This window comes from Lissotriton helveticus, chromosome 10, assembly GCF_964261635.1.
Source record: "Lissotriton helveticus chromosome 10, aLisHel1.1, whole genome shotgun sequence".
Lineage (NCBI taxonomy): Eukaryota > Metazoa > Chordata > Amphibia > Caudata > Salamandridae > Lissotriton > Lissotriton helveticus.
Genome location: NC_136071.1, coordinates 806,550,713 through 806,839,070, shown reverse-complemented (window position 1 = coordinate 806,839,070; position 288,358 = coordinate 806,550,713). Strand labels below are relative to the sequence as shown.

The following is a 288,358-nucleotide window of genomic DNA, read 5'->3' as shown; positions in this document are numbered from 1 at the left end:
ACTCAGCCCCCTCTTGTTCAACATCTATCTCGCCCCTCTCTTTACGTTGATTGCCAACTGGGGTGTCAAGGCAATCTCTTATGCCGATGACACCTAGTTGGCATTTCCATATTCAGAGGTGTCGCAGGAGTCCTTCTCGAACTTCAAGGGCTGTCTCCAGGATGTAGCCTGCTGGATGAATACGAACAAATTAAAACTAAACGCCAATAAAACTGAAGTAATCTTTTTTGGCAAAGGCCCCCCGCCTCCCTCAGAGTTATGGTGGCCTGCGGAGATGGGTCTAGCCCCCTCACCTAGCCTCACGGAAAACAATCTTGGAGTGCGGTGGGATGACAGTCTGTCCTTTACCTCGCATATTCAACAAGTAGTCGGTTGCTGTTTGAGTAAGCTGAGGAATCTCCGTAAGATTCTGAGACTTCTCCCGGAGACTTGTCGGAAAACTGTAATCCATGCCACAGTAACATCTAGGCTGGATTACGCCAACGGACTCTATCTGGGCTTACCTAAATATCTGACTCACAGGCTTCAGTTGGTCCAGAATGCGGCTGCGAGACTGTTATTGCGAATCCCTTTTAAGCATTCAGTCTCTCCGCATCTGCGATCACTGCACTGGCTACCAGTTGCCAGCAGAATCAAATTTAAGGCACTCACGTTGGCCTTTAGATCTCTGTTTGGCACCTGCCCGAAGTATCTGAAAACCCGTCTCCCGAGATATTTCCAGGCCCGTGCGCTCCGTTCCAATAGCCACGTTCAACTTGTTGTCCCACGAGCTAAAAATGCTCGATTGGGAGGTTGTACTTTTTCGGCAAATGCTGCAACGCTATGGAACTCCCTGCCCCCAGCAATCCAGCAAGCCCCCTCTAAACCTTGCTTCAGGAGACTGTTAAAGACTTGGCTCTTTACCCAACCACGATAAATTCCCCTACTTCTACCCTCTGGGTCAGCTGTGTTCTTACTAGCGCCGGGACACCTCCATCATGAGGTAGCTGTCGCGCTTTATAAAATGCTGTATTATTATTATTATTATTAAACTGGGGTCTATAGGAGGAGCTACCACTCCTTATCCCCAACTGCATGTACCAACATGTTTCAGCCAAATTTTGTTGGCCTTCTGGGTCACTGGCCTTCTTCAGGGAAAAAACCTAGTGTCCTCCCCGTCTAAAATCCAGTTTTATGCAGCCACAGTACGCCAATAAACTCAGAGATAGAAGTCTAGTAGGACAAAAGCAGGGGAATGCAGCAACCAGAGAGTGGATACACAAGAATTGTCTAGGCATGCTGTTTTCACCCTTTAAAGTGCTCCCCAAGTCTTATACATTAAACTCAGAGACAGAATCCTAGTAAGTCAAAAACAGGGACATCTAATAACCAAACAGTGGATAAACAACAATCGTCTTGGCATCCTGTTTTTGCCTTTTGAAGTGTGCCTTAAGTGATATATGTAAAACCCAGCAAACTTCTCAAGCAGGATTTCACACTCAACCAGTATCTGACAATGTAATATCAAAAAGGAAGCTCACAACCCTCACCCTGCATAATCTATGAATGGGAGTCATCTCTGCTCATTCAGGTCGACCACATCAGTCACAGCTGACCTATTTTATAGCTCCTGGTAGGAATTTCACACCTATTCAAATGCTAACCACTGGTTGGGGGAGTTGGAGAATTACCGTACAGGAACTTTAGGCAGGCATAAGGTAGCTTTCTAAAATGTACTTTTCCTTAAGATTTTAGGGATGGGCATGTGGTTGAGGCCTCTAGGTGGGAAATTTTTTTGGTGCCTGTTTCAGTCCGCACATGCGAGGGCAGATCCTCAAAGTCTGTAGTTAAAGCCTTTGCATGCATAAAATGAACCTGACCTGATGCACGGTAAAGTCAGGCTGCCGCACGGTGAGAGGCAGAATGACAATGGCTGCTCAGGCTAGCACAGCATGAGGTGTGCCTGCCCCCTAGCTGACTCCAGGTGTGACAGTGGCCTCAAGGAGCTGCTGATGGGAAGCCATTAGCACTTGCTTTGCAGGGGCCTGGTGCAAGGGAGGCGACTAGAGGGCTTTGTGCGGGCCATCAAGGCAGCTCTTTATTCATTTTTGTCTACCTCCCCTGCATGGAAAAGGCATTTCCATCCAAATTAACTCTACTATCGTCCTTTGAGTACCATAGAATAATGTTTGAGTCCCAACATCAGCTCAACATCCTGTGTTTGTGGGCAATTCACTAATATACACAAGCCAAAAAAGTGAGTCTGACCATCTGTAATGTTGGGAAACATCCGTTACTGCGCGGACTTTTCTTCACGTACCGTTACTACGCAAGCATTAGTACGCATGCGATGTAACATCGCGTCACCTTTAGTACGCTTGCTGTTACATTGCATGCGTACTTACAACGCATGCGTAGTGGGCGGACGCTGTTATTGGATGTCGTTGCGTCAGCCATTTGCTCCCTGGGTCTGCTGCTGCTGCGGAGGACGTAGGAAGCCGGAGGAAGCAGGAAGGGGGAGAAGATTGGAACAATGCGTGGAAAGAGGTAAGTGGGACTATGTAGGGTCATGTAGGGGCTGTGTAGGGGAGTGCAGGGTTGTGTACTTTTGTAGGGTTGTACTGTTTTAGGGTGGTGTCAAGCAGGGTAGTGTTTGGGAGTAGGGACGGTTGTGTAGGTGTAGTGTAAAGTAGTGTATTTGGGTGTAGGGTAGTGTAGAAGGTAGTGTTTAGGTAGTGTAAGGTTAGTGTTTGGAGTAGTGTTTAGGGTTCAGGGTAGTGTTGGAGGGTTATTGTAGGGTAGTGTATTTGGGTGTAGGGTAGTGTAGAGGGTAGTGTTTAGGTAGTGTAAGGTTCGTTTTTTAGAGTAGTGTTTTAGGGTTTAGGGTAATGTTGTGGGGTTAGTGTAGTGTAGGGTAGTGTATTTGGGTGTAGGGTAGTGTAGAGGGTAGTGTTTAGGTAGTGTATGGTTAGGGTTTAGAGTAGTGTTGTGGGGTTAGTGTGGGGTAGTGTATTTGGGTGTAGGGTAGTGTAAAGGGTAGTATAAGGATAGGGTTTAGGGTAGTGTTGTGGGGTTAGGGTTGTGTATTTGGGTGTAGGGTAGTGTAGAGGGTAGTGTTTAGGTAATGTAAGGTTAGGGTTGTGTTTTAGGGTTTAGGGTAGTGTTGTTGGGATAGTGTAGTGTAGGGTAATGCTGGGGGTAGAGTTTTAGGGTAGTGTTGTAGTGTTTATGTAGTACAGGGTAGTGTTTTAGGGTTTAGTGTAGTGTCAGGGGGTCGTTTAGGGTAGTGTTACAGTGTAGGGGAAGGACTTGGGGTAGGGGTTGGGTCGTGCTGGGGGTAGTGTTGTAGTGTTTGTGTAGTGTAGGGTAGTGTAAGGGGTAGTGTAAGGGGGTAGTGTAGGATAGAGTTACAGTGTAGGGGATGGACTTGGGGTAGGGGTAGGGTCGTGCTAGGGGTAGTGTTTTAGTGTTTAGGGTAGTGTTGTAGTGTAGTGTAGTGTTTTAGGGTTCAGGGTAGTGTCAGGGGTTGTGGTTAAGTGTAGGGGATGGACAGGGGGTAGGTGTATGATCACCAAGTAGTGGTATGCGTAGAAAGGTTAGGCGAAGTAAAAGTAAATTAATATCTTATTAATGCATTTACGTAGTATTTGAATGCTAATTAAAATTATGCGAAGTAAAGGCATTTGCTATGTAAAAACATCTCACTAAAAGCATGCGAAGAAATGGCATGCCAAGTATCGTCATACAACCGTAATGTTATCTGGTGCTCACGTAAAGCATTCAAATGCCATACCATTTACTGGACATTAAACGTAATTTTAGCAGTAAAACAAAAGAACACAGATACACCTTTCACCAGTCTCTGAGCATTGGAGGGCTTCTCTAAGGTACTGTAAAACAAGTATAGCTGAAAGCCAAGAGTGAGTGCAAAAGGGCAAAAGGAAGTCTAGGTCTGTGCCAGTTCGTGTTCCCAGCAGGCATTAATCAAAACATCCACTGCAAACGTATAGATAGAAAAGCAGTTAAACACGAGTTCCTAGTCTTTTTCATGATTCTGAGCTTCCAAGCTATATTTTTTCCATTAGAATGTTAATGTCCAATTTAACTACTGACCCTTAGAATACGTTAATGACCTCACATGTTTGCCAACACTTTGCTCTATGATCGTACCAAGTAGCTTATTGCAAACGGTTGCGCTCTGTGAATGTGGGTCACTTTTGTTTTGGCTGGCTGTGCCTAATTGTTGCCCCAATTCAACCCTGCATTCAATTGTGTGGTGTTTCATGGAGAGGGTTAACTCATACATGCAGGCCCGCTTCTGGCTGTGTGCTCCTTGCATATGGCGGAGTTGCACAAGTATCAAAGATCTTGCATAGGAGTCTCTTATAACCACTTTGTGAAAAGAGAAATGCTGAATGCAATGAAAATGCTTCATTCGAGGATTTTAAATATTTTTGGGACATTGGCTCCTCATTATTTAACACAGGATATGTTTAATAAATATTTCATAAAACAGAAAACAGACAGAAAAAGAAAGAGCCTTGAAATTGGTGTAAAAAGACCACTGGATCTATAAATACATCTATATACATTACTCACCTGTGAGTGAAAAGTCAGCAAAATGATTATATATTTTGTTATTTTTATCCACAGCTCTATCCCCGCCTCCATTGCACCACTGGGTTTGTTTAAACTTCAGAGGCCAGATATACGAAATTCCATGTTTGCATTTCCTAAATAGCAAATCCTAAGAAATTGCTATGTATGAAAATGGAATGTACAAAACTAGAGATTTCCTAATAGCTATTCCTAGATTGTAAGAATCTCCATTAGGAAATCAATATTTAGGAAATGCTAAACCATTCATTCCTATATATGCGAATAGTTTTGCATTTCCAAATTTCCAATTTCCTATTAGGAAATCGCAAATTTGGAGATGCAAAACCAAGGATGCTTATGGGCCTAAGGTCCCCCTTGATGCACACCAAAACAATTGGTGTACATGTAAAGCGCACACATGCCCCTGGGTCATATGTGTGCTTTATGGCACTTTGTATAGGTGCTTAGGAAATCGCAAACAGGAAATCCCTCTTTAGGGAATCGCAAAATACGATTTCTACTCGGTGGAAATCAAATTGCATTTTGTGATTACCTATCTGCTCTTATACCTATGGAAAGGCAATTTAGCATTTCTAAACAGACCAAAATTGCAGTTCAGGTCGAAATGCTAAAAAATCCTTACATCTGGCCCTAAATGTTGTTTAAGTGCACATGGGTACACACTAACAATAATCAGTTACCTGGCAATGGACGTCTGCGGTGAAGCTGGAACAATTTTCACAGAGGGGGTGCTGGCCACTGAATTCAGATCAAGCAAATATTAAGAAGGCTGAAATATACCTGTGTCCTGAATTACTGAGTGTAGGGGATGAGCGAATCCTTTACCTTTTACAGTGTAAGGGCATCACCTCCACAACTTTCTTTTTAGGTCTTGCCTGAGCCAGCGCATGCGCTGCTTTGGTGAGACTTTTAGTAAGTGGGCTTGAAAAAGCTCAACACACGCTTTGGTGCGGTTAATCGCAGAGGCCCCATCTTGCTTTCCTGGCTCATTAAACGCATTGCTCGCCATTTGCCAGACGTGCCTCCTTTTTTTTTACTTTTAGCTCCAGGCACGCGCACACTCGCACCACTTGCGTGCTTGTTTTTTTTTTTGCAAGTGTGGCACGCTTTTTCGATAGCGGCCTCGCACCTTCCTTCCTTTTTTCTGGGCAGCGTGGCTTACTTTTACTATAGCAGCTGCATGCCTTTATTTTCCTCTGAACTTGCTCCTTTTCATCTGCATTATTATTTTATTTTTTGCAAGCGCTGGGTGCTTTTCATATAGCGGCAGCGCACATTTTTTCCCTGGAGAAGCAGCCTATGGCGACTGCACGCCTGTTTTTTAAGACAACAAGAACCTCTCCTTCCCTGTACAATGGCCATCGAAACCAGAAGAAGGCATCTCCCTGGCAATTAGCAGCTGCGATCAGTCATGATCGGAGTTTGTTGGATGACAGATTTTAATTCTGTGGGTAAGTAGAAATGCTTGTTACTCTTGTTGTCACTGCCCTTGACTGCACCTAAACTCAAGGCTGCAGCATGGGGGGAAGGAGAGGGTGAAGGCAGACCCGAAACGGCATCTGTTCCAACCAAACAGAGCCCGTTACAAGCACCGAGTAACTGACTGGGCCCCTTTCCGACCGACTTGACATGCACAACTCAGATTTCAGGCGCGCAGCTTCCACCTGACTTGATTATCTCCAGAAGACATTACAGTAGTCTTTGCGTTGCGGTCTTTCAGATAAACCGGTCTGTAAATCTGTATGCGACTGACTCAGCCTCAGCCCTGTTTAACTTTCAGACGTCACAACCAAAACTGACATAAATGATTTAGGCACCATAGTGGGCACGTGGCCCTGCACCTTGAGTGACAACTGAAGTCAATCACTTCTTTTTCGAACTAGCAGTGTGTTGCCTTTTTGTGACATATAGTTAATACTCTAAGTGTGTGCTTAACATTCCAGGGTGTAAAGCGATGGCACAGCACAGTCTGTGGGGCACTTCGCAGCTGTGCATCCTTACAAGCTCCCACTCCTTCCAGCCAAAAGCTATGAGCATATGTTAGCTATAGGAGTCTAAGAGGCCCATGGCCACATTCTGCTGGCAGCACCATCATTTTGTGTTACGTCACTGCCCCATATCCGGTAGAATGACCGGACCTCCTCGGCTCGTCTGAGCTGTACAGTACTCCAATTCCTCCCTTCCCTGCAGCCTTTAGTTCCGTGGTACATGCCGGCTTCTCCTAATCTCCACATAGCCCAGAGTACCTCTGGCCAGGTTCTTACCAACTACATTCCAACCCCTCGCTATAGGTTCGCAAGGTCCTCCAGTTTTGTATTATTAGTACTCCTTTCGGTGTAGTACACATGTATTCTTTAAAAAAAAACATAAGACCCTTCTTCATAGCAGTAGGTGCTAAGTGGTCCTGTGTCACTCCCGAGATCTTCACCCAGACCTGGCTGTTTTAGTCAAAAACTTGAAACGACTGACTCCCGTCCAGCGCTATTGACTTGCCACAATTAAATCTGACTAAGCACCATCGACCCTTCAGCACTTAATCTGACAGCTTTACGGGGCGGTTTAGTTTAACCAAGTTGCTGGCTTTGCATGCTGGAAAGAACTAAAGTAGCTCCACTGATTGGTTTAAGTACTCACCGGTGAGCTCTGCTGAAATTCGTGTTACCGTTAAATCACTGCAGGACAGGCTTGGAATTTCATCCTTCTGGGGCAATGCGCCAGCTCAAGACAGTGCCTATCATTGTGACTACTCACTATGTGGATTAATTGCTGACTGACCCGTCACAGAACATTACCACTGTTACCTCAACACAACAATGTGCACAGTGCCCAACAACTTCCATTTCACCTTCCATTTCACCACCAGTTAAAATACCTTTCTGAATACAAATAATGCTAATAAGAACATTTAAATCTCAGCATATAGATCTATTAAAGAACACATCTGTCAATTCAAGAAGGAAAATATTTTTGTTGTGACCCCACTTGTCACTAAAATCAAGCATGCTTTCCCGACTGTTCCTGACTGAATTGTTTAACTGGAAAGCAGGGTTTAACAAGCATTTGCAATTTAGTGATAGAGGCACATTTACTGCCAATCTTGCTTCTTGTAACCAAGGATTATAACACCAAAGTGAGTGTTTAAGCACCGCTTGCAGGTTTTCAAAGCACATAAATAAGCTAAATCTCTGGGAAATGGGAGACGTTTTGCATTGCAAATGCTTGTTTAAATAGTCTCCAGTAATGCACATATTCCTAACCGTAAGGGAGAGAGATGGTTTAAATGGGGAGCAATATAGTATGTGCATTTATTTAATAGATTTAGCCTTGTGTGAATCACTCAATATATTAATGTACACTAGCTTGTTTTAAGCCCTACTTGAAAGACAGAGGGGCTGATTTACAAAGGGAAACATTACACTTTACTATATGTTTATGATTGTTTGCTAGTCACAAAGGTGTTTTACTAGTAGTAACTTTATGCGTGCAGAGTCTCTGCATATAAAAAGATAAGACAGTCCTATATCTTTATGTGCGGAGACTCCACAGTCGTAAAGATACTACTAGTAAAATACCTTTCTGAATACAAACAATCGTAAACTTACACGAAAGTGTAAGTTAGCCTTTGTACATCAGACCCAGGATGTCTGATTCTTAAAAGACAGTATGACTGATTTGTATATCCATCAGTGGTAACTTCCTAATGATAGCACAGTATGTGTTATTATACAGCAGCTAAATAACAACAACAAAAATATTTTCCTTCTTGAATTGACAGATGTGTTCTTTAATAGATCTATATGCTGAGATTTAAATGTTCCTATTAGCATTTAACCTCTCACTCTTTCAAATGCAGAAAGAAAAAGAAACCTCAACTCCTTACCCATTTTCCTGCGAAACGTTTGCAGGTTTCCTCTCACACCTAGTTAGGACAGCACTGGAAGCATGCTGGTATTGTGCAGGGTGGCACTTTTATTAGCCCTTTTAGGTTTCGCCTAGCGAAGGCTGTGCTTGCGCAGCTCTCGCTGGGAGAAACATGATGTTTCAGAGAGTGGGGTTTGAACCCGCCCCTCTTCTCCATTGGCTGGCTTCCTAAACGGAGGCCAGCCATTGGAGGAGAAGGGCGTCACTCCCTTCAAGCCCCGTCTTTTTGGGATTGAGGGGTGTATTTTTTACGTTCTTTCTCTTTTCTTTCTCTCCTCTTCCCATTGGCTGGAATTTTACATTCCAGCCAATGGGAAGAGGAGAGAACGAAAAACACGCCCCTCAATCCCAAAATGACGCTGCCTTCCTCCGAGGCATTTCTGCTTCGCCTCGGAGGAAGATGGTGGCCGGAGCGGTGAGTCTGGGGCTAGGGGCTCTTGGGCGCATTTGCGGTTTTGTTTTGCTCCGTTTTCCCCCGGATTTTGCAGAAATGGGTCGTGGGTCGTGATGCAGGAGCGTGCGGGGCTGGATGAATGGGGCGAGGGACCGTGGCAAACACTCGGAATGGAGGTATTGTTAAGGCAAACTCTTATTAGCGTGTGGAGGCCCCTTTCATTGAAATGTTTCTGAAAGTAACGGAGGCCAAACGTGACGCCGCTCCGGGGCCATTCACCAAGAAAGGAAAAGTTATCGTTCTTTATTTCGATGATGCACTTTTCCTGTCCTGTTTGGCTTTCATTCACAGGTTGAACTTTTCACAGCCTACGCCGAACCTGAAGCACTGAACCACGTACACTTTTACGTTCTGTGCAGCTTTAAACATTGAGCCAAGTAAAATGTTCCTTTTCTGTGCATTTCAAGAGGAGCGGTGAGGTCTCCCTCTCTGCACCTTTCAAGGTCCCTTCGATGCTCCTCGCGTGGGCTTAGCAAACACTGAGGGTCGAATGTGCCCCTCCCCCTCAGGGGCCTCCACTGACCTGGATGCTCCCGGGCTCGGCCTCTGCTGCTCCTCCGAGGGCCCCTCCTGGCGACCCCCGGGGCTCCCAGTGGTCAGTGGGGCCCTCCTCCCCAGGGCCTGGACTCAGGAGTCCTTTCTTCATTTCCACCAGGATCCAGGCCGTGGAAATGAAAGAGGGACAAGGGGACACTGAAGGCTTCTGAGTAATGCAGCACCGATGTATGAGCAGGACTGGGCCCACTGCAGCTCGGCCCCACAGCCGGCACCCACTTTGTGATACCTGCGGTGGGTGTGTGTGCACAGAGTAATGCACTCGGTGTGTCTGTGCTGCGCTGCGAGGGTGCACTCTGTGAACCGTCTGCAGTTTTATGCACACAATGTAATGTCTGCAGTGTGTCTGTACAGGGTGAGATGTGCACTGTGTGTAATTTATACCCGTAGTGTGCACACTGAGAAGTGTGCAAGGATTGCAGGGTGTCTAATCTCTGCTGCCTGTGCCGTGTCCAACGCCTTCAGTGTATACATGGTCTGCAGCCTGGATGTGCACTGTGTGTGTGTCTGCAGCCTGGTGTGCACTGTGTCTGTACAGCTTTTGTGTGCACTGTCTGTGTCCGCAGCCTGGGCGTGCACTGTGTGTGTGTGTGTGGGGCTCTGTGTGTGGGGGGGATCTCTGTGTGTGTGTGGGGCTCTCTCTGTGTTTGTGTGGGGCTCTGTGTGTGTGTGGGGCTCTGTGTGTGTGTGGCTCTCTGTGTGTGTGTGGGGGGCTCTCTGTGTGTGTCTGGGGCTCTGTGTGTGTGTGTGTGTGGCTCTGTGTGTGTGTGGGGGGCTCTGTGTGTGTGTGTGTGTGTGTGTGGGGGGGGGGGCTCTGTGTGTGTGTGTGTGGGGCTCTGTGTGTGTTTGGGGGTGGGCTCTGTATGTGTGGAGGGCTCTGTGTGTGTGGGGCTCTGTGTGTGTGGGGGCGCTGTGTGTGTTTGGGGGCGCTGTGTGTGTGGGGGTGGCTCTGTGTGTGTGAGTCTGTGTGTGTGTGTGTGTGTTTGGGTGTGTGTGGGGGTGCAAATGCAATAGGTCTCGCATTTACGAGAGATTAAGCTATTGATATTGCAAATGACAATGCCATTTATTTATCTGTTTTCAAAACCAACACATAAATAAAAATGTTGTCATTTACAATGCCAATAGCTCTAACTTTGGCAAAGGCGAGACCATTGCATTGTAAATGCTTGTTGTTTGAGGAGTCAGTCAGAGTGCGGGCTGACATTTTTGTTCCCTTATACCCCCACCTTTGTTCCTTGTGTCCCGCCCACTCCAAAATCTGGGAAAGATAAATCCCCGCGTCCCCCACACTTCCTACACCCATGAGTTTTAAATGCTTAGCCTAGCAAAAAAACAGCAGTAAGGAACACCATACACCAGCACAACAACAGCTGTCATGCCCAGGCTTCCTGCTTCATTCGACTTTATGACACCTTCTCTGGAAATGGGAAGAGCTGATAAAGTCTGCCTAACGATACATACATCACCATGCACTGTATCGCGTCGACAATGTGCAGCTTGATCGACAGGAGACAGGTAAATAATGGAAAATCCATCATTATTGACATTACAAGCCGATAATGCCTGGACTTGTATCAATGATGGAGCAGTGGTCATCTAACTGACCCACACTACTGTTCGAACTAGCATGCCAGGATAAACTTATATATTCCATCACAGTGAGTGAAGGCACTCGCGCTCATGCTTGAGACATACGGATACACAAGACTGTAACTGTCAGGAATGGCCAAATTACAGTAGAAGACACGCCCTCCGCATCCTCAAACAAGATAAAACAGGCGACCACAATGTTTGCTGTTCCAGTCAATTGGAGGGTTTTAGTGGCGAGATTCCGCTCCAAGATGGCTGAAGCGAATTCCAGGTCAGCAGGCAGCCTTGCTGATTAGCGCTCTAGTGTTGCATTCCTCGCGCTGCTCTTCCTATGTGAAGCGCGAGTGAGCGTTCCACTGCGCACTTCAACCGACAATTTCTGAGAGACGGTAACTCCGTGCTCTCTCTCCCTCAGGAATTCCCTAGTTGAGCAATTTAAGTATAAATATCCGCTTAGGAGCCCTTTCGGGACTTTCCCTTACTCTCCTTTGGTCCCGCCTCGTTTTCAGTGCGCCCTAGTAGTTCCACTGCTATTCTGTTCCAGGGACTCCTTTCATTCTCACCAGAGCCTGTACCTTCTTCATGCAAGCAGCGTCAGCGGTCAGCAGGTGGCAGCCTTGTGAAAGACCTAACCGGGTTCAGTCTCGCTGTGAATCATCCTCCGGTAAGAACTTTCCAATCACAGTAATTGCAGCTGGAAGGTATTTGTCTGCTCCAGAACTCCAGCAATTATTTCTAGCGTTTCAGTCAGACAAATCCAGGGACGCTGTTCAGAACCATTCCTTTACATCGAGTGGCAGTCACTGGGTTGTGATAGCTCATCCTCACCGCAGTGTTCTTGAATAGCGCTATGAACATTAAATGAGACTCTGGTCAGAACTATGCTTAAGAATTGAGTCAGTGAATTACATTTTGGAGAAAAAACCTTCTTGGCGCTATTCTCAGTCCAGTTTCTAGCGCAAACCTGAACTTCAGACTCTTTCTTGTGGTTCCATTGGATTATCAGCCTGTGACTGATTGCAACTTCATTCAGACTTGTTTCTGTATCCAGAAGTAGATGAAAATATATATATATATTTTTGCTTACCACCTTTAGCCTTCTGAAGGAACCTTCTAGAACCATTTTCAAGTCTTCGTATGTACCAGTTTGCAGATTAAGCCATCATAGATAAAATTAGAGAGAGGCTAAAGTTCACACTCCTACAGGTAAAGGAAGGTATTGAGTAGCGTGAAAGTATATTCCAGAAGTCACGATTGTAGGAATGTAGTAATGGTGTGTTAATTCTTACAGGTGCACCCTTCCTCCCTGAAGAAGAAGATTTGAAGGCACCAGTGTGGACAGTCTCTCTGTTTTGTCTTCCACTTCCCCTTTCCCTTTCGCCTCTGAAACTAGAGAGATCTGGTTCAGCGGTGTAGGGGAGTTGGGAGATTAGCTTCGAACTTTCAGTCTGACGTCCCTACGGAATTCAGGAATTTCAGGTACTGAGTTCTGACAGATTGAAGTGCCAGCAGTTGCCTTCCGTCTGGGCGTCATGGCTGAAGGTCTTGATCTAAAAGCCTTGGGGTCAGTGTTGGAGGGGTTACAGAAACAGTTGAGTGAAACTAGAGAGGAGGTTAGGAAATCCAATCAAGAAACTAGTTATTTGCGTCAACGCCTCAATGAACTCTCCACTAGTCCAAGTCCCAATTTTGGGGGTCTGAGATCTCAAACCTTTAGTCCTTCCCCGTCATCTTCTGAACTTACCACTCAGGTAGTGCATGCCATGTCGCCAACCATTCCGTTGGCCCCACCAGAGAGGTTCATGGGGGATCCGAATAAGGCTCAGGTGTTTGTCACTCAATGTTCCCTACATTTCCTGTGCAAGCCTATAATTTTTAAAGAGGACCAATCCAAAGTGGCGTTCATGCTGTCTTACTTGAGTGGAGATGCTGCGGCGTGGTCTATGCCTTTAGTGTCCACCAATGATCCAGTGTTATATAACTTTGAAAATTTCAAGACAGAATTTTTGCGAATTTTTGATCGAAGAGCAATTGCCCAATCAACTGACAATGAACTGTTGGATTTGAAGCAAGGGAATAGAGAATTAGTGGCCTATCTAGCTCAGTATAATAAATTGATTGTGGAAACAAAATGGCCTGAGGCTAAAAGAGCAGCCATTTTCTATCGAGGGTTGAGGGACGATTTGAAGGATGGTTTAGCCCAAATTCCAAGAAGGCCCACGGAAGTATCGGAATTGATAGATTTAGTGCTCCAAATTGATCAGAGACTATCAGAAAGACGTTCTGAGCGACGGAAGGAAATTCGAACAATTCCACCCAGGTTTGATCGAATGCGTTCTGATGTTGGAAAAACCAAGGATGAGGTTTCAGTGGAAGAGCCAATGCAGATAGGCACTGTTCGAGGACCACTCAGCAAAGAAGAAAGAGAGAAGAGACGTGTGGGAAAGTTGTGCATGTATTGTGGTGGTTCTGGTCATTTTCTGAAGGAGTGTCCCAGACGTCCTAAGACTGCCCCATGGGTAAAAGACAGGCTCCACCAGTAGACGGAGTTGCTCTGGTGGAAGCTGAATCGAAGACAACTCCACATCTACAAAGTTTAGCCAACACCTTACAACCCTCTGCGCCGCATCTCATTCTTTCCTGTCAAATTTCTTTTGGAGAAACAAAAGGTGCTACGGTGGCGATCATGATTGATTCAGGAGCCACGGGGAATTTTTGTGACCTCATGTTTGCTCGGAGTCTGGGCATCCAGTTTATAAAGAAGTCCAAACCTGAACCCGTACGAGCAGTTGATGGTACCCCCCTTTCTTCAGGTCCAATTTCTTTTGATACTGAGGAAATCACCGTCTTGGGGCCAGGAGAACATCGTAGTAGCATTAGTTTCAATCTAATAGATGCCCCGCAATTTCAACTGATTTTAGGGCTGCCCTGGCTTACGGAGCACAACCCCAAGATTGATTGGGCAAGGCGTACAGTAGAGTTAAGCTCAGATTATTGCTTGGAAAATTGTTTTCATGCCATCTCTAAGGAGAAAGATGTGTTGAACTCCTATTGTTTGGCCGACCAACCTCAAATGATATGTACAGTGGAAATCCCTGAAATCCCGCAAGAATATCAAGACTTGAAAGCGGTTTTTGATGAAAAAGAAGCACAAAAACTTCCTCCTCATCGGGAATATGACTGCAGGATTGAGTTGGAGCCTGGAGCTTCTCTGCCATGCAGCCGGATCTATGCCTTATCTGAGTCTGAGAATTTACACTTGAAGGAATATCTGGATCAGAATTTGGCCAATGGATTCATCAGGCCATCTCAGTCTCCAGTCTCCTCTCCTCTATTTTTTATTCCCAAGAAGGACAAGAGTTTGAGAACTTGTATAGACTATAGGGCTCTAAATCTGGTTACAAAAAAAAATCGTTACCCGTTACCACTCATTTCTGAGCTTTTGGATCAGGTGAAGGATGCCAACATTTACACCAAACTAGATTTGAGAGGGGCGTATCATTTGGTTCGGATGGCGGAAGGTGATGAGTGGAAAACGGCGTTTCGAACTAGATTTGGACTATTTGAGTACCAGGTGATGCCATTTGGTTTATGCAATGCTCCTGCAGCCTTCCAACATTTCGTAAACGACATTCTTCGGGAGTTTTTGGATCGGTTTGCTGTTGTCTACATAGACGATATTTTGATTTTTTCCAAGAATACTGAAGAGCATGTTTTTCATGTACGAGCCATCCTGAAATGCTTGATGGAGAATCAACTTTTTGTCAAGTTAGAAAAATGCGTATTTCACTCCTCTAGAGTAGAATTTTTGGGGTTCATCCTGTCTCCCCAAGGAGTGTACATGGACGACTCAAAATTAAAGGCAATTAAGGATTGGCCTACACCCCGATCTGTAAAAGAAGTCCAAAGCTTTTTGGGGTTTGCCAACTTCTACCGTCGTTTCATCCAAAACTTTTCAGAAAAGGTTAGTCCAATCACGCGTTTGCTTAGAAAGAACGAAAAGTTTGTGTGGGGAACAACCACTGAAGAAGCATTTCAATTCTTAAAGAGATCTTTTGTCACAGCTCCAATTCTTCAACATCCAGACCCAAAGGAACCATTTTTTGTTGAAGCTTATGCATCAAATTGGGCTATCGGAGGAATACTTTCGCAACGTCACAAGAGTACTGGACAGCTTCATCCGGTGGCTTATCATTCTCGGAAGTTATCTCCTGCAGAGATTAATTATTCAATTGCTGACAGAGAGTTATTAGCGGTGAAAGAAGCGTTTCAAGAATGGCGACATTATCTGTTGGGAGCAAGACATGTGGTAACGGTCTTTACAGACCATCGAAATTTACAGTTCTTAAAGTCAGCTCGAACTTTGACCCCACGGCAGCTCAGATGGTCTCTTTTCTTCGCAGATTTTGATTTTGTTCTGACTTATAAACCTGGAGTGGTAAACGGAAAAGCTGATGCACTCTCTCGTTTGAATCTGGAAGAAGATTCAGAAATAAAACCAGAGTCAAAATCAGAGGAGTTTATTATTCCGAAAGAAAAGATAGTGGCAGTCTCCGTGGTCAGTCAGTTGGAGGAAAAAATTAAGGAAGAATTTCAGAAAGAGCACTATTTAAATTGGGAATCAGAAGGACCGGATCGATTGGTGAAGGATGGAAAACCGTTGATTCAAGGGAAAATATTTGTTCCAGGAGCAAAGTTACAAGAAGAGACTATTGGCTTGTTTCACAATCAGCAATTGGCTGGGCATAAAGGAATAACTAAGACCTTGGAGCTTTTGAAGCGAAATTTTGATTGGCCAGGCATGGACGCTCAGGTGAGACAGTATGTTGCCACTTGTGAACTATGTTTAAAAGGGAAAAGTCTCAGACAACCATCTCATGGTCTTCTTATGCCTTTACCAGTTCCCCCTTATCCATGGCATACAGTGTCCATGGACTTTATAGTAGAGTTGCCTTCTAGTCAAGGGAGTTCAGTTATCTGGGTGGTGGTTGACCTTTTTACCAAGATGAGTCATTTTGTCCCCCTTAAAGGCCTTCCAGATGCAACTCAATTGGCTACCTTATTTATTCAGCATGTGGTAAAATTACATGGAATTCCGAAGGTGGTCATTTCTGATCGAGGCCCACAATTTGTGTCTCGCTTCTGGAGATCTTTCTTGAGAGGGTTGGGAATTGATTATCGTTTGTCCACCAGTTACCACCCAGAAACGGATGGACAGACCGAGAGAGTAAATCAGGACCTAGAACAATATCTTCGGTTGTACCTATTGGAACAAGCTGGAGAGTGGCCTTCCTTACTTAGTACTGCAGAGTTTGCATACAATAACTCTGTACACTCAGCTACAGGATTCTCCCCATTCTTCCTAAACTATGGTAGGCATCCCAATATGTTGGTGGGTCAAGTAGAAGTGGAGGTTCCGGCAGCAGGGGAGATAGTCCAGAAATTACAACTAGCATATCAGTTAGCTTCTGAAAATCTGGCTAAGACCAAAGCAGCGTACAAGCGACAGGCAGACAAGAGTCGTAAGGAGGGACCAGTTTTTGAACCTGGGGATCAAGTTTGGGTCTCAACTCGTCATATGCGATTGAGAGGAAATCGAAAGTTTCAGCCTAGATTTGTGGGTCCATTTCCAGTGGTTCGAATGATAAATCCAGTGAGTGTCAGGTTAAGTTTGCCTAAGACTTTAAAGATCCACCCAACCTTTCATGTGTCTTTGATCCGACGATCTCCACCTAATCTACGTAAGGTCCTACCTCCAGCCCCAATTCAGGTCCAATCAACTGAAGAATTTGAGGTTAAGAGAATTCTCGACTCCAAGATTAAGAGAGGTCAGGTGTATTATTTGGTTGACTGGAAGGGTTTTGGTCCTGAGGAAAGATCTTGGGAACCCAGTGCAAACGTTCATGCCCCAAGATTGGTGAGAGAATTCCATAAAACTCATCCCCAGAAACCTAAGGAGGGGGTTTTGGTGGGGGGTACTGTCAGGAATGGCCAAATTACAGTAGAAGACACGCCCTCCGCATCCTCAAACAAGATAAAACAGGCGACCACAATGTTTGCTGTTCCAGTCAATTGGAGGGTTTTAGTGGCGAGATTCCGCTCCAAGATGGCTGAAGCGAATTCCAGGTCAGCAGGCAGCCTTGCTGATTAGCGCTCTAGTGTTGCATTCCTCGCGCTGCTCTTCCTATGTGAAGCGCGAGTGAGCGTTCCACTGCGCACTTCAACCGACAATTTCTGAGAGACGGTAACTCCGTGCTCTCTCTCCCTCAGGAATTCCCTAGTTGAGCAATTTAAGTATAAATATCCGCTTAGGAGCCCTTTCGGGACTTTCCCTTACTCTCCTTTGGTCCCGCCTCGTTTTCAGTGCGCCCTAGTAGTTCCACTGCTATTCTGTTCCAGGGACTCCTTTCATTCTCACCAGAGCCTGTACCTTCTTCATGCAAGCAGCGTCAGCGGTCAGCAGGTGGCAGCCTTGTGAAAGACCTAACCGGGTTCAGTCTCGCTGTGAATCATCCTCCGGTAAGAACTTTCCAATCACAGTAATTGCAGCTGGAAGGTATTTGTCTGCTCCAGAACTCCAGCAATTATTTCTAGCGTTTCAGTCAGACAAATCCAGGGACGCTGTTCAGAACCATTCCTTTACATCGAGTGGCAGTCACTGGGTTGTGATAGCTCATCCTCACCGCAGTGTTCTTGAATAGCGCTATGAACATTAAATGAGACTCTGGTCAGAACTATGCTTAAGAATTGAGTCAGTGAATTACATTTTGGAGAAAAAACCTTCTTGGCGCTATTCTCAGTCCAGTTTCTAGCGCAAACCTGAACTTCAGACTCTTTCTTGTGGTTCCATTGGATTATCAGCCTGTGACTGATTGCAACTTCATTCAGACTTGTTTCTGTATCCAGAAGTAGATGAAAATATATATATATATTTTTGCTTACCACCTTTAGCCTTCTGAAGGAACCTTCTAGAACCATTTTCAAGTCTTCGTATGTACCAGTTTGCAGATTAAGCCATCATAGATAAAATTAGAGAGAGGCTAAAGTTCACACTCCTACAGGTAAAGGAAGGTATTGAGTAGCGTGAAAGTATATTCCAGAAGTCACGATTGTAGGAATGTAGTAATGGTGTGTTAATTCTTACAGGTGCACCCTTCCTCCCTGAAGAAGAAGATTTGAAGGCACCAGTGTGGACAGTCTCTCTGTTTTGTCTTCCACTTCCCCTTTCCCTTTCGCCTCTGAAACTAGAGAGATCTGGTTCAGCGGTGTAGGGGAGTTGGGAGATTAGCTTCGAACTTTCAGTCTGACGTCCCTACGGAATTCAGGAATTTCAGGTACTGAGTTCTGACAGTAACAACGCACGTTGTGAGGAGAAAATGAATTTTTTTATTCACCATTGCAATACTAGGAGAGAACATCCAGAATAATGGAAACTAAAGCTGCCAACTGTAACTTTACATACAGCCAAATGTTCAGGAAGACACCAAGTGCTGTGGGGAAGGGAGGAGCAAAGGGAGAAGAAGGGCTGTACAGCATAATAACAGTTATAAGATTAAATAATATTATAACACATCTCCCTTTTTTACAAACAATAGGAAGAAACTAACCTTGAAAAATTCTCCTTGAAGGCATTCTAATCCTCGAGGAAAACTTTACTCTGTCAGCTATGGTTTCGTCATTGAGGTCATCTTGCATTGGGTTGTAGTCATGGCTGACCTCAGCATTCACACGAGTGTGTGATTGGACATCATGGACAATGTTACCATTTTGCATTGCAGTTTGGGATGTGGAAGGCATAAACTCTAGAAGTGGATAAGCACACTCACTTTCACCCGACTCCCACTGATCACTACATTGCTTCTTCCCTTCGCCACACATGGAAATCCTCCTGATACTCCAACACCTGCCATCTTGCGTGTTAACACTGCCTTTTTCACCCTAACAATTTTCACAGCTTTAGAAACCCTTTACTTACCCTTCCACTCTCCTGGGCAATCTTATACACACAGCCACTTCTGACACCACACCTTTTGTATGTAATCATATTTCTGCCTGGCCCTGCAGTGCATTCCTTGCACTCTCTTCCTAATGTGCTTTTCAGCTATACTTTCACTATTACAATGGCTATTGGGACCATTAATTTTTTTAGCACATGGTCATAAATCAGAGGGTGGAAATCTTCTCCTAAGTAGCTTAAATGGAATGATCCCAGTGGGGGAGTGAGGACTTACGTGGTATGCCCACAACCTCTACTGAACATTACCCTCCTGAAGCTTAGGACTTCATCTATAGAAACTCTCTCCCCAAAGGTCACTTCTGGCCATTTTATTTAGTAAAATATTCAACCATTACAATGACAAATTGAATATGGAAGGCCAGTTTCTGCCAAAAGAAAGGCTGCATGGAACTACTGTTTAATCAAATATTATTAATTTGATGGACTTTGCTTCCTAATTCGATTGGTCTGTGATATGTATAATGTGATTTGGGACATTTTACCATGTGAAAACTTGAGTCCATTTGCAGTTTATTACCGCAAACACGGTTTACTTAAGGAACTACTAAAATGGTGGTCTGTTTTCTTTATGTCGATCGGTCCTGAGTCAAATTGTGCAAATAAGGACGATTACTTGGTAACATTTGATTAAAATGCTCACTATTGTTGTGTTAATATGCAGTAACCGCCATCATTGATAGAAGAATCTGGAGGAATAGAATGAATAATAGTACCCAGTTTTTCCCGATCATGAAGGTGGCAGTCCGTTATCTATTTTTGTTTTAAAACTGCATTCAAAAACTACAAGTTGAAACTACTAAAATGGCGAGACATGGTAATAATTATCTTATAAGGAGTCCGCGCTGTTTCTTGTTTAACTTGATTACCCCGACCATGTCGAGTATAAATAGAGCCTCCCTAGAATAGCACTCTATCTGACACGGATATCCAGAGAGACCGGACAGGCAGACCGCTACGCTTTCAAGAAGAGGTAAGGCAAATTGAATCGAACCGCCTCTAGGAACAAGAAGGGCGATGGCGGCATGCTTTGAAAAACGTCTACCATTTAGATATTACCGTTAGTACTTTGGACATGATGGGCCATATAGTGAAGTCTAAATAAATGACTTCAACACTTCTTCAGTAATTAACAGCATGTTGAGGAAAGGACCGTACTTTAAACCTTTAGCCATGCCTTACTGAGATGTCCATTTATCACTTGTCAAGAGGACAGTAACAAGGACCATAGATCCTCCATTTAACAACATGGAGGGGTAGATGTGAACGCTAAGCCGACTCTTTAACCCGAGTAAATTAAGAGATAAGGGTTAGAATGTACCATTATCTGGGCTACATTTTTTAATCAATGACTCTTCTAAAACATCTGGAAATCTAAAATGTTATAATCAAAAAAGTGGAGTCTGTTACTGATATTACATATTTTATACCTAGATGCTGAACATCCCCCTCAAAATAATAAAGAGGAAGGATCATTGTGTGACCCCATGAGGAGCTAAAGAAAAGAATCTCTTCGGGCAAGTTAAACTCAGAACAAACTTAACCTAAAAAGTCGACAGAAAGTGTTTTAAAAAGGAGTGGGGTGCCCCTAGGCAATTAATAAGTAAGTGCACATTGGGGCCAATGTTCATGCACAATAGACACTAAAATCTGTAACCTGAATGTAAAATCTAAAATACATGTTATTTTACATATTGGTCCTCTGATGAAATACAGAGTGGAAGTGGAGGCTGAACATTTACTGTAACCCCTGGGACATACCTGGTACCCAAAAGATTAATTAAATATTGAAGTAAGATCTGTTTATGACCGCTCATTCCATTAGTCTCTATAGTATAAAAAAGTTTCCCAATAGAGTATCATTTTATTAATTGTATGCATTTGATTTTAGAAAGAAGATTTGATGTTTTTAAACCAAACCGTCCTGAGGAAGGTGTTCTATAAAAACGAAGCACCGAAACGCATCGACAGACGGATTTCTTATATATGTATAACTATGGTTTTATTAAAATGATGTATTGTAAATAATGTATTGATTTATTGTGAAATTTTGATTAGAATGTGATTAGGAAGGCATATGTATGAATATGTTTTTAATGAATTGTTAATGCATCTACCACGAAAATAACTTTTTAAATAAAAGTACTTAGATACATACAATCTTATGTTGTGATTGTTACACTGTATTTGGGGCTATATGAGAGGGATGAATTTGGTCTAAACAAATGTTGTCTTTAAAAGCTCATGTGAACACATAAATTGGAATACACAGAAAGGAATTTCTTTGTTTGTTTGTGATATTTCCCGGTCCTTTCTGGGTTTATTTGGGAAAACTCTCTCTTTTTAGAGTTTGGAATGAAACAAAGCCAGCCTAGAACGAGTCAAGGATAAGAAGTGGCATGCTCTGTAGCGTGAACGATCAAGGAATTAAGTAAGGATGTCTGCACAGTGTAGGGTGCTATGCCCAGTGGGTCAGCAAGAGGCGCTTAGCTTTCCAATGGAACATTCCCTGAGGTGGGATCCGGTGGGCTGCAGGCCTCAGTCGAGCTCAGGTAACCTTGGCAGCTCGATTTGCCAGGCACATCAGTATGAGGGCCATCGGGCGGGGTGTAGGGCTTGTCCTTCAGAGTGAGGCGGAAGCTGAAGCTCAGCAGTGGTACAGTTGAGCTCAGTAGGATGGCAGCCCAAACCACAATTTATCGGCTGTTCACAGCAAAAAAGAAGATCACAGCTACAAGGCTCATGCACGGCAGTCAACACAAAGTGCAGCATAGCTCTCCTGCAGGACGGACGCACTGGCCCACTCATGGAACAAAGAAACGAGAGAAAGGATAAACTGGAACTCGTATCCCATTTTAGTTCGATATAGTTTTTCTCTGTAACAACGCCAGTTGCGGTCTGAAAACGTGCTTTTTATTCTGTGCTACAATACTAGTAGAGCACGTACATCCCCAATAAAAGAAACCCAAGCAGCCAACTGCCATTTTACAACTGAACGTTCAGGACCATACCAAGTGCTGGAGAAGGGAGTTGGGGGAAGCATACAGGAAAGGGCAGGGAACAAGGGGTGTACAGCACCCATATAGATCTAAGATTAAGCAATAATATAAAAGAGATATAAATAAATTTAAAATACTTTTTTAACTACTGAAGCAGGGTCCAGATTTACAATATAATGTCTCAGCTATTACTTTCCACCTTTGAAGCATGAGAGTCCTAATTGTTCCTGCAAGTCAATAGGTAACAGAGTGCTAAATAGCCCATGGTGCCCTATGCATTCACTGAAACTGTAGGCCTCATGCCTATCTAAAACATATATATTACAGATATCTCTCCTGCAAATGTCACTAACCTCAGTTCACTGATTATCTCATAAACAAGTCACCAGGTCCCCACCCACCTCTACTGTCCTCTGGGTGCCTATCTTTCTGAACATCACGAAGATGTAGCAATAGCATGTGTCATTTAGAAGAACACAATGGGGCAAGAATAGGGTGGGGGCTAACTGTTACTTTCCATAGGTCCTCACCTGATGGTTTTTGCTTGCCTTTGAATTATGATGGCCACTTGCCTTAAAGTGACAATGACCTTCTATGTGCTATTTACATATAAGAAGATTCCGCCTTAAAACTTCCTAGAAGTGATACAAGTTGTTTTTGATAAAATGTCGACATTTTTGTTATGATCTGCAGTCAAGCACCTGCCAGAGCTAGATCTAAAGTTAGAAGATATTGTTGTCAACTGTTCCTCACTAAAATTGTATAAAAGGCCACCTATGAGTTCATTCGTCGACCGGGCGTGGCTAAGTAAGCCACGATGGCGGACACGGTCTGCTGAGGCTCCGCAGCCGGGCGGCCCAGAAGACGGCACCATCTCGTCGGCCAGGGAGGTAAATCGCCCTCCCTGGTGTCAGAATTGTGGCAGTGCCAGAGGGTGCCTACGGACCTTAGAAATTCGTGGCGCTTGGCGGACAATAGCGGAGATACTAATCCCCAGCCAGGACACAACATGGCGGCCGCCTACTTCTAGCCCAGACTGACCTGCAGCGGCGTTCCCGTCAGGCAATGTCCTGCGGTGGGCGATCCTAGCGGACCCCTCACACCCGGTCCAGGTGAGGTGACGACTTCTCCTCCCCCGACGCCGGCCAACGAGGACCCACTTTACTGCGGCGGATGGCAGGATACAGCCAGGGATCGGCGGCAGTACCCCCCGCAGTGAAGGTGTCCCCGGGTAATCAAAAACCTGCGGTGGCATTGGCGATCGTCACTGGACCTCCACAGGGGAGAGACTTCGGGGCTGGTGGCGCGGAGGCCCCCCCTTTTCCTGCAGCCGGCCGCACGGGATTGCTTCTCGCGCCGAGGGTTGCCTGCCTTCAAGATGGCGCCCCCGTGGTGAAGCTGCTCGTGCTCACCAACAGGACCTCCGCGGTGCACCGGAGGGTGAGTAACACAAGCTCTGACTCTCCACTGCCCACAGGCTCCCCCCTCTTGCTGGTCCCACCGTCCGGGGGACCGGACTACGGACCACCCTTGCCTGACCCCAACATGGCAGCTGCGGGGACAGCTCAGGCGCAGTGAACAAACCACCACCGTACAGGGCTGGAGGGAATCCATGGGCGCCTTGTGATGGACTCCCCGGACTTGGAGCAAATTGTACAGGAACGTCGCAAAGCCCTCCAGGCTGCTACGGAGATCGGGGCGCCGCCCTCTGAGGAGGACATTGAGGGAGTCCCCCATCTCTTCTCTTCGGGAGGAGAAGAAGACAGCAACGAGGCCCATTCTGCAGCTGACTCCATTATCTTGCCTCCGGTCACTCCACAAATTGCAGACACCCTGCATTGAGAGAAACGAAAGTGGCAGACAGGAAACATTTCGCTTCAATGGGCATATGGGAGCGGGCGCCCCCAGGAGGAGGGAGTCGCCCGCATCATGTGTCACGACGTATACGGCGCACTACACTCTTACATGACGAACATTGATCCTTCCAGCGCCCCGGCGGGACCCAGCCACGCAGCCGCATGCCACCAACCCCACACATTGACTTTTTCGCTCTTTTGTTATATGAGGGCTGGTTTGGACGTATCGGGCCTACCGATATGCCCCAGGTATTGGGACAGTTTCCCCCCCCCGTTACATGTTTTACTCACCCTGTTTCTCTTTACCCTACACCACGCAGGGGACGCTAGTATCAGGGCCACCAGCACATCTGGGTGGGAGTTGGATGGACCTTCTACAGGGACCGGGCGGCTCGGTCGCCATTCACACCCACAACCCCCACACTCGGGGTCGCGCTACAGGGCGCAGGTAACGCTAATCAGACTCTCCAATGCAGTGCGCAGATGTTAGTTTTCTGACCCTAAACACACGGGGCCTCCACACACCGCACAAGAGATACGCAGCTTACGCCTACATCAAACGCCAACACACACAAATTGCGTTCCTGCAGGTTCCTGCAGGAGACACATCTCACAGCGCCAGAGATTGACAAACTGCGGACCCGATGGCAGGGAACAATATGTGCCACGTCATACTCGGCATACGCGCAGGGTGCACTGATTTGGGTCCGCCCGGGCACCCCATTCCAGGAAACACGCAGAATAGTGGACAGGGAGGGTAGATATGCCCTTTTGGAGGGAATACTGTACGGACAATCCGTATTGCTAGGCAGCATATACGCGCCGAATATAAAGCAGGATAAGTTCTGGAAATCCCTTACAGGCACTCTGGACCAATTTGCATCTCTTCCATGGATCTTAAGGGGGCGACTACAATTGCGAGCTCGATGTTGCACTCGACATATCACACCCACCACCGCCACGCTCCCCCGCCTCACGCGATCAGAACGCTTCCGCCGCTGGGTCAGTCACTGGGCGTTAGTAGGCGCATGGAGAGCTCATCACCCCCAGACGAGGCTTTACTCGTTTCATTCCATTCCCCACAACTTGTGGATCCGCTTAGATAGGTTTTTATGCTCCACGTCAATGATCCCTAAAGTCCAATACACAGATTATCTAGGTCGGGTAATCTCAGACCACGACGCACATATATTATGCGTTCAATGGCGACCTCCTCATCCCCCGCCTCCCGCGTGACTGTCTGACAGACCAGGTATTCCGGCACGAACACGCACAAAATATACAAGACTATTTCACACACAATGCGGGGTCCGCCACCTCTAGACTGATGAAATGGGACGCTTTTAAAATAGTGGCGCGGGGGCATAAAAAAAAAAATAGATGAGTTCATTTGTCGACCACATTCTGCAGTGTATTTTTCACGCCGTTGGTGTTCGTGGTTAACCGTTTTATTTACCATTTTCAATTGAGGTTGCACTGCTTCATTGTACTTTGATGTTCGTTTTCTCTCTCTCTCCCTTTTACCTTGGATAGCCGTGATTTTGAACTTACTAGATTGCATGTTTTTGCTCATGATCTGCGATGTATCTTTGACACTTGTTACTTGCTATACTGCATGGTGTTATCTTTGATTAATGACGTGTTTTTATTGTTTAAACTGTCTTGTATAAATAGTGCCACTCCTGACTCAGTTCATGCATCTCACACATGTGTCTTGTTATTTCAGATAGCATCTCAGTGTGCTATATAATGTTGTAAAACCACGCTCCAACACTCCCAACACACTGGTACCAATACCTTTAATTAACATCTTCCTTAAATAATTAAAAACCCTTTACTGAGTAAAGAGGTGTTATGTTTTGTTCTTGTCCTTTAAAGAACACCTGTATAAAACCTTGGACTTATGGCACGGAGGTTCATTCATGGAAGTTCCAGGCTCTGGCAGTTGGCTGCGGTGTTTGGAGCAGCGGTGCTTGGAGCAGCTGTGAAAGAGCGTCATGGTGCTGTCTTGTTTGATCCTGTAAATAAGCTTTGTCGGATTTGACCCACCCAGACTTCGAGGTGTTGATCAATTATGCTTAAAGGAACTCTACATATTTTGGTGATGAGCGGGCCATTGAAGACAGCACCTGGTGAAAGACAACTATACTTCTCTCTACAAAATTACTGCACAGAGTTTGCAAGTCATACGCACCTGGAGTAGAGGTTTTTCTATCTATTTTGGTGTTTTGGGGAGATGTGAACCTCACCAGTTTAGTTTTAACAAGTGGTGATACAAGAGCTCCAATCGTGCCACCTCGACAGCTGCCTTGAGCCTGCACGTGGTGCACCATCAGTGCACAATCCGCCATTCTCACGCTGCCTCAAGCCTTTCGTACAGAGCGTAGTGAGTGCGTGTTCTCCCTAGCAGTTTCCACAGCCTTCATTGAAGTTCTGCACTCATGCTCCGAGTGAACCGCATTTTGGCACCTTGGAGGGCATGGAAGTTCAAAGCACAGCACAAATACAAAATAAAACTCCAAACTGACCTAATTTCTCAAGCCTTGTGTCCCCAATGTACTGGCATATTTCCTTTCCAATTTGTAACAAGACATCTGATTCATTCTCACTTTTCAGAGGCATTTTAGTTAGATACCTCATCAGTGGCTCTTCTCTCCTCCAATAGGGAGCCTCTGTGGAAGCTTCTAAGGCATTTGCATTGCTTGTTCACAATGTGCCAACCTGCGAATTTTCAATATTTTTAATTGGGCTAACTTTATTATAACATTGTTAACCCCTCTGGCCTTGATTAGATACAACATGCAGAATGTTATTTGTCCAGTGAGCTTCCTGGCAGAACCTGGAGTTCAAAATGTCAAGTGGAAACAGTGGTTCAAGACCTTTGAGAGTTACCTAATTGCAATTGATGGCTCAAAATTTGAACATATAAGGAAATTGTCTTTCCTCTATAATTGTTTGGGCTCAGGAGGACAATGCATTTTGGATGATCTACCTTCTGCAACACAATCTTCAGAAACCAATTGGGATATATATGTAGAAAGCAGTCAGTAGAATACAAAACAATTTCAAGGATGACTCTAGTATAATTGTGGTAAGACGCAGATTTTTCACCCATTCGTCAGTAACAACAGGAATCAATTGACAGTTTATTGGCTGAATTAAGCATTTTGATCTCCACCTGCGAATTTGATGGAAACATTGATTTGTATTGAGAGACCAGTTTGTAGTGAATTGTTATGATAAGAGGAAAGACTGTTATGCTGCAGAAGTCTCAGTCTGGAGGAAACATTACAAATTGCCAGGGGTATTAAATAAATCTGTACTAGCCTCTAAATAATTGAATAGATTTAAGAAGGGTTCCAAGTCAGAAATTGTTAATGCTGTTGTTTTAGAAACCCAAGCTCATACCACTAATATTTCGGAGAGTAGAAAATCTGGGGGGTGTTTCAGGTGTTGTTCCAATGCCCCTTTAGCAAATTCTAGAGGATGTGCAACAGTGAGAAAAACTTGTTTGAAAGCAAAAAGGTTGGACACTTTGCACAAGTGTGAAAAAATATGCAAAACGTTGATATAGTTACAGAGCGTGATGACAATCCAGATGTGAGCGTGTACTCCACTCAAGGTGTTAACAAGGTAGTCTTGTCTATAAAAACGGTGGAAGCAACACTTGAGCAAAAGGGAGACTATGACCCAGTTACCAATGGCCACATTGGTGATGTGGAAGTTCAAGTTGCGATGGATTTGGGATATCCCATTACATTCATAACTGATGACTTGTATTACAAAGCGTGGAGTGCCATACAGTTTTTACCCCCTGATGTTTGCACAGTGGCATTTGGCGACCATGACATTGACATGATGGAGTATTTTATGAAAGGGATCTCATACAGGGACAGATCGATAGTCATGAACGTATACTTAACTAATGGAGGCTACAACACATTGGGTGGGAGGACCAAGGCAAATTTGGCATGATTTTGGGGCCAGGTACCTCTTCCCCTATTTTCTTGATGAAGATTCCAGCTCAGTCCGACTCACTTCAAAGCCTATTGGACAAGCACAAGTCATTGAGGACAAGCTGGGTACTGTTCAGGGCTAAGACCACAAAATCAACTTTAAAGAGAATGCTGTTCCTGTCATCCACATAGTGCAAAATGTTCCTCAGAGTGTTCAAAGCCAATTGAAACAACATTTAGAGAAATTATATACAAAAAATGTTATTGAACCTATTGATTCCTCTCAATGATTGTCTCCGATTGTAGTTGCTAAAAAGAAGACAGGGGACTTTAGGCTTTGTGTTGACTGGAGGTCCCATAACAAGAACATCTTGATCAATTGTTTTCTTTACCCAAAAGTTCAGGAAATGTTGGATCAGTTGTGGGGTGCCAAGGTATTTTTGCATACATCTGAGAGCAGCATATCATCAAGTGGGTCTGGCGGAAGAGTTAGCAGCCTTTAACACCACTTTTGGAAACTGTAGGTTCTTCCGGATGCCGTCTGGCCTAGCCTCTGCAGCATCTGTATTCCAGACACTAATGTTCAGGTTATTTGGAGAGTGCAAGAGTTTCTTGGCACATCAGGATGATATCACCATTTTTTAATAAGAATGTGAAGGATCATCTGGATGCTTTGAGTGAGGTGCTGGGTGTTTTGGAAATGAATGGCTTTACTGAACAGAAAGAAAATTGCAACTTCTTAGTAGACAATCTGGATTACCTAGGTCATCAAATTTCGGGTGAGGGCATTGACCCACAGATGAGATAGATGCGATCAAAAGCAGCTCTGCACCTGAGGATAAGGAACAACTATGATAATTTCTGGGGCTATGTGAGTACTACTTAAGTTTGACAATTTTGCTCTTCAGCCAGAGCCTCTGAGAGAGTTATTGTGGACGGGTGAGCAATATATTTGGTAAAGTTCGGAGAAGGCAGCTTTTGTAAATCTAAAGGGTCTGGTGGTTAAGGCTTGAACCCTACATGCCGTCAGGAATGATGTGCAATATGTGGGTACGGTGGATGCAAGTGTGGGGCTGAGTGCTGTGCTTACCCTAATTGGTTGAAGGAAAGGAACACACTGTTGCCTTTGCTTCAAGATGCCTGTCCAAACCTGACCGAAACTACAGTACAATTGAAAGGGAGACTTTGGCCTGTGTTTGGGTGCCCAGGCATTTTGCAACTTTGCTGTTGGGGAATACATTCATCCATTTATTTGACCACAAGCCTCTTGTTTTTCTGATGTCTTAGAATGCTATTAACAAAGTTAGTCCAAGGTTAAGGAGATTGTTATCTAGGATGTGCAAATTCAAACTTGTTGTCAAACACATTCCGTGTGGGAAGAACTCCCATGCTAACTTCCTCTCCAGGAGCCCAATTGCCAGCCTGATAGACAGTCATGAGGAGGAGGTTGAGTGTGTGGTTGGTCTGGTAGATGGGTTGGTTGCAGTGGAGTGTGCAATCAGCTTGCGAGAACGGAAACAATGATCAGAGCGAGATAAGTGGCAAAGAAGAATTAAAGATTTTATTGTTAAGGGTTGGCCTGAGGAGAGAAATGTAAGTGATGGAATTCACCTATTTTAAAAAGTGAAGGATAAGTTAACCATCAAAGGTGATGTAATTCTCAAGGGTAACTTGTTTATTCTCCTTGTGGAGTTGAGAGCAAGGCTGATTGACTTTGCTCACCAAGGACATGCTGGGTTGATTGGTACTAAGAAGTGACTTTTGTTGTACTATTGGTGGCCAGGAATGGATAGGGAAGTGGAAACACATGAGGGTAGATGTGAAAGTTGACAGGACGCAGACAAATCTTTTTTGTGTATGTGGTACTCCACTTCAAGCAGTGGAATTTCCTGGTGGTCAGTGGGAGAAGCTGGGAATGGGTTTTATTGAACCTATGTATAATCTGTGTGCTGTGAAATAGTATGCAAAGGCTGGTGGTAGACTACTACTCCAAGTGGGTTGTTTGCAAATTTTTGAGAGAACCCTCCATGTGCGCTGTTCTTGGTTTGTTGAAGGATCTGTTTCGCAGGGAAGGGGTCCATAAGGTCATGGCCACATACAATGGTGTTCAATTCAAGTCATGCATTTTTTTTAAGTCATTTGAGATTAAACATCTTTCTGTGGCACTGTATAGTCCACAATCTAATGGCATGGTGGAAAGGGTGAACAGAATGTTGAAGTAATTGATACAGTTGGGTATCACTGCAAGTGAGATTGCATCAGAAGCTGTTCAGGAGAGGTTAGGGGGTTAGCACAACACCCCACATTCCTTGACTGGAGTTTCTCCTTTTATTTTGTTGAAAGGTAGGCATGCTTCCTGCAAGCTGAGTCCGGATTAGATGTTGGAGCACACAAGGAGTTAGGACAGGTTGCCTGATTTTGGAAAGGTGTGCAGAAGAGTAGAAAATACTCAACTGAAAAGTAAACAGCATTTTGACAAGGGAATGAAAGTAAGAGAGGTGCACTTCCAGGTGGGTCATGGGGGAAAAATAAAGAGGCCAGTACGCACCAGAAAGAACAATGACAAGTTTTTTTCACAAGACGCACATTGTGAAAGTATCCAAACATGCAATTTTTGTGGAAAATGGTAGGTGGTGAAGCAAGAGTGTGGTTTTGGTCTGCAAGGACAGCAAGAATGAAAGTGCAAACAAACAGGATCCTGCTCTGACAGTGTTGGTAGTTTGGGGAAGAGAGCTGGCCCAGGGACGGATGACATGACAGTTTAGCTGTTCACCAAATGTCTTCTTTCGGGGTGGAGATGTGCATATCAATCAATCATTCATGGGCTTGTATAGCTCGGCTACTCACCCGTGAGGGTCTCAAGGAGCTGGGGTGGGGGACTATTAGGCGAACTTGGTGGAGGATCATTCGAAGAGCCAGATCTTGAGGTCCTTCCTGAACTGGATCAGTGAAGATGACTGCCTGAGGTGCAGTGGTAGGGTATCCAAGGTCTTGGGGGCAAGGTAAAGAAAGATCTTCCTCCGGTTCAGGTCTTGTGGATCCTGGGGACAGAGGAGAGGGCGAGTTGGGAGGATCATAGTTGTCTGGTAGGTACGTGGAATGTGAGGCAGTGGTTCAGGTTCGCTGGGCCTTCATTGTGTAAGGTTTTGTAGGTGTGAGTGAGGAGCTTAAAGGTGACTCTCTTCTTGACTGAGAGCCAGAGGAGGTGTTGCGTGATGTGGTCACGGCGGGGAATGTCGAGGACCAGATTATCTGAAAAATGTCCAGAGCACCACCACAATGAGAAGAGGTCCGTCACTTTCATGCGTCCGGTCACGTAGATCCAACTTCTTTGTAAATGCGCAACCCAGGACGCATAGTGCTCATCAGATTGAACTCATACTTGCTTCGGATGTATCAAGGTCCCGACAAATTTCTAGATTTATCTTCATTGTGCGTTGACTGATTTTGCTCCTCACAACTGTGAGCGTGATCCTCATATCTTTATGGTTTAAATCTTTTATTAATTTTCAACGACGAAAGACATAGACCCCAAGCTCATGAGGACGGTGCACTGGAGACACATAGTGTTGCAAAAAGCAGTATTACAAAGTAAGATGAAAGGAGCAGGTCTCCAGGGAACAACAATATGTAGGGATAGGGAAAGGGAACAAACATTAAACCTTCCTCCTTCCCTCCCCCTCCATCCCTCCCTCCCCCCCCCCCCGTCCACAACCGGGTAATAGGAAAAAGGGGGAAGGAAAAATGTGTGCTTACGTAATCAGCGCGTCTGCCTGGGTTTGCTAGCCGGGCCTTCTTACAGGATTTTTGTGTCAGCGAGGCGATGGAGTCTGAGATAGCGAGGGCAAGTTAATTCAAGGAATTCCGCTGTAAGCAATGTCAAGAACGAGCGCCATAGATCTGGGAATTCGGCTCCTCTGCCTGTCAAAGTGAGGGTAAGCTTTTCCATACCTAGTACTTGCCAGAGCCGCTGTAGCCATCCAGAGTGTGTCAGTGGCTGGATGGAGCGCCAGTGTGCGAGAATGTTTTGGTTATCTGCCCCCAGTGCGATGGCTATCAGTCGCCCCCTCCTAGATTTTAGAGGATACATAATAGGATTGGGTAGCCCCAAGAGGACATAGGCGGGGAACCGCGGGATCTGTGTATCAAATTGCCTGTCAACCTCATCCAAGAAATGAGCCCAATATGCTTGGATGTGGTCACAACTCCACAGTAAGTGTGTGAGGGTACCTATTTCCCCACATCCTCTCCAACACAGGGCACACTTTTGTGGATCGAACCGGTGTCGGCGTTCTGGTTTGTAGTACCAATATGTGGCTACCTTCGTCAGTGTCTCAGTGAGCCCCATATGGTACGCTGAGTGTCGTGCCCTATGATAGATGCCTCCAACTCTTTATGGCTAAGGGTGCGACTCAGCTCCCGCTCCCAACGTGTGTGGCCAGCATTGTATGTGAAGTTGGAAATCGATAATAGCTGCTTAAAGAGGTCAGAGATAAGTTTTTTGTCTGCGGTGTGGGTGACAAGCCATTTTTCGTAGGTGTTGAGTAAGCGTTGGGCACCTGGTTTGATGGACGGGTGGAGTGCCCAGTGCCTGAGTTGGAGGTAAAGGAGACGTTCCGACTCGGGTATGCCATATTGTGTCTTCAGTTGAGGAAATGGAATAAGCCCTTATAAATCAAAGAGATGGCCAAGACACCAACCCTCGGTGGGGCGCCAAGCCGCAAAAGCCTTTGCGTCAGTACCCGGGTGAAATCTGGGTTGTTAAAGAGGGGTGTTAGAGGAGAAGGGAAGGAAGTCAGGGTGTGTGCCACATTAGTTTGATCTCAAACCTCCATCAGCGAGCCCGTGATATAAGACGCATATAGGTTAGTCGGCCTATCCTATTTACAAAGAAAGGGGATGCCCTGCAGGGGCATAGCGGCCACCGCGTGCTTAAACCGGGGCTTGCGACCCTGCCAGATGAAGTTAGCCAGGTCAGCCTGGGTTTGCTGGATCCATCCTGTGGGAGGTCAGAGAGGGAGTGTCTGGAAGAGATACAGGATCTGGGGAAGAATGGTCATTTTCGTGGCTGCAATTCTCCCCAGCCATGATAATGTGTGATGTTTCCATTGTCCCAGCTCCTTGCGGATGTGTGTGCGGAGATTGGAGTAGTTAATGGTGGTGGTAGCTGGTATCGTGGGGCCAGGTTGAATGCCTAGATAAGGGATTGAGGAGGTCGACCACTGGATGGAGTGCTCCTCTTGCAAATGAGCTAGTGTGGTAGGAGAGAGATAGATATCTAGGGCAACGGATTTCTCGATGTTGACTTTAAAGCCAGACGCCTGTGCAAAACAATACAGTTCAGTGAAAATAGGTCGCATCGCGGGGATCGGGCTTGAGAGTGAGAGCAGGACATCATCTGCGTATAAGCTGATGGTAGGAACGTCCCCACCAAATTAAATGCCTGTAATAAGAGGGTGATTGCGAATCCGTAGAGCTAGCGGCTCCATGTATAGCACAAATAGGAGGGGTGAAAGCGGGCACCCCTGCCTAGTACCCCAACGTATGGGAAACGCGAGGAGGTCTGTCCATTCACCCGCACTGTCGCTTCAGGAAAGTGATAGCAGTTAAGTATCGGGGTTCGCAATTTATCACCAAAGCCATACCGAAGCAGGACCTGTTCCAGATAGGGCCAGTGCACCCGATCGAAAGCCTTTTTGGCATCGATTGCCAGGAGCATGTATTCTCCGGGCATGCGGGAAGCCTTTTCTATTAGGTGGAGTATCCTCTTGGTATTGTCACTCGTCTGACGTTGTGAGATAAAGCCTGCCTGGTCAGGCTCTATTAATTGGGTCATGTATGACACTGGACGGGTGGCGAGAATATTGGTGTATAGCTTAATATCTATATTCAGTAGGGATATCGGTGTGTAGGCGCTGCAATGCGTTTTGTCCTTCTCGGGTTTCGGGATGCCCACTAGCAAGGCTTCTAGCATTTCTGGTGGTATGGCACCATCTTGTGCAAAGGTGTTGAAGAGATTGCGCAGTATGGGGGCTATTTGGGTGCAGAAGATTTTATAAAAGGGCGCCCTGTATTCATCCGGCCCAGGTGATTTACCCAGCTTGAAGCAAGATATTGCCACTATAACCTCCTCTATACCAATGTCTCTATCCAGGAATTCGGCCTGCGCTTCGGTGAGGGCTGGAATTGCTGCCTTCTCTAGAAAGTCCCTGCTGTGTAGCGGGTCTAAGGAATCACTGGCATATAACTTCGCGTAAAAGTCCCTAAATGTTTCCGCGATGGCCACATCGTCCATGGTGAGACTCCCCCCGGAAATGTGTACGGTCTGCACTCCCTGGCACTGCCTAGTTTCACATAACTTATGAGCCAGAAGATGACCACATCTGAGCCGGAGAGCTGCATATTTGGCTCGGTCCTGGTCAAGTGCTGCGAGCAGTTTCCGCTCTGTGCAAAGTTGGCGCCAGGCTCTGACAGCACCAGTACGCTGGTGCATCTGCTCAAGCTCGGCCACCCGCTGAGTAAGCTCAGCTCGTTTGTGAGGGCGCTCTGCATTTTCAACTACAGAAATGACTTTGAATTCCCCTCGCAATACTGCCTTAAGGGCCGTCCACTGTATCGCCAACGAGGTGTCTGGGGTGCAATTATGAGCAAGATAATTAGTGATAGCAGACTTAATTTGATCGACGGTGGAGGTCTGGTGTAGCAGCGTGTCGCAAAGACGCCAATGTCTCGATGGAGGTCGTGTAAGGGGGAATTGGAAAGAGGCAACGACTGGGAAGTGGTCTGAGAGAGACGCTGTCAGAATCTCAGAGTCAATAGCCAGTTCCTGTAGGGAGGTAGAGCTAAGGAGATGATCTAGTCTAGCATACGTTTTGTGCGCTCCTGAATAGAAGGTGTATGCCCGGCTATGAGGGTGGAAATGGCGCCATAGGTCGACTATACCCAACTATCGGAGACTTTCCCGCCCCACCGAAGAAAGAGTGCCAACCTGACTCGTTTGCTAACATGAGCGATCAAGTGTGTTATCGAATACCATATTTAGGTCCCCCCAAGCAGTAGGTGTCTTTCGGAGCTAGCAGTTGCCTCAGTGAGTGCATTGTGGAAGAATGTTTCCTGGCCCTCGGGGGCATAGAAGGACCCCGCTATAAAAGAAACCTTGGAATTGATAAGTGAGTAGGCGACCTCTAATCTCCGCCTCCTTATGGAGCACTTTACCTTGGAATGATCGGGAGACGAGGATGATGACCCCAGCGGTTTTAGTAGCATTGGAGGAGAATAGCTGTATGGGGAAGGCCCGTGATTTCATCCTGTGATTATCTTTAGGAAGAATGTGTGTCTCCTGTAGGAGGCAAATGTCCGCTTTGGATTGCTCCAGGTAGGGGAGGACTACCCTGCGTTTAATGGGGTTGTTCAGGCCGCGCACGTTCGGAGTAAGAATTCTAGTAGGCGTGTGTGGCATTGGTGTAAAGAGGAAAAGTAAGCTGAAGCCGAGGGAGGTCTACATTATCTAACAGGTGAGCCCCATAGCATGGTGGGGAAAGGTGGACGAGGGGACCCAACCAAAAAGGAACCCCAAAAACCCCTGAACTTAAGCCCCAAAACAACGTCCATGAGGGGACAGGTCGCGTCTTTGTAGTCAATGAACAGTGTCCGTCATCCCGAGATGACCGGTCAAAAAAAGAGGGGGGTTTCGTGCTGTGGCCAAGGGGAAGAGCCCCACTCCACCCGCCGCCTGCCTAGGCGCAAAGAGGGAACAAGTTACCGGACCAATGAGGTAGCCCGAGTTCTCAGGTGTCACTTAGTGCTGGGGCCCTCCCCTGCAAGGGCCTCCGATACAGCCGTGAGAGCTGCTTGCTGATTCTAGGCAATTTCAGATCTAGGTGGTCTCCGGGAGCGTCTCCGCCTAACCTGTCGCTGCCAACCCGACGGGGATACCACAGGGCCAGGCTCGTCACCACGATCCTCTTCATCCTCACACGGTATGGTGAGGCCCAGCAGTCGACACGTGTCTGTTAATGATCGAAGTTGCTGAAGCCTGCCGTTGTACCTGAAAATTAAGCGAAAGGGATGTCCCCATGAGTACGGAATCCCTTGCTGTCTAAAATGTTCAGTCACAGGGCGGAACTGTCGACGCCGCTGGAGGGTGATCAAGGCTAAGTCCTGATACAGCACCAGTGAGTGGCCCTGGAAGGAGATAGGATGCCAAGATTTCACCTTTGCCAGAATGGTTTCTTTCACCTTAAAGTCCTGTACACACACCAAGATGTCCACCGGGGGGGCATTGGGAGCTCGGGGTGGTCCCACCCTATGTGCTCTGTCGAGGGCAATATCGGGGTCATGGAAATCGCCAGTATATGCCGGAAGAGGCTATTGGAGAAGGCAAATAAGTCTTTAGTATCCTCCGTAGTTTTCACCCCCTGGATTCTGATGTTATGTCTACGGGACCTGTTTTCTAAGTCCTCCAGGTGCACTTGCGTATCCATGTGTTGATCTTGCATCTGGAGGATCTCCTGTTGCAGGGTCGTTATCTCCGTCTCCACTGTGTCGCTCTTTCCCTCCAGGGTGGCTACTCGCTCTCCCACTGCGTCCACATCCTCCTCAGCTCCCGGACATCTGCTGCAAATTCCGTTTTGACTAACTGTATGTCTTCTCGGAGGGTGAGGAATAATGACTCCATGAAGGCCTTAGTTATTCGTTCGTCCCCAGCCGACGCGGAGGGTTTAGTCGGTTCCTTCCCAGGGTCAGCGGTCGCCATGTTGGGATTGGAGAGCGAGCGGCCAAAGATATCTTTTAGAGGCTTCCCCTTCCTTGTTCGCGAAGTGGACATGCCCCTCTAAGGCCCCTGGGTCCGGGGCCCGGAAAGGTGATAGCTAGGGGAACTCCACCATAATCCGCCAATGGGTCAAAGGAAGACCAGCTTGCTGGGCAACCAGGACCGAAGATGACTCTCTACCTAGCACCCCTGCCGCCACTGCGGGCGTTCCGTTCCGAAGTGGAGGGTGAAGACGCTGCGTCCAGGGACTCCCCCAGAGGAAGCGGCCAGGCAACACGGCGGTACGTGAGGCTCAGGCATGCTGGTGGGCGTGGGTCCAGGCGCGCTCAAGAAGTGGCCGAGGGCCTCCGGTGCTGTCTCTGGGGCGCTGCCCCCCCAAACAACTGGAAGGGCGTCCCGTGGCCCCAGGTCCCAATGTCGGTGAAGGCGGCTGCTGGGTGCAATATGGCTAAGGCCTCCCCTCCACTAGCGCCGTGCCTGCTCCAATGCGTGTCCACTCACCGCCTAGGGCCTCCGGCCTTCACAGGAGAACAGGGCGGCGTCAGCCTCGGCCCCCCTCTTCCAGTGCCACGCCGCCTCCTGCCACTGTTGCCAGTCTCACTTGCGTGCTCGGGCGCGAATCGCCTTCTCCGGCGGGGCCAACCCCCAGCTCACTGCAGACCGCCGGGTCGGCGCCCCTCCCGCTGGCCAACCAAGCCCACTGAGCACTGAGCATCCAGCCAGGCCCCTCAGGCCAGCTCCAGACTCAGGGGCCTCGTGCTGGCTTCCCCAGATGTCCCTTCTGCTGTGGGCTGCCCCAAAATAAAGCCCGGGGATTTAGGGCCTAGAAGGCCGCGGCTTCCGCTGGTACCTGTGCCCCCTTCCTGACAGCTATCGGGCACTCTCCGCCGCCTGGGGACACTTAAACACGGCCGTGTACAGCGTCGCTGTAGGCCGGCACCACCACAGTCCAACTGCTCTTCCAGGCCAGGCCCCGGCCCGAACTCGGGCCCGACTTCCCACGGCGTGTCGCAGCTCCAAGGCATCGAGGCAGCGTCGAAGGCAACCCACGTGACCTCCGGGTCACCGACGTGGCGGCCGGGCAGAAAGAGGCTGGCCCCGATGGTCCAGAACACCGGATCACTGCCTTGGCGAAGCCGCCCGCTGCCGGTTGATGGGACAGGGCCGTCGGGCCGCACCTGTGGCTTCAGCGGTGCCGCAGCTCGCGTCGTCTGCAACAGGGCTGTGAGGACCGCTCTGGGAGCCCCCTGCAGGCAAGACCCTCCGGACCCTCCACGGATCAATTTCTCCCCCGGGCTGTTGGCCGGTGCTGTTGTCGGCGGGCGGCAGGTAGGAGCTCAAAACTATGCGTCCTACTCCACCGCCATCATGGCCACGCTCCCATCCTCTTATTTTTTGTCCTCAGGGCTCCGGGGGCCATAACTTGGTTAATAATATAACTCTCAATTGGATGAATCGTCTATTGTACACTAAAGCCTTGAAAAAGTCGCCTAGTGCAACGAAACACGTGTCGGCTGTCTTTGTGTATATATACTGAATAAAAGAATGGAATCATCAGCTTCTCTCTGTCTACCTTTTGCACACAGAAGCTGATTCTATGTGAACAGACCCATTAAAGTGGCAGACCTCTTACTTCTGATTGCGGTGGTGCTCTGTACATTTTTCAGATAATCTATGTATTTGGGGATATCCCATTGTACTTGGCACTAGTTGGATGACATAGTGTTTCTGTCTTCATTGAGCTCACCTGTCTCCAGATGTGTAACTAATACTTTCCTGAAACTATGTATGTGCCTTGTTCTAGACCATTATCATCCTACTGTATATTAATGTAGAGGACCAGTCTGGCAGTGGCGTTTTGGATGTTCTGTCGTTTCTTAATCTGTTTCTGGGCGATGCCGGAGTAGAGTAAGTTGCTGTAGTCTAGTCTGATGGTGATGAGGGCATGGGTGACCGCCCTTCTGGATTCTGGATATGAATGTTGAGGCAAGGGTGCATGAGGAAAGTTTGTCCACCAGACCAACGGAGCATTCCTCTTCCCATATGGGGGAATGGAAGACATTTACGCCCACCTAGGTATTTGAAGGACAATGTCAGGGCTTTAAGTGGTAATGAAAAAACTGGGGGGTCTCAAAGGAGCGTAGCCAATGTAATTAAGGATGTGGCTTAAAAACACGGAAGCTAAACATCTGTGCTTAGCATAGTATGCCCCCCCCCCCCACTGGTATTTTACTGTTTAGGTTTCGACTTTGGCGAGGGGCAAAGCCCCTCCCAATCGAAATCTTTTGTTTTTAGTAGTGAGGTTCGGACCGCCTCTGCCTCTCATTGGCTAGCTCCATAAATGGAGGCTAGCCATTGGGAGGCAGAGGCTGTCAATCGCGCTTTCTCTCGAAAACGCGATTCGGGGGCGTTTCTGGTGCTTTTTTTAAGCCCCGCCCCTTTGTCCCGGGCCGCGCTGCGATTGGCTGCCGGCCCGGGACACCCCCGTGACGTCATTCCCGGGCCGCACTGTGATTGGCTGCCGGCCCGGGACACCCCGTGACGTCAGCCAATCACAGCGCGGCCGGGACCTGACTTGTTTTTTTTAGCCTTTTAGCTCCTTGAAATAGCCTTGACTTTATCAGGCCACGGCATTAGCTGTATCAGATATATATGACTAATTCGAGCTTGCTTTGATCGCCATCCCATCCAAGCCTCTGAGTTTTTCTTCATTCAGAAGGAATCACACTTGTTTTTGCAAATGAGTCAGCCCAACACCCGAACAAAACTGAAGAAGGTGCTTCCATTTTTAAATGAAACACCATTCAAAGCTTTCATAATGGACGAGTTCTGCTTTTATCCACAACTGCAGACATGCCTGCTCTTGCAAGAATTTTCTTGGAAATGTAACGACTCAAGAGTGCAAATATTGTTTGTCAGGCAGGCTTATTATGCGCGAACGTGTGATGTCCTTAAAACGAGTTTGCTTGCAGTAACTTGTGTCTGTGTTAGATGACGTCATGTGATTACTGAAAACGTTCACACATATATTTCGACAGAAAATAAAATTACGGACCCATCCTATAACTTTGTAGGTGATTGGCTAGAGTGGAAGAGAAGCGTTTTTGCATATAGAACCCCGTTAATTCATGGCTTTCCTCCTCCGTGCTGCGCTAATTTCTCCAGTTGCTTGTTCTCTGATCTGTATGCGGCGATTAATAGCATTTTCATTTTTTTGGCTTTAATCAGTGCACACCTAATGACTTTTTGAGTGAGCGCCTTGCCTCTGCTCTGCGTGTGTGCGCGTGACCCTGCAGCTGTCTGGAGGGGTCTATTCTCATTAGCGGTGCATCGAGACCGTCTCGTCTCTCCACAACCAAACGGAGCAAGTCTGTGCCCCGCAGGACGTCCTGCTTGAGAAGTGTGAACATGACCTTGAGTAAACAGGGAGTATAGTACAGGGTCGCCTTCTTTACAAATGACAGTTGCAGTCAGTCTGCGTAGTGTTTCATGCTAATTTTGGAACACGTTTTTTATTATCCGAAAACTTAGCACGATCCAGTGAAAAGGAAATGTGGAGAACGTCGTACTCTGTAATGAGATAACGTACTGCAGGTTGCCTGATCACACACTCGCCCACGCAACACAGGAGCCTTTTTCAATTAAAACAAAGCTGTGACCCAAGACAATCGGAATGGATAATAAAGGTAAGGCAATTTCTAAAATCGAAACCTCAAGGTCAGGAATACAAGGTCAGGGTCCAATTCCACTTGTTTTCATTTTCACTTTCTAAATCGTTGTAACGTTAAATTGTAGAAGAGAAGTTGCGCCCTTGGAATCTCAACATCACTCGACAGTCCCAACAGGATGCACTTCAGATCGAGTGGAATGGTTTCACCCTCCACCCGACTCAGTTCCATCACCACCCTCTTCCAGTATACCAGACTAGCCGGGCCGCTCCTCAGGGTATGGATGATCCCCCTCCCGTCCCACGGAGGCGACAGTCCTGGGAAATGAGGACACTCTAAGCTCAAAAACCACACACAATAACAAAATGTGTCAAAAAAATGTATGCATACATTCTGAAAAAGAGAAAGTGTTATGTTTTGAGTTGAGAAGATGCACATAATTGTTTCCTTGCCATGTGTTGAGCGGCTCCTCGTAACTGAGCTGCAGAATGGTTTACATCATTTCTGTCAGTTAAAAAGGCAGATGGTAAGCGATAACACTGCAGATGTTTAATGCACACCAGATTTTTCAATAAACTCTGTTTCTCCAGCATTAGCCATGGCATAAACACATCGATATTTTAACTAGCCTAGCCTTTGTAGTGGAAGAGGTGTGGCGCCGCGGCCAGGGCGACTGACGCTGGAATTTGGGGACCACGGTTCGATCCCCGGCTCCGGCGGCAGGTCAATGTGACTCTGGGCAATAGCTTGCCTAATCTTCCCGACGGCCCCCCAGCGCCTAGAGACCCTTACGGGTGATTGTGCGCTTTACAAATGTGGACTTTTTACTTTACTTTCTGCAAGCTGGCAACACGTTTAGTTTTCCAAGGACAAACTCTGGCATCCTGCACATAACTATGTGTGGAGGAAATCACCTGGCGAGTGGAAGCTGTTATCACAATGAAACACTCGACCGCAAAGGACCCTTCAATCTCCAGTGAGCATTTGTTTTGTGATAAGGTGTACTTTTGGAGAAGGGAAGAGGACATCAGAGCACCTTGCTTAAAAATTGACAGCCCCGGATATGTATCTTGTAAAGTGGTGTGGAACACACTAAGAATGCAATTGGGATCAGCTAAACGCCAGAACTACGAGAGCACAGACAGGTTCAGATGAACTTCTGTCCATGCTTCTTAAAGAAGTTTTAGCATTTCAGTATTTCAAACCACATAATTTTTTTTCTACCAATGCAGGCCATTTATTGTGAAGCAAAAAGTAAATTTTGTGTTGAAAATAAGGACACATTTTGGCTTAATCCTTCCTGTACAGTGCTTAATATTTGTTAACAGAAGTCCAAAGCCAACCAAAAGGCTGAACTCTTTATAACGGCGTTCTAGAATTGTCGTATTTTCTGCAATCTGTAAATTTCAGTGATGAAATATTCGAATAATTTGCCACTTCTCCTTCGTGCCAAGATACTGATTAGCTCCGGGCACTTATTGAACAGTAGAACATCTAGTGGTCTATTCACACTAAAAAGTAGGAAATGTTCTCTGGGCTATTTACATTTACTTCCGAGTATACATTAAGGGGCAGATTTACGTTGCCTGACGCATCTCTGCAAATCGGCAGAGATGCGCCAGGAAAGATACGGCACTCAAGTTCATCCCTGCTCCACCCATGATGCGCCGCATTTACAATGCGGCGCACCATGGCGCAGGAATGAACAGATGCGTGTCGCATCTAGGCCGTGAAGTTGGCGCAGTGCTGAAGTTGTGCTGCGTGCTGCACGCAACTCCAGCACTGTTCCAACTTGCCCTATCTCTAACGTGGTGCGTCAAGCCTTACACCTGCTTCAAGCAGGCGCAGGGTTTTGACGCATCAGCGTTGGGAAAGTGACTCAGTGAAATCTTGTAGATTTCACTGAGTCACTTTTCAGGGGCGTTCCTGCGACGGAACGCCCCCCTCTGCGTGGAAACACCCACATGAAACCTGACGCAGGTTTCATGTGGCGCAGGGCCTTGCACCGTGACGCATCTCCATAGATGCGTCATGATGTAAGTATGTCGCAATGTGGCGCAAGGTTTACGCCGCCGCTGCGTCACAGAAGTGACGCAACGGCGGCGCAAAAGTGCCGCAAGTCCGACATAAATCTGCCCCTTACTACTTATTGATTTCACTAACTCCTCTGGCAATGCAAATTAAAAAAGCTGAACTTGAAGTAGGTTTTCATCCGGATTACTTGTAAAATCACACAATTTGCTTGTTGGAAATGCATATCCTCTGTACCAAGTTCCATATAGTGTTTTTCAGGTTTTGCCTGGCGATCCGCTGCGCAGCAGCGTTCACGCAGGCGAAATCTTTTGAGAACAGTATGTGGCTTTGTCCCGCCTCTCTTTTCCATTGAAAGAGAGAGGCGTCCGTCATTGTCCGAGGCGATTCGTGGGCGTTCCGGCGATTTTTTTCCCTCTCCGCCCCTCTGTGAACGTCATTGCGGCGGTGGGCGGATGTTTTTTTTTTTTTTGGCCGTCATGTTTTGGTCATATTCAAAGTGTCTTTGGAAGGGGTGGGTTGCGCGATTTTAGTGGTCCTGTAAGGTCTCGCTGGGAGGGCCGGATACTCGACATGCACGGACGGCCTGGAAGTGAGTCGGAACTCGGATGAAGACCTCACGCTGACCGGAGTTGGAGCAGGTACGGGGGTCGTTTAACCAGTGACTTCGGCCTGCTAGTGAGAGTCTGTGTGGTGTCGTGTATTTTTTACACCAACCACAGACCTCCAGATTACAGCGCATTCACAGCTAACACCAGAAACACAAATCTGACTAGTTTAACATTTTCTTCCATTCTTGGCCCAAGTGTAGATTTCGTTTCTCACGCTTTCTGAAAAGTATGCATTATTAGTACAAGTTCACCTGTTACTCCCATGCAACCATGGCATTTAAGAATCCCCCTCCTCTGCAGTCATTCTTTCCCTGCTGTGAAGCTTTACAATTTTCCGGCTGTTGATGGGTTTTACCTCCGCTCCCCAGGCAGTGCCTACGTTCAGCGAGCGCTAGGGACTGCAAGGAAGGCGTTCTCCCAAACCGGAAGTCAAGGATCCACCTCAGAAAATGGCAGCCGGAGAACTAAATGCCAATGTCTTGCTTGACGCTCATGCCATACAACGGCCCCGAACGCACAATATTATTGTGGCTCTCAGGCGGCAAAGTGTGGAAGGAACTCAGTAAATGTTTAACAAAGAGGTCACAGGCTCGATGCCCAGCAGGGAGTCTACACAGTCTCAGTCCACACAGGACAACAAAATGAGTTCTGTTAAGTTGGATATGAATAACCACCCCCGTTCAGAAACATAGTTAACTTTTGTGCAGCAGGTACAGTGGCACTGGAGTCCCTTCACCCCGAGGAGGCCTGTCCTTTAACACTAGCTCAGGTGCATGGGGCACTTGGTTCATGCTTGCATTTGGGGCACTGGCAAGCATGCTACAACATGGCACCCATTAGTGAAAACATCACTTGGATATTCTAATATCATTAACCATCTATGTCTTGTGGAACCTCTCAGGAGTAGAGAGTTGCAGAAAATGAGCACACTGGACAGTTGTCTAAAACGAATAGCTGTGGCTCTGGGTGGGAGTGTGTGGCTCTGGGTGGGTGTGTGTGGCTCTGGGTGGGTGGGTGTGGCTCTGGGTGTGTGTGTGTGAGTGTGGCTCTGGGTGTGTGTGTGTGTGGCTCTGAGTGTGAGTGTGTGTGTGTGGCTATGGGTGTGTGTGTGTGTGGCTCTGGGTGTGTGTGTGTGTGTGGCTCTGGGTGTGTGTGTGTGTGGCTCTGGGTGTGTGTGTGTGTGGCTCAGGTGTGTGTGTGTGTGTGGCTCTGGGTGTGTGTGTGTGTGGCTCTGGGTGTGTGTGTGTGTGGCTGGCTCTGGGTGTGTGTGCGTGGCTCTAGGTGTGTGTGTGTAGTAGTAATTGCTGTCTGCTGAGCTCGTCCGCCTTGGCGAAGCCGCCCGCTGCCGGTTGATGGGACAGGGCCGTCGGGCCGCACCTGTGGCTTCAGCGGTGCCGCAGCTCGCGTCGTCTGCAACAGGGCTGTGAGGACCGCTCTGGGAGCCCCCTGCAGGCAAGACCCTCCGGACCCTCCACGGATCAATTTCTCCACCGGGCTGTTGGCCGGTGCTGTTGTCGGCGGGCGGCAGGTAGGAGCTCAAAACTATGCGTCCTACTCCACCGCCATCATGGCCACGCTCCCATCCTCTTATTTTTTGTCCTCAGGGCTCCGGGGGCCATAACTTGGTTAATAATATAACTCTCAATTGGATGAATCGTCTATTGTACACTAAAGCCTTGAAAAATTCGCCTAGTGCAACGAAACACGTGTCGGCTGTCTTTGTGTATATATACTGAATAAAAGAATGGAATCATCAGCTTCTCTCTGTCTACCTTTTGCACACAGAAGCTGATTCTATGTGAACAGACCCATTAAAGTGGCAGACCTCTTACTTCTGATTGCGGTGGTGCTCTGTACATTTTTCAGATAATCTATGTATTTGGGGATATCCCATTGTACTTGGCACTAGTTGGATGACATAGTGTTTCTGTCTTCATTTAGCTCACCTGTCTCCAGATGTGTAACTAATACTTTCCTGAAACTATGTATGTGCCTTGTTCTAGACCATTATCATCCTACTGTATATTAATGTAGAGGACCAGTCTGGCAGTGGCGTTTTGGATGTTCTGTCGTTTCTTAATCTGTTTCTGGGCGATGCCGGAGTAGAGTAAGTTGCTGTAGTCTAGTCTGATGGTGATGAGGGCATGGGTGACCGCCCTTCTGGATTCTGGATATGAATGTTGAGGCAAGGGTGCATGAGGAAAGTTTGTCCACCAGACCAACGGAGCATTCCTCTTCCCATATGGGGGAATGGAAGACATTTACGCCCACCTAGGTATTTGAAGGACAATGTCAGGGCTTTAAGTGGTAATGAAAAAACTGGGGGGTCTCAAAGGAGCGTAGCCAATGTAATTAAGGATGTGGCTTAAAAACACGGAAGCTAAACATCTGTGCTTAGCATAGTATGCCCCCCCCCCCCACTGGTATTTTACTGTTTAGGTTTCGACTTTGGCGAGGGGCGAAGCCCCTCCCAATCGAAATCTTTTGTTTTTAGTAGTGAGGTTCGGACCGCCTCTGCCTCTCATTGGCTAGCTCCATAAATGGAGGCTAGCCATTGGGAGGCAGAGGCTGTCAATCGCGCTTTCTCTCGAAAACGCGATTCGGGGGCGTTTCTGGTGCTTTTTTTAAGCCCCGCCCCTTTGTCCCGGGCCGCGCTGCGATTGGCTGCCGGCCCGGGACACCCCCGTGACGTCATTCCCGGGCCGCACTGTGATTGGCTGCCGGCCCGGGACACCCCCGTGACGTCAGCCAATCACAGCGCGGCCGGGACCTGACTTGTTTTTTTTAGCCTTTTAGCTCCTTGAAATAGCCTTGACTTTATCAGGCCACGGCATTAGCTGTATCAGATATATATGACTAATTCGAGCTTGCTTTGATCGCCATCCCATCCAAGCCTCTGAGTTTTTCTTCATTCAGAAGGAATCACACTTGTTTTTGCAAATGAGTCAGCCCAACACCCGAACAAAACTGAAGAAGGTGCTTCCATTTTTAAATGAAACACCATTCAAAGCTTTCATAATGGACGAGTTCTGCTTTTATCCACAACTGCAGACATGCCTGCTCTTGCAAGAATTTTCTTGGAAATGTAACGACTCAAGAGTGCAAATATTGTTTGTCAGGCAGGCTTATTATGCGCGAACGTGTGATGTCCTTAAAACGAGTTTGCTTGCAGTAACTTGTGTCTGTGTTAGATGACGTCATGTGATTACTGAAAACGTTCACACATATATTTCGACAGAAAATAAAATTACGGACCCATCCTATAACTTTGTAGGTGATTGGCTAGAGTGGAAGAGAAGCGTTTTTGCATATAGAACCCCGTTAATTCATGGCTTTCCTCCTCCGTGCTGCGCTAATTTCTCCAGTTGCTTGTTCTCTGATCTGTATGCGGCGATTAATAGCATTTTCATTTTTTTGGCTTTAATCAGTGCACACCTAATGACTTTTTGAGTGAGCGCCTTGCCTCTGCTCTGCGTGTGTGCGCGTGACCCTGCAGCTGTCTGGAGGGGTCTATTCTCATTAGCGGTGCATCGAGACCGTCTCGTCTCTCCACAACCAAACGGAGCAAGTCTGTGCCCCGCAGGACGTCCTGCTTGAGAAGTGTGAACATGACCGTGAGTAAACAGGGAGTACAGTACAGGGTCGCCTTCTTTACAAATGACAGTTGCAGTCAGTCTGCGTAGTGTTTCATGCTAATTTTGGAACACGTTTTTTATTATCCGAAAACTTAGCACGATCCAGTGAAAAGGAAATGTGGAGAACGTCGTACTCTGTAATGAGATAACGTACTGCAGGTTGCCTGATCACACACTCGCCCACGCAACACAGGAGCCTTTTTTTAATTAAAACAAAGCTGTGACCCAAGACAATCCGAATGGATAATAAAGGTAAGGCAATTTCTAAAATCGAAACCTCAAGGTCAGGAATACAAGGTCAGGGTCCAATTCCACTTGTTTTCATTTTCACTTTCTAAATCGTTGTAACGTTAAATTGTAGAAGAGAAGTTGCGCCCTTAGAATCTCAACATCACTCGACAGTCCCAACAGGATGCACTTCAGATCAAGTGGAATGGTTTCACCCTCCACCCGACTCAGTTCCATCACCACCCTCTTCCAGTATACCAGACTAGCCGGGCCGCTCCTCAGGGTATGGATGATCCCCCTCCCGTCCCACGGAGGCGACAATCCTGGGAAATGAGGACACTCTAAGCTCAAAAACCACACACAATAACAAAATGTGTCAAAAAAATGTATGCATACATTCTGAAAAAGAGAAAGTGTTATGTTTTGAGTTGAGAAGATGCACATAATTGTTTCCTTGCCATGTGTTGAGCGGCTCCTCGTAACTGAGCTGCAGATGGTTTACATCATTTCTGTCAGTTAAAAAGGCAGATGGTAAGCGATAACACTGCAGATGTTTAATGCACACCAGATTTTTCAATAAACTCTGTTTCTCCAGCATTAGCCATGGCATAAACACATCGATATTTTAACTAGCCTAGCCTTTGTAGTGGAAGAGGTGTGGCGCCGCGGCCAGGGCGACTGACGCTGGAATTTGGGGACCACGGTTCGATCCCCGGCTCCGGCGGCAGGTCAATGTGACTCTGGGCAATAGCTTGCTTAATCTTCCAGACGGCCCCCCAGCGCCTAGAGACCCTTACGGGTGATTGTGCGCTTTACAAATGTGGACTTTTTACTTTACTTTCTGCAAGCTGGCAACACGTTTAGTTTTCCAAGGACAAACTCTGGCATCCTGCACATAACTATGTGTGGAGGAAATCACCTGGCGAGTGGAAGCTGTTATCACAATGAAACACTCGACCGCAAAGGACCCTTCAATCTCCAGTGAGCATTTGTTTTGTGATAAGGTGTACTTTTGGAGAAGGGAAGAGGACATCAGAGCACCTTGCTTAAAAATTGACAGCCCCGGATATGTATCTTGTAAAGTGGTGTGGAACACACTAAGAATGCAATTGGGATCAGCTAAACGCCAGAACTACGAGAGCACAGACAGGTTCAGATGAACTTCTGTCCATGCTTCTTAAAGAAGTTTTAGCATTTCAGTATTTCAAACCACATAATTTTTTTTCTACCAATGCAGGCCATTTATTGTGAAGCAAAAAGTAAATTTTGTGTTGAAAATAAGGACACATTTTGGCTTAATCCTTCCTGTACAGTGCTTAATATTTGTTAACAGAAGTCCAAAGCCAACCAAAAGGCTGAACTCTTTATAACGGCGTTCTAGAATTGTCGTATTTTCTGCAATCTGTAAATTTCAGTGATGAAATATTCGAATAATTTGCCACTTCTCCTTCGTGCCAAGATACTGATTAGCTCCGGGCACTTATTGAACAGTAGAACATCTAGTGGTCTATTCACACTAAAAAGTAGGAAATGTTCTCTGGGCTATTTACATTTACTTCCGAGTATACATTAAGGGGCAGATTTACGTTGCCTGACGCATCTCTGCAAATCGGCAGAGATGCGCCAGGAAAGATACGGCACTCAAGTTCATCCCTGCGCCACCCATGATGCGCCGCATTTACAATGCGGCGCACCATGGCGCAGGAATGAACAGATGCGTGTCGCATCTAGGCCGTGAAGTTGGCGCAGTGCTGAAGTTGTGCTGCGTGCTGCACGCAACTCCAGCACTGTTCCAACTTGCCCTATCTCTAACGTGGTGCGTCAAGCCTTACACCTGCTTCAAGCAGGCGCAGGGTTTTGACGCATCAGCGTTGGGAAAGTGACTCAGTGAAATCTTGTAGATTTCACTGAGTCACTTTTCAGGGGCGTTCCTGCGACGGAACGCCCCCCTCTGCGTGGAAACACCCACATGAAACCTGACGCAGGTTTCATGTGGCGCAGGGCCTTGCACCGTGACGCATCTCCATAGATGCGTCATGATGTCAGTATGTCGCAATGTGGCGCAGGGTTTACGCCGCCGCTGCGTCACAGAAGTGACGCAACGGCGGCGCAAAAGTGCCGCAAGTCCGACATAAATCTGCCCCTTACTACTTATTGATTTCACTAACTCCTCTGGCAATGCAAATTAAAAAAGCTGAACTTGAAGTAGGTTTTCATCCGGATTACTTGTAAAATCACACAATTTGCTTGTTGGAAATGCATATCCTCTGTACCAAGTTCCATATAGTGTTTTTCAGGTTTTGCCTGGCGATCTGCTGCGCAGCAGCGTTCACGCAGGCGAAATCTTTTGAGAACAGTATGTGGCTTTGTCCCGCCTCTCTTTTCCATTGAAAGAGAGAGGCGTCCGTCATTGTCCGAGGCGATTCGTGGGCGTTCCGGCGATTTTTTTCCCTCTCCGCCCCTCTGTGAACGTCATTGCGGCGGTGGGCGGATGTTTTTTTTTTTTTTGGCCGTCATGTTTTGGTCATATTCAAAGTGTCTTTGGAAGGGGTGGGTTGCGCGATTTTAGTGGTCCTGTAAGGTCTCGCTGGGAGGGCCGGATACTCGACATGCACGGACGGCCTGGAAGTGAGTCGGAACTCGGATGAAGACCTCACGCTGACCGGAGTTGGAGCAGGTACGGGGGTCGTTTAACCAGTGACTTCGGCCTGCTAGTGAGAGTCTGTGTGGTGTCGTGTATTTTTTACACCAACCACAGACCTCCAGATTACAGCGCAGTCACAGCTAACACCAGAAACACAAATCTGACTAGTTTAACATTTTCTTCCATTCTTGGCCCAAGTGTAGATTTCGTTTCCCACGCTTTCTGAAAAGTATGCATTATTAGTACAAGTTCACCTGTTACTCCCATGCAACCATGGCATTTAAGAATCCCCCTCCTCTGCAGTCATTCTTTCCCTGCTGTGAAGCTTTACAATTTTCCGGCTGTTGATGGGTTTTACCTCCGCTCCCCAGGCAGTGCCTACGTTCAGCGAGCGCTAGGGACTGCAAGGAAGGCATTCTCCCAAACCGGAAGTCAAGGATCCACCTCAGAAAATGGCAGCCGGAGAACTAAATGCCAATGTCTTGCTTGACGCTCATGCCATACAACGGCCCCGAACGCACAATATTATTGTGGCTCTCAGGCGGCAAAGTGTGGAAGGAACTCAGTAAATGTTTAACAAAGAGGTCACAGGCTCGATGCCCAGCAGGGAGTCTACACAGTCTCAGTCCACACAGGACAACAAAATGAGTTCTGTTAAGTTGGATATGAATAACCACCCCCATTCAGAAACATAGTTAACTTTTGTGCAGCAGGTACAGTGGCACTGGAGTCCCTTCACCCCGAGGAGGCCTGTCCTTTAACACTAGCTCAGGTGCATGGGGCACTTGGTTCATGCTTGCATTTGGGGCACTGGCAAGCATGCTACAACATGGCACCCATTAGTGAAAACATCACTTGGATATTCTAATATCATTAACCATCTATGTCTTGTGGAACCTCTCAGGAGTAGAGAGTTGCAGAAAATGAGCACACTGGACAGTTGTCTAAAACGAATAGCTGTGGCTCTGGGTGGGAGTGTGTGGCTCTGGGTGGGTGTGTGTGGCTCTGGGTGGGTGGGTGTGGCTCTGGGTGTGTGTGTGTGAGTGTGGCTCTGGGTGTGTGTGTGTGTGTGTGGCTCTGGGTGTGAGTGTGTGTGTGTGGCTCTGGGTGTGTGTGTGTGTGGCTCTGGGTGTGTGTGTGTGTGTGGCTCTGGGTGTGTGTGTGTGTGGCTCTGGGTGTGTGTGTGTGTGGCTCAGGTGTGTGTGTGTGTGTGGCTCTGGGTGTGTGTGTGTGTGGCTCTGGGTGTGTGTGTTTGTGGCTGGCTCTGGGTGTGTGTGCGTGGCTCTAGGTGTGTGTGTGTAGTAGTAATTGCTGTCTGCTGAGCTCGACCGTAGGGTACACTAGGTCTCACATTTGCGAGAGATTAAGCTATTGGCAATGTAAATGACAATGCCATTTATTTATCTGTTTTCAAAACCAACACATAAATACAAATTTTGTCATTTACAATGCCAATAGCTCTAACTTTTCCAAAGGCGAAACCGTTGCATTGTAAATGCTTGTTTTGTCATTGCATCCAGATATATGATACAACAAGTAACATCATACCTACAACAAGTCTAGACTATTGGTATTGCCAATGGATGTTAGTTGCATAAGATAAATAGGCAGCAATTATGGCTTGTATATAATACTGAAAAAGCTTTCACTTAAAGCCTTGGTGACACCACAACGATGTTGCTGCTCCTGAGTTTCAAAAAGAGAAGGGAAATCCAGAGAGAAAATTACTCTTTAAATGATTTCCCTTTCCCTAGAACGCTCACCTGGCATGACATCATGCCGTAAATTCTCCACTAGTGAGAAGTGAGCAGTGTGAGCATGCAGACATGGATGTGCCTGCTGCCACTGCAGTCCCGAAAAAATACAAACCGCCTGTGCCAGGGCACCGGAAAAAAAACCAGGGCACAAAACAGAGCCCGATTGTGACCCGTTTTGAGGCACCCTTTAAAAAACTGCTGGTGCTCAGCACCGGTAAGACCCGGCCCACTCAAAGCCCTGGACTATGTATTGAAATTATTTTGACACTTTTCGGGGAGGGGTGTTTGGTTTGCGCTGTTGGGATTTTAGATTGTACTATACAGTATATTTAGTTGGGCATAGTTGTGTGGGATTTTGTTCATTTTGGGGACATTTGTAAAGAGGGAAGGTGTGTTATGTATTCGTCTTGTCCTTTAAAACAAGCATTGGAAATGCAATAGGTCTCAGATTTATTTGAGTTAGAGCTAATGGCATTGTAATGGCAATGTCTTTTAGCCATGTGTTATGGAGTGTATGCATGTGGTGTGTAGTGAAATGATGTGGGTTGGATTGGAATTGTAGCAAAGTTGGCATGCTGCACTTTAGATGAATATGTTTAAAAGTAAAGTGCACCATACTGCGATTGCTACAATAGTTAATTGTGGGTACGTTAACAATTGATGTGTGCACTGATGGCTGGTGGTGTGTCTGCCTGTAGAAATTTTGCACTGATGGCTGGTGGTGTGTGTGTCTGGTGGAAGCGTGCACTGCCGGCTGGAGGTGTGTGTGCCTGGTGGAAGCGTGCACTGACGGCTGGTGGTGTGTGTGCCTGGTAAAAGCATGCACAGATGGCTGGTGGTGTGTGTGCCTGGTGAAAGCATGCACTGACGGCTGGTGGTGTGTGTGCCTGGTGAAAGCGTGCACTGACGGCTGGTGGTGTGTCTGCCTGGTGAAATCGTGCACTGACGGCTGGTGGTGTTTGTGCCCGGTGAAAGCATGCACTGACGGCTGGTGGTGTTTGTGTCCGGTGAAAGCGTGCACTGACGGCTGGTGGTGTGTGCGTGTGGTTGTGTGTGGTGGTGAGTGTGTGGTGGTGAGTGTGTGGTGGTGATTGTGTGGTGTGAGAGTGTGTGTTTGTGTGTGGTGTGTGTGTGGTCTTATGTGTGTGGTCTTATGTGTGTGTGTGTGGTGGACTCAGTTCTAGTTTTCGTACCCTGCACACTCTCACACTGCCCCTACTGCACTGATGGCTGGTGGTGTGTGTGTCTGGTGGAAGCGTGCACTGCCGGCTGGAGGTGTGTGTGCCTGGTGGAAGCGTGCACTGACGGCTGGTGGTGTGTGTGCCTGGTAAAAGCATGCACAGATGGCTGGTGGTGTGTGTGCCTGGTGAAAGCATGCACTGACGGCTGGTGGTGTGTGTGCCTGGTGAAAGCGTGCACTGACGGCTGGTGGTGTGTCTGCCTGGTGAAAGGGTGCACTGGCGGCTGGTGTTGTGTGTGCCTGGTGAAGTGTGAACTTATGGCTGGTGGTGTGTGTGTGTTTGGTGAATGCGTGCCTGGTAAAAGCATGCACAGATGGCTGGTGGTGTGTGTGCCTGGTGAAAGCATGCACTGACGTCTGGTAGTGTGTGCCTGGTGGAAGCCTGCACTGACGGCTGGTGGTGTTTGTGCCTGGTGAAAGCGTGCACTGACGGCTGGTGGTGTTTGTGCCCGGTGAAATCGTGCACTGACGGCTGGTGGTGTTTGTGCCCGGTGAAAGCATGCACTGACGGCTGGTGGTGTTTGTGTCCGGTGAAAGCGTGCACTGACGGCTGGTGGTGTGTGCGTGTGGTTGTGTGTGGTGGTGAGTGTGTGGTGGTGAGTGTGTGGTGGTGATTGTGTGGTGTGAGAGTGTGTGTTTGTGTGTGGTGTGTGTGTGGTCTTATGTGTGTGGTCTTATGTGTGTGTGTGTGGTGGACTCAGTTCTAGTTTTCGTACCCTGCACACTCTCACACTGCCCCTACTCACTCACACACTGCTCACCCTACACACTCACACAATGTTCACCCTGCACACTCACACACTGCTCACCCTGCACACTCACACACTGCTCACCCTGCACACTCACACACTGCACACTCACACACTGTTCACCCTGCACTCACACACTGCTCACCCTACACACACACATACACTGCTCACCCTACACACTCTCACACTGCTCACCCTGCACACTCACACAATGCTCACCCTACACACTCACACACTGCTCACTCTACACACTCACACAATGTTCACCCTGCACACTCACACACTGCTCACCCTACACACTCACACAATGTTCACCCTGGACGCTCACACACTGTTAGCCCTGCATACTCACACACTGCTCACCCTTTCATGCTCACACACTGCTCACCCTGCACACTCACACACTGCTCACCCTACGTAATGCGAAAAGACCTAGCTCTGCCCTTTGGCCTGTGTTGTAATCGTACAGTAGGTTGTGAGTAGTTACGCTTGATTGGTTGGTGCGCCCCCTCCTTGCTGGTCCCCTCACAGAGGGCCGGCTACCTCCATGAAGCTCCCAAGACATGTGTTCAGCTGTTCTTTGTTTTACCTCCTGTGTGTCAGTGCACCGTGTAAGCGCACAAGCATACCCTGCTCTCTCTGGAATAGTCACACTGCTGAGTCTTTCTCACTCTGCAGTCACTCTCACTCTGCAGTCACTCTCACTCTGCAGTCACTCTCACTCATGCTGTCACTCTCACTCTGCTGTCACTCATGCTGTCACTCTCACGCTACAGTCACTCTCACTCTGCAGTCACTCATGTTGTCACTCTCACTCATGCTGTCACTCTCACTCATGCTGTCACTCTCACTCTGCAGTCACTCCCACTCTGCAGTCACTCTGCAGTCACTCTCTCTCTTCAGTCACTCTCACTCTGCAGTCACTCATGCTGTCACTCTCACTCATGCTGTCACTCTCACTCATGCTGTCACTCTCACTCTGCAGTCACTCTCACTCTGCAGTCACTCTGCAGTCACTCTGCAGTTACTCATGCTGTCACTCTCACTCATGCTGTCACTCTCACTCTGCAGTCACCCTCACTCTACAGTCACTCTCACTCTGCAGTCACTCATGCTGTCACTCTCACTCTGCAGTCACTGTCACTCTGCAGTCCCTCTCACTCTGCAGTCACTCATGCTGTCACTCTCACTCATGCTGTCACTCTTACTCTGCAGTCGCTCTTACTCTGCAGTCACTCTCACTCTGCAGTCACTCTCACTCTGCAGTCACTCATGCTGTCACTCATGCTGTCACTCTCACTCTGCTGTCACTCACTCTGCAGTCACTCTCACTCTGCAGTCACTCTCACTCTACTGTCACTCATGCTGTCACTCTCACTCTGCTGTCACTCTCACTCTGCTGTCACTCATGCTGTCACTCTACCTCTACTGTCACTCTCACTCTGCAGTCACTCTCACTCTGCAGTCACTCTCAATCTACTGTCACTCATGCTGTCACTCTCACTCTGCTGTCACTTTCCCTCTGCTATCACTCTCACTCTGCTGTCACTCATGCTGTCAAGCTCACTCTACTGTCACTCATGCTGTCACACTCACTCTGCAGTCACTCTCAATCTGGACACTCACTCTGCAGTCACTCTCACTCATGCTGTCACTCTCACTCATGCTGTCACTCTCACTCATGCTGTCCCAGGGCCAGAAGAAGCGCTCCCTCCCTCAACAGCAACTAGACCCGTCCATCCCCGGGCCAGAAGAAGAGACCCTCCCACCACATCAACTAGACCCGTCCAACCCCAGGGCCAGAAGAAGCGCTCACTCCCTCCACGGGGCCTTTCCATGAAACAGCCTGTGGGCGCTTGAGAGACTTCAGAATGTGAAGGCCAGACTTCTTACACTGTCCACTGGTGCAAGCCTCTCCCGCTGCCCACCAGTGCCAGCGTCTTATGCTACCAATCACTGACTGCATCTCACACTGTCCACCCAAACCCGCTTTACTCCCTGCCTACCCGTGACAGCTTCTCTCTTACCCATAGGTACCAACCCCTCCAACCCCCAGTGCATGGCGCTCTCACTGCCCACCAAAGTGCTTGAAACCCACGAGGTGGGCTAAGCGCTGTGAAACCCACCAGTGGCTAGAGGAGAAGAGGGTGGCACGGGCACCGAAAACTTCTAGTCAGACAACGACTTACACATGGTTAAATACTTTGGAGCAATACGGGGGGAAAATAAAATATTGTCGCGGTGGGTTTAAAATGGCAGAATTCGCATTTTAACACCCCACCTTACCATGTTGCACCCTCCTGGTGGTGAACATGCGCTGATCCCGATGCAAAGCCACAATGCTCCTCCCGTGCCCCCTTTCTTTGTAACCCTTCCCGTTCTGCCCCCTGCATACCAATAAAAGCCATTCGCCTAGTAAATCACTGTTATCTACGAATATGGACAAAGTCTGGAGTAACAGACGTTCTCCTATATCCCCGTATTTCCAGAGCGCTGAACTCGGAGATGACAGAACGGTCTGCAACTTCTGAAGTTCGCCGCATCCCAATAACGCGAGAATCCAGTCCATACTTCTGGGTCAAGAAGGTCTGTTCGGTTCGAAACGATATTTAGGGTTTAATCCTGGTTCATTCACCTTTCCATGGACGCCCGAACTCCCGAATTTACTTCACAATATTCGATGTATTTGTGGGATGGCCTATACTAGCCCCCGGCGACCCTCGCGCTAACAGCTCCGACTCTCGGAACCGAAGCCGCCTCTTTCCGAACCGAGTTCGTAATATCGCCTGAACACATCGGAATTCGGGATGTTCTTCGCAGTTCTGCCAGATAATTCGTCCCGATCCAATTTGCAACAGTTCTACGATCAAAGAGAAGCGCGCCAATGTTTGCCCCTTCAGATCATTCCTCGAAAGCACAGTTTTTGCAATGTCTTCGTGATCAATAGATCCATTTCCTCTGTGTATTCGCTGTTTTATACTGTTAGGAGTATTCGATGTATTTATTTTTACAATGCTAACTTTTTTTCTACCTCCGCCGTCATCTAATTTCTCCTATTCGTCCTTGTTCTATCAAAGCACTATGTTTTTTTGCCATATTGTTGTGTTCCATGCTCCCGACCACTTTCCCATTTGTATTATCGTTGGCCCAACAACACATTTTATGTAATCATCTTTGCCGTTTTCCATTTTCTCTGTACATGTACTTCTCCTCCCGTGGCTTTAATTTTCTTTTTCGTGTTTCTGAACTAATTGTTATTGTAAAAAAAAACGGCGAGTGGTGCACGCTCGCGCGCCCTGCCAGCATGTCTTTAATTACCGCTGCATTGACGGCCGCGATAATGGAAGATATATGGCCTCTGGTGCATGTAACAACAACCAATAGGCCATGGGCGGAGCTACGCGACCGACCATGGCCTATTGTGTGTTCTGTTTTCAAAACACACGCACTGAAAGGCCATTGAAAATGAACCTAAGGAATAACACGCGTGGAATTTCTAGGTCCATTTTCAAAATGCCAGGAAAATACCTCTCGCTGCGCGACACTGCATGCGCAGTGCACGCTAGGCCCGAGTCCTAAAGAGTTACCAGCATTTATTTATTTATTTATCCATTTATTTATTTATGCAATTTTATATAGCGCGGACTTTACCCAAAGGTGTCAGAGTGCTTCACAATAGGAACAGCAATGATACATGAGGAGAAAAATTACAAGTGAACAAATTACAAAAGCAAACGTTATGTTACATGAATCAAAAGTGACAAAAGTGAGCAACCAAAATACATGAGGTAGCAATCGGTACACTACAGGAGGAAAAAGTGATGTGTGCAGGTTACAAAAGCGTACAAAGTAGAGGTATAATACTGCAATAAATGGCAGACACTCCAGCACAAGAACAAATGTTACGTAGGCAATGGTGGCACTTGTGTAAGTATCTAAAGCAAACAGAAAGTGAGAGGTAGCATACAGTGTGATACCAGAGAAAAGTGACGTGTGCAAGTTACAAAAGGGTACCATACAGAGGTACAAGGGTAATACTACAGTAAATGGTAAACACTCAAACTGCCAGAACACGCTGGGAAGGCACTTCAATAGTCAAGGAAAATAGAATTTTCAATGATGGGAGGTCTTCCATCAGATGATAGAGAGGGCGTGAATTAGATTTGGTGGTGTCTTTGGAGGAGGAGAACTTTGAGGTCCATTTTGAAGGCCTGGGAGGAGGCGGTGGTCCGGAGCTGAGGCGGAAGTGAGTTCTAGATTCTCACTGCGCTGCCTGAAAAGGATTGGGCCATCGATCTTTCCGTCTTGAAAGTAGGGGGTTCAAGCAGTAGATTTTCCGCATTACGAGATGGTCTAGAGCCTCCAGACAGTTTCAGTTTATTCGACAGGTAGAGAGGAGAGGAGGAGTGCAAGGCTTTGTGGGTGATACAGGCTGTCTTGTAGATAGCTCTAGCCTCGATTGGAAGCCAGCGAAGGGTGGATAACAACGGTGTGATGTGGTCGCTTCTTTTTGCCCCACAGTTGAAACGGGCTGCTGAGTGGAGGACAGATTTAAGGGGGGACAGGTGGGATTTGGGGAGGCCAGTAAGAAGAGAATTGCAGTAGTCCAGTCTGGAGATGACCAGCGATTGCGCCAGTGTTTTAAGGTCATGTTCAGGGAAAAAGCGACGAATTCCCCAAAGAAGGCGCAGTTGGTATCGTGCAGATTTTGAAATGGAGTTGATGTGGGGGATTAGATTGAGTTTGTTGTTGAGTATGACACCAAGGGTTTTTGCGCTGTCAACAATGATGGGTTTATTGTTAAGCAGATTCATCTGATCCATCCATGATTGAACCGGGGGAGGAGAAAGTGAGGAAGAGAGGAGCAGGAATTCAGTTTTGGAGGGATTCAGAATCAGTTGATGAGTTGACATCCAGTTTTGAATGGAGTCGAGAGTCGATCTTAGGATGGCGAGATCATGAGTGGAGGCAACCTTGAGGTAGAATTGAGTGTCATCTGCGTAGAGATGATAGTGGATCCCGGATTTACTTAGGAGATTTCCCAGTGGTTCTAGGTAGAGATTGAACAATGTGGGTGCAAGTATAGAGCCTTGAGGAACACCTTGACCCACCGCCAAAGGAGATGAAAGACTGTTCGCTATTTTGATCATTTGGGATCTATCAGAGAGGAAGGAAGCAAACCATTTAAGCACAGTGCCCTCCATGCCCATTCTCTGTTGCAGAGTGTTGAGAAGAGTGTCATGATTGACAGTGTCAAAGGCTGCAGGAAGGTCAAGGAGAATTAGAAGACAGGACCCCCCGAGTCAAGTATCCTCAGCGCGTCATCAACCACTTGCAATAGGGCTGTTTCAGTGCTGCAGTTTTGGATGAAGCCGGACTGACAATTGTCAAGAAGATCATTGTTCTTGATATGACGAAAGAGTTGGTTCAGTACACATCTTTCTGTGATCTTCGCAAGAAAGGGTAGGTTAGTGATGGGGCGGAAGTTGTTGAGGTCATTCGCATCAGCAGTGGGTCTTTTAAGCAGAGGGGGGACCTGACCAGTTTTGAAGGAGACAGGAAGGGAGCCTTGACAGAGGGAGAGGTTGACCAGAGTGGTCCAATAGGAAAGAGAATGGGAATAGAAGTCAATGGCTATGGCACTGGGGATGGGGTCAAGAGAATGGTTGGAGGGCTTTGTTTCGAGGATGCACTTGAGGAGGGCATCTTCAGAGATGGGGTCAAAGTTCTGCCAAATAGCTAAGGATTTGCGCTCCTCTGGAGGGGTAGGATGAGCGACCTGAGCCACAAGGGATTTCACTTTTTCGTCAAAGAATATACCAAAATCCGCTGCTTTCTTTGTAGAGTCCTCCAGCTTGGAGGTTGGGGAGAGCGGTTAGGAACCTTGATGAGATCGAATAGTTTTCTGGGTCTATTTTTGGCAGAGTCAAGGAGGGTTCTGAAGTGCGACGCTTTCTCAAGGAAGATGTTCTTGTGGTACTTGGATCTTGCTAAACGAAGCGTGGCCAGATTATCAGTGGAGGGCGCTTGCCTCCATTGTTTCTCCAGGAATCTTAGTTGCTTCCTTTCTTCATAGAGGGATTTGTTGAACCAGGGTGCTGAGGGAGTGGGCCTTATCTTTTTACTTTGGAGAGGAGCGACGTTATTGATTTTGACTGCAAGGACTGTGAGGCATTGGGAGGTGAGTTTGTCAACATCTAGGTTCGGGTCAAGCTTTGGAAGTGATAACAAAGCTGATTCACAGAGGGAAACAACGTCAATATTTTTAGCATCACGGAACCAGGAGGTAGCCCTCTTAGGTTGGCCAAGAGGAGAGTGTGATAGGTGAAGAGAGAATGGGATGAGGAGGTGGTCAGACCAGTCTACATGAATAGGGGTAGTGATAGAAAGCATGTCTGCTTTAGAAATGACAAGGTCCAGAATTGAGCCCTTAGAGTGTGTTGACTCTGTGCAGTGTTGGATAAGATCGTTAGCAGAGAGGAAGGTGGCCAGCGAGTTCGCAGAAGAGTCTTGCGGTGAGCCCCAGTGGAGATTGAAGTCACCCACAAAGGTCTGATTGTCACTTTGCGAGTATTGGTCGCTGATGAAGTCAGTGAGTTCCTCCATAAACGAAGGTCCGCTACCCGGCGGGAGGTAAATGACATGGAATCTGATGGGTGAGCGGTGGTGCAATTGTAGCTCAAGAGAAAGGCATTCAAAAGTGCTGGACGAGCTGAAAGGAGAAGCCTTCAGTTGAAGGGAGTTCCTAAAGATGACTGCAACACCTCCCCCAACGCTGTCAGTTCTGTCATTCCTAAGTAAAGAATAGCCTGTGGGTAATAGGAGATCAAAGATAGAGTAAGAGGTATTGTTGAACCAGGTCTCTGAGAGAAAGAGCATGTCTATATTGTGAAAGGTGATGGCATTGGAGATTTCAAGTTTTTTTACTGCAGATCTGCAGTTGTGGAGCAGACAGCGCAGCTCTGTCAAGACTGTTTTGGTGACGGGGGCACTTGGGCTCTGAAGGGTGATCGGGATATTGTGTTTATACGAGGGTACTCGGGAGGGTTTCGGTGGATGCTTGGTTCTGACAGAGGAGATGGTCGGAATAGAGTAGATAGTAGGGTTACTGGGAGGTGCAGATTGCAGAAGGGAGGTGTTGGACCTGGGGTCACCAGACCACATAGGGTAGCCTGACACAGAGTAGGAAGGTCTAACCCAAAGGCAAAAGTGTTAAGCTTGCATCACACTCTCACAGGAACCCAGCGTCCATCCACTCAAAAAGGACACTACATCAGTTCTTCTAGAAAAGTAGAAAAGTGTATCTTTTCTTCTTAAGGATTGCTTTCAATTGCGTTTATCTTAATAGCTCATTATTCCACATTTAATTCTCTGTGGTTATAACTCAGCAACAAATCATGTGATGCTAAGAATTATTACTTAATCATATCATTAATCACTAGTTTAGATGCAGAATAGATTACATTTCAAGTCTTGAATTCCTTTTGTTACATGTAATATTGACTAAAGGTAAGTCTTGTGATTATCCATACCAAATTACATTAGCGATAATTAAGCAGTGCATAGACCAACAATTAGCTAATGTCAAAATTGAAAATAGAAGCTAATTATCTTTAAAGCATATCACTCTTATTTTCAGTTGTAAATTGATTCCATTTCATGTAGCTTTAACATATATCGAATAAAAGATGGGTCTTAATACATGCATTTTAAACAGTTGAGGTATATTACTACCCTCGTGAATTAACTGCCTTGAATTGGTTTTTCCTCGTTAGCTTGGTTAGATATGGATGGTACAATAGCTGTCCCTTAGTTCACTGAACTCTCCTAAAAGAAAAGGAGAAGTCTCTTCTGACAGCTGTCAATTATAGCCTCTCCGCCCAGCCAAACTGTCTTCTTATCAAGGGCAGGGAGCCTCGAGATTTACCAGGCCCGGCAGAGGGATTTGAGAGCCAAATTTCCTCCCCCCAGCCCCCTCAGCCGAAATCCCTGCTTACTTTATTCCTGAGCGCTGCTTTGTCCAACCCAGCCGATGTCGGTCGGCTGAAAAGCTAAGGATTTCCACTTGGGGATTTTAGTTGAAGTTCGATGGATGCGGGCCTATGGAGGCGGGACCCGTCCTTCACCGGGGGCAAGTTGCACTCTTATGACAGTTTCCTACACTGCCTCTGCGTTCCTCCCCTCACTCTGCAGGAAGAGCGGACTCCTCCCTCAGCCAACTCCAGTCACGCCTCACTTCCTCCCGGACGCTCCTCTAGACAGCGCCGAGGCGGGGCTTTTCCTAGGCTTCCTCCGCTTCACAAACTATTTTCCGTGGTGGAGCACCCCCCTCCAGGCGACGCTACCTTCCCCACAGGTTCTCCCACCAGGAACCGGCCCTCGAGCGGGTCCGACGCTCACTCCCGCCTCCTGAACAAGCAATTGGGAGCTTGACAGGCGGTCCCGACTGGCTCCGATCCACGAGCTCCGTGCCCCTGCCGGCCACAGGAGCTCCCACAGACCAGAGGCGGCGAGACCACACCAGCATAGGGAGCCCAGGTAGATCCGGGGTCTACAGTTGGGGCGCCGGTAAGTTCCCAATTGCAGTGGACTAACCCAGGCAGGATACCGCGAGTATTAGCTTGCACCAGGGAGAAGGAAGGTCAGCAAGGCAAGGGCCTACTCTGCAAGAGTCTTGGCCTCAGACAGGAGGCAGTCTCAGACGCCCTCACCTCAGTTTTCCACAGTCCTTGTCCTGTCTGCTCCACCTAAATCAGTCACCCTCTGCTTCTCCGTTAATAGTATTAATTTTAAATGTTTCTGCTAGGCCAGGTCAATGGGAGAGGGACAGAATCAGGAGTGGGGACAGCAGCCCCTAGAGGCAATCAGATCCCCTCTCAGCGCGCCAACCTCCTCGCCCCACAGCCTCCACTCCAGCCAAGTTACTCTCCTCCACAGTCTTTTGTTTCTCCTCAAAATGGCCGCCCTGCATTCCCTCTTATATAGCCTGTGCCCAGAGTGTCCAGAGAGGTCCAGAAGGTTCTGGAACCCCTCATGTTACCCTATGGCACCAGGCTCTGAGGCAAACAGTTGCGGCAGTTACCAGCCACCATTTTGTTTTGACTACATTTCCATCTTAATAAAGGACACCTAGGCCTAAACAAATTATGGGAATAAGGAAGCACCCACCCCCTAGGACAACACCAAAAATTCAGTGGACATAAAAAAAAATGAAAAGTACTGGGAGGCAAAAAGGGACAAAATAAATAAATAATAGGAGGGACCACCCAAAGGGCTGACAGGTGTAACAGGAGGCATTCAAAGGCTTGTGTGAGTTGACGAAGTTTGTAGATGACAGGTTCAGCTTGGCTATAGTGGGGTGAGGGGGCGAGGTGCATCTCGTGGGATGGTGAGGGTTTTCCAAAGGAGTAGAGGTGTATGGAAAGGTGGAAATCTTGGAGCTTAAAAGTGAAATGGCAGTTACAAGCTGGGAGATGGAGGTGATCAGAGAGTCTAGCTTATTTTCCAGACAGAGTAAGGCAGAGCACGGATGGTTGGGTGGCTGGATGGAAACAGGAGGGGGTGGAAACGGTGGTGGAAGGCAAGGAGAGGTGGGGTACTGGAGGGGAGTTGGGGTATAGGGTTCAAAAGTGGGGAAAGGTGGAGGTTGAGAGCGGGAGTTGGTGAGTCAGAGGCGAAGGGAAAGTTGTCTTTGTTGGAGTTGCAAGAAGGAAAGGAATTAAGGACAAATTCAGGGGGAGATGGGTGCAGAACAGGGCGGTATGGTAGAAGGAGAGGGGAGGGCTGTGTGGCGTCATGGGAATGTAGAGGGTTAGGGAGGATAAGAGGGGAGGTGGTTGAAGAGGTCCTGTCATCGAGTAGGGGTGGCTGTGAGGAAACGGGCATCTGGCAGAATGAGGGGGGTTGGGAGAATGGGAAGCTGAAGAAAGGTAGTGGTTCTGCTGTGCCCGAGGTAGGGAAATGGAAAGGGTTACCAAGGGGGAAAGGGGGTAGCACAGCACTGCTGGAGGAGTGGGGGGAAGGAGAGATATGCAATGGGTTTGTGGAGAAATCGGGGTGAATAACGAGGGTAGGAGGGGGTAGAGGAGAGGGGGGAAGGAGGAATAAGGGGAGCGTAGGGAAGGTTTGCCGGGGGAGAGGGTTGGAGGAGAGGAGGGCTGAAAAGGGGTGTGGCAGGTAGGAGTATGGGTGAGGTGAAGAGATTGGGGAACCGGGATGGTGCAGATTGGACGAGGAGCGTATTAGTTAGAGGTAAGGCTGAAGTGATGAATGGGGGGCAAACTGTGAGGGGGGAGGCATAGGTGAGGAGGGCACAGGGGAGGTGGAGGGAAGAGGGGCTACCTGTGCTTCTCGAGGGTGCACCCTGCTGGTATGTAGGGGGGTCAGGGGAGGAGAAAGTGAGTAGTGGGTGGAGCTAGCTGAAGAGTCAGGAGATAACCCAGTCGCAGAGGAGGGGAGTAGGGAGGAGAAGAGGTGGTCAAAGATCATGACAGTATCGTTGTTATAGAGTGAGATAGTGAGGTAGCCGTTGAAACGCGTAGAGGGAGAAATTTTTAGTTGTTGGCCATGAGGGATAGAGGAGGAGGAGGTGACGTTAAGGAAATTATATAAGCTGGTGGACCAAGAGGGGGTGTCGTGAGTGAAGAAGATGAAATCGTTTTTGAGCCTCCCAAAACGACCATTGTAAAATTGATCAACAAAAAGGGAATCAGGGAAACGTTCAATAGTGTTATGCTTCAATTGTTTAACTGAAGCTTTCTTCTGGTTGGGAGGATACATGATTTTGCAGCAATTAATTCCAGCCTTAACTCGAGTGGTGGCCATGTTGGGAAAATGTGACGGGGGAGGGTGGGTGGGATAATAGAAGGGTGTTACTAGGAAAGCGGTGGTGATGAGAAGTAAGAGGACAAGAAGGGGGCACATATTCCAAATGTTGGGTGAAGAAATCAGAACTAATGTGCTGTCTGGGAAGTGGGGTGGGTATTTGATGGGCCCTTCATCTAGGTATGCATGATGTCACCTGGCACTAGATAGACAAAGGAATTCTTTACATAGGATAGGACCAACAGGACCACTTTCAGAACCATTACAAAGCAAATTTGGTCAAAGTAGAACAGATTATAAACGAACACTCAGTGACCACTGGTGATCACTGAACTTAGCATCAGCTTGTGACAGAATCCCATTCGGCACCAAACGTGTTGTACGCCCATAATCTCAACAGACTACTATTGCACCCTAATCTCCTGAGAATAACTAACAATAGGGGCAAAGAGCATGGGGTGGAACAAAATCTGACTAACAAGGTCTATATATGCAAAATCTGACTAACATTGTCTAAATATGCACGACAACCTCGTCATCATAAGACCACCTTCAGCGGAACGCAGAACAGGGTGCGTAACTCATACTACAAGGAGAACATTTCCAAGCACCACATGTCCGTATAAGGGCCTGGCGCCCTACATACCTCGCCGTCTCCCAGGCCAACTGGCCATCTCAGCAGGGGGCACAGATGCCCTGAATCCATAATGTCAAGGCTGCTGCAAAGAGTGCACAAAAGGAGGTAGCGGGAGTCCTAACTCAATCAGAACTGACTCCACTGATAAAGTGGTCTAAACTATGCAGCTGGCACTACTTGCTGCACAGCTGTAAAAGGCCTAAACGGTGCAGCTGGCACTACTTGCTGCGTAGCTGTAAAAGGCCTAAACGGTGCAGCTGGCACTACTTGCTACGCAGCTGTAAAAGGCCTAAACGGTGCAGCTGGCACTACTTGCTACGCAGCTGTAAAAGGCCTAAACGGTGCAGCTGGCACTACTTGCTGCGCAGCTGTAAAAGGCTTAAACAATGCAGCTGGCACTACTTGCTGCACAGCTGTTGATGACCTAAACGGTGTAGCTGGCACTACTTGCTGCGCAGCTGTAGAAAGGCCTAAACGGTGTAGCTGGCACTACTTGCTGCACAGCTGTAGATGAGGCAACAGCATCCTCCTGATGGCCTTGTAGTCCTCCTTCACGGCATACAACCTGGGAATTAAGGCATGGGCGTTCCTTCATCGAAGTTTCAAATTCTGGCAATTGGTTGCAGGTGCTTTGAGCAGCGGTGTAGGAGCGTCGTTGTGCTGTCTTGTTTGATACTGTAAATAAATTTAGCTGGATTTGACCTAGCCAGACTTCGAGGTGCGGATCATTTATGCCTTTAGGAACCCTACTAGAAGTGATGTGAATCAACAGATACATCATTAGTAATATTCCTAAAAGTTTAAATAGCGTCCAATTTTTCAAAGATAAAAACGATGCCATGATCAGAAAAACATGTATTTGAAACACAGAGTATATTACACCATGCTTTTAAATTATCACGATACCAAAAACGAAGACGTATAATTCATTGTAATAATGTGAACATATTTTAAAGATAATACTGAAGAAAGTGAAGACTTATGAAAAAAACAAAAAAACTGTCATGTGACCCGACAAGTTATTTGGTGAAGACAGGACAAAAGGAATTCCTTTGTCAAAGAAGCAGCTTCCAAGAAGTAGCTGAGTTGCAGCTGAGTCACCGGAGAGTACTGAAACAGACGGAAGGAAGCCTAGAACGCACCCTCCTAAATGGTGGTGGCTGCCATCTTGAAATTCTTACCAACACATGAATTATAACTGACTAATATATTACGTGTCTTCACAGCAGCAACAAAAAATACCCCGAAAATATTTAGCTTTGAGGTAATTTCTGTCTACAAAAAGTTATCACCATGTTTTTTAAATATCTGAAAGACAAAAATAGCGAAAAACAGCTTGAAAAAAAAAACTGATTCGAGCTATAGTCCGGAAACATGACAGCTTGCATTTTGCATTTCTTTTAAACAGTTTGATTGGGCATATTTCGCACCACATTTTAAAAATAGAAAGTGACAAGAATAATTTCAAAACTATTTAACGAGTAATTGCAACATGGCAGATTCATAAACATGACTTTGCCTATCAAATGTACTTTTTTTTTGTTCAAGTCCTTTTTTTATTTCGCCAGGTAAAGGGGCAGGCGATACACTTCGTTGTCGTAAGAAGCCGGGTTCGCGCAGGCGCAGAAGTACAACTGCCCGAAACTGACAGGAGATAAACAAAACGGGGTCGTGCGCGCTCGAGCCCTGTAGTTGAAGGGTGAAGACGTCACGGTGTTGTGTGCGCGCGACCCCCTGGGCACTGAGCAGGAGTTGCTGGGTGCGGCGGTCAGGAGCCCAGAATGGACGAGGATGTTCTGACCACCCTGAAGATTCTTATAATCGGGGAGAGCGGAGTGGGCAAGTCCAGGTGAGGTGGGACCGTGCTGTTACGGTATATTCGTTTTTAACGGGTATCACCCAGCTCCGGCCTTTTGTGGCTTCGTCATCGCGTCTTTCGCATGGTGTGGATGGGGTTGATGAGAGAGCGTTGGCCTGCATTAGTCTCGGTAGATACGGCCCTGCTCTTTGGGGAATGGAAACCCTGTTGACCCCCTTTCCAGAGTCCGACCGGAACCACCCCTATCCTCTTTCTCACAGTCTTGATTTTGCTTGGCTAGATGTCGATGAACTTGTCTGGTGAGTGTCTCTCTCAGAATTGTCTGCCATCCTCCTTATTACCTCCAATTGGAAGCAAGCCAATAATGCAGTATGTTTTCACCGAACTTGCTGCACTCTAGTCCTAGAGCACCTTGTGCCTCTGTAACCTGGGGCAGTATGTTTAGGCTCTACTCCACCGCTCTCAGGTTGACAGTCTTCTCTCCCATGGCACAGGCCAGCAGCCGGGCTACAAGAGCGTAGTTCAGGGCCCGATCTCTATCTTGGGGGCAGGGTTTGCTTACATGTATCAGCTCTGGCAGTCACTTTTGGCCCCAGATGAGGTCTTCAGATATTCATCCCCGGATGTGCCCACCACTACCATGCGATTGTTCCCAGCTTCCAGGACCGTCCCCAAACCACCAATTATGCAGGCTGGCAGAGCAACCAGCGCAGAGCAACAGGTTCACACGTACACCATCTTCAGCAGGCAAGCCGGGCAGCTAGAGTTTTATTTTAGTTTCTAATAGAGTTTTTACTAACTCTTGGTTGAGGCTTCGAAGTTTTTTTTTGTAAGATTTTATCAGCTGCTGAGACTATACAGAGAGCCGGCCTAGGGAGTGAATCTGCTATCAAACTAGGTGCAATAATAGGTCCAAGAAGCCTCCCCAGGAAGCAAAACTGGTCAACCAGAATTTTACCAGACACTGCAGTACTAAAACTTTTAGGGACAAAGTTGAAGTATGGGGTAGGTACCCAATATAACCCCAGGAAACTGCAGTAGACCTATAAGGCCTACCCAGAGTTTTAGGACTAGCCCAGAATAATGTCCCATGCGCCACAGTAGAGTCTGTAGGGCTGACCTCAAGGTTAGAATCCTGTGCCCTGGATATACTACATATATTGCAATAATAGTGAGAAATGCTCTAACTAGATGCAAGGCAATACCAGTGGGGATGATGGACAGAGTGCTTGAGCAAATCAAACATGCATCCTGGGACCGGGTTCGGATTCATAATCCTCATCAGCCAGGCTATCTTGAATCCAGTGGTACAGTGAGCAAGGGACCAACGTCTGGGCATACCCTGCCAACTCAGGGCGAACAAAGCGATACCAAAGGGAATGATGGACGGAGTGCTTGAGCGGGTCGGGCACTCGCCCACAGTCAACTGATCTGGGTTTGGTCCATCGCCGTTCTTTGGCTCGCTCCGCCACCCCAGTTCAGACATGGCCATGTGCGGGTCGGTCTGGCCCTGTGCCTCGTGGGAGCAGTCCAGCCCGAACTGCCGAGCCGTGTCTTCCCTGGACCGGAGTCAGGCTTCCCGGGACCGGTTTCTGGCATTACAGCCGTCTTCAGCCGGGCTTGCTTGACTCCAGTGGCAGAGTGGGCAGGGGACTCACGTCTGAGCGTGCCCTGTAAACTTAGGGCAAACAAAGAAAAACCAAAGGTGGTGATGGACGGAGCGTTGACAATACAAACACTCACCCCCAGTCAACTGATCTGGGTTTAATCCATCACCGTTCTTTATCTCACTCCACCACCCCAGTTCAGACCTGGCCATATGCAAATCAGTCTGACCCTGTGCCTCATGGGGACAATCCAGCCCGAACTGCCAAGCCATGTCTTCCCTGGACCGGTATTGATTTGTTCACCCTAGGTTGGCAGCATGTGCCCAGACGTGGGTCCATTGCTCACTTGGCCACTGGATTCAAGATAGCCTGGCTGCTGAGGGTTGTGAACCCGAGACCGGTCCCGGGATGCTTGTTTCCGGTCCAGGGAGGACATGGCTTGGCAGTTTGGGCTGGACTGTTCCCATGAGGCACAGGGTTGGGCTGGTTTGCATGTGGCCGTGTCTGAGCTGGGGTGGTGGAGTGAGCTAGGGAGTGATGGTGGATTGAACCCAGATCAGTTGGCTGTGGGCGAGTGTTTGATTTGCTCCAAAGCTCCGTCCATCATCCCCTTTGGTATAAATAGATGCAAAGTAGATGTGATCCAGACTATACTCCTTGCATCACAGTAGTACGTCTGTCAGGCGATCCTAAAAGCCAAGTAAAAAGGTTTTGGTTCCATTAAACGGAACCAAACCCCTCCACCCCCCAATACCCTGCACCAATATAATGCAGTTGCATTTCCAATTTGTCCACCCGGCTGTACAATAGCAGCAGCCTAATTTAAACCCTACGTATACCACAGTGGACGGTCTATTATTATTATTAATATTATAACTACATTTATTGAGCGCGCAGCTACCCGGAGGTTTCCCGGCGCTAGAGCTAACGGAAGATGAGCCAGTGTAAAAACCAAAGGCATGGCAGTTACATGTTAAAAAGCCAGGTCTTGATGCCTTTACGGAATGTCATATAGCAGACTTCCGAGCGCTAAAATTGGGGCATAGAGTTCCATAAGGAAGGAGCCTGTAAGACGAACGAGCGTCCACCCATTTTGGCTCGCTTGACCCGTGGAATTTGAAACTTGTTTTGAGTAGAAGATCTTAAGGTGCGAGAGGGAACATACTGCTGGACCAAGGAAGATAGATATTTCGGGGCTTTATCCATTTTAATACGGTGCATCATGCAAAGGGCTTTAAATTTGATACGGCTCTCAATTCGTAGCCAATGCAGTTTGCGCAGATGGGTAGAGGCCGAAGACCTAGCAGGTAAGTTACATATCAGGCGCACAGCCATGTTCTGGACCACCTGAAATTTCTTTAATACCTCCTTACAGGCGCCCAGAAGTAGTATGTTCCCGTAGTCCATCCGTGAGATGACAAGGGCTTGGACCACGGTTCTCAGGGTATCCACTGGAAGCATCCATGTGATTTTTCTAAGCCACCTGATGATGGTGGTACAGGTGGCAGAGACCTTTACAACATGTTGCTTCAGTGACAACTGGTTGTCAAGCAGAACCCCTAGATTACGGGCTGAATCTGAAGGGGTAGGTAACGGGCCCATCTGTGGTGGCCAATGTTGTGGGCCCCACAAAGATGTATTGGGACCGAATAGGAGCAGCTCCGTTTTGTCCCCATTGAGTTTTAGTTTATGTCTCTGCATCCAGTTGGAGATCTGTTCCAAGCCAGACTGCAAGGAGGATGTAGGCGATTGATTTTTGGTAGAAAGTGAGTAGACGATTTGAGTGTCGTCAGCATAGGAATATATTGTGAGACCCGCTTGCTCTGCCAAGAAAGCAAGCGGTCTCACATAAAGATTGAAGAAGAGGGGACTAAGAATCGACCCTTGGGGAACACCGTGAGGGGAAGAATAGATAGAAGAAACAGAAGTAGAGGAAAAGACTTGAAAAGTGCGATTAGAGAGAAAACTAGCAATCCAGGCCAGAGCTGTGCCATCAATCCCCACGGATTGCAAGGTAGACAATAGGATGGAGTGGGAGACGGTGTCAAATGCGGCACTCAAATCAAGTAAGATGAGTGCCACAGTCTCCCCATTGTCCACCTGTTTCCTGATGGTCTCAGACACACCAAGAAGCGTAGTCTCCGTGAAGAAGCCAGCCCTGAACCCAGACTGAGAGCAGTGAAGGAGGTGAGAAGATTCTACATAAGAGGTGATAAGAGAGTTCACATGTTTTTCAAGAATTTTAGAATAACAGGGAAGGAGAGAAATAGGACGAAAATTAGAAGGGTTATTAGAATCTGCATTGGCCTTCTTTAGCAATGGAACCACCATCGCGTGTTTTCATTCATTGGGGACTGTAGCCTCCTCCAGTGAGGCATTCAGCATGTCTAAAATGATCTGAAGCAGGTCTGGGTCCAAGGTGCCCATTATTTGAGGGGGCAGAGGGTCAAGAGGTGAGCCCGATTTTATTTCATGTAAATATTTACGGAGGAGCGGGAGAGATATCGACTCCCAAGAATGAATTGGGGAGGTAGTATGAATACCGTCATCAGCAGCAGTGCAGCAGGGGGTAGGAAGTACGGGCTCAGGGATAGTAGGGACATTGGGAGTGGCGTCCAGGATAGCATAGATTTTGTCGATTTTATCCAAAAAGAATTCAGCCAGAACATTGCATTGGGAAGTATCCAAAGAAGGGCCTTTTGGAGCAGAGGACATGCCAGAAAGATCTTTTACTAATTTAAACAGAGCCTTAGGTCTATTTTGGGCCTTAAGTATGGTGCTGTTAGCATGATTAGCTCTGGCAATGTCACAGGCCGAGTGGTAAGCCTGGAGGGCAGCCTTATAGTTTGATTTCTTAAGTGTGCAATAGTCAGAACGCCATATGCGCTCCAATTTCTTGCAATGGGATTTTTCCTGACGCAAAGAGTCATTAAACCAAGGGGCTGGTGGATGATGGAGCTGTGACTTATTCCTCTGGGTGGGAAGACACAAATCTAAGGCTGTATTTAGCCAGGAATTGACCACAGATAACTCCTTGGTAGAGATAGTAGGAAACGTTGGTTTGGAGTTGTCGAGGCAAAAATTTAGTTTGTTTATATCCAAACGTTTCCAGTTCCTACTAGCTTTATGAGGGTGAGAGCTAGAGGAATTATTGTGAGCTGGTAACCTAATAGAAAAGTTGACAATAAAGTGGTCAGACCAAATGACAGGAGAAGAGGATTGGTGAGTGATGCAGTCAAGGTTTGAGATTATGGGATCCAATAAATTACCAGCTTTATGGGTGGGGCCGGAGTTGTGTAGGTGAAGGTCCAGGGCAGCTAAGTCCTGGAGTAAACGCATACTAATGGGACAGGATGTGAGATTAAAATGAATATTTAGGTCACCTACTACTAAGAAGTTAGTGGCTTGTAGAATAAGAGGGGCAATGAGCTCGGGAAAGGACGAAGCCCATGTATTGGCCGAACCCGAGGGGCGGTAAATCAGGGTTCCAGTCAAAGTATAATGCGGGGTGAGAGAAAGTTTAAAAAGGCCAGCCTCGCAATTTGGGAAATCTAAGTCCTCCCATTTACAAGAAAACTCTCTTTTAAAAATTATCGCTATACCTCCACCCTCCTTGAGCACACGATTTCTCCCCAGATAGGTGTAGTTATTAGGAAGAGCCATAGCAATGTCAGGACCAGAGCTATTGCTAAGCCAGGTTTCTGTCACAAACATTGCGGCAGGATTTGCCGAATCGAGAAGATCAAAAATATCTCTTTTATGTTTTGCCAGAGATGGGCAGTTTATGCTGATAAAATCCATAGAAGAAATTGATGTAGGCATATTAGAGGGGGCAAAATTCGTGGCGTGGGTAGTGGTCCAGAAGGAAGAGGACAGGGAGTCTGTGACCGCCGGGATAGAATCAAGAGTGAGGGCACAAGCACGACATTTTAAAAGAGCATCTTGGCAATTAAAGATTGGAGCCAAGGTTCAGGAGGAGGTCTGTAAGGCCAGTAAGTCAGAACGGGAGTATGTTCTGTGGTTAGGGGCAGATAGAGTAGCCCCTGGTCCCGTCCTGGCACGGACGGGCGCAGACGGGCAGGACTCTGGCTTGACTCCGGCGCGATGACGGCGCGCCCGCTGAGCGCGTCCGCTGCGCGGAGTCATAGCCGTTTATTTTTAAAGTCTTTCCTCTCGCCCCAAGGGAGGAAGCCCTGCCCAAGATGGCTGCCGCACTAGCTCTGCCCTAACCCCAGGTCGAACAGCCCCAAGATCGGCCGGACCCTCTGAGGGAGGTAGCGCTGGGTGTGGTGAGTAAAGAGAAGATCAGGGTTACTTTTTCAATTTTAAAAATGTCTTGACCCAAAATCGGAAAAGACAATCAGCGTCGCGTTAAATCCGCGCGCTGGGTGCAGGGGGGGAAAGGACACAGGGGGAAGTGCAATCAAGGTACAAAAGTTTTAAAACAGCTCTAGCAAAGGAGTTAAAAGAAATGTAACTGCCTGGCTCAAGCCTCAGGCACCGAATGCTGGAATCTCTATCTTATCTACCCAGGAGCGCAATAGCAAAAGACACACAAAGGATGGACGGAATGTGGAAAAAATCAAACATTTACCCCCAGTCAAGAGATCTGGGTTAAGTCCATTGTTCTTTTGTTCACCATGCCACCCCAGTTTGGACCAAGCCTTATGCAAATCAGTTGTGACCCTGCTCCTCATGGGAACAGTCCAGCCCGAACGGCCAAGCCAGGTCCTCCCTGGACCAGAAACAAGCATCCTGAGACCAAGGTATCGCCCCTTATCAGCCAGTCTAGCTTGAATCCAGTGGCACAGTGTCCCCAGGACCCATGTCTGGGCATACCTGGCACATCTAGAGCGAAAAAGCAATGAGACACAAATGTTAGGCGGAATGTGGAACAAATCGGACATTCACCCCCAGTCACGAGATCTGGGTTAAATCCATTGTTCTTTTGCTCACCATGACACCCCATTTTAGACCAAGCCATATGCAGATTAGTCGTGACCCTGTTCCTCATGGAAACAGTCCGATCCTAACGGCCAAGCCAGGTCCTTCCTGGACCAGAAACAAGCATCCTGGGACCAGGGTATCACCCCTTATCACGGTCAGCCCGGGACCCACAGCTTTTCATACCCGGCGCACTTAGGGCGAGAAAGCAAAAGACACACAAATGATGGACCGAATGCCGAACAAATCAAACATTCACCCCCAGTCAAAAGATCTGGGTTAAATCCATTGTTCTTTTGCTCACCATGCCACCCCAGTTTAGATCAAGCCATAGGCAAATCAGTCTTGACCCTGCTCCGCATGGGAACAGCCCTGCCCGAACTGCCAAGCCTGGTCATCCTGGAGCTGAATGGGAGAAGCTGATTATAAGCACCTCAGATCACAGTAAATGTATATAGCATTCTAGAACCAACAGATCTCTTTACAGTGGTCTATTCTCCTGCACTCACTTCTTCAGGTGTTTTCTAAATGGCAGCAGTGGTTGGCTTACCCAAATTCCACACAGCAAGTTATTCCAATACTTTGCAGCTGAAAGTTATCTTCCAACAAGGGATCTGCACTTGATTTTGGTTAGCTCCAGTTTCTTTTAGCACATGCCTTACTAGACACAGTGGAGTTAAGCCATGCTGACATGTGAACTCTAAAATACCATCTTTACCTGGTCAGTTATGACTGTGCATGAAAGGCATGGTCCCTTCTTTTGATAATAGCTTGTTTTTTTTAGTACAATATGTCCCACTTCTGCCATTTATAAGCACTGTAATATGAGTTAATTTGACTTTTTTTAATGACATACAATTAACCAGAATGAATCGCTTGAGTTGACCTTACTGAAATACAAACGTCTGACCTGCCGATAGCAGCACAGCTCGGTGGTAAACATTTAATCAGGATGGCTCCTCCACTAAGGCCGAGGCGCGTCAACCCACTGCTTTGCAGGTGTGCAAATAAAGAAAAATAAAACGATAACTTGATGTTGTCATTTTATTTTTTCCTTCTGCAAGCTTGGTGGGGCTGCTGACGGAGCAGGGGAGGAGTGGTTGGCACTCTGTAAAGTGCACATGAATGTTTGGCTGGCCGTCTCGGGCTGGCCAAACGGTCATGCGCACTTTGCATGTTCTCCACCCAGGCTGAATTACAGCTTGGGTGGAGAACATACCTAGGTTCCCAGTTCCCATTTAAACTCCGAACCACTGTGCTCAGACCAATCAAAACGCTGTGTTGTGATTGGCTTAGGTGCTTGGGTGCTTCCTGTTACGGCTGACATGGAGGTGAGACACGGCGATAAGGTGACTGTTTTTTCTCCCCCACTCCTGCTCCCCCTATCCCCATCCCCTCAAACCCTCCCTCCCCCTTATGCTGTCCCATCACCCCCAATTCGTGCCGGCTGCCCCTGCATTTAACTTGCGGATCCACTTTGTCAGCTATAATAGTTCAAGTAGCTTAGCTCCAGCATGCCGCACTAACTACAACGGGGCTAAAGTATTCTTATGATGTGTGACATACAAGGTAGCGTCCTAGTCACTCTGGGTGTAAATTGTTTAACTAATTTTGACTGCTACACGATGTTAAGAGAACAGTGGCATTAAATTTGGAAGCTAAGAGCATTGATGTAGGCAGCTTATGTAGATGTTGTCTATCTGATTTTAAAATTTCAGATCTTCACCCAGAATGACCCCCTGCTGCATATCAATATGTGAAGGAGGAAGGTTTTAGTACTTGTGTTTCTTTCCTTCAAATAGATCTTTGGCTATAAAGTACTTACCCCGAAATTTGGCTTCCCGATCTGCTGTAGAGGTGTAGTCTGCTATTTTTTCTCGCAGGGGTGGCCTTTGGACGCCCGACGTCTCGCTCCACATGCTGAGTTCTAGTTTCTTAATTTCAATTCCTAGAGCACGCAGATTTTTAGGTTTCGCTGGAGGGCGGAGCTCTTAGCTCCGCCTCCAGAGAAATCTCTTGATTTCCAGTAAGGAGAATGGAATACGCCCCCCTGTCCCATTGGCTAGCTCCATAAATGGAGGCTAGCCATTGGAACAGAGATCTGTCCGTCAAGGCCGGACCAGATTCGGGGGCGTTCCCGAGATTTTTTCCCAGGGCGGAGTTACGTTTTTTCCCGTTCCCTCCCCTTTCACTGATGCGCTGTCCATTTCCGCCCCCCCCTCGCTGTCCTGTGCACATTTCCCGCCGTCCGTGTCCTCTCCCGCCCCCTCCCGCCGTCCGTGTCCTCTCCCGCCCCCTCCCGCCGTCCGTGTCCACTCCCGCCCCCCGTGTCCACTCCCGCCCCGATTGATGGTTATCTAGAGCCGGTGCCCACCCGGCATTTGCCCGTAAAAATCAGCCCCCGCCTGCCTACCTAAGGAGAAGGGCCGCTGCGCTGCCCGCAGCGACCCGGAAGTGGTTGGCCGGCCGGCCGGCCAATCCCAGCGCGGCCGGCCGGAAGTGCCCGCCCCCGCAGCCCGGGGGGAAGAAAGAAGAAGCATGGCGGCCGGTTTGCAGGGCTCCCGTGATGCGAGGGAGCCCTGCTGCATCTAGGAGAGCCCAGGAGGAGAGGAACCCCGCCCGCGGCCCCAAAGCGACCGCCGGAGGAGTGCTGCAGGGAGCAAGGCTCCTGTGTGAGGAGGAGAGCCCCGCCCGCCAGAAGACAGTCGGTGAGTGCGGGTGCATACGTTTTTATAGACAATAATGTCTATTTTCGATGTTCATCTTTCAGCAGTTTTTAATTTTCCTAATCCACAGTCTGTCCTTTTAGCTCGGTGCGTCTTTCAATGCCCCGCTATCTTTTCATCTCTCGCAGCATGTTTGTCTTACTAACTCTTTGGCTATCCTGTTCTTCATTTTCCGTTCTATTTCGTCACTGGATTATTCATATTCACTCAGTATCATTTCGTTCCTTGGTTTTAATACTCCACTTTTACAAGTGTATCCCCATTCTCACCTTGTCTTCTGTTCCTTCCTTATAATTCCCTCTCACGGTCTCTTTTTTCAATCCCTCACACTAATCGCCAACCTCAACCAGTATTAGTGCACAATTCCCTCACTATCTCTAGCCTGCCTCGTCTCTTTAAACTAGTTACCCCACTTCAACCACAATCCTCATTCTGTCTCTTTATACAGCTCCCTCACTGCAATTTCCATCCTTCACCTGCCTCTTTATACAACTCCCTCGCTGCAATACCCATGTTCCACCTGTCTCTTTATACAGCTCCCTCACTGAAATACCCATGTTCCACCTGTCTCTTTATACAGCTCCCTCACTGAAATACCCATGTTCCATCTGTCTCTTTATACAGCTCCCTCGCTGCAATACCCATGTTCCACCTGTCTCTTTTTACAGCTCCCTCACTGCAACCTCCACCCTCGCCTGTATCTTAATATAGCTCCCTCAGTGCTACCACTGTCCTACCATTGTCCGACTCTTGATCCTATTCCCTTGCTGCAATTTCTACCGTGACTGTCTCCTTCCGTCATTGCAATCTCGCTCTATCCTCACTCTGTCTCTTTACACTATTCTGTTGCATCAACCTCCAAGTCCTGAACTTTTCGCTTTACACTGACCGCTTCTTTAAATTTTCATTCTAGCCTAGTCTCTTTGGACTGCTCCCTCATTGTATTCTATCTCTCTCCCTATCTCTTTATGCTATTCCATCACTGTGATCATTTGCTCTGTAATGATGCGATAAGGTACGGCTATGATAGCCAGTCGAGGTATACACGACTCCAGAATGATGGTTCCCTACTCAAAGGATAGTCATGACTGTCTTACTTTGGGTGGAATACACAGGTCTTGCCACTAAGTCAAAATCACCCATGTTGACTTGGGAAAGTGCATAAATCACTTTTCCTAAGGCATTGCGCACTTGGATTTTCAAAGCTTCTCATTCGCTGGAAGCAGAATGGGTGGTCAGCATCCTGAACTGAAGGGCAGCCAGTACAGAAGAGAAACAATGTGAAGGTCTGTGTGGGCCTGACTAGTGCTTGTTGGAGGTGGCGCTCAGCTGTGTGCTGCTTGGTCCTCTCCAGCTGGGAGGAGAGTTTCTGCCTCTCACCTCAATGCTTGCCTGCTTGTTTGCCCTGGAAGCACCCCAGAGAGAAAAGAACATCCTACGACCGACGTATCAGTCCTTCTGAGACTGTGTAGCTGTCATCACACTAGGACCAGCCAAGATGAATTAGCAGACATGACAATGACAAGAAAGTGCAAGTGAGCAGCCTGACCAGGGACCCTGACTAACATAGTCTCTTGCACCAATGTCCCAGCCACACCATTAGGCCTCCTCCTCTGCAGGCAGCTCATTTCTGCCTGCATTTGTAGGTTCAACTGGCATCTGTGGCCCCAACCATCCGTGCGCCACAAGAGTGTGTTGAGACACACTAGGGCCCACCATGCAACATCTGACCACTTCCACGTGGGTTGAGCATTTACAATGCAACGGTTTCGCCTTTGGAAAAGTTAGAGCTATTAGCAATGTAAAAGACAATGCCATTTATTTATCTGTTTTCAAAACCAACACATAAATACAAATTTTGTCATTTACAATGCCAATAGCTCAAACTTTTCCAAAGGCGAAACCTTTGCATTGTAAATGCTTGTTTCTTAAATCCCGTAACACCCCCAAAGCTCTTGGACATGCATGTGCCACGCATACTGACTTTGAAAGCCTCCCAGACCGTATCCACACACGTAACCAAGCCCTTATTTCTAGCAAAAAAGCCCGCTATCTCTTCACCTATCTCTGCCTGAAAAACCGCATCCAATAGTGCCCCTGGTACAAGTCTCCAACACCGTGGGGTCGTTATTAAATAAGTGTGGCGTGATCACTGGGCTCACAGGTGCATGGTCAGAGTACGTACGAGCTATGTGCTCAACCAAATGTATCCAAGTGCTAACCCCTCTAGAACACACCCAATAATCCAAGCGTGACCAGGTTAGGTAAAAAGTGCCCTCTCTGGTGGATGGGTGGGCATACCGCCACGCATCTAGAAGCCCGGGGTCAAGAAATAATTGCGAAAGGACATCCTGTGTGTTGTTATAGTGCTGTGGGAGAGGATTGGACCTGTCTAGGGAGGAACGTAGGGCAATATGATGTGAGAGGATCCCATATGATGTGAGTGGATCCCACCTTAATTATATCTCCTCATAAAGCAGTAAAAAAATCTGGGTTATACTTATTTGGCCCATACGGCAGGCGAGAGTAACCGATTGTGTGCCCATGTACCCCAAATTAAGCAGCTGCAACCGGAGGGATCACTGTATGTTCCTCCAGTTATAAAGGGTATGGTCTTTTTAACTAGATGCAGTTCAGTCATCATGCTAACATCAAGGGTCAGAACAATAATACAACAGCAGTAAATTTGATACCTTTGCCTCAAATTGTAAAGCGCTCTGATATCCTTCGGGATCAAGTTCGCGCTATAAAAAACTTTATAAATAAATAAATCACCGCTTAGACACTAACTATGTCTCCCCATTTCCTTGGCAATTAAAAGAGATCTCCTTTGGCTTCCTTTGGTGAATTACCTCTCTTCATTTGCTCCCTCAGTCACCACCACTGATGCCAGTTCCGTTGAAGTACAAAAACCACCCTGAGCCTCACATTGCCTTTTTACTTATTATCAATTATGTATTGTTACTTATTATGCATCTAATATACTGCTTAATGTATTTTTGTTTGCAGCTTACTATGCTTGCTTCGTTCTCTCCTTATGAGACTTTGATTGCCTTTTTACTTATCTATTTGAAGTTATTAGCCATAACATTTTTCTTATTATTGTGTAATTTAATGGTTTATGATTTTTTTCTGTTTCTTCATTTTCTGTTTATGATTTTGTTTTTCTTTCCCCAATAAACTCAAACTTAAAAAAAAGAATTGTCTGACATCCAAAACACCCTTTTCACTTACCTTATCCTTCCTGCCTTCCAATAGTGTGTGTGACCCAGGGAAGCCTTTCTATTTAAGCACTGCGTAGATGACATTTGAGACCGTTTAGGCTCTCTTGACCTAAGGATTGTATTTAATACCTTTTAATTCAGTATGATTCTGCACCCTAGTCTTTGCTGTTGGGTTCTGCCCCCCACTATGACTGGACTGGAAGCCATAATCTACCCTGGAAAAAAGTACAAACTAACCCAATGCTCTATAATGCCACAATTAGGGGCCATGGTATGGGTCATGCTAGCCCATTCCGATCTAAAAGTACCCCCGTAGCCTGCAGCTTACATACAAAGTGCCAGATATTGCACTCTGGCACCAATCCAGAGCAACACATAGCCTCTTTTTCCCTCTCAACCCCCTCGCCCACCTTTGTATCGAGTGTTAGGGATCGGCAACAAAACCTACTGAAACAGGGGGCATAAATAACCAGAGTTTAAATCAATCGGGATTTATAATAACGCGGCTAATCACCTTCGAGGGTAATCAGGGACTGAGGGCCTTGCTGCTTTGGGTGGAATCAGTTGAACAGCCAGATCATGAGTCCCTTCCGTAATTCAAGGAGTGAGGATGAGATCTAAAGGTGAAGGGAAATGTTGTTCCAGGACTTAGCAGCGGGGTATCAGAAGGAGCGCCCTCCAGATTTGCTTTTGCGAATGCAGTGGGTGTGTGCGAGGGAGAGGGAGGGAGGGAGGTGTAGCGCAGGTGTCTGGAGGGTTTGGGTAAGTTCATGTGGTGGTTGATGTATGCTGGTCCTTGATTGTGAAGGGCTTTGTAGGTTAGGTGGAAGATATGTGTAGTGAAGGAGGGAGGAGGTTACCAAAGTTGATCACAACCTGTCAGAATAATAATTCAAAAGGAGATGCTGTGCCTCTATCTGGATTTGCTGGCCCAGGAGTCTTATTACCCTCCCAAAAATAAATGTACTCTCACCAATGGTTGTGACATGGCGCAGTGCAATGATTCTTTTGTATACTTTTTTAATATTGATTTTTAATAGGTTAACATTTACATCTTAAGTGCAATTTATGATATAATCACCCTTATGTTGTCAACTCCTGGAAGAATTTCATTTTCTACAATCCAGTAAGGCTCTGAGGTCGAATCCACAATGTTTGTAATAGGCGTGAATGTTACTATTTCTTTTCCTCTCGATGAGGCCTACATTTTTAGGTATTTAGTGGGGCTATCTCAGGACAGGTATGACCTTTTCAGTTTTCATCACAATATTCCATACAGGCCCTGCACCAGGATCTGGGATCTGAGTGGGCCATGAAGACGAATCTGTAGGCCATAAAGATGAGTGGTTTGTCCAGAGACTGCCGGTGTCTGAGAGATGGGTCTGTGCATGCTGGGTGGTCTTGTACAGGTGTGAGCTGCATACCATACCTATTGCAGGGTTCTGTCTGCTAGTTTTACGTTAGTAAATCTAAAAGTTTAAATGTATAGGTTTGATCTCTTCTGCTCTCTCCACCTCACCCTCTTCTTTTCCGAATTCACTCTCAACTTCACCTTGCTGTCCCACTAATTTCACTGTCTACTTCCTCCTACCTCACTCTTCTTTCTTTACCTCATCCTACTCTCCACCTCAGCCTCTGTTTCCGTATGACCCTTCAGTTTCTCCTCTTCACTCTTATTTCTCTCATCTCACCCTCTCTGTTTCCACCGTATCCTACTTTCTCTCTCCTGACCTCGCAAACCCATAACTGTGCCTCAACTTACTTTCTCTCCTCACCCTTCTCTCCTCACCCTTCTCTCCTCACCCTTCTCTCCTCACCCTTCTCTCCTCACCCTTCTCTCCTCACCTCACCCTTCTCTCTTCACCTCACCCTTCTCTCTTCACCTCACCCTTCTCTCTTCACCTCACCCTTCTCTCTTCACCTCACCCTTCTCTCTTCACCTCACCCTTCTCTCTTCACCTCACCCTTCTCTCTTCACCTCACCCTTCTCTCTTCACCTCACCCTTCTCTCTTCACCTCACCCTTCTCTCTTCACCTCACCCTTCTCTCTTCACCTCACCCTTCTCTCTTCACCTCACCCTTCTCTCTTCACCTTCTCTCTTCACCTTCTCTCTTCACCCTTCTCACCTCACCCTTCTCTCCTCACCCTTCTCTCCTCACCCTTCTCTCCTCACCCTTCTCTCCTCACCCTTCTCTCCTCACCCTTCTCTCCTCACCCTTCTCTCCTCACCCTTCTCTCCTCACCCTTCTCTCCTCACCCTTCTCTCCTCACCCTTCTCTCCTCACCCTTCTCTCCTCACCCTTCTCTCCTCACCCTTCTCTCCTCACCCTTCTCTCCTCACCCTTCTCTCCTCACCCTTCTCTCCTCACCCTTCTCTCCTCACCCTTCTCTCCTCACCCTTCTCTCTTCACCTCACCCTTCTCTCTTCACCTCACCCTTCTCTCTTCACCTCACCCTTCTCTCTTCACCTCACCCTTCTCTCTTCACCTCACCCTTCTCTCTTCACCTTCTCTCTTCACCTTCTCTCTTCTCTCTTCACCTTCTCTCTTCTCTCTTCACCTTCTCTCTTCTCTCTTCACCTTCTCTTCACCTTCTCTCTTCACCTTCTCTCTTCTCTCTTCACCTTCTCTCTTCTCTCTTCACCTTCTCTCTTCTCTCTTCACCTTCTCTCTTCTCTCTTCACCTTCTCTCTTCACCTTCTCTCTTCTCTCTTCACCTTCTCTCTTCACCTTCTCTCCTCACCCTTCTCTCCTCACCCTTCTCTCTTCACCTTCTCTCCTCACCCTTCTCTCCTCACCCTTCTCTCCTCACCCTTCTCTCCTCACCCTTCGCACCTCACCCTTCGCACCTCACCCTTCGCACCTCACCCTTCGCACCTCACCCTTCGCTCCTCACCCTTCGCACCTCACCCTTCGCACCTCACCCTTCGCACCTCACCCTTCGCACCTCACCCTTCGCACCTCACCCTTCGCACCTCACCCTTCGCACCTCACCCTTCGCACCCCACCTCACCCTTCTCTCCCCACCTCACCCTTCTCTCCCCACCTCACCCTTCTCTCCCCTCCTCACCCTTCTCGCCCCTCCTCACCCTTCTCGCCCCTCCTCACCCTTCTCGCCCCTCCTCACCCTTCTCGCCCCTCCTCACCCTTCTCGCCCCTCCTCACCCTTCTCGCCCCTCCTCACCCTTCTCGCCCCACCTCACCCTTCTCGCCCCACCTCACCCTTCTCGCCCCACCTCACCCTTCTCGCCCCACCTCACCCTTCTCGCCCCACCTCACCCTTCTCGCTCCACCTCACCCTTCTCGCTCCACCTCACCCTTCTCGCTCCACCTCACCCTTCTCGCTCCACCTCACCCTTCTCGCGCCACCTCTTCTATGTCTTCCTCTCCATTTTCTCTGTTTCTTAGCCTTCTCTCTGTTTCTTGCCCTTCTCTCTTGGTCACGCTCCTCTCTCCATCAACATCCTCTTTTTGTTCTCATTATCCTCCCTTCTGCCTCTCCCCATTACCCTATTTCCTTCCAGTCTTCCTGCTTTACCTCCCCCTCTCTCCTCTTCACCCTTCTCTTGCTTATAAGTTTAAGACCTTGTTAGAAATGGGGTTCTCTAGTTGGCAGTTTGTTACCCTGTCCAAGTAGTGACCATTCTTCCTAGTCAGGATTAGGGAGTTACACTTCTAAAATAACCCCTGCTCACCACCTTGGTAGCTTGGCACAAGCAGTCCTCAGAGGCAATGGTGTAAAGCAATTGCACATAGCACACAGTAATACCATGAAAGCACTAAAAAAGCACACCAAACCAGCTTTAGAAAAATAGCCCATATTTATCTGTGTAAAACAACCAAAACGAAAAAAATCCAACATACAGGTATCAAGATACGAATAATGCAAAAATTAGATTTCAAATACCGTTCCTTGAAGTCGATGCTGCAGTTCAGCATGATGAGCGAATAAATCCAACGGTGCAGGCCAGCCGCAACGTCCCATACTGGCTAAGGTGTCAGGAAAACCCGCAAAACAATATCTTAGAAATGCAGAGCGTCGGGGGACCTCGCAATGAGCTCCGAAGAGCCGGCGTCTGTTCCGGAGGTCTGTGCAGGAGTCGCCTGGCCCTTGAAGTCACACACGTGCAGGTCGAACTTCGTGAGGTTGAAGTCAGGAGCGCCGGCAGGTATCAAAGCTACGGTGTGAAGTGGAGCGGTGCGGTACCTTCAGGTCACGGTGCAGGCAGCGGCTCAGTGATGGTTGTCTAACGGTGTCTCTGAGACCAGGGCTGCAGTGCAAAGTCGGTCAGTGCTCGTCACTGTGCTGAAAGGTCACGGTGCAAGCAGCGCCCTCGTCTTTGCCGAAGCACTGTCCTCGGTAGGCCTAAGGCTGCTCTGCGAGCCAGGGCAATGCAATGTGCGGGGTCCACAGGTGGCTGTGCAGGCAGCAGCGTCGGTTGACGATCTGAGTCGATGGCGTCAATGGCCCAAGACTGTGGTGTAGGACGGGGCGGTGTGCCGTGTAACTTATGAGCACGTTGATGTCCGATTGCAGCAGTGTCGTCGTTGAGACCAGGACGGCGTTGTGAAGCGAGGCGCTGCAAAATGCGGCACCAACAGGTTATGGTGCAAGCAGCGGCTCGGTGGTGGTATCTGACGGTGCTGTCGGTGAGACCAGGGTTGCAGTGTGAAGTGAGGTGGTGCCTTCAGGTCATTGAGCCTGCAGCGGCATAGTTGATGGTGTTGGGTAGCTTTTTCCCTCTGTGGCAGCTGAAACACACAGTCCCAGATGCAGGTACCCAGAGGAAGGCAAAGTCTTTGCTGTCTCTGAGATGTCTTGAACAGGGGCAAGCTCTACCTCAAGCCCTTGTTGATACTCAGAAAAAGAAGTTATAAAAAGGTGCGTCCTTTTCTTTCACTGCCCAAGACAGAAGCAGCCACTGCAGGTCAACACAGCTAAGCACACAACTAAGTGGTAGTCTCTCCTCACAGCTTCTCCAGTTCTTCTTCGTGGCAGGTTCCTAAATCCCCCTTGTATCGGTCTAGTGTGAAGGCACTTCCCCAGCTCCTGTCACTCTCACCCAGACAGTGAATACACAAACAGTCAGAGAGTGGCACACAGGATGGTTCAGCTAGATAATGTCCGCTTTCTAAAAGTGGCATTTTCAAAAACTATATAAAAATCTTCTTTTCCCTAAAGATGTATTTTAAAATTCTGAGTTCAGGAAGCCTAAACTCAATTTCTCTAGCTTGTTTCAATGGAAAGTTACACTGGTAAAATGTTACAGTGCAGCTCCAATGATGTGACAGACAACCTTTCATTAGTGAAAAACTAAATACACAGTATTTCATTATCAGGACATGTAAAACACACCAGTACATGTCCTATCTTTCACATTCATTGCACCCTACCCATGGGGATACCTTTGGCCTACCTGAGGGGTGCCTTGCATGTAGGAAAAGGGAAGTTTAGAGCCTGGCAAATGGGTGCACTTTCCAGGTCGACATGGTAATAAAAACTGCCCACATACACTGTAGTGGCAAGTCTGAGACACCTTTGAAATTCTACTTGTGTGGGTGGCGCAACCAGTGCTGCAAACCCATTAGTAGAATTTGATTTACAGTCAATGGGCACACAGTGCACTGTACTAGAGACATAATAGTAAATCAAATATACAAATCATAGAAAAACAATCATAACACAACTTACAGTAGGAACACTTACACTTTAGCACTGAATAACAGTGAAAAAGTATGCAGAGACACTAAACCAGAAAAAACGAAGTCTAGCATACTATCAAACAAGCATTTACAATGCAATGGTTTCGCCTTTGGAAAAGTTAGAGCTATTGGCATTGTAAATGACAAAATTTGTATTTGTGTTGGTTTTGAAAACAGATAAATAAATGGCATTGTCATTTACATTGCCATTAGCTTAATCTCTACAGTCACTCTGCAGTCCCTAGCACTCCATAGCACTCCCTAGTCACTCTGCACTCCCTAGTCACTCTGTACTCCCTAGCACTCCCTAGTCACTCTGCACTCCCTAACACTCTGCAGTCCCTAGCACTCCCTAGCACTCTGCAGTCACTCTGCAGTCCCTAGCACTCTGCAGTCACTCTACACTCCCTAGCACTCTGCAGCCACTCTGCACTCCCTAGCACTCTGCACTCCCTAGCACTCTGCAGTCACTCTGCACTCCCTAGAACTCTGCAGTCACTCTGCACTCCCTAACACTCTGCAGTCACTCTGCACTCCCTAGCACTCCCTAACACTCTGCAGTCACTCTGCACTCCCTAGCACTCCCTAACACTCTGCAGTCACTCTGCACTCCCTAACACTCTGCAGTCACTCTGCACTCCCTAGCACTCTGCAGTCACTCTACACTCCCTAGTCACTCTGCACTCCCTAGCACTCTGCAGTCACTCTGCAGTCACTCTACACTCCCTAGTCTCTCTACACTCCCTAGCACTCCCTAGCACTCTGCAGTCACTCTGCACTCCCTAGCACTCTGCAGTCACTCTGCACTCCCTAGCACTCTGCAGTCACTCTGCACTCCCTAGCACGCTGCAGTCACTCTGCAGTCACTCTGCAGTCCTTAGCACTCCCTAGCACTCTGCAGTCACTCTGCACTCCTTAGCACTCCCTAGCACTCTGCAGTCACTCTGCACTCCCTAGCACTCTGCAGTCACTCTGCACTCCCTAGTCACTCTGCACTCCCTAGCCACTCTGCGCTCCCTAGTCACTCTACACTCCCTAGTCTCTCTACACTCCCTAGCACTCCCTAGCACTCTGCAGTCACTCTGCACTCCCTAGCACTCCCTAGCACTCTGCAGTCACTCTGCACTCCCTAGCACTCTGCAGTCACTCTGCAGTCCTTAGCACTCCCTAGCACTCCCTAGCACTCTGCAGTCACTCTGCACTCCTTAGCACTCCCTAGCACTCTGCAGTCACTCTGCACTCCCTAGCACTCTGCAGTCACTCTGCACTCCCTAGTCACTCTGCACTCCCTAGCCACTCTGCACTCCCTAGCGCTCCCTAGTCACTCTGCACTCCCTAGTCACTCTGCACTCCCTAGTCACTCTGCACTCCCTAGTCACTCTGCACTCCCTAGTCACTCTGCACTCCCTAGTCACTCTGCACTCCCTAGCACTCCCTAGTCACTCTGCACTCCCTAGCACTCCCTAGTCACTCTGCACTCCCTAGCACTCCCTAACACTCTGCAGTCCCTAGCACTCCCTAGCACTCTGCAGTCACTCTGCAGTCCCTAGCACTCTGCAGTCACTCTACACTCCCTAGCACTCTGCAGTCACTCTACACTCCCTAGCACTCTGCAGTCACTCTGCACTCCCTAGCACTCTACAGTCACTCTGCAGTCCCTATCACTCCCTAGCACTCTGCAGTCACTCTGCACTCCCTAGCACTCTGCACTCCCTAGCACTCTGCACTCACTCTGCACTTCCTAGAACTCCCTAGCACTCTGCAGTCACTCTGCACTCCCTAACACTCTGCAGTGCAGAGTGACTGCAGAGTGTTAGGGAGTGCAGAGTGACTGCAGAGTGCTATGGAGTTCTAGGGAGTGCAGAGTGAGTGCAGAGTGCTAGGGAGTGCTAGGGAGTGCAGTCACTCTGCACTCCCTAACACTCTGCAGTCACTCTGCACTCCCTAGCACTCCCTAGCACTCTGCAGTCACTCTACACTCCCTAGTCACTCTGCACTCCCTAGCACTCTGCAGTCACTCTACACTCCCTAGTCTCTCTACACTCCCTAGCACTCCCTAGCACTCTGCAGTCACTCTGCACTCCCTAGCACTCTCTAGCACTCTGCAGTCACTCTGCAGTCCTTAGCACTCCCTAGCACTCTGCACTCCTTAGCACTCCCTAGCACTCTGCAGTCACTCTGCACTCCCTAGCACTCTGCAGTCACTCTACACTCCCTAGCACTCTGCAGTCACTCTACACTCCCTAGCACTCCCTAGCACTCTGCAGTCACTCTGCACTCCCTAGCACTCTGCACTCCTTAGCACTCCCTAGCACTCTGCACTCCTTAGCACTCCCTAGCACTCTGCAGTCACTCTGCACTCCCTAGCACTCCCTAGCACTCTGCAGTCACTCTGCACTCCCTAGCACTCTGTAGTCACTCTGCACTCCCGAGCACTCTGCAGTCACTCTGCACTCCCTAGCACTCAGCAGTCACTCTGCACTCCCTCTGGGGAGTATCCCATGTCCTATTTTTAACATCACACTCACACCCCTACACATACGACACCAATCCACACCTAGACACACATACCTAAACTTCACAAACAGCTTATGAAAAGATAGCCGGTAAAGAGCCCCCATTGAAGGTGCCCGTTGAAGAACAAAAACTCAATGATGAGGCATTACACGTATCTAGGTGTGTACTGGCCTGAGTAGATTAACACATCTTATTAAGAACTGCATACACTAATTACCTTTGACTATTTGTGAAAAGTCACATCATTCTTTTCTTCATAAAGAAAATACACTCCCATTCGAAGGTTTCTTGCTACACAACTTTAGGAAATATGGGGGCAGGTTTTTGCACTTTCACTTCGGCCCATGCATTTCTAAACTTACACCTGGATACCCAGATGAAAGTGTGACAAGCATTGGCAAAGTCAATTGGTGTTGCCTTTCGGACTTACTGGCATCCAGTGCCTTTTGGTGATACTATACAACATGCTGTGCCAGGCAGAAGGCAACAAAGTACCCCAAGACACCTTCTGATCCTAAATAAAGCAAAACTCACATGAAGAAATAGACAATGAGGCTTCAAAAAAATGGCACAAAAATTGATACGGGCTTCTCTTTTGGGAACATAACCTAGACCTCCGTTCCAACATATTTTAATAGATTAACCCTCACTTCTTCCTCATGCCTGGGTGTCAGTATTGCACACCTCTTACTGAAGAACAACCTCTCCAAGCACAATCAGCTTTCACCAAACCACACAATACCACCAAAAAATAGTTGCACGCTTCGGAACTAAATGCATCAAATCACTGTAGTGAAGGGGCTGTGAGAAGGTCACAAAACAGACTAGACATCTGGTGAAAGCAATGGGTATAGATTCCATTGTGTATCCAACAAATGATTTGATAAATGTTACGGTTTCTCACACCCGATATGTGCGTATGGTTCTGATTGCAAGGGTAATTCATTATTTTTCTGATTCTCCTAAGACTGTCTTAGGAATGGCGTGGTAGTAGAACATTAAAGGAGTGAACTGCATAGCTTGTTGAACGGCAATGTTTAGAATTATGTCACAGTTTACACTATTGTGTGTCATCACTTATCCTGTAATCCCTTCTGACCCCACTCTACCCACTAACCTCATGTCCTACTTGTTAAGTAGCTCATACAGTCTGATTTAATAATACATGTTTGAAGCATCAAAAAGGATACCATGTACTATAGCCATGATGTGCCGCTCACGGACATTGCTGCAGACAACATCCATTGTGCACGGTTGCAAATAACGCGCACCCCTGAACAAATGTATACTCAAACGTACAAAAATGCCGCATCTTAGGCTTAGCTAAAATAGGCAGACAGTTATACAATGTGTGTATGCTTCCCATATCTAGGCTGATTGCTATGCATGGCATACATGCTTCTAATTTCGGCTTATCAAAGCCGCAGGAAGAAACAGGACCCGCACCGGCCACCTTATTAACCCCTCATGCGCATCCCTTGACCCCTGCCGACCCTGTCCTCCACCCACTGAGAGCCCCTCCCCCACCTACTCTAAACATGATAATGCGGGCCGGGTGTGGGGGTGAAAGGGCATTGTCGCCTTGGATACAGTTAGCAATGAATTTCAACAAAATTATGAATATTTTACCACGTCATTGCCAAAGCGCCCTCTCACCTAATGTTTCACTTGGAAATCAAGGAAACGGGACATGTGATGTGAGGAGTCTGAAGGGCAAATTGTAAATAAAACAAGCATTTACAATGCAATGGTTTTGCCTTTGTTGGGGGTTTAATAACTCCCTTACCTCTGCCTCTGGCGCTGTTTACTCCGGCGGTGGGTTCCTTCCTCGCCTTCTTGCTGTGCGGTCGGACGCTAGAACGCAGAAAGTGTCTCTGGTCCGGGGAGGGCTGCACGGATGGCTGTCTCTTTGTGCATGGAGACGCGGCACAATAGTTTTGTAGCAAGTCGACTCTTTGACACTGGTCGGGCTCTTTTAAAACGGCTCATGTACCGCAGACGTCACTGCGTACATTGTAGGCTTCGGAGTGTGAACACTGAGGATCTCTCACGGCGTTGTTCGTGGTAAATTTTACCGATACGCGAAGATCTGTGGCGATTAACTTCTGCTTGAAGGGAAGTTTGACAGTACATTCACTTTTGCTTATTTCAGAACACAAACTTCACCCTTTTACTTTAAACGTGGGGCAAACGAGAGGCTCAGTCGCAGATATCGAGAAGCGTCTTCTCACACTCGGGCGGTGGAGGCTGCCAGATCGTAACTTTCTGACTGTTTGTTTTTGGAGCTTGTGCTCAATATTAATTGAGGTTGTGTTGTCTCTTGTAGTTTCAGCCTTGCTAAGTATTTCAGTAATTGAAGTACAAAGTGGAATCTTTGGGTTAGCGGCAAGAGTCTCGATACCATTTAATCTAGCACATTATCTTGCACTGGGGAGTGGTGATGGAGAGTAATACGTTACTTCTATTTACGAGCAGCTTGATTAGTAATAGTATTTTTTAATTAATTTATCACAAGCACAACAGTGTTTTCTTTGCGCACATCACACTTTAGTTACACTCCACCCCTCTATCTTCTTTACATTTCTCCTGAGTGCAAATCCTAAATTTTAGCAAAGAAACCCGACACTTCAGCAAACGCAGGTCCCGGCAATGCCGGACCAGACTCGGGGGCGTTCCCGGCGTCGCGTGACGTCGGCAAAAGGGAAAGAATGTCAGGAACGCCCCCGTGTCTGGTCCGGCATTGACGGACAGGCCCCTCGTCCAATGGCAAGGCTCCGTTTACGGAGCCAGCCAATCAATGACGAGGGCCGACCCAAAGCACCCTACAGTTCTCAACAGGATTTCGCCTGCGCGAAAAGCTGCGCAGAGCGCAGCTTTCGCTAGGCAAAACCTAAAAACTGGGCAAAGTGAAGCGCTGCTGGAGGCAGGGGCTCGGCGGGGGGGGGGTCAGGAGACAGAGGCACGGCAAGAGGATTTTTTTTTTTTTTTAAAGTGGGATACAGTCAAACATACACCCATCGCGCGCACCGTCCAAAACATTTATTAATACACAAATCTCAGAGGTAAACATGCGGGGCCAGCAAAAATCTCGCCCTGCCGTCCTTGCCTCGTCGCCATGTGTTTATCGAGATTGCATAACGTCTCCCTCCCACAAGCAACGGAGAGTGAAAGGGGAGGGGGGGGCACACGGGGAGGGTGGCGGAACAGACACACGGACAGGGGGGGGAAACGGCGGACAAAATACGTAAATTTTCAAAGTGAAAACACATTTATAAACAAAATGCTCACGGACAGGGGGGGGAGGGGGGATGAACAGCATACGGACAGCGGGAGGATCACGTATAAACAAAATGCTCCTTACCTGATCGCCTCGTGGGAACTCGAATCTTGCAGCCAACTCCAACAACAGACACTTTGAAAAGGAACAAAACAGGCCCACTCGAAAAAAAAAAATAACACACACCCACCGCCGTGATGACGAACAGAAGTGGGTGGAGAGGGAAAAAATCTCGGGAACGCCCCCGAATCTGGTCCGGCCTTGACGGACAGATCCGGCACCCAATGGCTAGTCTCCTTTTATGGAGCTAGCCAATGGGAGCCGGGGGACGTTCCCGAAGTCCTTATTGTAAACAAAGGATTTCGCCTGCGCCGAAAAGCTGCGCAGAGCGCAGCCTTCGGCAGGCGAAACCCAAAAAGGAGGTCAAAAGATAAAAAGACAGGGGTCACACGCCAAAAGATGCCAGGTCTAACAGACCCAAAGAGCAGTAGCACTATAAATAGGGCCTCTGGAATTATGCAACAGGGGAGGACCAAATTATGCAGCAGGATTAACTAGGGCCAAATTATGCAGCATGGTTGACTAAAGTTTGACTTTATTATTTTGTCATTTGTTTGCACGTTACACTGCATGGAAAAAAGGTTTCACTTTGTTAGTGAAAAGTAAACTTTCCGGAGGGCCTTCTACTGTACAGCAACATATCACTGCAATTTTAGTAACATATAATCCTTTTCTAATGGGTTTGTGTTAAAACCTGCAAATTATGCTGCAGATGATGGATTTTGTGGAAATGTGTAAAATCCATAATTACCCATAAAACCTTGCGGTTGCAGTATTGTATAAATCCAGTGGCCCTCACTATACTCCTTTTCTATCTATTCATGTGACAAAATGAGAGCATTGGTTCAGAGTGAATAAATACAGTCATTGGTGCCCGGAAGTTAGGTGTATGTTCTTTCATTTCCTTCTGTTTATATTGGAGAGCTCTACCTATTGTGAGTACATCAGGAAAATGGGAGTAGGCAGAACAGCAGCAGCACATGTCAGTGCTGCCATGGAATTGTTTCCTGTGCTTTTCTTTGTATAATAGACACTTGCACTATTGCTTCCCGTTCTGTATCTGTGTTGTCTTTGTCTGATTTCTTTTCCTATAATAGTGCCATAGGCAGGGCCGCTGGAAATATGTGATTCTGAGTCTGATGCATATTATTACGCATGATTATGGATTTGCCACATTTGTCACATAATCCATCATCTGCTGCATAATTTGCATATTTCAAGAGGAAAAATATTTCTGGCTCAAACAGCAAACGAACCAAAGGTTCCTAAAAACACAGCTACACGTGTTGCTGCGCAGTGGAGACCCTTCGCAAAGGTTGACTGGCCTCCTTTTAGTTGCCTATTGCTGCGTTTTAGTGTTAAACTGGCACTAACGAGGTAGAACTGTTGCCAAGGCAGTATTAACATGTACAAATGTAAACATAATGAATGAATATATCACACAAAGTGTCGTAATTTAATCAACCCTGACGCATAATGTAATGTTCCCAAGCTGCATAAAGCATAATTTCAGTGCCCCCAGCTATAAATAAGGAATAGTATCACAGCAAAAAGAAAATCAAACAAAACACTAATAAGATGTATAGCCAGATTGTATGGGCATTTTCACTTACTTTTCTTGCAATGGCAATAGCCTTCCTACTGTTTCTGGCTTAAAACAGTTTTTATCTCTTAAGTACTGTGTGACCAGAGCTCATGGTCTTGTTATATATAGTGGGGGTGTCTCAATACTCCTTCTGTTTACATATGCACAATAATAGCAACCACCCCCTGTGAGCTCACCCCTGCTACAAGGCACTTAAAATAGCCCAAGGCATTGGTGTTATACTTGAAAGGTTAACAATTAGGCTTTGCTTGGAAGGCCGAAGGCACGTGTGATTGTTTCACGGTGGCAGTAGTTTAAAGGTTGAATTTTCAACACTCTACGATGAGTTGGAAACTGATTGATTCTGTAGTGATTCATCTTTTTATGCCTCTTATCTGAGATTACAAAATGCCTAGGATATATTACATGTGAAGTGCTATTGAATTCTGTTGACAGACTTTCACCTATATTGCAAGACACTGCTATTTCAACAGAGTTGCAAATGAAGTTAAGATGAGGGCAGAAAACTTTCATTGTCTGCTTATCCACTTTGAAATAGAATTTTGTAAGACACTGATATTTCACCAGATTCTCAAACAAGCACTTTAAATGCTTCTCACGGAGCACCACTTCTTTAGTTTTAAATGTTTGATTAATGAGGTTTTTATTTTTGCATAGACAATACAATTCTACTAAATCTAATTTCTCGTCTATGTGTATATGTTATTTGCTGCTACATTTTTTTGACTCGGAGGGAGGATCTACCTATTGGACTTTCCCTTATGATGTTTTCTGTAAATTAATCCAACAGAACTATTACATTATGTCCGTGGTCAGGGATTTGCCATTTTAGGAGAAGGTCTCCAGGACCTATATGCTGGATGGCCGTGCACTATAATGGTTTAAGCCACCAGCTGGCATGTCCCCCAAACCACCCTTTGCCTTGACCTGCTCTGAACGTGTTGCAGATTTAGAGGAGTCAGTGGGATCCCGGACTTCTTACAGAAAGTGGGCAATAAAAGGTGGGTCACCACTGTTAGGCCACCTAACCAAATGGGTGAGATATGGCATAGGTGTAACCCTTCTGTAGGTGGAGCTACTGAACTACCGTTTTCATTCAGGGCACCAGGTTTGGCTGACTAATGGGTGAGCCCACTAGGTGAACTGTGCCCTTGGCCAGTCACACAGGCAATAATGATCATGCCCCACCTTACTTTAGCTACTTCTACACACCAAAGTGATTTGACAAGACCCGTTCAACACAGCTGGCCATCCTTTCCTGTTGAGGGCCTTAGCTGATTTCTCCATTCGGTGATCATCTCTAAAATGCCTAGAATTCTTTCTCTCCATTCGGAGTAAATTAATTACATTTTAGTTTTCTACCTCGCAGCCTGTTTGATTGAGCTTTAAAGCTCATCTTTATCTAGCCTCTCTGTTAATATGATTTTTCCCCCTGTCTGTATTTTTCTGTACAATGTTAATATTTGTTTCTTTGTGCTGCTGGCACACAGAACCAGTTTCTGATAAGGGATCAAAATGAAAGGGTTCACAGTTGTTTTTCACAAGTTTTTGAGCCAGTTAGGTTGTGGATGAATGAAAACGTTGTAAAAAAAAAAATCGAAATCGGACATAACTGCGTGGAAAAACTTTCTTGGGACTCCATCCTGTGACCAACATCCATGGACGGTTTTCCATCTGCTTAAAAATGATGGATAATCATGCATTTATTCAGCTAGACTAGATTGTGGCAACTCTGCATTCTAGGGCATGCTTAAGAAACGAGATACTGAATAAGCCTCTTCATATTCAAAATGCTGTAGCCAGGACGACATTTGGTTTCAAGACTTGTGATCCTGTTACTCACGAATTGCATCAGATACACTGTCCGCCAGCTGAAAAGTATTTTATTTAAATCTGCTCTTATCATGCATGCACCTGACCTTAAGCGATGAAGACCCCACCATAAACCTTAATCAAAAAGAACATTACGTTCTGCCTCTCAATGACTGCTCGTTACCCCCAAATTTAAATACCAGAAATGGGGCACAATTCTTTTAGAGTTCAAGGCTCACTTTAGGGGAAAAGGATGCCTGAAGCTTTAATAGAGATTCAAAAACACTTTACTTCAGCAAACAACACAAGACCTGGCTATTTGACACATATTAGCTGTTCAGCTTTATTACGAAGTCCTGTGCTGGTTAGTTTGTAGTACCTAGTTGTGCTTTCTTCTGTAGAACCAGTAGACCTAACCAATAGACTTTATTGGGTGAATGTCATATTTTAGAGGTACCTGTATAGATTGGTGGATAGATAAAGACACTGTTAGAGTACAGTTGCTCGAATTCAGAGTTGTAGTGTGTGCCAAGTCTGGAAGTAAATGTGATGAGAATTTGAGTCCCCAGAGTAGATGCCCTCTGTTGTGTCTGACCCAGCTGTCTCTCTTGTAAATAGGTTATAATTAATTCCTTGTGGTCCAGCAAGCTCTCTTTTGGTGGCCTTGCTGTAGCAAATACATTATTTATTATTTGATGCATGTAGGGCTCCTTTACCCGATGAACCAGGTGGTTTCCATGATGTGTTATAAATGAATAGTACAATGGTTTGGGAGATCACGTTGCACAGCCTCGTAAATGGAAATAGTTTGGTCTTGTGACTCGAGATGTGGTTCTTGTCCTGAAAAGCTCGCCCCTAGCCACATACACCACGAGAGCAGATACATGCTCATTGAACTTAGGACTTCAATTGAAAGTGCTCTGTATTGACTGTGTTCCTAGGAATGTTTAAAGGTAGTTTACAACAGTCTCTTTACGTTTTCATTTGTTCATTATGCCATCGCAGTCAATCTGGTTGATCATTGTCAATATCAAAGACATAAACGTGTTATACATAGGAAAAGCATTAGGATTTGGTTGTTCTTTGATCTGTTGAGCGACTGAAGAATTACCAGAAGATTCCCTTTGGACTCCAGTAAAAGTCCTGTACCCCAAAACCCAGTTCACATTCGTATGACCTCTACTGTTCTACTGGAATATGGTATTTAGGTATTTCGGAAATCTTCTATAGCACTGATATGTCACCTTGTGATCACAGCAGATAACTGGGGGGGGGGGGGAAGAAGCTGGAAGTGGAACAGCAGTGGATGTTTGGGTAGGTGAAACCTAACAGATTACGAAGTATGGTGCCCCTTATTCAGTATTTCACCGCTGCTCATGTGGTAGTCTTTGTTCACGGAAAGTCAGTATTATGAGTTCGGTCTTACGGAATTTTCCGAACCAGGGGTGGTTTGGTTGTGTACTGAATCTGGGTGTTAAGGCAATCCTTGCCCCTTGGACAGCCAGAGAGCTGCCTTCGTGTTCCTAGCATTTGAAAATCATATTTTCATGATGTCAAGGTTGACTGGCTGAAATTTCTGAGTTGGAATGTAGTGAGATGCCAGAAGTTGCAAGTAGCCAGGTCCTTCTGTTATGAGATCTTGTGAATGATACTAAGGAATTTTTATTTGACAATAGAAACAAAGCTCCAACTGCGGACTCCAAGTGCCGCACAGGACTCAGTGTAGTTACCCAAGGTGTCATCAAATATCAATTGGTTGGGTGGTGTGCACAACCTGCTCCTGCAAACGATGTTGAGGGATGCAACCCGCCTGCTCGGGAACCAAAACTAGAAAAGCAATGGAGCGGTGCACTACCAGGGTGTAATGGCATTGAATAATGAATCACGACCAGTTTCTTCGTTGGTACCATCTTTTTTCAGATATATCCAAATAAACAGAAAACAGACATCGGCCAACGCATTTCGTTCAAGTAAATGAACTTCATCAGGGCAATTTATGTATGTCGAAATTCTTCACAAGTGGTTCAAAATAAGGTCCAATCAACCTGAAATTGTAGGGATCGAAGAGATTGCAGCGCGGGCCTCCATGATAAGGGCTGACTGTGTGAAGCCTTAGAATGGCGGCCTAACCGTATCGGCACTTCTCGAATTTTAATTTGACCCTTGGGTACACAGGATGGCCGTTTATGAGTTTTATGGACAGTTCTACTCGTTCAGACAGTTTGGCTGCTGGAGTTTGTCATATTTGTAGCCTGTGTGTTTTTTTGAGAGCCTAGGTTAGAACATATACCAGTCCTCCAATTGATGCTGACCTAGAGTTTTAGCCACCTTCTTCTTTCAATGCCTAGTTTGCATAAGCACAGTACCTTTCTGACCATGTACAATTGCAGGTTTATATTACGGATCACAACATTGTTTTGGGAGCTGAATGAACTGTATCAAAAAGGATTCCCTGATTTATGACTTTGCGGTTTTGCGCGATGTTGACGCTGGGGAACTCGGACATTTAGGCCGTATCTAAAGGAATTTTATTAGAATTTTCATATAAAACAGAGGTACCATGTCAAAAGATAAGCACACGAAAAGGCAATAAAATTGTGTGTATTCACATCCTTTTGTAAGAAATGACAACATTCCATAAACGTATGTGGAGTGAAAGTGCTTGTCAGTCCTATTGTAATGCTGTAAGAGAACTAATTTGACACCTTGGGGGTGGAGACATACCATGAGTGTTACAATGTAGTTTAAAGGTCTCTGCACTGGACCCAAGGTCTAGTGCAGCAAAGTACTGTACATGATGGTATGAAAATTGACCCACCACTGCCTGCTGTCAATCAACTGTTGCTACTTGGCTGCTCACCTGGGGTCATATTACAGATCGTGCACACTTTTCCTGTTTGAGCCACGGCGCACCTTTGAGCAGGTTTGCCCGGCGCAAACAGGGAAAGGGCGTTCTATTATTTTTAAATGCGCTGCCCTCTGGGCAGCAGCATACTACAGGGCAGAGCATACAAGAAATCTGGAGCTGCTATTTAAAAGCTGCTCTGTGTTTCTCTGTGCATGTGGCAACACACCTGCACTTTGATGATGGATTAGAGATCCACTTGCAGTCGGTGCAGTGAGTGACTGGGGGAGAGGGGTCCATGGGAAGCGTTTGCGGCCCCTTCTGTAATGCTAAAGGGTCCTGAGGGTGCACAACGCGGGTGTAAACGCCTGTATCGCCCCCACAACACTTCTGTAATACAGTCCCTGATCAACCAGCGAGACTTCAAGTGTCTGAAACACTGGCTGGGTCTTGAAAGTACTGACAACTGGGTATTGAATGCGCTGAAACCATGCCTGAGGTCAACTCATGCACTGAAGGGAAAACACTTGAAACCTGAACCATTGAGAATGACTTACTACTGAAATGCATGTGGATCTATAACAGTGACTGACTGACATTGGGTATGGCTTCTACAATGTATCCGCTTGGGTTCTGACGTCCATAAATGACACTTATTAAGTCTTTGTACAAACCCTCCAGAATTCCCATGTGTTTGAAGACCCCATGCAATGCTCTTCAGAACGTCAAAATAAATAAATATCTAAAGAAATAATGAGTAAACACTACAGGAATGGATCATCAGTAATAAATCTCTGAAGGCCTTCTCATCTGTGGTTTTATGTGTAGTAGGCGCAGAATTCTGATCTGCTCCACCGTAAAATCCTTTATTAGGTGCTCTCAACGCAAACCGAGAATGTTAACCTATTATGAAAAATGTTCTGTCTCCCACCCCCATTTGCAGTGTCCCCATGCAAATGAAGAAATACTATTTTGGTGTCATGCTTGTGCTGTGTAACTAAACAAGACTACAAGTCTCAGAATTCACACTTGGTTGGTGCAGCACATAACGCTTTAAACTGGGAAACTTGTCAAGGCTGGATCTGTATTACAAAAGGGGCTTTCAAACATTTTCTGCCCCATATGTGATACCAAACCCATTCTCTTTGCGTAGTAAAATAAAAAAAAGGGTGCACACACACGTTGCAACCCAGGGCACTCTCATAATACCTCTCATGATCAGGAGATGGCAAAGGAACTTCTACTCGCTGAATTCCACAGCTCACCTCAGATTGAATGCTATTTACACTTCCAGAGCATTGTTGTAGCTGTTATCCTATCTCTTGGAAACTGTAGGCTTGTAGCTGCTGCCCTGCTTGGAACGTATAATTTCACATCTAGTCTAGAATGCAAGCTATTTCACAAATGTTTTGTCACAGGTCTTAGCGTTCTTACTATCTGAGCTCATTGTTTGGGAGCAGCACCAGACGAAAGTTGACCTAGTCATACAAGAAGTTTTGACAATTGCTTTGTTTCCCTTTGCTGTTAATGGCGGTAGTTCATGTAAGTATAGCGGCTGTGTGTTGGTAAATGATTGCCTTGCCTATGTGTGTTTGAGAAGCCTCTAATTCGTAGTATTAAACCTTGTTAGTGTTGAAAGCAGGGGCTGATAAAAGCAGCTACAGTTTTACACAAGAAAGACGTCTTACAAAACTGTCTGCCCTTTGATACACATATGGTGTATGTAACTAGCTGCAATAGAATTCCACTGCTATATTTTTTTTTTTACGATCCTTAAAAGACAAATGACCGCTGGAGTTCATATGTATGTTAAATGTACATTGCATATTTACCACTATAAGAGCATCTGAAAGCCTAGAGTTTCTTTTTTTAAAGTGTGTACTTTCTCTTAATTTCTAAAGTGGGTTTTCACAAAATTGAATGCCTGAAAACAAATCCTGTTTATTGACCTCTCGCAGAAATTATGAATTCCACAGACATTAAGTTAGAGCGCATATGCCATAAGAATACCTTGAAAATAAAATATGTTTTTACTTTTCATGGCAGTCTTTGCTGTTTGTAGTCCCACAGGATTAGCTGCCTGTGTGAATAATAACCTAAACCAGTATTTCTTAAACTTTTGACTTTTGTAGACCCCATTAAAGTACATCAGGAAGCCTGGGACCACCAAGCAATTTCTATGATTTGAACCTCAACAACACACACAAAAAGACATAAACAAGGACCCACTTCTTGTTTATGCCTTGAGAATTTACTCAGAAAAGCATCTTCACTCTGCAGGTGAATGTTTAAATATGAGAATGATTACACATCGGTGTAAGATCCACGTCTTATTCATAAATTAATAGATAATCATGTGAAACCGGAACTCTCATTAGAAGTAGTAGGGCTAAAATAGTAACACACTGACCTCACATAAAGCAGCAATTGAGCCTGATATGGACAAAGCTAGACACCAGGCAGGGTCTATGTGCCTAAAGGTGACAAAGACCTTGATTGCATAAAAACTAGAAGACCAGGTGGTCATTATTGTGAGAACATACTACAAGTTGAGAAATGGCACTCTGCTGCTTAAGTATTTTAGCACTTCTGAAAAGTGCAGTCATAGCACATTTCCAGTTTAAGAAAAATAGATGGCTGGAGACTGTGAGTAAGTGCCTGGATGCTGGGAGTACTTGCCCATGTAAAGCTGTGAAGGGGAGCACCTGCAGCCTGGAATAGCATTTTGGGCAGTCAACTCACGAACGTTTTCATAGAACATGGTCTCTCTAAGTGTGCAGATGCATATAATTTTCTTGAAAATCATAAGCAGTTCAAAAGTGTTTTAGTCAGCAGTTGTCTTAAGACCTGTCAGCCTTAGGGAGGTCTCTCCCTAAAGAGTTTGCATACTTACCTCCACTTTCTGTCTGAAATTAGTTTTTGTTGGCCTTACGACTCTATGCACTTTACCACTGCTAACCAGTGCTAAAGTGCTCAGGCTCAATCCCCTGACATGGTTTGATTGGCATACGTCTAGCTGACACATTTGATTTACTTTTAAGTCCCTTGTAGAGTGCTAGGCCATATACCCAAGGCCTTTAAATCGAATGCTACCAGTAGCTCTGCTTTTTGAAAAAATGGGGAGATAGGTCCTGGGACGCGGGGTCGGCCGGACCATATACGAGAGCGGATTACAGCCCTGTGAGCCACATCACTCGGGTAGGCAAAAAAAGAAATACGAGCGGGATAGCAAACATATTGAAAAGGTTGGCGGCCGCTAACTGTTTCCTTTCATTCTGGTAGGATTGTGAATACTGAAGGGGAAGCATCACTAAAGGCATTCCAACTAAAAGATAAGCCAGAGCACACCGAGCGCTGAGAATAAGGTACACACTCGGCGTTGGTCGTGTTGTTTGTTTTATTAAAAATGGGACCAGAATAGTGACACTGATCATTCTTTGCAGGGAGGCAGACAGGAACGCTGCCGGCCCGGCAGCTTGGGTTAGAAAGCGAGCAGCACGAGCACGGAGTGCCGTCTAAACATCGAAATTGATACATCCACACCTTACAGGTATTTTCCAAGAGTGGTTTGAGCGTTGCAGTCAAAGGCTATTTGTCAAAGCGAATAACTAAAACGAGATTGTTGCCATTTTTTAGAAATCACCAATTGATCAAAAGAAACAAATGAACCCTGGAAACTCGCTATAAAGCTGTATAAAGGTATTCCTTTTTTGACTTAATAGCAGAGGGCAGTATGTAAAGGGGATGCAAATTAGGGACAGACCAACTCACTCATTTTCTTTGTACATAATTTTCAGACAAACAAGCGATAAAGCCCTGATGAGAACTCGCAAAATGAAATAGCAAGTTCGAAACGCGTCGGGAAAAGCAGGAAGGAACGAACTAATTAGTGCATTAACCAGAACATTGAGGAACTTGTACAGTCAAATATACTTGTTTCATTTAATTTGTTTCTATTTCCTTTCTGAAAGTGACTTTATCCTCCAATTATTTGTGGAAACATCACGCAAAGATTGATTTTTTGTCGTATAACTAACTATATGTATGTGCATAGAATGAATTATTGCTTTTCTGTTTAATGTTGTTAAGTAAATGTATATGTATTGTTTAAATGTACTGTTTTTCTCATACAATTGAATTTTTAAGTAAATGAAAAAGAAAAAAGTGAACGGTATAAATAAATTATACCTTACAAATCAAGAAATAAGACTGGTTTGTTGCTCTAACTAATGAGCTCTACCAAATAAATTGCAGGGCCGGCATCTTCCTTCTTAAAAAAACCAGTAGCTCTGCAGCACTTATTGTGCCACCCAGTTAAGTAGCACTCTAAAACCAGTCCTAGGCCTGCTATTGCAGTCTGATTGCACTGTTGCACTTCCATGTCGACTTGGTATTTAAACCCCCTTGGCAAGCCTTAAACTCCGCACTTATTAGATATGTCACCCCTAAGGTAGGCCCTATGTAGGCCATCGGGCAGGCTGTTATGTAATTACAAGATTGGGCATATAATTTTAAGGTTTACATGTTCTGGTAGTGAAAAACTCCTAAATTTGTTTTTCACTACTGAGGCCTACCCCTTCCATACAATAGCATTGGGGATTTCTTATTATTCATTAAGCTGTAATTCCTAATTGGGAGCAGGTAGATGTATCATGTTTGGTAGCTGTACACGTGTATTGATAAATTCTCTTTAATTCTCTTTCATTGCAATTTTGTAAATGTTACTTTTAGGAAGTTGCCATTTTCCTGTCCATAGCCTATTTGTGCCTGCAACCTGTCTTTGGTCACACAAAGGCCTGTATTTTTAATGGAGCCAGCTTGGAGCCAGGGCAGGGAAGTCAGGAATTTCCATCCACTTTAAAGAACCTTTTCAGAAGGTTCTTCCACCTTTCAGAAGAAGGGCACTATGGTATAAAAATAGGATCTTCAGAACCACTCTTCAGTTCACTACTAGACATATAGAAGGACTGCCTTCTACTGTGATCTACTGTGCACTCAGTCAGATGTCTGATATACATGGAAGTATTGCTTTGCTTCCTGGTGCCTGACTTGAGCCCTCAAAGACCAACCCTGCGGTAGAGCCCTGCATCTTCACCAGCACCCAGGACTACCAGAAGTGACTTTAAGGGCCATATGGACATAAAGGGCTCCTACCATCGTGAACTGGCAACTGGAACCAGCCTGAGAGTCCTGAACACCCAAGTGGTATCCCACCAGTCCTGGACCCTTGGTTGTGGTGCTAAAGGTGCCCAGATGGACAAAAAACAAAACGGAGTACTTAAACAAATTTTATCCCGAAGTGCTGTGAGAACCAAGTGGATACCAGGACCAACTGCTCGCTTATCTGCTCGAGGTGCATTCCCGGTTGGTTTGTCTTCGTGGCTTTTTCCGCAATGTTTTTCTCCGTAGCAGCAAATCTGTTTCAGCGGTCCTTGTGGAACGGGCTTCGGGTACAGTCCTCTACCTCGCCCGCTGTTGTTTTTCGACTTCCATTTCAGCGACTAAGCCTGAATGTAGAAATCTTTACCATGGCTTTGACACAAGGCCATGCAACGACAATACTCCCTCCTCGGACACATCCTGCAACCTTGCCCGCTTAAGTTTACCTTCTCATAACATTTTCTTCAAGAATTTTTCTAAATCTGAAATTAATCGCTGACCAGGCTCAACTCACTTCTCTTATCCGAACTGCGCTCCATTGCAACCGACTGCAACTTTAGAGTTTTACTTGATCTTGCGCAACTAGATGTCCGTGGTTGGTTCTTTGATCTTTTATGCGCTAATTTTACTAAAAACAACTTAAAAAATCATAACTCTGGTTCTACTGACTTAGTTTTTGTTGTATTGGTGTCAAATAATTTCTTAACATGTATTCTATGTTTCTAAATTGGTTTGGTATTGTTTTTGTGTTGTGTTTTCACTTTACTACAGTTTGTGTTCTGCATAAATACTTTACATTTTGTCTCTAAGTTAAGCCTGACTGCTTTTTGTGCCAAGCTACCCAGGGTTAAGCACAGGTTAATTTAGTGACTTTTTGTGGTTCACCTTGCAAGTGATTGTAGCTGTTGCTTGATCAGGGCTCAAACCCCAGTCAAACAGCAGCACAATTCTCACAAGTCGATTTTTAGTTAAGGCTGCAGTGGGTTTGAAAGTAAACCGTGACTGTGCACATTCACACGTGCTCCATCCTTAACTAGTTATCAGCTTCTGACTAAAAATGTTTTTAAAATGCTTTTGATTTTTTTTGTCCTATCTTTATTGATTTAATAAGTACATATATCAAATATATTGAGGAGGCAATAAAGTACACTTCGAGTAAGTATTATTCATTGTTACTTTATGAAACTATTATTCTCATAGGAGGGACTGTCTTTATGCAGTTATTTTGTATATGTCCACGGACCGCCTGAATAAACTCCACAGGTTAAGAACGACTGTCCTAAACCAACAGTACACTATTTTAACATTTCTGTATTAGGTTATGTTGCCATTGAGTTCATGTCCTTTGTTTCTTAAGGCAGTTAACATCTCTAAAATATTGTTTAATGTCTTGGCGCGTTCTTTGTGCATGCGTTAATACTACAATGCAACTATTCTCTAGGTGACCAGATATCATTCAAAACACACAAAAGAGCAGGTAAGGTCTACATATGATGTGCAACTGCAATAGCGACTAAGAGGCACTGATGGTGAGCGTATGAGACACAGGGTCTGTCAAAACAGATAACTAAGGGTCACAAAAAGGCTAACATAATTCCCATCAGACCACCCATGTGGTGGAGTTTACGTCATATGGGAACAGTTGATCAACCTCTCCCAAATCCGACCAAATAGTGTCGATAAGGGAAAAGGTTGTCAAAAAATCGTCCTATTGTGACACCGTAAAGTGTTATGAATAGACAAATTGCAGTGCTCAAAAGAAAATCATTTACAATAAAATTGACTACCAGGACACCGAAAAAATGTAACATAGAGGGCCAAGTGTCAATGTTTAAAAACACGCCGAGTAGTAATACTACTCAGAGGCGCTGTGCAGTGTGGTCGACATGTTTCAGCTGTAAGAGCCATTGGCTCAGCTTTCTTCAGGACCTTTGACAAAATGATAGCTACTGCAACTACATGTGATGTGTATAAGTGACAAAAATTTTTTTGTACTGATACAGAATTACAGAATTACATATACACCAGGAACTGGTATACTCGAATGTCCACTGGAGGGAGAGAGAGATGTCTTCTTCCCAGCTTTGTGTGGGTGACGACCTCACCTCACCCGGCAACCGCTCGGGAGAATGAGGCCCCGCTCTGTCCGTCGGTGCTCTCGCTGCACCGAGAGCACCGACGGACAGAGCGGGGCCTCATTCTCCCGAGCGGTTGCCGGGTGAGGTGAGGTCGTCACCCACACAAAGCTGGGAAGAAGACATCTCTCTCTCCCTCCAGTGGACATTCGAGTATACCAGTTCCTGGTGTATATGTAATTCTGTAATTCTGTATCAGTACAAAATTTTTTTTGTCACTTATACACATCACATGTAGTTGCAGTAGCTATCATTTTGTCAAAGGTCCTGAAGAAAGCTGAGCCAATGGCTCTTACAGCTGAAACATGTCGACCACACTGCACAGCGCCTCTGAGTAGTATTACTACTCGGCGTGTTTTTAAACATTGACACTTGGCCCTCTATGTTACATTTTTTCGGTGTCCTGGTAGTCAATTTTATTGTAAATGATTTTCTTTTGAGCACTGCACTTTGTCTATTCATAACACTTTACGGTGTCACAATAGGACGATTTTTTGACAACCTTTTCCCTTATCGACACTATTTGGTCGGATTTGGGAGAGGTTGATCAACTGTTCCCATATGACGTAAACTCCACCACATGGGTGGTCTGATGGGAATTATGTTAGCCTTTTTGTGACCCTTAGTTATCTGTTTTGACAGACCCTGTGTCTCATACGCTCACCATCAGTGCCTCTTAGTCGCTATTGCAGTTGCACATCATATGTAGACCTTACCTGCTCTTTTGTGTGTTTTGTATCTAGGCATAGGGGAGCGAGCAGGAAGGTCAGTAAATATTCCCCCCCCGACCCTCCACACACCTGTTTTGTTCAAAAAAAAAACCGACCAGATATCATTTACAATATATATGCCATAACTGAATCTATGTAATGGATTGTTTACACCAACTCATATACTGTGGAGGTTCTAGAAGAATTAATAGATAAAGCTCCCTTATAAATGGGGAGGGACAATAATCTTTTGCTCATAGTTGGGTTTATAAAGTTTCAGGGCATGCGTACTTCTACACCGTAGCAAGATGGCTCAGTGAGCTATTGAAGTAATCACTTGCAGATGGATTATGTGGTGATTGGCAGGTTACAAGTTGAAATCCTGGCATGGCCGACTCAACTTTTAATTCTTTAAACTGTGATAAATTGAGTACCATTAAATTGAGTAAAAGTAAAATCTGTTATTTACTGTACTGAGAAACTGAAGAATTGCAGTATAACATGCTGTGTTTAAAACAAAAATGTATGTTGTATCAGAACAGTGTCAGGTAAATTAATTGATCTATTTTTCCTAAAAGTTGGTAGGCATCAATTATATATTTTATTTTGGTTCCTGGCTGTGTATAGTACCGTTTTAAACACACCAGCCGAGCATTGCAGGTGGAAGCAAGAGACTACTATCATCTGCTTTTCAGTTTCAGTCACTGACTGACACATTGATTTAACCAATATATATGTTCTCTCATTTCGATGCCTGTCGGATTATAACAGTACAGGAAGCCATGCATAGTATACCACTCTCCTATTAGAACATTAGCATTCTAAAACAAATATATTTGCATATCTGCAATTATTTAAGGAAATCTCTTCAGTTAAACTGCCCATGCCTTCAGCCTGCTCAGAAAATAGTCAGGATTAAGGCTTTAGGGCGTCGCACTGAAGGCTCAACTGTCTGTAATTTTCCTTTTTAAATAAATACAAAATTATAATCCGTCTGTATTTATGTCCCTCAGTTACTACTGTTAGCTCCTTCCAAGCTCCTGTTTAGTGTGCACACATTCTCTTTGTGCTCTTGGTGTTGCTCCCGCATCCGAGACGTGCTGCTTCTATCGTTGCTGCTCACTTCCCCCTGTATCAGGCCCTGCTCCCTCTGTGGCTCTTGATCCGGCTTTTGCACCCGCCTGCTAGTTTGCCCATCCTTGCACCCACACGTTGCCCGCATCGGGGATTGGTGAAGTTGCCATAAAGCTCTGTTAAGAAAGCTATGTGTGGTATGTGCAGTGTGAGGGCATTGCAGGCCACTTGGTGGTTGAGCGCCGGGGTCGCGTGTGTGCTTGCGGTGGCTCAGGGATGCAAGTGTAGGAGGTCTAGAGGGTCCCAATGTGGCTGGGTGCGGTGCACATGAGACGTACCTTAAGCGGCTTCAGCCATCATATTGGTGGAGGTTGGATCATGAGCTCAGTGCCTGATTAATGCCTTAGTGTTCATCAGTACTTACTCCTGCGTGTCTAGTGGTTCCTTCATTTTGATACTGGTTTGCTGAGAACATTGATCAGAGATAAGCATCCATTGGTTATTTGGGCCTTCACAAGATGGACGCCAGCCATCCGCTATTGAAGATGAGAACCCACTCCTGAAAGGAGACTCTGGGCACTAACAGAAGCTCTCTCATAATTAGATGGAATGATGCCCTACACATCAAGTTAAAAGCACTCGGAGCACAGGATTTCATGCTCAAATTAATAACGAACGTGGATAGTAGGGACGATAATTACTCACAAAACTGGCTAAATGACTGGGAACAACTTGATCCAAAATCATTAAGTTTGTATATTTCCAGGGTCCGTCTACTTTGACTGCCCATGGCTTAGGTCAGCCGCGGAGGGTTCCTCTCTTTAGAATCCAGAAAGGCACGCATCTGGGTTGCCCATCCCTCCCCTCCCACCCCACCCCTTGTTCTTGCTGGTCATAGAGCCCCTAGCCTCTATCCTCCGCCACTCGCCACACATAGCAGGTATAGCCATCGCGGGCGGCCTCTCTAAAATATATGTATATGCCGACGACATTCTACTCCCCCTTTGACACCTCTCATGTTCCCTACTAGATGCCATTGAAGACTTTGCAGCCCTGTCGGGCTACATGGTGAACTGGGACAAAACCCGAGGCCCTCCCACTCTCCTCAGGCACCATGAGGACAGCGATTCATGGTTATCCCTTTCACTTAAATCCTAACAACTTCAATACCTCCGGTCCTGGTTAACATAGGCTTGGAAGGAATGGTTGTAGATAACCTGACACCCCTGATCGCACAGATGAAATCAGACTTTGACAAATGGTCCCTCCTGGGATTCTCTATGTGGGACAGAGTACAAGCTGTAAGAATGGTCACATTGCCGCGCTTTTCATATATCTTGTGAATGTTGCCCATTGTGGTGCCTCTAACTACTCTACGTCTTATAGATACTCGAATACGGGCTTTCGTTTAGGGTTCCAACCGCCCCGCTTAGTCTCGTCCAAACTCATGGCTTGCTACTCCTATGGTGGCATGGGCCTACCATCTGTCAAATACTACTCCTTAGCCCTGCATCGCTCCCAGATACCGCAGACATTCCACAGTGGGTCACAACAGAACTATCACTCCTCACTTGCGGCGATGGCCTTGGCCCTCTCTACCAGGACTACATCCGCTAACTATCTCCTCCACACCCTGTGATACAGGCGACACATAATGCATGGCACCGTGTGCACCTCCTTTTGGGCCTAAACCATTGCCTACATACCAAGGCACCAATATGGGGTAATGACAGCATCTGAATAAGTGTCCAGAAACTCCACTGGCCTAGATGGAAGGCAGTGGGCTTATGGACCCTGGATCGGGTGCTACTGAACAGTGACTTAAAGCCCTTTGCTCAGCTACAGTAGGAATTTGGATTACCCCCGCAGCAGGCCTGGCAGCACCTGCAGCTACAACACTGCCTGAGGCGATGTCTTGGTCCTCGCCCTTGAGCCCTGCAATCCTTGCAGATAGTAAACTATCTGTTGGTATGGGGCAGACACAAGGGAGTGATGTCTGGACTTTATGGTACCCTAATGAACCACCTGTTTTCACAACCTTTCTTGCTCGGCTTCCGCGCAAAGTGGCAGGCACGCCTGCAATTTACCATTGAAGAAGTGGACTGGATGGAAGTTGTAGAGGCCTTGGACAAAGGGACCTATGAGGCTCGGCTGAAATTTTGCCTTCAAAAATTGGTACTGGAGCCCTACGAAGCTACAGAAGGCAGGTCTATTTTCACACTCTACGTGTTGGAGATGTCCAGACATACCCTGCAACCACCCCCACATTCTTTCTGAATGTCCTTCTATTCAACCCTTCTGGTCCTATATTGGAGACATCCTGGGAGAGTCAGTACCCTTCCGCCTTCCCGTCATCCTCCTGCATTATATCAGAGACTCCCCGGAAATTACTTGCACACAATGCCACCTCCTACACGCAACGCTGTCCACAGCTAAGCTCTGCATCCTTCGACAATGGAGGTCACCCATTCCTCCCTCGCAGGAGGATTCAACGGTGGCGATGATCCAAACAGTGTCTCATGAACGGGTTATCCATGGCATGCAGGACCAGGCGGAGGTGTTTCTTCTAGAGGCCACGCGCTAATGTCTGAGCCAAATCCACCAGACAGACTGTGGCAACTGCCGGTCTGCATAGCCCCCATGCCCCCCGCGCAGCCGCTTCCTCATCCTCCACAGATACGGCCATCCTCCCACACATCCCCCTGCTTTACCCTCCACATGACCCTCTCTTTACCCCCTTACATGCACATTTTTCACCTCCTTTCCCCCTTTTTTCCTTCCCTACTCCTTCCTCTCCCCACCCTCCCCATCCCCCTCTTACCTTGCCCTCCCTCTTACCCGCCTCCTCCCACCCCTTACCAACTCTCGCCTCCCACCCATCTCTCTTCCCCATAGGCAGACACCTGTCCCCCCCTCCCTATCCGGTATGGTCAGCCACCACCATGCAACCAAAACCTGGCTCGCCGATCTCCTTATGGACGCATCCCACTCCGCCCCTTCAGCAACGACCCTCAGAATCAACCCCCTCATCGCACCACACCCTATTCCCACCCCCCCAAAACCTATCATCACCCAAGATCTGTGGTACTCCTACTGTCCGGATCCAACAAGTGAGTGCCTCCCACTAAACCACTCCCTCTCTCATCTTCCCCGCAGCTCGGAGGTCCATGCAAGTGCGCAACCTCCTCCCTTCTCCTACCCAGTGCGTCCGCCAATTGTGGCCATCACATAGCTACCACCGGGAGGGGACTAACAATTTATGATACCCACTGCAACGAGTCAAGTACTGCATATTAAGCTGTTCGAATTATTGCAATGTTCATGTTGAGGATATATTTCTCTACATTGTTATGCTCCCCCCTCCCCTTTCCCTCTCTTCCCCCCGCCCACCACTCCCCCTCCAAACTCGCCACCTCCATTGATGGATGGATGTATCCATCATGCTATAATCTCCATTTTGTATCATGTTGTGCACTTGCCCCACTGCTGTGTTTATTTTTGATACCAAATAAAAAAATGTAAACACAAATCATTAATTTTATCTCATTAAAACAGCACGTCCAACGAGGCTCACATCTGTAGTAACGGTATGGTGGCCTAAAAGGAATATCCGATATATTTACGACGAGTTCTAGCGGAACAAACCTCTGGAATAAAAAACAAAAAAAAGGTTTTAAGAAGAAAGTACAGGAAGTCCATTGTGCTTTGCAAGATGAAGCAAGGGTGGAATTACATATTGCATTTAAAACAAACCACTCAAAATGTTTCTGGTCTCCGATCAGCCATAGACTTGGAACTTGCCGTCCCCAAATGATCACTTTGCTCCGTTTGATAAATGGGCAACTTTTATCAGTGATACTTATGACAACAATAAAAATATTGGTCACATTCCCACTGCCGGCTTATTATATCTCGGATCTGAGTGCTACTGTGAAAAAACTAATTTAGCTACTAAAAATGGCACATCCATCAAATGCCTTAGAGTCAAATGGAATTCCTGTTGATGTAATAAACAATCCTAGTTTTTGGCAGAACTTTTATATAGATTGTTCTAGAGAATTCTACAATCGTGTTAAGCTATGCAACATCTGATGTTGTTGCACCAAGGATATTGTGCTGCATAACTAAATACTTGTATGTTCTGAAAGGCGAGACGTATTGGCTATGGCAATGTTTTTATAGCTTAACTATGTTTCTAAACACTACTACAAAGTAATGAATTGTGTGCTACTGAAAAATCTTGTTCTAGCTTTTTTGCTTAAAAAGCAAATGTGGAACAGCTTCCAGACCACTTGGGTTCCATTGTCTCACACACAACCCACATTAGTAGCATACTGTACTGCAAACCTAGTTAAAAGAGGTCTTTAAAAATACAAGGCGTCTGATGCATTCATTGTCTTTCAGAATAAGAGAACAGTGACGGGATCTTCCATGAAGGGGCTGGATTACCAAAGGCTGCCAATTTTATAAAAGTCACTAAAGAAAACCTGACCTGGAAGAATAAGATTTAAGTGAAAGAATGTCTGGCCTCTGGCAAATCCTACATCCAGATTGTCCCTATAATAAGAGCCTTTTCTCTGTCATAGGAAAATGTATAGGCACCCCTTCCGTCACTAACTCAATCAGCACAATAAGACCCTCACATGCCCATGGCAGATGCGAGGTCTGAAGATGCTCTGTACAAGGCAGTGGAAGTGCATTGATTAGTTCTTCGTGAGCACTACCATAGTTAAGTTAAAGAGATCGGTTAGGCAAGTTTCAATCCTAGCGAGTTACATCAGTGGGTTAAAAGACCTACTGCAGAGAACCGTGCTGAACAAGTCTATCATGGGTACCAGCACTAAAGAGAGAGCTTTTTCCCAGTAACAACTGTCAGCGTGACCTCTAAAATGTCTCTGTAACTTTGATTTAATAAGGAAAGTTTTAAAAAGTAAAGTTTCTTCATGTGGAGATGGATTGCAGCGCTGTGTGTCTGCGGTGAATGTCCAGCACCAGACAGGAGTAGTAGCCACTAAGGTGCAGGCTCCTGGGACGCAGGGCAGCACTGTCCCTCCTAAGACAGCACCAGCCTCCCCGGGCTTGTCTGGCATGTGATGGGCATCACCTGCGAGTAGTGCTCTACTACCTGAGGTCCCAAGGGCGACCAGGCTGCACCAGATTCTTCCAAGTTCTCGCACTTATTTCTTCTTTTGCAATTATAGGCCTCTGCTAACCTCAAGGGAGGGGAGCAGAATAGGGGTACAGCACCTGTGCGGTGTCTGCACAAGACACAAAACTCACTAAAGCCAAACCAACCAGAACTAGGAGGTACATTTTCCACCGAGAGGTCGTCAGTGCATGTCCGACCTGAAGGACACTTTTATCATTCCAAAAAACTATATGCAAGTGGACCTTTCAACGTACAAGTAGTCCATGGCCAAGGGAGTTGGTTGGATAAATACTGTACATCGTAAAACATGGAAATGGATTATCAGTCCGATTATGTCTGCCTTCTTAGCAACCATAATATCCAAGACAGCCCTTTGCTCCAGGCTCCGAGTGGCTGAACCAGTTTGTAACCGGAAACTAATTGCACTATTGAAGAGTCACAGGGACGATAAGTGACTTGCCTAAGATTACACAGAGTGTCAAGGGTACCCAGGAAGACTTGCGCTTCATAAGCACCTTTTAAAGCACTGAACCACTGGTTCCCCCTAAAACCATTATCCCTATGTTCGTATTTGGTAATTAAATTATTTTGTGATAGCCACACAGTAATTACCTCGTCGTGTTTGTTTTAGTTCATTATGTGTTCAAAAAGCTTCTCCACAAGCTGGATAGGTACTCTGGTCGCAACTTGTAAGATGTTGTTACCACAATAGTGTTTCATAAGACTCTTCTAGATCTGAGAGACTGTGCGCTGTATGGCACTAAGTGAAAATACGGAGAGCATTGCACGTGTTTCCTTTTCGCGTTATTTTTATTTGTTGCGATGCAGTCGTACCCTCATGATGAAATAAAGAGCATAGGAGCTCAAAGGTGGCAAGTTTAAGCGCTATAACGGAACTCCGGGAAGCTGCTTGATTCAGTAATTGCAGGGGGTGTTTCTCTTTATTCACTTACATTTTAGAACTGAGCATTTTGAGGTGTACTCGGATGAGGTATTGTCTGATACAGTACATAATTTTCCTTTGAACAGGGTAATGGAAACCATGGTAGAACCTCTCCGATTCGTTTGAGAGAACACACACAAAGCGTTTCACCTCCCCCTCTGGAGAGGGCTGAAGGGTAGATGCCAAACAGATGACATAGCACCCTGGGCAGATCGCATTTAGAATTTTCAGGAGTGCTCGGCTGGTGCGCAGTAGTTGCTTCCTGAGAGTGTGTCGTGATGTGAACCCCAGACCCAGAGAAGTGCTGTGAAGGAGTGCGGAGTCTGGCAGGAGCTGCGCTGCTGCGTACGAGGGTCTCGCGAGCTGCAGGTTTGCTGTGAGGAGCAATAAATATGCTAGAAGAAAGCCTTCCACCCACTGCCAGCACGGAGGGCAGTGCATGAACCGGAGATGTCGGACTCCAAATTCTGGACTCTCCTGTCCAACTTTACTCTCCCTCGGAGGAGGAACCCGCTGCGCAGGACCCAGAGGTACGCTCGGCTCACCTGTGCAGCTGCTCTGCGTGCTTCTCTTGCGCTGGACTTTTGGCATTGTTTCAGGTTTGCACGTCCGATCTGAGTGCAACAGAGATGTGTACAATACTACAAGCAAAGCCATCTTTACGCGTGTACACATATAATGTATTATTTATTGCTAGTAAGACATCACAGGAAATGGGTTTGGCCACATTTGTGTTTTCCTCTAGACGTACACATCTATTTAGGGTATTTATACTCCGCGCTAAATTGCCTTAATTTACTCCGCGCTAAATTGCCTTCATTTAAACACTTGGGGTGCATTCCACCCCAGCAAAGCTCCTTACACGACTGGTTCCTGAAAGCACAGATCAAGGACCTGCTTGTCTTTTTATTGTCACTGCCACTGAGTGAGAGCAGATGGCAGCGTTGGTACCCTTCAGTCCAAACTGTTATTGTGTATGTGCCCAGTCATAGCATGTTATAGGTGTGCCTACCTTTGCCAGTCTTGGGAAAATGCCTGACGCAGGGACTGCTTGGGCAGAAGTAGCACACGCACCTGTGTGTGCATCTACCTGGAAGCCTTGGACTCCGGATTGGTGGGCATTGGGTCGGGAGCTCATTTTGCACCCACAAGTCCTGAGCCTCTGAGGGGAGACTGTCCATGAAGAATATAATAACAAGCGTGGCAGGCTGCCGGCAGCAGGGGGAGGCGCACGCGTGCCTCGCGTGGCAGCAGGGGGGGGAGTAGGAGGGCTGTGCGATTCAGTTGCAGGAGCGATATTGCTACCATATGGCGTTGCCATTGAGGCAGTGGAATGCTTGCACGTTTTTGGCTGAAAAGCCAAAGCGATCGCTAAAGGTCTTTTTGCCTATGCAGCGCATGATCGCTGATTAGGCGAGACCTAAAGATGACCCGAAAAACTAGTCTCATTGCCCCCCTGGATTCTGAAGGGAAACTCTTAGCAAATATTTTACTATCTCATTTGCACGAATGGGCATTTGATAACAAACCTGTTCCTATCGACCAGGCTGCTCCATAAGCAAACATATTACGGCTTTAAAACTGTTAATAAAGATGTTAAAAAGACATTTATTACTGCATGTATGCTTTATTGATTATTCACAGGCCTTTGACAAAGTTAACAAGAACATACTAGGGAGGAAACTTGTAAACTGGGGCCTTAATCAAACGTTAATGCATTTCTTGATGGCTCTCCACGAAAACACATGGCTTAAAATAAGGCTTACGGGGGTTGGCGTTTATCTCTCAGATTGTGAACCACCAGTGGCGTTAGTGCCTATGTTGTTTTCTTTGTATACATCTGATCGGTCAGTGTTCTTGCACCCAAACTAGGTGCTAAGCCTATCGGCTGTCTTGCTTATGCCTACAATAATGTTCTTTTTTTGTTTACCCCAAGAGCACTTCAGTTTCAACTGACTAGGCTTTGTGAGTTTAATACATGGCTTACAGGTCAACTGTGATGGGACTAAAGTCATCTGTTTTGGCAGCAGAAAAGCTCTCTTAAGACTGATCCTTGATAACAAACTCCTAGAAGTGGTGGCATCCTATAACTACCTGGGTGTAAAAATTGATTGATAAAAAACATACCTGGGGAGGCTACCTAACTAGCAGGTAGAAGCACAACTAATCACTTGGTCACTGAAAAACTACTTCCAGATGTATGGTGGTTGGGTCATTTTCTCATCACTCACAGCACACAACAGCAAGCTTATTCTCTCTGTTGCATGTTTATATTATCTTTAACTATAAAACTGTTTCTGAGCTGGATAAACTCTATATTAACTAAGGTATTACCTGGCATGAGAAATTGGTTTGTTGGGGTGTGAGCCCTGGTCAAGCGATAACCACAATCCCTTGCAGGGCGAACCAAAAAAAATCAGTAAATTAACCTGTGCTTACCTCTGGGTAGCTTGGCACAAAAAACAGTCAAGCTTACCTTAAAGGCAATTTGGAAAGTGTTTATGCAGCACACTAACAGTAATAGAATGGAAAAACACCACAAGGAAAATCCCAAACCAATTTAGACGAATAGAGTACATTTTAATAAATTATTTGACACCAAAACAACAAAAATCCAACCAGTAGACCTATTAGAACCACAGTTATGAATTTTTAAAGTTTTTACACCTAAAAATCAAAGCACCAACCACGGACATCAAGTTGCACAAGACTGGGTCAAAAATATCTTCGAAAAATATGTCCGACTGCGATGGAAAGCAAATCGGATACAAGAAGAGCATTCAGCTCAGTCAGCGCTTACTTTCAGACTTAGAAAAAGTTTTGAGAAAAATGGTGTGAGAAGGTAAAGTTCAGCGGGGCAAGGTGCAGTTGGTGTCATAGAAGTGAGCATCGTCATTGGAGAGCCTTGAGTTGAAACCGCAGTGAAGATATCTATGTTTGAACTTAGTCTCTGAAATGTAGGTCGACAGTCTCCATCTGAAGAAGACAGAGGGCTGTAGCCGAAGACATTTCCATGAGGCCAGATACCCCTTTGGTGGCGGTCTGTTGGAAAGGATTTGCTGCTGTGGAGTAGAACGGAATGGGAGAAGCAGCAGAGTCCATCCGACCAACAATGCACCTTGGGCCAATAGATGAGTAGGTTCGTCCCGGCCTCGATCTGGTTCTCTGAGCAGTTTTTAGCTAAAAGTCCCCACTTTTGGATTTTGGCTATCTGGGCATTTTTAGCACCACATCCAAATGTCCAGAAGTGGAGTGGAACCACTTGTAGGGTCAAGACTCCCGCAGGCTGGTTAGAGTTGCGGGTTTAAGATGGAGGAAGCCTTTTGTATCCTTGTGGCTCTGAACAGGATGCCAGCAAACTAGCCCTTGGGTGTCACTATGGAGGTCGTGGGACAGTTGTGTAGTGTAGTTCCTATATTCTCAATAGGCTCTGCGCATTGGAATAATATATTCAGCATTGTAGACGTAGGACTGAGGTCGACTAGATCTCTACTGACTATATTAGACTTAAGGTTTGCCAGCTAGCTCAGAGGTCACTAGAAACTTTCTCGAATAAACGAGGAGAAGTTTAACCTCCCTGGATAGACAAGAAGGGATTAGCTTCTGACAACCATAAAACATGACAACTTTGCTCCCTCAGAATAAGAGTGTATCTCTAGAGTCGTGTGAAAACAATAGACTGCTATTTCCCTCAGTCAAGCGTGCGTACTTAGTTTCACCAGAGTGCAGAGAAAAGAGAGACGGGCATTTTCAATAAAAGGTGTTTATTTATTGAGCTGTCTTCTTTCTCATACAAGAGAAATGAATTGCCACAATTGAAATACTTAGTATAAAGTAAGGTGCGTACAATAAAAGGAGTATTATGAAATAATACTGCAAAAGCATTGATATGGTTTCTTAGCCATAAGATACTTTTAAAATAGATAAAATATATACATACAAATATACATTGACTAACGTACTCAACTGGTGCTTATAAATACGCCTACCTCGGTGTACCTGACCTAAGCCTAATACGTGGGAAGGAGTAAGTAAGTAGCAGTTTAAGTTAAGTTGGTTTTGCCAAGGAATCTGAATCAAGAATTCTCTTTAAGGGTTTAGTCAGCTCCGTACGTGGGTATTAGAAAGCAGGAGGTCTGGTATCTCTCTTTCAGGACTCGATATCCCAGTAACTCGCGAGGGTATCTGGAAACACCGGAGCTGGATTTCTCGGCAGGAGAAAAGACAGCGTCTCTCTCAGTGCGTCAAAGGGGAGGGGCGGCGTCCGTGGGCTCTCGCATCAGCTGGGCTCTCGGGCAAGTAAATAGCCGCTCTGCTCCAAACCACCGTGTGTTTGCTTAAGGCAACGTTGGTATATTTATACCTGAAAGGTGCCCGGTTTGACGTAAGGTTGGATCCTAAGACGTCAATAAAGATGTCACTAAGAACTGGCCGTTCTTAAGAGTGCTCACAGGAGTTCTAGGACGAAATCAAAACAAAAGCAATGGGGAATTCCCAGGTTGCTGGAGGTTTGGTATGTTTACAGAACTCGTTGTACTTTCTAGGAGTCTGGGGAAGTAGCCTTGCTTAATTTAGGCAGCATGGGCTATGACTAAATATGGATATGATTCTTATGCCTTTATAAGGATATTATTTATTATAACCACATAAGGGCATAAATCAGGAATATCGAATTAGGGACCTAGATAGAACTACAACACCCACTCCACGATCTAATGTCCCTCATTACTTAAAACTAAGCAATAGTAAACATATAATGGTGCATGTGTTTTCAAACCCACCCCAAAATAAATAAATTTGCATATTGAAATGGTATATGGTAATACACGAAAATGAGTATTGGTACTGTACGCTTTTCAAGCAGTGGTATCATTCAGTTAAAAAATGCATATATATATCAGCTGAATGAATTGCGAAAATTTACACATGAAATGGCTCTTAATACAGAAAAGAAGGTCGAGACTATTCCATCACATAATAATACAAATTCTGTACATGTGCTAGAGGCTGAGGTAATATATTGTCTCTAGAGTTCCTAAAATAGAAGCTTTGTTCTCTAAGAATAGTTCTACTTTAAGCAGAGTACGTGTGCCAGAAAAAGGTAAATATTTTGGAAGGGGAAAAAAATAATTTCGCTTTCAATGGGGAAAAAAAATAGTTCCAAATGTTTTCAGTAGCTTTTGTTTATCAAAGCTGAAGGCTGAATTCAGAGTTCAGGGAACGCTGTGTGCTCGTTGCTTAAAAGTTATTCTTTTTGTTCAGGGGAAAACATCATTTCAGACAGACTCTCAAAAAATTAGTCTACGGCTTCAGGTGAAAGTTCGACCAAGTTTGAAAATGCCGCAACAGTACAGTCGTGAGAATGATTGCTATCATCGATGTCAGGATCAGCAATGCTCACAGAAGGTCGTACCTGGGTGATGCTGCTCTCACCTTGTACTTCACTACCCCCTAATCGTAGTGGTGAAGTCTCAACGAATGCCGTCATCAGAATGGGTAGCCGCTGGGGACAACATGATGCATGAGCCGTTACAGGACTTAGCAAAGTATCTGTATCCAATGGTAGTGTGAGACAGACGTCCAACACGCATTCTTCTCCGCATAGCATACATCGAAGCACAGGTAAGATGCAATTCTGCCAGATGGGTCTGAATGAAAGAAACCAGGTCATATTCAGATCTCTTAGCCGGGCTAATCCAAGGACTTTAGTTATGCGGTCCCGATAGCGTATAGCTAGGATTGTTTCTTCCTTCGTTGCTGGAGTCTTGTCTGTGACTTGGCTTGCCATATCGGAGCAAAAGGATCAAAAAATAAAATTCCTGCTACGAGTCCCAAAAGAAGTGGTAGGCTGCCAAAGACAGAATGGACAAAATTAGGAAAAATGCCCAGAACTGTTTCGAAGGGTGTTAACAGTCCCGAAAAAATTGTCTTCAATACATGTGGGATGCCACTGATATTTGACATATTTAGGATTTGGCTTAGCATTTCTATGAAATGCACGGGGAAATTTGTTGATAAAAGGGTATGTATCTCTGCCGTTGTCCTTGCAACTTGCAGATCCTTCGTTTCTTTTGATGACGTTAAGGGCACAGTTGTCTGTAAAAGAACAGACTTTATTCTGCTTAAAGTATCAATTCGAATAGAAGAGATATTCAAAGAAGGCCAAATTGTTGCCTCCGTATCTGGAGTGCTGTTTGGATGCAATACTTGCATACAGCAAGTGACCATGGAACTCACGCTGACGAGATAGGCTTTCCCTGGCACCATGCCACAACAGCTGTGGTCATTTATTAGAATATAACTCCTGTTAGAAAGTTGTCTAAAGAATGGCTCTATTTGTGTTGCAGGTGTGCCGTGCTGGTGACATGAACGGTTATTTGAAGTCCCCTCACAGGCCCCATGCAGGTTAATACCTTGACACAGAAGTATACCCCTCCGTGATCTTTTACAATTTTTACCACTAAGAAATACAATCTGTTTCTTTTCACTGTAACATGTGTGTGTATAAGGTAATTTCCATGATGACTTGATGTACCCTTTACCCAACCTTTCATACTGGCCTGCTGGTATATACTCTTAGCAGTATTTAAATTGGAAAGTTGTAATCGGAATTGTGATTATTCAGTGTATTATCTATTCAATGACAGGTCTTTCTGACATTGTCAATGGTAATCTCTCAAGTTTTTCAATGCTCAGAATCGTATAGTCTGCTCCTTTTTGTGCCAAACTGATTTGTTTATCAGTAAGGTTAAAGATAGAGAATAAGGACGTTGTGTTGATTAAACGCCATGGTACGTAGCCTGAACGCAGATTTTGCAACGTCCAGCCAAGCTGTACAATAGAACGTAATTGGGACTGACCGTGTTGTAACATTAGTAAGTCCTGCTCTATTATATCAATAGCAGATGATACAATACTGTCCAGTGAATATATTCTGGAGGACAGAGTCATTAACCCATTGTCCACAACAGAAAGTGATTTTTCCAAATTAATACGATCAATTTCTCGTATTTTTTCTGCTGTTTCAATTTGCATTACTTTCCAAGCTTCGTTGTACGCAGCGTATATACCGGCCGCTATGAAACGTTTTTGACGCTGTTTGCGTGGTCCCATCATGAAATCACGCAAGTCAGCACCTTCTTTAAGTAAAGTCAAGTGTTGCTTAATTTCAGCCAGTGTGGTTTTCTGTAGCCATTCGAGGCAGAGTTTCCCTACACTGTATGTTGTGACCTTCCCTGGATGTTCTCTCTTGGAGTATCTTGGGTCTGGCCTGGTCATTTTTAACCCTTGTATTTTGTTCAGGAATCTATCTTGACAGTTATTTGTGTCTTTGGGCCAGATCAACCATTTTTTCCAATCAGGATGTGTTCTGTTTTGGTTTAAAATTTTAGGTACGTCTATATCCATGTCTGTAGTGCTATTATCATCAGGTATGGGCTTTGGAATAGACGATTTGTTTAAGTCTTTAATTTTGGCTAGGCCAAGACAGGTTGTTTGTTGAATGGTGTCATTCAAGAATATTATTTGTTCTGGGATCATGCAGGCTCGAAATAATGCTTCTAAACCTTGTACCTGCCAATCTTTTGTACCCCAGATGGTTTTTTAGGTCTCGTGACCTTTAAATGCGCGCAAGCGCATTGAGGGAGCGAGAATTCAAGTGCTCAAAACAATCGTGAAACCAAGGGTTTCGTTCGTGCGGTTTTCTTGAAGTTCACGTGAATCACGTGAGCAAACAAGCACGCGCGTTCACGGCCGCACAGCACATCAAAGGGCTTCGCCCAGCGTGCGCTCTGCGGCTTCTCCTCCCCTAATTAGCAGCTTCTCCCATGTCTCTCCGGCTTCCCTCCGGCCATTTGCCACACTCCTTGCCTCTGTCTTGCCTCCCCCTCCATTCTCCTCCCCTCGCTCGCATTCCCGCCCCCCCACCAGGCTCTGCTGGCCGTACTTTCAGTTTCCCGGCCGCGTTACTTGCAGCTTTGCACTGCATCTCCCCGTGTTGAACATAATCACCGTCTTTCTTTGTTTCCTGCTAAAATACATTTCAACTCCCCTCGGCAGCCTTCGTTTGCTATAGTGCGAACAGCTGCTGTGCAACAGGGGATTCTCTATATTTATTTTGCACTACTGGTCTGCTATAAAAATCCCCTTCAGCACATTAATATCTAGTTACATTTGCTCTTCTTGCTCACGCAGAGCTGGGCTTCTTTAATTGCGCGAATACATAACAAATGACGTCGAAGTGGAGACCCACAGAAACCACTAGGTGGCGCACTTGCCAAACCTCTAAAGCTCTCGACCTGCATTCCCATGCATGATATGACAGAGCGCTTACACAGCTTTTTGAAAACAATGACCTAATTCTAACAAATATAAACTCAGGGGTGTGGACAAACATTTGCAGCGAGTAGATTCCCCTCCAGCCTTCGTAACATGACCGGCTAAAGAAATCGTCATAAAGACAAAAGCACTCAAGACTTCATTCAGTCACACAGCTCCTAAGATATCGGGTTTTCGCCACGGGGCACCAAACCCCTTACTAATTACGTCAGAAGCTTGCCCTAGATGTTTTTACTTGTTGGCCACGTCCACTTTACATACACTGAGAGTTCTGCAGCGCGCTTGGTATGAATAGAAAACAGGCTTCTGTTTCATGCCCGAAAACAATGTCAACTGGCAATGAACCTAAAACGTGCTAAGGCCAACTGGGGCCAAAGACAAGGACCTCATGTAGAAACAAGCACTGGCGTTGCCAATAGGTCTCGCATTAGGAAAGTTTGTCATTTACAATACCAATAGGTTAAACTTTCCTAATGCGAGACCTATTGGCAACGCCAGTGCTTGTGTTTCAATGTTGTTCTTCCAGAATTCAAACCAAATGTAATCCTTTTTTCATAAAATGTTTCAGAATAGATCAATTTAGTATTTGTCAGCATTGTTTTTACCCCTGTCTTATTTAACAGTTTGAAATAAAACGTTTCTGCATCACTTGTGTTAAACCCTGAGAAGTATGGGAATTACTCATAAAATGTTTTCGAACTGCTTTTCGGTGGAGTTGCACAATGTTCCCATTGATTATAATTAAAAACATTTCTAGGCTGAGCATATTTATGCAAATAGTGATGTGCAAAGTGATTATAACAATACATTTCTTCATAGTTTGATGAACCCTGTAAGTAATCATGTTCTGTAAATTTTGCTGACATTACTAAAACTGACATCATATCATTAATACTTTCAAAGTTCCAATCATCAGAGAATGTACTCTGTTTTACAAAGTCACTTAATGAAACCTTGAACTGATGTGGATATTTCAAGAGCTCAACCGGGCCATAGATTTCATAATCTGTTTTGTCCCATGCTACCCCACCGGGTATTAGATTGGCTGTGACATTCACTGATGATAGTTCTCTTTTCTCGATGTGAGATGACTTGTGAGGCTTTAGGACCAAGTTGATGTTCTGACTTGCTGTGTCCATTGTACTGTATTTTCCTGCAATGAATTTTCCCAAACAAAGAACCATGATGAGCCAAAGCAGGAGGAAAAGTACACCCAACACAATCCAAAATTCAATCCATGGAGAAATCGGATAGGTTTCTTTGAGTTGATGTAGAAGTTCAGATACTTTGTCTTTAAAAGTTTTTATTGCTGGCGTTTCTTCCGGTTCCATTGGATCTTCAGAAAAGTTATCGAAATTGATGAAGTAGCCACATGCAGTTCTGTCAATTGTTGGAATTGCTTCCGAATTTTCATTTGCTTTTGGATTTTTCTTTGTTTCACTAGCATAGTCTGAGGCTACATCGTTGTAGTTTGGTGTTTCTTGACGAACTGTTGCAATTTGGGTTTCAAGAGGCACAAGTTCCATGGCATTGTTGCATAGTCCTTTTTTATTCACTGCAGGTTTATCGAATGTGATTAGTCTCTCAGTTTGAACCTCTTGTATTGTAGCAAGTTTTCGTACTCTATTTCTTGGGAGTCCACTGGGCCTACTACTTATTATTGGCCACATGATTGTGGTTTTACCAGGTCGATGGATACAACTCGGTTCTCCTTTTTACCAGCAAGGGGCGGTAGTACAACTGATCTTGTTCCGCTGACAGCTAAGACAGGTACTGCTTTTCTGTAAGAAGGCCCAAATTCCTTCTTCACCGCGATCTTCTCTCTGACCAGATCCCCAATCTTTGGAATCCAGGCAGGCCTTGCTGGGACAGGTGGTTTATCTTCAGTGGCTGTTGGCTGCTGTTTTAACTTTACGTTGCTCAGACCTTTTCTTGTTTCATTTAAGTCCTGTAAAATAGACAAACGATCTTTGATATCAAAGCATTTTTCTTCTACCACTGAAGTCTTGACTATCAAGGTCCTGAATATGCATTCTAGTCCCGAACAATAGTTTGTACGGACTGAAACCTTTCAGAGAATTTCTTGGCAGATTATTAAGACTACGTTGGACACTTGTTAAATGTTGGATCCACCCATCACCCGAACCTAATACCCTCGCCGTTATAGATTGCTTTATGTCCCGGTTTTTTCTTTCCACTATCCCATTTCCCTCAGGATGGAAGGGACAAGAGTACCACAATGCAATACCCATGCTGGTCATGGCCTCCTTATCAGCTTGAGAGCTAAAAGCAGGACCCTGGTCAGAATGTAGCGTGCCGATAAAGACTCGCAAATCATTTATAACAGTTCTGGTGTCAGCCGAGCGCTGGGGCCACATCCAAATGAATCTCGTGCAGGAATCCACTGCGACCATGATATATTTATAGTTGCCATCCCTTTGTAAGGGACCACAGTGGTCTAGGTAAACACATGCTAATGGTTTATCTGAGATTAGAAGGGGCGTCTGTGCTGGTCGTTTCACTTTTGATACTTTCATTCTTTGGCATATTTCACATTCTAGAACATAGTTCCTAGTTTGTTTTCACATGCGTGGCCACCAAAATCTCTGTTTTAATAACGATATTGTGACGGAAACGCCAGCATGTGCAGAAGCCAACCCTTCATGTGCCGCTGTAATTAGTCCTAACCTGTGTTCCATGTTTGGAATTGCCCTATCCCCCACTCCAGGGATTCGAGCAAATGGAACATTATTCGCATCAGTTATGTATGAGTACTTTACTGGAAAGCCTTTTCGGGAGTGATTTTATATCATCTTTTACCGTAGCACTGACAGCTTGCATTATATCGCTGTCTATTTTTGGTTTTGACCGGGTGATAGCAGCTACGGAAGCCGTTTGCACAGCTGCCTTCGCGGCCTCATCAGCCAATGAATTCCCCGCAACGTAAACGCCATCACGTTGATGACTCAGTTTATGTATCACGTGAGTCTTTTGTAGTTCTTTCTGTAAAAGAACTACTTGTTCCCAAAGCGTTTTATGCTTGATTGTGCCACCTTTTGCATCTTTGAAACCGTTTTGAACCCAGTTCTGCAAGTATTCATTATAAGACTGAACGCAGTAATATGAATCGCACTATTCGTGTGGGGAATTCGCGATCGGTATTTTCAAGCGCCATCTTAAATGCTAGTAGTTCAGCTCGCTGAGCTGTACAGTCTCCTAGAGATTGTGTTTTAGTGACCAGTGGTCTAAATTTTCCTTCGTGCCAACGACCTTTAACAATCGCGCACGCAGCACTGTAAGCTTGTTTACCCCCAACTGCGGGTTGTGCTTATCCATCTGTATATATTATACAGGCGTAATGTTGTAGAGGCAGAATTTTGACTGGCAGAGGATATTCTTTTTCATATGTTATTTATTTATTTATTTTATTTATTTATAAAAAAATTTATAGCGCAAACTTGATCCCGAAGGATATCAGAGCGCTTTACAATTTCAGGCAAAGGTATCAAATTTACTGCTGTTGTATTATTGTTCTGACCCTTGATGTTAGCATGATGACTGAACTGCATCTAGTTAAAAAGACCATACCCTTTATAACTGGAGGAACATACAGGGATCCCTCCGGTTGCAGCTGCTTAATTTGGGGTACATGGGCACACAATCGGTTACTCTCGCCTGCCGTATGGGCCAAATAAGTATAACCCAGATTTTTTTACTGCTTTATGAGGAGCTATAATTAAGATGGGATCCACTCACATCATATGGGATCCACTCACATCATATTGCCCTACGTTCCTCCCTAGACAGGTCCAATCCTCTCCCATAGAACTATAACAACACACAGGATGTCCTCTCGCAATTATTTCTTGACCCCGGGCTTCTAGATGCGTGGCGGTATGCCCACCCATCCACCAGAGAGGGCACTTTTTACCTAACCTGGTCACGCTTGGATTATTGGGTGTGTTCTAGAGGGGTTAGCACTTGGATACATTTGGTTGAGCACATGGCTCGTACGTACTCTGACCATGCACCTGTGAGCCCAGTGATCACGCCACACTTATTTAATAACGACCCCACGGTGTTGGAGACTTGTACCAGGGGCACTATTGGATGCGGTTTTTCAGGCAGAGATGGGTGAAGAGATAGCGGGCTTTTTTGCTAGAAATAAGGGCTTGGTTACGTGTGTGGATACGGTCTGGGAGGCTTTCAAAGTCAGTATGCGTGGCACATGCATGTCCAAGAGCTTTGGGGGTGTTACGGGATTTAAGAAAAAATCTGCGTGCTCTAGGAATTGAAATTAAGAAACTAGAACTCAGCATGTGGAGCGAGACGTCGGGCGTCCAAAGGCCACCCCTGCGAGAAAAAATAGCAGACTACACCTCTACAGCGGATCGGGAAGCCAAATTTCGGGGAAAGTACTTTATGGCCAAAGATCTATTTGAAGGAAAGAAACACAAGTACTAAAACCTTCCTCCTTCACATATTGATATGCAGCAGGGGGTCATTCTGGGTGAAGATCTGAAATTTTAAAATCAGATAGACAACATCTACATAAGCTGCCTACATCAATGCTCTTAGCTTCCAAATTTAATGCCACTGTTCTCTTAACATCGTGTAGCAGTCAAAATTAGTTAAACAATTTACACCCAGGGTGACTAGGACGCTACCTTGTATGTCACACATCATAAGAATACTTTAGCCCCGTTGTAGTTAGTGCGGCATGCTGGAGCTAAGCTACTTGAACTATTATAGCTGACAAAGTGGATCCGCAAGTTAAATGCAGGGGCAGCCGGCACGAATTGGGGGTGATGGGACAGCATAGGGGGGAGGGAGGGTTTGAGGGGATGGGGATAGGGGGAGCAGGAGTGGGGGAGAAAAAACAGCCACCTTATCGCCGTGTCTCACCTCCATGTCAGCCGTAACAGGAAGCACCCAAGCACCTAAGCCAATCACAACACAGCGTTTTGATTGGTCTGAGCACAGTGGTTCGGAGTTTAAATGGGAACTGGGAACCTAGGTATGTTCTTCACCCAAGCTGTAATTCAGCCTGGGTGGAGAACATGCAAAGTGCGCATGACCGTTTGGCCAGCCCGAGACGGCCAGCCAAACATTCATGTGCACTTTACAGAGTGCCAACCACTCCTCCCCTGCTCCGTCAGCAGCCCCACCAAGCTTGCAGAAGGAAAAAATAAAATGACAACATCAAGTTATCGTTTTATTTTTCTTTATTTGCACACCTGCAAAGCAGTGGGTTGACGCGCCTCGGCCTTAGTGGAGGAGCCATCCTGATTAAATGTTTACCACCGAGCTGTGCTGCTATCGGCAGGTCAGACGTTTGTATTTCAGTAAGGTCAACTCAAGCGATTCATTCTGGTTAATTGTATGTCATTAAAAAAGTAAAATTAACTCATATTACAGTGCTTATAAATGGCAGAAGTGGGACATATTGTACTAAAAAAAACAAGCTATTATCAAAAGAAGGGACCATGCCTTTCATGCACAGTCATAACTGACCAGGTAAAGATGGTATTTTAGAGTTCACATGTCAGCATGGCTTAACTCCACTGTGTCTAGTAAGGCATGTGCTAAAAGAAACTGGAGCTAACCAAAATCAAGTGCAGATCCCTTGTTGGAAGATAACTTTCAGCTGCAAAGTATTGGAATAACTTGCTGTGTGGAATTTGGGTAAGCCAACCACTGCTGCCATTTAGAAAACACCTGAAGAAGTGAGTGCAGGAGAATAGACCACTGTAAAGAGATCTGTTGGTATAGAATGCTATATACATTTACTGTGATCTGAGGTGCTTATAATAAGCTTCTCCTATTCAGCTCCAGGATGACCAGGCTTGGCAGTTCGGGCAGGGCTGTTCCCATGCGGAGCAGGGTCAAGACTGATTTGCCTATGGCTTGATCTAAACTGGGGTGGCATGGTGAGCAAAAGAACAATGGATTTAACCCAGATCTTTTGACTGGGGGTGAATGTTTGATTTGTTCGGCATTCGGTCCATCATTTGTGTGTCTTTTGCTTTCTCGCCCTAAGTGCGCCGGGTATGAAAAGCTGTGGGTCCCGGGCTGACCGTGATAAGGGGTGATACCCTGGTCCCAGGATGCTTGTTTCTGGTCCAGGAAGGACCTGGCTTGGCCGTTAGGATCGGACTGTTTCCATGAGGAACAGGGTCACGACTAATCTGCATATGGCTTGGTCTAAAATGGGGTGTCATGGTGAGCAAAAGAACAATGGATTTAACCCAGATCTCTTGACTGGGGGTGAATGTCCGATTTGTTCCACATTCCGCCTAACATTTGTGTCTCTTTTGCTTTTTTGCTCTAGATGTGCCAGGTATGCCCAGACATGGGTCCTGGGGACACTGTGCCACTGGATTCAAGCTAGACTGGCTGATAAGGGGCGATACCTTGGTCTCAGGATGCTTGTTTCTGGTCCAGGGAGGACCTGGCTTGGCCGTTCGGGCTAGACTGTTCCCATGAGGTGCAGGGTCACAACTGATTTGCATAAGGCTTGGTCCAAACTGGGGTGGCATGGTGAACAAAAGAACAATGGACTTAACCCAGATCTCTTGACTGGGGGTAAATGTTTGATTTTTGATCTTTCAGTTTTTTCATTTCCGGGTCAAAATAGTATTTCACGTCTACTGCAGCAAGAGAATTTTCCCATTGTATCCATTTTGGATCTAATGCCACTTTAGTCAAATTGCGTGGGCTTGTTAATGCCTCAAAGGCTGATTCTGCTGTTAAAACAGTTATCCTTTTGCCTTGTGATTGGGCTCTTTCTTTTGCTACAGCAATTTGAACCGCATTTACAATATTTTCTGTAAGACTGAATGTTTTTTCAGCTTGTGTGTACAAGTGTGATTTGTAAGCTATTGGTACCGTTTCTCCCTCATTAGAGGTCAGGTACGTGAATCCGCATCTTCCTGGGATGACTCTGATTACAAGGTTGCGTATGTTTTCGCGAGTTTGTAATTTAGTTTTAGCTAACATGTCTTTGCAATGATCTCGAAATATCTGTATGTTTCTGAGTCCAATTGATTGGTTTGAAATCAGGTTTTATTAATTCATAGAGAGGTTTAACCCTCTCTGCATAATATAGAATGTATGTTCTTCCGAAATTCAGGAAGCCTAGTATTGATTGTAAGTTCTTCAGCGTTTTAGGTGCTTGGAGTACAGCGCACTTCTCTAAGAAGTTGTCTGCTAGGCTCTTGCCTTCACTTGATAATTCATATCCTGAAAACAGGACAGTTCGATGGGCAATTCGTGACTTTTTAAAGTTGAATTTGTAACCCTCAGCTGCAAACCCAAGTATTATGGTGTTCACTCTTTTCAAGTGAGTATCCAGGTCATCATCTGTGAGATAGATGTCATTGACATAAGATAATGCTTCATCATCATATATTTGTAGTAACTCTGTTACTCTTGCTGAGAATAATCCTGGACTATTCTTGAATCCCTGTCTGAGTCGACAGAAGTGTTTTTGCGACCCCATTATTGAGAACGCTGTCAAATACCTGCTCTCAGGTGCAATGTTTTGACAAAAGAACCCATTAGAGATGTCTAATGTCGATATGTATTTTTTGCGCACGATGTTATTCATTAGTGCTGCACTGTGTGAGTTTTGTACTGCAAATGTTTTGCAACATGAGTTAAGATGTCTGTAGTCCAAAACTAGACGATATGAATTGTCTGGTTTGGAGACAGGAAACAAAGGATTGTTCATTTGAGAGGTGCATGTTTCAATCACCCCCTGGTATTCAAGTTGATATATGATCTCCCTGACTTGCTTTTTAGCATCTAGCTTAATTGGATACTACCTTTGTGCAGTGGGTTGACATTTTAACTGGATTTTGTGAGGAGGAGAGTCCTCATCCCATCCTACATGATTTTTGTATAATGCAGGAGATTGAGCTATTGCCCATTTTCTTGCATATGTATATTTTCTATGTTTTGGAATATGATTTGAGAAGGCAGGCATAATCATTTCTTCGCCATGAGGGCACTCCCTGACAAACTCTGGTGGCCAGTCTTTCTCAGCTAAATGGATGTCCTAGCCTTTTGAAAGATTATCCCAAAAGAGACCCCTTACTTTCCTAGTCTTGTCCCCCTCTATACGCAGTGTTATCTCGTATATTTTATGAGGTTTGCTAACTCTGGTATCTGCAGTTTCCACCTGAATGTATTCATTCGTGTCCACTGTCTCCAGAAGATTCATCAAGATCTTGCGAGCTATGGTTACTTCTGCTGCGCTGTCTAGCATTGTCTGGGCCCACTCTCCGTTTTTCAGTTGTGTCCTCAGTATCCTCGGCATGTTTAATTATTTTAATACTGACTACCTTCTTTCTTGGAAATTGTAATTTCTTACTTTGTTGAGCAGGTTCCTTGTCTTTGGACTTGACGTGCTCTTCCTTGTGTTCTGACCGTCCTCTTCTTTCCGATTTCTGCGAGGAAGTCTGAAAAGATCGAGAGGGACGTGTATCAATATCTTGATATCTATCAGGTTTCCTTAAATTATCCCTATATCTAAGGTTGTATCATTTCTCAGAGGGCTCCCTCTGGGGAGACTTGTTTCCTGGTCAGGAGACCTTTCTCTTCGTTGAGGAGACTTTCCTCTGGACTGGAATCTTTTTTCTTTGGGAGTGGATTGTTTATTTCCATCGCAACTCTTTTTTGGAGTGTTCAGATTATTTTTAATACAGATTTTTTCAGGATTTTCAGTTAGTTGGGGTTTTACTGGTTTCCCACCCAAACTATATTTACCTAGTTCTTCATAGGATTTTTCTATGATTCTGGCAAGTTCAAATGGCTGTTCTGGTATATCTGTTTCTTTCAATTTCTGGCGGATCGCCACAGATGCTGCTTCTCCTTTTATGTTGGCTAATAATATAGCCGAGACCTACTTGAAGTCTTTTAGTAATTTCATACCCAGAGTTAAAACAGGTTCTGGACCGTATTCATTTTGAATCTGTCTTAGTACATCTGGTATTACCGCCATGGACGGAACACCATGTTTTTTTGTGTAAATGGAAGCAAAGACTTTGCCCCAAGTGTCACAGTCCTCCACATGTGGTGCGATCCCCATTGAAAGACAGATAGTCAGAATTCTGTGTTTCTCAGTAGGTGTAGTATCAGGAAATACTGCCTCTATTTGAGTGATTTTTTGTGCTAACCAGAATGGAATTTCTTCCTGTTTTGCGGGTGTTTTACCAAGACAGGATTGTATGTTCTGTGGTGTTATTTTGTTTGTGTTCCCCTGATGAGGGGTCAGCTGTGGAATGTTAATTGCTGGTTGGACCGTTGTAGTCTGCATTACATATTGGATTAATTGTCTATGTATTTTAATCAGTTGTTTTAGCTGGGCTAAAAGTTCTGGTACTAACATTTTATCAATGTCTGGATGTGGTGTGTAGCTGGCTAGAACCGGCCACGTGGCTCCTGGTCTACCTAGTGGACCGAGCCTGGTGATGTGATTATGTTTTAGGGTGCCTTTAAACCAGAGCAGGTGCTCTTAGTAATTTAATGGGATTTCAATCTCCTGGAAAGGAGTGTATACATCCGGAGGTTCCTCTATTTTGTAATAGTGGAATTCGTGTGTTACAGCGTTTGCTGCTGGAAAGTTTATCCATGAATAGAATAACTCTGTCTGCCGATATTCATGGGCCTCTATCACGAATATGACTATACCACCTCGTGATGTCAGTCCATTTTCTATAAGTTTAAGAGTTATAGTTTTTCTTATGTTGACCAGAATGATTATAACACTCAGGTCATTTTCTTGGAGACTTGTGTCATCCGCTAGGAGTCGAGCTGCTATTGTAGCTGCCTCCCTTTCTTCGTCACTTTCCGTCATTTTTACTAACAGAAAGGTTTTTGTTGCAGATCAAGTTTCAAGGAAACAAAGATTAAGTGCATAATATTTTGGAACACTGTATCCTTCAACGTTGACAAAACCAAAAACTTTACATAGGAATCTCTTCCTACTAAGTTCCGGCGGATTTTAACCTTTTACCCACTCCAGACGTCTTTTGGAGTATTTACGGGAAAAAGGGTCTGTGTGAAAAAGCACGACTGAGTTACTCTAACGTCTTGCGTTAGATTATCGCCTTACCAAACGTTGGGCGCCATGTAGTGTAGTTCCTATATTCCCAATAGGCTCTGCGCATTGGAATAATATATTCAGCAGTGTAGACGTAGGACTGAGGTCGACTAGGTCTCTACTGACTATATTAGACTTAAGGTTTGCCAGCTAGCTCAGAGGTCACTAGAAACTTTCTCGAATAAACGAGGAGGAGTTTAACCTCCCTGGATAGACAAGAAGGTATTAGCTTCTGACAACCATAAAACATGACAACTTTACTCCCTCAGAATAAGAGTGTATCTCTAGAGTCGTGTGAAAACAATAGACTGCTATTTCACTCAGTCAAGTGTGCGTACGTAGTTTCACCAGAGTGCAGAGAAAAGAGAGACGGGCGTTTTCAATAAAAGGTGTTTATTTATTGAGCAGTCTTCTTTCTCATACAAGAGAAATGAATTGCCACAATTGCAATACTTAGTATAAAGTAAAGTGCGTACAGTAAAAGGAGTATTATGAAATAATACTGCAAAAGTATTGATATGGTTTCTTAGCCATAAGATACTTTTAACATAGATAAAATATATACATACAAATATACATTGACTAACGTACTCAACTGGTGCTTCTAAATACGCCTACCCCGGTGTACCTGACCTAAGCCTAATACGTGGGAAGGAGTAAGTAAGTAGCAGTTTAAGTTAAGTTGGTTTTGCCAAGGAATCTGAATCAAGAATTCTCTTTAAGGGTTTAGTCAGCTCCGTACCTGGGTATTAGAAAGCAAGAGGTCTGGTATCTCTCTTTCAGGACTCGATATCCCAGTAACCCGCGAGGGTATCTGGAAACACCGGAGCTGGATTTCTCGGCAGGAGAAAAGACAGCGTCTCTCTCAGTGCGTCAAATGGGAGGGGCGGCGTCCGTGGGCTCTCGCATCAGCTGGGCTCTCGGGCAAGTAGATAGCCGCTCTGCTCCAAACCACTGTGTGTTTGTTTAAGGCAACGTTGGTATATTTATACCTGAAAGGTGCCGGGTTTGACGTAAGGTTGGACATAAGACATCAATAAAGATGTCACTAAGAACTGGCCGTTCTTTAGAGTGCTCACAGGAGTTCTAGGACGAAATCAAAACAAAAGCAATGGGGAATTCCCAGGTTGCTGGAGGTTTGGTTTGTTTACAGAACTCGTTGTACTTTCTAGGAGCCTGGGGAAGTAGCCTTGCTTAATTTGGGCAGCATGGGCTATGACTAAATATGGATATGATTCTTATGCCTTTATAAGGATATTATTTATTATAACCACATAAGGGCATAAATCAGGAATATCGAATTAGGGTCCTAGATAGAACTACAACAGTTGAAAATTCAGTCCTTGTACCCAGGCAGAAGGTAGCAGAGCAGCAGGGCAGCAGTCCAGCAGAGTGGCCGTCCCTCCAACTGCACAGCAGTCCTACTTTCTGGCAGAGTATCCGCAGGTCCAGAAGTGTACTGAAGAGTGTGTGTCTGAGGTCTCACATTTATACCCTGTGCTCTGTATCTGAAAGGCTGGAGAAGCTTCTAGACAGTGGCTTTGAAGTGCATGGAATTTCCTGCTTCCAAGCTGACTTCAGAAACAATGTGAGGCTGTTAGACCTTTTATGTGAAGGCAGAGCACAAACTATTCAGTTGTAAGTGGGCTGTGCTCAGCTCCGCCTTCCTTCATGCCAGCAGATTGTCCATTTATGCTCATGTAATTATTTTATTGTGTCTGTGTCTGGGAAGAATTCACAAAGAGTCCAATTTCTAGTCTGGCGGTCCATAGACTGCCAGACTCATGGGGGTACGGTGTTGGTTCCCTTGCGGTGTTGCGACGATCAGGAGAACGCAATATGCTGTCTTGCCAAGGATGTTACAAGTTTCTTCTCCGCCGGCGGTGTTATAGATGTTCTTACTCTATGAACACCGTGGTGGAGAGGAAACCGGAGGAGCCCTGCAGAGCCCTCTGTGCCTCCTCCGCATGGGGATGCACCCAGGGGGAGCACAACATGTGCCCCCTTCTTTGCCTGTGCCCCAGTTCCTGTACGGCATGGATTGTTTACTCCATGCTGTGCAAGAACTGTTGTTTGCATTCCCATTGCTGCACCCTTTTTCAGAGGCACTGCCGTGGGAATGCCCAAAGCCAGCCTGCCAGACAGGAGGAAACTCCTAATCTGGCAGGTGGTCTGACCACAGCATTGGCAGTGCAGCGGCAGGGCAGACCCGATCCTGCACCACCAAAGTCATAATCTGGGCCATCATCTGTCAGTTTAACCCAGTCATGTGACCCATACCATGCTGTAGGCACAAAACGGCTAAGGGTAGAAATATGCCAACTTGGTGTTTTTATTTTTTATATTGCAATCAAAAGCCCAACATTACTATTCAAGAGGATTTATCATTACAATTTCATTGACGCCAACATGATATATCCACCTGCTACCTTTGGAAATTACAGTTTCTTAAATGTAATAAGTAACCCCAAATGTTCGCTTACGGGAGGGGTAGTCCTCAAAGTAATGACTGACTAACTTAGGAGTTTTATACTATCAGGACATGTAAACTTTAAAAGTACATGTCCGACCTTTTAATTACACAGGACCCAGCCAATGGGCTAGCTAGAGCCTACCTCAGGGGTGCCTTATGTGTAATAGCTGTGGAGTTTAAGGCTTGGCAAGGGATCTAAATGCCAGATGAACATGGTAGTGTAACCCCACATTCATGCTTGCTGCTGTGTCTGCCCTGGGACATGTTTTAAAGTGCTCCTTAAGTGGATGGCACAGATGATGGATTTAGGCCCAGATCTCTGTACTAGGGGGAATGTATGAAATTGTCCTGTATTCTGTCCATCAGTTGTTCCTTTTGCATTTGTCACCCAGAGTGGGACGGGAATGCCCAGACGTGGGACCCGCGCTCTCCATGCCACTGGAGTCAAGCTATCCTGGCTGATGATGGCTAAAAGCCCAAAACCAGTCCTAGGATGCTTGCTTCCAGTCCAGGGAGGACCTGGCCTGGCAGTTCGGGCTGGACTGTTCCCATTGGGGCGCAGTGTCAAGACTGATTTGCATATGGCTGGGTCCCAACTGAAATTGCATGGTGAGCAAAAAAACAATGGATTTAAGCGCAGATCTCTGTACTGGGGTGAATGTATGACATTGTTCTGCATTCTGTCCATCACTTGTTTTTTTTTTTTGCAGGGCCAATAGTGGAATTTAATTTATAGGACCTAGGTATATGGCATACCAGTCTACAAGGGACTTATAAGTACATTTAATATCCCAGTTAGGTGTATGCCAGTTAGGTGTATGCCAGTCAAACCACGTTCAGGGGAGTGAGCAAGAGCAGTTCCGCACTGGTTAGCAGTGGTAAAGTGCACAAAGCCCTAAGGCCAACAAAAACAGATTCAGCAAAAAGTGGAGGGTAAAAGGCTAAACGTTTGGGGGTGACCCTGCATAGAGGGCTAGATCCAACACATGGTCTTAGCTCCTCAACTACCCACCACAAAATGTGTTTGGAACTTTCTTCTACTTTTTTACACACCGGTCTAGTTTTAAATTGTGTGCCAGTGCATTAACACCAGGGAGGATTCGCTGAAATACGCCACATATATTGAGCATTACAGCTGTCACTAAGGTAATAAGTTAGAATAACCTACACTTCCTACTGCAGCTCTCAAGAACGCCCCGGCTGAATTTGAAGGTCAGCTCGCATCCACGGACATATAATCACTTTGACCGCAGACACTTATCTGGATACATTCAGAGTTATTTATCAGCAACTTTTGAATTCTGGGTTCAAACTAAAGTATCTGAGATTTTGCCTTCTGTATGAGCCAGATGCACAATTTAAAAGTTGTTGGAATAAGAAATGTCTGCCATTAAGATTGTGCCACCTTTGTGGTTACAAAGACAAATCTCTGGCACATATTATATGCTTATGTTCAGCCCTTTTGTCCATCAGGGAAAAGTACCTAATACTTGATTTCATTAAAGCAAACTGCAGAACATTGCACAAAGCAATAAAATATTGCTTCTCCACACACGTTCATCAATTTGTAAGAACGTTTGTAAACTTTCTGAACCTTGTTTATCACTATCTTGGCTAGCTTTTTAAATTTAGCTAACTGTGTTGTAACACCCCATTGGGGTAAATTATTGTAGTAGGTTTTACAATGGATTTCATTTACTGTTATAATTGTAGTTGCATATTTCCTATATCAGTACAAAAAATATTTCAGTCATTATGTGGAAAATTGGACTCTTTAACTATAAGGTAGATGACGTATGGAACTGTAAATCGCATATTTTAGAGGAGCCACACATGGAGACTGTCCTGCTGTTTTCCACTCTTAAAGGAGAGAAAATGGATACTCCACGGACAAAAGCAGTGCCACTCCTTTTTGGGAAGTTCTTAGTCAATAGATCCAGACGGGTGAAGGAGAAAATGTTTTAACTGTAGGTTCTTCTATGTTCTTTCAGGAACTGTGATTTACAAATGTTGAGTTTTAAAGCTTGTTTGGTAGGGTGTGCCTAATTTCAACAGAAACCATGTTCAGTATGAGGTATAGCCCATCTGGCATATAAATCAAATTTAAAGACTAACCTTTGTGTCTTGTTAGGAGAAGCCTATGTGCTTTTCTCCAATCTGAAGACATTTAAGATACTTGTGTGATTGCCTTGTGGAAGGATGATGCATGTTTCCTGAATGTTTTCTGTGTATTTTTCTGGCATTTGTGCAATGCTAGAGCGCTGCACTAAGTTGAAGTCCATATTTCCGTACCTCAGTATTTGGAGGCGTGAAAGTAGGATCCATATAGCTCCGCATGGTCAATCAATCATGCCATTTGTATAGCACACTACTCAACCCGGGAGGGTCTCAAGGCGCTTGGGGGGAGGGGTATGCTACTGCTCGAACAGCCAGGTCTTGAGTTGTTTCCTGAAGGCGAGATGGTCCTGGGTCAGCCGAAGGTGGATTGGGAGTGAGTTCCAAGTCTTGGCAGCCAGGTAAGAGAAGGATCTTCCTCCGGCGGTGGCTCTTCGGATGCGTGGTATGGCTGCGAGGGCGAGGCTGGTGGACCGTAGCTGGCGGGTGGGCGTGTAGAAGGTCAGGCGGTCGTTGAGGTACTTGGGGCCCAGGTCGTGGAGAGACTTGTGTGCGTGGGTGAAGAGCCGGAACGTGATCCTCTTGTCGACGGGGAGCCAGTGCAGGTTCCTCAGGTGGCTGGAGATGTGGCTGCGTCGGGGGACATCCAGGATGAGTCTGGCGGAGGCGTTCTGGATGCGCTGGAGTCTTTTCTGTAGCTTGGCTGTGGTTCCGGCGTAGAGGGCGTTTCCGTAGTCCAGTCGGCTGGTGACGACTGCCTGGGTGACAGTCTTCCTGGTCTCGGTCGGGATCCAGCGGAAGATCTTGCGAAGCATACGCAGGGTGTTGAAGCATGATGAGGAGACGGCGTTGACTTGTCTGGTCATCGAGAGGGAGGGGTCCAGGATGAAGCCCAGGTTGCGTGCGTGGTCGGTTGGCTTGGGTGCGGTGCCCAGGGCTGGGGGCCACCAGGAGTCGTCCCAGGCGGAGGGCGAAGATCCCAGGATGAGGACTTCCGTCTTGTCCGAGTTCAGTTTCAGGCGGCTGTCCTTCATCCACTCTGCGACGTCTTTCATCCCTTCGTGTAGGCAGGTTCTGGCGGTGTCTGGGTCTCTGGTGAGGGAGAGGATCAGCTGGGTGTCGTCGGCGTAAGAGATCGCCCATTGTAGCTCTAATTAGCGAGCACAACTAGGGCTGCTCGCTGCTAGTAAAAGAATTGTACGAAAAGCGTGACAGCTGCATTACTTTTTAATACTGTGTACTCGTTTTTATAAATTTTGCTTGGGCTTGTAATTTGGTGATTTTAATGTGCTTACCGACTCACTGACACCCCTTCACACTCTTCCAGTCTTTTCTGCTCCATCCAGCTGACTTTAGAGCCGGTGGCAGACGGGGGTGGGCGCCATCTTAGGTGGGGGTGAGGCAGCGCTCTAGTCGCGCCGGCCTCCCGCCCTCCCAGGATACTTAAACAGGGGTCTTCGGCGGCCGCGTTGCCCATTGTAGCTCTCCCTTGCGAGCACAACTAGGGCTGCGAGCTGCTAGTAAAGAATTGTACGAAAAGCGTGACAGCTGCATTACTTTTTAATACTGTGTACTCGTTTTTATAAATTTTGCTTGGGCTTGTAATTTGGTGATTTTAATGTGCTTACCGACTCACTGACACCCCTTCACACTCTTCCAGTCTTTTCTGCTCCATCCAGCTGACTTTAGAGCCGGTGGCAGACGGGGGTGGGCGCCATCTTAGGTGGGGGTGAGGCAGCGCTCTAGTCGCGCCGGCCTCCCACCCTCCTCCCACCACATAATGTGTTGTATCACCAGACGGCGCAGCGGGCTGGCGCAGCGGGCGCGCCGGGTGCGCGCCGAAGCCGCGCCTTAGCCAAGCCTGTCTGCGCCCGTCCACGACCGGACACGGCCCAGGGCCATAACCCCTGGTGCTGCCACTCTAACTCAATGGAGTAGAGACGACCTTGTAAGTTTTTCCACTATCACTTGTGTCCCCGGTCAGCATAGCATAAACACAGGGAAGTAAGGAGGGTGTAGACACTGCGAATACTCATTTAAAACAGCGATAGAGGATACAAGGGGTAGCCCCTCATTATCCTGCGGCCTACTTAACGTGAGATCATTACGCTGCCACAAGTTTGACATCAACGATCTACTCGCTGAGAGACAACTTGATCTGTTATTTCTCACGGAAACTTGGCTAGATGCTTATTCTGACCCGGATATCATTCAGGCATTACCGGAGGAATACTCGATGGTGAGATTAGATAGACCGAAGGGCAGAGGGGGGGCATAGCTATTGCCTTTAAACAGCAGCTTGCCTGTCATCTAGAATTAGTCCAAATAGCTGGAAGCGAGGCCGGCGCATTCTCCATTAAAATTAATGGGGGTATCACGGTTAAGGGTTATTTGATCTATCGTCCCCAGGGACCCTTGCCAAGGTTTAAAGATAACCTCTTAGAGTGTGTTACGGAGGCAGCGTTACGGAGAGACAAGTTTCTGCTCCTTGGCGACCTCAATATGCACCTAGAGGATCAGAAGGGTAAAGGAGCGGTTGAGTTCCAACAAGACCTACAGGCCTTACAATTAGAGTTAAAAGGTCAGTCTCCGACACATCAGCACGGACACTTGTTAAATCCGATATTTGCAAACTGGGATGCAGTCGCAGTGGCGCGGCCTGTGCCTTTCCCCTGGACCGATCACTTCCTGGTGCCATTTGTATTTCAGCTCCCAAAACACAAGGAGACAGACAGTACCCCCCTCAATTACCAAAGACGGAAATGGGCCAAGTTCTCTCTGTCAGAGTTTATTATGGCTCTTACCGCGGAGGGCCCTCCCGGAGGTACTGATGCGGAGACAGCTAATAAACTACTTAATGACCGCATCACGGCTGCCCTGGATCGCACGGCCCCTCTTGGTCGGGCGAAGGAGGGTGGCCGGAAACAGAGAACGGCACCTTGGTTCAACGAGGAACTGCGTGGAGCTAAGAGGGACTGCAAGCGAGCAGAAAGGCAGTGGAGGGTAGCCTATGACAATCAGGCAAGAGAGAGATATCTCGTAAATAGACGGGCATATCACAACCTGATCAGGACAGTGAAAGCTGCCCACTATGCCGACAGGATCCTGGGTGCAGAGAACTCGTCGAAAGAGTTGTTCTGTGTTTACAAATCCTTAACCATCCCCAAGCTCTCAGCAGGTACGGAGGACTGCTCAGCAGACACCTGTAATCGCATTGCAGAATATTTTAGCGACAAAGTAGCCAAAATGTATTCGGCATTCCCTGCTCGACCCTCTGCAGGAGGTGAGATTGAAGAATTAAAAAAAGAGGCAGATGACAAGGACCTGCTGCTCAACCTGACCTGCCCTCCAGCAGAAGATCTGATCAGAATATGTAGGTTAGTGAAATCAGGCTCTCCACGGGACCCAGTATCTCCTAAACGGCTGGGGGATAGTCTGACGGCACTTGAACCTTATATTAGACATCTGCTGGATGTCTCTTTCAGGTCCAGCAAGTTGCCTAGGGAATGGAAACAAGCCGTGGTGCTCCCCCTTCGTAAGAAGCCCAACATCAGCCTCGAAAAGCTGGAGAATTTACGCCCCATTTCCTTACTACCTTATTTCTCCAAAGTGGCAGAGAAGGTGGTTAATTTGCAGTTAATGCAATTTGTGGAAGATACCAACCTTCTACATCCCACCCAGTTTGGGTTTCGCCCACGGCACTCGACAGAGTCAGCGCTCCTTATGGCATCTGAAACCATCAGGCAAGGCGCCGATGAGGGCCATACCATGGCCTTGATTCTTCTGGACCTGAGTGCAGCGTTCGACACTGTAGCACATTCCACCAGGCTACAGTGTCTGAACAAAGGAGGGGTAGGAGGTGCAGCGTTAAAGTGGTTCCAATCGTTTCTGGCTGACCGCGGCTTCCAAGTCAGACAGGGCGACTGCTACTCCAAGCGAGTAGCCTTGGACCAGGGAGTGCCGCAGGGCTCGTCCCGGAGTCCTACCCTTTTTAATCTGTACGTTGCCCCGGTGGCCACCATAGTGGAGAGCCACGGTCTGCGCTTGGTGTCATACGCCGACGACACGCAGTTGGTCATCTCCCTATCACGCGCACCCAGTCTTGCAGCGGACAACTTCAGAGCATGCATGCAAGATCTCGCTGCCTGGATGTCCGCTAACTGCCTCGGAGGCAAGACTGAGGTGCTGGTGGTGCGTGGAGCCAAAGCGGCCTGGACGTCGGCGTGGTGGCCACCCTGCCTGGGTCCGGCACCAATTCCCTGCCAGGAGGCGAGGAATTTGGGTTTTTGGTTTGATACCAGCCTGACCTTCGGTCCCCAGGTTAACCGAGTGGTTGGCACTTGCTTTGGGATACTTAAGTCTCAGGAAGGTTCTGGAGCTCCTTCCCATCAAAGCCCGCCAAACACTAGTGCATGCACTAGTAACGTCCAAAATGGACTACGGCAACCTACTCTACCTAGGGACTCTGGAGAAGAATCTGAGTCGCCTGCAGGTCTTGCAAAATGCCGCAGCCCGCCTGGTTCTTAGACTGCCCAGAAGATCAGCGTCTAAAGCCGCGCTCCAAGCCCTGCACTGGCTTCCGGTGAGAAGTAGGGTGGAATTTAAAGCGCTTTGCACCTGCCATCGTATTGTCAATGGCAGGGCACCTCGGCCTCTGCAAGGCCTGCTGACACGATATGAACCCTCCCGCTCCCTTAGATCTTCTGGTTCAGGGCGCCTGTCCATTCCCAAAGTGTTCAAAGCTCGGATGGGCGGCAGATCTTTTAGGTATCTGGCAGCATCGAGCTGGAACAAACTCCCCACCGCGCTGCGTCTGGAACCCTCAGAGTCCATCTTTAGAGCGAAGCTAAAGACATTCTTGTACGCCCGGTAGCTGCCCCACGCTCAAGTTCTCTCCTTTGCTAACTCTCGCACCTCTCTTAGCGCGGGGACACGCCGTTGTGCGTCACCAAGCGCTTTACAAGACTCCCTATTATTAATATTATTATGATGTTGAGGTTGTGCTAGCGTGCGATGGCTGCGAGAGGTTTCATGTAGATGTTGAAGAGGGTGGGGCTGAGTGAAGATCCTTGCGGGACGCCGCAGATGACTTCGGTGGCCTCGGAGCGAAACGGGGGGAGGCGGACTCTTTGTGTTTTTCCGGCGAGGAACGAGATGATCCACTCCAGTGCCTTCTCTTGGATACCGATGTTGCTGAGGCGCTGGACTAGGGTGCGGTGGCAGACCGTGTCGAACGCAGAGGAGAGGTCCAGGAGGATGAGGGCCACTGTTTCCCCCTTGTCGAGCAAGGTCCGGATGTCGTCGGTGGCTGCGATGAGGGCGGTCTCGGTGCTGTGGTTGGCTCTGAAGCCGGACTGCGAGGGGTCGAGGGATCCGTTCGTCTCGAGGAAGGCGGTCAGCTGTCTGTTGACTATCTTCTCAATGACTTTAGCAGGAAAAGGGAGGAGCGAGATGGGACGGAAGTTTTTGAGATCGGTGGGGTCCGCTGTAGGTTTCTTCAGGAGGGCGCTGATCTCGGCGTGCTTCCAGCTCTCCGGGAAGGTGGCGGTGTTGAAGGAGGCGTTGATGATGTTCCGGAGTTGGGGTGCGATGGTGGAGTCGGCCTTGTTGAAGACGTGGTGTGGGCAGGGGTCGGTCGGTGGTCCGGAGTGGATGGTGTTCATCGTGCGGGCTGTGTCTTCGGTGGTCACCGTGGTCCAGGTGCGAAGGGTGGCGGTGGAGGGCGTTGGTTCGACGGTTGGGTGCGTGGGTGGGGCGCCGAAGCTGTAGTGGATGTCGGCGATCTTGCGGTGGAAGAACGAGGCGAGGGAGTCGCAGAGGTCTTGTGACGGAGTGATGTCGTTGGTGCCGGTGCTGGGGTTGGAGAACTCCTTGACGATAGTGAAGAGCTCTTTGCTGTCGTGGGCGTTGTTGTCCAGTCGTTCCTTCAGGTATTTCTTCTTGGTGGTGCGGATGAGCTGGTGGTGCTTGCGGGTAGCGTGTTTGAGGGCGGTCATGTTGTCGGTGGTCCGGTCGAGGAGCCAGGCTTTCTCGAGGGTGCGGCAGTTCTTCTTGGAGTCCTTGAGGTCGTCGGTGAACCAGGATGCCTTCTTGCTTCTGGGTCTGCTGGGAGGGTTCTTTAGTGGCGCAAGGTCATCGGCGCAGGCGGTCAGCCACTGTGTGAAGGTGCGGGCTGCTTCGTTGGGGTCCGTTGTGTTGGCGGGTGGGCTCTGGCTGAGGGAGGTGGTGAGCTGGTCTGCGGTGATCTTGCTCCAATTCCTGTGAGGTACCTGTTGCGGGTGGTGGTGGGTTGTGGATCTTTTGAAGCTGAAGTGGACGCAGCTGTGGTTGGTCCAGTGGAGTCCGGTGGCGTGGCTGAAGGTGATGTACTTGCTGGAAGAGAAGACTGGATCAAGCGTGTGGCCGGCGTAGTGGGTGGGGGTGTTGACCAGTTGCTTGAGTCCGAGGTTGGCGAGGTTTTCCAGCAGGGCGGTGGTGTTGCGGTCCTTGTTGTTCTCCAGGTGGAAGTTGAGGTCCCCGAGGAGGATGTAGTCAGTGGAGGGGACGGCGTGCGGGCTGATGAAGTCTGTGATGTCTTCGCTGAATTGTGTGCGTGGTCCCGGGGGTCTGTAGACGAGGGTGCCTCTGAGGGTCGTCTTAGGGTCGGTGTGAATCTGGAAGTGGAGATGTTTGGCTGCGGCGAAGGAGTCGTTGGCGTCGGTCGTGATGCGGATGGTGTTCCTGTGGACGATGGCGATGCCACCTCCGGTCTGGTTGATGCGGTCCCTCCTGATGATCTTGTACCCGTCCGGGATGGCGATGGCGATGTCGGGTGCAGAGGAGGCGTTCATCCAGGTTTCCGTGAGGAAGGCGACGTCCGGTGATGTAGCGTCGAGGAGGTTCCAGAGTTCCACGGCGTGTCTGTGGACGGAGCGGGTGTTGATCAGGATGCACTAGAGGTGGTTGCTGCTGGTGTTCTTCTTGGTGGGTGCGGGGCATGTTTGGAGGCAGGTGAACTTGCAGGTGCAGCAGGTGAAGGGCCCGTGGGTGCGTCTCGGGGTGGCTCAGCAGCAGGCGTGGGTCTTTCCGGCATTGAGTGCGTTGAGAGTGGCGGCGTCGTAGGTCAGTCGGGTCGTCTTGCCTCGGCGGGGAAGGCCAGGGGTCCTGGCGCTGGGCGCGGGCCAGGCGCAGGCCAGGCGCGGACGGGCGCAGACGGGCTTACCTTTGGCGCGCCTTCGGCGCTCAATCGGCGCTCCCGCTTCGCGCGTCCGCTGCGCGGTCGCTCTGGGGGCGTCATAAGTAAGGAGCCGGGAGGGAGGAGCAGCTGGGTGGCGGGAGCGGGGCGGCGAATGGAATCACAGGGGGACGGGGCCGCAGGGAGGCAGCGGCGGGAAATTCCAAGAAGCAGCGGGCAGCGGGAAATTCCCAGGAGCAGCGAGCGAAGGAATCTGCAGGCAGGAGGCGGCAAAGGCAGGCAGGAGCGGCAGCAGTGAGTGGGACGACCAAGCGGTCATGGTTGGAGTGCTAGGTTTTTTTGAAGGAGCATTGGGGTCCCAAAGATCCAGGAAATGTTTTATTGTAGAATACAATTTTATATCCATTTCATGAAACAGTAGTCAAGTTTTCTGAGATCACTTTGATTTGCTTGTCACTCTGAATTTACTATCTGGTTCTTTTGATTCTTGGGCCTTCTGTCACTTCCTGAATGTTTATTTGGAAGAATTTGTAAAACCTAACTATTTAAAATACTGTTAACATACAAACTAAGAATACTCCACATAATAAGTTGTTAATTTTACTTGATATGTACTTTTCGGAACCATCCCTTTTGAAGTCCCATCAGTCAGTATAATGTCTGGTGTAGGCCACCAGTGCTTGTGCAAGTTACAACATGGTGACACAACTCGTGCATTTTGTTCATAACAAAAAAATCCATTTGGCGAAGTTTAGGATTTCCAAGTATATGTCTTCGACTGATTTATAGACATCTGTGTGGAAAAAAGGCTTTGTGAAATCCAAGAAAAACATAATTTGAAATCCTGAGTGGGGTCTCATTTCTGCTTGCTTACATTTAGGATCTTCCTTGTAAATCATACTATGATAAAGTTAATACTGACTATGCTAATAGTTATTTTTTTTCAGCAATCACAAACTGGTTTTCAGATGTAATGTTCAATAGATTTTAACTAATTTATTTTCCTGAACTTCTTTACTTCTTTTTTCTTAACTCTGATAAAAATATGCAGGGAAGGCTATTACAGTGCTAGTTGTTGTGGGTTACTGGTCCACAGAATGGTTTGTTTGATTTGTGCCACATTGTTTGTTTCTTCATTATGTAGTAACATAAATATTTGAATGCGACATGTTACTGAACCTTTCAACTCAAAAACCGGATGAAAGTGCAACATATCTAAATGTCTTGCTCCCTCAGCTACAACTTAAGTGATATGCTGTGACATCTGTAAGCGCATAACGAGGATGGCATCATTTTCTTGTCTAGTGGCATAGGGAACCCCCCTCCCCCCACTCACGCAACTGCAGTTGGGGTTGCTACTTGAGTCCGATGGCCTGGCAGGCTGGATCCCAGTGAAAGTGTAAATAGTGGTTGTTGGGCTCCCTTAGGACTGTTAGTCATAAGGACTCTCCTATAGGTTTCCCAGAATGCCATGACAGAACTAAGAGGTGGAGTTTGAGGGTGTTCAGAAGAGCTACATTGATCTAAGGAGGAAAAGAGAAATTATAGAAATTAGAAGGTGGGCAAAAAAAGAGAGCCGAAGAAAGTATGGAGACTGACAAAAAAAGATGCACAAAAAGAAAAAAGAAAATGTAGAAGAGGGAAGCAGGAAGGAAACCCCCCTAAAACACTCTGTGTAGATCAGCAACAGCACTAGGTTGAACAACTGCTATTACAGACATGGGCATGTAATGAATTGGGCTTCCAGAAATTATGAAATTGTTTCATGTCACCAGGTTTGATGCAAGCACCTTATGTTTCTTTTCTTAGATCCTTTGTTAATCCTAAAATAAAGTGAATATTTTAGTCAAGGTGATTACATGCCAAGGGGACAGATCTTGACTATGTATATCCTACGTAGTGCCCTCATGATTGTGTTTGTTTGTGATAAACGTAAAATATTTTCTATTTTATTTAGGCTCCAGTTGGTTGCTGACTTTAAAACACCCTGACTCCAGAAAAATATTTAAACATTGGCCTAAATTGCACTATATGCAATTTTGTTTTCTAAGATGCATGCAGCTAAACATGTCAAATGCTTAGTCTCATTTCACAGGTTAATTCAATTTTGTAATCTTTTTCAGCCTTCTGCTAAGATTCACAGATGATACGTTTGACCCTGAACTTGCTGCAACAATTGGTAAGTTAGCTTGACCCATTTTGTGGTATGATGCTGAAGTGTTTGAGGATTTTGGGCCTACAAAATGATTATGCATGGCAGACGGGAAGGGGATCTAGAAGACTATTTTGCATCTGAGCAGTTCATTTTAAACCTATGCAACTAGATAGCCATTACCCTGCATGATTACATTCTACCTTTTTCATCTATTTGGCGCCTATGTCCTTGTGCAACATTGCATGTTTCAGTGTTTGACTTCCCAGCTTTATAAAATGTATACATCATGGCTCAGTGCACACAAAGACCGGTGTTTAAGGCCTTGCACACATCAGTGTAGGCCAGCGTTTCCTAAAATGGGGGGTTGTGAGCAAAATTTTGGTGAGTCTGGAAAACCCTATTTGTGTAAGTAATCAGATTTTGAAATTGATATGCAATAATAAATGGAATTTTTTTAAATTAAAAATGGATATATTTTAATAGATGCATCCTCTTAATTTTTTGTTTGATCTGCTTATTGACAATTGATATGTAATGCATGTTACAAACATACACAATATTGGTAAAACCAGTAGGCATTTTTCAGGAATCAAATTATTTAAGGCAATATACCGGTATATGAGCAGATGGCATATACTCTGCCCTGATCCATGCATCGTAATAACTCAATACAGCATATAGATATTGTAGCTCATGGCTTGTTACCATTTCAACATATAAGCATATTACAGGTACCTTATTCACATACCGATTTGTTCCACATACATATTTCTAATGACTCCTTTCGTCAATGCCAAAGTGTCAGGGTTGATGATCAAACTACCATTTATATAGCAGGGAAATCTATAACGGCAAGTCATGAGAAACAGAGGAGGAAGCATGGTAGGCTAGGGTGGGGGCGATCCATGTCTGCTACAATAATGCCTTTTTCGCAAGTTTAAATGTGTCAGCCTCAGTATCATAATACTACATGCGGGTTCAGTGTGCTGCACGTTTCAGACCACAATATTGTCAGCTCACATTACAACCTATGTGCAGGCTAAATTAGTTAGTATTAGGAATGTCTGGGGTGTCGTCTGGAGGTATTGCTATTTGAAGCGCCGTCAAAATTGTGTTCCAGTCTGTTGAAATGGGGTACTTGCGCAGCTCTAGTATGTCTTCCCTTAGCAAAGAGACAGCCTCAGATTTGGTCCAGTTCAGCATAGATTGAGACCAGGCTTTAAGGGATGGGGGGGAGGGTGTTCTGCTTTTCATTGACGTGTGACGATACTTTTGGTCACCACTTAACCCAGGTCTAAAAATCTAGAGAAGGCTTTGTGTTTCTTATTTCTGGGAAATATCTGTGTAATGCAGGCCTCCCACGTGCTCGGCATGGCCCTATCGATGCTTGTGGTCAACAATTGAATCACTCGGTGCCAGTAGCTCTGCAGTTTGGGGCATGACCATAACATATGTAGGTGATCGGCGTCTATCAGTTGGCAACGTGAGCAACAAGCATTCACTCTATTAAAGTACCTATTGATTTTATCTTGGGATAGATTTGCTCTGTGGACTATATAGAATTAGACCAGCCTAAATCTTGCATTTCTGAGAATCTGTCTAGGCCTCCCCACCAACATGGTCCATTCTTTGGGTGTAAATGTAAATGTACAGGAATTTATATAGCGCAAATCACCGAGCGGTTTCTAAGCGCTTGCTTAGGGAACCCGTCCTGGTATTCCCCTGTGAGATAACCCCGGCAGGGTATCCGCAAGGTGAAAGCCAGGCATCCCGCCGCGAGGGGCCGTTGTGGAGATTAAGCAAGCTATTGCCCAGAGTCGCAGAGTGTGAACCCGTGAATCGAGTAGGCACCGGAGCGAGAATTGTCGAGTCCATGGACATTTTTAGGACTCAAGACCCCGCCGAGCCGGGAATTGAACCCTGGTCCCGGGCTGACCTCTGCTTCCAGGTCTGCCTCTCCTAACCAGTGAGCCACACTTCTCCACTGTACATGGTCGCACCAGATCCTCCTCCCATCTATTACGCAAGGGCGTTAAGTCAGTCATCGTGTGTTTGCAGATTGATTCTGCAAACCATTTGATAAGGTGGCATCCTGTACCCATCACGTGTATATACTGCATCAGGAGATGCGTCGCGGGTTCTTGCGAAATATTGCCCCAGTGACGTCCCAGTGTGGCCATCCAGGAGGTGTGGTTTAAGAATTGTGCAGGAGGGACGCCGTCTTCTTCGGTCAGGGAAAGGAAAGGCCTCAACACACCCTCCACATATAGATCTCTTAATGTGCGAATATTTGCTTCTTGACAGGCTGAGTTCTGCAGTTACGACTCTGCCACCCCCTTTCGGCATTCCTAGTAATGGGATTGTGGGCGCATATGTTGTGACATGTCTAGTAAGATGCAGAGCTCTATGGAAGCATTTCTGAGCTATCTGTACCAGGAGGGGAAGTGATGTATGTGGCCTAGTGCATGGGTGAAAGATAAAAAGGAGTCTGGCCAACGTGTATGGGGTACCACATTCTGCCACGTTGGTAAGATGTAGTTCCGTCACCCATTTTGCCACCCATTGTATTTGGGACGGCAAGTAATAATGTTCCATGTTGGGCAGCGCCAGCCCACCTTGTGCCTGGGATAAGTATAATTTAGCAAGTGCCACCCTGCAACACGTAGTGCTCCATATGAGGTCTCTCATTATCCCCTCCAGCGGTCGAAAAAATTACACTTGTAAATATATCGGAAGGTTTGCGAAATAATACAGCAGTCTGGGCAGCATCACCATTTTAGTAAGCGATACCTTACCTGCAACAGAGAGGATGAGCGCTTTCCAAAATTCCATTTGGGATCTTAAAGCTGTAATTGCTTTAGTCAGATTACCATCCAGGAGATCCTAGTCAGGGTGATAAATTCTTACACCCAAATACCGAAACACAGCTGGTTGCCAGGCCACTAATGCACCATCTACCACCAAGTGAGGGGCATCTGCGTTAAGGCTAAAGGGAAATAAACACATATATGCAACTACTTCATGTCCACTAAAGCTAAGTGGGTCACAAAAGTGTGTTGTCCTAAAAATGTGGTCATGATTCTAAAAAGTTTGGGAAGCACTGGTGTAGACCACATAGTATATTGCTACATTTGTAATATTTTATCAACCTTCCTCCTGGCTGCTGTTTCAAATGCTTCCCAGCCATCCACTTAAAAATGTGCATCTTACCTTTAACGTTCCATGTACACCCACATCCCCATAATGTAGGGTGAAAATACATCAGCTGTGTGAGGCTAGGAAAGAGGCATGCACAATACATGACTATAAGGTTATTCATAGTAGAGTTTTTTGCGTGCCTGATGCTCATCATGCTGCAAAGCATGGAAGGGTACAGGCTTGAGAGGCAAGGACAAGGATTGCCAGAAGTGAAGTGACGGGAGGATCTGACTACTCTAGATACATTCAAAAAGATGTGCTGCTGAGATTTCTGTAGAGGATCCATCTGCCACGCATAAGGCCTGGTGCTAACAGTGTTGAAATTCAGATATTCAGGTGCCATAAGATGCAGTATGTGACAAATTGTGGCAAACAACCTCTCTATCCTGAGTCCCAACAATAAAATGCGAAGAGTCCTAAGGCAAAGGCATGTTATTAACAGAAGTTCAGGAAAAAACTTACTCTATAGTCTTTAATTCCAATGTTCAGGGGGTGAGAAAAGACACTGGTTGTTACAAGGCTTTTGCACTTGACCAACCTCATGCAACTCCATTACACCACCTCTTCGGAATCGGGCCTTTTAGAAATGATCTTTCCACTGTCTGTGTTCATTCTGCCTTGTCACCTGCCTACGCCTTTAGCTGTGAGGGCTCTCGCCCTTCTGAACCAGCACAACTTTCCTTTGATATTACACTGATTTGCTTACCTCAGGCTGTATCTGGTATGAATCGGATAATCACCCTATCTACCATTACTCACTAGGCCTACATTAATCTCTGAGTCACAGTTCAAACAATCTCTGTTGCATTATCTTTAACTGAGCACCCTATTTCTGATTGCTTCAGTGAAGAAAAGTACAGAGTTTGCTTCAATGGGGTAGATCAAAACTTCTCAGTGCCAGCCTGCTGAATTCAGGCCTTCAATAGTCCGGGAAGTTCAGACCAAGCAATTCCAAATTGAATGGTACTCACCTGTCACACCCCTATCCCTGTTTCAGAAGAATTGAGCTGCGGGACCTGCTATTCTAGCAGGTTAAGTAGAAGCAAAGGGCACAATCAAGCCACAGGTCAACAGGAAAGAAATGGCCTACTGCTGTTTATCTTTTAACTTCTGTGGACTCCACTGAATCACTACTGGATGCCAAGGACCCTGGCATAAGCTAGAATCTGATAGACTACTAACCGCAGATTCCTTAAAGTAGAATTATCCCCAGGGGTGAGACTGGATCTGGACGGGCTGCCGCGTCGTGGCGTTCTCCCCGGCGCCATCAAAAGATGGCTCCTTGCCGTCGCCGCGGCCTTTGCCAGAGGAACCACAGGTCCCCCACTCTTAAGCTCCTCTTTCTCCCTTTCGGGCTTGCCCCTCGTCCACTCCGGTTGGCTTCGGGGACGGCCGCCTTAGCCTACAGCCGTCGCCCACAGAGGAGCTGCTTTCTCCTCCACGGGGTCCTACGGAGGCGGGTGTGGCCTATGCTTGTGCTGTTTCCACGTCTGTGGGGATTCTGTGCATGGGAGATCCGACTGCCCACTTCCCCGCGGACACCTCTTAGAGGTTCTCCACCAGGGCTCTGGTGGACGGGAGCTTCTGCTCCCCTTCGAAGGTTTGCTCACTTCCTTTCTAACGGGGACTTGGGGACGCCCCGCCACGGGGGATCCGGTGCCCCAACACCTTCTTCATCGGCACCTTCCGGCGCCACGTGACCCGGTGTGTCTTTCCCTCCACCCCTCTGCCAGTGGGCCCTTGTTGAGGACCGCCTTTCCTTCCTTGCCGTCGTTAATGGCTCCACCTTCCTGGGAGGCCCGTTGGCTGGACTCTTGGGGCCGCAATATGTTTGCTTCAACCAGTGCGGCTTTGCGGGCTCTTAACACCTTGTGTGTGTTGGCTAGGGCTACCTCTTGTTTGTGGGTCTCGTGGAGTCCCTTGGATCTGCAACTTCTCAAGAGGGTGCCTGCATTGATTTGCGGCACCATGCGCTAGTTGGCCGGGAGCTGGCTGCGTTTATTCTTCGCTCCGCTCTAGACAACTCAGGGGTGTTGGGTCGTGCCATGGCTTCGTCGGTGGTCCTTCGCCGCCCTGCTTTACTTAGGGACAGTGTTTTCACTGAAAATGTGCGGGAACAGCTGGTGGATCTTCCTTTTGATGGTTCCCTTTTTTTCACGCCCGGCGAAATCGGCCATCCGGAGGTTTTTGGAGGGGCTTAGGCCTCCTCCTCCTTCTTGCGCTAGCTTTTGGTGATCTTCTTCCCTTTGGGGCGAGTCGCCCTTGTGGTTCTAGTTGTGTGTGTTTGATGGCCACTCGTGTTCTCCATGTGGAGGCTGTGGTTCTGTTGGCTGCTGGACGGCCCTTCTTTGCTGTGTTTTTGTTGGATTGCCTGCTCCAGGTTGGCCTGAGATAGGATCTCCTGTGTTTTTTCTTGGGCTGATTGATAAGCCCTCTGCTGGAGTTTTCTCCCCGCAACTTTTTCTGTTTTTTCTCTGCCGCATAAGTTCTTCCAAAGAGGGTTCCCATGTTTTGGGACTTAACTTACCCTATGTGGGTTAGTGGTAGCTGTTATATAGGTTTGCTATGGGAGGTTGCGGTCGCCTGCGCTACTGCTCCCCTTGGCGTCCATGTACGTTGCGGGTGCACGTACTTTGTCTGCACGGACCCCTCGCTGCGTTGTGTCCGGGCTCTTCTCCACTTTCATGTTCTCTATCTTGGAGACTGAGATGCTTGCGTTCCTCCTTCTTCTGGTGTAGTCTGGCCGGTCTTCCGGGAGGGGCCCTGGGCTGTTCTTCCAGCTTCCGACTACTTCTTGAGGTCGGCGCCGTTCTGTCTGGTCTGTTGCCTTCCGACTGTGGTGGGCTTGCCTTATTTTCCCTCTTTCCTTGGGCCCTCTAGGCTGTTCTTTCCTCTGCCTTGCCCTGGCATTGGTTGGAGGTGTGTTGCCTTGTAAGTGTGTGGGGTGCTTCGGCCTCCCCGGGCTTTGCCCTGGGTTTCACTTTCCTCTTCTTCCCACACCCCCCTCTTTGCGTCGGTGGTGTTCTGCTTGTGGGGGTTCCCTCTTGCCTGGGAGGACGAGGCTCTTCGCCTGTCTGTTGGACTAGTCCCCTGGGGGACCCTCTGTTTTGTCCAGGCTAGTGAGGTCCTTTCGCAGACCCTCCTTCCCCGGGGGTATGGCTAGGGTATCTATTCTACGTTAAGGAATCTGCGGCTAGTAGTCTCTATCACATGTACGAGTTACTTACCTTCGGTAATGATGTATCTGGTAGAGACAATTCTAGCCGCAGATTCCTTCACGGCCCACCCTTCCTCCCCGTTCTGCGAGATCCTTTGGCTTGGTCTTCTGTGCTCGCCTACTGGTGGGTGGCTTTGTCTTCTGAGAGTGCATTCTTTCGCTCTTTTAAAGGGATGATTGTCTTCTTTCTTGTTCTTGGAGGATGGGTTTATATGTACTCCTGTGCCCCTCTGCTCTGGCCCAGGTTAGGTGCTTGCCTTCGCTTCTTCCCTCCCCTCCCTCTCCCCTTTGGTTGCTAACTGTTCTGGCCCTTCTGCTGCCCTCTGGGTTGGGGGTCATCTGTCCGTGCCTTTGCCCTTGTGCCTTTGAGGGGAGGGGGTTGTCACACTCTGTGCTGGGGTTACCTTGGAGGTTTGTTGTTCCTGTTTGTCTTGACACCAGTTCCCCTTTGTTGTTCCTGGTTGGGGTTGTGGGCCTGCTACATGTTGTCGAGCCATTTTGCATGTGTTCCTTGTCTCCAGGTGGGGTCGCTGCTCAGGGCTGTGCTCTGTTCTTTCTTCTTTTCCCTGCCTTTGGGTACTGCAGTGTTGACACTGCTTCTTATGGTGTTGTTCATCACCATTCCTTTTTCCAATTTTTCTGTTCTTTCGCACACTGTTCCCATACTCCCACAATTTTGTCTGATGGCTCCGTGTTGTGGCGCGGAAAAGTTTTCCGAAGCAAACTGACGTAGGCATGCCGGGACGGGACTCGTGACCTCGCTGACGTCACGTACACGGATGACGCCTGAGCGTAGCCGCGTGATGCCGTCCCCCTGGCGCGCAGGGATGCTGGGCAAAAAAGTTTCCGGATCAGTTTCACGCCTGGGGATAATTCTACGTTCAGGAATCTGCTGCTAGAATAGTCTCTACCAGGTACATCATTCCCGAAAGTAAGTAACTCGTACTTTACGATTTGTACCTCAAATTCAATGCAAAACATTAAAAATAAGTATACATAAAGCAAATAAATAGCAAAATATTTACTTTCACAACAAAAAAATGCAAAAATAGAAGATTTAATTTTAATGGGAAAGTTGGAGCTTTTCAAAATTTGATTTTATTTATAAAATGCTTTTGTAATTTTTGCTTCTAACGCAAGTTACCCATACTTTGTTGTTTGCTGTTCTTGCACTTCCCCCATGAATCAATTTAATAAGAATGCTGACTTAATTTTTTGTCTCTAATTTCAAATTCCTTCCCATTGACAGTGTTGTAACATTTTCAATTTTACATACTAATGTCTTCATTGCAAACACCATGAGTAGGTTTTGCCGACCCCAGGGTCTCAAACATTCCAGATTTAAGACAGCTGAAAAAGCCAATTAGGGTGTGATCCGATGTTTACATCCAATTTGTTTTATATACAGATAAAGAAATATTAAGAATCTCTTATAGCAGTTAAAAGATTAAACCTTTCATAATGTTAGTGCGTCCCTTATATGATCATAATACAGTCATTTGGCATGCTATTTTACTAGTCACTTGGCAGTATAGATGAATATAATTGAATTGCTTTCTTAATGCATTTGATCATCAATCATACTTTTCAGTAGTCCTCTACTAAAAATCCTGCCTATATTCTGTTACTAACCGCTAACTATTACAGTTAAGAACGACTTAACCATGTGCCAAAAATATGAAACCTGCAAACTATGTGAAATTTAAAAACAAGAACACTCAAGCATCAGCATCACTCGGGCACATTCACTTTCAAAGACACTTTCTTTCAGACATAACTATGTTAAAATCTCTTCTCACTAGACCAGTCATAGAAAGCAGGATATGTATTATGGTCATTGATACCTTTTGGTAGCACGCTTTGCAGGTACTTTCATCCAAAATGTTGGTCTCTGTCAAATATCTAGACATTGAATTTCTCTAGTCTCTTCTCAATTTTTTCCAACATTCATAATTGGTTGCATACATTAGGTTAGGCTTTACTTGGAAGAAACAAATACTGTTATGTACTTTATCTTGTATAAAGATAATTTAAAGTCTTTAAAGTATTCGTCTCTTGAAATTAAAATGATAAGAATTTCCAGTATTATTTAACTAACCAGTTTTTATATGTTGAATATCAGGATTTACATACAGGGTTTTCAAACACCATCTCATGACCCCTTAGGTATAGAATCATTGGCTTTATCGAAACATCTCAGAAATGCCATATAGAATTGTAAAAATTAAAGTATATGATGAAATGGGAAACCACACAAGCATTTGATTGATCGCAGTGCTCTGATTGCATAGCAGTATAAGCTCATGGTAGAAGTCATATTTCTTTGCCCAAATCAACAAAAACCGAGCAGCTGCAGGTACACGCTTCTCTCATCTTTTATACTCTCTTTTTTTTTTCCTCATTTGCCACAATGGTTTTGTTTCCATGATGAAGTCGAGTGGTATACGCGCGGGGTGCTGTCTCAGCTAATAATTAGCTGGCAGGGCTCAACTTTGACCCTCGATACTTAACCCTCAGCTCCTCCTTCGCAACCGACTTTATTTCACCAGACGAAAACCAACCAAGAAAGGAGTGGATATTTCCACAAAGATATCCGGCCCTGGAGTATGTCCAAGTGGCTTAATCATTGGACCCGGAAAAAAAAAAAACCCGGACATTCAATGTGCCCAATTTAATAGATGCCAAAACGCCTTTTTGTTTGAATTACTAGACCTGGACCTACCCAGGTCTAATCTGGAGACAGTTAGAATAGAGGAGTAACAATCTTCGATTGTAGGGGGCAAAGGGTCCTTCCATCTTCTGCATATCTCCCTCCTGGCAAGCAAGATAGAGTAAAAAACTAGTTTCTTCTCTGAACTTTGGAGACCCTCCAAAATACCAAAGATAATCAGTGGGAGATCGAGGACTATGTTCAAGTTCAAAGATAAAGACAAAGTTCTTTTTATGTCCTCCCAAAAAGTTGACAAAACGGGACACTCAAAAAAACATATGACAGTCCGAAGCAGCTACCAGACCACATTTAGGGCATGCTACCGGGCTCCCCTGAGTAAATTTTGAAAGCCTTAATGGAGAGTAGTAGGCCCTGTGGATGGTAAAGATGTGATTTCTACAGAGCCAAGATGGTTTCACTACGTCCCACAACATTCCACAGGATAGGCTCCAGAGCACTTGCAGATTACACCCCATTATGCTTGATGACCAAAGATCTTCTGGTAATGAGAAAGCGCCATCCCTTTCCTCCATAATCATGTTATACCATGCTGAAATTTCCTTTTTAGCAGGAGGTTAATCGACCAAGGATGATATTAATTGGCTTTGACCTCCTATGGGGAATTTATTTCCACGCGTTGTACGAGAAACAAATGTGTGGGACCAACTAGCTATTTGCATATACTTAAATCTAGCAAAGTTGGAGCCAATGATGTTTCTAAGACACTCCCACGGGAGCAACTCTCCTTCTGTGAACAAATCACCCCAAACAGCCAACCCAGCTTCCTTAATCGGTATCGCTAGACTGTCTCTCAACCAAGCGGGACTCTCAGGGAGATCCCAAAGCAGAGTCCTGCTGTTATAGTACCCTACCATAATGGTTTTAGTTATCTGTGCCCACATTTTGGCCATTCCTTGCAAAATCTTCAACTTAATTTTTTTTTAAAACTTGGGGTCCCCAAACTTAAACAAAAACCCTGATTGGCTAACACCTTCTCCTGTAAGAAGGGTGGAATACAAAGAACCGGCCCCATGCCCTGATGGATTTTTAAGAAGCAGTCTGAAATGGGATAGTTGAAATGCCCATGCATATATTTGGAAGTCTGGGGCCGCGATTCCACCCTTTTCTCTGCGCCTCCTCAATTTTTTCCAAGAGATCCTCGAAAGGCGGTTACTCCAGATAAAGGAGTTAATATCAGATTGTAGTTTATTTATTAATGAGGGATCAAAATATAACGGAATTGTGTTAAAAAGAAAAGAAATTTTAGGCAAAATAGACATTTTAATTAAATTGACCCTTCCTAAAAATGATAAAGGGAGTTGTGCCCATGACATTAATAATTTACGGCATTCCTTAGCTACAGCTGCAAAATTTATCTTGGCGATCTGATTGATATCTTTAATGATGTTAATGCCCAGATATCTCATCTTATTCCCAGGATGTACTGTGATATCTGCTGGAATCTGATCTACGTTCCATATCAACATCTCGGTTTTATCAGGGTTGATCTCGTACCCAGAGATTTCTCCAAACTCAGAGGCCAGCTTTAAGACTGCTGGGAGCGTCGTGTGTACCTCTGAAGTATACACCAGAATATCATCAGCGTATAGGGCCACCTTTCTCTCCCACCCCTTATACATGAACGGTCTGATGTTAACATTCTCTCTTAAGCACTTGGCAAATGGCTCAATGTATAGATCGAACAGGAGTGGGGAGAGAGGGCAGCCCTGCCTAGCACCTCTCGAGATGTTCAAGGGCTCAGATAGAATGCCATTTACCAACATTCAGGCACTAGGATTTTGATATAAAAGATCAATTGCCCTCCGCATTTTTCCGCCCACGCCGAACTTTGCCAAGGCCTCCGACAGGTAAACCCAGTTCACCCTGTCGAAGGCCTTGGTTGCGTCCAGCGCGAGGACGGCCAAGGGGGGGAGGGACTCCAAAGAGGCCATATCTATTGCCCCTATTAAATCATAGGTTAACTCGTATAACTGTCGTCCCTTCACAAACCCCTTCTGATCTGGGTGAAGGATTTCAGGAGCCACCATTGCGATTCTTTTAGCAAGTATTGTGGTAAAAACTTTATAATCCACATTTAGGATTGATATGGGTCTATACGACCCACATGCAGTAGGTGACTTTCCGGGCTTTAGGATTAAAGTTATAGAAGCGTTTTCCCAAGATGTTGGAGGGCGAGTGCCGTCTTGTAGAATTTGATTAAATAAAACTGTGAAAAAGGGGGCTAGTTCTTGCACCAATGCTCTGTATATTTCAGCTGGTAGACCGTCCGGTCCTGCAGCCTTCCCTTTTTTAGCATATTGAACGGCTTTTTCAACTTCTCCCTCTGAGATTATACTATCCAATAACTCGCTCTGTTCACTTGATAGGGTCGGCAAGGCTATTTGATTCAGCCATTCCCTAATTTGATCAGGCTCAGCTGTTTTATCTTCATGATATATTTCCTGAAAAAAATCTCTAAAAGCCTGTCTTATATCCAGGTCTGATGACCTTGGGACGTTGTTAACCATGATCAAATCTATGTTACAAATTTGATCGGTTTTGGATTTCCAGGCCAATAACTTCCCTGCGCCCTCACCGTATTCAAAATGGGCGATCTTACTAGCATCCCATCTTTCTTGAATATGCTGGTTTAAGATTAAGTTAATTGTCCCTTTAGGGAGAGAAGCTTATTCTGTAGGCTTGACAAGAGAGTTGCCGAGGAAGCCCCGTTGGTATCAATATCTTTTTGGACTCTAGCTATGTTTGCTTCGACCGAAGCAACAGCCTCCCTATATTCCCTCCTTCTGTAAGACACCTTGGCGGTGATAAGGCCTCGTAAAAATGCCTTTAGGGAATCCCAGACAATACCATTATCAACTGACCCAACATTTTCATTAAGAAAATGCTGGACCGCGGTTTTAAGAGATAAAACGTCATCGGGGTGGGAAAGCAGGGAACGATCAAATGTCCAGCTCCTACATGAAGCATTATTATTATTATTATTATTTCTAAATTTGTAGAGCGCGAACTGTCACCATTGCAGGCATCCTGGCGCTGACAGAGTCTGAGAATGAAACGGGAAAAGGGGCAAGGGGCGTGAGTTAGTTAGGGAAGAGCCAGGTTTTGACCTTTTTCCTAAATGACAAGAGATCATTAATGTGCCTGATCTCAACGGGGAGGGAATTCCAGAGTCTGGCCGCAGCCACCTCAAAGGATCTACCTCCTGCTCTGACTTTCCTATATCTGGGGATGATCACCAGTTTCGCATCAGAAGAGCGGAGTTGTCTTGGAGGAGCATACCACCCAAATTTAGATTGAAGAGGGGACGGACCGGAGCCATGAAGGACCCTGAAGACAATACAGAGGGCCTTGAACTGGATCCTCTGTCTAAGAGGGAGCCAGTGCAATTGTGCTAAGGCAGCGGAACCGTGAGATCTTCTTGGCAACCCCAAAGCTAATTTTGCGGCCGCAGATTGAACCCTTTGAAGCCTATCCAACAGAAACTCGGGGGACCCAAGCAGGAGGGCATTACAGTAATCCAACCTGCTCAGGATGGTGCACCTAACCACTTCAATGCGGGCCTGTGTGGGTAGGAGGGGCAGGACTTTCCTAAGCGAACGAAGGATGGCAAAACAACAGGCTGAGGTTTTTTGAACGTGGGTCTCCATGCTGAGCTTGTGATCAAGCATGACCCCTAAGGTACGGACCGAATCTACAGGTTGTGCAGCGGACACTGTTTCCGGGGGGCCAGAAATTGTTCGGAAACGGTCGGGGGATCCTTGAGCCAGTGTTGAAAAGTACCTCAGTTTTGCTAGAATTAAACTGAAGTGAGTTGTCCTTCAGCCATCTAGATGTAGCCCGCAAGCAGTTATGTAGGCCCTCTACTGAAATAGAGTCCTCCCCTTCCAGGGAGAGGATCATCTGCGTGTCGTCGGCGTAGTTAATTGTTTTAATCCCGAAGCTTTTGATAAGAAGAATCAGTGGTCTGAGGTAGACATTAAAAAGTATTGGGCTGATGGCGGAGCCCGTGCGTTACTGGGGAAAAGGCTGATTGAAAAGGAGGCAGAGAAACTGCCTGCTGCCTATCCTGCAAGAAAGAGTGGAACCATTGTAGAGCCGTGTCCCTCACGCCTGCCTCCAGCAGTCGCCTCAGTAGGATCTTGTGGTTCACCGTATCAAAGGCGGCAGACATATCGAGTAATATCAAAAAAGACGCCTGTCTTCTGTCTGCTCGCCTTTGAAGTTCGTCCATGGCGGTGATGAGGGCTGTTTCAGTTCCGTGGGCAGGACGAAAACCAAATTGGTCCCCGTCAAGTAGTAGATGTTGTTCCAAATGGGTGGAGAGGGATTTACTGACCACCCGCTCTACTATCTTGGCAGGGAATGGCAGTAATGAGATAGGCCTGAAATTTTTGGAACAGTCAGGGTCAAGGAAGGGCTTTTTCAGCAAGGGGGAGACCAGAGCTTGTTTCCACTGGACAGGGACAGAGCCAGTCAGCAGAGATTGCTGGCAGATTAAGTGAAGAGGGGGAAAGAGTTCCTCTTCAAATTCCTTCCAAATTTTAGGAGGCACCGGGTCCAATGGAGACCCAGAAGCAATCCCTCTCGCTATCTGAGTGAAGATTTCATATGTGAGCGGTGGAAACCTGGAGAGTGATTCTACTGAGGCTCTGGCGGAATCAGATGGTTGAATTTCCGGGATGACAGGGTTTGCGTAGAGGGGAGCTTCAGTACCAGGCGGAGTGGACAACTCCAAGAGAATAAGATCAATTTTCTCCTTGAAAAAGGTGGCCAGGTTGTCGCAGAGAACTTGCGACGGGACGATAGCATTTTTGCACGGCTCCGGGTTAGTGACACTGTTTAGGATGTTAAAAATGCTCCTGGAATTGTTGGTAGTACTACAGATGAGGGAAGAATAGTGATCGGCTTTCGATTTTTTAATGAGGGTTTTGTAGGCCAGAACCTTGGCTTTCCACGTATCTTTAGCAATTTCTTTATAGTCGCGTCTCCATTTTCTCTCTGCTTGTTTACATTCAAGCTTTAACAGTTTTAAATCACCCTTAAACCATGGGGCAGACTCTTTACCCTTGCAGGCTAATTTTTTAAGAGGAGCGAGGGTGTCGACCACAGTTGAGATACTGGTAATAAAAGCGTTGTAATTTTCGCCTGTGCTTTTATGACCATCGAAGGGCTGATTCAATTGGAACACTTCACCCAAGGGGTGTAAGCGTGAAAGGGCCCTCCAGTCTCTGCCCTTAATAACTTTGGTCCGCAACGGTGTTTTATGGGGACCACTCATTTTATGAAGAAAAAATTTAGGAGCCACCAACAGCTCCAATACCACAGCCGCATGGTCAGATAAATGTATGGGCAAATAATGAATATTTTTAACGCCAGCAACTAGACTGTGGCTAACCAATCCGAGATTGATGGTGATATTTATAATTTCTAAAAAACCCCCTGCTGGGTCCCAGACCTTTCCCTCCAAACGTCCACGTATCCAAACTGCTTCATCGAGCTAAGCAAAAAAGTCCTGGATTTTGAAGGGATACGGGACCGATTGTTTTGTGACTTGTCTAGAATTGGGTCAAGTACGATATTAAAGTCTCCCGCGAATATTACTGGTTCGGGAAAAGATAAAAGGTGAAAAAAATGGTCTCTAATACTGAGGGGTCGTCTTGATTCGGGCCATAGTACCCAACAAAAGTAAATTGAGCCCCCAAGATGTTTAATAAAGCGATGACCCACCTGCCACCTGAGTCCGCCATGGAGGTTATCAATCTAGCCTTTAGCTGTTTTTTAAAGATCAAGGACACTCCCCTTGTATTTGTACTTTGGGAGGTGGAGACCGCAAAGTCAATCCACCTATTTTTCTTCACCAATACATCTAACTCAGCTTGGGTCAGGTGAGTTTCCTGGAGCAGGATGACCTGCACATCCATATCCCAGAGATACTGAAACAGTTTTCTAGCCCTGGGTTTAGTCCGCAGGCCATTTATGTTCCAGGAACATATCTTTAGATTAGCCATACCCAAAAAGAAGGATCAGCCAAGTTCTTACCAGATAATGATACTGGGACCCAGGAATGCCGCTATACCACTCTAACCAGGACAAACTCATCTGCAGGCCATGAAGTGACCACTGAACTTCATAAAAAACGTATTGAAATGACAAATGAGGAATTTTTTTGTTTTTACCCCCCCCCAACCCATCCTCCCCACCCCTTACCACCCCCCTTCCCGTGGAGAACCCGAGATGTATCTAACCGGATCAAATCCAGTAGATGGCACCCCCCTTCGGGCCCCGGCTAGCCCATCCGGTCCCAACCTAACCTGGTGCCCGACCCTTAGATTTAAAGACCACTATAACCTAATTTATGTGCAACTAGATATGGAAAAAAAAACCCAAAGAAACAAAAAAATGTTCTCTTTTTTTCTTTTTTTTTAAAGTTTCTCATTTATGTGTATATGTGGCATTTTATTATAATTTTTTTCCCTTCCCTTTCTTCAAGCATCTATCATTTATCTAAATTCTTAAACAAAGGAGGGAAGATACCTCAATTTGAATCTACTCAATCTCCATAGACCTCAATTTGAATTTACTCAAATCTCCATAGACCCAACCTCCCCCTACAATGAAGAAGCCCTGTTGCCCAGCTCCAACAAAAGCTCATCCGCTGCCTGCACTGTCCTGATGTTATACATCTTGTTATTGTGCATAACTTTTAATGCTGCAGGAAATGTTATCTTCGCTGTAGCGCCCACCTTTCTAAAAGCGTCTAAGCGCCTACCTAGTTCCCACTGTCTCTCCAGTGTGACCCTAGCTAGGTCTGATCTTATTTGAAGAGAACCCCTTCCCTGATAAAGATTTCTGTTTAAGGGCTTGGTTGAGAATTTGTTCCTTGAGGGCATATGTGTGAAAGTTAATCTGGATCTTACGAGGTTTAAGCCTTTGTGGGTTATGTTTAAAGGGTTCTCTATGTACTCTTTGGATGTCAGTGGCGAGCTCCTCCACCGAACAGCCCAGGCTTAGTGAGTCTTTCAGAAGCTGAACCATGAACTGTTTAATTTCAGAGCCCTCAGATCCTTCAGGCACATTAAGGACTTGTATGTTGCTACGTCTGGCGTTGTTTTCTAACACCCCCATCCTGTCCTGAAGGGTTTGATCCTCTCTCTTTAACTTCACTATGTCTTCCTCGACTTTGTCTACATGTAGTGACAATGCTCCCATGTTCTCTTCCAGTACACCTATTCTTGACGCCAGGCCATCAAGTTTAGTATCTAGGGACTCGTAGTAGCTCCTCATCTCTGCTTGATTAGCTGAGGACTCCTCAAAGCCCCTCTTTATATCTTGGGAGAGTGCGGAGAACATTGCCATCAATGATGCTGCTGTGATGCCAAGTGCGGTGTCCGTTTGTGTCAAACCAGCAGAGACAGGTATATCACTCCGTTGCTGTATAGTAGCCAGGGGTGAGAGCTCTTTTTCAGCTTTGTACTCTATAGGGTGTTCGTCTCTTGCTCCGGTTACTAACCCCTCAAAAGATTCAGCAACAACAATAGCAGAAGGCCTCAGCACTATCTGCTCTCCCCCATCAAGACCTATGCCACCCCTCGGACTTCCAGAACTGTCCATGTGCTGTCTCCCTTCAACCAATGTCGAAGCTAATAATAAGCTGTTTACTGCTAACGAAACACTCCCGTTTCCTAGAGAATCTGGACTATCAGTGGGGATCTCCGCTTGCGGCATTGTAGGTGCTACACCTTCATGCATGGAGGGCGAGGGGATACTCGGGCCCCAAACTGGGTCAATAGGTGGTACCGAAGACGAGCTCAATGTAGGCGGAAGGAAGGGGTTAAGAGCAGCACCATGAGCCATTACAGAAGATGAACCTACACCTGCGGCATCATTAAAAGCAGCCATTTCCTGATTCTTAGAGAGGTGCAACACTTGTGGCAAAGCCTTAAACTACGAACGCAACGATGGCGTGATTTTAGAGCTTACTTCTACAATATTAACGCTCTTGGTATTTGCCCTTGTTTTAGCCTTTATTTTAACACTATTTGAGTGAGTACCCTTACTTTTCACCTCTGATGTTAGGAAAGAAGATCCCTTTTCCTTCGGTGGGGGTACCTTAAGTGAGGAGTTTACTAGCGTTTTCCCCTTTCTCTGACTACTTTGCCCCTTGGATCTAGTTTTAATCTGGGGGGGACCTCAATTCTGGGCTGCCCACCACTTGGGCATCCCCCTTACTGCTGCTGGAACACCCTTCCGCCACCTCGGCAGCCACTTTCAGAGAGGATGCTGACTCCTCACAGCTCCTCGTGGAAATACCGTAGGAAACGCGCACCAGATTTCGGGCTCTCCTGCCCCTCCTCAGCTCCAGGGCTGCTGCAAACCACCGTCGCAGTACCACGGGAGAGACCTCGGGCCTCCAGGCAGCATGCGGCGTCTCCTCACTATCGCCGATCCCAGACGCCGAAACACAGGAAACTGCTGCGGTAACGCGGCCACTGCAGCAGGGCATAGACAAGGTGGAAAGACTCCCGTACCAAGGTACGCAAACCTCAAAGTCTGCAAAATTAGAGCGGACAGCAAATGTTGAATAATCGCCACAAGTACAATCATTTAGCCGGGTCGGGGTCAGGTCGGATCAGGCTGGGTCACCGGATAGAGCAAGCAGGAGCCCGCTTCACGGAGCACCACGGCAGCTCAGCAGTCTGCCGCCATGTTCTCCCGCTTCCGGACCATCTTTTATACTCTCAAATGTTTTCCAACATGGGTGTGTCCCAGATTCACATACTTTAATTCCCCCCCCCCCCCCTGCACCCCCTTGTTAAAGAGGGAGCCTCTGTTACTGAACAGTATAGGAAACAATTTCCACTAGAAACGGCTACAAAAATGTTCATGTTTAGTATGTATTTGAAGAGACACTAACTTTAATGAGGTTGAAGAGTCATGAACTACACTCCCGCTGGAGGCCACAACTTCTCCGATTTTCACTGCTTGTTATGAGAACAGAGGGGCTTCACTGAGTTCTGCTTAGTGCTCTAGAGAATAGTGTTTCCTGTCCCATTTGGAATATTTTTTTGACGGACCAGGCCTCAGCATCCAGAATCGTCTCATCCAGCATTGCCACCTCAGCATCAGGCTCCACAACCTTCACAGCCACTGCTGCTGTCCTAACAATAATTTCCACAACCTGCAACACCACAGATTCTTCTACCTTGGCTACTACCACCAAAGATAGTAGAAGTAGACACAAAGGAAAAGGATAATTCTGAAAAAGAGAAAGAAGGTAACAACCTTGCGAAGACCTATCAAACAAGCATTGGAAATGCAATAGGTCTCGCAATAACGCGAGTCTGAACTATTAGCATTGTAAATGATAATGCCCTTTATTTTTGCGTTCTGGTTTTTGGAACATAAATAAAAGGCTTTGTCATTTACAAGGCCTATAGCTTAAATTTGCGTTAAAACGAGACCTATTGCATTGCAATGGTGGTGGTGCTGCTGAGTTTTCTCTGAATCTGCACTCTGAATCTGCACTCTGAATCTGCACCCACAATCTGCACCCACAATCTGCACTCTGAATCTGCACCCACAATCTGCACTCTGAATCTGCACTCTGAATCTGCACTCTGAATCTGCACTCTGAATCTGCACCCACAATCTGCACCCACAATCTGCACCCACAATCTGCACCCACAATCTGCACCCACAATCTGCACCCACAATCTGCACCCACAATCTGCACCCACAATCTGCACCTTGAATCTGCACTCTGAATCTGCACTCTGAATCTGCACTCTGAATCTGCACCCACAATCTGCACCCTGAATCTGCACCCTGAATCTGCACCCACAATCTGCACCCTCAATCTGCACCCACAATCTGCACTCTGAATCTGCACCCACAATCTGCACCCACAATCTGCACTCTGAATCTGCCCCACAATCTGCACTCTGAATCTGCCCCACAATCTGCACTCTGAATCTGCACCCACAATCTGCACCCTGAATCTGCACCCTGAATCTGCACCCTGAATCTGCACCCACAATCTGCACTCTGAATCTGCACTCTGAATCTGCACCCACAATCTGCACCCTGAATCTGCACCCTGAATCTGCACCCACAATCTGCACCCTCAATCTGCACCCACAATCTGCACTCTGAATCTGCACCCACAATCTGCACCCACAATCTGCACCCACAATCTGCACCCACAATCTGCACCCACAATCTGCACTCTGAATCTGCACTCTGAATCTGCACCCACAATCTGCACTCTGAATCTGCACTCTGAATCTGCACCCACAATCTGCACCCACAATCTGCACCCACAATGTGTGAGTGGCGTTGCGTGTGTGAGTGGCGTTGCGTGTGTGAGTGGCGTTGCGTGTGTGAGTGGCGTTGCGTGTGTGAGTGGCGTTGCGTGTGTGAGTGGCGTTGCGTGTGTGAGTGGCGTTGCGTGTGTGAGTGGCGTTGCGTGTGTGAGTGGCGTTGCGTGTGTGAGTGGCGTTGCTTGGGTGAGTGGCGTTGCGTGTGTGAGTGGCGTTGCGTGTGTGAGTGGCGTTGCGTGTGTGAGTGGCGTTGCGTGTGTGAGTGGCGTTGCATGTGTGAGTGGCGTTGCGTGTGTGAGTGGCGTTGCGTGTGTGAGTGGCGTTGCGTGTGTGAGTGGCGTTGCGTGGGTGAGTGGCGCTGCGTGGGTGAGTGGCCATGCGTGTGTGAGTGGCCTTGCGTGTGTGAGTGGCGTTGCGTGTGTGAGTGGCGTTGCGTGTGTGAGTGGCGTTGCGTGTGTGAGTGGCGTTGCGTGTGTGAGTGGCGTTGCGTGGGTGAGTGTGGTGTTGCGTGGATGATAGTGGGCTTGCGTGGGTGTGAGTGGCGTTGCGTGTCTGTAAGTGTTGCTGTGTGGGTGAAAGTGGCACAGAGCCTTTGATGTGGCCTGGCGCAGGAGAAATGCTGCTGCTGCTAATTAAATACAAGAGTGGCCGGGAAGCGGCCGGGAAACACAAGTACGGCCGGCCACATAATTAGGGGAGGAGAAGCCGCACAGCACACGCTGGGAGAAGCCCTTTGATGTGCTGTGCGGCCGCGATGCACGCTCTGTGCTGGGGGAGGGGGAGGGCCATTAGCCTGAACTCGCGGCAAGATCAAACGAAGGGTGGGAGGGACATTGAGGAACAGATGGCCATGAAAGTGTATGGGCCAAAAGCGCGTGCCTGTGGCCACGTGCACTCGAAGAAAACGCCACGAAAAAAAGCGGTGGTTTCACAATCAGTTCGAGCACTTGAATTCTCGCCATTTCCCATTCCTTCGGAATGGTAAAGGCGAGACCTAAAAATGTAATTATTATATGGCAAACCCTTTAGGTGAAGTGTTTGTCTTCAGTGGACTCCCTGCAAGATAACATCTGCAGGTTTAGCTCTTCTACAGAAAGCATCCTAGAGATTTGTTCTGCCAATTTGAGTGCAACAAGCTTATTGTTTTCTTGATGACATCAAAAACTTCCAAAAGAAAACTCCAAAAGCCATACCCATTCTGGGTTACATATGGAAGGAGGGGCGAATGCTGCTTCAAAGTTAAGCTACTTTGTCAGCCACCGTTCCAAGGCTGGAAATGAAGTACAGAATACTGGTCTAAATACGGGTTTGCCTATAGGGTCATCCCAAAGGGAATTGGATTATATAACTAGCATTACAGCGCTGTTCACGTAATCTCTTATTGCCATATAAAACACCTCTGCAGAGGAAAGTCGCATGGACTAAGGATGCCTTAGGTGTACAACTTCTAATCCAGAAGTGCAAAATTGCATTATAAACTTAACATTCAATGGTGAGTCACTATTTGGCCCCCTTGTTGACAACACCTTTCAGAGCTTGAAAACAGTGACCGGAACAGAAAGATCTTTGGGTTCTCTTCAGGGTCATTTCAAAGATTTTTTTTTTTCTGACTCAAGAACCTGAGAAATTCCAACCATTTACGCCTGCGTATCAGTCATTTCTGATGATTGAATGCAGATTTCTCACTTTATTAATATTCCCAGACACTCAAATTCTACAGGAGATTTTCAAGCAATAGCTCCAGTGCTACACCAGGTGACACCACCTGGCTCTGCAGTGGCATTGCACCGCTTTGAAAGTGGCTGAGTGGAGCCACAGGTAGGCTCCACCCCAAGGAGCAGATATCCATTTGTATTTTTTCTGTGCCCTTTGACGTGGATCTTGTGCTCTGCTCCCAACATGTCAGACTTCTAACTTCTAGGACGGGGAACTTTATTCCCTGAAAGTGACTGGTTTAAGCCGTATTGTGACTGCAGGAAGAACGTGTCTGTTGTAAACTCTCACAGATGTGTCTGCGTTGCCTGCGTTCTTGTCACAACTCATGTCATGTGGAAAGTGTCCCCTGATTCAATTGAAGCTGATCACAAATCTGAAAGCAAATCTATGTCGATCTACATAAGATATTGCTTTTAAAGCCACAGTCGTAGTCCCATTCCTGCACTGAATGTGTGGCTGGTTCCCTGTTCAATCTCTGTCCAGCTCGAAGTCCCCTGGTAAGTCAAAATGCAAACTGCTTCACAAGAGCAAGAAGATGAAACGGGATACAACCCAATCTCACCATACAAAGTCAAGCAAGAAGTTAAGCATTTGGAACTACAAGGGCACTTCGCATCCAGCATTTGCCAACTCAGAAACCAGTTCTACAGTTGGTCTCTGTGCCCCTTGAATTCCTTGGGCCACCAGATTTTTAAGACGCTACCTGCTTCACCTGCATCATCTGGAGCAGCAGTCGCACTTCTGTAAGCTGGCCGTTCGCAGGTGCTGGCTGAGACCGTAGGACCTGTCACTGGTCCAACCCAATGTCAGTCCTGAAATCCACTCTGGTACCATGGTGCATTCCAATCCCTTCTGTACAAGCACAGATATCAACTATTCCATCATGCGTAGCGTAATCTCTGCAGACACCAATCTCCAACCGTGAACCAACATCAGTCTGCACCAGACCTATGTTAGAATCAAATCACTAAGGCGCAACCATCCATGATTAACTCAGACTGCTAGTTTCTTCTCTGGTGTCAATATGCCAGGGGCTAGAAGCCTTTCTGGCTCTGATTCGGGTGCAGTCAAACATGTTCCCCATAAAGGTGACCGTGATAAAGATCCAGGAGTTTGATTCCCCCATGCCTGCACTGATGAAAGGCTTTATTTTAACCCGCATAATGCACGTGTGTTAAACACCTCTTCAGGAACTAAGCTGGACTCAAAACCTTGTCCACCACCAGAGAAAAGTGCTTTCTTCACAGCTGTGGTGTGTATAGCAATGGAAGTCCAAAACTGCCTACTATTGAAATTAAATCAAAGTTTCTTTCAGAAATGCTTCAGCCAGGGCCTTCCCTTAGACCCTGTTGTCCTTTAATGAGGCACTCATGGACACTGTAATGGTCACTTAGAAGAAATCCTGCTTAGTCCCTTCTAGTGGCGGCCTGTCACCAGATGACCAAGACCATGTTCTGGTGCATAACATTCCTCATGCAGCACACATTGAAGGACGACTTAGTAGCCTTTCCTTCCAGTCCTCCCAATAGAGAGTCTTAACACATAGATGCAATTGGTGGTGGCATGTTGCCCTTACAAAGCCACATCCATCCGGTAAGAGGCAGAATCTGATTCTTCCTGCTGATTAGTATTTTGAGGGACTAATCCCTGCCATTCATGTTATCACAATCCACTTTTTCTCCTTCCTAATATAGGTTGGGGTCCCTTCAGACGGAGAAGGATGGAGGTATCTTACCTATTCTAGACCTCCGACCACTGAATACCTTCTTGCAAAATAAATTCAAGATGCTCAGTCTTGCATAGTTCCTTTCTCTTCTGGACACAGGAGATTGGAAACTGCCCTTGTACTTGCATGGCACACATTTTCCAGATAGCCTTCTGCAGTCCATCATACGGTGGGTTACGGTGAGGTTAGAACACTTCCAATTTGTCTTTCTAACTTTAAACCTCAATTCGGTGTCTTAGTTGTTCATGACAGTGATGTCCTTTGTTACAGTTCATTTTCAGAAGTATGGCTATGTGCATTTTTGTAAGTTGGTGACTGGTTTCCCAAGGCAGACTTGCTGTAATTCGTCAAGGACCACCTATGAGCAACATCTTTGTTTTTTTTTTTTATCAGTGAGCCGAAGAACCACCTGATGCCCATAAAGAGAATTCTCTTTTTAGGGGCCATCCTGGATATTAAGACATTCAAGTGCTTTCCACCACTGTAGCAAGGTCGAGACATTCATGTTGTGAACCCCATCTTTCGCGCTCATTTCTTGGCTTCACTGGGGATGTTTCTGAGGTTTCTTAGACTCTTATCTTTGTCCATTCTCCTCGTCCTTTGTGCTACATGGCACTGGTCCTGCAGTAGAAAGGTTTGGTTTCAGTGGGTTCAGCACTAGGGTGCTCTGTCCAGCACCATTTGCATTTCAGAGGAGACTGTCTAGGACCTTCAGTGGTTGCACCAACCTGACAAGCGGCAGGCCTCTTTCGTTTCCGCTCACCCAGAGCTTACAATAGTGACAGATACATAGTCTCTGGGCTGGTGAAATTACCTGGAGAGGTAGAAATCAAAGGTCTGCGGTCTCCAGCGAAGTACCAGCTCCACATCAACCTGTTGGAGCTTCAGGGCATCTGACTGCCATTGAATACCTTCTACCGACCTTTAGAGGGAAGCTGTTATATATAGCCGCCATGTGGGACTGCAATAAGCAGGGCTGAGTGGGGTCGCGGATCCTGTGACAGGACAGGAAGTTCTGCACACTTGGGGGTGGCTAAGTCAACATGAAATTTTGCTGGTTGACCAGGCACCTGGCAGGGTCTCTAAATGCCAGAGTAGACTAGTTGAGCAGACATCAGCTGGCAAACCACATGGCATCCCCATCCCAAGGTTACTTAGCACATCTTTGACCAGTATGACATGTCCTTGCTAGATCTTTTTGCCAGTGCCGAGAACACTGTGTTGAGTCTATTGCTTGCTAAGAAGACCTTTGACAGACTTGTTCCACCTGCGGGAGAACACATATCTGCTGCCTGCGCTTCCACCATTTCCTCTCATGCCTTGAGTTCTGAAAAAACTCAGGACTAATCGGGCCAAAGTTATTTTGACTGCCCTGGTTTGGGACAGAATAGTTTTGTACTCAAAGCTGTTGAGCCTGAGCATTTGTCATCAGACTTCTCTTCCCCTTCAGAAGTACCTCTTGTCTCAGCAAATGGGGAGGGTCCTGCATCTGAATCTCCACAACCTACACCTCCATCTGTGATGATTGAGCAGTTTTGATTTGCCATTGTAAATAGTGGACCTAGTCCTCGCAGCCAGAGATCCTTTGACCAAGTCTATTTCTTCTGAAAGCTGGGAAAAGGTTTGTAGCCTCATGTAGGGGCCATAATCCTGATCCTCAACAACCATAGCTTTCTATTGCGGTATTTGTTATCTTTCTCCCTGCAATGCTGTGCAGTGGGTACACTTAAAGGGTAAACGTTAGCCATATCAGATTTTTTATGACTGCAGGGGATTTGCAGTGTTAAAAAAAGAACCATGGGTAAGATGTTCTATCATACTAGTTGCAAATCATGCACTTATGTTTTGAGGCACACATTTGATTTTGTGAAGCTCCAAACTGAAAACAATGTATTTCTAAGGCACCCCTTTCTCCTGAAGGGAACCAGTGCTGCATATTAAATCACAATTTAAAACAAAGGCCACTTTTATGCCCTTTCCTAATTGTTATTCAGTATGGGTCACAAATCTCATTTTATACATTTGAAAGACTTTTCTGACTCGTAAAATGTGCATTGTACATAAGAAAGACCTATTGTACAGTCACAAACCTTGCAGGTTTGCAAACCAGAGGTTACAGTTGCATGATCTGACCCATATCTCAAATGTGCCAAAGAGTGTTTCTACTCACAAATCCATCCCTGATGCGGAAGGTACTGCCAACTTCCACCAGAATGAGCCTTGTTATGTATGGCTAACATAGGGAACACCTCCTGGCACTGAACGGTTTCATAAGACTAAATATGTTCTACTCAGTGTTTGAAAATACTCGTACTGGCCATGTTGCACACATTATACATACAATTCTTTACACGGCTACCAGATCTGAAAATGCATTGTTAGTTGAGTATCATTTTTACCACACCTTGAAAAAATGGACATTGACTCTAGTGATTGAAATTAGAAGAAGTCTAAGAGTAATCATGTTTCCAGACAAACATATCTCTTTCTTTTACCTCTTCATCTTCTGTTACATGGTCATTTGTCCTTGATTAACATTAGGTTGTCAAGGTATGGGCCTTTTTAAAACGTTGGTGGACAGAGTATTCTCCCTTGGCCTGACAGAGGGCTTTACGTCTGCCATGCCAAGACTACTTCACTTGCCAGATTTATAAAAGACTGCCTAGTTGGCATTCATTTATAACCGCATTGGCAGGAACCACCTTTATCGCTACGGTCAGCATCAGTCCTTTTAGCAAGCAGTATTCTTTGTCTTTTCAAAAAGAAAATCCAGAAAGTGGATTTTCTTTTTGAAACTTAAAAATGTGTGCACCCCTTGCCATGTGAAGCTTCTCCCATGGCCGGGGGGCTAGGAGAGGGGGCGGGGGGCAATGACCGTTATAATGTTTTTACTGTTCCTCCGGTTCCTTCGTCTAAAACCTGGTGGTAAGGAACATTAAAAAATGACTATGTCTACCCATCGAAGTTGGGCAGGCAAACATGTAGCCATTCCTTTGACTGCCCTGACTTCCCAGAGCCTGTTGGAGGGGATAGATTACGGTGGAGAGTGAGTAGTCTCCGCCATGATTAACCTGTAGGTCTACATGCATGTATATGCAGCGGGAGGATCACTATATTGGCAGGGAGGGACTTAGTCGCCTTTGTGACCGAGTATCCTCTCAGTCAATCTATAAATTGGGCGTTATGGTTTATACTGAAAATATCCTTACCCCGGCACCTTCCCAGTCTTCTAATTTTAACTTTTCTCTGGTTTTACCACTCAATAATCACCCCTTAATCTTTTTTTGAATTGCATTGTGGGCATTCGTGGTTAAATAAGAGTTCAAAATGGTGAGGTATAGGTATGAAAACGTAAAGTAACAATGACCACCAGCTAGACTTTACTTCTGAGGTGTTTTTTTTTAATTTTATCTGTTTGCTGTTAACTAACTGTAAGTATGAGAAGTATGCGAATATGTTTTAATCAAGGTAGTCTGTGTTTTTCAGGTGTGGACTTTAAGGTGAAAACGATTTCAGTCGATGGTAACAGGGCTAAGCTTGCAATATGGGTAAGTTTTAGACCATTGTTTAAAAGGCGAATGAAGTAATTGCCATCAGAAATCCATCAATTGACTATTAAGGTTGAAACCAAATTTGCATAACTAGTTGTTTTACTTTACATACGCCTTTGTTGTACCAATGGGGTGGATTGTCCTGTTAATGGGACTACATGGAGATGCAGTTGAGTCCTTGAGCTTCTCTTTGCACCATTACACTGGTGGCCCTTAGTTTATGTCAGCAGGTGATGATAGTTGGACTTCATAGTGTTGAGGTGCTTTCACAAAGGAGTTGAGTAGTAAATAGTTAACCACATTTTCAGTTAGATACATCTGTAAACATTCTGTTTCTCCATTCTGATCTCTACTCTGGGTCAAGCCCCTGACATCTCATCTGAACTTCAGTGTGGCCGCAAATTCGGGTAGCTCATCCAATTTTCTCCATTTGCTGCCATCCTCAATACCTGAAAGTGCCTTATCTTGTATTTTAATATCCTGGCTGTGAGAGTCCACTGGTCTTGGCCTGATGTCACACTCAGGCCAGTAGCTGCAGTGCACTTTGCTTTGACACGAGGCTGCTGGGTAATGGTCCTCAGCGCTGCCCTTCTAACCCAGGGCAGGCTGGACTGTAATCCTAGTCTGACCTTCTATATGGACCACCTCATCTACTCTTAATTTTTATTTAAGACTGGTCAGCACACAGAGCTGCAGAAATCTACAACTGACTGGTGATCTGCACTGTCAGAATGGAGGGCTCCTGGCTTGCCACCGGACTGACTGTTTTTAGCTCCCTCCAAGAGGTTACTGAAGTTGGTGGCTTGCCTCTCTTCTGGGAACTGGAGTTGGTGCCCCAGATCTCTGCAGCAAGGTAACACATAGTTGAAACATCGATCTTAGAACTGGTCAGGATGGAGCAGACCGACTGATTAAGAAGAGCAAGAGAAAGCACGTGTGGCTCATGTGTGGCAAGGGGATTGTGTAGCACTTGTTGAGCCTGGGGTTGTAATATGAACACAGCCTACCTCCTTCCTATCAGTGAACTGTGTGTGCAGCAGCGCTCTTCAGGGCCTTCTGAGTCTCCCCACTGTAGAGACTCACACACACATCGAAAACCTGATTGACCAAATGTCCCTAGAGTGTGTAACTTTGCTTTCCCTATTACATAGTCGTCTGACACTTGTGTGTGTATGTGTGTTGGTGAAAGTGAGGAGTTAGAACTTATAACAGTGAAGCCAATGAGCTACTGAATAAAGTCTTTGCCAGACAATATAGATATAACCACTACGGTTTCCCTCCTCAAACTATATGTTTTAATCTCCATTATTAGTTGTGAAGCCTGGTACAACACAATCTTTTGCTGCATAGCGACTTTTAGTGGCACTTTTGTTGATTAAACAGTAATGTTAATCTTGAAGGCTGATTCATGTCTTGAAAAGCGTCTACACGATTATGAATAAACTTTTTCAAAACATGCCAACTACATTTGAGCCATTATGATGAATATTTTTCTTTTTGACAAAACATTAATATAATTAAAAATGAAGCAGTTCATTTGTCTGCACTGGAATTCCATTTATTCTAAGTTTGAAAAGTGTTGCTTTTAATGAATTGTCTTTCCTAGGAGGCATCTCTGTTAAGCAAATCCTCCCCAATAGCTACTGAAAGCAGTGCACCTCATACATTGCGGTTGAAGCACTCACGAGGTGATTCACCCAAAAAAAAATTGAATGAGGTTAGAGAGGTTTAATTTTCTGAAGCTGATGTGTGAATATAGAGAAGATACTCTACCTGTGGCAGAAGGCTGTGCTATCAAGCTATACCTAATAATGGTCAGCTCCAAGGTGGTACAGTAAGATGAAGGCTTTTAGGGCTATTATATTGCTGCATTTCTATAACCTTTCTCTACCTCTTGTCAGTTGAGCAGTTTCACATTTTCAAATGCATGAATGAGACAAGGGCGTTGTATCGCGTATTGGTGTTCTGTGTGAAGCTCTGAGGATGTACTTTCGAGTTGAGCGCATCTTCAGCTTGTGCAGGATAGTAAGAGGAGTGTGCAAATAGATTCACAGGCAGCATACAGACACTGGTCAGCAGCCAAGATTTTATTGCTCTTCTAAATTCTTGTTGGTTGCTGACAGTCCTTATTTTCTTTGGCAATATATGCCATAGTTGGAATGTTTGAATAGCGAATGTGACTTTTTATGTTTTTTTCTTCTAATGGTAGGTTTCTTATCAATAGTTTGGTCATTCTTAAGCTAAAGTTTGAACTTTGATTGTATATTCTTAGTTTGGATTATAGGAAGGTTGGCCCCAGGCTGTGCCTCGCTCTGTGTGCAGGGCAGAGGATGTTCACAAAGTGTTTTCCAAAATGTGTGCCACTGGCGGGTTGCAATGCGTTTTTTGCTGGGTCTCAAGCCGATTTGTGATAGGTTGCGAATCTCCTGATCTATATACTATATGTACGAAACATGTAAAAAGATTAGCCCCATTTGTGCACTGGACAATCTCCTTCAGTCCAGTTTGAAAAGAAACCCTGCAAGTATTCCCAAGCAAGACTCCGGATGAACCTTCCAGTATTTGTTGACAACAGATGAGTACTGAATACTCCATGACTCCTAGTGAAACATTTAGCAATACCTAATATTCTGAGCTAGAGATCACTGATGCAGCCATGAAAAAACAAATAAGAGATGTAATATAGGGCGGGCAGAATAGCCTTAAGTAAAATGGTGGTCCTGCCCAAATTTGCATACCTCTGTGTTAATATTCGAACATCCCTACATACTAGGTTGATCAGGGCCATGCAAGCCACACTTGCTAGATTAATTGCAGTGAGCGAACTACCGATACTCAAATGGGAAAGACCTACACTACCTTAAAAAAACGGAGGTTTGGGGTACCTGACTTTCTCTTCCAGGGTATACCACTCAATAGTCATAAGCACTGAATAGTCCTGCCCATGTGTGGAGACCCCGGAGCAATAGCCAATAATATGCACATATATATATATATATATATATATATATATATATATATATATATATATATATATATATTATATAATATATATAATATATAATATATAATATATATATATATATATATATATATATATATATATATATATATATATAATATATAATCGCTCGAGTTGACCCAAAGTTCTGAGTTGCACTCTAGGACCTGCAATGCCTCGTAGTCTCCACAGCACACAGGAGGCAGCCTGACGCGTTTCGCTGTGATAGCTTTCTCAAAGGCCGTTTCCCTGCGTCACTTGGCGGGATGCATCACCTTTTTTATTTCACTGTTGTCGCCTCTTGATAGGTCTGCAGTCTCGTATGGAATCATGGTACTTGTAGTGATGCATCAATATTCCCTGTATGGGTGCTTGGTGCTTAGGGTCACTGATGCTTAACCAGGATATAAGGGGTTAGAAGGGGACAAAGCATGGGTGGAGATGCGGATTTCAGGATTTTAAATGACCAGCAAAGGGTCTTAAATTGAATTCTCTTCTCCACGGGTAGCCAGTGAAGTTTAGTCAGGGTATTAGAGACCGAGTGGAAGCGGGGGAGCCCTATCAAGGCTTTGGCTGCCGCGTTTTGCACTCGTTGCAATCTTCCCACCTCAGCCTGATTAGCCCCTAAAAGTAGAGAGCTCGCGTAATCCAGTCGAGAAAGGATAGAAGACTGCACTATGAGCTGACGGGTGGGTGGATCAAAAATGTTTAAAATCGGCTTAAGGTTCTGAAGAATCCCGAAACACATGGCGGCAACCTTTTTAGTGTGATGGATAAAATTAAGAGAGGAGTCTAGCCAAACTCCAAGGTTTTTTTTACCTCACTCTTAGGCTCGGGAGGGTTCCCGAGAATTTCAGGCCACCACTTATCTCCCCAGGCCGAGACATCCTTTCCTACGAGTAAGACCTCAGTCTTGTAGGCATTGAGCTGTAGGTAGTTAGATGTCATCCAGTTGGTTACTGCTGTTAGGCCCTGTTTAAAATTGGACGCACTCATCCCAGAGTCGTCACTCAGCAACACCACTAACTGAGTGTCGTCCGCGTATGAGACTATAGATAGCTCCCACCGTTTGGCGACCTGAGCCAGTGGCTGGACGTATAGATTAAATAACGTCGAACTGAGTGCAGAACCCTGCTCAATTGAACGTTCCTTTGATAGAAACGGGGGGTAGAGACTCGGAAGGACCTTCTGGTCAGAAACACCCTGAACCAGTCAAGTGCCTGTCCACAAATCCCTGCTGCCTCCAGTCGATACAGCAATACCTCGTGTGAAACCGTGTAGAAGGCAGCGCTGAGATCTAATAGAATCAGCGCTGCCGTCTGGCCGGAATCCATGATGGTCCGAAGATGTTCTGTCACACTCAGGAGCGCTGTTTCGGTGCTGTGGCCCGCACGGAAGCCATGCTGGGAGGCGTCTAGAGTGGTGTTGGAGCAGAGAAATTTCGTTAGAATATTATTCACGTGGGACTCGGCCACCTTGGCTGGCCAGGGAAGCAGTGAAATAGGCCTAAAGTTTTCCGGTCTTGTGGGATCTAGCGTGGGCTTTTTAATAATGGGAGATATCCATGCCTGCTTCCATCTAGTGGGTATAGTGGCAGATTTAAACAATGAATCTGAAAGAAACAGGTTAGTATTAGATTCCTTACCTTAGAATATCCCCAGGCGTCAGTCTGGATCCGGAAACTTTTGCGTAGCAGTACCCCTGCGCGTCGGTAGGCGTCATCTGCAGGCGTCCCCTGCGGCTCCGCGTCGTCGGCGTCGTGCGCCGTGATGACGTCGCTGGAGTATATAGACGCCGCCTCCGCGCGCTGACGTCAGTTCTTCTTTTTTCCGCGCCAGTTAGCGCAGATCCGAAGAGCAGTACTCCGGTCTTTTGACCAAGTTTATTGTTAACTACTTAATCTTCTACGGTGCCGGTAGGATGCCCGGTTTCAAGGGTTGCGACGAGTGCGACCGCCTGATGTCGGTCACCGACCACCATCGACTCTGCCTCCGGTGTCTGGGCGCGGACCACGACGTGGAGTCCTGCGTCGACTGTCGGGCCTTGACTGGTAAAGCTAGGCGGGAGCGGTCCCGCAAGCTTCTCGAGCTCCGTGTGTCGGCCCCGCGTCGAGAGCGGTCCCGGTCCGGTCGGAGGTCGAGGGAGCGGTCGAAGGAACGATCGCGGAGCCGCCATGAGCGCTCCGGGAGTCGCCACCATTCCTCCGGTTCGTCAGGTAAGCGTAAGAAGTCGGGGCGTCGTCATCGTACCCCCGACTCCCCCCGACGCCCGCGTGATGCGGCCGGGGGCTCGGGTGGCCCCACCCCCGCGGCCCCGCGTGGGTTGCCGACGCCGTCTGCCCCATACCCGTCGGTCCCTGGGGAAGGCGCGTCGCGTGAGGAGATCGAGGCCTTCCTCATCGCTATGAGGGCGAGGTCTCCTCCGGCGGGGCCTACGGCGCCTGCGGGCCCGTCGGTCCCGTCTGGGGGCCCGAGCGGTTCGGGTGCTCCTGCCTCGACGCCGCCGGTGGCTCCGGCCTCGGCGCCGCTGGGCCCCTCAGGTTCGTCGCCGGCTGGTCTACCGGCCTCTCCGGCGTCGGTTCCTTTGGGCCAACCCGTGGTACCGCCTCCGCGCGGTGCAGCGACTCCGCCGTCGGTTCCGGCCGGCGTCGGGTCCCCGGCACCGACGCCACGCGGCGCCACCCCCATTCCCCCTCTGACTCCTGACGCGGAGTCGGACCGGCGTCGTCCGACGCCGGATCCGGCGCCGATGGGGCCCATTGACCCCGAGGTCTATATCGTCGATCCAGAATACGGCGATGAGGACGAGTATGGAGAGGGTTGGGAGGGGTCTGAGGACCCTTTATCCCGTGCCTGCCAGTATGATGTGGACTGGGTAGGTGATCTGGGTGATGCCAGTGGTCTGGACGAGTCGCCCAACCCTGGGTTTGTCTCCCCGACCCCTGTGGCGTCTGAGGCAGGTGCTGCCTATTCGGTGGTCCTGATGAGGGCTGCCAAGGCCTTGAGCCTTGAGCTCCCTGTCGCGAAGGTCAAGCCGAACATTCTGACCGAAGTGTTTAAACCGCAGTCATGCCCCCAGGAGCCTCTGCTGCCGTTTAATGAGGCCCTGACGGATGTCCTTTTGGGCACCTGGTCCAGGCCCGCTTCCGGTGCACCGGTTGACCGGAACGTTGCCAGGCGTCACCGTCCGTGCTCGGACGACCCTGCCTTCCTATCCACCCATCCCTCCCCGGAGAGTCTGGTGATCCAGGCCTCCACTTCGCAGTCCGCGTTCCCGTCGGCTCCGCCCGATCGGGAATCAAAGCGGTATGACCAATTTGGTAAAAAGGTCTTTTCCTCTTTGAGCGCTGGACTGCGGTCTTGTAATACCGCGTGCCTCTTGGGCCGCTACACCCACTCCCTGTGGGATACGGTCGAGGAGTGTTTGCCGCAATGCCCCCAGGAAGTGCGGGACAAGCTCACCCGGGCCTTCGTTGAAGGCCGGGATGCGGCGCGGTACTCGATCCGTTGTGGTCTGGACACGACCGACTCGCTGGGACGGGCTATGTCCACGACGGTGGCGATTCGTCGCCATGCTTGGCTGAGATCTGCCAACTTCTCGCCAGACGTCCAAAATACACTCATGGACATGCCATTTGATGGCAGTCGCCTGTTTGGTGACAAAGCGGACCACGCGCTGGAGCGCTTCAAGGACTCCAGGGTCACGGCCAAGTCCTTGGGTCTTTCGACCCAGCGCCAGCAGACGGGTTCGTTTCGCCCCTTTCGTGGCCAAGGGAGGGGCGGTCCCACACGTGCTGCCAGCCACGCGCCGCAGAACGCTCCCCAGCGCGGTGGCGGCCGTGGTTTCCGCCGTGGTGGCGGTAGAGGCCAGCGGCGAGGTCAGTCCACGCCTCCCCCCGCTGCTGCATCCAAGCCTTCCTAGTCCGAGCTTTCGGGCTCACGTGACGCCAGTGGGTGGCAGGGTTCGCCATCACCACTCCCGCTGGCGCGCGATAACATCGGACAGGTGGGTGCTGCAGCTCGTTCGAAGGGGCTACGCCCTCCCCTTCGAGTCCACTCCTCCAGCCATGCCACCGCAGAACCACCGTGTGTCGGGGGACCACTTGACACTTCTGCAGGAGGAAGTTACGGCCCTCTTGGCCAAGGGGGCCATCGAGCGCGTTCCTGGGCCAGAAGTAGGGTGTGGTTGCTACTCCCACTACTTTCTGGTGCCCAAGAAGGACAAAGGAGGCCTGCGTCCTATCTTGGACCTACGGAACGTCAACGGCTTCCTCCAGAAGGAGAAGTTCAAGATGTTGACTTTGGCTCAGGTCTTGGCTGCTCTAGACCCACAAGACTGGATGGTAGCGTTGGACTTGCAGGATGCGTATTTTCACATCCCCGTCCTGCCGGCCCACCGGCGTTACCTGCGGTTCACGGTAGGCCACGAGCACTTTCAGTTTATCGTGCTCCCCTTCGGCCTTACCAGCGCCCCACGGGTGTTCACGAAAGTGATGGCGGTGGTCGCAGCTCATCTGCGCCGGTTAGGGGTTTCAGTCTTCCCCTACCTCGACGACTGGTTGTTGAAGGCGGGCTCGCCCCAGACAGTCGTCCACCACCTTCAGATGACGGCAGACCTCCTGCACGAGCTGGGGTTTTCCATCAATGTGCCGAAATCACACCTGTGTCCCTCTCAAAAGCTCCTTTTCATCGGAGCGGTTCTCGACTCGGCGCAGTTTCGGGTTTATCCCCCGGAACGGCGGGTCCGGGATATTCAGGCTCTGATTCCCATCTTTCAGCCGTTATCCCGGGTTTCGGTCAGGTTGACGCTGCGGCTTCTGGGGCTGATGGCCTCCTGCATCCTACTGGTGCATCACGCCAGGTGGCGGATGCGGGCTCTGCAGTGGGACCTGAAGTTTCAGTGGGCCCAGCATCAGGGCAACCTATCCGACCATGTCCTGATCTCGGAGGGCACTGCGAGACAGTTGCAGTGGTGGCTTACCGACCGCGATTGGGTCAGAGGCAGATCCCTCTCCCTTCCCCAACCGGAGCACGTGGTTGTGACGGACGCGTCCCTCCAAGGCTGGGGTGGCCACTTGGGAGAGGCGGAGATCAGAGGCATCTGGTCTCCGGCGGAGTCCCGGCTCCATATCAACCTGTTGGAGCTGCGGGCGATTCGCCTAGCACTGAAGGCATTCCTCCCCTTTGTCAACGGGAGTGTAGTGCAGGTGTTCACGGACAACACCACCGCCATGTGGTACTGCAACAAACAGGGCGGTGTGGGGTCGTGGACCCTTTGCCAGGAGGCTCTGCGTCTCTGGCAATGGCTGGAACGTCAGGGCGTGACTCTGACGGTTCAACACCTGGCAGGTTCTCTGAACGCCAGGGCGGACGAACTCAGCCGTCGGTGCTCGGTGGATCACGAATGGCGTCTGAACTCGGACGTGGCGAGAGGCCTCTTTCAGCAATGGGGAGAGCCTTGGTTAGATCTATTCGCCACAGAAGAGAACGCGCAATGTCATCAGTTCTGCGCGTTGGAGTTTCCAAGACGGCACTCGCTCGGCGACGCCTTTCGGCGCGAGTGGAGTTGCGGTCTGTTGTACGCCTTTCCGCCTATACCACTTCTGCCCAGAGTGCTGAAGAAGATCAGGCGCGACCGGGCCCAAGTTATCCTTGTGGCTCCGGACTGGGCTCGAAGATACTGGTATCCCGAGCTACTCAGCATGACAGTCGGTCCCTCGATCCGCCTGCCCCTTCAGGAGGACCTTCTGTCGCAGCAGCAGGGGACGGTCCTCCACCCGAACCTGTCCAGTCTCCACCTCCATGCTTGGAGATTGAGCGGCGGCAGTTGAGGCCATTTGACTTGCCTCCTGAAGTCTGTGATGTAATTCTGGCAGCCAGGCGTCCCTCCATGAAGTCGGTATACGCCTGCCGGTGGAACAGATTTGTGGCATGGTGCACAGCAAAGGCTGTGGATCCCCTTTCTGCCCCTCTGTCTGAGGTTCTCCTCTTCCTCCTTTCCCTTGCCCAGCAGGGCTCTGCTCTGGGCACTATCAAGGGCTATCTTTCTGCCCTTTCCGCCTTCTTGAGGCTACCTGATCAGCCATCTTTATTCAAGTCCCCTATTGTGTTAAGATTCTTGAAGGGCATCACGCACATGTATCCTCCAACTCCGTTCGTGATGCCTCAGTGGGACTTGAACCTGGTCTTGACTTTCCTGATGTGCGCTCCCTTTGAGCCCCTTCATTCCTGTCCTCTCCGTCTTCTCACTTTAAAGACGGCCTTCCTGGTGGCCATCACCTCTGCCAGGAGAGTGAGTGAGCTCCAGGCTCTTTCTGTTAAACCTCCTTTCTTGTCTGTTCATCCTGATAAGGTGGTCCTTCGGACTAGACCTTCTTTCCTGCCCAAGGTAGTCTCTGCTTTTCACATTGGGCAGTCCATCACCTTGCCCTCCTTCTTCCCGCCTCCGCATCCTTCAAAGGATGAAGAGCGGCTCCATCGTCTGGACCCAAAACGTGCGCTTTCGTTTTACATGGATCGCACACGCCAGTTCCGGGTGGATGACCAACTGTTTGTTGGCTACGTGGGTGAGAAGAAGGGAAGGGCGGTGCAGAAACGAACCATCTCTCGGTGGGTCGTCCTGTGCATCAAAGCATGCTACTCTTTGGCTCGGAAGGAGCCTCCTGTTGGGCTGAGGGCCCATTCCACTCGGGCCACGGCGGCTACTACTGCCCTGGGCCGGGGAGTCCCTTTGCAGGACATTTGCCAGGCGGCCACGTGGGCCTCGCTGCACACCTTTGCGAGGCACTACTGCCTGGACAGTCAAGTCCGGAGGGATGGCTTCTTTGGCCGTTCGGTCCTCCAGGACTTTCTGGTGTAGGTTTGTATTGGTTCGCAGACCCACCACCGGGGTTGGTATTGCTGGGGTATCTATTCTAAGGTAAGGAATCTAATACTAACCTGTTTCTTTCAGATGAACAAGTTACTTACCTTCGGTAACGATATATCTGTAAGAAACAGTAGTTAGTATTAGATTCCTTACCGCCCCACCCATCCTCCCCGTTCTGCGAACTGATACCTAGGGTTAAGGACATCCCTTTCAGGGCCCTAGTTTCAAATGGCACCAGTGTTAGTTCTCACATGGCTCTGCGTGTTCTGGCGCGGAAAAGCTGTGTGCAAAGAACTGACGTCAGCGCGCGGAGGCGGCGTCTATATACTCCAGCGACGTCATCACGGCGCACGACGCCGACGACGCGGAGCCGCAGGGGACGCCTGCAGACGACGCCTACCGACGCGCAGGGGTACTGCTACGCAAAAGTTTCCGGATCCAGACTGACGCCTGGGGATATTCTAAGGTAAGGAATCTAATACTAACTACTGTTTCTTACAGATATATCGTTACCGAAGGTAAGTAACTTGTTCATTAATGATTTGTCGAAGGGGGTTGAGTATGAGCGTGGAAGCTTCTCTAAAATGGGCAGGCTTTAGAGGGTCTGCAGGAGAGCCCGACTTGATTTTCCCACAAAGTCTCAGAAAATCATCCTGACTTAGGTCAGGTATAGTTGTAAGTTTATTTGTTGGCCCAATATTGGAGGAGATTAGACCGGGAGTGGCTGGAAAGGAGCTATAGATAGTTCGTACCTTATCTATAAAGGAGGCCAGTTTTCACAATGCATGTAGGAAGCAGTTGTCGCCACAACAGCTTTTTTGGCGCTAAGGTCTTTCAGAATTTTAAAAATAGTTTTCGAGGGGTTCTGACTAGTTCTGATCTCATTGGCGTAGTAGGAGGCTCCCATCCTACAGATATTTCTGTGATAGTTCTTTTGTACGGCCAGGTATTGGGATTTTAATACCGGGTCGTACGCTTTCCTCCATCTATGTTCAGTTTGTTTACATTCTTTCCTAAGAGTGGTAAGTACCTCATTGTACCACGGGCTGGACTCCTGAGAACTGGCTCTGATCCAGTCAGCCGGGATCAATAAGTTCAAGGCTTGGGAAAGCCAGGTACAGAAGTTCTCGTAGACCCGCTCGGAGTCACCGCCTACTTCGGGGGGGGGTCAGCTTTAAGCAGGGCATAAAAAACTTCGAGGCGTAGCTTTCGCCAAGGACGTTTGAGTACCCGTTGGGCATTGTGATGTAAGTCGGAATAATAGTCTAACACTTTGTTAGTAGGCTTAGAGTGGATTTATTGCAGCACAGAAGATTACAGGTCCGTCACCCATCTGGCCATAACTCTCTAACTGCCACAGCATGGAATATACAGAGGCATCACAAGTAGAACCCACAAAGAATCTAGAAGATTGACATTGAGAAAGGCTAAGTACTGTACAACATATCTCCCCTCCTTATACAACAAAAGGAAATGAGAAAATTAAAAGAAATAAAAGAACAAAAACCATTAATGAATGTAATCATCTAAGTAAACTGGAGGGCGACGGGAGCGTGGGCTCCTCAGATTTAAACTAAGAGGAGTCGAGGAAACCGAAACGAGACCACCATCCTCACAGAGAGAAGTGGAAGCATCACCACTACCCACCTCCCCTCGTACAGCAGGCATAGGAACAGCATTAGGGTCACATTGAGAGGATATCATGTAGCCATTACAGTTCTTTTCGCATTCACTGGAAGAATCCTCCCGAGAAACAGTTCCACGTTTTTGATAAAGTGCCACCCTCCTGTAATTCCATTTTTCTCCATTATCGAGAAGCATGAAATGGGGATAAGCCTTTTTTACACCAAAAGGACCCCTAAACTTGGTAAGACCTTTAACACAACGACCAGGCTTTACTTTGACAAGGTCACCCGCTGAGATTGGCAAAGAAGCTAAGTTGGGTGGAGAAAATTGACTATCTAAGTCTCTCAACCAGGAAGGTGTCAACCTTGAAATGGGAGGACGACCACGCATCAACTCGAAGGGAGATTTTTCCCCCTTTTTATGGGGAGTTGAGCGATAGGCCCACACTAGTTCCTGAACACGTTCATTAGAAAAACAATCACTCGCAACAAACATCTGAATCACACCTTTCACTAACCGATTTATCCTCTCACACAAACCATTGCTTTCTGGATTATAAAGACACGTACGGTGATGTATGATACCACACTCACGTACAAAGGAAACCATTTTAGTAGAAGTTAACTGAGTGCCGTTGTCAGTAATTAGTATCGAGGGAAAACCCTCATCAACAAAGACACCTTTAAAAATTTGATAGTGGAATCAGTAGTGATCTCTTTCATAAAACGAACGGTTAACCATTTGGAAAAGCAATCAATTACGACAACAGCAAAACGCTGGTCAGAGGGTAATTCATTCATTGGCCCAATGAAGTCTAGGCAGATAGTGTGCCAAGGCAAATCCTTAAAAGAAATACTGCCTATTGAACTCGAGCCTACAACTTTCAGACGTTTCTCTCCCTCCTTACAAAAATTGCACTTAACCACACAATCAATGGCATCAGAATCGATCAAAGGCCACCAGAAATTCTCTTTCACACGTCGTTGGGTGAGGGTCTGTCCCAAGTGACCTTCGTGGGCTAGTTTGAGTATTTTACTCCTCAAAGAACTGGGAGGGACAAAACGATCACCCCTCATCAATACATTCTTACCAGACAGAGACAACTCACTCAAAATCCTAAGAAAGGGCCTAACTGGAGGCTCAACTGTACTCTCCCTTCTTGATCCTTTAACAACAAGATCAACAACGGCTTTCAAAACAGTATCCTCCTCCATGCCTTTTGACCACTCCTCAGCTGAAAAGGAACCTTCTCCCAATTGCAAAATATTTTGTAAGGAGGCAACTGCAGCATCATCCTGCACATTATCCAAAGACCCTTGTACTTTCTCTGGTTGCACAGGAAGTCGAGATAAACAATCCGCCTGGACATTCCTCCAACCGTGTACAAACTCCTCCTCAAACTGATAATCTTGTAAACGAGAAGCCAATCTGGCTAGCCGGGGTGAGCCTTTCCCAGTCCCCCCAGGAGCTAAGACATTGAGCAGGGGTTTGTGATCAGTGCGAAGGACAAATCGGGAACCCCACAAATAAGTTCTAAAATAACTTGCACCCCAAGCAGCTGCAAGAGCTTCCCGCTCAATTACAGAATAATTTAATTCAGATGTAGTTAATGGTCTAGATGCAAAGGCAATAGTTTTTTCTACGCCACCGTGTTTTTGAAGAAGAACCGCACCAAGACCAATTCCACTTGCATCCACCATCAAAACAGAAAGAAGTTTGGTATCAAATGGAGTAAGAACATTCGCAGATTTGATTTCAGCTTTAATCTGATTAAAACAAGAATCTTGCTCATTAGACCACAGAAACTTAACTCCTTTTTTTAATAGACACCTCAGAGGAGCAGTTTTCGTTGAGAAATCCTTCACAAATTTAGAATAGAACTCAATTAGTCCCATAAAGGACCTGAGCTGCTCCTTGTCAACTGGAGAAGGAGCTAACTCAATAGCCTCCAACAAATCTTTTTTCGGTTTAACCCCTTCAGCAGAAAGACAAAAACCCAAGTACTCAACTTTTTCAACTAGAAACGCACACTTCTCTCGTCGCAAAGTGAGTCCAGCCTCAGCTACCCTGCTTAAAACACTTTGTAAAACACTGTTGTGCTCATCCAGCGAATCACCGAAAATCAGGATATCGTCCTGAAAATATAATACTTTATCTAAACCCTTAAACACCTCCGATACCATCCGCTGGAAAACACTTGAAGCTGAAATCAGCCCAAATAGCAATCGAGTGAATTGAAAGGTCCCTTCACTAGTAATGAAGGCTGTCAGATGTTTAGAACTATCTTCAAGACAAATCTGGTGATATGCATGTTTCAAATCTAACTTACTGAAGTATGTTGCCCCCTTAAGCGTGGAAATCAATTCACCAATATTTGGTAACGGAAAAACATCAGCCACTACACACTTGTTCAACGAGCGGAGATCAACACAGAACCTAATTTTATTATCAGGCTTCTGGGAAATCACAACAGGGGAAATCCATGGAGAAACTTCTATAGGTTCTATGATTCCCCCTTGCAACATTTCTTCTAGAACTGATTTTACTTCCTTTCGTAAAGCAAAAGGCACTCTTCTGGCTTTGTGTTGAATAGGAATACTGCCCTCTTTCAATAAAATCCTATGTGAATATCCCTGCAGCTCACCTAACTGTTCTCTGAAAACATGATTGAAACTAGCAAGTATATCATTCACAGTAAGATCGTCAATAACTAAAATAGGTTCTTCTGCTCTTGGATTTACTACAATGTGTAAATCATATTGATGTGAACGTCCTAAAATGGCAGGGCCATCCACAGACACATATACTTTACCCCAAGTGGATCTGTTCTTAAAGACAATTTTTCCTTCAAAGTAACCAAGGAGATCGATTTTTTCTCCCTGGTAACCAGAAGGAAAAATGTCACAATCCTCTAGACACCTATCACCCCACACAGCCTTTAATAAATATGCAGGAATGATGGTCCACTTCGAACCAGTATCAACCATCAGACTGATACACTTGTTATCAATCAAAAATTCAGCTTTCGGAATTCGCTCTCTTTTCTCAACACAAGAACATACTGAATCACACAAAACAAGAATTTTGTTCACATCCCGTTTCAATTCACCAAACTCATCCACCACAGTTACTCTTGAGTTATTCTTGTTTTTGCACATCTTTGCAAAGTGACCTAATTTGCCACACCGTAAGCACTCCTTGTTGTTTGCAAAACAAAACTTTGCATCGGACGTATGTGAATAGCTACCACATTTTGAACACATTTTCGATTGTGGTTTGTTAAAGGGCTGATGAGGAGCATTTTTCTTTTGAAGAATATACCCTTTTTTTCTCACTATAGCAATAGCAGCCGCTTCACTATCACTGTTATCACTGTTAAAAACCTTATGAGAAACTTCAGCAACTTTTGAATCTAGACCACTCCTTTGCAGTTCTTTCATACACTTCTCACTCTCCTCCACTACTTTGGCCAATTCTATCGCTACTTTTAATGTAGGATTTTTAGCCGCCCATAAGCGCTCCTGTATCTTGCGATTATTAGCTTGTACAATAAGTTGATCTCTAATGAGTTCATCTGCCATTTGTCCAAAGTTACACTTCACCGATAATTCGCGCAAACGCGCAACAAAATCATCAATATTCTCATCCTCTAGTTGTCTGTTCTTGTAGAATTTGTATCTTTGTAGGACCAGATTTTCTTCTTTCCCAAATCTAGTGTCAAGTCTTATAACCGCCTCTTTAAACCCATCCATAGGTGACTGTGAACTAGAGGGTAAGGCTTGTGGTAAAAATTTAAAAATACGTTGCTCTTCTTTCCCTAAAGTTGTCATGAGAAGAGCTTTCTTTATCTTGGGCGAAAAATCTTCCCCATCCAAAGCATCTATGTAGTTGTTAAACATCATAATCCAGTCACACGTCTGACCGTACGCTAGTGACGTGTTGCCAAGTAACTCCACCTCGCTGAAGAATGCGTCACACGCACGGGCTTCGAGGTTGTCCTGGAAACAGAAGAGATCAACAACTCACCGCGACAGGGTTGTCAAGGCGACATCCAATGACGTCGGCAGCTTGAGCCAACGGCAACAGTAAGAAGGAAAATTAGAATAAAAGTTGTTTTTCTTCTTGCTGTAGGAATGTCGCTCGACGTCAAAGTTGATTTAAGGTCTCTTACTATTTATGGTTGTCACGCAGGATTCGTTGGTGAATCAAAGCGCTGTTCTTCTGTAAATTAAACGCCGCTGCAGTACTCCAATCTCGGATAATGGCCAGAAGTATCCGCAGTCCAAGTCGCCAAATGATGTAAGTCGGAATAATAGTCTAACACTTTGTTAGTAGGCTAAGAGTGGATTTATTCCAGCACAGAAGATTACAGGTCCGTCACCCATCTGGCCATAACTCTCTAACTGCCACAGCATGGAATATACAGAGGCATCACAAGTAGAACCCACAAAGAATCTAGAAGATTGACATTGAGAAAGGCTAAGTACTGTACAACACATTGCTCATGTTAGACGAGTCGCGTATGGGTAATGACATAATAACCAACATGTGGTCAGACCAGGGAATTTAATAGGCCCCTCTACCGTGACTTCATCTAGATTAGAAAAGATGGGGTCCAAAAGGTGACCTCCCCTATGCGTGGGGCTCATGACTAGCTGACAAAGTTGAAATGCGGCAAGGTCGGCTAATAGGCTGCTAATCTTATTGTCTGTAATGAGATCAATATGGAGGTTTAGGTCCCCAAAGATGTTAAAGTTAGCAGTCCCTATTGCCAAAGAGCATACTGTTTCTACAAGGGCTTTGATGAAGCTACTATCCTGTCCAGGAGGTCTATATATCAGGATACCTGACAGCGTTAAATGGGGGTTTATCTTAATGCTGTAGCAGGCGCATTCGCTTCCCTCAATGTCCATCTTAGTAAATCGGCATAGGTATTGCGATTTGACTATAACCGCGATACCTCCACCCCTGGATTGTCTATTCAGAGAGTAGGTAGAGTAGAAGCGACGGTGAATTTTAAAAACAGCTAAGTGCACAAACGAAATAAACAAACAAATTAAAATGCAACACGGCAGTGTCAGGCAATAGCTTTTCACGCAGCGCGTGTCTCCTTACTCGTAATCAGCTGGGAGAGCGGGCTGTTGCTCCTTATGTAGCAACGCCCGGGCCCCTGACTGGTGTAGGATGCGCAGCGGAAGTCTAGTCACTTCCGGTGTGTTCGTCTAATCAACTTCCCACCACAACAAACTGACAAGTCAGCGGTGGACCGGGGAAGCAACGGTAAATTTTAAAAACATCTAAGTGCACGAACGAAATAAACAAACAAATTAAAATGCAACACGGCAGTGTCAGGCAATAGCTTTTCACGCAGCGCGCGTCTCCTTAATCGTAATCAGCTGGGAGAGCGGGCTGTTGCTCCTTATGTAGCAACGCCCGGGCCCCTGACTGGTGTAGGATGCACAGCGGAAGTCTAGTCACTTCCGGTGTGTTCGTCTAATCAACTTCAGTACATTCATCTGAAAGACATGAGCGACCCCATCTTTGAGAAGGCTCCTAGGAGTCGGGCATCCAGATCTCACCACTGCTCTGCTAGAAGACTAAGCCATAGATCTTCTTTGTGGTTTTCAGACGTCATAGCTGATTACTCCCCTTCTCTTTCTTCCTCTCCTCCGAGTAGAATGTCGCATATTGATAATATCCTGACCTTCAATGCGGTTCTCTGTCGAGGGGGCTGCGAAGCTTCAAATTGAAATGCCTTTTTCCACCACCAAAATATCAGTCATCTTTGAAACACTACACCAACGGTCTTCCTCCAGACCATTGCTTCCCCTAGTGCCTGGCCTGCTAGAGCCTGCTCTTCAAAAATTCCTTGCTCCAGGATCGGTGGGGGCAGCCCCATCTCGGATCACTAAAAAGTATAAGGCTCCTGAGAAGGACCCCTTTTTTAAGGTCGAGTCTAGCGCAGCGCGCATGCGCAGCTCTACTCGACTTTATGTAAGGGGCTTCAGAAAGCTCACCACACGCTTGTGCGTATGGTCAGCTTTTGTTACAGGCTATTGGGCTTTGCGTGCGTTTTTCTAAGAAATACAGCACACAATTGAGCAAAGGCGGGTGCATGTCCCGCCTTTGCTCCGCCCACGGCCTATTGCTTGCGGTTACCCGCACAGGCCACATCTATTTTCGATTATCGTGCCCAGACACAGGCACGATAATTGAAAACGGATTGCGTGCACCTCAGGCGTGCTTGTTGTTTTATTGTTTTTCCTCCATTTTCTCAGGTTAGGTCACGCTAGGGCCGATCTGTCAAGCCAGACATACAATTCTACTAAACTGCTTTTGACTGAAAAGGCAAGGGGGCACATCAGCCCCCTAATAGCTGCCTCCCATTTCCAATGCAGTGACTGTCCGCTTCTCCCCGTGGTCGCTCATATATTGGCAATGACCGATATTTCCAGAAGTTGTTTAATGTTTCTCGGGGTCCTCTTCAGGAGCGCAGATGCCACCGTGTGGAGCGGCCGGTCCCCGAGGTAATGCGCGCTACTTGCCCTTCCCTCCGTGGACATGTAAACACTTCTCCATTTAACCACGTGCTTTACTCATTGCGCTCACTTTGTGCCCAAACGCTTAGAAAAACTGTTCTTTTTTGGGGGTAGAGTGGGAGGGTTGCGGCGGATTAGAAAAAGAGGGTATTTTGTAGAGGGGGCAGGGTACTTGTCAGTTCGTCTTTAAAAAAGTACGAAAATTAAAATAAAGTCTGTGCCTTCAGAGTTGCGCCTGAGTAGGCACACCTGTATTCTTCTAAACATGAAAGCATGACATATAGTGTGTGTCCATTGAGGAAAAGCACACATAGAGTGATGCAAGATTAGTAAAATATTTGATCTGGCAATTGGTGGCTGAAAAAGTTGGCCGTATACCGCGTAACCTCTGATTCATGGTGCGCCCTTGGGCATCTTTTGTTAGTGACAAGTTGACTCATAGCTATCTTCCCCAACTTCCCATCCCTGCTCTTCTGTAGAAAAGTCTCCTGTTTGTGCTGTTCTTCGGCTGGGAAATGATCCCCTGTTTCCACCAACTGCGGAGCGGTCTCCCCCTGTCCCTGCTGTCCCCTCCCCCTCCACTGTCCCCTCACCACCACAGGATACTTCAAAAAGCCCACCGAGTTTTCCCTGCAACGCCTTGTCTCTGGCGAGACGGGAGTTAAGCCAGAGAGGCTTATTGTATTACTGGGGTGTGCGGCGTGAGTCTGCTGTCCTCCCGCCGTGTGGGAGTTTGGACAGAGGGGCGAGCGAGGAAGAGGCTTAAAGCCCCGGGGCATCCCAGGGCAGAGGGATACCACGGACCTGCATCCCACACCTGTCTCCAGGGCAACCAGGACTTCTTCACCCGGAGGGTTGAACTTGGTGCCTTTGAAACCCACTGCTCGGGGGTGGCAGAGGACACGCCCACACTGGTCCTGAGTTCGAAGCTCACCCTAGGCCCTCTTTCTGTTCACAACTCCATTTCTACCCAGCGTGGGCCACGCACAGATCTGACGTGACAGACTCAGCCCGAGCCCTTCCAGCCTTTGAGAGCCTCAGATCTGATGTGACAGACTTTACCCCTGCCCTTGAGAGCCACAGCCTGGATGTGACAGACTCTACCCCAGCCCTTCCAGCCTTTGAGAGCCACAGACCTGGCATGTGACACTCTACCATCACCAGCAGGCCCCCATCCAGCCACCTAAAACCTTCAAAATCTCGAGGCACATTGCACTTGACATGCTTACACTACAAGATGGTATCAATCACAGCCCTGAAACCTTTTGTGGCGTCTGACGCTCGCACCTTCGCATGCAACTAATGGGCCACATGGATAAACTGGTTGTAAACGTACGTCAAGGCTATGGGATAGCCAATAGGTCTCGCCTTTGGGACCTTATATGTGTTTAGCCATGCAACAGTTCATGTTGTTGCACCAAGAATATTGTGCTGGATAACTAAACACTTAATAAGGTTCCAAAGGCGAGACCTATTGGCTATGTCAATGCTTGTTCTGAGTGCTAACCCTCCACCAGACTCTGTTATTGTTTCAGTGGCATGGAAGAATCAGACGAGGGCAGCATCATCTCCGGTACCCCCCGCTAGAGACAGTAAGGCCATGGATTCTGTTGTCAAGAGAATGTGGACCACATCAGCATCTTACATGAAGGTAGCCAGCGCCTCAGCCTTACTGGGTCGGTATGACCGCTCTTTGTGGGACTCTTTCACCCTTCACGGAAAAGCTCCCAAAAGAAGACAAGCAAGATTTCCTGGAAATCCTTCATGAAGGTGGTTTGGTGGCCAATCATGTCATCAGTGCAGCGCCTGATGCCTCTGACTTAGCTGCCCATGGTTATAAACATGGGATTTGTGCCAGTCGCTCTGCCTGGCTGAGATTGACTGGTTTGAAGCCTGAGGCGAAACATCGTATTCTCAATCTCCCCTTCAATGGCACTTCGCTCTTTGGCTCTCATGCTGATGACGAAATATCCAAGATGAAGACCGAACTGGATATGGTGAAGGCGGTTGGGCTCGAGAAGAGGAAGGACTTCAGGCGATGCTGTCGCCCTTACGATCGGCACCAATACCAGCAGAGGGTTCAAACCACTCAGTGGTCCTCCCAGCAAAATCAAGGAAGATCACAGTCCTACCAGCGGTTACCTGGTAGAGGACGAGGAGGGAACTCCAGACAGTCCACACCAGCTGCCACGCAACAACAGAAGCAGTGAGGAATGGGTATTCTATCAGGTTCAAGTCCCCTCCACCTTCTATTCCTCCTCAAAAGACCGTCATCTATCATATAAATCTTTTGAGAGAAGAGGTGTCCACTCTATTCCTAAAGGAGGCCATTGAGGAGGTCCCATGGCATCAACGTCGGCAGGGGATCTACTCCTGATATTTTTTGGTGCCAAAGAAAGGTCCAAACAAGGAGTTCAGGCCTATACTAGATCTCAGGCTTCTCAACAAGTTCGTTCTGAGAGCGAGGTTCAGAATGTTGGCATTCCATCAAATAATCCTGCATACATCAAGGGGACTGGATGTGTTCCATAGATCTTCAAGATGCCTATTTCCACATCCCAATCTCTCCAAAGCATCGAAAGTTTCTAAGGTTTCGTATCCAGTCAGACCACTTCCAGTTCACTGTCCTGCCCTTCGGTGTGATGTCGGCCCCTCACACATTCTCAAAGTGCATGGCAGTAGTAGCTGCTTTCTTGAGGAAGAAGCACATTTTCGTCAACCCTTACCTAGACGACTGGCTTCTCAAGAGTGCGTCTCCAACTCTTCTACAGCAGCACCTCACTGACTGCATTCAACAACGACATCAGCTGGGTCTACACGTAAAGTTCAAAAAATCCATCCTCAATCCAACACAGAGGATACATTACCTGGGAGCAACTTTGGACACAGTAAACGCAAGAGCGTATCCTTTAGAGGAGAGACTATCATCCATTCTCCACAAGTGTCAGACTCCCCTGTATATACCTCAGCCCATGGCTAGATATCTCATCTCTGCTGGGTTCAATGGCCTCGTGCATTTTTCTGGTTCCAAACGCCAGACTTCACATGAGACCTCTACAGCAGACTCTAGAGGATCAGTAGTCGCAAATCTCTAATTGCTGGGAGGACATTTTAACTCTACCTCGGTCCGTCGGGCTCTCCATCAGATGGTGGATGCGACTGACTCATCTCATCGTAGGAGTCCCCTTTCAACAGTAGCTGTCCAAGCAGACTCTGGTGACGGATGCGTCCCTTTAGTGATGGGTGCTCCTATGGGGCAACTATAGATCCAAGGAATGTGGTCAGAGAAAGAGCAACGATATCACTTAAACATGCTGGAGCTCAGAGCGGTGCATCTGGCTCTCAAGGCGTGTTTTCCTTCAATCAAATCGACTGCTCTGCTTGTTCAGACGGACAATACAACAACTATGTAGGGGGGGGGGACAGGTCCAGACCGCTGTCGCTGGAAGCACAGGCGATTTGGAAGTGGCTTCTGGCATGAGACATGAAAATCTCTGCAATTCAGTTACCAGGCGTCCTCAACGTCCAAGTGGACGGCCTAAGCAGGCATTTCGCAGAAGCAAACGACTGGGTGCTAAAACAAGAAGTGGCGCACAACATCTTCCACGGCTGGGGAACACCAGACATCGATCTCTTCGTGGACGCAGAAAACGCAAAATGCTGCGTCTTCGCCTCCAGGTACCCGCAACCAGGATCCAAGGGGAATGCTCTGTTGATAGACTGGTCAGAGACATTACTCTACCCCTTTCCACCAATTCCCCTCAGTCCCATAGTGATCAGGAAACTGTACTATTCCAAGTCAGAGATTATCCTGGTTGCTCCAGAATGGCCTCGCCAGTGGTGGTACCTGGACCTTCATCTGTCCAAAGTGCCACACAGGAGGTTGCCATGTCATCCGGATCTGCTGACCAGGGCGGGCGGCAAGGTGTTCCATCCGAATCTGCCGTCCTTGAGTTTAGCAGCTTGGCTCCTGAGTTCATCCATTATGGACATTTAGGTCTCTCTCAAGACTGCATGCAGATCTTAAAGGAGGCTAGGAGACCTTCTATGAGGAAGTCTTACGCTTTTAAGTGGAAGCGTTTTTACATGTGGTGTATTGCTGAGGGTCATGATCCTATTTGAGGTCAGGAACAGGTACTGTTACCATACTTACTGTATTTGACCAAAGCAGGTTTGCAATACTCCCCCATAAAGGTTCACCTGGCAGTGATAACAGCATATAGAAAGTCTCCCACTCAGGCTTCTTTCTTTCAAATGCCTGTTAAGGATTTCCTGGAGGGTCTAAAAAAGTCTATCCACCCGTTAGGTCTCCATCTCCTCCGTGGGAGCTTAATGTGGTCCTCTATAAACTAATGGGTACCCCATTCAAACCCATTCACAAAGCTTCCCTTTAGCATCTTTTGTGGAAGACTGCTTTTCTTGTGGCAATCACATCTGCCCGCTGGGTGAGCGAGATACGAGCCTTATGCTCTACAGAGCCTCTCGTTTTTCACACGAACAGAGTGGTGTTACGTACTCACCCGAGGTTCCTTCCTAAGGTGGTCTCGGAGTTTCACATCAACCAGTCGGTTACTCTTCCTACTTTCTTTGCAAACCAGGTCACTCCTGCGGAGAGAGAGCTCTGCACTCTCTAGATCTAAAAAGAGTGTTAAAATTCTATCTTGATAAAATAAAAGGTGTACGAAAGTCTGACCAACTATTTGTGAATTATGGTCCATTGAACACTGGTTTTCCTTCCCCCAAAAGGTCAATTTCTAGATGGATAGTGTCATGTTTCAAATTATCTCATCAACTGGCACATAAGCAGCTCCTGGGCAAGCCAAGGGCGCATTCTACAAGAGGCAAAGCTTCTACGATAGCAATGCTTAGGAATGTACCTTTTCAAGAAATTTGTAAAGCAGCCACATGACGTTCGGTCCATACTTTTGAACGCCATTACTGCCTTGATTCTGACACTCAAGCAGATGCTCAATTTGGTCAAGCATCCTTGAGAAATTTGTTTGGGTAATGTATGTTTTGGTAAAATGGTTTGATATGCTGGTATTCGTCCCAGGGTATGGGGATGGGCTTGCTACTCTATTCAGTGCTTATGACTATTGATGAGTATCCCCTGGAAGAGAAGGATAAGTTACTTACCTGTAATCCTAGTTATCTTCCAGGGGTATACTCATCAGTCACAAGCAACCCTGCCTCCCCCCAGACGAATACCATGGCCTTATATATGTATCTGTTACCTAAACTGTGATTAAACTGTTGTACACCGTCCAAAAGAACTGACTGAACTGTCACCTGTGGTGCATGATGGGAGCCTGTGGGTTCCTGGAGGTCTTAAAGGCACGGCATCAATTTTCCGATTGTTTCTATTTGCAACCTTTATAGGCCAATCTGCCTCTATGGTCTTGCCTTTTTATCTTTGAAAATAAAGGTTGTGTGTTTCAAAGCAAACGCAAAGCAGTTTTCTTTGTATGTATCGTAAGTATATCATGACTTGCATGTCTATATTTTTTCAAATGTTAAAGATTTAGCACTGCAATTGTGGCAGTTTTAAGCCTAGCGACATGTTTTAAGGGTGTGTGTGTGTATTATGCATTATATATATATTATATGTGTGTATATATATATATATATATATATATCTATATCACGGCTCCAAGCATCCACAAACGATAAGTTTGTATAGAAAGCAGCACACGCAGGGGGTGATTCCTCAAAAGATTTTTAATGAGGAACCTCACAGCATACGACGCGTTTCGCCAGAGGGCTTCGTCAAGTAATGCAAAGAGCCAAGGCGCTCAACTCATTTTTAAACAAACAATCTTGCATCCACATAGTCATGAAAAGCATAGAAGGACTAAAAACGTGGCAACAAATGGATCGGCCATCTTAAGATGGTAAACTCAAACATGTGCGCATTATAAACACATGAAGAAAACAATCGTTTCTAAATATATGTACATTATTTACATGAAACCCAACATAAATATGCTTGGAATAACATGACATATCAAGCCCATGGATGGGCATAAACATTAGTCCCATAATCCTTCCATGCAGAATAACGCCCTGAATGGGCATTCCTAAAAAAACACAGGAAAGCAGTGATAAAGGTACCATGGATCAAAGTACCTAGCAATGTAAAAGGGCAACATTCACTGCTGTTGATATAGATATAATCCCAATTTTATGCTTCCAAAACTCAAATAATTATGAAGCTAACCATGGATATCCATTCATTCTGCAATAACAAGCCAACCGGCAAATTTCTGAATATTAATGCCCACGATGGGCTTTGTATCAACTGCTGCTCCTGTGGAAAGAAACTCTCAGGAGTCGCCATGGGAGCTTGCTCGGCTCCCAGCTTTGCCAACCTGTTTGTAGGCAGATGGGAAGAACAGGCCACCTGGAAAGTAATTAATCCGGAGTGGGCAAATAGAATCATAGGTTGGCATCGTTACATTGACGACTTATTTATTATTCTTGATAGTCCTGTGGAATCTGCTAATGTGTTCATAGACGTGTTAAACAATAATGATATGAATTTAAAATTCACAGGGCATATCAGTAGTAGCTCAGTCAATTATTTAGATCTGACAGTGTATATAGATGATAAGGGCATGGTACAAACCAAATTATTCAGAAAAGAGACGGCAGGTAATTCCACTCTTTTTGCCACCAGTAGCCATCCACGCCAATTGGTCGAAAGTATACCTTATGGGGAACTTTTGAGGCTTAGGCGTAATAATTCTGATCCTGATGATTTCAAGAAGGCAGCGGCCGCTAGTCTTCAGAGATTCAGGATAAGGGGTTATAGTGAAAAAGTGCTTACCAGTGCTTTTGACCGAGCCAACAAGACGCAGAGGAAATCATTGTTGGAGCCGAAAAAAACTGTCAAAACCAAAAATGGGGCATTTCGTCTCATCACCACTTTTTCCAGTAATGCTGGGCAAATCAAAAATATACTTAAAAAGAATTGGAATATTCTTATGTCAGACAGTACCATCAAAGCTGAGTTGCCCAGTAATCCTCTTGTAACGTTCAGGAAGGCGAGATCTCTCAGAGACCAGCTGGTCTCAAGTCATTACATTGCTCCTGAGAAGAAATCGAAACTTCCTGTCCTGAATGGCTTCTATCCATGTGGCCGGTGCAAGGCCTGTAAATATAGCAAGCGGACGCTTGCTTATAATGTTCCAGGTCTTTCTACACCTAAAAAGATAACGAAGTTCCTGACGTGCTCCACTGCATATGTAATTTATTGTCTTACCTGCCCTTGCGGCTTAAACTACATTGGGAGTACCACCAATGCTGTGAAACTAAGGATACTAGAGCACATGCGTGCAATAGCAAAAAAAGATGTCACATACCCCGTAGCGAGGCACTTCGAGAAAAAACATAAGAGTAACAGGGACCTGTTAACCTACATCTGTCTCGATAGTGTAGCAGCTAGTATCAGGGGTGGTGATCGTCTACAAAAACTTCGGAGATTGGAGTCCCGATATATTATTGATCTGCAGAGCAAGCACCCGAATGGCCTTAATATGCATGAAGAACTTTCAGTTCATTTGGGTTAATTTTGTTTGTTCCGCTTGTGATCGATTTGTATCGGGACATTTCTTCATATGTAAAGAGTATTCTCATTAGGTCTCTTTTTATGTCAGTAATTCTGGTTTTAGACTATTGTAAAAAGATATTTGATTCAGTATTTGTGGGTGCATCCCCTTGTCATTTGTTTTCTTTCCACAGGAGCAGCAGTTGATACAAAGCCCATCGTGGGCATTAATATTCAGAAATTTGCCGGTTGGCTTGTTATTGCAGAATGAATGGATATCCATGGTTAGCTTCATAATTATTTGAGTTTTGTAAGCATAAAATTGGGATTATATCTATATCAACAGCAGTGAATGTTGCCCTTTTACATTGCTAGGTACTTTGATCCATGGTACCTTTATCACTGCTTTCCTGTGTTTTTTAGGAATGCCCATTCAGGGCGTTATTCTGCATGGAAGGATTATGGGACTAATGTTTATGCCCATCCATGGGCTTGATATGTCATGTTATTCCAAGCATATTTATGTTGGGTTTCATGTAAATAATGTACATATATTTAGAAACGATTGTTTTCTTCATGTGTTTATAATGCGCACATGTTTGAGTTTACCATCTTAAGATGGCCGATCCATTTGTTGCCACGTTTTTAGTCCTTCTATGCTTTTCATGACTATGTGGATGCAAGATTGTTTGTTTAAAAATGAGTTGAGCGCCTTGGCTCTTTGCATTACTTGACGAAGCCCTCTGGCGAAACGCGTCGTATGCTGTGAGGTTCCTCATTAAAAATCTTTTGAGGAATCACCCCCTGCGTGTGCTGCTTTCTATACAAACTTATCGTTTGTGGATGCTTGGAGCCGTGATTTACATAACGGGTACACCCCCGTTTTTGCGTGCACCCGCTCATGCGTGCAGCTAGCTGGTGTTCGGAGCTATATATATATATATATATATATATATATATATATATATATATATATATATATATATATATATATATATATATATATATATATATATATATATATATATATATATATAGGGGGCAAAGGCAAACCCCCGGAAAGAAGAACACAAAGAGGAAGACTAGGAGGGGGGGCTGGAGCCGCAAAAACCGTAGGCTCGCCACCCGCAACAAGGAGTATGAGGAGTGCCTTCAAGAAGAAGACATAGGCACTGAGGATAATCTTACAATTGTGAATTTGACACCGAAAATCCTGACTACCGAGGAACAAAATATTTTGAAACTGGGACTCAGTTTTTGCCCTGAAAAGAACTTCGAGTTTACCCAAACACGAATAGATTTATTCAAGTACACCCGGAAATTAAAGCTGTACAAGTATTTCAAACAGAAACCTCCCTTACCCAAACCGGCGGCGGCTGGTGACAAAGAGGAAAGCATGTTGCTATGCAAAGATCTAGTGGGTATTCGATCTCTGGAAGAATTGAGAAGGGAGATAGACGAAGATGACACTGCTAATCTAAGCAACACACAGATGGTGACACTTATGGAGGTACAGCAAAGAGGGGGTGCAACCAATTTCAAACCGGGTTCCACTTTCATGCCAATGATGGGAGCGGATGCTATAGACACCTTTTCTGAAGCAGTCATTCAGGATTTAAAAACTCTCAGATGCAAACATGGTACTGACTATGGCAGATCTAATTTCACTTACAAGCAAAGAACAGCCTTAAAGAAGCTCTGTGATGATTCGTCCCTGGTGTGCAAACCCTCGGATAAAGGAGGGAATATCGTGCTGCTAACCAAATTGCAGTATGAGCAAGAAGCACTGCGGCAATTAAATGACCCTAAAACATATGCAAGGGTGAACGAATCTACATATAACAAGAGCATCAAAGACTACCACGATATGATACTAAAGTGGTACAACAGTAACATGCTAAATGGGGACGAACATCTGTTTCTGAGATGCCTAAATCCAGTAACTCCGACCTTCTATTATCTACCCAAGATACATAAGGATCCGGTGAACCCCCCTGGGAGGCCGATTGTAGCCTCTCAGGGTAGCTTGACTGAAAATCTGTCTATATATGTGGACTCTTTTCTCTCTCCTCATGTTGTCAATCTGAAATCCTATCTGAAGGATACAAAACATTTTCTGAATTGCATTGAAAAGATGGTTTGGCTAGAAGGGTACACTATGATGGTCATAGACATTGATAGCTTGTACACGTGCATTGAGCATGAAGAAGGGCTACAAGCTATTTCCTGGTTTCTGGATAGGAGGCCTGTGAAATATTACGAACACAATAAAATGTTGATCGAATTTTTAAGATTTTGCCTCGAGAATAACATCTTCCTTTTTGGAACTAACCTCTACAAGCAGCTAACAGGCGTGGCAATGGGCACTTGCTCGGCCCCAAGCTTCGCAAATTTATTCGTGGGGCATTGGGAGGAGCAGGTAGCCTGGTCCAATACCAACAACAAATGGAACGAACTGGTGAGATGTTGGTATCGCTATATCGACGACCTGTTCATTATCATCGAAGGATCAGTGGAGCTCGCTGAGGAATATCTGGAGGTACTGAATAACAACGAGAATAATTTGAAATTTACAGGAGAAATCAGCCAAAAGGAAGTGAATTACTTAGATCTGACTATTTTTATTGAAGGAGGCAATCTGCATACCAAACTGTTCAGAAAGGCTACCGCAGGAAATTCAACACTATATGCCACCAGCGGGCATCCGAAAAGTTTGGTTGATAGTATACCCTATGGTGAGCTTTTAAGGATAAGGAGAAATAACACCAAAGATAATGAGTTCAAAAAAGCAGCCGGCAATTGCATACGAAGGTTCAAGGAAAGGGGATATAATGCCACCATATTGGAACAAGCACTGAATAAAGTTGAGAACCTTGATAGGAGCAAGTTGCTGGAAGATAAAACTCATGAAAAGGATAACAAATCCGAAACTGGGCAATTCCGTTTAATAACTACATATTCACGGAATTCTGGAGATATCAAACGCATACTGCGTAAACACTGGAATATCTTAATGACGGATAATGTTATCAAGCAAGATCTGCCCTCCCATCCTTTGATCACATTTAGAAAAGCAAGAGCATTAAAAGACTATTTGGTCCATAGTCACCATGATGAATTGAAACCCAAACCGAAAATCGAACCTATGAAAGGTTTCTTTCCCTGTGGACGATGTAAGGCATGCAAGGGAAGTAAACGTGTAATTCAGTACAGCATTCCTGGTGTTAAGGACCCTAAGAGAATCTCCAAATTCCTCACATGTACCACGCCTTATGTGGTATACTGCCTCACATGTCCTTGTGGCAGAAGGTATGTGGGCAGTACCACCAATCCGGTGAAATTGCGGTAATTAGAACACCAGAGAGCGATCCAGAATGCAGATGCAAGTTATCCTGTTGCGAGACATTTCGACAAAGAGCATACACGCAACAGAGAATTGCTTACTTTCTTCTGCCTGGACTCCGTCCCTGTAAGTACCAGGGGGTGTGACAGACTCTTAAAATTAAGAAGGCTGGAATCACGGTACATTATAGACTTGTTGAGCAAAACACCAACAGGACTGAATATGCATGAGGACTTAGCTGTACACTTGGGATGAGTTGATTTGAATTGACAGTTACATTGCTTCACGTTATTCATTTATTTCTTTATTTATTTGTTTCCATAAGTATGAAGAACGAATTGCCATTGAACTTTTTCCATGAGGATTGAGTTATGTTGCAGATATGATGATAAATTGTTGCCCATCCAGGGCCTAATAACACAAAGAAGAACATAGGAATATAGCTTGTGTTAATATTGCAGCCATATGGCGCTTGGGGTCTAATTTTGATTTCCCGTTTTCTATTAACACTATATTCTGTACCCATTATGGATTGACAGATGATGTATTGGCCCATTCAGGGCGTGATCTTATGATTTGCATTTTCGCATTGTGTATTTTCTCTGATTTTAAACACACTGAGGTATTGTTTACACATTGCGATAAATATCATTCCAAGATGGCGACCGCCACTTTTTTGATTTCATTGCTACGATAGTCCTATCTTTGTGTTTACTACCCGAGCAACACGGGCGTTTAAATATATGTTGATTGAGATGGTCGGCGTCTCTTCACTGACGAAGGCCGAGTGCCGAAAGCGCTTTGTGAGAGAATAAAACTTATTGTGTGTAACCTGCCTTTGGAGTGCTGCCTCCTGGTTCCCGTGGATTGCGGGGAGGGATTGTTGGAGCAGATATTTGAGTCGGGTGCACCCCCGACTGGCAGGCACCCGCCTTTGTGTGCGACAGGCTGGTGCGAGAGGAGCTGTTATATATATATATATATATATATATATATATATATATATATATATATATATATATATATATATATATATATATATATATATATATATATATATATATATATATATATATATATATATATATATATATATATATATATATACACACACACACACCCCTGGAAGAAAGAGGGGCCCACGAGCAAGGTAAAGATTTCAGCATTTAATTCTTTGTCAGGAGCGCAGCTTGCGAAATGGATGCAAAAACAGCAAATTCAATGAAAAGTCAGCCTGACGCGTTTCGTATTGCTACTTCTTCAGAGGCACTGACTCGAGCTTCAAGGCAGGCATTATTTAGGCAAAACCACGGCACAAGTACCCGCCCAGGTGGGGGTTGCCGGTCGCAGGGCTTCATGGTACCTGTAGTGTAATGTCCTGTCCTCCTTCAGTGAGTGGTCTACCTTGGAGCACACTGTTAAAGAAGAGGTGAGACCACAGTGGGGTATGCAGAGTCGCATCACAACTCCGCAGCTGTCCATTATCCCCAACAAACGCACCTTGCTCCCAAATCGGTGGCGCTGTTAGGCGTCTCCGTGGGGGGCTGAAACAGCCCCAGGGCTGACCTCCGCGGCTCAGGCACGCTGCTGAAATGTCCAAAACTAGTTTGCCTGGATGAAAGAGGTGCCCACGAGCAAGGTAAAGATTTCAGCATTTAATTCTTTGTCAGGAGCGCAGCTTGCGAAATGGATGCAAAAACAGCAAATTCAATGAAAAGTCATCCTGACGCATTTCGTATTGCTACTTCTTCATATATATACACACGCACATTCTTGGCTTTTGCTCCGGGGTCCCTGCACGTGGGCGTGACTATTCAGTACTTATGACTTTGAGTATTATGACTTTGAGTATACCCCTGGAAGAGAACTAGGATTACAGGTAAGTAACTTATCCTTCTAAAATACCACATTGCAGCTCAAGAACACTTTGCGGCATACTGAATTATTCCCAAGTGTTGCGTACCAAACTTGACGATGGAAAGGGACCTGATAAACAAAGGCACTTTTCAAACTATACCATATATTAGAACATTGGAACATTAAAGCTCCATTTAAAAACCATGGAGTTCTCCGGGCTAATAATGGCAGGTATAAGCCCGGAGCTCCAACATTCCAATGCTTATTTGTTGCTGTGAACAAAGGCTTCAGGGAGCCTGAGGGAATGTCAATCCCCTCACACTCCCTGAAGCCTGTGTTTAATTTGTTAGAACATTCTGTCCTCTAGTGGCAGAATGTTCTAATAGCCCTATAGCCCGCTATACCGGCTATTAAAGTCCAGCTGCCTTGTTAAAGTCCCTCACCTTCGGCTCGGACCTTTACGCTGCAGCGGGCCTTTAATAGCCAGTATAGCCTGCTACGGCAAGCTATAAGGCTATATTCAACAGCCCAAGCCTTCCTCCCAATCCACATGGTGAGATGCACACACTGAGCCTGGTGGAAACCAACAGGAAGCGAGAACATTTTATTTTATACTCTCCCTCAATACCTTTGCCAAGAAGCCCACCACTGTCCTTGGCACTAGACACTTTAGTGATGGAGGCACAGTCTTGCAAATAGATAATCCCATTAAGAAACATACTTAAAAAAGGAAAGTTTATCTCGCTGGACATGTCCAGAGAGTTGCTTGCCCCTAATACATTAGAAATTCTAGCATATTTCAGGATGCGTCAGGCTGTCAAAGCCACGTTTTGAACAATCGTAAAGGAGGCCACCCTCCCTCCCCCGTTGAATGACTGAAGCAACCATTAGAATTGTCTAGTACTAGACGATGTGTCTCAAATGTATATACTCTATTCATAGTGGCATGCATGAACATTGTACATCCTGCCAGAAAACATGGAAAGTGGACTTGGAAATGGAAATCGTCATCTTACAGCAATTAGTCTGTTTTTTAGGTCTCGGCCTAGAGACGCACGAAGCGCGTTCTCGGCAGAGAACTATAGCAATCGTTTCTGCCGACAAACGAGACAAGAGCTGGCCACGCGCCCAGCATTTTGAATGGAGAGGGAGCGACAAGAGCTGGCCACGCGCGGATTTGGTCGCGCGCACGCTCACGGCGCCAGCGTCTCTGCCGCGCGCCGATGACTGCTCTCTTCCTGGATTGTTAGGTCTCTGGCCTAGCGTACCGCTATGTTACGGTATGTAGTGTTCAGTGTACGCTGTGTTGCGTTACGTTGTGTTCAGGCATACGGATTGCTCTCTCCTCGCCACATCTCTGCTCATTTTGATGTAACCGGTCCACGTGCAGTGCATTCTCTGCGCCTTTGGGCTGGCCTGGGTCGGTAGGCGGTTTTGGAAGCCCACTGCAGCCGGGCCCTGGTACGGTCCTCTCCCCATGGGCCATCTGCTCGGTAATTGTAGCTAGGGTGGGATTCCCCAGGCCGCTCCTGTTACAAGCGCCTGGAACCCTCTCACATTAGGGAACGAGTAATGTAACCAAGTGTGAAGTGCTACTTAGCCGACAGAGGGGTTGTTAAAGGGCTGCGGCCTTGGGGGCAGGTGGTCATCCAGAGAGCCCGGGGGGCTACTGTCGGAAGTATACTTTATACTGTTATGTACCATGCTGCCACATCATTCCTTTCGATCTCTCTGCTAGCCATAGTGACACACAGACCGTCTCACTCACTCATTCACAAACACACACACACTTTCTTGGCACACAATAGGTGGGCATTACACCAGTACATATACTCTGTTTTCCAACCCCTACCGGAAGCGGACCTTCATGAACAGTTTTGTTTGTGCATGAGCGCTCCCTGAATCTGTCCGTGCGGTCATCAGAGGAGCCCTCGGAAAGGCTGTCACTGCTGTCCCAGAGAGACCCACAGCCTGTCACGGACACCACCGGACGAGCACCAAGCAACTCTGCGAGAGCTGTCATCGGGGAGTGCTTACATTACAGTCACTGCTGTCACTCACCGTCCAACGCGGTAAGTTTCTGTCCGTCACTTTCAGGCTCACTCACTGTTCCAAGTCGTCAAGTCGTCGCCTTGCTGTCACTGAGGTGCAGTAGTACGTGTAAGTCATTCTGAAACCCCCACTGCTAACAGAGGTGCACCTGTAAGCTCACAAGTGTAATCAATGTAGTACGACTCTTTGCTGTCACTCTTTCTCACGTGCATTAACTGTTCCCTGTCTGCCCGCAATCACTGAAGTTTGTATGTCCAGTAAGACTGTCACTCCCGGAGTCCCGCACTAGAGCGGTGTTTAAACCTGTCACTATCCGTAGCAATCACTAGAGCGCGGCTGTCACTTCCATCATCTCTCGGATGCAGTCACTACTTGTCCCTGCTGCTAACCTGCCAAGTGCAGTCGTCACTGCTGTGAGCCTGTCTCTGTCACTTGTGACACTTGTCCCGTGGTTGTCTTGCTGTGATTGGAGTGTGCTGTGCGCGGTAAATGTGTCGCTGTGAAAGCCTTTTTTCAGAACAAGTTTAATTTTTTAATTGGCAAGGAGAGTCCCTAGTGGAACTGTTTACTTGCACTCTCTCTCCTGCAGTCACCGCGCCAAGACTGTCTCTGTCGCCAGTCGCTCTGGTGCATGCAAGTCACTGCAGGGAGTTTGTCACTCCCCAGACGAGCTCACTACAGTAAACATGTCTCTGCCCATTTCAGGTGCAGTCACTGCAGTGCTCGGCATGTGTTGTCGCTCTATCATGTGCAGTCACTACAGCAAGCCTCTCTCTGAGGGACTCTATCTACAAGTCTAGCTGTCACATTCAAGCGTAGCTAAATATAGTGCTTCTCTGCACTGTTAAGTTTCATTCGCCTCAGAGGGTGTGTGTCTACGGCCACGCTCAGGTGTACTTCCCACAGTAGGCGTGTCTTACAACTCTGCCAGGTGCACTCACTACAGTCAAATTGTCTATGCACTCAGTTTATGAGGCGAACTTACTACAATTTACCTGGCTCTTCTGTCACTATTCTAAGTGCATTCATCACAGTGAGCCTGTCTGTTGTCCGTTTGTCAGACGCTTTCACAGCGGCAGCTGTGAACCTGTCTCTTCTGTCCCTGTCGCAGGTGTGCACTCACTGCGGGGAACCATCACACTTTACAGTCGTTCACTAGAACGAGTCTGTCTCTGTCACTGAGATGCATTTATTGGAAGGGTACGTTTTACCACCTGCGAGACAGTATGTGTCTGTGTGCATACCCAGAGGCGCACACTGCACCAGTGCACGCGTCTCCTTTTATTTAAAAGGATTCCCAGCTCGAGGCGCACAACCACACACACACACACACACACACACACACACACACACACACACACACACACACACAACCACACAAAACCCAACACACACACAGCCACACACACACACACAGCCACACACACACACAGCCACACACACACACACACACACACAGCCACAACTACACACACACAACCACAACTATACACACAGCCACAACTATACACACAGCCACAACTACACACACAACCACAACTATACACAACCACAACTACACACACAACCACACACACAACCACACACACAACCACACACACACAACACACACACCACACACACACAACCACATGCACACAACCATACACACACACAACCACACCGTCAGTGCACACTTTCACCAGGCACAGACACAAGCAGTTATCAGTGCACGCTTCCACCGGGCACAAACACCACGAGCCATCAGTACATGCTTTCACAAGGCACACCCACACCACCAGCTGTCAGTGCACGCTTTCATCAAACACACACCACCAGCCGTCAGTGCACGCTTTCACCAGGCACACACACCACCAGCGGTCAGTGCACGTTTCCACCAGGCACACACACCACCAGCCAGCAGTCCGCACTTCCACCAGGCACACACACCACCAGCCATCCGTGCACAATTTCTACAAGCACACACACCACCAGCCATCAGTGCACACATCAATTGTTAACGCATCCACAATTAACTATTGTAGCAATCGCAGTATGGCACACTTTACTTTTAAACATATTCATCTAAAGCGCAGCATGCCACCATTGCTACAAAAATAAATACACATTTTTTTGGCCTACAATTTATAGACTTTTGTTGCAGTTGGTGTTGCAATATTTAGCAATGCCAATAGCTCAAACTTAATTAACCCGAGACCTATTGCATTGTAAATGCTTGTGTTATCAAAGTAAGTGTCCCTGGATTATCGCCACATGTTAAGCCATTTCAAGTCCTAAGTCGAGTTTATTATACCCTTGCTGAGCTGCATAAAATAGAACCTGCTATTAGCCCTGAATGCCAGGAATGTTCTTTTGTGGAAGCTGATTTGTTTCCCATCTGTCTGCATATGTTTAGGCATAGCAGATTATTGTTAAAATGTGGTGGCCGTTCCTCATAACATTTTGGGCACTACTTTTGAATTCACACCCTTAAATGCCGTACTAGGATATCTATCTTTAGTAGAACTCCCATACAAGAAACTAACTAATACTAGCAAACACAATTGATGATCTACATTAGGAACGTCTCCATTCCCCGTAACCAGGCTTCCTGGTTACGGGGAATGGAGACGAGCCACAAGACGGATTTTTCGTGTTCAAGCTTCCTACTTTAGAACCGCGCTGTTGATATTCCAGCCGTTTCTGCTGACACTAAGACGAATTACTCATCTCTAGCATCTGAACAATTGGACTCGCTCTGCTGAGTAATCCAGCTATTTCCACTGAACAAGATCGCCGACGAATAACCGCCGCCACATTCAATTCCCTCCTAACGTACAAGGGTGCAGGAGGTTTGCCCTTCCCTTATTTGTCCTGACGAAGACCCGCTTTGTAAGGACCATCAATCCTACACGTCTCTGGGTCGAAACGTAGACTGACATCTACTCTGTCAACTCCCAATACCAGCGTGATTGATACAGCCTATAAGGAGTTTGACCATACATAACAATGTTTTGGATGTTTGCACATTTTTTGAGGCCCCGTCAGATGGGGACCATCTAATAAATAGTATACATGAATTTCAATGTATATGCTAATGCCGTACCATTTGTAAAGTGAGTCACAATTCCTTTCACCCTGAGCTATATCCCACACACTTTCCCCCCCCCCCCCCTTCTCCCCCTCCACTATGGGCACAAAATGGTATTGAATATTTGTTTGATATAAATTGTTTAACCATGACAAAGGTTATAAGAGTGCACTGTGAATAAAACATTGCACTACATTTGATTTTTATGTTTTGAATTCATCTTTTTATCTTTATCTTTACACTATTCAATTACTATTGGAGTCTGGGACCCCTCTGTCTGTAATAAACAATCACCCAGGTCCCACCGACTTTATGGGTTCAACCCTGTGTTCTATAATATAATCTACATTAGGAACAGCACAAGAGGATGAATTATATTGCTCTCTTTTGATTAATACACCATGCTTAGATGTTGGGAAATTAAGATCACTCACTTGGGACCTATAGCTTAGGGAAATGCACCTTGGACATTAGGAGAATATATACGTTGGTCAGGTATATCCCAAGAGCGTTCAAGAGATGCCACTACATGGGATAGATTATTCATCTGAATTGAAATAATGTGTTTATTAATGTTGCTGTCTACAACTTACCTGATTTAGCCTATAACTTACTGTTCTGACTGTATCATGTGGAAAATTCTAAATAAAGTTTAAAATAGAGGGTTTTACTTTTGTTGATGTAAGTTTTGATTGCAAAATTCATAGATGATTTTGAAGAGATGCTTGACTGAGTATGATACGTGGAGATGTTTTGGTTGTAGTGGAATTTCTCCACCTATATGATAGTGATTCTGTCAGTTGTGTATTGCCTTTGTATATATGTATTCATGTATGTGGGAGTTCTGTAGTGCAAACCTAGGCAGCAAAGCTCTATACATGGACAAAGGCAAGCTTAAAGTCAACGTAATAGTAGATGAAGTCCAGTTGTGGGTGGTTAATGTATTGTGCTGTAGTGCTCTTTAAAGAGCCGACTCTTCCAACTAGTTACTAAATGCAGCAGGTCCTGATGAAAAAGGGGATGTTCTTTTTGAGTGCAATGATGCAAAGGGCCTGTTATCTTGTTGTTCTTGACAAAAGTAGGAATTCTGTCTTGGTTGGGTTGTTTCAGGAAGATGCTGGACATCCTGGTTTGGATGAAGAGCAACCAGTGATTGGGGCGTTGAATGTCTGTAACAGATGGGACTTTGAAGTAGAGTTGTGTGTCACTGGTGAATCTTGATGCTGTTATCTGTGAGTAGAGCACCAAACGGTTTCATGTAAAAGTTGAAGGTGACTGTTGACTGTATGGAATCATGGGAAACCTCAGACTTGATAGGGATCTTTTGTGTCCTGGAGGTACCCACGTACACAAACTGATGTTGGTTGAAACAGTGAGAGAAGAACCAGTGAAAGACATTGCTGGTGAATCCCATTATCAATTTGAGGGTGTGCATAGTGGTGGCATGGTCGACTGTTTCAAAGGCAGTTGAGATTTCCGGCAATATCAACAGGCAGGGGTCATCTTCATCTATAGTCAAGGGGGCATAGTCTATGATGTGTAAGGTGGTGGTCTCCATGCTGCAGCATCATCTAAAGCCAGACTGATAGTCGTGCAGGGAACTGTTTGCATTGATGTAATCTTGAAGTTGAACATAGACTACTTTCTCAATGATCTTGCCAATTAATGGTAGGTGAGTAATGGGCCAGTAGTTAACTGTCATTAGTGTATAGTGTAGGTTACTTTTTAGGAGTAGAAGGATTTAGCCAGTTTAGAAGCTTCTGAGATGATGCTTGAAAGAGAGAGGCAGTCTCCTTTGGAGATTCCTTTTCAATTATGATTGAATGTTTTCCTAAGAACAACACCAAAGCTCTCCTAGGTATTGCTGAAATACAATATCATTCAATCCACAATAGCACCCTTTCATATATCAACCTGAACCCAAGGTAATAGCTAACATGGGTAGCACATGGATTAACATTTTATTTTATTAAATGTATATTTGTTTTCCTTTTAAAATATACTTCATTAATAAAAAACATACATATGCTAAGCATTGTAAAACATAACCACAGATGAATCAAAAGCAGCCTATGTATTAGTCTTTAAAAACTAAATAATCATCCATAATACATCACTCTACAATTTTATAAACCACATTTTCGTATAAATGTGTTCAATGCAGGTACATTTTGAAATCTAGATTTGAATTTTAGTCACCAAGACAGGTTTCTGGAAAGCACCGAATTGGTTAACTTTAGAGTGATCTTGCCACCATTGCTTAATAGTACCTAGAAAGGCTATCTGGCTTTAAGATCGTTATTCATGTCGCTGTGAGCTTGGGTTCACCATCCCCGCGGTTTCCTTTTTACGATGATTATAGAATATGTATCTGTGCAGCAGAAACTGGTGTTTTTCAGGTTAATAGCATTATTCTGTGGTAATCACTTGAATTTGCTTTGTAGTAATAACTGCATGAATTTACGTTTGAGCACTTGTAATTTTTATTGGCATGACAGAAATGCAAGCAGCTGTAGTGCGTATTTACTGAAAGGGCTGCAGCTCTTTCAAATACAGTATTTATTTTTGTTTAAATAAAAAAGGGGAAGGAAAAAAGGCAGCAGATGGCGCTACAGTCAAATGTATTTTGTTAAAAACTCTTAATGCTGCTGCAGTCATTTCCAGTGACCGTGATTTGCAATTGAATTATATATATTGATTTTGTACTTTTGCATGTTTTATGTTCTGTGGTTAAATTAGGACACTGCAGGGCAGGAACGGTTCAGAACGTTGACACCCAGTTATTACAGAGGTGCCCAAGGTGTAATTTTAGGTAAGCACAAACATTTTAATACATTGAACATTATTTGCATGTATTGAAAAAGTAATACATTTTTTTGACACGATTCTTTACTTGTTTTGGTAAATGATAAAAAGTAAATGTATCACAAAAATCTAATAAATGCATAAAGTATTGCAAAAAAAAAGTGGGTGACCTGGGAAAGCCACCCAGTTCGTATTAATAGTAATAGAGTAAAACTACAGCATAATCTTTCAACATGGATCATAGGTTTGGCTTAGATAACAAGCTCCATCAAGCCAAATTTGTGGTTGGTAGGGTGCCATTTACCCCGGGGTCTCCAAATTTAGGCCGGGTTCGCGTTAAGGAATAGAGGAGTTCCGGTAATCAGCGGCCTTTATCAATTGCAGGATCAGAGGAGAAAAAGAAGAGAATGGGGTTTGAAGGTGCTATGACAGTTTACATTCGGGGCAATGAGGATTAATCAGTCTGCAGTTTTGCTCCCTGAAGGAAGAGCTTCATTTTGCTGTAGGTATTTAATTCTTTATATATATTTAATTATATATATATATATATATATATATATATATATATATATATATATATATATATATATATATATATATATCCAAATCCAGCACAAGAAATCGCTTAGGGCCCCTGCCGCTTCCAGTGGCGGGCCTCGGACGGGATAGCGAATCCCCTCAAATCAAACCATTACTCCTCCTTAAGAAAAGATTGTCCGGGCCACTTGCAGTTACAAAGCGTGTTTATTAAGGAAAGTTTCGCAGGGAGAACCTGCTTTCTCAGCTCGTGAGAAAGCAGGTTCTCCCTGCGAAACGCGTTGAGCGAAACTTTCCTTAATAAACACGCTTTGTAACTGCAAGTGGCCCGGACAATCTTTTCTTAAGGAGGAGTAATGGTTTGATAGATATATATATATATATATATATATATATATATATATATATATATAATATATCTCCAATCAAAACGCTGTCGCCCTTCCTCCGACAAACAGCAGCCACGGACAGCAACAAGGATTTTTCAGGCAGTCAAAATTTATTATGCAAAAGAATAGCAATCTGGCAACCACTGATCACGAGTCGCCAGTAGGTATATATAGTTAAGAACTAGTTACCATAGGAAATCCCCAACATTCTATTGGGAATAACTTTTGCGCCGATTGAGGAATCTGTGTGTAATTTTCCTTAAAATTGCCTCGCTCCGCTCCGCTGCTTCCCTGAAAGTATGTATATATATATATATATATATATATATATATATATATATATATATATATATATATATATATATATATATATATATTCACTGAAAAAAACCATAGGTTTCAGGAGTTATATAGTTAGGAATTGATTTTTAAAAAACCTTTGAAATTCACTTAAAAACTATAAGTTTTATTGGTGTTCTAGTTAGCTAGACATTTTACTCATACAAAACCAATGAAATTGCTCCTATATAGTTAGTTGTACTAACTATATGTCGCGCACCCGCAATCCACTGCTGATGATGTCACATATTAGATCATTCATGACATGGTCAGTGACATCACTGATGACATCTCAAATGACATCACTGATGACATCATCCAGTGAATGTGGTTTGCTTCTTTATTTAAATATGCATTATATATATATATAGCAATTTACATTGAAGAATGAGTGGATATATATAAATAAATATTTGGATGGAGGATTTAGTAGCAGTGTAATTGACTGTTTACTTGACCAATTTATAATGTCTCACTAAATATAGTGGATAGTGACTAAACTGTGTGAATATCTGTATCACTTTGTCAGTTGTTGTGTAAACTGATTCTACAGTTGGTTACTAGCTATGTGAAAGTCTATATTAGTTATTGATTAGTTAACTGAGTATTTGTATGGGAGTGTGTGTGGTTCGGTGGGGGGTGTGTGACTGTCCAAAGATGTGTGAATAGTTGATTCAGTAGATATATGAAGTTAAAACTACATGTTCTAACAGTTTGGGTGAGGGAATCTCTTTATGGGTGTGGTGATGAGCAAATATATTTCTCAAAGGTACAGGTCCAACAAACTAGAAAAATAAAAGGCAGTGTATGTGTCAGTTGTTGTATATAAATAAGTATACATAAGACACAATGATTGTGTGAGTGACTGTATGGATAACTGTATACTTGTAATAATGATTTTATAATTCACTAAGTATGACTTACTATCTAAATGAATAGAAGAAGTGGTGTTTCTATAAGTGTTTTGCTAAGTAAATATGTAAGAATGATCCATTGTTTGCATAAGTGAGTAGGATGACTTCATATGTGAATAGGATGCGTGCTGTTGTTTAATGTCGATATAGATGTATAAGTATTTTTGATAGTGTTCTATTGTTCATTGACAGCATGTATGAGTGAATCCATAGGTAAGTGATTAGATGTGTGTATACATATATGAATCACTGAGTGGATTTTTAGATACTTGTATTGCTGTGACAATGGATTTAAATATGATACTCTGTATTTTACAAAGAGTGATGAAAAATTGTAATAGGGTATGAAAAGGTGTATGTGATTGTCACGTGGATGATGTTATCAGGGATGTCATCAGTGATGTCATTTGAGATGTCATCAGTGATGTCACTTACCATGTCATGAATGATCTAATATGTGACATCATCAGCAGTGGATTGCGGGTGCGCGAAATATAATTAGTACAACTAACTATATAGGAGCAATTTCATTGGTTTTGTATGAGTAAAATGTCCAGCTAACTATAACACCACTAAAACTTATAGTTTTTTGAGTGAATTTCAAAGGTTTTTTAAAAACTAATTCCTAACTATATATCTCCTGAAACCTATGGTTTTTTCAGTGAATTTCAAAGGTTTTTTAAAATGCTAATTCCTAACTATATAAGGCCTGAAACCTATGGTTTTTTCAGTGAATTTCAAAGGTTTTTTAAATGCTGATTCCTAACTATATAAGGCCTGAAACCTATGGTTTTTTCAGTGAATTTCAAAGGTTTTTTAAATGCTAATTCCTAACTATATAAGGCCTGAAACCTATGGTTTTTTCAGTGTTTTAAAAAAAAAAATTGATTGGTTAACTTGCTTACTAAGTGTATCTTAGTGAATAATATATATTAGCGAGCAATGTTTAAATATTTAAATACATGCATGAGTGATGTAATATGTGACGTCATCAGCAGTGCATTGCAGACGTGCAAGTTATAGTGAGTCCAACTAACTATAACGTCGGAATTTCAATGGTTTTATGCGAGTAAAATTTCCAGCTAACTATAACTGGTGTGAAACCTATGTTTTTTACAGTGAATTTCAAAGGTTTTTTAAATGCTAATTCCTAACTATAACTGGTGTGTAACCTATGGTATTTTCAGTGAAAAAAAAAAAATAAAAAATATATATATATATATATATATATATATATATATATATATATATATATATATATATATATATATATATATATATATATCCATCCATCCATCCATCCATCCATCCATCCATCCATCCATCCATCCATCCATCCATCCATCCATCCATCCATCCATCCATCCTACTGGCGATAGCCAGTAGGTATATATAGTTAGAATTTTCAAAAATCCCATAGGAAAAAAATCCTATGTCGAATAACTTTGGCGTTTGAGGACAGAATTGGCTGAAATTTTCAGGAAAATGGAACATTTTGTTTCTGAGCAGCCCCTGAAAATTTGGGGGGGTTTCGTCAAGGGGGGGCCCAAAACGTGTTTTTCCCATGCAATTTTCCATAGGGTGGTTGGCCTCACTTTTAGCCTGAACGGCTGAATGGATTTACACCAAACTTGGCAAAATTGTAGGGACTGGTAGCCCGATGTGCCTTTGCTATGTCTCAAGATATAGGCTCCAGAGCTTTTTACGAAAATTAACTTTGAAAAATATATATTGGGCTACATTGGGCTATATATATGTTGGAGCCCAAATGTAGCCCAATGTAGCCCAAAGATGGCCACCAGAGACAAAAAAAAACAAATGTAGCCCAAATATCAGTCAGATGTAGCCCAACTATAGCCCAATGACAGAATGTCCCAGAGTGTTCTAAAGAACAACTAGAGTGCTAACAGTCCTACTTATTACAAAGGTATGGCACACCTGAAGCCATCTTGATTGGAATAAAGTGGTAACTCTTAAAACATATAATTTAAAAAGGAACAAAATGAGGGGGTTCATTTTGCCATAGAAAGTATGATTAGCGAATATATGACGGGAATTTTTTGTCAAGTAAAGGCTTCCTACCTGTTCCTGTGTGTCCTCCGCCTTTTCTGTTTGGGAAAGACTGTTGTGCATCAATTACGCGCCTGCCAGTGGCGTGTTTGGAGGCCCCCGCACATCAAGTGGCCTGACGAGTTGCTGGCAACGCTTCGGCATTGGACTTGGTCTTGTTGACATTGTCAGGCCCACCACATCATCCAGGTGAAATGGACGCGGTGTTGAGGACACTGTTCCTTGCCCTGGGCTAGCTGCACCCGCCGTATGCCCCCGCGAAAGAGACATCTGGGAAGTGTGGTGGTGCGGTGGGGACGGAGGGAGGCTCTTTCTTTGACAACTCGGGAAACACTGGACAGTGGGAGTGCACCGCCCTGCATAATGGCCCTTCCTGATATCATCAATGCAGCGGGACCTCGGAATAACACTGTGCATTCTGGGTCCTGTAGTTCCAGTACCGACTGGACGAACTACCTGCGGTGGAGCCCTTCAGGGGGAGGAGTTATGGCAGCCAATCCAACTGCAGCAGGACACCTATAGGTGCAGACCCACTTCCTTCTTCCCATTATTTCCACGGCGCTGATGATGGCAACAAGACGCCGAAATGCATACGCCTTGGTGGAATTTTTTGTCAAGTAAAGGCTTCCTACCTGTTCCTGTGTGGCCTCCGCCTTTTCTGTTTGGGAAAGACTGTTGTGCATCAATTACGCGCCTGCCAGTGGCGTGTTTGGAGGCCCCCGCACATCAAGTGGCCTGACGAGTTGCTGGCAACGCTTCGGCATTGGACTTGGTCTTGTTGACATTGGCAGGCCCACCACATCATCCAGGTGAAATGGACGCGGTGTTGAGGACACTGTTCCTTGCCCTGGGCTAGCTGCACCCGCCGCATGCCCCCGCGAAAGAGACATCTGGGAAGTGTGGTGGTGCGGTGGGGACGGAGGGAGGCTCTTTCTTTGACAACTCGGGAAAAACTGGACAGTGGGAGTGCACCGCCCTGCATAATGGCCCTTCCTGATATCATCAATGCCGCGGGACCTCGGAATAACACTGTGCATTCTGGGTCCTGTAGTTCCAGTACCGACTGGACGAACTACCTGCGGTGGAGCCCTTCAGGGGGAGGAGTTATGGCAGCCAATCCAACTGCAGCAGGACACCTATAGGTGCAGACCCACTTCCTTCTTCCCATTATTTCCACGGCGCTGATGATGGCAACAAGACGCCGAAATGCATACGCCTTGGTGGAATTTTTTGTCAAGTAAAGGCTTCCTACCTGTTCCTGTGTGGCCTCCGCCTTTTCTGTTTGGGAAAGACTGTTGTGCATCAATTACGCGCCTGCCAGTGGCGTGTTTGGAGGCCCCCGCACATCAAGTGGCCTGACGAGTTGCTGGCAACGCTTCGGCATTGGACTTGGTCTTGTTGACATTGTCAGGCCCACCACATCATCCAGGTGAAATGGACGCGGTGTTGAGGACACTGTTCCTTGCCCTGGGCTAGCTGCACCCGCCGCATGCCCCCGCGAAAGAGACATCTGGGAAGTGTGGTGGTGCGGTGGGGACGGAGGGAGGCTCTTTCTTTGACAACTCGGGAAACACTGGACAGTGGGAGTGCACCGCCCTGCATAATGGCCCTTCCTGATATCATCAATGCCGCGGGACCTCGGAATAACACTGTGCATTCTGGGTCCTGTAGTTCCAGTACCGACTGGACGAACTACCTGCGGTGGAGCCCTTCAGGGGGAGGAGTTATGGCAGCCAATCCAACTGCAGCAGGACACCTATAGGTGCAGACCCACTTCCTTCTTCCCATTATTTCTACGGCGCTGATGATGGCAACAAGACGCCGAAATGCATACGCCTTGGTGGAATTTTTTGTCAAGTAAAGGCTTCCTACCTGTTCCTGTGTGGCCTCCGCCTTTTCTGTTTGGGAAAGACTGTTGTGTATATATATATGTATATATATATATATATATATATATATATATATATCTATATATATCTATATATATATCTCTCCATCCTACTGGCGATAGCCAGTAGGTATATATAGTTAGAATTTTCAAAAATCCCATAGGGAAAAAATCCTATGTCGAATAACTTTGGCGTTTGAGGACAGAATTGGCTGAAATTTTCAGGAAAATGGAACATTTTGTTTCTGAGCAGCCCCTGAAAATTTGGGGGGGTTTCGTCAAGGGGGGGCCCAAAACGTGTTTTTCCCATGCAATTTTCCATAGGGTGGTTGGCCTCACTTTTAGCCTGAACGGCTGAATGGATTTACACCAAACTTGGCAAAATTGTAGGGACTGGTAGCCCGATGTGCCTTTGCTATGTCTCAAGATATAGGCTCCAGAGCTTTTTACGAAAATTAACTTTGAAAAATATATATTGGGCTACATTGGGCTATATATATGTTGGAGCCCAAATGTAGCCCAATGTAGCCCAATGTAGCCCAAAGATGGCCACCAGAGACAAAAAAAAACAAATGTAGCCCAAATATCAGTCAGATGTAGCCCAACTATAGCCCAATGACAGAATGTCCCAGAGTGTTCTAAAGAACAACTAGAGTGCTAACAGTCCTACTTATTACAAAGGTATGGCACACCTGAAGCCATCTTGATTGGAATAAAGTGGTAACTCTTAAAACATATAATTTAAAAAGGAACAAAATGAGGGGGTTCATTTTGCCATAGAAAGTATGATTAGCGAATATATGACGAAATCCCGCATACCATCAGTCCGCAAAAAAAATCCCGCAATATTAGGCCGCAAACTAAAATAACGAAAACTTTTAGAACGAATATGCCTTTAGCATACACTAAACAACTAAACTACCCTAAACCCTAAAACACTACCCCCAGCATGACCCTACACTACACAAACAGTACAACACTACCCTAAACCCTAAAACACTACCCCCAGCATGACCCTACACTACACACACTACACACACTACAACACTACCCTAAACCCTAAAACACTACCCCCAGCATGACCCTACACTACGCAAACACTACAACACTACCCAAAACCCTAAAACACTACCCCCAGCATGACCCTACACTACGCAAACACTACAACACAACCCTAAACCCTAAAACACTACCCCCAGCATGACCCTACACTACGCAAACACTACAACACTACCCTAAACCCTAAAACACTACCCCCAGCATGACCCTACACTACGCAAACACTACAACACTACCCAAAACCCTAAAACACTACACCCCAGCATGACCCTACACTACGCAAACACTACAACACTACCCTAAACCCTAAAACACTACCCCCAGCATGACCCTACACTACGCAAACACTACAACACTACCCAAAACCCTAAAACACTACACCCCAGCATGACCCTACACTACGCAAACACTACAACACTACCCTAAACCCTAAAACACTACCCCCAGCATGACCCTACACTACGCAAACACTACAACACTACCCTAAACCCTAAAACACTACCCCCAGCATGACCCTACACTACGCAAACACTACAACACTACCCTAAACCCTAAAACACTACCCCCAGCATGACCCTACACTACGCAAACACTACAACACTACCCTAAAACACTACCCCCAGCATGACCCTACACTACGCAAACACTACAACACTACCCTAAACCCTAAAACACTACCCCCAGCATGACCCTACACTACGCAAACACTACAACACTACCCAAAACCCTAAAACACTACCCCCAGCATGACCCTACACTACGCAAACACTACAACACTACCCAAAACCCTAAAACACTACCCCCCAGCATGACCCTACACTACGCAAACACTACAACACTACCCAAAACCCTAAAACACTACCCCCAGCATGACCCTACACTACGCAAACACTACAACACTACCCAAAACCCTAAAACACTACCCCCAGCATGACCCTACACTACGCAAACACTACAACACTACCCAAAACCCTAAAACACTACACCCCAGCATGACCCTACACTACGCAAACACTACAACACTACCCAAAACCCTAAAACACTGCCCCCAGCATGACCCTACACTACGCAAACACTACAACACTACCCAAAACCCTAAAACACTACCCCCAGCATGACCCTACACTACGCAAACACTACAACACTACCCTAAACCCTAAAATACTACACCCCAGCATCACCCTACACTACGCAAACACTACAACACTACCCAAAACCCTAAAACACTACCCCCAGCATGACCCTACACTACGCAAACACTAAAACACTATCCTAAACCCTAAAACACTACGCCCAGCATGACCCTACACTACGCAAACACTACAACACTACCCTAAACCCTAAAACACTAGCCCCAGCATGGCCCTACACTACGCAAACACTACAACACAACCCTAAACCCTAAAACACTACCCCCAGCATGACCCTACACTACGCAAACACTACAACACTACCCTAAACCCTAAAACACTACCCCCAGCATGACCCTACACTACGCAAACACTACAACACAACCCTAAACCCTAAAACACTACCCCCAGCATGACCCTACACTAAACAACCACCACAACTCTACACTACACTAACACAACACTACACTACACAACACTACACTACACTACACAATCACTAACCCACGAAAAAATTAACACAAACCCACTTACCTCTCTCGTCATCGTGGTTTTCACAACGCAAATGCATTTACCATACATGCCTTTAAAACGTAATTCTTTGTAAAGGCATGCGCGATAAATGCACATGCGTTTTGAAAAAATGCGGGATAATGGTATGCGAGGTCAATGACCTTGCGGGATAATGGTATGCGGACTGAAAGTCTGCGGGATAAAAAATGCGGGAAAATGGCTGCAAACCATGATTAGCAGCAGACTTCCCTGGTGAGCACTAGCTTTACTACAGTGATCTAATGAGCAACTAGAGTGCTAACATTCAGAATTTATGGCAAATGTGTGACACATCTGAATGCCTTCTTGATAGAACCAAAGTAAACAAGCATTGAAAATGCAATAGATCTCGCCCTCGTTTAAGTTAAAGCCATTCTGTTTGTAATGAGGTGGCTTTTTAGCTTTGCTTTTATTAGTGTTTTTAAAACTTTCATGTAAATAACATGCATATGTATGCATATATGTATATGTATGCATGCATTTATATTTATATAGATATGCAGATTATATATGTTTATATATGTATATTACCTACTGGCGATAGCCAGTGGGTATATATAGTTAGAATTTTCAGAAATCCCATAGAGAAAAAATCCTATGTCTAATAACTTTGGCGTTTGTGGACGGAATTGGCTGAAATTTTCAGAAAAATGGCACATTTTGTTTCTGAGCAGCCGCTGAAAATTTGGGGGGGTTTCGTCAAGGGGGGGCCGAGAAAAAAGGGGGGTCCCAAAACGCATTTTTCCCATTCAGTTTTCCATAGGGCGGTTGGACTCACTTTTAGCTCGAACGGCTGAATAGATTTACATGAAACTTGGCAAAATTGTAGATATGGTTTGCCCGACGTGCCTTTGCTATGTCTCAATATATGTGCTCCAGTGGATTTTGAGAAATTAACGTTTAAAAAAATATATATATCTGTGACAGCGCTCCGGTTAGCTCCCCGGTTCGCGTACCTGACGCGTAACGGAACTTCGCGAAGCGAAGCTGATTGGCTCTCCGGTGTCTGTCAACATTCTAAACAGTCCGGAGCGGCCGCCATCTTGTCTCTCGGTACGATCGAGAGACAAGATGTGGTGAAAAACGAAGGGGGAAATGAAGGAAAGGGGGCAAGGTAGACCACTCCTGACCCCTAGGATTGATGAGGGGGATATTAAAGTGCCCCGCGGGGCAAAATATAAAAAAATAATTTTTTTTGCGATTTTACGCCGTAGAGGCGCGTCCCGGTACGCGAACCGGGCAGCTAACCGGGCAGCTAACCGGCAGCGTAGCTGTCAACATTGTAAACAGTCCGGAGCGGCCGCCATCTTGTCTCTCGGTAGGTTCAAGAGACAAGATGTGGTGAAAAAAGAAGGGGGAAATGAAGGAAAGGGGGCAAGGTAAACCCCTCCTGACCCCCTAGGATTGATGAGGGGGATATTAAAGTCCCCCGCAATTTTTCGCGGTAGAGGCGCTTCCCGGTACGCGAACCGGGCAGCTAACCGGCAGCGTAACGGAAGTCCGCCATCTTGTGTTTTTGGAGCGTCCGGTTCGCGTACCGGGTAGCGTCCCGGTAAGCGTAACAAGGGGAAAACCAAGAGAAACAGTAAAAAAAAAATTAAGGGAATAGATTTCCAGCAAACTTGGCAAAATTGAAGGGACTGTTTGTTTGATGTGCCTTTGCAAGGCCTCAAGATATGTGCACGTGTGGATTTTGTCTAATTAAGGTTAAAAAAAATATATATATCTGTAAGCGTGCTCCGGCACGCTTACGTTACGGGTTTTGTTTGCGCTGCAGAGCCGATACGTCACGATTATGCGACGCGTCATGAGGCGTCTCACGTGGCTACGTGATACGTCACGTAATAAAGAATATATTTTACAGCTATAGATATTAGCTTTTAAAAAACCAATGAAATTCACTGAAAAAACCATAGGTTATAGACCATATATAGTTAGGAATTTGCATTTACAAAAACTTGAAAATTCACTGAAAAAACCATAGGTTAGAGACCATATATAGTTAGCTGGACATTTTATTGACATAAAACCAATGAAATTCCATATATAGTTAGTTGCACTAACTATATATCGCGCACCCGCAATCCACTGCTGATGATGTCACATATTACATCATTCATGACATGGTCAGTGACATCACTGATGACATCACTGACGACATCTCAAATGACATCACTGATGACATCACTGATGACATCTCAAATGACATCACTGATGACATCATGACACACCAATACCAGTTACTACATACGCACTCACTGATTCCTACGTCTACACACACATTCACTCATTCACCCATACAATCACTCATACATACAGTCACTCATTATTACAACACTATCATATGCACTCATACACCTATGCAGACACTCACACACTGCCACTCATCCATGGAGTTACTCACACACCTAGTCAGTCCTGTAAAGAATCAATCGCACTTCCATTTCCTCATCTATACAGTTAAACACAGAACACCATACTTCAGTGACATCACTGATGACATCACTGATGACATCTCAAATGACATCACTGATGACATCTCAAATGACATCACTGATGACATCATGGCACACCAATACCAGTTACTACATACGCACTCACTGATTCCTACGTCTACACACACATTCACTCATTCACCCATACAATCACTCATACATACAGTCACTCATTATTACAACACTATCATATGCACTCATACACCTAGTCAGTCCTGTGAAGAATCAATCACACTTCGATTTCCTCATCTATACAGTTAAACACAGAACACCATACTTTTCACACATATACTAACACATACTTACTCTCTTATACAATCACTGATACAAGTACACATTGATATGCACAGAGTCACACACCTCACAGCCAGCCACACACACACTCAGTCTTCCATACATCCACTCATTCTTCAATATGTAAAACATATTTAAACTTTACAAAAACACACAGACACTAGATGATGTCATCAGTGATGTCATTTGAGATGTCATCAGTGATGTCATCAGTGATGTCACTGACCATGTCATGAATGATGTAATATGTGACATCATCAGCAGTGGATTGCGGGTGCGCGATATATAGTTAGTGCAACTAACTATATATGGAATTTCATTGGTTTTATGTCAATAAAATGTCCAGCTAACTATATATGGTCTCTAACCTATGGTTTTTTCAGTGAATTTTCAAAGGTTTTGTAAATGCAAATTCCTAACTATATATGGTCTATAACCTATGGTTTTTTCAGTGAATATATATATATATATATATATATATATATAAAATGTCTATGGCAAAATGAAACCCCTCATTTTGTTCCTTTTCAAATTAAATGTATTAAGTGTTACCACTTTATTCCAATCAAGATGACTTCAGGTGTGCCATACTTTTGTCATAAGTAAGACTGTTAGCGTTCTAGTTGTTCTTTAGAACACTCTGGGACATTCTGTCATTGGGCTATAGTTGGGCTACATCTGGCTGATATTTGGACTACATGTGGGCTCTTTTGTCTCTGGTGGCCATCTTGGGAGACTGCATATCAGAATTTTTTTAATGAAATATAAGAGGATTTGAGAAGTCACTCAAAATGTGCCCTAATTTTTCTTTCTTCAGCACTAATCATAATTTCTATGGCAAAATGAACCCCCTCATTTTGTTCCTTTGCAAATTAAATGTTTTAAGTGTTAACACTTTATTCCAATCAAGATGACTTCAGGTGTGCCATACTTTTGTCATAAGTAAGACTGTTAGCACTCTAGTTGTTCTTTAGAACACTCTGGGACATTCTGTCATTGGGCTATAGGTAGGCTACATCTGGCTGATATTTGGGCTACATTTGTTGTTTTTTTCTCTGGTGGCCATCTTTGGGCTACATGGGCTACATTGGGCTACATTTGGGCTCTAACATATATATAGCCCAATGTAGCCCAATATATATTTTTTCAAAGTTAATTTTCGTAAAAACCACTGGAGCACATATCTTGAGACATAGCAAAGGCACATCGGGCTACCAGTCCCTACAATTTTGCCAAGTTTGGTGGAAAACCATTCAGCCGTTCGGGCTAAAAGTGAGTCCAACCGCCCTATGGAAATTAACATGGGGAAAACACGTTTTGGAACCCCCCTTTTATCTCGTCCCCCGCTTGACGAATCCCCCCCAAACTTTCAGGGAAGGAGCGGAGCGCCGCGAGGCAAAGTTAAGGAAAATTTCAGGAAGATTCCTCAACCGGTGCCAAAGTTATTCCCAATAGAATGTTGTGATTTCCCTATGGTAACTAGTTCCTAACTATATATACCTACTGGCTATCGCAGTAGGTAATATCTATCGTGGCAAATCCTGTTTCCTCGGCGATTCCACACCAAACAGAAAGAAGGACCCCAAGCAGCAGGTAAGTTCTCAGTGGGAAGATTTATTTGCTCTCAAAAAATGGTATTCCAGGCATGACGCGTTTCGGTTAACCAGTAACCTTGATCACATATATATATATATATATATGTAGAAAAACGCCATTCGCCATGCCCCCTGTTCCTGGAGACCAAATAACGTATAGCGAAACCACCGTTTAAGTGCTAATCCTGTCATGCAAAGTTAACGACACATTCAAGGAGCAGCGTACCTGTTTGGTTGGCAAGAAATGAGCAGCGGATTGACTCAGTGTTAAATCAGCAACCTAATTGGAACTGTATTAACGGAGGCAAAGGCTACAGCACCACTATGGCGTTATAATGAACTATAATAACCAAAATGCCTTGCGCGGACACGCCCACTTATACGGGCTGCACCCTGTATTTAAACCACTTGAATGAAAATGCAAAGCTAATCCTTACCCGAAGCCATGCCAGTGATCAAGGGGGAACCTTTCCCAGAAACGCGTTTGGCAATTGTGGCGAAATGTTATGCTGAGAGAACTGTTTGCAATCTACTGCTGCTGGCCGAAATAAAGAAGGTTAAAGAAAAACGCTGTGAGTGGGGTCTTCAATTTGGAGCATCCTTTGTTTGACATATATATATATATATATATATATATCTCATTCGCCATGCCCCCTGTTCCTGGAGACCAAATAACGTAGAGCGAAACCACCGTTTAAGTGCTAATCCTTTAGTGCTTTATTAGTGCAAAATCGTGCCAGCAATCTGTCATGACTCATTTCGCCTCTCGAAGAGGCTTGATCACATGGTGTGTCAACAACATAAACGAGGGCATTTGTAGTCAAATCCACTATCATGTAGCAGCTGTTTGTACTTAGAAACAGTAAACAGAGAAAAAATACTGCCTAAATGTAATAGCAGCAAGCAGTGTATTCAGGGCATAGTGCCCAAAATCATGTAAACAGATTTTTTCAAATATTTAAGAAAAAATAAATATACATAAATAGGAAATGTTTAAAAACATTTCTACAATCTAAAAAAACAATTTTACATGTCATATCTACAAGGATAAATCCATAATAATTTCATATAACTATATATTTACATTGATTTTTTTGAATAATACAAAGAAATAGGAACATTAAGAGGAGTGGGTCGTATAACATCATAACACCCTACCTCGCAATCTTAATTTCCTAACCATGTAGTGCAAATCCTCATTGCTCTGTTCCTTTAACCCAAATGGGTAGCAAAGAATATCCATTCAATTGCAAGTGGGGAGAAGTGCTCCATTAACTACATGTCAGTTGCCCCCATAAGAGTACTGGAGTAAACTAATATCTGTGAGTAAAGTGCAAGTGCATATAAAATCTGTTTCCTGGATGGAGCAACCCCCTCAGCTTATCAGTAATTCCAACACCTGGTCCCAGGTTTTCATGTTGTCTCCTGATGAGTGGATATATGGGACAGTATTGGTAAATTGACATGTTTCTGATATTCGAAAAAATTCTTTACAAACAAGTATACATATCTTCATTGGCATTGAGGCCTCCCGGATTCATGCTGTTAAACTCCAGGATGTACCTTGTTTCCAGCAATCGCAGCTTGGCATCCCTATTTCCTCCCCTCTTTAGGGGTAGGACCGTGTCGACCAGATAGTATTGTAGACCATCAGGGTCACTGTTATGTGTCGACGCGAAGTGCCGCGCTACTGGATATGTATGATCCTTCCCTGATGTGGCTCTAAGGTGCTGCAGTATTCGTTTGTGGGCGGGCAGCCGTGTACTGCCCACATAGCACAGCCCACACGGACACTGCAGCACGTAAACCACATATTCTGTTTTGCATGTGAGTCTTTTACTGATAGCAATAGGTTTATCATGAAAGGGGATAGAGTAATGAGTCCTATTTATTCCATGGCGACAGGCTTTACAAAATGGAAATTTTTTGAAACCCTTATTCAGGTCCATCCAAGTCCCTGAAATTGGTTTGTCCAAATTGTTGCTTACCAATGCATTGGCCATTGTAAATGACTTACGAAAAGTGAGTTCAGGTTTGTTGGATACTAATTTTCCTATCACTGGATCCCCTTTTACTAAGTTCCAGTTTCTGCTGAAGATTTTTCTAATCTCCGCATGTTGAGTACTATAGGTTACTATGGCCCTAGATTGTATAGACTCTGGCTTAATTCCCATAGTCTTCGTTTTAGATCTTAATGCTTCTTCTCTAGGGATACTCCGAGTACGTTCAATTGCCATGTCCACTAAATCTCTCTCCAAAAAACGGATTCTGCTGTCCCTTTGAGCTCTCTCACACTCTATATCGGTACTGCAGATCCGCCTCAGTCGCAGCATCTCCCCATAAGGGATGCTGCGAATGAGATGTTGAGGGTGCTGACTAGTGGCATGCAACACTGTGTTCCCCGAAGTTGCCTTTCTGTGTAATTTAGTCTCCAACTTGTTATTCTCAATGTACACTTCAACATCCAAAAAGTTCACCCTCGTTTTATGGATCTCTGATGTGAACTGTAAGTTATAGATGTTATCATTCAGTTTTGTTACAAAGTCAGTGGCCCCTTCTTTGGATCCCTTCCAAATCATAACAAGCATTTGCAATGCAATAGGTCTCGCATTAGGAAAGTTTGAGCTATTGGTATTGGAAATGACACATTTTTTATTTATGTAATGGTTTTGAAATTAGCTAAATTAATCGGTTTGTCATTTACAATGCAAATAGTTATAACTTTCACAAATGTGACACCTATAGCATTTGTAATGCAATATGTGTTGCATTTACGTGACTTAGATGTATTGATATTACAAATAACATTGGCTTTTCATTTTTTTAAATAATTAATACTTAATTATAGTTAATTAATTTATAATGGCAATAGCTTAAACTTTTGTAAATAACTTTTGTGAAGATTATTTTCACTGTATTTTATTGTGACGAAAATCCAAGAACAGAAGTGAAATACTAACATATTTTTGTGGCATTTGTAATAAAGCTTGAAATATTGATAGAACATATTTGAACCAGTTGTTGTTGAATGGTTGCACAGATTGATGCTGTGGTGACTGTTAAAAATGCAGCCCTGGGCAAAGACCATAATTTCTTTCTCTATACTGGACGGTCTCTATAAAACAACTATAAAATCAGTGTCTGATGTTTGCAGAGTCCACTGAAAATAGAAGCCGTCCCCATAATGAAAACCCTTCAATGGCTCCCAGTGAAGACCACAAGCAACTGTGCTTTGCATGACTGAACGATGCTATGCTGCTCTCACCCACCTTCTTGATGTGGCTTCTTAGTATAGTCTTCTGATACATTCCCAATCAAGATGGCTTTTCAGACTGCATTTTCCTCAACTGGCACGGGAATGGCTGTTTCTCAGGAAAGGACCTACATGACATGCCCATCATATCTCAAGAGCACCTCCCCCAATCCCAGCCAACAATCTGAAGGGTGGAAAATGTCCTCGTCACCAACCCATATTGCCAGAAGCCCTAAATAGTCCTTCCACCAATGTGAGACAAACTTTTGTGAGTTGCGAAAGTTGGTTTACACCAATAAAGAATGGTATCTGCTTGCATTAGTCAAATGTTAATGCTTAAAATGCTTTGGGAATAATGTAATCTACCTCTAGACAGAACTGTACTAGCCCTAGAGGGCAGGCAGTCTAAGGTGCTCACAAATGTGACATTCTAGCGAAAGAAAGAAAGAAAGAAAGAAAGAAAGAAAGAAAGAAAGAAAGAAAGAAAGAAAGAAAGAAAAAGTTAGTTTAATCCCCGTTTTAATCTTTCAGCATTTGATAGTGGCTATTACATGTTAACAATAGATATATAAATAAGGACCCTTAGGTATGAAGTTTCTCAGTTCCCAACTCTCAATTCTTTCATGGTGGCCTCACATGGAGCTATTACGATGTTTTCCCGTGATATTTATCTAACAGAAAACACACATCATATGTTTCGGAGCCTGAGCCTCTCTTTCTTTGGTCAGAAGTAAGGCAAGAACCAGGGCTAAATACCTCGAACTGTTTATTTAAATATAACCTTTCAACAAAACCAATGACTCCTACTAAGTGGAACAGGGAACACAGATTTGTTTAGTTATTGTACACAAGTGGTTCCGAGAATCAACAATCCCAAATTTAGATCCATTCCTGGTGCATGTCCAGGGCTAAAGCCAACCATGCCCTCAGCAGAAACACCACTGTGGCTGACGCATTAATTATATTAAATTAAATAAAGGTGCGATAGAAAAAAATGAATGCCGCCCGATTAATTTATTATTGCTCACGAATATAACAACACCATACAGGGCTAAGGAGCCATGTGGATTCCGCAATTCCGAGGGAGCAAGCCAAGGCTTCCCAAACACCAGTGACATGACCCCTTCATACCTCCTACCTCTTCTGCAAAGCTAAACACAGATAGATCATGAACGCGTCGCCCTCGGGAGAACAGTTAGCCCCCCCCCCACACCCCCCCACCCTGCCGTGCGAGCGCGTGGGGTTCTTCTCACATGCAGTTCCAGCATCACTAATAGTGCGCTTTTCATCGCAGTTCCCCAAATGCCTCGCACAGTATGGAAAAGGTTGTACTACCATGCTGATTACGGCTCAGGGCACAAGTTCTAAAACGAGACGCCAGCGGCCAGTCGCGCGCACATCTCCTGTTGTTGTAGTGATCGGAAGAGTGCCGCCACGCTGCCCGCGGCGACCCGGAAGCTCTTGGCCGGCCGGCCAATCCGCTCGCGGCCGCCCGGAAGTCCCGCCTCCTGATGTCCGTGAGGCGGCCTGCCGGCGCATGGAGCGCCCTGCCGGTCCTGGGTAGCCCGGGTCCCCAGGAGGGGGCCGGGGAGAAGGAGGAGTGTGGCGCCTGTTGCGGGGCTCCTCTGACCTGAGGGAGCCCCGATTGAGAAGATGAGACGCGCCGTGAGGAGCCCCGCCGGAAGAGCGCAGTTGGTGAGTGGGGCCCACGGCTGATGTGAAGTCTGTGCGTGCCTGAAGAGGGGAGAGGGGGGGGTGCGCGCGCTTGTATGTGCCTGCGTGTGTTGTGCCTGTCTGCGTGTGTGTGCGCGCGTGTGCCTGTGCGTGCAGGGGATGGGGCCTGCCTGTGTGCGCGCCGTGTTTGCATGCAAGCCCTGCGGTCTGCGCAAGCGCGCTCGCTCCCGCGGTGAAATCCGGCACTGAAAACGCTCGTAACACTTTGGTGTCCACTCTCCTAAAAACGGATCACATTAGTTGTCGAGCTGACAGCATTCATGCTTCGCATGAATGCTAACGTCAGCTCGACCTAAAAAGGTCATCAATATACCTTAAGTACACTATCACATTGTTGGTCATTATGACCTCATAGTCGTCCATGAGGACCCGCTCCTCCCACAGTCCCATGTGTAAGCACGCGAAACTGGGCGAGAAGCAGGCCCCCATGGCCACGCCCCTGAGCTGCTGGTACATTTGGCCATAAAAGATAAAAAAATTCTGCTCAAGGCATAGCTTCAACATTCCAACAATCAAAAAAAGTGGGTGACCTGGGAAAGCCACCCAGTTCGTATTAATAGGAATAGAGTAAAACTACAGCATAATCTTTCAACATGGATCATAGGTTTGGTTTAGATAACAAGCTCCATCAAGCCAAATTTGTGGTTGGTAGGGTGCCATTTACCCCGGCGTCTCCAAATTTAGGCCGGGTTCGCGTTAAGGGATAGAGGAGTTCCGGTAATCAGCGGCCTTTATCAATTGCTGGATCAGAGGATATATATATATCCAAATCCAGCACAAGAAATCGCTTAGGGCCCCTGCCGCTTCCAGTGGCGGGCCTCGGACGGGATAGCGAATCCCCTCAAATCAAACCATTACTCCTCCTTAAGAAAAGATTTTCCGGGCCACTTGCAGTTACAAAGCGTGTTTATTAAGGAAAGTTTCGAGCTGAGAAAGCAGGTTCTCCCTGCGAAATGCGTCAAGCGAAACTTTCCTTAATAAACACGCTTTGTAACTGCAAGTGGCCCGGACAATCTTTTCTTAAGGAGGAGTAATGGTTTGATATATATATATATATATATATATATATATATATATTTTTTTTTTTTGACGAAGCCTGTTGAAGGCGAAACGCGTCTGTAAGGGGTGAGGGGGGGTCTTTTTTCTGATACCGGGATCGGACACAGAAAGCGTGCAGCGATATATATATATATATATATATATATATATATATATATATATATATATATATATATATATATATATATATATATATATATATATATATATATATATATATATATATATATCTCCAATCAAAAGGCTGTAGCCCTTCCTCCCACAAACCGCAGCCACGGACAGCAACAAGGACTTTTCAGGCAGTCAACATTTATTATGCAAAAGAATAGCAATCTGGCAACCACTCTACGCATTTCAGGACTTGCTCCCTTGTTCACGAGTCATATATATATATATATATATATATATATATCTCCTACTGGCAGTCTCCAGTAGGTATATATAGTTAGTAACTAGTTACCATAGGAAATCCCCAACATTCTATTGGGAATAACTTTGGCGCCGATTGAGGAATCTGTGTGTAATTTTCGTTAAAATTGCCTCGATCCGCTCCGCTGCTTCCCTGAAAGTATGTATATATATATATGTATATATATATATTAATTATAATATTTGTTATCTGAGCTTCCTATGCACTGCTCATCACCCTTCCTTAATGGGATTGGGGCGAGAACTTTAACGCAGACTTGCCAGTTTAAAATATATGGTGGTGCCTTTGTGGAGACAGGGACTGGTGCAGACAATTATGTAAGGGACACTTTTGCCCCCTTGCTCCTGCCACAATCGCTCCTGCACAAAAAGAACAAAAAAACTTGCTGAGACCGTTTCCGATGTCATGGAGGGTTTTCACACCCCTGTTGGGTTGTATCATGGCCCGAATCCTACATAGGTACAAATGGAGGAGTAATTTTAGCTCTTTTGGGGGCTAATTCTTGAGATAAAGCTTGTCTGCGCCTACTGCGTGTGGCATCAGTGAACATACAAAGCATGACCTGGCTGATGTCTGGACACCCACGGCTGTCATGTGCTGAAACCAGGTGTTGTGTAAGACTGCGCTGTGCAGTGCGTGTGAAATACTAGAGTTGGGTTCAGTGTAATTGTAAGTAATGTGAGAGAGGCCTCTATGCACGCACTGTAGAAATGTCGGGATATGTTCCATGTAACTACGCAGATTTCTGGCTACAGATGGATGCAGCCACCCCTTACAAAAACAAGCATTGGAATAGCCAATAGGTCTCGCTTTTGGGACCTTATAAGTATTTAGTTATGCAGCACAATATCCTTGGTGCAACAGCATCAACTGTTGCATGGCTAAACGCTTATAAGGTTCCAAAGGCGAAACCTATTGGCTATGCCAATGCTTGTTTAAGCAGCAAAAGGAACTGAAGCTTGGTGCTTGAGGTTCCACAGAAAAGGACTTTGGGGCAGTGGGTGATAACAATGCACTTCGATTGCAGTTCATGTGGGAACTGGCTCAGGGCCCAAGGGATGTCAGTGGTTCCTGTGACCATTTACATTTGGTGTCCTAGGGCACTCTTATTAATAGACCCAAACAGAGCGACAAGTTCAGCCCTGTAGTACTTTCCCATTAGAGTAGCAAAGTGCTGCAATGCAAGGCTAATTCAGAGAGGGGTGTGGGTTACAAATTCAAACTCCACAAAGTACACAATAACATTTAATAAATCCATGTCCACGCAGTGCTTCTACATTCAAAAAGCAAAAGCACTAACTCAACCAACAAAAATACCAAACATACATTTACAAATGTATACAGTAAAGACCAGATCTCTGCACTGGAAGATCTGCATTCCCAATGGAACTTTTTAATGACCAGGCTAACTGCTGCCCAATCAAATGTCTGTGGAGATAAGGTCAGTCGAAGGGCGGAGCAACATCCCGTCTCTCTAGACTGCTTTTTATTAGATTGTTTTTGTGATTACATGAGCATTGGCAAACATTTAAACCTTTTTGTACCCAAATCTAGAACTGGAAGTGTGGTGTTCTGTTTACCCCTGTCTGGCAATTATTGCATAGTGTAGATTAGCCAAAAAAGCACCCGGGCACTTAAATAGTCTGTTCGATAAAAAGTGAATATCTCCTAAATCAGATTAAAAAAAAGTGTTTTAAGAAAATATTCCGTACACAAACTCTCATTGAAATGAGAACAATATTTAGGGCAATCGGTGCATGAGTCGGGTCTGCTTGAAGGTATCCCTGCAGCACAGCATGAGACATTCTAAAAACATTTTTCTTAAGTTTCAGAACATGCCTGGCCTACTTCCGAGGAATAACAAGCATTGGCCGCGCAGCCTTGAAAGTGACGCGACCGCGAAAGTGAAAGTGATCGTGATGCACTTAATGACCTGTGATGGAGGAAAGATAGATGGCAGCTGTACGCGTGCACAGGCGCGTAACCGCAAGCATGAGGCCAGCAAAATCCTGTGGTAGCACTTTCAAATCCCACTAACTAAATGTCTTGCAGTGCAGCGCATGCGCTAGCTCAGGCGAGACCTAAGAAGGTGCAATAATGCATAACATTTTAAACATTGCAGTTCTTGGGATGATTTCCGAAGGAGACATCTGTAGTCTTCTGGCAATCGGTGGTTTCTTTTTCTTTGGTTAAAGTGCTAAAAAGAGTTAGATTGCAAATGTCTGTAAAAACACAGTCCGTGGTATTTGACTTGCACACTTGGGCCTGGTTGGGGTTCTGAAGGTAGTCTCTGCAGAGGTGATGGGCAACTGTAAATGTGGTGCACTTGTGGCTCGACTGAAGACTTGTTGGATAAGAGCTGTTGTTTATAGGTTAGCTGTTGTTTGTAGGTTAGTTTAGAAAAACATGCATCCTTATGTATCATCCTAAATCAACCATGGGGTTTACTGTGCAATTCCTTTTTTGTTTTATTTGCTCAATTTTAGTGGGGTATTAGAAGGTGGCCCCACTTGGGGCAATTATATAGAAATTCCGTGGTGGTCGCCTGGGTCTTTTACTCATGAGTCTTCTCTCCCCCCGCACCACAGCGGAAAAGGATGTTTCAGTAAGCGGGTGATCTTGTCTATTTAGCTGCTTGATATGGGTTTCGTCAGTTTTCTAGCCTCCTACCATCCTTGATGTGCGTAGAGGAAATTTTAGTAATGCAGGTGGTGTCTTTTGACCTATGCATGTGCAGGGGTGATGTAGAAGAGGGGGTGGATCGCAATTGGGTGTTAAATGTTCACATCGTGCTCTGAGGTCACATGTCTGCCCCTCTAGTTCTGGCACGCAGCATGCAGTATGATTCTCCCTAGTTGCGCCAGGTGTCCTAGTAACGCCCTTTTTCTAGAGAGTTCTTTTGGGCATCTTTTTTGCGGATCTCTTGGACGCCTCCCTAGGTTCTCGTGTGATTTGGTTATTTCCATTTCCTTTCATCTGAGGGGGACGGAGAGCTGTCCCACAGCCCCCATGTGTTTCTGCAATGGCGTTGTCCGAAATTGGGCTTACTTACTCCCCTAGACAGTGCGTAAGGCCTGGTGTGCTGCCAGCTTGGTTGCTAGGCTTAGTACAGTGGTGAGTCTATTTCGAGTACCTTGCACGGAGCAGTGATGTTTTTTTGTAGCCCTTCCCGGCACACACTCTCCCTTTGGTTGCGCCCCACCTGAGTTATTTTAGGTGTGGTGTGGCAAGAGACTTTCAATCCTGAGACACGCTGCCATCGATATGTTTCGAGGGACATACCCGACGAGCTGCCATTGGGTGTTTTGGTGCAATTTGAGGGAAAGGAGGCAAGATGTTGCTCAGTGGAGAGTCCTGTGCAAAGCCTGAACTACAGATTTCGCTCGATGCAAGTAGTTTATTGGGATGGTTGATTGTTCTGAAAAGCTTCCTACTGACTCAACGCCATGCATGTTTGTGAATGGTCAGAGTTTTAGGGGGGCGGCACCATTATCCCAAGCTCTTGGGAAATATGTCTCCAAATACTGGAACATCGCCTCGTTTTTGGAACCAAAAAGGGGCCTCCATTGGCCTTAAGGCAGTTGAATGAGGTCGGGAACCCATGCCACAAGGGAACGTTGGTCCTCGGCCGGAGGCCCGAGAGTGGGGTCCCTTTGATTTAGTAATAGGAACCCGTCCCAACTGGACTTAGATGAGAGGACCTTGGGTGCCTGTTTTTATGCACTGGTCAGTGGAGCCACCCTGCCTCCTCATCAGGCTGCCTCCCCCGGGTCGTGGCAAGCCAATCCCGCTCCAGGGGATTAGCAGAAGAGTGAGGTCTAGGCCCCGGAATCCCAATCAGCACAACGTACGGCAGCCCTGAGTTTCTGAATGCTGACTTGAATTTCCTAATGTTGTTTTACTAGTCTTTATTCCAAAATATGTATTGAGGTGTGCGTAAAGTAGATGTTCTGCATTGGGGGTTTAAATCTACTGCGTATTTGAGTTTTGTGTTGGTGCAAAGGTATTGCCTCCCCAGGCAGTTACCCCTCCCTACCCTGTCCTTGTTGGGCCGGGTTCCCTGTCTGCTCCTGCTGTGGCAACGTGTTCGGCCAACCACCTGGTCCTTGTTGCCGTGGTGTGGTCACTGACTGATTTTGCTGTAGATGAATGTAAGGGCGCATTTGGGTAGGTCTGGGCTTGATTTTGTGAGTGGGTGTTTTGCGAGGACAGGCCTAGGCTTATCGATCGTTGCTCATGATACGCCTCTAACCGGCATCAGTCGGCCATATGGCCCAATCTGTGGCAATACAAACATTCTCTGAGATCTGACAGCTGACAGCCTTCCTGACTTCTGCTGTTAGGACTCGGTGGAAACCCTCTTGGATTCTGAGGCGGAGTCCCTCATTCTGTCCAAAAAGTCAGTTACAGTCTCCCCAGGTTTCATGTTTTCTGCCATCAATCCTCCTACATCTGGGTAGTCGGGGAACATTTTGCTCAGGGCCGTCCATATCTGGTGCCTGAAGGAATTGAATGCAACAATGTCCTGCTCAGTGATGGTCACCGTAACTGTTGAGATGCGGTAACGGGTGAACATCGTGTTGGTCTGTTCCACAGTGAGGCTGCTGAGCAGACTATTGACATCGCCTACTGCTAGATTTATTCCCAGAGTGTTTTTCTAAAACACGAGATCCATTTTCCTACCCTGTCCATCAATGGGGGCAGTTTAGCCCTGAGCCCTTCTTTATCCATTTGAGCCCATGGCACATAGATGGTCCCTGCACTAACGCACATCATTCTGCAATAACGGACATCCTTTGGCTTGGAGCAGCTCCACTGGTTTCTCACCAACGTAGCACTCCCATCTTCTCAGGCAATCCTGCATGGTGGGGAACTTCCATTTGGGATCTCCCCCTCCGTGCCGGATGCAGTCTTCAGTGATGGCCATGTCCTCTGGTTCAAAGGATTCCTCCTCCGGCCAGGTTCTTTCATAATGATCTTCCTTTCCGTCCAACAGGCTAGCAGGTGGCAAAAAGGCCACTCAAAGACCTCGCCTTCTTCTGTAGTCACTATCTCTCTGGTTTATCTGACCAGCGCGGTCAGGGGGGAGCAGTGGATGTCCTTGTTGATGCTGTCCTCGAGTGCTCGTTCGACCTGCCTTCTGAAGTCTGCGATGTAGTCTTGGCAGCCAGTCATCCCGCCACTAAGACGGTATACTCCTGTCGATGGAACAACTTTGTGGCATGGTGCACAGCAAAGGCTGTGGATCACCTTTCTGCCCCTCTTTCTGAGGTTCTCTTGTTCCTCCTTTCTTTGGCCCAGTAGGGCTCTGCTCTGGGCACTATCAAGGGCTATCTCTCGGCCATCTCTGCCTTCCTTCGGCTTCCAGATCCGCCTTCTCTTTTCAAGTCCCCAGTTGTAAATCGCTTCTTGAAAGGCATAACTCCTCTCTTTCCTCCTATTCCCTTCACTATGCTTCAGTGGGACTTGAACCTGGTTTTAACTTATTTAATGTGTGCTCCCTTTGAGCCGCTTCACAACTGTCCTTTGAGGCTTTTAACTCTCAAAACTGCATTCCTGTTGGCCATCACATCTGCCAGACGAGTAAGTGAGCTCCAGGCACTTTCTTCAAAGCCTCCTTTCTATCTATGCATCCGGACAAAGTTGTCCTTAGGACTCGTCCATCCTTTCTGTCCAAGGTTGTCACTGCCTTTCACATCGGGCAGGCCATCACTTTGCCCACCTTCTTTCCGCCTCCGAATCCTTCGAAGGAGGAAGAAAGGCTCCACCGTCTGGACCCAAAATGTGCGCTTTCCTTTTATCTGGATCGAACCAAACCATTCCGGATGGATGAAATGAAAATACATTTGTTAAGCGGATGGCTACCCGAAGGCCTCCAAGCACTAAGGAAGCCAAGTAGTGGAAGTCAGCTGAACTAGGGAAATAGCCAGGTTTTTAACAATTTACGGAAGGCAAGATGGGTCGGTTCCTTTCGTAGGTGAAGAGGGAGATTGTTCCAGAGTTTAGCTGCATTGTAAGAAAACAAACAACCCCACTTCTGGCTTTCCTAATCCTAGGAACACTAGCAAGATGCAGGTCATCTGAGCGGAGGCGTCTGTTAGCATGGTAGGGCCGAACAATAGAATGATTGATTGCCGGGCCTTTTCCGGAAAACGATTTGTGGACAGTACACATTGTCTTGAAATGAACTCTTCCCTTGGTAGGGAGCCAGTGGAGAGCCTTAAAAGTAGGTTTTGCTGATTGCCCGTGAAGGGAGGAGGGGAAGAACCTTATGAAGCATCTTTAAGGTGACATAACATGAGGCCGCCACATTACGTGCTTGGACCTTGAAAGTCCGGTCTTGATCAAGCCATATACCCAGGCTTTTTATCTGCGTCCTGGGGGTCAGGACTGGGCCCAGAGCGGCCAGCCACATTGTGTTAAGATCAACGGGGGACAAATTTCCAAGAATATTCATCTCAGTTTTTTTCCCCAATCAATTTAAAAAAGGAGTAATTGATCCATTTAGCTACCCCTTCCAAGCACGGGCGAAGGCTCGAAGGAGAGTTAGGCATGGTTGAGGCTCACCAATAGTTGTGTGTCGTCTGCATAGGTCACTGTGTGTTTCCCGAATGGCAGAACAATCTCCGCTAACGGGCGCATATAAATGTTAACAGCATTAAAAATGCAATAGGTCTCCCCTTTCATTAAGTTAAAGCCATTTGCTTTGCTATCAATAACATTAGCAAAGCAAATTGCTTTAACTTAATCAAAGGCGAGACCTATTGCATTTTCAATGCTTGTTTTGATGCAGACTTCCAGGTAACTTGTAGTGCAACATCCCTTACGACACTAGTACCATTCTCCCATGCCGTGCACAGTGCTGGAGGGGGCCCCCTGGAGCTCACCCCCGGCTCTGCAGGGGCTCTTTGTTACGCCCCGGGTGCTCATGTAAAGCGCTCTGATACCTTTGGGTCAAGTTTGCGTTATAAAAACCTCTGAGGAAAAAAAGCTCAACTTGTGTTGCTGCCACAGATACACATAAGCGATTAAAAGTAGAATTTTACATCATATAATCCAACGGCTAAAAACGTTCATAGCCGGAAACCGAGCAGTGCAAACGCACGGAGAGTGCAACTCTATCTATCTAGTTACAAGGACTCACCATAGAATAGATGCTGCATTATGCATGAAGTCTGCGAGTCTGTTGTTGCTTGGCAGCTGAGCGGAGCAGGGTTATAAATGCGTTGTATCCTGGAAGTAGAAGAATGAATTGGGCCGCGTCGCAAACGAAAACTAGCCTTTATTTTATATTGCATGCACGTTACTGTTTATTTCAATTCACTACCTGCAAATGTTCCACGCTCCACCCCCTTTCGCCCACACAGTAGTGCAATTCATTTTGGGAAGTTTGGTAGGAAAATCTGTTTGCTAACGGAGATTTAAATGTTCAGTAGCGTCTAGTGTCTTGTATTTTTTTTCGGGTATTGTTCCCACGACTAGAATGTGTTTTTATTAAGAGGTAGACATTAGAAGACCTCTTAAAACATGCTTTGTTGCTCCATTTAGTGGCAACATAATGGGGAGGAGAGCAGCCACCAATCACGATTTGTGTCTCTCTTTTTTGTCTGTCAACGTCTTAACCATCTTAGGTTTTGTGTGCAGGAAGTTTGTCCTTGGCTAGTTCCCATACTTTTGGTGTTTGCAACCAATGCTCGGGATAACCATGTTGAAGGTGAGAGAGGAAGGGTTTGTTGAGGGGAAAGGGATTATGATCAAATAAAGTCCTTCCTTTAGGAGCACTGAGTGGGCTCCGGTTAAGTCTTGAACAAAACTGTGGAGGTCACGCAGAGGTATCGTTTCAAAGAGTATATTATTATACGGTGGGAATCGGGTACAGTCAGCCTAGCAGAGGCCATGTTAAAATTAGGCAAGAAAATAGTCAAAGAGCACTTAGTTCGGATGTCTCTCAATAGACAGGGTTTTTATAAAATATTATACCCACGTGTGCATGCCTTAAAGTAAACTGAATTAGCTCACCAAGAAAGCAGTAAAAGAACAAGCTCTGAGAATAGTCACTGGCATTAGGGTCTACAGTGGAAAGTCGCGTCCTTTGCTGACAGAGCTTGCGCGTTCATAACACTGTAATTTAGGGAAGAAACAGCAATAAATCTAGAGACCTGCCTCCTGAAAGCGCGCTTGCCAGCTCGGCACACGATTGCAGCGCAGCTCGCTCGGCACACGATGGAGAACACGGCCACGTAAGCTGTTAGATTTGGACAAGTGGCGAGAGCAGCCATCTTTGCCCATCCCAATGCGTGCATATAAGGCTTTGAGAATCGATTGCAAAAGGAACTCGCATGGCGAGAGCAGCGCATGCTCTGCTTTCGCCAGGTGAGACCTAAAAAGGGTGGGACTCGGGGATGACCCCTGGGGAACTCAGCTGCGGAGTGGCGCCTGTTTTGAGGCCACATCTGCCTCAAAGACCTAGAAGGATCTATGGTCCAGGAAGGATTTCAGCCATGTCAGGGCGGCCACAGTCACCCACAGTCTTCTGAGTCTATGGACCAGGATTTGGTGTTTGACCGTATCGAAGGCTGCACTGAGGTCAAGAAGAATGACAACAGTGGTGCCTCCTGCATCCAAGATGTTTTTAGACTCTTCGACTACTGAGAGCAGGACTGTTTCTGTTCCTTGAAGTGGGCGGAAGCCTGTCTGTGACGGGTGATGGAGATTATGCGTCTCTAGGAAGCTCTTTGTTGGGTACCTGGGCGCCAAGAAAGGTCAGGCCGTACACAAGCGGACTATCTCCCGATAGGTAGTTTTATGTATCAAAACCTGTTATTCTTTGGGAAAAAAGGAGCCTCCAGTGGGGCTGCACACCCATTCCTCAAGGGCGATGGCAGCAACTGCTGCTCTGGGACGAGACGTTCCTCTGAATTACATCGGTCAGGCAGCTACGTGGGCTTCATTGCACACTTTTACGAAACAATACTGCCTTGACGGTCAAGTCCGGAGAGATGGCTTATTTGGCCATTCTGTTCTCCAGGATTACCTGGTGTGATCTTGGGTCGCAGACCCTACTCCGGAGTTGGTATTGCTGGGGTATCTATTCTACGGTAAGGATCTATAACTAACGTGTTTCTTTCAGATAAACAAGTTACTTACCTTCGGTAACGATATATCTGTAAGAAACATTAGTTAGTTATATATTCCTTACCTCCCCACCCATCCTTCCCATTCTGCAAACTGATTTCTAGGGTTAAGGTTGTCCTTTCAGGGCCCTAGTTCTGTGCACCACTGGTCAGTGTCTTGCATGGCTTAACGTTTCTGGTGCGGAAAGTCCTGTATGGAACGGACGTCCGCTCGCGAGGGCGGCGTCTTAAGTAGCTACCGTGACGTCATTCCGGCACCACAACGCCAACGACGAAAGCGGAGCTGACCAACGCCACCTTCCGACGCGCAGAGATACTGCTGACAAAAATCTTTCTGGATCCAGTCTGACGTCTGGGGTAATTCTAAGGTAAGTAATCTATAACTAACTAATGTTTCTTACAGATATATCATTACCAAAGGTAAGGAGCTTGTTTTTCTTGCATTACGTCTGTTGTGGAAGGGGGTGAGGGGTTTATTGATCATCTGGGATTTCGATCCCTAGTCAGGTATTATTTCTTTCGACAGCACTGGTTGTCACCAAAGGATATTTTCACCAGAAAGGAGGTCTACTAGAACATGTTGCACTTTCAGATGTTAAGCTACATTTGCTTCCTGGAGGAATACATTGATCTGCTTACCTGCTAAGATGTAGGTTGCACTCTGTCTAAAGACTTCTAGTCAATCCAAGTATCTTCACCTGTCAGCAGATTAGGTGCTCAAGATAAAACAAAGCAGGATTGTTAAATTTCAGACTTTGCTTAATTAGGAACACATTCTTTTATTTGTACACTTGCAACCCTTGTCGGTGTCTCTTCTTCCCCTGCTTTAAAAACGGTGCCTCGTAGCCTTCAAGTCTGACCTGCTCTCAGTTCTTCAATTCCTATACACTTATTTATAAGTCCTATCACACCACAATCTGTGTCCTAATTACTGCGAATTCCACCTCCAATATCTCAATGGAGGCAGACCCCAAGAAGCCTAAAGTCACCAATGTCGGACACATTTTTCAGAAGGACATAGTTCTTTGAGATTATGGCACCATCTTAGACTTTCTAGACAGTATTCCTCCCTTTTGTAGATGAAATTCTAGATCTTCTGCAAGTTCTTCCTCCTCACCGCTTTGTAGATACTGTCCTACGCTAATGAAATCATCTCCTTTCAGAAGTTCAGTGGTAATTTTTTATGAAGTATTTTCAGAGGAGCTGCCAAACTTAATATTCCAATACTTCAACACCAGCATCTCTGCTTCTGTCATATTTGAGATCTTGCATAATTGGTCTATCTTTATACCTTTATTAACCCTGTTCCCTGGTTTATTGGAAACCGCAATGGAACGGTTTTAAATTACTGCTTCAACCAAGCCTGCTCTATCTGAGTTCCTGACAAAATGTAAACGCTCATAGCAGGACCTTTTGCCGCTTCTTTCAGCCCTTTCATTGTACACTGTCCTGGTCGATGCAAGAAAATGCCCTGCTAAAGCTCGAGCCTCCAACGTACCTCTGGAAGAAGAGCATTAAAAGCTTGATGTAGTGGGAAGGAAGTGGTTTTGAAACCTTAACAACAGGAATGAAGAATGTCAGTGTTACTGCACTATTTAGAAGATGGAATTCACTACAGTGCTTTATAGAGATACTTCCATGTGAATATAGAAGACACTTCAATGACATTTTGAATGAAGTAAAGATGATATTGAACCAGGTAATATGTGCTTCTGCTGACTCATTCGATTTTAATTATCATGGCTGGTGTCAGTCTTGTCATGTGTTGCAGTTCCTGGCTTAGCTTACTAGCCCTACTCCATAGACAAAATATTCTTTTGTTTTGGTAACTTTGGTTTTCAAGCTAATGAAAAACTTCAGCAAACCTCATTATACATTTTTTCATTATTTTCCCCAGCATACAATTCAAACCCTTCAGTGGCCCGACCATTGATAGCACCAGAAGCAATATAAACAGCGTAAGAAGAAAACAAAAGGGATAGGAGGCCTACAGTTATCCGTGGCTGCAGGAAAGCCCCTGCAAAATAGAAACTCATCTATACTCTCTTCTCCGTCCACTGCTGTGGTAGGTGTAATCATCAGAAACCACCTCAAAGAATGGCAAAAAATAACAGGCGACTGATAGGCATATAGTTAAAATTGCCTGTGTTTCTGAGGCTCTTGTCATGTCATCAAGCCATACCACAGGCAAGACTTAAATTTAAAACTCAACACTCTTCAATAGGAAGTCAACCCCCCCCTAAAAGGAGAAAAGGAGTATAATATTTTTTCTAAAGAGCGTGAATGCCGATGCATCTTAGCGCTAGCATGCTGCAGCTAAGCTGCCAAAAGAAACAAAACTTACTTAATGCTGGAGACAGAGTCATGCTTTAACAGTTTTCTAAAATTAACCCTGTTCTTTTCTGATCTCAATGAGAAAGGCATAGAATTCCATAGCTTGCAAGCCAGGTAGGAGAAACGTCTGCCACTCCAATTTGCCTTCTTTATTTTAGGAACAGCCACAAACATAGCAGCAAAGGATCTCGGGTCACGTTGAGGGACATGTCATCCACAGGTCATCTGAAACTAGCAACACCTTATGTACTATGCACAAGACAGGCAGCCAGTGGAGTTCCCTAATACTCTTTGAAGTGAAACTACATTTTGGGATTCTTAGAAGCATGCAGGCTGCTTCGTTCTACAGAGACTGAAACTTTCATTGGAGACATTTAGAAATTCCCAAATAGAGAGCATTGCAATAGTCTATCTTAGACAGAACCACAGCAACAATTACCATCTTTTGCACGTCTAATGAAATAAATGGTAAGACCTTTTTGAATATCTTCAGTAGATATAAACATGGAGATGTAATATGGTTGATCTGTTCAGAGAAACAAAGATTGCCATCAAACATGACCCAAAGATATTTCACTTTTTGAACTGGAGTTGGAAGTGGACCTGAATTAGCAGGCCACCAGGAGTCATTCCAAAAAGGCATGCCATTTCCAAAGAGGTATCACCTTTGTTTTCTCATTGTTTAACTTAAGACAGTTTTCCAGCTTCCATCTTGTAATTTGTGCCAGACCGTTCTTAGATTATTTGGCCACAACGTTGACATCAGATGTCATTGATATGACTATCTGCGTACCGTCGGCATAGGATATTGCAGAAAAACCATGTGTTCAAATAAGTTTGCCTAGGGGGTGACATAGATGTTAAAACAGTGTTGGGGACAATGATGATCCCTGAGGCACCCCACGAGGCAGAGAAATGGAATTAGAGGTATGCCCTCTGGGCGCTACAATCTGTTCTCTATTTTATATAAACAACATTTATTTCTACTGATTTCTTTAAAAAAAAAAAGAGAACTAGTTCAGACCCATCTTGAAAATGGTGAATGAATTGATAAAACAGAAGGAATTCTGAAAAATTGTCTTATCTTCTCTCTGCATCCCCATCAAGGGCATTAGATGTGCTCTATAGTGCTCCAAGATATATATTTTCATATTCCATTAGAAGAAAAGTATTAAAGGTTCCTGAGGTTTATTGTCAGAAGAAAACACTACCAATGCAAACTTCCCCTGTTACAATAGTCCGCCAGAAAAACTTTTCGCAAGTGCAATGCCATAATTATAACTTGCCCAACGAAGCACAGGTTACAAGTGCTAGGATGGGAATGTTCCCCGCGTAGTAAATGAGTATGTACCTATGCCCTCCGTGCCCATCTGCCAGTGAAACAAGTATTCTGACTTTTATTTTGTTCTTGATATTATGCTTTCTAGCATGTGAGCAAAGGAGTTGTTCATTCTTTGCTAATTCAAGGTCAATAACTTGTCCTAAGACAGGACAGGCAGTGTGCACCAAACTTGCCCTTATTGTAGGTAGTGGACTACTGTCTAAGTTGTGTGTGCTTAAGCAATGCTAGTGTGAGTTCTGATGTGTTGTGAAACCCAAACTTTGCACTGGCATGCTGTGTGCATGTGAAGTGTGTATGCACGTGCACTGCATGTGTGCTCATGTATAGTAGTAGGACTCTGTTGTGCAGGTCTGAATAGATGACCTGGATTTAGCGTGGCATGAGGAGAAGGGTGAAGATAGCCTCCTAACACTCCTGAGCCTAGATGTTGGAGACACTCATGTTAGGAGGGTGCACCTGCTGAATCAGCATTCATCCAGCCCCAGACCTACAGAGGCAACTACTGTGAAAGTCGAAAGGTGCTAGAAGGATGCGCTGTACTCAAATAGTCACTCTCCACATTCCCAGTGATGGCACCACCGTGGCCTGTTCATTCTAAGTCGCCACAAATGAGACCACTGCCAGCATTTGTCATGCACCCGCCAGGACTCCAGCTACCGAAAGCAAGTATGAGGGAGGCTACAAAATTGTTGTGTGAACAAGAGACTGAGAAGTGGGCAGAATCCTCCTGTGCAAAATAAGAATGTTTCCTTGCTAAATATCTCTGTGAATGAAAAGCAAACTGAACTGTTGATAAGCTTTATATTTTTGCATAGCGCTCGAATGCCCTGATGCGTCTTGGCGCTGCAGCAATACTAAACAAGAGGTGAAAGGCGAGATCGAAATATGGGCGCTATTATTAACAAAAGCAACGTCTTCAGAGATTTTCGAAATAAAAGGTCTGGCCGTTTTCCTAAGATTCTCGGGGAAGGAGTTCCATAATCTTGCAGCCCTCAGGACAAAACGTCTGCCTCCTCATAAAGCTCATTTGACCTTTAGTAATACTAAGAGTTTGCATCTGGGGGTCGGAGTGTCCTAGGAGTGGTGTACCAGACTAATTTCTCATGAAGGTAGTAAGGTCCAGTATTGTGCAGTGCCTTAAACGCAATACATAGTGCCTTAAATTTCATCCTCCTTGCAACTGGAAGCCAGTGCAGCTTGATCAAGGCCGGTGATACTGACTGATATTTTGGAATTCCTGCAAGAAGCCAAGCAAAGGCATTCTGCAGCATCTGGAGTTTTAGGAGTGATTTTTTCGGATGCCGATGAAAAGGGCATTTCCATAATGCTGTTTAGCTAGGACTAAGGTAGTAACTACCATTTTTTGAAGGTCCAAAGGGATAAAAGGACCGATCTTTTTTTATTTTTTTTAAAGTGAAGAATACTTATGAGTCAAGATCACTGACGTGATCTTCAAAATTGTTTATCATCAAAGTCGATTCCTAAATTTCTTGCTTTCTGATCTTGTTTGGGTGGAACCCCCATATCCCACGACCACCAGCTTGGTGACCAGAAGGAGTTATCTTTACCAAAAAGAAGAGCCGCAGTCTCTCCAGCGTGAAGCTTTAGGCAATTTGATCTCATCCAGTATTCTACCGGACCCATGCATGGGCTAAACCTTTGAGCAGTCTCCTCATGATGGCTTGCTATGGATACCACAATTTGGATGTCATCAGTGTATGATACCATAGAGAAACCCAGCGATTTTATAAGTCTTGCCAGTGGAGTAACATAAAGGTTAAAAAGAGTAGGGCTTAAAGAAGATCCCTGGGGTACCCTACATGGGAGGTAAAATTGTTCAGAGATTAAATCGCCCTTCGCCACATGGTTCAGTCTGTTAGAAAAAATATTATCATCTTAAACGCAAGGCCTCCTAGCTCAGCAAGTCGGTCGATTACGATGTTATGCTTGACCTTGTCAAAGGCTGCTGAAAGATCTAGTAATATTAAAGCGCCCGACCTCCTCCATCAAGAATGGACCTCCATTCTTCCAATTGAGCTATCAGTGCTGATTCTGTACTGAGTGCCTTTCTAAAACCATATTGAGCTCAAACTGAAAAATTATTATTGTTAATAAATGATATGAGTTCAGTTTTCAGAACCTTCTCTAGTAATTTAGCTGGAAATGGTCTTAAAACGGGCCTATAACTGCTAGGCTCGTTGAAAGTCAAGGTAATTTTCTTTTTTATCAATGGTAGAATGGAGATGATCTTCCATTCAGAGGGTAAATGTTCCGTATTGATGATTTCGTTGCAAATCTTGGTCAGTGGAGTGCCAGATCCCAGGAGCCAGGTGAACAATTTTAGGGGGGCATGGATCTAGTAGTGATCAATGTTTTTTCGCTATGTGTGGCAGTGAATGGTCTCTGTGCACTGTGGTCAAGGCCATTTGCACCAAAAGACATGTGACAACTCACTATCCAAGCAAGTGCGCTACCAGAATCCACGGTATTTGTCAGAAGTGAGATCACCCACCCTTTAACCCAAGATGACACTTCAGGGCTGACCCCTTGTCTGACTTTTAGCCCTACAGCTGACATCTATTGATAAGTCGATCGGGGATGGAAGGGCCAGGAGTGGACACTGCGGAAAGTTAACAGATCATTTATTGAGTATTGTATTGCAATTACATTTCTACAGCCCTTAATAATCCTAACAAGGTATGGAAGTGCGTTATGCCATTCAGCACTTTGCTCAGGAGCCAAGGTAAGTGGTTAATCCAGTGGTTAATTTTGTAAAGGGTTAAGTCTAATTCTCTCAAGGAGACCATTCCATGTCTCTGTCAACTCAAGTGTATTTGAGGTGGATTAAAATATCAGTTGGGTATGATCCTTAGTGAGGGTGTGTATAGGAGTTCATGCAGATGGTCTGTGCAATCAGTAGGGGAGCAAGAGCACATTAGGTATTGCTAGATTGCACAGTATGATTTGCCAAGAAGGACCTGTTTCAAGCTTTAAGATGAGGTATGGGCAATTTGCACAAATACAATAACCGAGATTGAGGCAAATGTTCACACAACTCAGAGGGAAGATATGCAGAGGATTGGCAGCAAGGACCGTGGCATTCAAAGAAAAAAGGAGATGTGACAATTTTAAGTTTTAAGTTGTAAATCAAGGTCAAAATTTTCAGGGAGAGTTGACGTTTGACATGCCATGCATTTGAGGATACCAAACGGTAAAAAGAAACTTCATTATTTGCATGTGATATAGTTCTATATTGTGCACTTCAGTTAGGCCCTAGAACACAAGAAAAGGGTGTTCCATGGGGTTTACTGTGGTTGTTCCCATGAAACATCAATGGAACCTGACGCATTCCCAAATTTACAAGGTTTTGTAAACCTGGAAATTAGTCAGATCACTGTGCCTCACCAGGGGAGGCGTAACGGAGGCGCAACAAGGAGAAATACCTTTATTTCTCCTAATTTTTCTTTTTTCTATGTGGGCTGTATTCTGCCCCCCACATAGAAAGAGGAAAACACTTCTTATGATTGTTTTTGTTGAGGAAGGGGACCCTTCCTGCTCAAAGACAATCACCCCTACAACGCAGACCCCATGGCACAAGGGTGCCTACATTGGTGCATGGCAGCCCATTGTGCAGCAGCGCAGGGGACAAGGACGGGAATGCGCCTTATTTTGTCGATACAATGCATTCCTGCCCGTTTCTTTTGACACATGGCAGTGCAGCAGGAAGGCATGCTGCGCTGCCGAGCGTATAAATATTGTAAATGAGGCCCATTGTTTTTAAGCACAAACCACTTGTTAACTAATAGGCAAGACAGTTGTGATGTAAACCCTGTAGGTGGCCAATATTGTTAAAGAGCTATATTCTAGTGTGTTAAATCACACACAATAGGTTTTTGTGCAGCTGGTATTCTCAACTCCTATTTGAAAGTGCTTTCATATGCAACAATGAAGCAAAAGGAGTTTTGGTGAAACATAGTATTTGCTTAAGATCGCACAAATTAATCAGGGAAGCTACGATTTTAGCAGGTTTTACTTTGTGCAAATCAGCCACTAAATGTGCATCTGTGTGTTTACTCTTTTATGCTAATGCTTTGATTTTACCCCATTGTGCATTTTTCTACTGCCTTCAGAAGTCCTTCTTGCGGCATACGTCTTAGAAAGATGCTTTCTCAATAGCATTTAAATCAGCACACAGGATGGGTATGATTCAAACCATATAAATCCATGAACCTTGCACATTTTTTCATTATGAGGTATTCAGCAGGACTCAACCAAGGTTTCTTCCCATAGTATTCTGATTTTTATGTTCAACTATTTTGCTTCCTTCATTCTTTCATGATTGTTCCTCTCCAGCTGAAACATCTTTATCGGTTGTTAGTATGAGATTTTATTTATTTAATTGTAGCTCGATAACATAAAGGTCATTTTTAGATCGAATTGTGTATTTGTTAACTATGGGCATGTTTGAATAGGTTAAACTCCTTCGTAGCAGACCCTTGTATAGTTCAAAGCAGTCTCTTGTATAGTTTGCTATCAAAAAGCAAACCACTCCTTAGAAGGTAGTCTAAAAGCTGATTCTCCCATTTCAAAGCTGCTACTACTGCCTTGCTGATACCAGCCATTTATTGAGTAATTTACTGCAGCATGTGCTGTAGATTCACACATTGTCATCTAGAGTTGGGTTCAGAATATTGTAACTTTATCAGGGGTGTGGAATTTAATAAAATATCTACTTGTCCATGGGGCAGGCTACTTAATAATTCTACTTGTCCTGTAACAAAATCCACTTGTCCCCTTTGTGCCATGTAGTCCAGAAAGCAATTTACGCAGCAGTCTCATTATATAAGAGTTCTGATATAGCCTCTGATTATGCCAGGGTTTATACCATAGTAGTGTTTGAATACTAGCAATTCCTTTATGCTGCTATGTTTCTGCAGGTCTACATGCTGGGGCTGAAGATAGTGGTAAGCAATAGTTCCAGGGTTGGAATGCCCTTTTTAGTCTGTGCAAACCTACTAACGTGCATGTTTTAAGGGTTTTCACCAATTGTTCTCTAATCATTTCCCATACTGAGAACGGTTGGAAATTTACTACTGACAGTGGCAGACTTTTAACTTCTTCCAGGGTTGGGAAAAAAGTGGTTGGAGGAAAAGTGAACTTGAAAACATTCAGATTTTCACATGCTAAAATGCAGTTTACAAATATTTACTGGGAGTACTATTTCTTGGCCTACTTCTGTAAATTCTTGTGAATTAATGGAAACTGTACATATGCACTTAATGCAAGGATATATACCATGGATGCACTTTTGAGACTTTCTTTAATAATTGGGCCTCTAATTAGGCCTGGCATTAACCATGACCTTTTGTATTTTTGTTTTTTTCTGTTACTCTCTGTCTGTCTATCTGCTGGCGTCCCTGTAAGTGACACTATTTTGCTCTTTTAGAAGAAGCATATTGGCACACAAAGTAGTTTTGTTCAGTGCCCAGAACCGCTGCGGCAATGTGTGCTGAGACCAACATTTTTTAATTTTTTCTTTGCTTTTGCCAATGCTTGTTATAATGGTGAGGACCCCGCAGCTCCCACACTGTTAAGGTTTTACAAAAACCATGCCTAAACAAGTCACGCCTTGACAAAACCAAAAGGCTGACCACCAATTTCAGACCTACTAGCTTTGCCAATGCTTGTTTGTTCTTGTTTTCCATATTCATATTTAAACTGGTTACACTGATATTCCATTCTGAATATTTTGGGGAAATACTAACTTACATCAACATGTTACTAAATGATGCTGCAAAGATATGGTACCTAAAATCTTACAGTAGTTTAGCTAAATGTTTTCTTTTCTTACATGCATTTTTTTGTGAATGTTTTATTTTGAAAGCAAAGAATCATCACTCTTGCTTTCCAGCTTCTGCAAATATTTGCATATCATCAGAGAGCATTCTGGGTGTATTATACAGAGCCTCAAATTATTAAACTTTGAAAATGTGTGTACACTTTTATACTGGAACCACCGTCAGTATTGCAGGCTGAGCCTAAAACATTTACTTTTAGTGCTCACCCTAATAATAAAGGGTTTGCGTTAATGAACCATATATACAAGTTTGAACAGCATTAACACACATATTACATATAACACACACTTTACCTCAATTGTAGAGAATGCCCTTCCCTGAGCCACAATGTGGTACTGTAAACTGGCAACAAAGGGTTTGTGCTGCAGGGGGTTGGGCCTACTTGTCCCAAGGACAAAATGCACATTAAAACTTGTAGCCCTTGACCCCAAACAATATGTCCCGGGCGTCGGGCTATAGGAATTCCACATCCCTGCCTTTATGTTTATTTTTGAGTCTTCAGTTTTGGTTTAAGATGTGTATCACATGACGTGTGAGCACATTTTCTAAAATCCACAATACACAAAGAGACTGATTCCACATCATATTACATTTTATCATTAGGTTAGTAGTTAGGAGTGCCTGGTCAAAACACTGCACGCACAGGGTGAAATTGTACACAGAAGGCTAAAAAACACATGAGAAGTAGTAGCTGGGGAGCTGAATCTTTTAAAACATAACCCTTCATATCTTCTATCAGTCTCAAGCCTGAGCCACCAGGTCATATAAGAATGCCTCTAGAGGTTGGAGAATGGGACATGCTTTGGAGGCATGGAGTTGTACATGGAAAATACACCTTTACATTTTACCCAATCTGTAATGCCCGCTAGCTCTGGGAAGACCGTTACATGGTCTTTAACGTGTTTACCAAGGCACCAGGCCCAATACAAATGTAAGGTGTGCAGAGCCTTTCAACATTAAAAAGACAACTCGACTCCCAATGGAAATGCGCATGGTGCATCATGATGTGATGGCCCCAAGGCACTCAGAGCCATCTCAGGGACTTTTTAAAGAAGAGTTTGAAGAAGACATTGAAGTGGGTGGGTAGAAATTAAATAGAGAAACGTCTTTGGAGAAAGATGCTCTTTCAAGAGCATGAGGACTCGAGAATATATACCTAGGAATGCGTAGTTTGTAAAGCACGGAGTCATCACTTAAGATTGCATGCAAGACAAACCATTACAACACCATACAGCGAGTCTTTCACAGTCCTTAAACAACAAAGAAACTTGAAGGTCTAAATTGGCTGAGTAAAATAGACTATCACCAGACTAGGCACACTGGGAATGCAGTGCATCAGCTACCACATGATGGAGAGACACTTAAAGCACTGGTATAAGTCCTATCAGCCCACCCATGTGGCGGAGCCTCATCATGTAGGACATCTTGAACTAGGTCTGTGTCCCCAAGCCTTGATGTATTGGCTTTGTATCACTAGGCCATAGTTCAGAGGATAGAAGTGTCCTCACCACTGGCGATGCTGATGTAATGCAGTGCAATAAAAGGGAAAGTGAGTGGTGTGTTTTGAAATGACGGTCAAGGCAAATGGAGGAATTTTTAATGATATTCACCTGGACGTCAGGTTAAAAAACAGTGTAAGGACAGTGTGAAAAAATCACTGTCAACTTTGCTTGGTAATCATTCAGGCCTGAATGATTGCCAAGCAAAGTTGACTGTGATGAGGACACTTCTATCCTCTGAACTATGGCCTAGTGATACAAAGCCAATACATCAAGGCTTGGGGACACAGACCTAGTTCAAGATGTCCTACATGATGAGGCTCCGCCACATGGGTGGGCTGATAGGACTTATACCAGTGCTTTAAGTGTCTCTCCATCATGTGCTAGCTGATGCACTGCATTCCCAGTGTGCCTAGTCTGGTGATAGTCTATTTTACTCAGCCAAACATAGTCCCTTTGACCCTCCTCTGAAAGTTGTTGTTTTTCTCTTTCACAGTCCTACCAAATTTTTAATTGCATACAGGCAGTAGTTCCAGGTAAACAGCAATGATTTCTGCCTAAGGGGGTATCAGTTTTCTACACTAAGCAGTCCATTTACTTGCCAACACTTTTTCCCAGTCCACATAATGATTCCCCTATATGCACTAATTTTAGGAGAACTCTAATGCACTACATAGTTCCTACTTAGCCTGTTAGAAAAACTAACCACTTTTTGCATTTATACAGCCACATCGAGACAATTCAAAAGGAAGGCATTGCTATCTGGATTTTTAGGTGCATTCAGATGTGTTTTGCATAGGCAAAGCCAACACTTCAAGCTTCGCCACACAATCACTCCACTCCAAAAACAAAATAAATAAATGCAACACTGGCGTCTTGGAAAACAATTTTTTAACTTGCATTGCCAAGATGCAACAAGGGAATCGCTCCACACATTCACAGAACACTACGATGTAATTGTAATAGTCCAGTCAGCGAGTTACAATAAGTTTATTTGCTTTATCTTCTTCGACTTTGTGCAAAGTACTTTAGAAAAGGGCGTGCTGCTTCTTTGCACATCATTTTAATCTACAATATATGTGCTGAAAACAGAAAAATGAGTTTCCTGTAGCAATCAAATTGGAGCTTGTTGTGTTGTACATCCACAAATGGCTCTCCCACCTCCCAGGTGGGTTAAGGTAGCAGAGTGCAAAGTTATAAAGTGTTCATGTTTTGTTTTCTTTTTTAAGGAAACATTAGCTCTTATGTCAACTGGAAAGCCTATGTGCGTAATCTGAGGTGAAGTATTTGTCCCTTCGCATTGTGGTTTTTTAGGGGACATGATCAGAAGTTATTTGGTGCATGCCTCAAAGCAAAATCAAAGACTTCTAAAGAAAAATAAAATGCAATATTCTGGACCCAACTAGTTGAATCTACAACATAACAAGCTTGAAACAAATGATTGCAGATACGCTACTGTTAGAACTGGGATTACTGGTTGGCTAAGGTTAAGGCTTGTGCCAAAGCCAGGCAGAAACCACCACTCTAGTCAGGGCAAGGGAGTTACACGCCAAGATAACCCCTGCTCACCCCCTTGGTAGCATGGCATGAGCAGTCAGGCTTATCCCGGAGGCAATGTGTAAAGCATTTGCCCACGCACACCGCAACAACATCCCAGGCACACCACAAAAGGAACTCCACACAAGGTTATATAAAAATAGCCTTTGTATTCTCAAAATACATCAGATAGTAATCATACAATATACATTGTGCCAACTGGCACAGGCACTATTCACAAGGGATTATTTACACAGGACAGGGCCACGTGGGCCACTGTCAGGATCAACACTTAGTAGAAATTGGTACAAGTAAAAATAGATCATAAACCTACAACCAGTAGCCACTGGTAATCACTGTACTCCACCTCAACCTGTAACATAACTTTACATTATGCACAGTCACGTCAGGCACGAATAACATCCTGCGCCAACCTCACCAGCATAAACATATTATGCCACTACTTGCTGGGCAGCTTAGATCCATTACATGGGGCCTAAACGCTGCAGCTGGTACTAAGTGCTGCGCAGCTGTGGATGGCCTGGCACCTCTGTGCCATCGCTGGGGCTCTCTAAACTCACTGGCAACACGTTGGAGCCACCTAGGCTCCGACTACTGGTGTACCCCCTGGGAGCCACCTGGCTCTGCCAACAACTGGGGCCTCGTTGGAGCCACAGAGCTCTGAAAATGAACAGGTCCCATGGAGCACCCTGGCTCCTCAAATAATCAAATAATGAGCGTGGGCCCCTCTGGGCACAAGTAAACAAGTATGGCCCGACATTGGAGCCCGCAGGCTCAAACAAAACATGCCCCACGCTGGAGCCTCCTGGGGCTCTTTAAATCGATATGCCCCCATGCGCTGAAGCCCTCTGGCTCTTAAGAAGAGTAGGCCCACAACGGGGGCAACGTGGTACAAAAAGGGGGTGGTGATGGATGGAGCATCTGAACCAATCAAACACTCACACCCAGTCAACAGGTCTGGGTTTAATCCATCACCGTTCTTCAGCCCACTCTGCCACCCCAGTTCAGACATGGCCATATGCAAATCAGTCTGACCCTGTGCCTCATGGGAACAGTCCAGCCCGAACTGCCAAGCCATGCCTTCCCTAGACCGGAAACAAGCTTCCGAGGACCGGTTTCTGGCATTTCAGCCGTCTTCGTCCCGGCTTGCTTGAATCCAGTGGCAAAGTGAGCAAGGGACTCACGTCTGAGCATACCCTGCCAACTTATGGCGAACAAAGTGGTACAAAAAGGGGGCAACAACATGTCCCTCTAGCCCAGAATACAAGTCTCGCCACGTTGGAGCGGCCCACTTAGCACACAGGGCCGCTCAGACGCCATCTCCCTCCACAGCAGTCTAAACTTACCGGCTCTCTCGTTGGTCACGGGGCTGCTCCTCTCTCGGTGGACCGCTACGGTACTCTGTCTCGTACGCAATGTACACAGGACCATCTTCACCCTTCTTGGGACCGGGACTTGGAACAGAGCCGGCGGGGCTCTGCGCAGCTTCTCCCCGGCCGGGGGGAGAAGCGGAAGTGGAGCCCGCGAAGCTCCGGCTGGCACTCTCGGCCCCGCCCACCTCCTCTGCTTCCGGGTCACGTAAGGCAGCGGCCCGGCAACATTTTGAAAAGCAGCTCAGGCTGCGCGGTGATTCCTTTGGCGGCATAAACGGGGTGGCACCCGTATTTTAAAATGAACAGCGGGGTGGACACCCGCTAGGACCAATTAATAATCCGAGCACAACAACGGGGTGGGCACCCGTAATTTAAATAAAGGACAGTCACGGCGGCATAAACGGGGGGAGGGCGTATTTTCGGCAGCACGGCGGGGGAGTCCCCATTTTGGAAATCCCTCGCGGAGGATTGCAGCCCAGCACTGCGGGGCCCAAAACAAAGGGCTCCCTCTGGGAAATGCAGCGCAGGAGGAGCTAGGTGCCCCAAAAACAAAGCCAGCACTCACAAGGTGCTGGGGCGGCCCCAAAGGTCTCTCTGGGGTCCTGGAGATCATTTAAGCAAAGTAAAAGGGTCCCACGAAGTCCTCCAGGGATCCAGGGGCAGGGCAGGGCCCAGGGAGGCAAGCCTTTCCCTGGGCCCCAGCAGCAGCACGCCCCCGGTTGTTTCAAGTTAAGCACAAGAACCTTTTTCATGGTGTCACAGCCCCTTTTTATACACAGAAATCCTTTAACAAGGTGCAGACAATGGGAGAACCAGCTACAGCTGGTTCAGGGGTACCCCCTTTTACTGGCCAGGCTAGGGACATCAGACGCACCACAGGGGGTGGAGCCAGCATTGTGTAGGGAAGGCACAGCCCTATTCAGGTCCCAGGTGCAACTCCTCCCTTCCATCAACATGCAGATCTCCCCATTCACCACCGGGACAGACCCATCCTGACTCCTGGAGCCAAGCACACCAGCCAGCTCCTGTCAATCACAAGCCAGACAGTCCAATTCACATTCACTGCACACAGAAATACCAACTTCTAGAAGTGGCACTTCTCCACTAGACACAAGAAATCGGCACACATCATCGCGCAGCATTTAATCTCACGAGTTCGCACATACCAAACTTGCCAATGCACTCCCCACACATCAGGAACTACCATGGACACACATATTTCCTATGCATTCCTATGGGAGGGCAGGCCACTCATACATACACAGAGAGCACGCGCACCTTACACTGGACCACAGTGAAAAAGTGCGCAGAGGCCTAAAATCACCAACACCAGGTTACAGAAACAGGCTAGGAAAATGCAAAAAGTTTTGGGGTGAACCTGCCAAAAGGCCCAAGTCCAACAGCTACATTTTCTATTGCTGTCTCCGTTACCATTTAAAAAAAAATCATGTTTGTTCCTGATTAGTGACATAAGCAATGTTTTAGGAAAACTGAAGGGAAATACTATCTGTTATACAAAAGTTAGAGTTGATACAACATAACATTTACTTCATTTATGTGTTCATAGATAATGTTCAGTCATTTTTGAGAGATTGTCCTAGGGCGAGTGGACTCTGAAAGTACTGTAGTTATAGGTATTTGCATTGGTATTGTTATAAAGCAATTTTCATTGCCTAAACAGTTATTGGTAAGACCTCTGAAACATTGCATCTTTTACAGGCAAAAAGCCAGTGTTCTCCGTGATAAGAGGATTAATTTTATTTGTTTAAAAAAATGTTTCCATTTTATTGCAATATTTTTATTTTATAAACCCAGCTTGCTTCTTGTAGAATTGTTTTTAAATGGAAGATTTGTGTTCTTGTTTTAGTTTATGATGTTGCAAGAAGAGACACATTTATTAAATTGGACAATTGGTTAAATGAATTGGAAACCTACTGCACAAGGAATGATATTGTGAAAATGCTTGTTGCGAACAAAATTGATAAGGTAAGAAACCTGTTCATTGGTAAATGTTTCATGTTCTCCTATCCAAAAGTTAAAAACTAACATTGATTTTGTTTTTTTACCTAAGGAAAATAGAGAAGTAGACAGAAATGAAGGTCTGAAATTTGCTAGAAAGCATTCCATGCTGTTCATTGGTATGTTTTAAAATGTCTTTCGTAATCACATTTTGCCAGTAATTTTAAAATGAAATTTCTTTTAGAATAGTTTGCAGTGGAGAGCTAATATTTTATTTGGTGTATTTGATAAAAGAAACTTTTTATCTAAATGTTAACCAGAGGTTTGTTTTGCTAACCTCCAACACCTTAGAGTCCAACACTGGTAAAGTAAATAGTTGTATGTATTCTTGGCTATATGTAATTTAAAAAAATATATTTACCATGTTAGAAATGTTTCTGAGAGAGCAATAAAATTCAACACACATGATAGATCAAGCCCAAACTCTTTATAACATATATGATCATTATTTCACCTGTTTTTTCAAACTAAATTTAAACAAGATATGTATCAGAAAATACATTGTATCAAATTTCTAATACAACATTAACAAGAGAGTGTATTCCATCATTCAAATAATTAATGGAATGCCAAGAAACCAATCTGTGTTACCGCTCTTTATAAATTATCTTTTAACATAACATAACATAACTATTGGTTGAGTATCGCAAAAACACAGTTTTTGAAGTTAGATGTTTGCAGCCAACGTGTTTCATATGTGTCCCTGCTCCTTCAAGGTCGTTAATCTCAATCAGGGCTTCTGCCTTCTTCCTTTGTTCTATGTTCCAGGAATGGTGCAAAGTCTCTCAATAAACTTGACAGTTTCCTAGTCCTTCTCATACTCACCGTTCGCCTTGAATTTCACCATCAAAAAAATGGGAGCTAAGATGTCCGTTCTTTTTTTATTTATATATTTATTTATTTTTTGTTCCCGACTTTACAGCATACGGAGACTTATTTTGAATACTCCGATTACAAAAGAAACCATCCGATGGGATTCGGATCTGTGGAAACCATTTCAGATTATTTGGAAAAAACCCTGCTCTTCACCATGTTTGTGATGATGAAGTCTATTGGGGTCTATTGGGGTCTCCATGAAAAAAAAAATAAACTGACAGCTTAGCTCATCTTTTTTTGATGGGTGAAATTCAAGGTCCATCAGTGTTTATGAAACAGTACTATATTGGGTGAATTAACTGTGTTTATACAGGATAACCGACTTAATGATCAGAGAATTTTGGTGAGGATTTGAAAATTTAATGTGAATTTTTTTGCATTACTTTAGAGGCAAGTGCCAAAACGTGTGATGGTGTTCAATGTGCCTTTGAAGAACTTGTGGAAAAGATCATTCAGACACCTGGATTGTGGGAAAGTGAATCTCAGTCTAAAGGAGTAAGATTATCAAACCAAGAAGGAGGAACAGGAGGAGGTGGCGCATGCAGTGGATATTGTTCCTTGTTGTAAACTTATAAAGTGCTTTCCTTCATATTTAATACTCTAGTGACATTTCTTTCTGTACATACATGCACTCATTGAATGATTATTTTAGGGACCTTATGGTTGTTTCGTATCATGGTAGTCACTTTTTTTGGTAACATACTATCCTTTAGTTGAAAATGTTCTGTTACTGTATGCATGATACATTTTCAATTTTCAGGTTTCTTTCAAAGTGACTTTAACCAGTTAGACAACAAGAATTGCACAAATCCTAGCATCAGTTATCCATCATGTATTACCATGTTTGTATCAATCACATGCCTCTGTTGCAGTTTATGTGGCCTGTATTTTCTAATTTGTATGTGATATTGATAGCCCCTTGGTATACTTAATTGTAAGCTTGATTAGAATGCAGAAACCCAGCAATAGCAAGGTGGTATACGAAACAAATGCTTTTCCTTTCAGGTATAAGAAAATCAGCATGATTGTGCAGCATTTTGAAATAATTTGTTATTACAATAATTGTATGCAAAGCATCAGTTTATGGAGTCATGTATTCTACGCCTTTGGCTCAGAGTTTAAGGACCATCTTCTGGTTTATCAACTACAAATAATTGTAGTTTTGGGATGATGGGTCCAGTTGTTTTGTGAGTGATAGTTCTATTGAATTAGACTTCGTCAGACACGATTACATAGATGCTTAAAAAGAGCAACAATGTATATAGCTAATGTAGGGTTCACATTTGCAAACAACTTATTGTTTTATGAAAATAATACACTAAAATGTACAGCGGCAACACTAGAGTGCCATGCTTGAAAACGTTTCTTTTAATCATTGCTTCAGAAGATAACTAAGTTTTAATGGAAGGTTTTTAATCCTGAGTACAATTGATTGTGCTCCCATTATGGACTTGCTCAAGAAGCGACCTTCTTCAAAACTTATTCTAGAAGATATATATGTAACTTTTGTTAAACAAGATTGTAAATCAGTTACGTTTTAAAGGCCATCTAGTTTGCCATCTTCCTGTTGGGTACTATGAAAACCCAAATTTACAGGCATAAAGCTTTGTACTGTGATTCTGTTTCTGTGATGGAATAATAATACTGTACTGAGAATCATTTTCAGTTTCATATATTGACATTAAAAAGTTCTAACAAACTTGTTATGACTTCATCCCTCATAAAAAAGCATAAAATTCCTAATTCTCATGGCAAAATATCACTTGTATATCACTTTATTTGCTGTACAACTAAAGTCAAGTGGTTTGTTTCAGAATATTTACTTGTATAGTAAATAAACATTTTTTTCGCAGAATTCTTTTTGTAACCTTATTTCAGATGTCTTAAATTGCTTGACAAGTTAGTTAATGAAACAAAGGTTTACTTATCGAGGGCTAGATTGGTATACATCATGTTTAACAGTGTGATGAGTGTCTCAGATATCGGGGAAGTAAGTGTATGAATGCAGTAGTTCAAATAAATGTATTTGTTTTTTAAATATGTTTATTGGCATTTTCATAGTTTCGATACAGATACAATATTCATTAAGAATGTGATGACGTTTCAATAAGCATCCAGTTCCGTGTTCAGTAGTTTACAATAAGACGGTTGTGGTATGTCCCTTTGACTCCCTTCACACCCCCCCTTCCCTTTCCTCCTTCCCATCCCATCTCAAGACCTCATTGGGAGTCAGTAAGCGTAAGGCCATAGTATTTAAGCCAAGGCTTCCATATCCTCTAGAACTTTTTAGGACACCCCCTTGCCTGATAGGTTTTTTTCTCCCCCAGAAATAAATTTATTTCTATGTTGTATTTACATATCAGCTAATCATCTGAAGAACAGGTTTGCAGGTTTTAGTTGTTTGTCAGAGAATCAAATTGTGTGTTGAACTTAGTATTGGCAAAGCAAAGTTGCTTTTATTTATTCTTCATGCATGCGAATATCTGTCATATTGTTGTCATCGTCCTAAGTACTGTAAACTTGATTGTTCGAGGATGAATCAAGTTTGCCTTGTAATTTCTGTTTGTGCCCATTTTTCATTAAAGTCCTAAATACCTAAAATATCTAATACTAATTTTAAATCATGTATCTGCAGTGTAGTGTAGACTTCTTTTCATTGAATAATATGTTGTATTCTTCCATGGTTTACACTCTAATTCTTATTTAAGGATCAGGATCTTGTGGGGAAAAGTTTATCCTTTGTTTTAAACCTTTAAATTATCACAGTTACTGTCCTACTGGTGTACTTTCCCCATTCCCAACATTTTTTATAATCCACTGCCAAAGTAGTAACGACTTTTGTACAGCAAACTGTGACTCCAGAATCTTTTAAGGAGATCTGCTACAAGGCTGTGTCTTCCTGTCCTCCCTTGAGATGTAGTTGTTGTATCATGCTTCCTGTGTCCAAATTACCCTTTTCAATATTTAATGGACAATAACTCAAACCTTTTGGTGATGCGATATTTTTTAATTTTAGTTTTATTTGCATCATCAAAGAACTTTATTTCGATCACTGTGGATCATAAAATTATAAACAAACAAGACAACCAACATCACTCATACATAAAAATACAATTATAAATAACAATAAATATAGCTAAAAAAATACAAATAAAGCTCCATTAAAACATGACTTAAAGGATAGTAGAAAACCAAAAATTTGGTGAGCACGAGACCCCTAATTATAGTGCATAAGAAAGACCGGGGAAAAACTGAGTACTACAGCAATATTGTACATATAACAATGCATCATATAATTCATTTCACTGCAGTAGTCCAAATGTTTCCTGGTACTCCCTGCCACCCAAGTTTTTACAAAGGGGAACAATCCACTGTGCATGCAGTTTGGAAAGGGGGCAGAAAAAGTAAACATGAATAAGGGATTCGGGCCCTTTACATCGTACACACAGATCAACGTTTGAACCATTATCCTTTTGCCATTTGCCGGTAAATAATTTTACAGGTAGTGTTCCATATCTAAACTGAAGGTAGATTTTCCTAGCTACTGGATGAACATTTAGTTTTTTTATTTACATTCTTTTGATAAATAATCAGTTTGCTATCGATAAAAAATGGACATGTGATGCTTAAACTGAAGGTTTCATTTTAAGCAGCATGTACTACGCAGTATGTACTCCTTTAGGAAGACTTAGATATTTCCTGGAGTGGTTCCCTAAATCATATGAAATTTAAAGTTGGCCAGAACCCACAGCCAAAGACTTTCCTGAAGCGATGTGTTTATAACTCTAGAATGCAGAGTCTGTCGATTAAGAGTCCAATCAAACACTTGGCCACATGATTCTTGTCTGCTAAGGAAGTTTTTTGAATGCTAAATGTGAGAAATTGGGTTGTTGGTTGACTGGGATGTGAGCTGTGGTCAAGCAAAGCTACAATCACTTGCAGGGTGAACCTTAAAGAGTCACTAAATTAACATGTGCTTAACCCTGGATAGCTTGGCACAAAAAGCAGTCCGGTGTAACTCAGAGGCAATGTGTAAAGTATTTATGCTGCACATAAACAGTAATATAGTGAAAACAGAACATAAGAAAAATCCCACACCAATTTAAGAAAATCAAGTAAGTGCTATTAAATTATTTGACTCCAAATCGACAAAAATTCAATCCGTAGAACCAGAGTTATACATTGTTTAAGTTTTTAGTAAAAACTAGTGCCTAAAAGATCAAAGTGCCAACCGCGGGCATCTAGGCCCGCGAGACCGGGCCAAAGTTGAAAAATATGGCGGACCAGGATAGAGTGCGGTTTGGGTACAAGAAGTGGATTGGGCCTGGTCAGCGCTTAACTTTGGACTTAGAAGTATTTCTGAGAAGAAATTTATGAGAAGATAAAGTTCAGTGGGTTAACAGTCAGGAGGTGTCCAAGGAAAGAGTGTCATCATCTGATAGCCTTAGGCTGAAGCCGCTGTGAAGATTTCTACGTTCTGACTTAGTCTCTGAAATGGAAGTCCAGAATCTCCAGCGGGACAAGGCAGAATGCTGAAGCCATAGATAGTTCAATGAGGCCGGCTACTCCTGTGGCGATGGAGCGCTGAACGGGATGTGGTACTGTGGAGAACATAGCGGGATAAACTTTGAAGACAATCCGACCGAAGATGCACCTCAGGCACATAGACGAGGAGGTTGGTCCTGATCTCCTACTGGTTCTCAGAGCAGTTTTTAACCCAAAAATTGTCGAAGTGCCCACATTTGGGTTTTAACTATCTGGTCACCTTCAGCACCACTTCCAAGGTCCAAGACTAGTGTGAATCCAGGTTCAAGTGTGGATCCAAGTTGAAGGGAGCCTTTTGTGTTCCCGAGGCTCAGATCAGGAGGCCGTGAAGGCCAGTCCTTCACCAGGCAAAAGGGCAGAAAAGCAGTAATCCTGCAAGGCCCCAGCAGTTCAACAGTCCAGCAGAGTGCCAGTCTTTTCAGCAGCACAGCAGTCCTTCTTCCTGGCAGAGTATCCACAAGTATATTGAAGAGTTGGTGTCTGAGGTTCTATTGAAAAAATATGAAACCTGGCCACCAATTTTCAGGGCTGATTTTTATTTTTAGCAGACTAAGGGACAATACATTTTAGTCACTGTACCTTACTTCATTGCTTTGAATTGTTTTAAACATGTTATACAACCATTTCAATATTCAGTGGAGCATTCAAAAGATATATTCAATTTTCAGATTAATTTAAAGCATACATGTGAACAATAATGTATAGATCAAACAAAAGATTTCTTCCAAGCAGCCTCGGTGTATCTGGTTTTCTGACTTGAGCGTTAGACTGTTCCCAATTGATGTCTTTGAGCGGTATGAGTCGCTATTGGGTTCAAAGAGTGACCGCCGGTACTTTTATTTCTGTAACAGGCTGAGGTTGTGAAACCGTCTCTGTGCTTGGAAGGTCGCTGTTTTTCACCCTCTGGTGCCTTTTGAATGCTCCATTGAATATTGAAATGGTTGTATAAAATGTTTAAAACAATTCAAAGCAATTAAGTAATGTACAGTGACTAAATGCATTGACCCTTAGTCTGCTAGAAATAAATAGGAAACCTGAAAATTGGTGGCCAGGTTTCCCTTTTTTTCATAAACTTTCTAAAAAGGGGCGTTTTCAAAATTGTAATTAACAACTCAACTTTACCATTAAATAGGGGTTTTCTTTACAATTCCAAAGACACCAAGCATGACATAGCACCCTGCTGCTAATTGGAAATGACAGCTTATTAAATGTAATAAGGAATCCCCGATGTCATGCTACGAGAGGGGTAGGCCTCACAGTAGTGAAAAATGAAATTGAGTTTTTCACTACCAGAACATATAAAACTTAGAAATGCAATCTTTTAATTATTTAACACCCTGCCCGATGGAGCTATCTTGGGGGCACTTGTATGTGATTAAAGGGGAGTTTAAAGCTTTGCAAGAGGAGATTAATGCCAATTCGACATGGCAGTTTAAAATTACATTCATGCTGCAGTGGCCGGCCTAGGGCATGTTTTAAGGTGCTGCTTAAGTGTATGGCACAATAGGTGCTAAAGGACCACAAGTAGAATGTAACTTGCAGGCCCTGGGTATATAGTATACTACTCTACAGGGGTCTTTTAAGTAAATTAAATATGCCAATGGGGTATAAGCAATTTTTACCAAGTTATAGGGGAGTAAACACAAGCACTTTAGCACTGGTTAGCAGTAGTACAGTTAACAGATCCCTAAGGCCAACAAAAATGATGTCCTGCAAAGTGGAGAAGGAGAGGCAAAATGTTTTGGGTGAACTACTCGAAGGCTGACAGTCTAACGCTAAACAATCTGGTACTCTGATGGAACCTAGTGAACTTCAAGAATACTGCTGGTAAACATTGAACTTGACATATTAGAAAAGCAAAAATGTTACTGTTTTTGGTTTAGTCGATTCTCACCAGTGCATGCATTATAATATCTTTAATATAATTGAAGTGTACAATTGCAGACTTTAGTTTGTATCACTTGTGAAAGTCATAAACATTTGAAATCTTTAGAGTTTGGATGACAGTGCCTTTAATGTAAAACAAATGGGTATCTTACTATGGAAGTGTTCTGCGTCACACGCAATACTGGGTTTCAAAGCTAAATTGCCAACAGTCCCCCATTCACTTTGATCAAAGGCCAGCTTCGGGTGGACACTACCCTTTAATCTTCAAGCCTCTGACTTCAGCATTCTGGCTGATGATTCAATGCTTCAACTGAAGATACTAAACGTGCGTCTCAATTTCTACTTTTTACAAAGCGTTGTATGATGTAAATAAAACAATAGTAACAGATCATCAGGTGTACGAGGTGCTTAGTTCTGAGGATATAGGGGTTGATGTATCATTGTCAACTGTTGTACTGCACCAACTGCAAATGTTTAAGAAACAAACGCCAGGTGTTACTGCGAACTTGAATTTGTAGTTGAATTGACAATTGCTTAATTACTGGAACCTAACACACCTCTGTTTGCAATGCTCTTTTTTGTGCTATTACGACTGTGAAAAAAGTTTACAAAACTGTGCCATCTCTGATCTAAAAGGTCATTGTTTCTTTTTGCGTGTGTTGAATATTGCATGCTAAGTCTAGGAGTCTAGATGATGGAGGTTCTTCCTGCTCTGTTGACATTTGCTAGTTTCAGGTTTTATCACAACATCCAGTGCTTTACTCAGCCACTTGCCTGTTGGTTAAAAGGTTATTAAAAGCCTCTATTTCCTCTAGCTTCAGTTTTCACTGGTTGACATTGGTTTACATTTTAAGTAATTTAACTTCAAGTATTTTACCAGTGTAGTGTTCAGGGAAACAGGTCTGTTCAAGACAGAATTAGCTGATATATGGTTCCTGGAAAGATGAGATTCCTGTCCTGAAGAATTTTAAAGCCACTAGATCATCCCATATGCCATTGTTCCTAGTACGATAGGTGGCAAACTCAAATAATTTTTGTGAGGCACTCAATTTTACGACTGCATAGTCAGTACAGCAGACACAAAAGTCCATGTACTCCGTATACACACTAACCACATTGGCACAGGAAAGCTCTCTCTCATGTCAGCCTACAAATTGGTTAATTTAAGAAAGAAGGGACTTTGTATCCACTGCAATGCTGTTGACCCAAAGCATCTTGACATAGACGCCCTCCTGTATCCATGTGTTTCTGCGTTCCTTCCCAAGATTAAGACAACCACACCTTAAACTCTCTTCTCTGTGGGATTGTGCTATTCCTTGAGTTGCCAGAAGTACTGGATGAGTGTTTTGTTGGAACTTGCCCTGAACCCCTTCAAAACTGATTCAGATCGGCCACAAACCAAGGAGGGTACTAGCTTATTCAAAGATACTAAGGCTACTTACTGTACACAAGAGATCCTTTTAGTAATGATCAGAGGTCTGTTACAGTAGAAAACAATTTAAAACGAATTGGAAACACTTTTTTTAAATGGAGTATGCTAAATGTATGAAGTATCAAACATATCCAACAAGTAGTAATAAGAATGAATTATGTTTTATGGTATGGTGATGAAAGAACACACATTTATTAATCCACTTTGCTTGAGGTAACTCGGTACATTGAACATTCCCTGTTGATTAGGTAAATTATGTGTTTATGTGAAAATTCAGTTTCATAAACACTTGGTCCATATGTTTGCTTTGTGCTTTGTTTACAGTGCTGTTATACCTCGTTTACGCTTTAAGAATTTAGATTTGTTCTCTTAGAAGTAATAGAATTGTGCAATGGACAACTTAAAAGAGAGCTATGACGGGAAAATAGAAATAATTGAGTCAGAACTGCATTCAAGCAAAATACCTGTGGACGGCATGTATGTGAATATATTGATTTTGAGCGTGTATTGAAGACTTTTGTTGTATATATTTGTTTTTGATATTTTACAGGAATTTCATTATCCTTTCGTATCGAATAGCATTAAGTACTACATGTATTTGTAATTTTTTCAGACATATTACTAGAACATGTTTTGTCATAGAGGGGCACCTGGCATAAAATAAGTAGCAATGTTTGTCCATGTATTATGTTCAATGTAATAACTATGAACACTACCCTGCAACAAAATGGGTCAAACAAATGTGTGTTTCCACTGCATAATAAAACAAATCTGTGAAGTCGATGTCAAACCAAATCTATTGCAATAGGAGAAAAAAAATCTGCCGCCTAAAGGCTCCTGTAAGAAAAAACTGATTTCTTGAACTTTTCACAGATAACAGTGTCTACATCATGAGACAATCTATTAAACAAAAAAGAAATTACTTTGCACATACATCAGAACAGACACCGATATTGCAGAATTAGGTTGAAACAATGGGACAATAATATTTCACAGGATTTGTCCAAGAACCATAATTAGTTTTGGAAGAAATTTGGGATTCTGCACTATCAATGATACCGAATGTCTTTTTCTGCATATGGTGAACCCACTACATAGGCTCTTATGTCCCTTTATAGATACAAAGCACTAAATGCTATCTTTTTTTTTTTTACTTCGCTAATTCATTTATTCAGATACACACTTTAACATTGCAGTAAATGTAGAACTTAGGGGTGGTCGGGGAATACGTGGAATATATTCTAAACAGCCTTAAGTTTCCAATTTCATTTTTACTAATATTTGTAAGTGTGTTTTGTTGAGCTATGTTCTATCTTTAAAAATAGATCAGATTATTTAACGGCAGTTATGATACAAGAATCAGATTGAGTATGTTAGAAGAGTATATGACATTGGATTAATGTTTAATGGTCTGTTGGAGACCTATATGTTCCAGTATATTCAAAGGAAGGATTTACAAACTTGTAAAAAGAAATACATTTACAATAATTTTAAAACGCTAAGGGCCTTAATCTAGGTTTTGGGAAGCTGACGAAATGGTCTAAACTGCTGGTCCTCCCTCCTCACAAAACCTGTGTTACCCCACTCGTTTATGAGTTGTGGAACCCAGTGGATTACAATAAGCAGAGCTTCTACCTACTCTGCTGAGGGTAACCCTTAACCTAGCAGTCACCATAGGATACTTGGGTCACAGTGACAATCATCTTATCTTATTGAGGACGTGGCCAAGCCGAGGACCAAGATGGCCGCTCGGCTCTGAAATTCTGGAGTTCCTGGCACTTTATTGCCACGTGTCGGTGCAACCTAATGCCCCCTTGTCCCACAGCCACATGAAATTGGCGTACTAGAAGTGGAGATCTTGGCCGTATCTGGCAGATGCTGACTGGATCGCCATGAGATCGATCGCCTTCCTGCTGGTAGTTGTGGCCTTCTGAGGCCCTTCAGCGATAGGGGCTGCGTGCGAGCCTGAGGGCGGGGTGGCGCTCCTGCCCGGCATGCTGATTCCCTGCTGAATGGTGGCGGCCCAGGGGGCAGTGCGACATTGCTCCATTGCGACTCCTTGCATATGCCGGTGGGGCGCGCTGGGCCGGGAGCAGAGTGTGGCAGCCACAGAGAGAGGAGAGCCGGGGCTTGGTTGGCTTCCCCCTCATGTGCATAAGAACAGCCCTCGGCCTTATCACGGTGATTGCCTCAAGCTCCCTGGATTCTGCCCTGGGCTCCCTTGGCCCTTCCTACTCCCCCTCCTCCTCATAGATGTCATGGTGGGCCTTCAGCGCTGCTTTCAATACTGCTTTGCTGGGTGGATCCAGCTGACTTGAGTGGTGGCATCTGTCATAGTCCCTTCTCTACTTTGTTTTCTCCCATGAGCCTGCCACGCAGCAACAGCGCTCCTTCTAGCGTGAAGGCCTCCGGATCTCGCTACTGTTGTAATTAAATGGACACCGCTTGTGAAGACAGTTTACTTTTTTCTGGTGAAAGTCCAATTGGTCGCACACTGCTTGTCCTATCAGCGTGTTGCCCCAAAGCATTGTGGTCCATGAAGTAAGCATCAGCGGGTGCGCCTCTGCCAGGGTCTTGAGCAAAAAATCACTGTCGCGTTGGCCATCCCTGGACACGTGTTTCGAGGTTGTTACCTCTCGTCAGCAGGGAATAGGCCTAAATGTAGGGGTGCTGCATAGGCTGCCTAAAAATATCCTCAGGTCCGGTACCACTCGTGGCACGCAGGTGCGTAACCCGGGCTCGTCAGCCCCATCAGCTCAAGGGAGCTTGAATATAAAAGAAAGTCCAATTGGTCGCACACTGCTTGTCCTATCAGCGTGTTGCCCCAAAGCATTGTGGTCCATGAAGTAAGCATCATCGGGTGCGCCTCTGCCAGGGTCTTGAGCAAAAAATCACTGTCGCGTTGGCCATCCCTGGACACGTGTATCAAGGTTGTTACCTCTCGTCAGCAGGGAATAGGCATAAATGTAGGGGTGCTGCGTAGGCTGCCAAAAAATATCCTCAGGTCCGGTACCACTCGTGGCACGCAGGTGCGTAACCCGGGCTCGTCAGCCCCACCAGCTCAAGGGAGCTTGAATATAAAAGAAAGTCCAATTGGTCGCACACTGCTTGTCCTATCAGCGTGTTGCCCCAAAGCATTGTGGTCCATGAAGTAAGCATCAGCGGGTGCGCCTCTGCCAGGGTCTTGAGCAAAAAATCACTGTCGCGTTGGCCATCCCTGGACACGTGTATCAAGGTTGTTACCTCTCGTCAGCAGGGAATAGGCATAAATGTAGGGGTGCTGCGTAGGCTGCCAAAAAATATCCTCAGGTCCGGTACCACTCGTGGCACGCAGGTGGGTAACCCGGGCTCGTCAGCCCCACCAGCTCAAGGGAGCTTGAATATAAAAGAAAGTCCAATTGGTCGCACACTTCTTGTCCTATAAGCGTGTTGCCCCAAAGCATTGTGGTCCATGAAGTAAGCATCAGCGGGTACGCCTCTGCCAGGGTCTTGAGCAAAAAATCACTGTCGCGTGGGCCATCCCTGGACACGTGTTTCGAGGTTGTTACCTCTCGTCAGCAGGGAATAGGCATATATGTAGGGGTGCTGCGTAGGCTGCCAAAAAATATTCAGACTCTGGCAGAGGCGCACCCGCTGATGCTGAATTCATGGACCACAGTGCTGTGGGGCAACATGCTGGTAGGACAAGCAGTGTGCGACCAATTGGACTTACTTTTTTCTGGTGACCCATTTCATACTCACCACTGTATCCTGTGCCCCGGGGGGCTGATTACTGGCTTGACCTGTTGGTTACGGCCTTCTCACGCGGCATGGCCTGTATTTAGCCTGCATTCTCTACTTTACCTGCCTGTCACTTATCTGGCTGGTGGTTGGTTTGCTTCTGTTATTTAGCCCTGGAGCTGTTGCATTGTGCACTGTCTTGCTTGTGCCATATTTTGGCTACTCCTAATTTGCTCTCACAGCAGCACAATGGGACAAAGCGATCCTAAGCTGCAGCAGAAGCTTAATTTTAACTCGACCAGAACTACTCTGCACCAGAATTCGGAGGACTCTGTGGAAGGAGACTCTGGCTCATCCGTGTCTGGCAACACCATTCCCCCACCCCCTTACCCCTTGATGGAGTGGCTGCAATAGTAACTGATCCGAAATCTGGTTTTAAGTCTATATACCCTAGTTTTGATGCCCCCTGTATGTGGCTAGATGGTATGCATGAGCGCATGGAGAGACCTGAAACTAGAGTAGACGCGGCTGAGCAACAAATCTGACATAGAGGATGGCAGCATGGCGGTGAATAAACGACTTGAGAAGATGTAGCGGACCCTTAAAGTAATGGCTACAAAGACTGAGGACTTGGAGACGCTTTCCTGCCAGAAAAACATTCGTATTGCTGGGGTGGCCATGACCACCAAGACCAGCCACATGGATACCTTTGTTGAGAACCTATTATTGGAACTCTTTAAAAGAGACTCTTTCACGGCTACGTATGTGGTTTAGAAGGCGCACAGTACTCCCGGTCCACGGCTGATACTAGGGACGACACCTCACCTCGTTGCCATTTTCACGCTGCAAATTCGTCAATGTCAAGCGCCTGCTCCAGAAATGCAATGTGCTCTATGCAGTGTTGTAGCCTGCTCGCTTGCAGATTCAAATTGATGGTCAACAGCATATCTTTCGCCAGCGGATGCTGCCCTTCTCTGGAAGCAGCGGGGATTAGAAGCCAAAGCGACAGGTGACCACACCTCTGCTCGTTTACCGAACCCGCTGTCCATAGGTTTGCAGACTACTACACCGCCCTGAAGGCATGCAGTCTCTGTAGCCTTATTGGCTGCAAACTCTGCTCCCCTCCTCACAATCTACTCAGTTTGCAGTAATGAGGCACTGTATACAATTGGTTTAGTTCATGTAACTTTTTGACAAGCTGATTTAATCTTTGATTCCCATTACTGTTTCCTCATGGCAGTCCTCCTTATGAGTGTTGCCATACCCTAAGGAGTTCTCCACCTCATTTGGTCTGTTGGTTTTTTCTGGGTATTAATGGGTTTCACTGTGGTTTTTTTTATTTTCCTCTTCGGTGTGGGTGGGTGATGGGGTGTACTATTGTGATGTGGTTTGTATCTTGTTTCACAGAAGCTGTGCTACCCTGTATGCCATGACGTGGATTGTCTCCTGTAACTGTGCATGGTCATTTCCCCATTGTACCGTGTATGGGACTGCTGATTAAGAGTACTGGGACTATGTCCCTTCTATGTATAATGTGGAACATTAGAGGGCTGAATACAACCCAGAAGAGGAGGCAAATCCGCTCCTATTTGATAAGGCATTGGGTTTCGGCTAGCCTTTCTCCAAGAGACACACTGTTCACCAAATCCTTTACATTTCTATGCTTCTGCCTGGGGAGGTAATAGTTTCTTTGCTAGCTATAGCTCATGTTCCAGGGGGGGGGGGGGGGGAGGTGCATCTTTGTCCATAAATGTATTGCCTTTGTTGCACGGTAGGAGATGGCTGATTTAATCCCTCATCCTCCCCTTGACTCTACTGGCTCTTCTCATGTTGCCAAGCTGAGGCCCTGCATGTTCTTTCAAAATTATTTCCGACTTGCAGACTCCTGGAGATCCTGTCACCCACACAGTAGAGACTACAATTTCTATTCAGACCCCTGCGGTGTCTGGACATGTATAGGTCACTGGTAGCTGTCCCCTGAAGTCCCTGGGTGGCTTGTGTATGCCACCCACTGCCTTGTATGCTATCAGATCACTCCCCAGTAATTGTTTCCCTGCTGTCTCAGTCCTGTGACATCATGGCAGTTTCCAGTGAATGCATTCCATGATAACGTACTTCACACAGAGATCCGTGATGCAATTATTGAACATTTTGTGTTGAATACGGGGACAGTTTCGAAACACTTTGTTATGGAATGCCTTTAAGGCGTACATCAGGAGAGTCTGTATAGCTAAACATACGGGTATCCTTTGTTCCATTAGGTGAGATCTGGTGGATGTTGAGGTGAAACTGCACGATCTTGACTTGCAGGGTATGTTGTCCACATCCCCCATGCCACTACATACACTTTCTATTCTCTTGCAGGAGTCCAGGGACTTGATGGCCCGTGAGGTGATGTATATGGGTAAATATGCTATGGCACGCATTTATGGAGAGGGTGAGAGGCCCAGGTGTGCGTTGGCCAGAATGCTTTGCCCTACTTATCAAGTCATCTATATTACTGCTTTACAACTTGAAGATGGCTCTATGGTCACTGATATCGCTTCTATTCTCACTGAATTACCTCATACTACAAACATTAATATACCTGATAACGCTTCTATTCTCACTGAAGCTACCCCATATTACAAACGTTTACATACTTCTTGTGGCACTGCGATGGATGAGGAGCTAGAAGATTATCTTTCAGAGTTGGCGATGGTACGGCTCGAGGGGAGTCACCAGCAGTTCTTCGCAACTCCCATTTCCTGTGAGAATTTCACAAGCAATCGCTGCCCTTAGTGAAACTCGCGGCCCTGGGTCGGATGGCTTTATGAGCGACTGCTTTAAAGCTTACAAAACAGTATTGGTCGCACATTTACTTGGGCTTTACGCTGAGTCTCTTGAACTGGGCATTTCCCCCCAGTGTGCTGTTCCGCCCCACACGCTGCGAGAGGTGATTAGAACACTCCTGCTTAAACTGAGTAAACCCCCGCAAAACTGCACCTCATACAGACCAGTATCATTGCTTAATCATGATAGTAAAATATTAGCTAAAATCTATCTTCACTACACGCCTCTCTTTGGTAGTGATTAGTATAATTTCTCCTCTGCAGTTGGGATTCATCCTCCATCATTCCACTTTTGTGAATCTTCGTACAGTGTTTGCCATTCTTAATCAGAAGATCTCCCCAGACATCCCGGCGACTGCTATACTGCTGTACTCTGAGAAGTACTTTGACTGTTGTGAGTGGCCCTTCCTGCATGCTACCCTGCTGAATCTTGGTATCCCTAAGGGTTTCAGAGACCTAGTAAAATTACTCTATATGGCCCTGTTGGCATGCCTCAAACTAAATGGCGCTTTGATGGACCAAATCATATTAACGCGGGGCACCCGACAGGGATGCCCAATTTCACCTTTATTATTCATGCCATGGATCCCCTATTCCGACACTTTTAGGAACGCCACATGGATCGCAGGTTACGTTTTCACCGAGGCCTTTGCTAGCTTTATATGCAAACTTTACATGCTGTTTGTCAGGAACCCTGAGACTAATCTACCTCCCATTGATTCGGGAGGTGATCCGCTTTGGAGCCTTTTCCGGCCTCCATCAATTCAAGTAAATCTGAAGTTTTCTACTGACGGATGCTACAGTCCCTTGCACTATCAAATTCCCCTGCAATGGTGTACGGACTTTCCTAGGTACCTTGACATCTACCTACTCAGAGATAGGTTGGAGGTCAGTCGTCTCAATTATGGCCCGGCAATTGATAAGCTTTTAACACAGATAGAGTGCTGGAGCGGGCTCCCTTTGCCTGTAGCTGAGAAAGTAGCTCTAATCAGAATGGTGGTTTTGCCTCATTTTTATACCTATTTCTTAACATTCTTATAGTATTAACAAAAGATTTTCCAACACTGCGCAGTATGCTGGCATGCCGGGTCTGGGTGGGCAAACACCCTTGAATGAGTAAGCATACACTGACCCTGCCCTATGAATGTGATGGTTTCAGAGTCCCTGACTTTTAGGGGAGGTGTAGCGCCGCGGCCAGGGCGACTGACGCTGGATGCTGGGGATCACGGTTCGATCCCCAGCTCCGTCAGCAGGGTTCTGCCTAGCACCATGCAACTGGGCAATAGCTCGCTTAATCTTCCCAACGACCCCCAGCGCCGAGATACCCCTTCGGGGGTGATTCGTTCGCATACAAGTACTGGAGTTACATTTACATCTCTATTATCTCATAGCTCAGGCATATTTTGCATACTTTTGGTATCATCTGGATGCCAGACTGCAATACCTTAAACCGAAATGGACGCAGGCCCTCTCGTTTTCCCTCTCTACTATCATTAGGACCCCCTGCCGAGATACAGACACTCCCCATCACGTACTGGGCTTGATCCAAACTAGTCAGTTTTCTGGACTTAGATATGCTATATTCCCCTCATAGATCCCCTTTATAACGGCAGACTCCAGCTGACGAGGGAAACGTGGACCCAGTGCAACATGACCAAATATCATTTACATACCGTAGGGGATTTATTTACAAACTGACTTATGGCCTATCCTCGCTGACTGAGGTTAATGATGCCCCTTACATGCATAGGTTTATTTTGCATCAGCTGTATGATACTACTCTACGCACAACTCTTCCTTCATACCCTAACAAACCTAATGACTTCCCATCCCTCACTATGATTATCGCAGCCCCAGATAACACCCATGTAGAGTCCCCCTATATCATCCTTCCATATGGTTGAAACCCATTGGGACAGAGAGAGCAAGGGCTGCTTGGGAGAAGGATTTGGGGTTCTCTCTACCTGATAAAACTTGGTATTACTGTTGTGAGCAAACCAGGCTGATCTCCAATAACCATCGCCATAAGTTATTACATTTTAAATACTTGCTATACCTCACCCCCCTGGTTTCTGGCTAGACGTGACCCGACTAGGTTGCATCAGTGCCCCAGGTGTGCAGCAGACTATGCTGACTTTAGCCACTTGGTTTGGAATTGCGTTCCTATACTTACTTTTTGAGGGCAGTTTTTCTCTGACCACAAGTTTGCTGTGCATGTATATTAAACATGGCACCTGCTTGGCAAACTTCATAACAGAGAGATCTGTGCCAGACGGGAGAATATCTAAATATGGTGGACATTCATCTGCCATGGAGACAGAGATCATGTTAGAGGACTTTCCACACGTTATTTACTAATTTGCACCTCCCTAGCAGGGTTTTACAGATGGCTGTCTACCAAGTCCTAAATAATACCGAAGATCTTTCAAGAAAGATAATCGCCCTCTTCTGAAGCAGAAATGTCTACAAGTAAATGCAAATAACCAATCGGCTACCATGCAACTTTTTTAAGACAATGTTTTGAGATACCAAATCGGATCCGAACTAGGGGTGGGCTGAATTTGCATAGTCGCGCTACGCATAGCTCCATGAAATGATAAAAAAATCCCTGCCCGCACTCATAAGTTCCGCAAACATGCGGAATTGCTTGTTCTGCCTGTTTGCGATGCTTTTTTCCTGTTCGCGAACGCTGTTTGCGTGCTAGGGGAGAAATATCTTGCGAACGCACATCTTGAAAGCGCGAACAAGCAACAAATTCTGCGAAGCCGCGGATCTTGGATTTATCAAATTCCGCAAGCGGAACGGAATTTACCGCCCAGACTAATCAGAACACCAGTAACTGATCAAACATGAACCAATTCACTTATCAAAGTTGCAGGATGCCCATCAATGCCCTTGAAGGGTGTTAAAGATTACATATATATGGTATGCTTTGGAATGGCATGAAAGACTCCTTGCTGCTGAGGAGAGAGCTTTGATCATTTAAGATTGAGCATACGGTACGTGTTCCTTACCGCTTATTGGAAAGATGACTAATTGAACGAGTCATTCAGGAAAGAATGTAGCTTTACATCCTTGTCATGATGTATACCTACCAAAGGTGCAGGATATTGGAAATACTTTTGTTGCCACCTCAAGGCCAAAAGTGCACTGTGAGCTAGTAGTACACTCATCTGAGTATGAAGCCTAGAAGCTGCTTATAAGCTACAGTGATTGGTTCTTGTAAGTATGTATGTTCCAAATCCAGAAATATCTTGTAGTCCCTTTCATCAACAGAGGGATAAAAGTCTTCATTGATATTCATACAGTTAGCAATACCATTTCGCTGATGTGAGAACCTAGAAAACATTTAGCAGAGAGAAAGCCTTATATAAAGGCAAAATTAAATCCACATAAAAAAAGTGTTTTAAAACTCATGGAGCTACATGCTACCCAGCCATTTTAATGTTCTCACTTTTAATAGGAAATAAGCATTGGCAATGCCAATCGGTCTGGCTTTAAAGGAATGTTGTATGGTAAGGTGAAGCATTGCATGTAAATGGCATGGGAATAGATATGTATTATTATGGAAGCAAAACACTTTAGAATAATATTGGGGTAGGTTAAAGGGTCAGGTGACATGCACTGTCATGCCAGACCTAAAAACCCTTGTTTGTTAATGATTGCCCATATGTGCTGCTGTAAAAAAAAACAACAACATAAACTATCTAGTTATCTAAGACCTTTTAATAGCATTCTGCTTTCATGAGTGTGCCTCTGAAAGTTCAAGCTTAAGGAGATAGATAAAAAATTCTCACAGTTGTGTGGAGAGCAAGCACACACGTTCTGTCCAATAAAAACATGTATTCCTGAATTGTCTGGTGACAGCTGTATTGTCAAGCCAGACCATAAAAGGGAAAGGGAACTGTTTCGAAATAAACTACCACACTCTCACTTTAACCTCTCCAAGCACCGCCTCAATTCCAGCATGCTTCACAGTGGTGATACCGTCCATCATCCCCTTTGGTATCGCTTTGTTCGCCTTAGTTGGCAGGGTATGACCAGACGTGGTTCCCTTGCTCACTTTACCACTGGATTCAAGCTAGCCTGGCTGATTAGCCAAAACCGGTCCCAGGATGCTTGTTTCCGGTCCAGGGAAGACATGGCTTGGCAGTTCGGGCTGGACTGTTCCCAAGAGGCACAGGGTCAGACTGATCTGCATATGGCCATGTCTGAACTGGGGTGGTGGAGTGAGCTAAAGAATGATGATGGATTAAACCCAGATCAGTTGACTGGGGGTGAGTGTTTGATTTGCTCAGGTGCTTGGTCCATCTTCCCCTTTGGTATTGCTTCACAGTGGCAGCAGGCTTTAAGTTCTGTTTATTTTTCCCTTTGGGTTATGAAGATCAAAGAAACTGCCATTGGCCATTTCCTATGTGTTTCTGTATGAAAAGTTGTCTTTTAAAGCATTTTTCTTTTTTTTTATATTGTTCAACATTTTAATCCATGTTAATTTTACTTCTAGATGGTAAAATGGAGCATTACCCCCACCCCCTCGTTTGTCCAATGGTTGGATGCTCTCCACATTATTGGTTTAGCTGCAATAAGTGTAATGTCCTATTTATTACTTTTGCGGGTACAGCCAAAGCCAATATTCGATCATAACACTCAAAAATGGTTTATGCATGTCCTGTTTTCAAGTGTCAAAGTTATAAGCGTGTTTAATCAGAACCCAAACACAAGGAGTTAAATCTCTGAAGTGAAAGGAAATCAAAATAAATTTCCAAGGACTTTTAGTGGAAGGTGTGGTCCCGCTTATCACTTTCTTGAACTATAAGTTATAGCACCTAGTATGTACTTAATAATATATATCTCTACCTTCTTCCTTTCATAAAAAAATATTTATTAAAGATTTTATTATGGACATGTGCATGGTAGAATCTCTAAATCACTGGCCACAGTCAAAGGTCAAGACCAGTACAACTTTTGATTTTACAGCTGTAGAGTGCATCCTTTACCAAAGGCTCTTCTGTGCACATATATGTTTGGCATAATGATAAAATATGTGCAGTATGTCCTGCAAGATTGAGTGCTAATTCCAGACCCTTTTTCCCCTGAGCCAGGAACTTTTGCAGACATCCGAGCACTCTTAGCACAGGCAAAGATTTTAACCACTTAATTCTTGAAGAAGGAACATTTAGTATAAATATTCACCATTAAGTAAGTTACCAGAGCAGGTTCTTACATTTGCATCAGTTTGCACATAGTCCAGCAGCAGGTCGTTGCAGTCTTATTCCTCTTAGTTTAGCAATAATGAATTACTGTTTTAGTACTTTTATCTTTCACCAAGAGACTGTTTAAAGTAAAAGTGTGATATCTAGAGATGCTGTGTATTGTATCATATATTAATATTGTTGGTACAAAGTTGTATTGCTTGGCCGTCCATATTCATTTAATTGATGTCAAATGCAAGGTAACGTAATGTCAACAGTGAAGGCATTGACGATGCCATTTGTGACCAAGTGTGAGGTCATAAGCAGTACAACTGGGGCTAGTTGTGTTTGTGGTGCACCATAACCGGTGAATTTGCAGTTGTAAGTTTTCTTAGCACAATCTTCTTTCAAATTAAGATTTTTAAGTGAATTTCGATTTTTAACAATTCCAGTGAATTATTGGGGTTTTGTCATTATATTTATTTAAACAGTTTCCTTAGCACTGAAATTATTATCAGGGATGTCTTGGAGCGGTCCTGTTGCTGTCTCTGGGAAACTTATTGGCCCCATTCTGCCAAAAGTGTGCTTTAGGTGTCTTTAAAGAGCGATCTTTAGGCTTTTCATGTACATTGGTTGTAAGTTATTATCTTAAGAATAGGTCTACTTAGCTCCACAAATAGGGTACAAAGTCTTATAGGGTTCATGCTCAGTGTTTGATTCATCTGGGTTAGTGTACATTAGCCCTTGACAAGCCAAATAACTATGGACAAAGGTGGTGCACTAGATTGCTGTTCTCCAAAATGGCTGCATTTGTCCAGTTGTCCTGGTGCAGCTGAGTGATATGTGACCTGTGCGCCTTGAAGAGAATTGAGAACAGCCGCCAAAAGCGAACTAAACTGGTGTTTGATGCAAAGCACTCTAAGGGAACCTCCTCCTTGGACAAAATGAACATCCTTCCGGCTGGCAATGGAGACACAGACGATCTGGACTGTAAAACACTGCTACATCACATACAGCATAACCTCACCACTATTGACTGCAAGCTGGACACCCTTAGAGCCAGAGTGGGCAAAATGACAACCACGCTTGACAAACCCGATAAGCACCTATATGCCGCAAAATACTGTATCTCCATTCTTGACTGTGAAATGGCAAAACATCAAAAAAGCCCTGCAGAGATGGCAAAAGTGCTAGAAATCATTCATGCCAAGAATGAAGACATGAAGGCGACATCTAAACGCAAAAACTTGTGCTGGGTGGGGATATCAGAATTCACCAACACTGGTCCCATGGCAAAATGTCAAAAACTACTGAACAATCTCTGGCCCAAATACTTCCTTCACCTTGTCCTTTGTGGAGGGATCCCACAGATTGTTGGAGCCTCGGCCCACTCCGGAGGCACCCCTGTGTCCAATAATTGCTAGACTATACAAGTACAGGGACTGGGACAAGGCACTCAACGTGCTTACAAGCGACAGCCACTGTCCCATGATGGAAATACTATCTCCATTTACCCAGGCTTCACTAAAGAGGTCCAGGAAGCCAAACATGAATACCTGCCTGTGAAGCACAAACTACTCCAATCTTGTGTGCCATACTGCATGTTATATCCTACAGTACTCAAAATCACTCACTGGAATAAACCACCTATCCCTGACCCCGTAGAGAGACTACTTAGTGACTAAAGAAAGCCTATCTAGAGAAAGGTGCTCAGCTCAGGAGAACTTTAGCAATGTAGAATGAAGATGCATATTAGATGGAAGAGGGCCACCTGGAATTCACTGGCCCGCTGGTGGGGCCGCTATTGAAACATCACAGAATAGCACCATAATATAATTATTCGATTATGACCTGTTCTTGGCTAAAGGGGCAGGCAATGGCTTGTGCTGAGGACTAGCCCCATCACATGCATTATCGGACATAGAGATCATCCACTGCGGGGTGGCTTACACCACACACCACTGTTCCATTCCCCTGGGACTAGAGATTATGATATTGGGGGTAATGGTTAAAGGGCAATCTCCAGGGGGAACTACCATGAGCTGGTCTCACAAGCAGGTATATTGGTGCCCATGCTTGATATTTCTGCCAATAGTAATCAGCGGCACTGTCCCTTCACTGAAGCGACATTGTATGGCTGGCTCTCTAAGGTAATCCCCGTGTGGTTACTATTTTGCTTGGAATGGGTATGTGCCCATGTTGGAGCTTGCATGTGAGAGGGATGGGAGGGTGGTCCACTGGCAGGTTGGGATTGCTAGTGTGGGAGGTGAGGAGGATGTGTTGGTGTCTGTTTATGCCACGGATGGGGGAACACGTGCACAGGTAGCACATTGGGCCACAGACTGGATCCTCTCCTTCATTGAGACATTACACCTAGATTCTTGCAACCCATGTGGTATAGACTATGACACGTATTGTCAATATGACGCGCATTAGTGGACAGAAACATGTGAACAGTAGATCCCCACTCAAACTCCTAACCTGGAATGTTCGTGACCTTAATAGTTCTAGCAAGACTAGGCAAATTATTGCTTACATGGACAAACACAAAGTTGATATAGCACTGCTGCAAGAGAATCACTTGGGTGCCTCTGCCAACCCCTTTATCATGACCAAATCTGGTAATCATAATGCTCTGGCCTCCTATTCCTCTCAAGCAAGAGGAGTGGCACTGTTGGTTAAATGTGGGACACTCTTTCGTCGGCTACACAAGGCTATTAACACCTAAGGCCGCTATAATCATTATTTAGGCCCTGATGCATGCCAAACATGTCACCATTATAAACACTTATGGCTCCAACTCTGACTCGGAGGTTCTCACATGGGTCTGGGGTACATGTTTCCTGCTGTCTCTTCAAGCCATATAATAGGGTGAGGATTTTGATTTAGTACTCAACAAATCTTTAGACTGCTCAAATGCCGCAAGATGTTCACATAATACTGCTGCTGCTACCCTCTTAGACATTATGCAGACTGAGTGACTGATAGATATATGGCGACTGTGGCACCCCTCCACTTTTGAGGAACATAATATTTCCTCTGCCCAAAGTTCATGGCCAAGACTAGATTACTAGCTCGGATCCACAAATACATACACTGGGTGAAATCTGTAGACCTTCTCCCTCACACATTCCCCGATCATGCCTCGGTCAAGTTAGCGATTGAGTTACCCCAAATTGTTTTCAACATAAAGGACAATGCAGTTGATTCAGCTGGCACCCTCTGAGAGACCTTAAACGCCTACCTTCGTTTTCTATGTATTTTGCCAATCAATATGAGGTCTGCATAGTGCTAATAGAGCACTTGGACAGACAGGAGAGGGAGATGAAAAGACTGCAATTGCAAGAGCTTGGCGAGTTGTCCATTCAACACCATACTGGATAAATTCACTGAGATAGTCGATCAATAACTTAAACACCTACATAAGTTTGTAATTGCCAAAGCTTACTATCAGACAGAATGGCCAAGCAGAACCTTGGGCAGGCTGCTGTGATTGTACCATAAGTTCCTTGAGATACTTCAAATTGAAAGCTATACGGGCGATATTGCTCATGAAGCGGAGGGTATACTGGAGGAGTTTGTGCAGTACTTGTGAGGCACTGAAAGCAATGGCTACCCCACAGAGCTTAACAAGGACCACTCCCCTTATTGGCCCCCAAGTTACTCCATGTTTATAATGAGGCGCTCTCAGTGGGTTCCCCACCCCGTCCTTCAAAGAGGTTATGATTATCACCTTACTAAAACTGGGAGAGCCCTGGGTGTGATGCAACTCATACGGTCCGCTGTCCCTCCCCAACTTGGATGTACAATACTTGCAAATGTGCTTGCTAATTAGACATTACTGCTTCTCCTGGACCTGGTCCTACCTGGCAGGCTTTATCCCTGGGAGATCTACATCTCATAACCTCTGAATCCTTTTTTGGTTCTGCACCAGCTACATCCAGACCTAATCGCGGTGGCGGTCTTTCTAGACTCGATCAAAGCATTAGACTCTTTGGAGTGAACGTTTCTATTTGATGTCCTATCAAGAATGTACTGATCCCCTGAACATCATAAGCTTGATTAGGCTCCGATACCGTGAACCTACTGCCAGGTTCATGTAACGGTTTCCTATCATCACCACTGAAGATCAGTAGGAGCACACGACAAGGATGCGCACTCTCCCTTATTTTAAGTGCCTTGGCCTTGGAGCTGCTGGCATGCGCATTTCGACAGCTGCACACAGCAAGAGGCGTAGGATTCGCATTGCGGAACCTGCTTGGCTCCCTGTATGTGAATGACATTACGCTATCTCCACGAGTCTGCCTGTAACTTAAGCCCTGTGGTTAGGGAGTTTGCCCTTTTTGGGGTGCTCTTGGGAGTTTCCATTTACTGGAACAAGTCCACTGTGTTTCCTCTCCCTCTGAACACCGAATTGTGTGCCCTTCATTATTCCCTCCCATGGTGCGCAATGTCAGTTAAATATCTTGGGGACTGGATTAGTCGGGATACGGAACCTCTCGCCTCCAAGAATTATAGTGTAGCAATTGCAAAACTTGACAACCAAGTCACCAGATAGAGTGGACTGCCACTCTTATTGGCAGACTAGCTTGCTTTAGGTTAAAATACTCTAACTATTCTACATTGTCCCCATACTTCTGACACAATTGTTCTTCAAGGCACATCAGTTCCAAATGATATCTCTGGCCTGAGCGGGAAAGCTGCCCAGAATCCTTTGGGAGGTAATGACCCTAACATGAGCAGGGAAGCTGGCCAGGTGCACCTGACTTCAAACTGTTTTGAAATTGTGCACAGGCAGAATTTGCCCACTTTTGGCCACATACCACACAACACATGACGCATGTGGCAGTAGAACATGACCTAGCACATACACTATTTTCTATGGTGGGCTGGCCCACATAGCTCAATGCGGTAAAGTGAACACTGTGTGCTGTCGTTTTGGGTCTGGGATAGGATTTGTCAGAGCCTAGCACATCCAATACTGTATTCACTGGATCAGTCTTTAACCCATTACCAATTTACACAGCTCACTGAAGAGATGCAAGCACTCTGCAGACTGCAGGGTTGGGGTGTACATAAGGCAGGTGACCTCTTCCAGAGCGGTGGGTTCCTTGACCGCCCGAGCACGGATGGTGGAGAGCCCAGCTCAGCGATGGAGACACGGTTTGTGTCGGACACACTACCCCTCCTTTCCGCAGAAACCCACAGCCTGTAAAGGGTTAGGGCTCTAGCAGACACTTAGCAACAACACCCTACGGTACAATACAAACAGAAGCTCCAGTAACACAGCCTAAGTCAATGATGCGCTGGGAAACTGACCTAGGTGTTTTATTAACGGGTAAGGAATGGACATGCTGCTCTGAACAAACATGGAGGCTGTCCCCCAGTGGCAGACTGTGCTTCATTCATTTAAAATATTTGCATAAATTAGATCATACCCCTCAGAGTGTGGCTAAGTGTGTGAAGTACAGACTCATAATTTCGCACTTGCAGACCCTGTCTGTAGACTGTATGCACCTGTCCAGGTGCTCTGCACGTATTAGGAAATACTGAGACAAAGGAGCCGATTATGATGTCAATCATCACGGAATTGGGACCCACTGCCTAATTACAATGTGACCACACATGGTGCGTTCACATGCTCACATTTCCCTATGGGAGCTTGTGCTACGGCTGTAACCCGGCTGTAGCACAAGCTTCAATAGGGAAATGGGAGGTTGTGTTCATCCCTGCACCGTGTGGCAGGCACCATAGGTGCCCCTGTGGGATTTCACAGGAAAAGGAGTGGGGTTGATGGTAAGTGTAGATCCGGTGAAGGTGACTGTGAAGTACGTACAGTTTATCCCAATCCCAAACTCTGGAACTCTCTTCCCTCCCACATCCGTGCACTTGACGACCTGCTCGCGTTTAGGAGCGCCATCAAAACTTATCTGTTCCCTAATGTTTTCTAGTCTCTCTCCCTTTCTTGCTCTGGTCCTGTAGTTTGTGTGGTGTTATGTGTCTATTTGTTTGATCAAAAGCGCCGGGACGCCCCTTTGCTGGGGCAGCTGTGCGCTATAAAAATTTATATAACATAACATAACATAATTTTCCACAAGCTTTCCATGTCGGAAAGCCCGGCATGGAAAGTCTGTGGGAAATCGAGCATCGTAATCCCAACGGCGGAAATGCTGTCCATTGGGATTACGGGCCGGTTTCCGAACGGCAGACGGGCTCCTTGAGCCCATCAGAAACCAGCCAGAATGACCAGCCTGTTTCAAGTCCAACAGTCTAGATTGTAATTAGGCAGGTGGAATTAAAACCAACGCTCTCGGTCGGAAAGCATCCGACCCCATATCAGAGGCTTTCCGACCAAGATCGTAATAGACCCCAAAGTGTTTAACCGGCTTTCTAACATAACCAGAGTGCTGTTGCTAACATCCCCAAAAATGGAACTACGGGTTTGCACCATTGACATGAAGAAAGATCTATGGCACTTTGTCTCCCATGCATTGCTACTGGTGAAATGACAGGTACCTACATGTGGGGCAGGTATAAAACTACAGTGCCAAAATGGCTAAATGGCGTCGAGTATTGTATTGCCTAATTGGAGATATACTATTCTACAGTACCAGCAATCAGCTAAAACAAAGGACATTTGGAGTCCACTGCAAACGCATCTATTGAGCACAACTCCTTTGATTGACTAAATCAAAATGAGATTTCAATTGGGATAAGAGGTGTGTCCCGCTGTTAAAGTTTAATTTTGCAATCAAATGAGGTATTTGGTTTTGAACTAGTATTTGCATGCCTGTGTCCCCAAGGGGAGGCTAACACTTTGTAGACTCCTTCGTAACTCCAAGGTCCCCGCTATCAGCTAGTGAAGAAAGAGAACCGGAAGGATAAACCATACGCCACACTTAGTCGCCAAAGGCAGCGCACCATAATATTCTAGCATCCGGTCACGCAGGTTGAGCAGCCGTGACTGTACGTCGAGGGGCACATATTGTGCATCCATTTTGTAACAAACAAAATAAAAGCAGAATGCCGGCGCCCAAAGCCAGGAGCAAGGGGAAACCTCCGAATGCACTCGAAAAAATTGGATGAAAAAATGCAAGGATCACACCGAAAATAGTCTGAAATGAGGTAACAAGTCCAGAGCATACCACTTTAAAAAAATGAGCCAAGCCAGTAGTCGACAAGGCATTCAAGATTGTGTGGATCAAAGCACCGAAGTGCAAGGGCAGGTCCGTGTTTAATAAAGCATTTACGAGTATTTGCAACGTGAAGAACAAATGTCTCACACGCAGATGTAAAGGGGAACTTCCTTCTGGGACAAAAGAGCTCTTATTCTGCTCATCTTGTTGAAATCTGCTTTCAAGGTCGGAATCGAGGGCATCAAGCCTGCCATGCGGAGGAGTGAACAACACATTTTTGCAACAAGTTACACGCTGGGAAACGGTAACAATGTAAGCAATACCGGCGTGCATCCCCCAACACTCTTCATTATTTAATAATAAATAACTAACCCTGGGCGTAGTGGGGCTCCGCGGAGCTACGCGGAGTGGGCGAGAAGCTACGCCCACTCCCGCACTCCGCGTAGCCCCACTACGCACCTCCCTCCCGCTCTCCCCTACATACATTATTTAAGCAACTACCCTGAATAAAACAATTTTAAAGCACTTACCTTGTCCGGGGCTCGTCCGGGGCTCCCTCTTTGAATAGCGTCCTTTCCTGGATACCAATGCGCATGCGCGGGCGGCCGCGCATGCGCATTTCTCCCGAGAAATGCGCATGCGCGGGCGGCCGCGCATGCGCATTTGTTTCCAGGAAAGGACGCTATTCAAAGAGGGAGCCCCGGACGAGCCCCGGACAAGGTAAGTGCTTTAAAATTGTTTTATTCAGGGTAGTTGCTTAAATAATGTATCTAGGGGAGGGCGGGAGGGAGGCGGGTGGCGGCCGACTCGGCTACGCACACGGAGTGGGCATAGTGTTGCCGGCTACGCTGTCTACGCAAAATGCGTAGAAGGCAACACTACGCCTACTCCGTGGGCGTAGCCGAATCGGACGCCCAGGGTTATAAATAACTACCATTAGCAAGCAGTGTGAATGTAGGTGTAATGGCCGGGACTGGGGTGCCTTTCAAAACACAACCTAAATTTGGTGTAAGCACATTACATGAGCCGTGCAACTGAAGATTTCTGCATGTTAATGAACGATCTGGTGTAGTGATGCAATCTTCGCCATTTAAAAATACTTCTTTACCATCCCTCAAACATCTGTAAGTGAATGGAAGGTTCCAAACTTCATGAAGATATGGTCCACCGAAGCGGGGGGCGTGGCTAGCAGCCAACGATGGCGGCCGCTGCTTAGGGAGGCTCCCACAGTGAGGCGGCATCCCACTTAAATCCGTCACTATTATCCGATAAATTTATTGTTCTGTTGGGGCGGACCGGGTCTGGTGACCGTGCGGCACCAAATGAAGCAATTTTGAGGCAGCGGCAGCCCGGCGGTCGGCGCACAGGACAGGCGAGAGGAGGGGCCTACTGTCCGCCTCGAAACAGCGGAGTGGCTGGCAGTCTGACCCCGGGCGGAAGTGGAGGCTTGGCGGGTGGCATTCACCGGAAGTGTCGGACCTCCGACCAACTTGCCGACATCGAACCGGGGAGCTCCCGCAATGTTTAATCGGACTGGCGGATGGTTCGCATGACAGGCGCTGCCAAGAGAAACGTGCGCAAGATATCACCACGGAAGACGCCGCAGCTCGAGGGGCGGGACCGCCATCTTGGGCGGCGGACTTGACCAGACGACAATAACTCCGGGAGACAAGCGCGGGTCCCCTGTGCAGGTACGCTGGAGGTGCTGGGACCGGGAGGAGGACTTCAGGGATGAAAGGAGGGGTCACCGAACTCTGCAGACCTACGGGGCATACTAACAGTGGGACTCGGTGAATACCGAGCCGATGAACCGCGAGTGACTGCCCCCCCCCCCCCCTCCTATGGCTGGAATAGGGACAGCACACGACAGCTTGAGCAGTTACCACACGGAGCTGACAGGGTGCGCTCCGGCCCTGTAATGCACCGACACACCGGGTAGCACCGGGGCCACTCCGGACTCTCGATAGATCGGACATTTACCTGTGCCTCCTCAAAGAGTGGGAAACATTACTACGCAGTGACACTGCACGCGGGCAGTAGGAAAGGGTGAATGGTAATTAACACTTGAGAGAGGGCGGAAGGGACACCTCGATTACCGCGAAACTCCCTTCCCGTCCACCCAAGCACACGGGAGCACAACACCACAGCCCGGCGGCATTCCCCGGTCCCGCACGAATCCACCGGTAGCGCGAAAGGAGCGGCGCAGGCTTGACCCGGTGCCGCCATTACCCGGTCACAACAGCGGACTGCCCCAGGCCCCAGCGGCGGCCAGCGAAGCCACACAACAGCAGGCACAGCTACACAGCGACCGCTGCGGGCGAGGGTTGTGGAAATTGAGGACCTCCCGACAGGAGACCGGGAGCCATACGCTAGCTGAGCCACCAAGAGGGGCGGACGCCTGGGCAGCACCTACATCAGGGAGACACGGAGGAGAGGCGCACTACGGCGGCCACAGTTGGTGTGGGTCACACAGTGCAGCGCACCGCCAAACACCCCTTTGAACCATTGCTAAGGGGCGACGCAGCACCTGGCCTGACCGCAATCTCTAAAGGGAGCATAACACGACGGCATAACGGCGAGGGGATCCCGCCCCCCACTGCGGTGACCATATCCCGCAACGAGGTCTGCCGCCGGAGCGCACAGAAGCGGCCCGGCGCAACCCACGCACGATCGTTCTAACCATCTGGCAGTCTAATTCGTGGTGACGCCATGTCTAACAGGGGCCCCAGAAATACCTCCACCCAGGCCAAGCTGGACAAATTCGCATATGAGAGGCACTCACCGCCCCAAGAACAACGCAAGACCGCCGGGAAAACGGCCGAACCCGAGGGGGCGAGGAAGGCCACGCTTGAAGATGTCCTGGCAGCGCTGGCCCAAGTACAAACGACGGTGGGTGCCACAGCAACGGAAGTCACCTTGATAAGAGCGGATCTCCAAAAAATGAACGAGAGGGTCAAGCAGGTCGAGGTGGTCACTAAATCATTGGTTGAGGATGTATCCGAATTGCAAATAGCAGTGGAACGCCTGCAAACCGATAACAAGCTGCTTCGGGACAAGCTGGATGACCAGGAAGGGCGCTCCCGACGCAACAATGTCAGAATTTTAGGCGTGCCGGAATCAGAAGACACGGGGGCACTGGACCTCTACGTGGAGGACTTGGTCAAATCTAGGCTCAAGCCAAAGGGACTCTCAAACTTCTTCTCCATCGAGAGGGCACACCGCGTCCCGGGAGGAAAACCCAAGTCGGGGGCCGCACCGCGACCGATACTGGCTAGATTGTTCAATTTCCGAGATCGGGACGCCATTCTACAGGCCGCTAGAGTGGCACCGGCCATCCAAATCCAGAACTCGAAGATTGCTTTCTTCCCGGACTATACGGCAGAGGTGTCTAGGAGAAGGAGGACGTTCCTGGAAGTAAAAAAGACCTTGCGGGATAAAGAACTGCCGTACTCAATGCTCTTCCCGGCTAAACTGCGGGTGGTAGCGGACAAAAAAGTGTGGATTTTCGACACCCCTGGAGCGGCCCGGGAGTGGCTGGAAGGATGGCACACCGTTGGACGACAGCGCAGACCACACAGATCGGAACGGGACCGTGGAGGAGGCAGCCGAACTGGCTCGCAAACCTCGGGTCGGGTGGAAGGAACGGAACGCTCGCCCTCCCATGGACTTGAAGGAGGGGGCGAGGAAGACTGAACCCGAACTCAGACTCTGGACAATAAGCAGTCGCCGACTGCCGCTTTGACTTATACTCTCCACAGCTGCACGTAGACGCTGGCATGGCTGCCCCGAAAGCCTTCAGGGAAGCCGCCTGCCTGGGGAGACGCTCTCCCCCCTACACGCAAGTACTCTGGTTTTGGGATGGGTAAAGCACTCTGCTCAGTTGGGGTGGCGGGCAGTTGTAGGTCCGTTAAGCAGGGGGGCAGGGAGGGGGGTTTGTTTTGAACTGTTTATGTTGGGAATGTACATACTGGGTCAAGGACAATGTTTCAGTACCTATGGGAATCAGAACGCATTGCTGGGAACGGACAATGATACTATGCCCCCATGATGCTTAGGAACGCTTTGCTGTGTGACAACGCAGCCGATGGGCTGGTTACATCCCTGGGACACTGCATCATGCACCTAATACCCCCCGATGGCTAACAATCCAGAACCGGCGAAGGGGGTGACTCACTCTGACACGCAATGCCCACCTATGACCTTGATGTCCTGGAATGTGAGAGGTCTGGGGGACAAGGTTAAGCGGGGATTGGTATTAACTGCTATTAAGCGCTTGCGGCCTACGGTGGCCCTGTTGCAAGAGACACACCTAGTGGGGGGAGCTACGAAGGCCTTAGATAGGCGAGGCTACAAAATGTGGGCCCACTCTGCTTTCACGTCCGGCTCCAGGGGGTCTGGCATTCTAATACAGAAGAACTCACGTTTCATGCCCCTATCAATTAAAACGGATGATCAGGGCTGCTTCGCGGCCGTGCAGGGGCAATGGGAGGGGAAACTCTTTAATTTGGTATCGGTGTATGTCCCACCGGCTTTACATTCAGTCCACCTCCCAAGACTAGGGGACTTCCTATTAACTCTACCCGAGGGTGAGACTATCCTAGGGGGGGGACTTCAACGCGGTCATCGACCCACAACTAGATAAACACCCCGCTCCCAACCAGATAGGGGGGGAAACATACTTTCGACGATTTGCCACGGCCATGGGCATGACAGACATCTGGAGACACTTACACCCGGGCAGGCAACAATACACATTCCACTCCGCGGTGCATGGCAGTCTGTCTCGCATCGATTATTTCCTGTCATTGGGGGAAGCCCTTTGCCATGTAGACACCCTGGTAATTCACCCTCGTGGTATTTCGGACCACTCACCGCTCATACTGACGCTATCCCTACAGACGAGAGCACGTAGGCGCACATACCCCATGCACGCATCTTACTTCAAAATCCCACAGGTTCGCAAAGCACTCACACACGCCACGAAACACTACTTTCTTGAAAACACCCACTCAGTGCGCTCCCCGGCGATGCTCTGGGAGGCCTATAAAACGGTTCTGCGGGGCCAAGCCATTAACACCATAACCGGTCATAAGAAACAACAGTCTCAGGAACTAGCTGACCTAGAGATTAAGTTGAGGGAACTGACCGCGGCACATGAGTCTCACCCGTCACCCGCTGCCCTGCACGCACTCACTCTCCAGCAACAGCTGTACAACGATCACCTACGGGTGGTAGTCAAGGGTCTCTTAACCGACACTCAGAACAGGATCTATGAAGTGGGGGACAAAGCGGGGAAAATGTTGGCGTGGCTCGATAAACGCGATGGTAGCTCCAGGGGGGTCCAACGACTAAAAGATGACCAGGGAGTGCCACACACTGATCCGAGGCGTATAACGGAACTACTTGCGACCCATTTTGAACGAGTGTACACCCCGGCGCGTAAAATTACACCTGAGAGTGCCAGGGCACTCTTGGCACCGATCGCGGTCCGGACCCTCTCACCGGAGGCGTCGAGCGAGCTGGAGGCGGACATTACAGCCGATGAAATTCAGCTGGCCATTAAAGCACTAAACCCGGGCAAGGCATTGGGACCGAATGGGATACCCATAGAATGGTATCAAGTAATGCCAGACACCCTCAGCGGGCATCTGCTGGGGATGTTTAAGGACAGTTTGGAGAGGGGGTCCCTCCCGCCGGACCAGCGTGAGGCTACTATAATACCAATCCCCAAGCCGGGTAAACCCCCAGAGGACTGTTCCTCCTATCGACCAATTTCTTTGTTGAACGCGGAAGTGAAAATCTTGGCCAAGCTTCTGGCACAGAGGATCATGCCCCATCTGCCCTCGATTATACACCCGGATCAGTCCGGGTTTATGCCGCATAGGAACACGGCGCTGAATTTGCGGCGACTACATGGTATCCTGGCCAGAGCTGACATCATCACCACGCCAGCAGTAATCCTGGCACTTGATGCCACAATGGCATTTGACCTGGTGGAGTGGGAGTACCTGTTCGAAACGCTGACACATATGGGGTTCGGGCCTCGCTTTCTAGCGTGGGTCAAACTGCTGTACACAGCCCCGGTAGCTCAGGTGGTGGCGAACGGCCACATTTCCCGCACTTTCCCGCTGGGACGGGGTACGCGACAGGGTTGCCCTTTGTCGCCCCTGTTATTTGCTATCTCATTGGAACCCCTCGCGACTCTCATACGAGCCTCTCCCCTCCTCAAGGGTATACCAGGGACCGGAGGTTGGGAAGACCGTCTGTCCCTCTATGCGGACGACATGCTACTGTATCTAACGGACCC

The 288,358-nt window shown here is 45.7% G+C and overlaps 1 protein-coding gene and 1 long non-coding RNA gene across 2 annotated transcripts; both read left to right on the top strand.

The window, feature by feature from the left end:
* Positions 1–66,329: 66,329 nt before the first annotated feature.
* RAB18 (RAB18, member RAS oncogene family) lies at positions 66,330–257,163 on the top strand. Its single transcript, XM_078663400.1, has 7 exons — positions 66,330–66,593; positions 144,383–144,438; positions 170,808–170,869; positions 209,513–209,585; positions 254,281–254,399; positions 254,485–254,551; positions 255,697–257,163. The coding sequence occupies exons 1-7, from the start codon at positions 66,526–66,528 to the stop codon at positions 255,873–255,875; spliced, it is 624 nt and encodes a 207-aa protein (XP_078519526.1). The 5' UTR covers positions 66,330–66,525; the 3' UTR covers positions 255,876–257,163.
* LOC144785491 (uncharacterized) lies at positions 100,170–100,885 on the top strand. The gene is made up of 4 exons (XR_013601925.1): positions 100,170–100,249; positions 100,328–100,434; positions 100,521–100,583; positions 100,682–100,885. It is a non-coding gene; the product is annotated as an uncharacterized LOC144785491 (long non-coding RNA).
* Positions 257,164–288,358: the final 31,195 nt, after the last annotated feature.

Bases quoted from the DNA above. Each gene is read 5' to 3' on its own strand.
- RAB18 (XM_078663400.1), top strand. From the start codon at position 66,526: ATGGACGAGGATGTTCTGACCACCCTGAAGATTCTTATAATCGGGGAG. The intron at 170,870-209,512 runs GTAAGTTTTAGA...TGGTTAAATTAG, and splicing joins GGGCTAAGCTTGCAATATGG to GACACTGCAGGGCAGGAACG. The intron at 254,552-255,696 runs GTATGTTTTAAA...GCATTACTTTAG, and splicing joins GCATTCCATGCTGTTCATTG to AGGCAAGTGCCAAAACGTGT.